The 278,932-nt window shown below is 42.5% G+C and overlaps 1 protein-coding gene and 3 long non-coding RNA genes across 8 annotated transcripts; 2 read left to right on the top strand and 2 right to left on the bottom strand.

The window, feature by feature from the left end:
- The first annotated feature begins 86,980 nt into the window (after positions 1–86,980).
- LOC120407496 lies at positions 86,981–179,947 on the top strand. Of its 2 annotated transcripts, none has more exons than XR_005600060.1 (3): positions 86,981–87,114; positions 90,021–90,148; positions 179,881–179,947. It is a non-coding gene; the product is annotated as an uncharacterized LOC120407496 (long non-coding RNA). The 2 variants fall into 2 exon arrangements; XR_005600050.1 differs by lacking the exon at positions 179,881–179,947 and adding an exon at positions 91,210–91,369.
- On the bottom strand, positions 91,775–197,163 carry LOC120407503. The gene is made up of 3 exons (XR_005600070.1): positions 197,133–197,163; positions 190,274–190,356; positions 91,775–91,818 (listed from the first exon to the last, which is right to left on the bottom strand). It is a non-coding gene; the product is annotated as an uncharacterized LOC120407503 (long non-coding RNA).
- CXADR (CXADR Ig-like cell adhesion molecule) lies at positions 197,109–251,536 on the top strand. Of its 4 annotated transcripts, XR_005599991.1 has the most exons (9): positions 197,109–197,259; positions 225,193–225,362; positions 226,070–226,274; positions 227,007–227,162; positions 227,610–227,732; positions 228,118–228,256; positions 228,665–228,851; positions 249,474–249,607; positions 251,309–251,536. XR_005599991.1 is itself a non-coding variant. In XM_039543117.1 (8 exons), exons 1-8 carry the CDS (start codon positions 197,205–197,207, stop codon positions 249,513–249,515), a joined length of 1,077 nt encoding a protein of 358 aa, XP_039399051.1. In that variant the 5' UTR covers positions 197,109–197,204; the 3' UTR covers positions 249,516–250,080. The 4 variants fall into 4 exon arrangements, 3 of the variants coding, with proteins under 3 accessions (XP_039399051.1, XP_039399045.1, XP_039399055.1); XM_039543117.1 differs by lacking the exon at positions 251,309–251,536 and having other exon boundaries at positions 249,474–250,080; XM_039543121.1 differs by lacking the exons at positions 249,474–249,607; positions 251,309–251,536 and adding an exon at positions 215,489–215,590 and having other exon boundaries at positions 197,161–197,259; positions 228,665–231,257.
- LOC120407491 lies at positions 247,937–277,124 on the bottom strand. Its single transcript, XR_005600034.1, has 3 exons — positions 277,057–277,124; positions 270,093–270,252; positions 247,937–248,087 (listed from the first exon to the last, which is right to left on the bottom strand). It is a non-coding gene; the product is annotated as an uncharacterized LOC120407491 (long non-coding RNA).
- Between the last annotated feature and the right edge of the window lie 1,808 nt (positions 277,125–278,932).

Genomic DNA, 278,932 nt, shown 5'->3' with positions numbered 1-278,932 from the left:
TGGCTGGTTGATTCATTTAGATGATCAAATCCCAAAGATGTAGACTCCTGATCAGTATAATGAGAACTATGCTCAACAGGATGATCTTCCGTCATCAAGGCTTTTGTTATTTGTACCGTTGCTCTTAGGGTTCGACAGCAATTCAGCTGGGTTAAGAACCAACTAACCGTGCCACCTATTTCTTGTCCAATAACTATCTTGATCAATGTCAACCGTATAGGGTTTTAAGGTGCAGCTATGACCACTGATAATCATGATTGTCAAATATTTTTCTTCATCCTGTTTTATCAGTTCTGTGTGGCCTTGTTTAAGATTGGGTAAGCTTTGAGATGCATTCAAAAAGTTAGAGAGACCCTGGATCTCCTAGACTTAATATTGCTTAGTCTGACATCACTGAAGTAGAGCCACTTAAGACAAAATTATGCCTTTAAAGGTGGTACATTGCTCTATTCTGTCAACTGCAAGTAGCTGAGCTGGGCTTACTCTGGTGACCGACATGGGTGTAACCCTACAGTTCAGCAGAGCTAATGTCTGATGTTTTCCTTATAGATTTATTTTAGTAATCTGTATTGCTCTTTCCAGTTCATTCCCTTGTGGGAGGTATGGACTAGAGGTAACATGCCTGAAATCATCTTGTATCCAAGAAGTTTGGAAACCCTCAGTAGCAAACTGGTCTTTGGGGCAGTGACTTTTGTCTTTTGTTTGTACAGCACCTAGCACAATGGGGTTCATAATTGTAGTTTCTAGGGGCTATGATAGCATAAATAAATAAATAAATAACATGACCAATAATAACTGAATAATTCTTCTTCAGTACCATAAAACAAGAAAGTATCTTTTAATTTTTATGTTGATTTCTGGGTATAAAGAAATATCAACATTTCTACAAATAGAAAGAAAGAAAGAAAGAAAGATGTTACCAGATTGACATGTTACTTTTCTTTACATAGGTCTAGTGCTATGGTCTCCCAAGGCATAACAGATAATACTAGATAGAAAAGACTATATCTTACAGTAGAGATGGTTACATATGCTACCAGCCTCCGCTATCACCATTTAACTGGATTAATGTCCCACTGAGACTATAGCTGCTACTATTTACTGAAACAGCTGTCGATTTGGGAACAACTTAAGATGTAGTATGGGGGATGTGGTCAGTAGATTTTGTAGATCCTCAAAACTGATCTCCCATGCTTAATCCCAGACCCACAGAGTGCATTTCGAGCTGTGCATAAAGAGTTTGGCTTTTGGAAAACAGGTTATATAAGTATTTGCTCCATCATTTTTCTAATATTGAGTGCACTGGGCCTGTGTGCTGATTTAGAGTGCAAACCAGACCAGTAAGGGGTTGTTGCCACCTGCCCAGCAACTCTGGGTGACTTAATGCTATTCTGCTGTGGCTCATCGCCCTGACACCAACAGCCTGCAAGGGACTCTCCAGACAAAAGGTAAGAGGCAAACAGGAAGAGTAGAGAAACCTGGGGAGGGAGAAATTTAGGTTCAGGTAGTCAGAAGTTTGGTACAGAGCCTATGTAGACACAGAACTGAGGGTTAGTAACATGAGGTTTCTGGAAATACCTGTGGAAAGGTGGCATTAGCTAGAGAGCCTGGTGTAGCCAAGGCCTCAGGGATTAGCAAAGGGACTGTGGCAGAGGAGAAGAAGCAAGGTTGAGGGTTGGATTTGATGCAGCTTTATTGTCCAGGGCCCAAGGCAAAAACTCTTGGAATAGGGAGAGTGGGAGCTCCCCTTGGGCTCCAAGGGACAACTGGCAGCAATACTATTAGGCCCTGGAGGGGTGGCATTCATTGGTTTTGTTGTAGAGCTAAATCCACTCACCTGCACAGGAAACTGAAGCTACAGCTACATTACCACAATGGGAAGGTAAACCAAGGAAAAGCATCAGTTCAAATATATTTTTAAAAGTGGCATTTCAGCCATAGCTTCCTCTTTCTCATTCTTTCGTTGTCAGTTGCATACCCTAAGAATGGTAGATGTTTTTGGCATAATATATATTTTTCTCTATTTACTTAGCCTGATTTTAAAGGCACTTTAATATACCAATAATAAGGGATTAATATACTTTAAAATGGAATGGAAATATAAATAAGGATTCCAAGATAAAAATAACAGTGATAGCCACCATTATGTTTCAGGGCAAAAGTTGATAGCTCAGGTCAGAGGGAAGTTGTCTTCCATCTCAAAAATTTTGTGGGTGTGTTATTTGGATTTTATACCTTCTTCTAAGGCAACCTCTTTATACCATTGCCAGAGGATCCTGTGGTGGACTGATCACTGACTGTTCCAGATTGATAGTCCCTGTGTTCCTTTGCTAACTATTCTAAAATGTAAATCCTCTCTATATGCAGTTAACATGTGAAATAAGCAGCTGCTATAATTCTTCTACAAGATAGAAATCTGTGACTTTATTCAATCTTTGTTATTTATATTCCTTTGGGATTCCTGTGACCTCTTCCAGGACATCTTGGTCTTAAGCTCAGTGCTGCCTTCAGTGTTTGTTTCCTTTTTAAAATGGTCTTCCAATAAAATGTAATAATACTAAGGTATATTATGGGTATTTTTACATTGCAGAACTAAACAATGTAATTCAAGATAAATAAAGACAAGTGCAAAGTACTTCATGTAGAAAGGAAAAAATCAAATATACAAACACAAAATGGAGAATAACTGATTAGATGGCAATATTGCTGAAAGGGATCTGGGGGTTTTAGTGGATCACAAACTGAACATGTGTCATCAATGTGATGCAGCTGCAAAAAAGACTAATCTGATTCTGGGGTGTATTAACAGGAGTGTTGTATGTAAGAAACAGGAGGTAATTATCCTGCTGTATTTGTCACTAGTGAGACCCCAGCTGGAGCACTGTGTCCAATTCTGGGTACCATGATTTAAGAAAGATGTGGACAAATTGGAAAGAGTCCAGAGGAGAGCAACAAAAATGATAAAAGGTTTAGAAACCTGACCTATGAGGAAAGGGTAAAAAACTAGGCATGTTTAGTCTTGAGAAAAGAAGACTGAAGGAAGGACATGGTAACAGTCTTCCAGTATCTTAAGGGTTGTAATAACGACGATGGTGATCAATTGTTCTCCATATCCACTGAAGGTAGGACAAGAAGTAATGGCCTTAATCTGCAGCAAGGGAGCTTTAGGTTAGATATTAGGAAAAACTTTGTAACTATAATGGTAGTTAAGCTCTGGAAGGGAGGCCATGGAGTCCCCATCATTGGAAGCTTTTCAGAATAAGTTGGACAAACACCTGTCAGGGATGCTCTAGGTTTACTTGGTCCTGCCACAGCACAAGGGGCTGGACGTAGTGACTTCTTGGGGTCCTTTCAGCCCTACATTTCTATGATTATATGAAGATAATGATCTGCTTGTGGCTGTTTGGAAAACAAATAAGAAGTACCAATTCTGCCAGAAACAAGTTGTTTATCAGCATCACTGACATACTCTGATGCTTACTCAGTGAGTGAGACAAGAATAGAATACATTGCGTTATTACAGAAAAATCTGAAGAGCTCAGGGGATATGTGGAATATTATTCTGTTATTTAGGAATAATAAATGAAACAGCTTCTTGTTTTCTGTTGTTGGCTGCCTGTGCAGTTTGTACTTGTTTTGCCTTTAATTGCACAAGATGTGGTGCCGAATGATAACTTGTAGTTGCTGTTGAGGCTGGTAGTTGTTATACTTAAAGTAAAATTGTGACTGTCTTTCATTTTTTGGCAGCAAGTATGAAAATTAAATTTTTTAAACTATGTTTTTTATATATGTACCTGACATAGGGAAGAAAGCTGCTTTGCCCTACTGTTGGCTCTTAATCTGTTTTGAAAAGTGCACACTTCCTAGGTGGCCCCTACGTGTCATATTCTTATCTCCCAAAATGGGCATCTCTGCAGTTGGGGGCCAGAAGTCAGGAAGATGGGAAAAATAGTCTGCAATCATGTCATTAAAGATTGTCATCATGCATACGTACAAGGGAGCAGAATTAAGGTTGCACAGGCATTTCCTCTTGCCTGATACCTGCCGGAGTCTCTCTTGCTTCTCTCCTCCCCCCGGCTCCTCCTGCTACTTCTCTTTTTCCCCACCTGGCTCCTGTCCCCTATACTTCCCAACCCCTTATTCTAGCCCTCCCTGTCATTATCTTATAGAGGGAAGTGTCAGGCAACCTTAATGACAGGCATTGCTACACTTCACTGCCTATACTTCACACACAACGAATTAATAATAATAATAATAATTATTAATAATAATAATTAATATGATATAATTAATAAACGACTACGTGTCTAAATTTTGCAGCTTCCTGTGCAACATCTCCCAGATCCGACCATTTACTCTCTGTCCACACAGCTAAAACTCTTGTCCAAGCCCTTGTGTCTCAAACTCTTGTGTCTCAACTACTGCAACTTCTTCCTTTCTGGTCTTGACAAATCCCATCTTACCACATTTAAATATGTTCAAAACATGGCTGCAAAAATCATCTTCCTGGCTCATTGCTCTGACCATGTCACTTCCCTCTTTGCCTTCCTACATTGATTCCTCTTTTTCCACTATATTAAAAATAAACTGTCTTTATTTTTAAATATTTTCATAGTCTATCTGCACTCTGCCTATTATCTATAATACACTATGGAGGCATAGACTCCTGCCTCTTCTCTACCAGACATAAAAGGCCAGAGATCTTGCAAGCTGAGTAAAATGGGTCCCTCAACCAAGGAGGGAATTGAAACTGAATATAGGTGAGAAACTTGCTCAGGCAATGATCTGTATCCTAGAAAAACAAGGGAATCCAGCATCTTGTACTTCTGTGAAAGGTCCTGACTGAGAGAAAGTCAGTCGTGGCTGGGAAGAAGAATGACTGGTGTTGGAAACCATCTTGAACAAAGCCTGTGCTGGATTAAGTTTCAGAATTTTAAATGTATGTTTTCACTTTTATTTGTTTGTAACCCTTTCTAACTTTATTCGTTTTACTGGGCATTACTTACCCTATGTCTTGTTGTTAATAAGTTTGTTTTATTTTTACTATAAACCACCTCAGTACTACATTTGCAGGCACAGCTGCAACACACACACACGCACATACATATTACATTAATAAGCTGTAGTATGCTTTTGTCTCTTTCAAGGAACATATGAACCTTATTAGGTCTCTGTCCAGAAGAGGGCTGGACATTGCAGAGGACATGGTTCTGGGAAAATTTGGGAGTGGGAGTGTATTGCGGTCACCTTGCTGGCTAAGTTCCCTGTAAGCTATACGGCCATGTAGCATATTATCAAAGGCCACGAAGCACATGATAAAGGGCCGCACAGGGCCACGGTGGGGAGAGGCACCTCTCCCCCAGCCAGTGGCGTATTATCGCCTAGGCCAACAAGACCTAGTCCTAGGGCAGCAAATTTGCAGGGGCAGCAAATTTGCTCACGCCCCTTCCCCAACTCCGCCCCTTCCCCAAATCCCCGGCCTGCCTCGTCCCCCAGGCGCACCGTGCTTCCCTCCTTCCACCTTCCTCCCAGGCTTGCCACACAAAAGCGCTGGGAGGGAGGGAGAAGCAAGTAGCAGTGCACTCAGAGGAGGCAGAGCAAGGTGAGCTGGGACCCGCGGGCGCGGGGAGTAACCCGGAGGTGGGGTGGGAACTGCTCCCTGCCCCAGCTCACCTCCGCTCCACCGCTGCCATCCCCCGAGCGCCACAACTCCCCTTCTCCCCCATCCCTCCCAGGCTTGCCGCGCGAAATCGCTGGAAGGGAGGGAGGGAGGGAGAAGCGAGTAGCGGCGCGCTCAGGGGAGAGCGGAGGTGACCTGGGGTGGCGGGCACGGAGAGTAACTCTTTGGGGGCGGAGAGGCAGGGAACTGCTCCCTGCCTCAGCTCACCATCACTCCACCGTTGCCATCCCCTGAGCACGCTGCAATTCCCGTTCTCCCCCCTCCCTCCCAGGCTTGCTGCGGGGGAGCGGAGGTGAGTGGCGCGGGGTGGGGGGTGATTTTTTGAGGGCCTAGGGGTGGCACATTTGTTAATCTGCCACTGCCCCCAGCCCAGGGCTGCTATGGCAAGAGAGAGGAGCCTGCACCCCAAATTCCTCATCCCTGGCCCCACCCCAGAGCCTGTACCCCCAGCCAGAGCCCTCACTCTAACCCTCTGCCCTAGCCCTGAGCCCTCTCCCACACCCCAAATCCCTCATCTCCAGCCCCACCCCAGAACCCACACCCCCAGCCAGAGCCCTCATCCCCCCACACACAGACTCCAACCTTTTGCCCCAGCCCTGAGCCCCCTCCTACACCCCAAACCCCTCGGCTCCACCCCCACCACACATCACCTCCATATTGGTGCACATAACAAAATTCATTCTGCACATGGATGTAAAAAATTAGAGGGAACATTGTTTGCTGGTTTTAACCAAGGCTGGTGGAAGCTACAGTGGGTCTGTGGGGCTGTCGACAGGCAGCTGGAGTTGTTGCTCCATAGCACACCGACACTCAAGGTGTGAGCTGCATGCTTGTAGGCTGGCTGTAAGTGTTCCAAACTGGGAGCTACAGCAGCAAAGTGTTGTGAGGCATTCAGAGTTGCGGGGCAAGTGGTGACACATCCCCTTGCTAGTCTGATTTGCACTCCCAGAACATTAACATTGACCTGAAGAGGAGCTCTGTGTAGCTCAAAAGCTTGTCTCTTTCACCCACAGAAATTGGCCCAATAAAAGATATTACCTCACTCACCTTGTCTTTCTGCTCTGCTAGTAAAGCTCATATGTCTTTGATTATTCATATGTCTAATTTTTAGACAAGCAACATCATGCATTTTCCCATGCCACTCCTTATGCATGGAAGGAGCTCCTTGTAAAAAATCAACAAGGCCACTACATTATCATACATTAAATCTCTCCTTAAAACCTAACTATGTCATTTTGCCTATAATACATCTAACAGTCATTGGGCAGCTGGTATTCTGTGACTTCTGTCACTGCTATTTATTCCACTGTTCCTAAGTATCTCACTATTCCCCGGTGCTCTGTTTGCCATATCCACCTATCAATCATCTCCCGGCTTAAAGTTGATTGTTAACTCTTTTGGGTAGTCACCATCTTTTTGTTGTATGTACATACAGGACCTTGACCTCTAGGCACTGTGGCAATGCAAATAATAATTAAAATGTGTTTCAAGAGAATCCACTAAACACCCAAAATACAATATCATATTTTCTTTGCAGAAATTCGATTACTTTTTAAAAGCCCAAAAATTACACTATTAGGACATGAACAGTTAAGTGGATCCATTGTTCCTCAATGCCAGACCATCTTTCATCCAGTGCTGTAAACCCAGCTGCTCTACAGTGCCAACCCAAATCAGTCTAAGATTCAATTCTTACATATTTTCAGGGAGACGGGGGGTGGGAGGGAAACAGCAAATAGGTCCCCAAAAATTCCAAGATCCGGTAAATGTATGGGAGAATGAAAGAAATGAAACAATCCCATTGTTGTCTCCTTTATAGTTCTCAATCACTGCCAGAAACATTTAACATAATGGAGTCTTCTATTGATTTTTTTTATTTGAAAACAAGACTATTTAGTAAAACTGGTGCATTTTATTTTTATTTAAACATGTATCTGACGAATGATGGCCTTTTTATCAACATGAACATTTTCCTTTTGGTCAAAATTCTGTTTTTTTCCCTCCAAAACACCTAAACCTGAGCTTTTTGTTGAAATATTTTACTCAAAATAAACTGAGAAATTTTTACATTTTGGTTTCAGTTTTTCATTGAAAAACCAAAACAAATTATGGGGAATTTTGAAAAAGAAAATAAAAAAAACTCCCACAAAAATAATTGGAATTTTTCAACTAGCTGTCTGATTTCCTGTGTTTTATTTTACTTGTACCTCTACGCCCAGTTCCCTCAAAAGCCAATTATATTCCTGTAAATTGGATAACAGATTACTACTATATATAATAACCTAGTTACTGTTGAAGCTTAGTGATATTTCTATCTAAACACAAACACACACAATCACAATATTGCATTATTTATTTTCCCTGTATGAATTACTTTAAAAAAGCAGATGTGCTGCCCATCAGATTGCTTTAAGCTTGTAGCATTCTGTATTTTGGACCAGAACATGTGTTAGTTAACATTTATCATTTTTTAAAAAGTAACACATAATTTGTAACATAAAGCTGCAAATGTAAAGAATTTGGGTGCTTTTTAATTCTTCCTTTTCTCTCCTAAAAACAATCTATTTTTAACTAAAAATTAACCATCTTAGATACCGAGACATAGAACTTTAGATCCAAATTTAGTTTAACGTGTCTAGGTATTATGACGCGCTGGATTTATGCAAAAGAATGGACTTTTCTTAGACTCACCCAGACACACTGTAATTTCTATCATGGCAAGCGGGGGTCATTTACAAAATGGCACTCCATCAATATGATAAAAACGTATTTTGGACTTAAAACATAGTCTGGACCCAATTCTGTCTTAAACATGTTCCATCCTGAATCTTGCAACAGACTTCTGTTTTGCAGGACTTCAACATGAGTAAGGCCCAAGGTAAAAACACAGTTTGGTCCCATTTATATTGCAAGACTAAGATGTGTTTTAACAGTGTCAGTGTCAATTTTGAAAATGTGAATAAAGTTGTATCCAAACATAATATAAGTGTGCAATTGTAATTTATCATCTATTTTTCAGTATTTTAATTCTACTTTTATTTCTGGAGGAATCTGCAATATAGGTACTTTAAGACAACTATTTAGGAACATAAATAGACTTTTAAAAATGAGTGACTTATGCGGACCTTATGTGTTCCATTATTTTGAACACAAAATCAGGAGGAAAAAGAGGATGGAGAAGTATAACTAACAAAAGCTGATAGTTGTTCTAATATTTTGTCTCTCCATGTTCTTTCCATTGTGTGTTGGCTTCTCTCTGCACTGTGGTGTATGGAGACACACTAGGCCAGTAGCGAAACTTTGATCCCTGAGCTCACATTCCAAACACAAATCCCTGCCAGAGTAGGCAGTGAACCAGTGACATCTGCCAGTTCAATGCAGTTTCTCTCTCTTTTTTTAATTGCTCTGACATGTTCAAAATCACTGTGTGCCAAAGCATGTATTGTATAAAGAAATGTTTCCCAGTTCCATATGCCTTGGCATGTCTCCATCAAGAAATGAACACCTCTTGCACTACAGCTGGATAGTCCAAATGGACAGGTTTGAACTGAATTTGAAATTGGAACCATTCATGGAAAGTTCAGTGCTTCCAGTCCAGGCAGAAAGCACTTTCTCCCTTTCTCTTATGATCTGAATAGCAGCCGTTTGTTTTACTTTGCAGCATTTTGCCTTACAGAATTAAGGGCGCAAATTCACCTCCAAACTCTTCTTGACTTCACATCAAATGGCTTCTTCTCAATAGTGTATGTCACTTTTACCGTAATAGGCCTTCTTTATTCCAAATTTCTTAAGCAATAATAATAAATAATAATAATAATATAAATTAAAAAAATAGATAATTAGATTTTTGGATGAGTACACAGAACCATATTTAAAAATATGTGAGTTCCCTTCTGATGCGGGGAGAGAGAAAGCTATAATAAGCCTTACTTGCTTGCAATGTAGCAAACTCTACATCAATTTTTCTCTTGTCACAGTCGCACGCTGAGTTTGCAATGAATATTCACATTTGATTGTGAATATGCAGGTTTGTGCACAAATACCTGTATTTCCACAAATAATAACTCTTTCCCAAAGGCTAGCGTAAGCAAACAAAACCAAACAAAAGCCAAAACCAACCGAACAAAAGGAGACTTGCACATTTACCGATGAGTGAGCCAAAGACAACAGGAACCTGTCGGATGGAATAGTGAGTATGATATAGACGTAAATAAATGTGTCCCTGCTGTTTGCCTAGCTATCATGCCCTCTCTGTGTTCATTGTCTGTGAATAGTCTAGCAAAGGAGTTTACTGGCAGGAATGTTTGCAGAGAGTAAATTTCAGTTTTGTAATTTTGACCACTCATAAGCAAAACCTGGATTCGAAAAGTTACTTTCCTCCAACCAGGGAATAGAAACAATATGATGGGCTGGATACAGGCCCCTACTTTGTGGCTGTTTTGCATTGCTCTGATGGTGCAAAGGTTTGGGATAACTGGTAGATCTGGTGACCAGAGGTTTCACTTCTTGTAGGAAAATCCTTGGGTGACATAGGAACTTCAGTGGCATCTATATCACTCCCCTCCTTCTCCATTCTGTGGCCTAGTGAATGTGATCAAGGTTTTCCTATGCCCCAGAAATCCCTGGGTGCCAGAAAAGCCCCTTCTTTAGGTAGCTCAGAGAAAATTAGAGCAGCCCTTAGGTTGCTCTAACACACTCTGGGAACTAGCTCAGTCCCCATCCAGCCCCAGGATGTGGCTGGAAGGAGGAAACAAGAGAGATACTTAGAGGCAATTTAGCTCTCCCTCTCCCCTCAGTCTTGTGTCAAGAAAAACGCATCTGTACAGTAGGGTCTAGCTCTGGCTCCAGCTATGCAATCAGAAGTAGCACACTTCAGAAGTTTGAATTTGTGAGCTATCTGCAGCCCAGGAATTATTTGCAGAAATGATTCAGCAAAGAGTCTCAAAGAACAAACTAAAGGAAACAGTGAACCAATTGTGGATTATTCAAACAGATGAAGAGTCAAAACATGTCAAATTATTCACTACCAATTATTCACTCTGTTCTTTAAACCAGTTTAACTGTATCATCCTAAAACTACAATATTAAAGAATTTTTTTTTCAAAAAGCAGCTTCTTGCCTGTGACCTTATAAATCATGTTCCAGCTAGGAGTAACTTTCAACAGCTGAGTTATAAATCCCTGTAAATAGGGGATTTAAAAAGGCAATGCTGACAGACCCTTATCTATATGCGGCATGAGCAGTTTCCATGGTAAGATAATGTTTCCTTTTTTTACTCCTTTCCTGCAGTTATCCTTAATTTTAATCCATTCTCTATTACTTTTATTAACTCTTTCCATTTTTCTCAGTTCAGGGCTTAGCATTTTTCATGGCAATGAGTCTTTAAGAGACACATGGCCACCTAAGATTCACAGCTGCAGGAGATACCGTGTGCAGAAGAACACTTAAAAAGTCACGCAACTCCTCCCTCTTCCTGACAATAGTCACTCAAGTGTCCTCTTTCCCAGCTTTTGGGAACAATTAGGTTGTTTTGTGTTTGTTTGTTTGTTTTAGGTTCAAAAACCCAGTTGCTTTTTTCTTTCACCTTACTGGAGCTATAAAGGGATTTTTGCAGCCTGAAGACCCCAGTATGGGAGGAGAGAGAGGGTCAACATATATATAAGGCTAGCTGGGATGGAACAGCTAATTTACATACATTTCCTACCTTTGAGCAGCTCTGCATATGCCAGGCACAGGATGGTTGCTGCTCTTTCCCTGCCTAATCCCTTTTATGCACTGACACAATCTTCCCTAGAACCAGGCAGCCAGATTATTTGGCTCTCTGGTTACATGCCTCATTCAACCATGTAAATTGAGGTCAAGACTAAGCCCATTCTTTGTATGTCTGATTAGAGCAGTAGGAACCAAAAAGCCCCATAAAATATACTGAACAAAGGTACAGCTATAAAAATCACATAAATAAAATCTCAGCGCTTTGAACAAAATACTCCAATATGATTAGCACAGGTAATTTTTTTTTAATCCTGTAGTTAGCAGACTACATTACTAGAGGTGTCTCCAGTAGAGATGGGATGAGGACACCTGGGTTTCTTTTCGTAGAACCACGTTAGCTTGGATTTTCGCTTTGCAAACCCATGTCAGGGTAGTCTGAATCCAGGGTTTCTTTTAACTGAACTGTCAAAGGCTGAGAAGTAAGTATTAGGATCCAACTTTGACCCGTGTTTTGCCCAGCTTTATTTATTTATTTATTTATTTTTGTTTGTTTGTTTTGTTTATTTTGTAAGGAGCTGTCTTCAAACCTGCAAGCAGCATGATAACTTTTCTGGGTTGATAGAATCAGAGTACATTTATTATCAGTCTCAGTTATCAGTTCACAGCAGGAACATCTCAGTGGATCTGTCTGAAACATATGCCATGTGAGAGTTTTACTTTTTTTCTTCCTCTCTAGCTCAAAGCAAATCAAGCTGTAACTCCTCTTTAGGTTACTTGCAGATTTTACAGCATTTCTGTCCCCCAACAGTTACAAAAGAAGTTGAAGGTGGCATCTCTCACAGCAGATGTTAAACTAAGGTCCCCTGACCACTTGTGATCATTCAAGAGCCTGTGTCATTTTTTGCAAGGATAGGGGTAACTAGCATCTGTTCTGGTTAAATTCTAATTTGGGTACTTGAGCCTACATAAATCCCTCCCAGACTCCTTGGGTTTGGACTTCTCTTTACTTCCTGTCCCAAACTATTATGTGTTTTTGCTGTCTGTTGCTAAACAGCTAATATGTTTTGTCCCTGTGATGGGTAAAATGTTTTCTTCATAAATTGTAGTTTGTAAAAAAATTTGGAATCTTTTAGGATGAAAGGGAATGTAACAGTGTTAAACATTGTATTATAATCATTATTTTGTGCAATCTTTCTAAACCCAGTCGTACAAAGTGCTTTGTGCCCTCAAGTCTCATTGCTTGAAAATTGAGGGCACTCAGGAGCTTGTAGGATCAGGCCCTTTGTAGTTACTGGGTGCTCTGTAGTAGTATATTTCTTAGATGTAAATGCAGAATTCTCAGATCCCAGTTCAGCAATGCACACAAGCATATGTGTAGTCACATTGAATTCAGTGGGACAATGCACATGCTCAAAAACTTTGCTGAATTGGGGCCATAGACAATAAAGGTAAATTCTATTCTCAGTGAGACTTGTGTTTAGGTACTACAATCATCAAATCACCAAAGCAGGGCTGCACAACATCTAATGCATTTTCCTTGACATATACACTCATTTCCATTTCCTATCAGTGCTGTCAGAGATTTCTGGATACACACTTCAAATAGTATTAACCAATAGCTAGTCTAGTGTGATCACCTAAGCAGGTTTTATTCATTCAAGGTGCTGATTTCTGGTTGTCAAACACAGAAAACGCCTCTTTAATCATTTCATTTCCTGAAATTAGAATGGTCAAATAATCTGAAAGATTATTTTACCATCCTGAGTGTTTCCAAAAATGGCAGATATGAATTATTGTCATTTGCATGTCTAAGAAACTGTAGTATCTAGAGTACATTTAATAAATGTTTAAAGTTTTGATCCTTTTGGTCCTTTTGAGGCATTACCCTCTCTTCTCCCTCATATTCTCAAGTCCCTTATTTATGAATCGGTGGATGTAGTTGGTTTGTTCCAAGAGTGTATAGCTGCAGCCACATTGCAAATCAATTCTTAGAGAAATGCCTGTTGAAAGAGATGAATCTTGCAAGAAGATTGCAAGACCTAGGCATAACCTAATAGCAGGTGGTAACAAATCCCATAGCTAAAGTCATTCTCTAGAGGACACCTTAGTGCTGGCCAAGTAAGTTGAACCTGGCTGTATTGAGCTTAGTATTCCTTTGAAAAACATTTACTAGTAAAGGACAGAGAGGAAAGTAATTTATGAGAGAACTTAATTGTAGCTTATTTAGGGATTTGAAAAGAAGGATCAGGATTTTGGGAACTATACCTTGGATTGAATTGGCAGCCACTACAGATCACTGGGCTATTACCATTCTGTGCTATTGCCAGTTCACTCTGTTTAGCAGACATGGCTGCTGTGTGTGGATCTCTCTAGTCTGTGAGAGGCCTACTGAGTCAGGCCAAAATATAGCATGTTACAGTAATCCAGCCTCAGGGTGACACATACATGGATCATTGTAATTAGATCCACATCCAAGAGGCGGAGGTGCAGTTTCTTGGCCAACCTAAGACAAAAGGCCTTTGACCATTGTTGGTGTTTGAAAGAGTAATGAGTCTATGGATATGTCTACACTGCAGCAGGGAGCATGCTCCCCTCCCCCAACCTGGAAGACAGATATGTGCTAGCTGTCCTCGAGCTAACACTCTAAAAATAGCAGTGTGGATGTTGGGGCATGGGCGACCACACAAGCTAGTCACCTGAGGACAGACCCAGACAGATGCCCCAAATAGAGGAAGAGAGAACACTTCCTGCTAGGAATCATTAAATGATTAATTATATTAATCCAAATGTAATTATTGTCTTCAAAAGTTTAGAAAGAAAACAGTAAGGACTGCAGCATTTTGTGGCAAGCATTTTACAGAAGAAAAAGCATTTCAGATGTCTGCTTTTTTGGCTGAGGTTTGCCACCTAGTTCTGCCATGTGACCCAATTGAAAAGAAGCTAGTTGACATACTTTTCACTTCAATTGTATGCATGCCACATGCCATAATATGTTGTAACCCCCTTTGAGACAATGTTCTGAATAAGCACTTACTATTTGTTCTGTACTGTCACAGATGGTTTTTATGATGTGCATGAAAAGAACCTTTCCCCTTTTAGTCCATCCCCAATGACTGTCTGTTTCCAAGTAGAGGTCTAATTATTGTTCTGATAGGAGTCAGATGTCATTTATGTTGCGAGTTGCTTATTGTATTCTGGGATCTCTGCGACCATTGGTCTGAAGTATATGGGCACATTTTCCCTTTTAGAATGACACACATATAGGAGATAGAATATACATAGTGCAAGCTTGAGAAATTCCTCTTTTGATGGAACGTAATTCATTGAGTGATTGTCCAAGAACTACATGAATGTGTCAGTTGCAGGTCTTTAGACTGAGACATTTAAATTTGATGATATGCCTAGGAAAACATCTAGCCAGCCTACTCCTATAAGAAAAGGATGTGGGGAGTGAGTTATTTCCTCCAAGGAGCAGAATACAGTGTTTTTCTAAAATGGACTTCTGCTGAACCTGTACAAATTGCAATTGTGCTTCTCCGTGCTAGACGCCCATAGTTGTGGCCAAATCATGCCTTCTACTGGAGCTCTGCCCTCAGGACCACAGGTAACATATGGCTGTGGAGTTAAGCATATTGGGCAGAATGCCACAGGGCATTATTGAGCATTTCATCCCACAAAAAACCTCATATCAGTCACTTTTTTTAGATAGGTATGTTTAGATCTAACAGTTGTGCATTTCTGAGCAATGATTACGTGGCTAGATGTAGTGGAGTTGAGTGCTTATCATCTTGAGGCCATAATGTTACTATGAAGTCCTTTCTCTCTATGAAAATAGATGGGTGATTCAGAGGACCAGTACTAGAAAAAGAAACAAAGCTATTAAATACTGAAAGTTGAAAACACAGCACACTTACGAAGCAGCCTCTTACAAGTTTGGAAGTGATTGCTTCTCTCAGCAATCTGACCATGATAAAAAGTGCCCTGAAAAACTCTGGCCCTTTATTGGGTGGTATTTCCCCCCACACAAAAATCCTTTTCGCATAATTTTATGTCAACATTTTAAAACATGGATGCCCAGTATTAGAAACCTAAATAAACATAGTCTGATTTTTAAAGGTGCTGAGAACCTGTAGTTCCCACTAACTTCAATGAAAAGTTCTCAAAATTTCTGAACCAACTTAAGCATTGTTTAGGATCCTCAGTACTGATTTAGATGTCATGTGGGGTTGAAAATTTTGGCCTCAGCACTTGATTCCAATTGCATAGCTTTCTACCTAAGAGGACATTTCCCAGGATCCCCTTTGATTAAGTGTTACCTAGTCAGATGCAAACTGACTCCTTCAAGTGAATTGCTCTAAGGAGATGCTTGCCTTAACATGGAAGAAAGCTATAACTGAAGGAACTTTCATAACTAGACAAATCTTTCTAACAGGTGAGGATGCTCAGATTTGAAAATAGGGAAGAGTGTTTGATTACATGGCCCCTTTCCTGCCCAAGCTGTTTTTAGCAGAGGACCTTTCATATTCATATAATGAAGACATATAATCTCCTTTATGAATGTGCAGAGTGATTTTTAAAGGGAGGGGAGCAGATTAATCCCCTTGCTTAGCACAAGATGGTGGCTGTAAAGGAATTGTGACTCAGTGAGTATCTCTGAAGCAGAATGCATCCCAGAGATATTCCTCAGTATAATAACCTGCAGAACTTGGAGTAAAGAGCACAGGTTGAAGGAAAGAAGAGTTTGGAGGAAATTCCAGGATGTCAGTCTGTGTGCCCATGGCTAGAATGCTAGCTGCAGTTGCAGCATCTTTGTAAATCGTTCTCTCAATAAAGAGTCCATTTCGTTTTACAAACATGAAGCCCTTTCATGTTATTACGCAGCACATGGTACATGTCACTCCTGGGGTGATGCAGTTTATGCACCACCCCTCACTCACTATTGAGATTGAAGGCACAATCTAGCCAAAGTGAAGCACCCAAAATCAACATCTGCTTTTGAGAATTCTGGCCTAACTGTTTGGCAATTCTGTTTATGGAGCCAAATTAAAAATAACTGGTGCAGGGAAGTAAGAATTATGTCTGCCCTCTCTTGGGGTTTCCACTAGTGGGGCAGCTTTAACTTCTGACACCAGTAGGCACTGGATCAATACACTCCTAACAGTCTTAGACATCTTTCTGACCAACACTGCCTGTTTTGTCTGTCAGACCTTTTATGGCTTCCTCTGCATAAAGGAGGCTGAAACTGCTTTTTTCTTCCACAACTGCATCTCTGGTGTAAATTAGTGAATCAGAGCCCCTAAAGTCCTGATGTTACAGTGACCTCTTTTACTACAGTTCCTTTGCTTCTTTGTAATAGACTTTTATATGAGTTATGTAGCAAAGCATCTGATTTTTATTATGCATGGATGGTTGGGCAAGTGGTCAGCAATAGTCAAAGACATTAAATGAATCAAGCTTAATAAGCGTAACTTGGCTGATATCAATTACTTGGTTCAACAGGTCAGGACCGCCTGGTGTGCAGAGAGATAGTCCTATCCATAAACTAACACATTGGCACATGTTAGGTAGGAGCAGGATCCTATAAAGCATGGGAACATTTGCTGGCATGGTGCATATCTGCATTATCCAAACTGACTGAGTACTACCACTTGGAAAGACACTAGGCACTGTACAAAAGCACATAGGAAGATTCAATTTCTTTAACATTTAAATTAGAAATCAGGTGCAAATTTTTAACAGCGAGCGTGATTAACTCTTGGAACAAAAATCTTAAGGAGACTGGTGGATTCTTCATCTCATCTTCAGAGCAGGACTGGAGACCTTTCTGGAAGATATTCTTGAGTCAAACACAGATTATTGGACTCAATTCGGGAGTAACTGGGTGAAATTCCATGCCCTTTGGTATAAACGAGGTCAGAATAGATGCTCTAATGGTCCCTGGTGACCTCAAATGCTATGAATTTATGAATAAAGCCTACTGAAGTCAATGGAAAGACTCTCTTTGACTTCAGTGGACTTTGAAGCAAACCCCAAATGAGTGTAACAAACAATAGGGGGGTGAGTGAACATAACAGCAATAAAGTCTCATGGTTACATAGGCACAAATTCTGCACCATTTAATGTTTTTAAATATTTTTTTTAATTCTCCAGTCAAGCTTCCTGTGTTCCCTTAATACTTGCCATTTCCCACCCCCTCTCTCCTGAGGAAAAAAGTGACCCTGGGCTTGCAGCCTACTGGTTTTATATTCTTCCATTTTTAGTTTGTTTTTCCTTTTATAAGAGCCTAGTCCCAAGATTCTCTCTATCCAGTACTAGTAGGTTTGTTTTGTTTTGCTTTTTAAAATTTAAACTATCAGCACAACTTCCTCAGATGATGAGGACCCCACCTTCTATGTGCTCTCCCCGCGTGGTTCCTGTCCCATGTCATCCTGAGACGTCACTAATGGCTTCTTTGTTCTCTCCTCTAATACCTTTTTAGTAAGGCTGGACAGGAAATGACTTTTCCATCCTGTGGGAATTGTTATGTTGAAATTTTCCCATTTCAATTCAGGATGAAAAGTTGGAATCTCAAAAATTTTCATGAACTGACAAACCAAAGAAAATTGTGGTTCACATCAGTCAACCCACTTTATATATTTGAAACATTGTAATTTCTATTGTATTTAGTATAAATTAAGTTATTTCAAAATGATTAAATGAAACTTTTTATTTTGAAAGTGGGAATTCTTGACAGCTTCAAAACTTTTTTTCAATTTCTTTTGAGTTAGGAAATTCATCAAAATAGACCCTTTCTAGCAAACAATTTCTGTTTTGATGAATTGGCATTTTTTAGCAAAAAATATTTTGGCCAAAAAAATTCCCAACCAGCTCTACCCTGCAGGTGTCAGATGCAAGAGGGAAGAAGGTCCATTGACAACTTATGGAGTGCACACTCTGGTGTCCGTGTGCTCTCAAGATGTAAAGGTGCTGCCAGCACTGCTCATTACCAAACCCACTACTTAGTTATGCTACTTCTCCAACATTTCTTTTCTCCTATCTCCTCTACCCAATAGTGACACTTCCAACCCCATAACCCAGCTCACAGATTCTGGAAATGCTGACTTCACTGGAACTCCTAAGTCTGTAAAGGTGCTACCCCTTTTATCTGCAGGGGCCAAGTGTCCCCCAAGTCCTTGCTCGGTTGGAGGTGAGAGTCAGATAGTTCCCCTGTTGCTGTTGAAGCTGCATGCCCCTGAACTTTGGCTCAATAGGCACTAAGAGGACTCAACCTCCACCTTGTTTCCTGGTGCTGTTAGCAGTGACTGCTGTTCCTTCCTGGCAGTTGCTGGGGCTCTCTCAAAAGGTATTTCCATGAAAGGCTCCATCCTACAAGATGCTGGAGCGAGATGGGGAGGGCTGGAGCCATATACCACCTAAAGACCTCATTCTGACATAGAGGGCAGGTAAGAGGTGGAGGGTTTCAGCTAGCTCCCTGTTGCTTTGGTATTGGTTGATGCTACCAAATCTCTTTACAGAGGATGCTGGGCTTTCTTCACAGCATTTTTATCAAATTCAGAAATGAGAGATTGTCCTAGCATGGTCATGTTGCCAGTGATAGGCAAGTGATAATGCTGGCAACAGTGATGATAAAGCAGCAGAGCAGCCAAGCCAGATCCAGAAATATAACATGCCTTCCTGCACCCTGGTTGTACAGGAATGAAAAATGAGGGAATGAGCATGCTATATAGATGTGCATTGTTAATTTCTGCACCATGCCATGCTGTCTGTATTCAAATGGAACAAAGACTGTGCACTCTAAGTTTGTTTTGATTGCCACTGTAATATATTTGAAAGTCTCTCCTTCTTGTAGATAAACAAATGAAAATAATAGAACATTGGCAAATTCAATCCAATTGACACTGCCTTCATTATAATACTGGGAGTTCTCCATTGTAACTACCAAATAATGTAGAAATCCTGGAAAACTGAGAGATGAATGGCATCCCTTCCTTTTTTTTTCTGTTCTGATATTTTCCTGTTACTGCTCTTTTCCCGCTGATGTTTGTATATTTAATTTCGTTTATAGTTTAAAAGCTGCTTTTGTAAATATTTGCTTCCTTTGATGTTGTACACTTGAGAGTTTAATAACCTCAAATTGTTTAACGGGCTCCTATCTTTTTTAAACATCTCACCAGTTGTAATTGAATCTATTAGATAAATTATAGTCTTGAGACTTTGTAAGGGCATGTAATACAGAGGAATTGGTTTGCATTAATTGCCTTCAAGGTTAGGCACCAGTGAGTTGAACTGATTTTTTTTCCACCCAGAGAGCTGAATTGTTGATGAATGCCAGAGGAATACAGTGAGAGACAGAACTGTCCCATTTCACAATGGCGCCTTTACTGGGCATAATGGGCCAGATTCTCATTTGCAATCCATATCTTTTGTGCTGGTCAGGCAACACAATGGGATTAGATTTTTCAATATAACTGGCCTATTGAGAATTCCCCGAGTAGAGGAAAACTCTCAGCTTCATTATGCCAGTCCTCCACTCGATCTATATACCAGTGGTGTAAGATAGAGCAGCCCCATAGTCCCTCTAGCTCACATGGGGTCAGAACAAACAGGCCCTTGGAATCAGGTAGCTGCTTGTTGTCACAGAAAAGAAGCTGGCCTTGGTATTTTAATATAGGTGTATAATGTAAAGCCTTAAGGCTAAATCCTGAGATTCTTTATTCAGGGCTAAATTGTGCCATTGAGGCACAGTCCATAGTAAATGGTAGCTCAGAGGCAAACTGGCCCAGGGCAAGCACCAAACATTCTGCTTTGAACAGACTTGGTGACTCCTGGAGATCGGGTGTGCAGAGGTTGCATGCTATTGCAAGAAGCCTTTGTGAAATTTATCTCCACCCTACAAAGTTCTGTTGACTGATATGTAGGTGGAATAGAGACCTGATCTCCTACTTGCCCCTCCATGCCCCCTTTGGAGCACTCTGCTCCCCACTGGAAGAGAGGTGGAATGTCTCTTACACTTCCTAGACAGCAGGGTCTGCACTTCTGCCTGGCCCACATGTGAGCTGCACAAGGGGAAGGTAAAATTTCTTAGGTGTAAAAGGGCCAGGCAGAAACAGGCTCTCACATTTAACTCAGGCAAATTCCTCTTCTACCATGTGGGAAGGAGGCAATCCATGCAGAGTGTCCCTCTGCCCATGGATCCCAGAGGCATGACTGGTGTCAAAGGGAGCAAAGATTCTAAATAAAACATTTGAGTTATATTTCTTAGCACCAGAAAATATGGAGAATGTCCATATAGATAAACACATTTTCTGACATCTATTTGTGCTCTATTTTTACTTCAGATGGATCTAGAGCCAAATATTTCTAAAGTTTGTAGGGGTTGGATATCTCTAGTCCATCTCTCTCTTGCTCGCTCGCTCGCTCTCTGATTCACACACAAGGTGGTCTTATTTTTCAGACAGTTTGTAGGCAGTGGAAAGAATAAATTAGGTCTATCTGGTGTGATGGGGTAAGGCCAGATGGCTACAGTAAAGTAGTGAGGAACAGGTATGTTAGCCCCAGGCTAAACAAATCCCTGGTACCATGGTAACCAAATGGCAGTTGCTCCAGGTTAATCAAGACACCTGGGGCCAATTAAGATCTTTCTAGAAGGCAGTGGAGATAGCTACATTGATTGGGACACCTGAAGCCAATCAAGGGCTGGCTGGAACTAGTTAAAAGCCTCCCAGTTAGTCAGTGAGGTGTGTGTGGAGGAGCTGGGAGCAAGAGGTGCAAGGAAGGCTGAGGCTGCTGGAGTACAAAGGAGTACAAGCGTTATCAGACACCAGGAGGAAGGTCCTGTGTTGAGGATAAAGAAGATGTTTGGAGGAGGCCATGGGGAAGTAGCCCAGGGAGTTGTAGCTGTCATGCAGCTGTTACAGGAGGCACTATACACAGCTGCAAACCACAGGGCCCTGGGCTGGAACCCGGAGTAGAGGGCAGGCCTGGGTTCCCCCCAAAACCTCCCAATTCCTGATCAGACACAGGAGGAGTTGACCCAGACTGTGGTTTCCACCAGAGGGGAAGATCACTGAGGTGAGCAAATCCGCCAATAAGCGCAGGACCCACCAAGGTAGAGGAGGAATTTTGTCACACTGGATATGTCAATTCTAAGAAAGTCTAACTCACTTTTAAAACTTGTTTAACTCTTAGGCAAAAGCTTAATCAATATTTTGTTGTATTTACTCACATTAGGTAAAATCCTTCTCTTATACTGATATGAAGGTAATACCACTGCATACATTGCAGATTTACACTAGTATAACTGAGTGTAGGATTTGGCTCAACATATGAAGTCAAGGATTGAGATCTTTTACACTTTCCATTTTGATACATTACAAAGCTTATTTGAAACCAAAATCCCTAATTTCTCTCCCTCCTCCATGCCTTGCATACTATAAACAGTGATCTAAAAATCAAAATTTGAATAGGTTTTATAATAATATACATTACAGAATATGACGGATTGCTCCTCATTCTGTGAATTCCTGTATATTCCTATCTGACTGGCACATCCAGTGCAAATAAGCTAGTCACGTGATAATAGTTTTCAGCATTGTGCCAGAACTGAAAGAGCTAGAGCTGGGATCACCATATTTCTCACCATTTAATAAGGTTTCTAAGCCTGCTAAACATCCATCACAGTCCAGTTTAATTTAACACTGAATACCCCTGTACTGATAGGCTCAGAGACTAGGTATTTAAAAAGATATATGTTGATTAACTTTGCTGCATATTGGATGGTATAATAAAGCTTTAAAAAGGGAAATCTTTACAGCTGGGGGTTTGGGGACAGATGTTCCTTTATGCCAAAGTGTCTTCTAGATGTTTTCTACTTGAGTACAGTTTGAGGGAGAGATTAGGACAATATTTAGATGTAGAAAATATTAACTGATTATATTGCAGTTTCACTTCTTAGCCTATAGGTAGATGCCTTATAATTTGCACTGTACGGTCTTGATTCAGGAAAGTGCATAAATATGCTTAACTCCTTTGAAGTCAATGGGACTTAAGCACCCTGCTTAAAGTAAAGCATGTGTGTAAGTGCTTTTCTCAATTGCTGCCTGACTACTGAACTTCTGAATTCTGTAATTTAAAATGTATCAAAAAAATAAGAATTACTATGGAAATAAAGAATCTTTTCATGTACTAAATATTTCTGATGTGAATCTGAAGCCAAGAAAACATTCTTCTTATTGGATGCCTGATTCAGACAACAGCTTCTAAAATACCGCCATTATAGATGTCACTCCCCAAAAATTTGACCACAAATTTTAAAAACTTTTGTGCCTAAACTTCGGTGCCTAATGCCATATTTGAGCACTTACATAAAAGTGGCCCTGATTTTCAGAGCACTTTGAATATGCGGCTCTCATGAACTTCAGCGTGATGTCTGGTTTTTCAGCTTTTCTGAGAGTCAGGTCATTTATATTTGTGTGTCTGTGTATAGATTTAGATGCATAGTGTTAGGCACCTATATTTGAAAACAGTTGCTTGTATTACTGTTTGGGTTCATCATACAATCAAAACAAACTCAAGGATTTCTCTTTGTGCAGACTGACTTTTATGAACAGTACTAGTTAAAAACCTGCTAGACTTCCAGCAAAACTGTAAAGAAGTTTGGTAAACATCATTTAAAATATTCCCTCAAAACAAAAAATACTATCAAAAAATTGCAGTTGGAAAATACATCATTAAATCTACCTCTGCCAGTGTCGTATAGTTCCGTACAACAAGCAGGAAGGGTGACCTTATTTCTGAAACTTAGAACTTGGCGTCAGGAGAGCTACATTCCATTCTTGGTTCTCCCATTAATCTCTTGTGTCACCGTGGGCAAGTTGTATAGTAATCGATATGCTTCCATTTCCCTTTTGTGAAACAGAGATGATAATGCTTTCTTACATTTGGAGAGCTGCTGTTCTATATTGCAAGAATTTCTAACGTACTACGTGTAGCATGCTGCTGGGTTTTTGGATGCACTAAATAATATTTCACACTTCAGTATATGCTACCAGTGCATCATCACTACACTTTAATTAAAACAGAGAATGACTTTCAGCCCAGTCTCCTGCTACTCAGGCTGTTGAGAGCTGGAAATATTGCAGGCAGAACACTCAGCCCTTGCACAGAGAGAGAGGGCACAGCTCAACAATGTTCTTTCTACCTGTTTGGGAAACAGTAGTGATAAGATCCTTCGAAGGTCTGTTCTCATGGTACTCAGGATTTTGAGGAAGCAGCAAGGAAATACAAATGCAGGGTCTGTGCTGGTAAAATGTGGGAAACTGGTGGCAACCGCGAGGGCCCCAACAGGGACAATGACTATTTTGCTCCTCAGTCAAATCATTATCATAAAATGTATTGGGTCAGAAGGTTAGCTGGTGTCAATTAGTGTAGCTCAGTTGATTTCAAAGGAGTCATGCTCATTTATACCAGCTAAAGATCTGGGCCCATGTGGTTAATTCATCCCTGCTGTAACTGCAGTGAGTTAGATACAGAGGGGTAAATTTGGCCTAATAAATTTGGCTTACAACTGATAGGCTTCTGATATACCCAACTGACAGTGTTTTCAGTGGCCTGGTTCATAATTACTATATGAATTAATAAACGTCTTCCCTTTTTCTAGACACTAAGGAAGTCCTTTATTCAGCATAGCCAAATTAAACATCTTTCTTCCCTTGGATTCCATTAATACCAAAAATCTTCAGTCCCTTTTGGTAAACAGATTTATTTATTTAAGAAAGTGATCCGTTTCTCAGTAGTGCCAGCTGTAAGTTTAACATATGATGCAGGGATCTCTACTGCTATTCTGTTTCCTTTTTTATTAAATAGCACAATAAATAGCAATATACATCCCAAGTGATGTGACCAGCATGGAAGCTAGATCTGCACCTCAGGCAGGCTGAACTTAAAATTGTTTAAAATGAAGATAATTTTTAACCAAAGAAACCAAAGCAGCACCACAATCTCTTAAAATATATGGGGGTTTCACAATTACAAACGGTATTATCTGTACATCTTAATTCTTTATTAATATGTCCTTACTTTTGTTTTCAGCCTGCATATAAATTGCCATATCAAAGCTGCTCACTTCATAGCTGTGTAACCAAATTTCCTGCAGCTGAGGCCTAGCTTTTCAATCGCATTTAAAACCAGCTTCTCATATTTTATAAATACCCTTCTTATTGTACTGTACCTTAATAAAAGACCATAGTTAGCTTTTTATATAATATATATTTGAGAGTATAGTATTCATTTAATACAATAAAGAGTCTTTCACACATCTTTGTAAATTATAACTGATATATGATAAACTATGCACTTGTCTTAGAGACACTTTGTATACAAAAGTTTTTTTGTCTTTGTCAATCACAATACACACAACTTAGGTGCATGGAGTTACAAGAAGAGAAGAAGGAACGAGTGTGGTTGGTGGCAAATGTGTGAGAAGAGAATACTGTTAGGGTTTTAAGAATCTAAATAAAATTACATTCCAAAACAAAAGCCCAAGGTTAAAACAATGTTGTTTACGTTGTAAAAAGTCAAGCACTCAAAAGTTTGGAAATGTCAGAATTAAGGTTGCCTGTGCAACCTTAATTCTGCCCCTTTCTGCATATGCATTATCATACAGTCTTTAATTACATGATCACATATTAGTTTTTCCACAGGACCCGGGCCTCATTCAGTGCACCAGAGGAGGCGTGCTTAGGGAATTAGGCAGCTGTTCAAATTATCTTTCATCTTCATCATTCAATATGTAGCTGCTTTTACTTACACTTTCCAATCAGTTGCTTTCCCTACTGCATTTCCCTCCTGCTGGATTGGCTTATAAGTTACTTGTTTTACACACCTGCAGAATGCTATTATTCTACTGTGCCATGTACCTCTATTTTCTGATCAGTTTATACCCAACACATAGTACCATCATTTGTATCGGTGATTAATTGATCTTGGAGTCTTCAATGGGAGCTGCTCCTGTTTATTTCTGGGTGCATATGCCTAAATTTGGCCTATTACCCTAAAAATAGGGCCAGCAGCTGCCACTCCTAGTTTTCCATCCCTATTAAGAATGAGATTAAGCCTTTGTCTCTTGCCTTCTGGGAATTAGGTTGTTTTTACCATACAAAGTGAAAAAAGAATATAAATGGGCAATACAATTTGTACTTCCTTATTAATATTGTATCTATTATCGTTTGTCACTCCCTTTGTTGCTGTAAGTGCTGTGCAGTATCTCGTTAGTGGTCATGCTTTCTGATTTCTGTGCTGTGTTTTAAACCTGTTTCTTATTTCCTGGCGCCCAGTTTTTGCTTTAGGGTTATTTTAATGTATGGTATTGTCATTCTGACTCCTGTTTGTGGTGTGAGATGATGCTCTGAGTACATTTCCAAGAGTCCTTTTAGTTCTCCACATTCATGCAATTCTTTGAAGGACTCCCAAGTTCATATTACTTTGCATAATATCACTAATGTGGTTAAATCTTACTGTTTTTCTTAGACAGCTTTAGGCGTCATCAGTAAAGATAAATGTCATCTGATTTATGGATTTCTTTAGGGAGGTTGTGTGTTAAAGGTAATTTTAGACATTTTGGTTTTTTGCATGCATGAGTGATTAAACAGCTGTACAAACTTTGAGAATCTTTTCTGAGGACACCTGTAGCGAGGCGGTGGGATACCCCATAGCCCCGCTGAAAGACGAATCTCCGCTGACACCAATGTGGGCGGAGCCACTGGGTTCTGCGCCCGCCCCTCAGAGGTCACGGCGCAGACCCGGAAGTATAAAAGCTCACCTGCAGAGCTCAGTTGGGACCCAGCCACCACAGAGACCAGACGTCTGTGGCCGAGCTCCCTCGGGGGAGGCAGCAGAAGGCCGCGGCCGGCCTGAGGTCGCACCGGGCTGGCCGAGCCTACCCCTCGCTAGTTACCCAGAGGAGGACTGGCCGAGCCTACCCCGCTTGCCAGCTACCCCGAGGACTGGCCGAGCCGACCCTGCCTCTTGCCAGCTACCCCGAGGAGCAGCTGAGCCTACCATCCACTACTTACCCAGAGGAACCGAGGGTGTTTGAGACTGCCGGCAACGCTACGATGACTCAGGTACCCTACGAGGGGGAGTGCGGAAGTAGCCCGGGGGTAGCCAACCCTAGTCTGGCTGCAGCACGGCCAGAGCCTATGTCAGTGTGCTGCAGCCAGGATCCCCACTGACAGCAGCGAGTCTTTGCCGCTGCTAGGGCCCTGGGCTGGGACGCAGTGGAGTGGGAGGGCCTGCGTCCCCCCTGCCACCCACTCCTTGGGTGGCAGACTCCCGCTTTTCCCTGGCCTGGAGAGGCTAGGACCTTCTGTTATGTAACTGCTGACTCAGCCCCCGCTCGAGGGCCTGAGTCCCTGACTGTTTGCTTGCTGCCCCGCCCTGACCTAGGGCCTGGGCTGCTATGGGCACTATTGACTCAGCCCCCGCTCCAAGGGCCCCTAACTGGGTGTGCGTTTTTCCCCCCCCCCCCCCGACCGCAGAGCCGACAGACGGTGGACTAGAGTGAGGCGGTGGGATACCCCATAGCCCCGCTGAGAGACGAACCCCGTCAAAGCCGCACCACAACACCATAGTCTCTTCTACAGAAAAATATTACAGAGCAGAGGATCAGCACCAGTATGGCAGAGAAGCTGAAGACTGGAAGACCATTGATTTCAGTGAGTGCAGGATGGAGCTACAGGCTGGCAACACTGCACTGGGAAAAAAGAGAAGAAGTGGTGACATTACATAAAATTAATATTTCAAGACCTTAAACCAAAGTCATCTTTTTTCTAGCTTCTTTTTAACTTGAAATTATAATTTAGTACAAACCATGTTTAACTTGTATGACAGGAAAATCTATTTCAGAATTGCCAGGCCTCTGTGATGGTCTTCACTACGGGGGAGCATTGCCTAGTGGTCAGGGGCTTAGGCCCTTTGACCTGCAGAGGGGCTTTGGTAGAGAAGCCTGGCCCTCTCACTCCACTGGGCTCTAGCCCAGTGCCCTGTGGGGGTAACAAAAGGATCTGACACCCAGGATCACCTAAAGGCTGCCCTCCCTGGGCCACTTCCTACCACCGTGCCATTGTCCACAGTTCATAATCTATACAGAAAAGCATGAAGGGGGTCGGCTCACTGCTTGGCGCCTCTTCGTGGCAAGGTAACTCTCTCCCTCTTGGAATGGCGGCTGTCTCTTCTTGTGCCTTGGCCCTCCAGCCAGGTTAGTTTTGAGTCTCTCCTTTTCGGGGATAGTCCATAAATCAAACATGGAAGCAACACAAATAAACTGGGTTAGTAGATGAGAGGAGAAAATGCCTCCCTGTCAGGGTCTATCAGAAGCCAGTCCTTCAGGCAGTTGTTGAAGGAGAGATCCTGCCTTCCCTCAGCCCTTTCCTCAGAAGCTGCAAGGTAAAAGTCCTTTCTCTTCCCTGGCCTGACCACTAGTAAGCTGTTCTGCACCTTTTTAACTCCTCCTCCATCTCTTGCAGCTGTGGTGGGACAGGGCTGGCTGAGCCCAGCGCAGCTCCTTAACCTCTTGTTGCCTAGTGTGGGGTTTGTATACCCCATCACAGTCCTCCAAAGTCATGAGATTGTCTTGATGATCATAATATTTTTTTAAAATTATAAATGTTGAGCTCTTTATATTGACCTCCTTGTTTCTGAATCTTTAGGGTGCACATTTTCAAGCTTTTTTCTACAATTACAAGGGCTATGAAAAAAAATTTTAAACTGTTAATATCATGATTCTGAGAGCTGGAGCTTTAAAGAAAGCATCAAATATTGTGAGATTTGTGATAAAATGCTGGAGTTGGTAATGCTACAGTATTTTGGTTCTTCCTTGGCTTAATGGCTAAGTTATAGAAGGCTGCTTTATCTTGGTTTTATTCTGTTAGAGGGTGTAGAGTGTGCAGTTTTATGCACGTGCCAGAAAATGTTGTACTTAGTGCATATCAGTTGCCAGAGAACTCAGAGGATTCACATCCTAGATGTATCTTTGAAGAAGAGAAAATGTCACTTGGGCCATCCAGGTGGCTACTTCAATTGCAGTGAAAGTGAAATACCCAGTTTCTTTGATGCATGGGCTGAAGGGATAAGTATTTAGACCAATGTTTTTTAATTGGGTACCTAGAACTAGGCACCTGTATCAGTATTAAGGAACTTAAATAAAAGTGACCTTATGTTCGGAGGCATTGTGCACCCACAATTCCCAGTTGGAACTATCCCTGCTCCAAAGCATGAGGACTCCAGAGCTTCTCAAAGAAAATGTCTCAAGAATGTTTTTACATGAGCAAAACAATATTTTCCCCTAGCTATGTTCTGGGAAATGGCAAATGTTTTTTTCTGAAATTAAAAATAATCAACCTGAGGCAGACACCTGGCGCGGAAAATTTCAGCCCAACTGGTTACAGTTTGGCAAAGTTATTAACAACTGAAAACAGGGTCTTATGAGAAGTTTCGGGCAATCATAATAATAGGCACACTACCAGCTCTGCCTATAACTAATTGTCTGAGATTTTTCCCCCTCCACCTGATTCACAGAGTCCAAGCATAAAAGCAGGGCTGTCCTTAGAAGGGTGCGAGTCCCGGGGCGGAAGTGATGAATCTGTCACTTCTGGGACTGACTGTGCCAGCCAATCGCACCGTCCTATGGGGCCTCACAAACCGCGGGGCCTGGAACGGTCTCCCCAATTTGCAGTACCCTAGGCACAGCTCTAGCTAGAAGGGTCCTCTGTGATCATCTAGACTGACATCTATGACACAGGCCATAGCACTTCCCCCCCAAAAAAAATTCCTTAGAAAAACATCCAATCCTGATTTTAAAATTGTCAGTGATGGAGAATCAACCCTTGGCAAATTGTTTCAATAGTTAATTACCCTCACAGAGTATGTCTGAAAATCAGACTGAAAACTTACATCTCCCACTGACTTCAACTGGAGTCCTGGGTGCCCAGCACTACTAAAATCAGGGCCATGAGAGATCATAAAATGGTAAGATAGGGCCTGATCATACAAGAGATCCATATCTGATTCCTGCTGAAGTCCATGGGTCTCTGCATGGAAACATGTGTATCTTTTTGCAAGAAATGGGTTACTGATAGTAAGTCAGAAGACCAAATGTATACTCTAGAGTCCAAATTTACTTGTAATTATCAGTTGAGCACAATTTTGGCTACTGTAGACTGGAAAAAAAATTAATAAAATCAATTATTAAATTTGTCCATGGTTACTTTGAATCCATAATTTCTTTCTAATACATGAACATTTAAATAATCCATTTAGTCACCGTTGTTATATATTAATTCACTATTTTGTCAGACCTTAGGCAGCTACCACATATGGGTCGGTCTAAACACTGTTTTCATTAATTATTATTCTGTCTTGTCCTGCAGTGTATGTAAATGAAGGCTAGTATGAATTTGTCAGAATTATCTTAACTTTATTCCATTTGTCAGGCATAGCGGGTTCTTATCTGGCTCATTGTTTTGAGAAAGCCTTTCTACACTTGTCTCTTTAATTTCATTTTGCATGCAAGTCTAGTGGGTTCTGCACTAAGGCCCGTATTTCCTACCAGGGCTTTATTTGCTTTCAAAATGGTATTTGCTTATAAAACTGCATTTTAAGACTTGGGTGTGTGTCTCATTACGTTCCATTATGTCTGACCCACATCTGAGTCATATGCTATCGAGTCACTTTAAGTGGATAAAGCAATTTGTTGTGATGATTAAAAAAAAGTATACATGAACTGCTCAGCTTTATGGACAAATTTCCTTTCTTCCAGTATTGATAGTTTGTGCAAAAAGCAGAGTTAATATAAGGGTGAGCAGATCTGTGGGCTGCTTTACTCTGGCTTACATAGATAAAAGATAGAGAGAAATGTTACTTATGACAGAATTGGCTGATGCTCTCAGCTATATCAAAAATACTAGAAGCTGTTACACAACAAAACACAAGATCATGTTTTGATCATGGAAACAAATAGCTGAGTGACTTGATGAATTGAACATAGAAAGCATAGCATAGCGATACTCAGTCCATGGTTCTTGAGCTGCATGTGGTTCTTCAGTTCTGCTTTTTACTCTGTTCAGGGATTGGATTAAAGCAGTGGTTTTCAACCTTTTTTCATTTGTGGACCCCTAAAAAACTTCAAACGGAACTGCAGATCCCTTTGGAAATCTTAGACATGGTCTGCAGACCCCCAGGGTTGAAACCACAGTTCTATGGTAACAACAACCTTTTGTGGACCCCTTAGACACAGAGTGCGGAGCCCCAGGGGTCCATGAACCACAGGTCCAAAACAGATTGAAGTGTTGCATGGTGTCTCTTACGTTGAAGTTTCCTTCTGGGGAAAAATGGCAGTTTAATACAAAAGCAGGCAGATAATTGTGGGCGGTAATGGTGTTGATAGGTCAGGCTTATTGAAACTGGATGCCAGACTTCAAATACCAAATTTTTCTTTCATACTTTTCCACCTTTGCAATGCCATTAACTTAAATGAAGTTGCTCCTACTTTACACCAGTGTTAAGGGTACATCTGCACTGTAGCTGGAAGGTATCATTGCCAGTTCCTGTAGATGCACAAATATTAGCTTCAATGCAGCGAGTGCGCTAAAACTAGAAGTGTAGCCAAAGGGGCCTGAGCAAATACCTGAATCCCAAGTAGAATTGTACTCAGGGCAACTAGCTACTCCAGCAGCTTGTGCCGCCGCTACACTGCTGTTTTTAGTGCACTACCAGAACTGGCAATTAGAGCTCTCAGCTGCAGGGTAGATGTACAGTAAATGAGCAGAACTAAGCCCCTCACTATATTCTTCAATGGAAGTGAGACAGCAAAAAGGAGACTATAGAAAAACACAGATGAAACAACAGAGCTGGTAAAGAAAGGGGTGTGTTTGTGTATGTAACCTCCTGCACTGCATTCGGTTTTTGGCCTGTCTGATGAGGCTACCAGTCAAGGGGTTGATCTGTGATGGTAATCACTGGATGTCTAGAATGTTTTGGTCATCACCAACCTGGACAAGCTCCACTCAGTGAAGCAGTAATGAAAGAGTCTACATGTGATTAACATGAGCTATCCTGTCCCCATTGAAACTTTATCATCAAACTGCAGGTACATATCATGGCTGTTGTGCAGGATAATTTTAACAAAAGCTACTTTGTGACTCCACTTAGCTTGACATAACAAACCTATGAATTAATGAATTTACAGCTGTTAGTGGAATTAATAGACAAAAACCAGACTTTTCTTTATGATTTGTGTGTGTTGGGGTGGGGGGTGTCTTCAGACAACCAAAGCTTTGAGCTAACGCTAGTGGATTAAGTCAAAGAGAAGCTTTATGGATTGGGACAAAACCAAAGTGCCTCTAGTGTACTGTTCTGTTAAGTAACTATATTTTGCTACCTCTCCATATCATATATAAAGATAATTACTAGCAGAAAAGATGAAATTTTCTTTCTTCAATGTTACTCGCTTGCTGGCTAATCCCAAAATTGTATGGACTCCAAAGAAATGACTTCACTGTAGAGCAGCTACTTAAGGTGTTGAAGATAATGCTTCTGAATTTCAAAAATGAAGCTAAAAATACTTTTTTGATCTATCTGTAGTTGGAGGTTTGAAACTCTCTTTAGCAGTGCTAAAAACAGCCCACCAAACATAGCCCTCCCAGATATGCCTTAGTGACAATAGAGGTCTGTGCTAGGTGCTGTACAAACACAATAGGGTCTTGGTCCATTGCTTGGCTCCTAGGCACTATCGCAATACAAATAATAAATATAATACTGTTGTAACAGGGCGTCCCCTCTGTTACTGTCGTCTTCTGTGCACACTGTCCACTTGGAGACTGCTTGTAAACATCAAGTGTCATCTATTTACAGAATTCCTCATCACCTTTACAGCATTGTGCAGCACCTTAGCTACAATAACACATAATTCCACAGCCCCTTAGACCAACGATAGGAGAGGGAAGAGATCTCTCCTTCCAAGAGCTCTCTTGGCTTTGGCTCTGGCTCTCAAAGCCAGGCAGCCTTGCCTTGCCTTGTCTCTGCCCCTTTTCTACTTCATTCCTGTGTTGTCATCTTCTTTTCCCTGAGCTAATGGGCTAATTAGCACTTTAGCTCTCCCCAGGCCATTCTAATCTGTCAATTAGGCACAACTTTGCCTGTCAGATTCCAGGGCAATTTAATTGGTGATATGGTGATCAGAGTGCTGATATAGTTGCTATTGCCCAACACTCAGTCACAACTCTTAATAACAAATAACGCATTAAGCTTGATTATGATCTCACACCAGATCTACCCCAATTTATAACTCCAATGACTTTGAGATCAGAATCAGGCCTTGCAATTAAGCCCCAATTTACAATGGGCACATGGTTAGTTTTAAGTGTGGTTATGAGTAGTTCCAGGTTTTTTTGAAGGGGCAGAACCATATTTTTGTAAAGATATTGTCTTTTTTTTGTCAGAAGGGCTACTACATAATTTAGAGGAAAACAATTAAATTAACAGGAGACTTAAGGGGGAAAATAAGAGCAAAAAATTATTATTATTAGACATCAGTACCATCATGACTTGAAAAATGACTGTCTTTCTATTTTAGAACTTCAGTAAAATAAGATTTTTTTCCCTTCTAATGCCAATTCATCTATATCAGAATAATTATTAACATCTGGATTTTGTCTTTTTACAAGAGAATGCTTGTGCATCCAGACATCTCTGCATAATTATAATCAGAAAATAAACATGTATTGCTTTGATAATCCTCAGTTTGCTGAATATAAAATAGCCATCCGCTTTAATGTTGCAGAAGTTCAGATTTTGGTCTGGCAATCTTTTGGTGATGTGCCCAAGTTCATTTGGCTAAATTGTAAAGCAAATGTTTCCTCTTATTCTTAACAAGGATTGCTTGGGATTATCTGTAGTTAGCTGATCAAGCACAGAGCTTAAAAAACATGATTAAAGTAGGTATATTACTGCTTCCATCCTGACTAGGACATTTCAGCACTTTGTATGTGTTTTTCTTGATTAAGAACACTTACGGGAGGGTTATAAAAGCATGATTGGAAGGGAGGTATCTAAATTCCACTGAAACTTAATGGGGGTTGGACACATCCCTTTGATGATCCTCTTCCCTAAAGTTTCCTTCCTGACTTGGAGGCCAGAAGGTATTTTCTAGAATTCAAGGCATCATCAAGAATATAACAATGTAATAAACCTCCCCATCAAAATCGCCTCCAGTGTCCCCTTCTGACTGCACCTATTTCCTAGCTCCCTACTGTCCAGGGAGAAAAGACAGGCCTAGCAATAATGTGCTGAAGGTTAACAAATGCATGTTGTTGCCGATCAAGTGGGGAAGCAGATTTCAGAAGCACAGGCCCTAACAGAGGGCACTCTGGTAGCAGTCCCCTCTCTATTTTTTAAGAACAAACATTTTAGAGAAAGCTCTTCCCTCCAAATCTATAGGAGAAGAAGGTTTGTGGGAAAATGTTGCTTGTAGTAATGAGATCACATGGTAAATCAGTTCCAGCCTGTGCTCATCTTGAGGTTCTGATGCCTACATGTAACTTATGGTTGAAATAGATTTTAAAAGATATCTCACTTGTAGGCAATGTGGTAGCGTGAGGTTCAAGCAGGAATTCTTCAGAGCATGGACTCAAACATTTTAATAATGTGGACTACATATTTACAGAGAGACTGTCACATGGACACTTCACTTCCCATTCATGCAGGGAACTTCCCCTCCCATTTGCCACTGTGCCCAAACTCACTGCCCATCAGAGATCATGTGACATCCTTGCAGCAGCTACAGCAACTGTTCATTTGGGAAGATTGTATTAGGAATGTATATAATGTGTTTTTTGCTGTTATTTAATGCTAATTATCTGGAAATGAAGGGAACCAACATCATGTGCTCACCCAGCTCTTTGCAAAACACCATCAAGCGCCTCTGGGCAAACAGCAATCCATGAGTCACAGTTCAGAACCTCTGCCTGACTGTGTTGCAACTTCTCATGGGAAAGAACTATCTCTTACACGTATCCTAAACATCAGTTACATTTGGCTCTTTACATTAGTTCCAAGAGCTGAGTCAGGGATACGTCATTATTCATTTGCTCCTGTGCTCTAATGTATAGAACCTGTTTCAGCTTTTCTACTACTGACTGTGTGTCAGAACCAATTTTATTTTCCATTTCCTGAATAGATTTCACTATAGTTTTTTAGACAAGATACTTGGAACTTGATCTACTGAACCACTTCTTCACCCACTCACCCAATCAAATTATCTTCGATGGCTAATGTCACTTTTGTCATGGCTCTTAGGCGAGTCTTGGAGTCCTGAATTTTTATGTCTTTAATTTCATGTCTATAATTTCATATTTGGGAATTTGGGGGGGAAGTGAACATGATGGTAAAGAGACTGATCCTGCAGCAGGACTATCCTACACAAGCAAGTGCTGTCAGACTGGGCCCCAAAATGTTGATCAAGCTTCATGGAAAGCTGCAAAGTGAAGCCATGAGAGACACAGACAGCTAATGTGGACAGGGGCGGCTCTAGGAATTTGGCTGCCCCAAGCATGGCGGCACGCTGCAGGGGGCGCGCTGCCGGTCGCCGGTCCCGCGGCTCCGGGGGACCTCTTGCAGACATGCCTGCGGAGGGTCTGCTGGTCCCAGGGCTCCGGTGGACCTCCTGCAGGCATGACTACGGAAGGTCCGCCAGAGCCGCTTGCCGCCCTCCCGGCAAAATGCCGCCCCAAGCGCGCGCTTGGCGCGCTGGAGTCTGGAGCCGGCCCTGAATGTGGGGGCGGGGGAACGGAGTAGCTGACTCTCAGTGAGAACTTCAATTACCTGAAGAGTCATCAGGAAGCTTCCTCCTCCACTTTGTTTAAAAAAAAAAAGACAATTAAAATAATTGGAAAGCCAGGTTGAGTTTACAAAGGTCAGTTGTTGTACAGCAAACCCTGCTGTGTTCAGAACAGCACTGTTTTAATTCTCCATTTTCATTGCAGCTAGCAAGGTTAAAATTTTGGTTAAACAAAATTCTCATTGTGACTTTTAGGTTTTTCTGTATTTCCATGCCTCTCTTCCCTTTTCACTATGATTAAAAAAAGACTTTTCCTTAAAATTGCCAAGACAAATTTGCAGCCCTACTAATTGCAGAGAGCTGGGTGATTGACACTACTGGTTGCCTTTGTCATTTTTCTCTTTCTAGTGAACCCAATCCCCATGCTGGAAAAATTCTATAACACGTTTGGCAGAACACAGGTTTTGCTTATAATTTTTCTTGATAATTTTTTCCTTTCTCCTTTTCTGCTTTTCCTACTGGTATGATATTTTAAAACACCTCCAAAGAAAGAAACTTCCAAAAGTCAAGCAGGCTAGAAGTGCTGAATGCAAAGAATGGAAGCGGAGGGACTCTAAAAGTGACCTTTTTCCATGGCACTAAGACAAGAAGGGTTAGAAAGTGCAAGTGCATTTAAATTGGCTCCTATCTAAAGCCCCAATCCTGCTAACTCTTATGCCCATGCTTAACTTTACATAAAATATTGTAGTAGTAAGAAGAGGAATAGGAGAAATTAGCGGAATGAGACTACAGACATGAATAAAGTAAAGCATAAGTGTTTGTAGGATCAGGGCCTAAACTTCTCCTTTTGATTTCACATCAACCGTCAGAGTGCATCTGAGAGTGCATCTGTCCTCTGTCATCTTTGATTACATCCCAAAAGTGCATTCCTTCCACAAACTATTCAAATATTTTTCATTTCATTTTTAAAAGAGAGCTTGCGCAAGCAGCGCGTGCTATAGTTATGAATAAATTCCAGCTTCCATTCCAAGATACCATCTTCAGTTGCTCATAGTTTTCCCAAACCTACTTCCATAGGCTTAAACTTTCCATGCGAAGTTTTAGCCAAACTGAGCCAGCCATTTCTGACAGTATTTTCCCCATATATGTTATGACTAAAAATTTTGAACTCATATAATTTTGAAACAATGCTAGAGAGTTAAAACTTGGCTTGATTTGTACTTGAGTCTACAATCTAAGTTGTTTTAGTTATGAGGATTTAAAATGAACCAATTCCATGTATATTCACCATGGATTTTTTTGTTTTCTTTCTAGTTTTTTATGTGACAGGATGCATTTGCTGATTTTAAATGTTCAGAACTTAAAGATGTTGATTCGATTTTCTTCAAATATAATTCAGTTTTTTATCTCAATGCGAGATTTACTAACCAAGATATATTTTAAAACTGTTCAGAAATATACCTCTACCCCGATATAACATGACCTGATGTAACACAAATTTGGATATAACGCAGTAAAGCAGTGCTCCGGGTGGGGGGGAGGGGGGGTGAGCACCCCAGCGGATCAAAGCAAGTTCGCTATAACGCGGTTTCACCTATAACACGGTAAGATATTTTGGCTCCTGAGGACAGCGTTATATTGGGGTAGAGGTGCATATTGGGTTGTGTAGCTTACACATTTAGATGATGTCTACACTACAAATTACTTCAGTATCACTTACGTCTCTCAGGGGCATGAATTAGCCACACCCCTAAGCAACGTAAGTTAAACCTACTTAAGCACCAGTGTAGACAGTACTGTGTTGGGAGGCGAGCTTCTCCCACCAACATAGCTACCACCTCTCATGGAAGCAGGACTTACTAAGCCGATGGGGAGAGCTCTTTCCCACCAGCTTATAGAGTCTTCACCAGAAGCGCTACAGCAGCTCAGATCTATCGGTGCAGCTGCACCACTGTAAATGATGTAATGTAGACGTAACTTAGGTCAGGAAAAGAAGTGGTTAACTGCCTTCAAAGGAAGCCATGTACAAAAGGCCTAGCCTGTCCCAGAGAAATTTCTTAGCCTTCAGGCTGGAAGAAAGGATCCCCACTTGCACTTTTTAGGGCAGATATATAAACGTGAAGGGGCAATATTGTAGAGTTCTTTGAGCAGAGAAGGAAGGGCTTTTTTTCTCTCTTCGTATACAAGGGGAATAGAGCTAGGAGATTGTCAAGCCAAGTTCTGACTAGAAAGCACGGAGAACCTGCAAAACTGACTGCTTTATTGGCCTTGTCTTCATGACAAAAGGGGGGAAAAAAAGGTGTGTTCTTAACTCAAATATATAACTCAGGATGAAATGAGTTATCTGGTTAAGTTTAAAGACTGATCTCCCACATAACACTTCCTCAGCATTTAACAGTTTCCCGCACATTTTTTTTTAAAAAAGGGAAACCCCTTTCTATGTACACTCATTGGATCCTATGCTGCATTTATAATCTCTATAAAAATGAATTAGTCTTCTTTTCAGACAACAGATATTTGCAAATCAGCACTAACTTCACTGACATTTACCAAACGGTGGGTTTGTTTGCTGTTTAGTCAATGTTCTTTATATTCAGAATTTTCCACTCTCTTGCACTAGAAAGCAAGTCTGCATTTCTATCTTCTGTGCTCTAATGCTTCACCCAGTGATCATGTAGCTTTATCTGTCATGCAACATTTCTCTGAGACTTTCCTTTCTTACTGTTCATAATGTTTCTAGGTATCAAAGTTGCTGCACTTAGAGCAAACTGTTCATATTTTTGAGCTCACATTCTAACAGTGCATAGGCTGCATGGCCTTTTTATGTGGACAGATTTGGGGCTATTTAAATACATAAAAATAACCTATACTGGTTGAAAATGGGGAGTGAGGGGGCAATCTGCAAGTTTTATATAGGCACAAGTATGTTGTTGTAGTACAAGGATGAAAGAAGACTTTTATTAAGAACAGATTTTTATTGTCACACAATGTAAGGAGAGAAAGTTTTCAAGCAAATTGCTACCAGCTCAGTCCCTTCTGACCCATTAATTTTACTGTAGCAGTAGCTTAGGTAAGTTTTGCTTTTAACTACAGAGACGTTCAAGCTGAAAAAATTGGATCCAGAACGAGACTTGTAATAGGCTAAAGATCTAAGACATTCAGAGCTGGGATTTTGGTTTAGTCCGTTATAGAGGGAAGCCATTTGTAAAATTTGGATCCATTATTAATCCCCTCTTTCCTTTGCCTAAAATTCAGAGACAGTTTTCCTAGTGAGTTAAAAATCTACTGGAGGCCTTAGATCAGAGGTGAGCAACCTGCAGGCTGCACGCGGCCCCTCAGGGTAATCCGCTGTCGGGCTGCGAGACAGTTTGTTTACATTGACCGTCCGCAGGCGTGGTTTCCCGCAGCTCTCAGTGGCTGGGAACGACCACCACCATTGCCTTAGATTGTTTGTCTTATAGGTCTCAGACATTTTATAGGCTTCTAAGAAATATAATTAGTGTATAGTGGCTTATAAGCAAAACATTTAGAAGCATTATTAAAGGCATTTTGGTGTGGCTGACTTCTCCCTTCACCTACATAACACTCCTATGCACCATTGCAGGGCCGGCTCCAGACCCCAGCGCACCAAGCACGCGCTTGGGACAGCGTCCCGCGGGGAGGGCGGCAGATGGCGCCAGTGGACCTCCCGCAGACGTGCCTGCGGAGGGTCCGCTGAACTTTGCCTGGATCTAGCCAAGGATTCCCAGACGTTCATTCTGAAAACAGTCCCCACCCCACCCCCCCAGCCTTCCTACTTAGATGAAAGGAATCTGTGCCGTCTGAGATCTGAATATGTTTCTTTCTGCACATGCCCGTCACACCTCAAACCCTTCCCCTCCCCCACTCTGCCCCACAACCCAGGCATGTCCATGAGATACACTTGAGCAAGAGACTTGAGATCATTCTAGATCATGTTTCCCATTCTGTAGCGCACAATAGACTAGCTTCATCCCTGGTGTAACTCCATTGGAGTTATACCACCAGCTGCCAACTCTAATGGTATTTGATGTTTTACTTAAAGCTCCAGCTGCTGGAGACAAGTGATTACATGAAAATCTCAGTTTTTGTTTTTTTTTTAAAGTGTAAGTTTCTAGCCTTCGTGATTGCAGAGAAAAGCTTGAAGATGTGACCCAAGCGTACCCTGGAAGACCAAGAAATAAAAAGATCCCCAAATGTATTATATTTAAAATGTCATGGTTTTTAAGCCACCCTCTTGATATTTGGGGCCTGACTCATGATTTTTGAATGTTTGGGGTTGGCAAATAGTGCTCCAGGAATGAACTTGGTCACTGAGTTTACTGCATTTGGGGTGAAATGCGGCCTGGTGCGGAAGTCTGGTTCTAGACTCTTCACACCCCTTAAGCACTTGTGTTGGGTCTGGCAATAAGAGTTTGGGGGAAGACCTGCTGTGTGAGTGGGCTTTGTGTCTGCTCCACATAGGTGAGAACCCCAGGGAAAGGATTGAAGAGCTGTTTGGACGTAGCTTGGGGTAGGGAAGACTACAGGATCATTTACTTGAGTACAGTGAGTCCGAGGCCCGATTTCAGAAAGCCTGAAATAGCAGCTGCAGAGGTGTTCATTTTCTGCCTGCCCCCAGGGTGGAGGGAAGGTTGAATTCCTTCCCCTTGCCCCTTGTGGTGTTGCTTGCACAAAATCACATGAGTGTGGCTTTATATGAGTATACATCGGGAAGTGACTTTCACCCTTATTAATGAGGTTTTAGTTGGACTTTTAAAAACATGTATAGTTTGAACTCACTTCTCTACATTTGCTGTACTAGAAGAAAGATCAATCCAGTAGAGGCATTTAGATGAAATATCTGTTCTTTAAGGTTTATTCTGATGTTCACTTGTATATTTTATGGATGATTACAACAAAGATACTGTAAATTAAATGTAATAAAGTGTCGTGATCTCATTTAAGCTACATTATGTAGTAAAAGTACAAGTATGTGGCACAGTGTGACACATGGTTTTACAGCACTAAAAATAATCATATATATTGGTTTGGTTCATGACCCTGCCTCTTGCTGAGAAACCCTTTCCTCTTGTGGCTTGAACTTTCTCCACCTTTTCTTCATCAGCTACCCTACCTTATGCAGCTATTGAGTAAACCTGCTGTGCTGTTAGAATTTCCATTCCTGGCTGAATGTAATAAAATCTTTGTGTAAATAAATATATGATTAACCAATTTGCTTTTTAGAAGAGCATTACATTTGTTTTTATCTTATGGTCTGTTTTTCTAATTGCCTTCTTTATGGTGTTAAAGGATAAAGAATTTGCAAGAGATGGAGTAAGTTGTGGCATATTTTGATCCAAATTGGAATCTTTCTATTTGGTATGTTTTTAGGTTTTTTTTTACAAACATTGCTGCTTGATTTTTCAATGCCCTGTACTTGGGTCAGAAGGTCAAATTATTTGATAACTCAATTCCTATGCGTTCGTCCAAAGTGGGTTTTTTTTATCCTTCAGATGTAAAATATCCAGTACAGTTGCAATGATGAGAGGGCATCCAGACTCTTAGTAGGAATCTTTCTTTTAAAATACTATTCCTGAAGATGTGAATGAAATATACTTAAGCTGACTACTGCCGATTGACAACAATAGACATTGATGAGGTGGAACCATAAAATTGTTTCAAAACATTGCATACATGTGTAATTTTGCTTTTCCAGACATGTCCATTAACAGTATCTTCTCTATAATATCAGGTTCTTAATGAGTAAAATGGTAGCTCTGAAGGTGGATAAACATGACTAAGTACAGTACACACACCTTACCAGGAAATTTTGTTAGAGAATCCTTGTGCTAGAATTTGTTTTTCCATTTAGTGAACTTGAAACTATTGCCAAAAGATAAAAGTCATGGAGAAAAATATCTCCATTAGGGAAAAAAATGTCACTCGAGTTTGATGATAATTTTGAGGGGGAAAAACAAATCTGACTTCTGTGATATGAAGTTGGCATTAACCTTGTCGTGCTCTGAGTTATTTTTCCTCTCATCTTTTTTCTTGATTATGCTGCTAGATACCTTTTGGCATGAACCAAAGTTGGCTCTCTTGGGTTCTATGCTTTAATGTGGGTGCATCTTTCCCTGGCATCATTTGTGTTTGGACAAGAAGTCCCATATTTTCAGGCTATGTGGATAAGGAAAAGTGGTGGCATAGCTTTCCAGGTGAAGTACTAGGAATTCAGAACTGGAAGGGACAAATCTCTAGTCTCTGAAGACATTTTTTTTTCAAAGAGAAGTGTTTGGAGATCTTTGCAAACATTCCAAAGTGCTCTTTTTTTTTTAAGTGTATGTTTGAGGGTGAGGGGAGAGCAGGGCAATTCCGAACAGTCATCAGATGTGGAATTTTGAAAAAGCAAACATTTTAAACACTTACAGGAGGAAAATGAAGCAATGGTAGTCCATTTTGAAGTAGATATCAGCAATATCCAGTCCTTCAATTAATCAGTAGATGAAAATGCAGTGGATGTTCACATATATACTGTAATTCAATCAGCTCTGATGTCATTTCATTACAGCTTATTTTATCTAAAAATATTGGGCCACATCCTCAAAGGGTTTAAGTCAGCATAGCTCCATTGACTTCAAGAGAGCTGTGCTAATTTATGCTATCTGAGGATTTGGCATTACTTCTGCTGAGTATTTTCAAAATATGACAGGTTTTGAAGCAGTTGCCCAAAAACATATTTTAAAAATATCAAAATTGGGTTTTTAAAATGAAGGTTTCTGAATTTGCTAAATGAGCCTCAGTAGTGTAAGCACTAATATCCTTTGAGTTGCAGATCTCCATAGGCCTGTTGTGCTACACGTTGTTTGAAAAGATAACGCAGTCTTTAAAATGTGCTCAACTGGCCTCAATGCATTTTTATTTTGGAGGAGCTAATCAGGGGCAGCTCCAGGCCCCAGCAGGCCAAGCGCATGCTTGGGGCGGCAAGCCACTGGAGGCGCTCTGCCGGTCGCCGTGAGGGTGGCAGGCAGGCTGCCTTAGGTGGCTTGCCTGCGGACGGTCCGCTGGTCCCGCAGCTTCGGCGGACCCTCCGCAGGCACGCCGCCGAAGGCAGCCTGCCTGCCGCCCTCGCAGTGACCGGCAGAGCGCCCCCAGTGGCTTGCCGCCCCAAAGCTGAAGCTGCGGGACCAGCAGACCCTCCGCAGGCAAGCTGCCGAAGGCAGCCCGCCTGCTGTGCTTGGGGTGGCAAAATGCCTAGAGCCGCCCCTGGAGCTAATGTAGATAAAGAGAAGGGGGGAAGAGAGAGAGAACAGAGGGAATTTACTAGGTGCTTGAATTTCCCATGACTTTGGGAAACTTAGTGAAGCTAGTTATGAGTTTTAAGTGGTCGTTTCCTGTGGCTAATCACGATTTTCTAAAAAGGTCATGTCATAAACAGATAGTTAAGGGTTAATGCCTCTTTTACCTGTAAAGGGTTAAGAAGTTCACCTAGCCTAGCTGACACCTGACCAGTGGAACCAATGGGGGAACAAGATGTTTCAAAAGGAAGGAGGGAAGTTTTCCTTTGTTTAGAGTTTCAGTTTCAGCCGGAGTGAAAAAGATCAAGGAACCAGCCTCTTATCAGAGTAGTAAGTTTTAGAAAGGGATAAATAGGTTAATGTTTATTTTCTTTGTAACTTGTCTTGGTACCATTAAGGGAATTATCAAAATTGGGTATTTGGGTATTTTTTGTGTAACTAAATTTGTGCCCAGGGGAACATCCTCTGTGTTGTGAATCTGTTGTCTGTGAGAGTAGCTGGTATGCTAATCTCTCCCAGAAGATTTTCTTTTACCTTTCTTTTTTTTCATTAAAAGCCTTTTTCTTAATACCTGATTGATTTTTCCTTGTTTTTAGATCCAAGGGGGTTGGATCTGGATCCACCAGGAGTTGGTGGGAGAAAGGAGGGGGGATGGTTAATTTCTCCTTGTTTTAAGATCCAAGGGGTTTGGATCTGTGTTCACCAGGAAATTGGTGAAAAAGTCTCTCAAGGCTACCCAGGGAGGGGAAGGTTTTGGGAGGAAAGGGAGTGTTCCAGACGGAGGAATGTGGATGGTGGCAGCGATACCAGATCTAAGCTGGTAATTAAGCTTAGAAGTGTCCATGCAGGTCCCCACATATGTACCCTAAAGTTCAGAGTGGGGAAGGAACCTTGACAGGTCAAAACTTGACCACATTTGCAGGGGAGGGGGAACTTGCATGTTTATTTGTTTATTTTTATTGTTAGGTCTAGTCCAGCAGGCCCGCTCTACAACTTTGCACATTAAAAACCTGGCAAATATTTTAGTAATAAGTTCTTTTTCTGAGGGGAATAGCTGAAAAACACTGCTCAAGGGATGGAAAAGTTACTGAGATCAAGAGAAGGATTTGAGTCATGGAATTCAGGTGCAGATTCAAATATGAATCCAAACTGTGCAAAATTTTCAGGATGTTCTGGTTCAGCCAGTTATTAGGATCTAGCAAGGAATGGGGGAACGTGAAATGTGGGGGAGGTAGAGAGAAACCTGATTCAGTGTTCTGTTACAGCCTCCTCTCTACTGAGCTAATAACTTATTACTATAATACCAGAGCCAACAACCTTGGTCCTGATTTCTCATTCTAAGTAGCTTTTCTATCCTCTATCCAAACAGTAATATTTTGAACATCTGTTGCTTGAAGGACCAGGCAATATTTTTTTTACTATATTTTTCTAATTTTTTAAAACGATGTTAATGTTTCTTCTCTGTGTGTCATGCCAGCTGTCTCAGATACTGGAAGCATGACGTGTCTGGGTGCTTGCTAAGCACCTGTCCCCTCTATTTTAAACTATTGCTCCATCTAATTTTCCCCAGATACTAATATAAAGCTATTTTAGGTCACATGATGATGTTTCAATTGATCAATTTTTTACAAAAAATCCAAAAAGCTTGAAAATACATATACTAATTGGAGATTAAAACAATAATGAAAAAACAAGTACCTTTCTTAGACCTTCTCTACACTACAAGTGACACTGGTATGATTTATGTTGCTCAGAGATGTGAATAATCCACACCCCTGAGCGATGTAAATTATACCACCCTAAGCACTGGTGTAAACAGCGCTATGTTAGTGGGAGAGCTTCTCCCACTGATGTAGCTACCGCCTCACACAGAGGCAGGAGTTAAGCCAATGGGAGAGCTCTCTCCCATCAGCTTAGAGCCTCTCCACCACAAGTGCTACAGTGCAGCAGCACTACTGTAAGTGTGGTAGTGTAGATGTAGCCAAGTTACCGAGTGACAAATTGGGATATAAATCTAATGCATCTATGTTCAATTTATATTAACTTTCACTGAAGATACCTTTAAGGGGGTGTACTAGCTCTTACAGATTTTTGGAGGGAATCCTCCAGGTCTTGGATCAGAATTACTCCATCTCCAGGTTTGCCTTTTTGAAAACAACAGGGGGGAGGAAGTGGTCTCTGGAAGGCAGGCTGGGAGCTGTAATGTTAACCCTGTTCTAAAAGCCAAATACTGGAGCCTGACAAGCAAGGAGGTGATGAGGGACAAATCTAGTTCCAAGTAGTTCCTAGCTGGGCTATCCATGGGGCACAAGGGAACAGGGTCACTGGTAAATATAGTTTCCTCTGGAAACAATGTGGGAGTCCTGGGCTGGGACAAGGCAAGCTGGGAAATAAAGGCCTATTTAAACCCTACCTTTTTCCCAGCTGGAGAGAGACCAGGAAGGAGGCAGGCTTCGCAAAATCTCTCCTGAAAAGCTCTGAGCCAAGTGAACTCACCATTTCTTTTTAATATGGTTTTGAGGCAGAACCCTCTGAAGAGGATCTGAACCAATTTCTATGGAGATTGTGCATATCCTGGGACTGCCTTTTTAACAAGATGAACTAAAGCCCCTGGCAGAAAATGAGATTATAATCGATAGACTAAACTGATTGGATAAAGAAAAAACATCGTTAGCTGAATTATGCAAGGAGATAGTTCTGACAGGTTAATGAACAGCTGTTAATTTTGTTTCAAAAGCTAGAAATGGAAAAGATGTGTTAAATCATTTAGTCCAGTTGTCCACCCCTGCCAGTGAGAATTGTTCTCCAGTGTACATTCTCCACTGCTTTGTCCAGATGATATCGTACGTTACGCAAACAATGGAGTTTCCGCTGCTTTCCTTGGGAGATATTTCTACCACATCTTCTAGATCTCACTATTAGGAAATTTTGCTAAATATTCCTTCAGTTAGTTTAATCCCAGTGTGTCCTATTGGACCACTCTAAATGAATCCCCTCTTTTGTTGGTGCTTCCAGTTTCCAAATAGTTGTAGACAGTTACCATAGCACTCTCCCTCCTCACATAGTCATCATTTGGCCAAGTTATTGTTATAGTTTTATTTTTTCATTAGTCACTCTCTCCAATCATTTTTATTGCTCCTTTCTGAATTCCTGCCAATTTGTTGACATTTTTCTCTTGCTGGAGCCTTGTCAGATTGTAGCACACACTCTTCTATTCCTTTCTCTCCCACTTTGTCTGTTTGTGTCGTTTTGCCTCAAAGGAAATAGGATCAGACTTCAATGACAACAGCCACTCCAGACCATCTGCATTTAACTTGTTCTCTTTTTCTCTCAAAAGGACAGGTATGAACATATTGAATACCATTCTAAAAGACTGTGAAGCTGGGATTTCCCTTACAAAAGACTCTTTACAGCAGAAGAGAATAAGGGATAGTGTTGTAACAGCAAATAAGGCCCGAGACACCCCTTAATTGATACAACAGTGTCCAATTTCTCACTCATTTATAGTATACTTCCAAAGTCCCCATATGTGGATCCTCCCATGACTTCAGTCACCCTGAGGGAATAGGAGGAACCCTAATCACATACACTATTTTGGTTCTTCTCTTTTCTTGTAACATTCTCCAGTATAAATCCTCAAATAACTAATCCACGGAGGTTGCCCCTTGATGGGTTCTCCAGCCTGTATTGGACAACTGTCCTTTTTAAGAGAGGCTTAAACTGTCTTCCTTGGGCCTATCACAGGGTTGCCCAGAAAAGGCCAATGCTTTTCTCCCAGTTACCTCAGTGAATGTCAGTTTAGGCTGTCATCATTACTCATTATAGAGAGCCTAGAAGACTGAACCTCACAAAAAGGCTTCTCTTGGGTTACTCTTTAGTGGCATTTTAGATTATGCTCCCTTTAGAAACCAGATCTATGCAGAGTCTCTTCACGGTTCTCCTTCTCCTGTAGGCTCCCATACCCCTGTCCCACAGCAGACACTTGGTTTCTCTGCAGAGACCCTGTGAAAGCTGAATTAATCAGAGGATCCATTAAATTATGTTAATTAAAAACAAAAACAAATCTTGAGGTTTCATGGAAAAATCAACTAACATAATTCCTAAAATTGATGGGCATGATGCATAGTGAAGGGAGATCAACTCCTCTGTAGAATAATGTTTTCTTTCTTTAGCAAGTTCAAAATGTTTCTGTCCTTTCTAGAAAGGACAGTGTTTAATATTATGTTCTGCATTTCAAGTATTGTGACAGCAAATGTACCATGCAGGAACTAAGTGATGAGAAACTTCTAACAGCATACAAAGCTTGGCAGTGGAAGGGAGAAGGCTAGCTAATTTAACCTATCAGAAGGGAAGATGGCGTGTGTGTGCTAGTTTATTTATTGCTGTATTCTGACCAAGTCTCTCAATCATCTTTTCATGAGACAAATTTTGTGATGGACCAAAAATTGTTAATGTGTGTACCTTTTTTTTTCAAAACCACCTAAATGACTTAGAAATCTCAGGGTAATATTTTTCAGAAATACCTAAATGACTTAGGAGCCTATGGGTAAAAAAATTTTAAGTGCCTGCAGTGACTTAGGCAATGGGACTTAGAAGCCTAATGAGGAGACTTTCAAAGGCACAAATAGCAGTTAGGAGCCTAAGTCTCAATGAGAGTCAATGAGAATTAGACATACAACTGCTATTTGTGCCTTTGAAAGTCTTCCCCTAAATCACTCAGGGTATGTCCATGCTTGAGTTGGAAGTATAAATTCCACCTTGGGTAGACGTATGTGAGCCAGTTCTGATCGACGTAGTGCACTAAAAATAGAAATGTAGCTGCAGCAGAGTGAAGGATTAGAAAATGGTAGGCGCAAATCCTGTTATCCCAAATGGAGTTTCCCAAACACTTCAATCCATACACAGTGGTTTGGCTAAAACAATAAAACACGTTTATTAACTACAAAATGATAGACGTTAAGTGACTATAAGTAATGAGACATAAAAGTAATAAAATTGCTTAGAAGGAAAATAAAGTAAAATACAATTAATGCTTAACTTAAACTAGAGTGAATTCAAAGCAAGGTCTCTCTCACCACGTGTTCAATGCTGCTTCCTTTGTTCTTCAGGTGTCCTGGATGCTGTAGGCAGACAGAAAAGGAGGAATGATTTGGGGTGTCTACTCTCCATTATTATAGCTCTTTCTTTTCTTCAAAAAGCACCTCCAGCTGAGGTTCAGGAGACACAATATCTGTGTGGACGGGAACCCCAAGATGTTTCTTTTTAAGATGTAGATTTTTTGCCCATGTCCCTTTTCCTACCAATGAATAGCCACTTAACAATTGATATCCCATTTGGCCTGTTTACACCTGGCTGGGGCATTAGCTTGTCTCTTGACTCTGAGGAACTGATCTGACCACTCCCCAGGCTTTGAGTATGTCTTAGACCATGTCTACACATACTGCAGTGACACAGCTGTACTAATACAGCTGCACTACTGCAGCACGTGGTGTGAAGATGCTCTGTGCTGATGGGAGAGAGCTCTGCTGTTGGCATAAAAAAAACCTACCCTTGCAATCAGCATAAGCTATGTCAATGGGAGAAGCTCTCCTGCTAACATAGCACTGTACACACTAGCGCTTATGTCAGTGTAACTTATGTCATCCTGGGAGACATACATTTTGTCAACATAGGTGGTAGTGTAGACACCTATAGGTACTAGTAACACCACACAGTGGAATCTTACAGCTTTACATACAATGTTGCCACACGCATTTTATTAGGACAATATTGACCAGAGTTTTTTTCCAATGATACCTCACATGGCATATTTACAATAGTGTGCAAAGAGTGAATATGGGGTACAGACTGTCACAGTCATCTAGTTGTCAAACTGTGGACTATGGTCCACAGAGACCTGGTTGATCATGCAGTGCTGTCTCTTCTCCATGTTTTGGCTGCTAAATATCATTAAATGGCAGATAAAGGTGCATTACTTTTCTAATATAATTTTTCCATATAAGCAATTTGTGAGGTGACCTTATGGGTGTCCATGAAGCTATCCCTATCTGTCTGTTGAAATGTGAACCACACTATGAAAAGGTTTGATAACCCGTGGTCTGTGCTCTGCCAGTGAAGAGCTGTCATCTAAAATGTATTTTTGAGTACATAGTGTAGCCTTAAATATCTCAAGCAAGGGGAGTCCTAACAGTTCCCTTGAGAGAAACTTCTACAATTTATATATCTAGCTCTCAAGAAGTTGCCTCATCTTAAATTTTCTTATTTTTAATTTCATCCCATTACTTATATGCAAGCTGCCTTCATATCACTCTTAATATTACTACTCTCTCCTTTGTGTTTACATTATTTAAATATTAGTAGACTTTTATCATGTCTTTTCCTGCTTTTCATTTCCCAACGCTTGGTCATTGCTTTGTATAGCTATATAGAGTAGAACAAATTTAGCTCTTTTAGTCTTTCTTCATAAATCAATCCTTTTACCTGAGCTTGAGGTAAAATTGCACCTGCATACTCACAAGATGAATTTGTCTCTTCTGTGTCTGGTACTAGAATGAAAGATCCTTGGGAAGGGACTTTCTCCTTGTTTCTACAGTGTTTACTTTAATGTAGGTACTAAACCTGCAGTCAGACCTGCTCTACTGGACCCTTACATCCACAGAGAGCCGCTGTTGACTTCAAGGGTGCAGCCACATGGATCCAATTGCAGAATCAGGGCCCTAGATTGCAGATTTCTTAGGGCAGTGGCAAATTGTCTATAAAGTGTTATGCACACAGCACTGTATAAGCAATAATAAAGTCCTGCAAATCCTAGGTGAGTACTATTAATCACAGCACTTTCTTTATTCAAATGGAAATTCAGAGACACTTTCTGTACTGACCTACAGCCCACTAACTTCAATAGCACTGTGCGGTGTAGTATCTAGAGTAAAACAGTTTGGAATTTTGGCTCTGTGATTATTTTAGTCTAGAATAAATCAACTTTAGTTTTTAAGGTTATACAATAAAACAGTTGTTCATCTGAAGATTGGCAAACTCACTGAATATAATATGTTGTAAATATTACAAACTGAAAAGAAATACTAGTAACACATACATAGTTTTTCACAGCTGTCTGTTTCAAGAGCGATATCGCTGACAAAGTCACTAAAGATGTGTCAAGAGAAGAATAAGTGGAAAAAACAGCTTTTGTCTCATACTCTCTGACAAGGTACTTGGCTAAGCGGGCACAAAGGTGGAGGCAATATCAATTACTATATTGTTGCCATTTGTTGCAGTCACTCCTAAAGGCCCCAAAGCAGATCAAGGCCCCATTTTGTTAAGCACTGTGCAAACACATCAATATAGCTTCTACTCTCCAATTAGAGGCCAGACTCAATAAGTGAGTGAAATAAACAGGTGAAAGAACTAGAGGAACCGCAATACGATCATATGATTACATAGGTAAATCAGTGTGCACAACTTGATGATTAGGAATAATTTAAACTCTCAATATTTACCATTTTAAAAAAAAGATTCTCGAATATAACCCTCTGGACTTCCTTAGCTTTTGCCTCTATCCTAGGGTTTCTCAAACAGGAGTCGACACTTGTGTAGGGAAAGCCCCTGGCGGGCCGGGCTGGTGTTTACCTGCCCTGTCTGCAGGTCTGGCCGATTGCGGCTCCCACTGGCCGCGGATTGCTGCTCCAGGCCAATGGGAGCTGCTGGAAGCGGCAGCCAGAAAGTCCCTCGGCCCACGCCGCTTCCAGAAGCTCCCATTGGCCCAGAGCAGCGATCCACCGCTAGTGGGAGCTGCGATCAGCTGGACCTGCAGATGGGGCAGGTAAACACACCAGCCCAGCCTGCCAGGAGCTTTCCCTACACAAGCTGTGACCTCTGTTTGAGAAACCCTGGTCTATCCCTCCTTTCTCTACCCTTGGAAAAAGTGATGCTTGCCTTCCTACCTAATTGTTGTATGTATGTATACACAATAGCTCTGCTACAGCACCACAGCTATGGAGCTGTAGTTGTGCCACGGTAGGGCTGCAGCATAGATGCTGCCGATATCAACGGGAAGGATTTTTTTTATTGATGTAGGTGATCTAACTCTCCAAAAGACAGTAGCTAAATCGATGGAATATTCCTTCTGTAAACATAACCAACCTAACAACAGTGTTCACGGTACAAAATTTTTCACATCCCTGAGAGATATAGCTAGGTCATCCTAAGTTTTAGATGTAGACAAGGCCTCAGCATTTTTTCTTTCATCTTTGCCTTTTATGTGATCATGATAGATAAGCAACTGAAAGACTAGTCTTTATTCTCTGGCCCCAGTCAGCTGACTAAAAGCACCACCATCTACAGCTGGGATATGCATCCCCCAAAATGCTTTAATGTGTGTTTGGAATGTAATTGTGTTGGCTGGGGATAGTAATCTTTGGAGCTGAAACTTGGTGAACTTGCTAGCTTGCTGATCATTTACAAATGACAAAGAAAGGGTCCGTTTATTTTACAGTACTGTAGAAATAAACAAGGTTTTAACTTCAGACTCATTCTCTCTAGATCATAATGAAAAGAAAAATATCCTTACCTGATGTTTCAAGTTTTTTAAATTACTTTTCTCATCTGGTTGAGCTTCTTTTCTTTTAATTTCAGAATTAGACTCAGACTACAATTACTGGCACAGAATCAGTTCCTTATAACAAAGCTCAGCCTTCACATACACAGGCACAGCTCCCAATGAAGTCAATGGGAGTAACACTTGTATATCCAAGGGGAGATTTGGGCCCTTTGGTCTTAACACTAGCAAATATGCCATAAATTATGTTAAAACAATATTAACTAAGAAATTTCATTTCCCTAATGTAGGCCATTCTATTCGTTCTGTGTCAACCACTTATTTTTTCAATAAACATTTCTAAATGAAGCCACATCTGGTGGCTGATTAGTTGAATTATATGAAAGATGTGGAATTAGGTAGCATAGACTAAAATGCCTTTAGGAATTCAATCAAATTTATGCTTTCATATCTGGAGTGCAATTTAGTTTTAAATTTGTGGTACTTCTAATAAACGAACTTAAATTTTCAAAGACTTCTTTGTTTAGCAAGGGTTTTAAATGTGGGCTAATCTGCTTCTTTCCCATACTTCTAAAAAAATTATATCCTCTCTTGCTCATATTACCTGGACTCAGTGACCTTTGGATGAACCTTCCCAAACCTTCCCAAGCCACAAATGACCTGGTACTGTACAAAAATACCAGTTCAATGTGCGCACAGCTCAGCAGTCAGTTGCACAAGTGCCTGAATGAATCTTTTGTAGATGTAATTACAGATAATATTGCATTGAATTTGACTACAACCGATGTTATATAAGGCGTTGGTGAGACCTCATTTGGAGTGTTGTGTGCAGTTTTGGTCTCCCATGTTTAAGAAGGATGAATTCAAACTGGAACGGGTACAAAGAAGGGCCACTAGAATGATCCGAGGAATGGAAGGCCTGTCGTATGAAAGGAGACTTGAGGAGCTCAGTTTGTTTTCCTTAACCAAAAGAAGGATAAGAGGAGATATGATTGCACTCTTTAAATATATCAGAGGGATAAATACCAGGGAAGGAGAGGAATTATTTCAGCTCAGTGCTAATGTGGACACGAGGACAAACGGATATAAATTGTCAGTCAGGAAATTCAGGCTTGAAATTAGACGAAGGTTTCTAACCATCAGGGGAGTGCAATACTGGAACAGCCTACCGAGGGAAACAGTGGGGGTGAAGGACCTCCATGACTTTAAGATTAAGCTAGATAAGTTTATGGAGGAGATGGTATGATAGGATAACGGGCTTAGTCAATAGGTCAATTAAGGGCCACACTGAAGTAAATAGTACAATGGGTCAATGATATGATATAACATTTTTCAAGAGGGTATAGCTGGAGAGTCTTGCCCGCATGCTCGGGGTTCAGCTGACCGCCATATTTGGGGTCGGGAAGGAATTTTCCTCCAGGGAAGATTGGCAGTGGCCCTGGAGGTTTTTCGCCTTCCTCCGAAGCATGGGGCAGGGGTCGCTTGCTAAAGGAGTGGGTGGAGCGGCTTATGTGGCCTGCATCTTGCAGGAGGTCAGACTAGATGATCATAATGGTCCCTTCTGATCTTGACTTCTATGATTCTATGATGTTACCTAGGAAAACATGTTATTTTGATCATTGTAATAGAAATCTTTAATTTAATCATTCTCCCTTGGTAGCAGATTTAAAGTTATAAATGTTATCTTTTTTTTCTATATTTGGGGCTTGATTCTGATCCTACACCAGTGTAATTTCATTGCTGTCCAGGATTTACCGTGCTGTAATTGTGAGCAGAATTGGGCCCTATTTGCCTTTATTGGTTTTAAAACAATGATACCCAGCTATACACAAAGTATTTGCTTCTCCAAATATTTAAGGAGTTGAGGATATTATTTTTGTACATAACACTTTTCACCTCTCCCTTGTATACTAGCATCTTTATATCAATTAGATTCCTTCCATAGTGCATGAGATTCTTCATGTTTGCATCTCATTGAAATATTTTGTTCTGTGTCAATGCCCCATTTTTTAGAAAGGCTGGGACACTCATAACCACTTTCTCTCCAGAACCAAGGCAGTAGCAGTTCATTGTTTTAGAGACTCTGCAATCTCACATGAAGCAGATATGAAACAAACCACATTGTAGCTTCTTGTTGCTTTGTTGGTGACTTCTAGGAGGGGGAAATGTTTTCACTGGAATCTTAGAACTGATTGTATTTCTGAGGATCCATGCAAAGAAGTACAAGTGACTCCTAGTTTGCCAAAGTAGATATAACTTAGGCCTTGTAAATCTAGTTACTTTTGGAACATCAGTTACATTTGCCATATTTTCATGGTTTTCCCAGTGCAACCACTGTTTATGCTGGTGCCTTCTACCATCTAGAGTCCCATATAATTGAGCTTTTTTTCCCCTAAAATTGTGTTGATTTTTCTTCTGAATTTGTTCCCATTTTTCCTTTTTTATAGACAGTACAATGATTATGAAAGGTTCTGGACTGAAAACCCTGGAAACCAGAATTCTCTGGCCAAAGAAGCCGCAGAATGGGCAATAGCATGGGTAATGGCGGGATGAGCTTCCCTTGTCAATGTGCTTCAGCACCAACCTGAAAGGACCATCTTTACAGGTAAGAGGATTGTTCACATTCTTAGTTTGGCTAATTCTTGGCTTCACTGCTGTGGCTGTGTTGACAGGAGTACCAATTCGTGTGGATTTTTGGAATGGCTGTTTGATGTAGATTATAGATTATAACAGTGGTGCCCAACCTTATTACACAGGAGGACTACATAAACCTAAGCACAACCTTTTGTGGGCCAAACAGATTCTACATAGTTTAATAATATTTAAAGTCACCTGTATTGATTTATATTTTAAGTTCAGCTTGTTTCATATGTATGTAGGTTGTTTCTATGTATAGTAGTGTCTATTTACACACTTGTATAGACTGTGATACAGCATGGCCAGAGGGCAGCAGGAGAGTGTTAGCAGGGAGCCTTATTCCCTGCAAGGGGTGGAAGGTTTGCTATAGATTAACTAGAGCACCTGAAGCCAATTAGAGCACCTGAAGCCAATTAGAGTACCAGCAGTGAGTCACATGATATAAACCCCTGCTTCAGGTCAGACAGTGTGGGTTGTTGGAGCAGGAAGGTTTGGTTGGAGCAGAGAGCGGTTTGAAGGAGTTGAAGCAGAGAACAGTTTTGAAGAGAGACAAAAGGAAAGTTTGGAGAAATGCTGCGATGGGCTGAGAAGTCCAAAAACCCTAGGTAAGGGGCACCTGGCTTGTGTAGAAGGAAGGCAAGAAGCCCCTCCACAAGCTGAAGGGCAGGAGAGGGAAGTAACCCAGGGGAAGGAACCACCAGTACAAGTGGTTCACCACTAACCTCAGGGCCCCTGGGTTGGGACCTGGAGAAGAGGGCGGGCCCAGGTCCCTCCCTCTCCACTCCAAGCAACGGCGCCCTGAACCTTCCCCCAAAGAAGAGAAAGCGCGAGACCCAGCATAACAGTACCGGCAATTTGCCACAAGACTAAAACCTTGATGACAACACGATGACAAAATGCTAATGAATTGGCAGTTAGTGTGTTGTTTTGAAGCAGACTGCGGACCTTATAAAGTGTTCTAGTGGGCTGTGTATGGCCCATGGGCTGTAGATTGGGCACCTCTGGATTATAGAATTGGAAGGGACCAATGTGATCATCCAGCCAGACTTGTTGCATAATACAGGCCATCAGACTTCCTTGAATTAATTCCTGTTTGAACTAGAGCATATTTAGTAGGGGCTATATGGATGTTTTTCTATTTCACTTAGAACTGGACCACTACTGAATAGCTATCATGTTGTGATGTGTTTTGGTCAATACTGATCCTGGCCAATATGAACTGTAACATTAAGTTGAAAAGTTCTGAATTCATCTTACCAATCTTCTGAGCTGTCCAGTTGTTCTAAGGCTCTCTCCCCTTTTATTTTCTTGTCACTTTTCTACTACTTTACTTTAAATGAAATAAGTTGACTAAATAGGGACAAGTTAATTTTATGATGTTAACTCCATTTAGTGCAATGGAATTACATCAGGGAAGAATTTTTCCTATTCGTTTTACCCTTGGTTAGTTAGAGCAGGTTACTTAGGTGTCAGGACTCCTGATTTCTGTTTCTGGCTTTGCAACTGACATGTTGTGCATCTGACGAGAACAGTAGAGAACCACATAAAGAACTACTTTCTTCTAACACTGAAAAAGAAATAGGGAAGACAGTATTACTCCCAAACCTACTTGTGTGTGCATCTCTCTCTTCTGCTACTTCATTGTAGAGTTTCAGCCTTGAACCATCCTAGTCTCTCTCCCCGAGTCCCATCTGGCTTCCTGATACAGATTTAAAGAAACAGAACATATATCCTCACCCAATTGTGACCTTAGCCTGTCACTTACCCTGACTTAGTAACTTACCATTGAAATGGGTGTAATAATTCTCACCTACCTTATACGGATGGATTGTGGGGCTTAGCATTTAGACCATTTGAGATCTTTGGAGGAAAGACTCTTCCAAAGGTTCTCAGATCACTGGTGGTGTGTGGAGAGCTGGCTGATCATGTGATGCTGTCTCTCTTCACTTCCAACTGATAAAGCATGTTAAAAGACAACTAAAAATATCACTAAATACTTTCCTACTCTTACTCTCTCACATAAGCTATTGCAGTATTTATCTTGAGGTTGTAACGCAATCATATTTGGGAGATGATGTTATGAATCGGAGAGGAGCTGATCCATGAGGCAGTGTCTCCATTAAGATGTAATCTACTCTGTGGGAAAGGCTGACAAAATCTTCTAATATACAGTAAATGTAAAGTAGTATTCTATTGATTGTCTTCCATGCATGAATTCCATAGCAGTAGCACAACATTCAGACAACAAGATCATCTCCTGTAACCAGGAGCTCTGAGGTTGCTGATCATTCTTCATTTCAACATTAGAAACGATTTCTATTGATCTCTCTGCCTCAACATTGGGGACATGCATTAGCTATCTTTTCACTTTCTAATGTGCAAATTCAGAGAGTCTATCTCTCTCTCCCTTTCTATCTGACTTGCTTTCAGGCTAATCCAAGATAGCTGCCCAGTCTGGCAGTCATCTTTTATGATTGGGGGACTTGTAATGTTAAAAGATTATGCCTCTTTAATAAATCGGTGTAACTTTAAAATATGAACGGATTAAATATTTTATTTGCTTAAAATACCACCACTCTCTGGCTTTGCAGTAAAGGAGCACAGAAAGATGGTTGTAGAACAGCAACAGCAAGTGACTCTAGACAGAGTCCATCCTAGAAATGTGTATCCATGAATGTAACTATCTTGCCATTGGTGCTCTGTTAGTGATCAAACTACAAGGCCTGGAAGTGTTGGCAATAAAGCAAACACTTTGTTATTTAAATCTGAGGAAGATTGAAAGAGTGAGGGGAAATAGAGTGACTGGGAAGATCCAATCACAGGGAGAAGGGTTGGAAAAAACAGGCAGCATCCTCAGCCCTTCTCATACTTCCCCTAAAAATATGTGGAGATTTGCACTGCTTCTAGAGTATGGCCTAATGCTAAATAGTGTTGGAACAACTTTCAGCCCATTCAGTAAATTTGATCTGATTAAGAGCCTTTGATCAGATTCACTTTCCTCTCCTGCTTCTTTCTGCTAAAGAATTGTTGAGGATTATGGCTGTCCAAAGTTGGTACAACATGAGAACAAAAAGAACAGCCCTAAAGCCCTAACACAATAGAGAGTAATAAAGAACTGAGGGAGAGTAAAGTAATTAATGCAAACCAACATGGGTTTATGGAAAATAGATCCTGTCACACTAGATATTTTTATGAGATTACAAATTTAGTTGGTAAAGGGAATAGTGTTGCTGTAATACTTAGACTTCTGAAAGGCATTTGACTTGGTGCCATGTGATATTTTGATTAAAAAACAAAAGCAATATAAAATTAATATAGCACAAAGTAAATGAATTAAAAACTGGCTAACTGATCTGTATTTGGCACCACTGCTGGAACGTGGTATCCAGTTCTGATTCCAACCATTCAAGAAGGATGTTGGTAAACTGAAGAAGGTTCAGAGAAGTGCCACAAGAATGATTAAAGGATTAGAAAACATGTCTTATAGTGGTAGACTCAAAGAGCGCAGTCTTTTCAGTTTAACATAGAGAAAATTGAGGTGATTTGATTGTAGGCGACAGGTATCTAGGTGGGGAACAAATATTTAATAATGAGCTTTTCCATGTAACAGAGACACATATAACATAATAACACAAAGGTTTTACTGGAAGCTGAAACTAGATACATTCAGACTGGAAATAAGGTGTGATTTTTTTTTTTTAAACAGTGAGAGTAATTAGCCATTGGAACAATTTACCAAGGGCTGTGGTGGATTCTCCATCACTGACCATTTTTTAAATCAAGATTGGATGTTTTTCACAAAGCTATGCTCTAGGAATTATTTGGGGTAAGTTCTGTGGCCTGTGTTATACAGGAGGTCAGAGTAGATGATCATAATGGTCCCTTCTGGCCTTAGAATCTATGAGTCTATGTAACAGACATAGGCAAAAGGAGTAGAATATATGGAAAAGCCACAACAGAAATTAACTCAGAAAGAAAGCACCTATAGTTCTACATGCCCACACCATTTCAGAATGCTAACTAGAGTTCTCTCCATTACCTATGATTCTGTTACCTCTCATTAGGATTTGTGCTGCTCCTGGGATTGTGTGTACACTTCCTTTTTAAAAATGCCTGGATAAGAAATACAGAAAGCTTAAGGTCTTATTCAAGCTATCAGAAACAAGACAGACAGGAATTCTGCAGGTTTCTGTGACCTGAGGATTTTGCTGTAAGGTATTTGAAAAGGCTCAAGTCACTCAGTGAGTGACCCATTAAGTTTGGTCAATATTGAGTGCAATATAAAGCCTTATGCTCAGGCTAACAGTACATTGTTATTTAATATCAGTAGTTTTTATGATGCTGTATGTTTTCAAAGAGAAAACAAGCACTGTAGATTGAAACACATACTCTGAAGTCTTGTGTGGTAGACAATATAGCATTAAGAAGATGCAACTAAATCAGGCCTTGGACATTCCTTGCAAGTCCCAGTACATACTCAATTTTATTTTTACAAAGAGTGATTATAATCAAACTGAATAGAATAGTCAAACTGAATAGAATAGTCAATTTTGTGATGACTGTGCTTTTTGACAGGGTATACCCATAATTGTATTGCCCAAACTCATAAGACATAACATAGTAAGAGAGAGTGGGGTCTGGTTTGTGGATGTGATCTCTATGAATGTGAAGTTATGCTAAACTACTATAAGTACAGTACCTATTTTCTAAAGCCATGGTCAAATCAAATAACTCTCTGAAGATCCTGGTTAGGAAGCAGTTTTTTCCAGAATGTTCATTCTATTCTAGTTTTGTGTAAATTGTAAAATGCACATGGACAAGTAGTCAAATTATCGTTTGACTGAAGATGCAATCCAGTTTTTGCTTATGTGCCCCATGACTCTCAGACAATGACCTTCTAAGCACATGTTCCACCAGTGGATACTCTTGGCTAAGACTTCCAAACATGAGGGTTTTCCAAACGTGAGATTTTCAAAATTGCTCAGTGGTGGCCTGACTCTTGGTCCCATTGAGGTCAATTAAAATTATACCACTGACTTCAATGGGATCAGAGTTAGACCACTGAGCCACTTTAGGCACCCAAGGTGGGGTTTTTAAAAGTTAGGCTCCTAAAACCATGCTTAGACACCTAAAAGTGCTATGCAACAAGCAGCTCTCATACACTTCACTGAGCTTTGGATCAGGCCCAAATAGAGAACTCTGTGTTCTGAAATTGTCAATCAAGCAACTTTCCTGAGCACAAAAGAACCCCTATGTGATGGGAGTTAGTGATGGGCCATTACAAATACTGCATTCCAAACACCACACTCACTGTGGTTCTGCACAGCTTGATGGCTGTGCAGTTGGCTTGTCTATCACAGCAACTGTTGAAAAGCTGTAGATCCTTTGATCTTAAGCTGATGGAGCTACTTTGGCATTCATTGAAACACTGTGTCTGTTGGGAGGTGAAGCCTTGCAAGAAAAATGAACTAGTGGTTACAATAAGTAGATTATTACCAGAACCTCTATTGATGAAAGACTGTAATTGGGACACTGACTGCTTTCGGAAAGTGCCCTCCAGTTGTTGCTTTTAATACCATTGGCCTATGGAATGAGAATGTATGCTCTGCTGGATTATAATAACTCTTAGGAACATACTAGCCCACAAACTAAGCACATTGTAAAACCGTTGTTTTCACATTTTTCCAATAAAACTCCATGATACTGTAAATCTGTTTTTGTTCTACTTCTAATGACAGAAATGTGTTTTTCATAAAAACAACTCCTCTGTCAAAATACAGGATGTAGGATAGTGCTGTAATTCATCCATTTCGGTACCAGGGGTTGCATGACCCCTTGTCAGAACAATAAATTACAATCACTACTTAAAATATTTTTACTTATGAAATGCTTCATAAAATTCAAAGTGTGCTCAGTTCTGCACTGTTGCTGCAGTTCGTGCAAAGGTAATCAAAAACATATGGTCAGTTAAATGGCAAAAAGTCTGGTGATGCACAAGTACCTGAAGTATTTACATTTGATTGATTGGTTTTGACCTACTGCATTTCAACCTTGGTTATCAAAACTTCCTGAACAGTCACGTACCCTGATTAGATTAAAAATTGCCTCAATTTCCACACAGTGGTATGTAAGAAATCAGAATTGTACTAAATGTAGCTCGGGTTTTAAACTGACTACACTTTTAATTGCTCAAAGATAACAAAATATGTGATGCATATAACATTCAGTAATCAAGTATATCAATAAGGGAAGAGAGCTACAAAAACACAGTATGCAACAAAATAAAAAGTAGCATTATTTTATAAAATATCATAATGAGGCCTCTTTAGTGGACAGTTGAGCTTATTAGATATCATATACAGTACAATAGTCACCACTTAACAAGTCAGCATTTTCCCACACTTGCTTTACCACACAGTGGTGCCTGAGATACCAAAATATTTCCCTGTGGTTGGAATAATTGTGATATTATGTTAGATAATTATGGGTAAAAGCTGAATTATTAATGGTAACCGTAGTAACTGTAATGAAATATCTGTACTACATGTAGATTTTCATCTGTATCTCAAAATGTGATTTTATGTGCATAGCTTCGAAGATGGGAGAAGATTGTTTCAGACCTTTCATGTAGGGAAAGAGAGAGGAGGTCCTTTGGAACAGTCACCTACCAGCTGAAACTGACAGATTGTTAAGAGACAATGCCCCAGCAAGTAGCCTTAGTGACCCCAGCATGCTCTTGAGACGAGCACCCAAACCAATTTGAATTAGGATGGGTCTGACTGAGAGAAGCACATTGAAACTCTCACAGTCACATTCCTTTTGCCAGCTCAAATCCTCCTGTAAGTTAGTTCTGTTCTGCCCCCGTAACTGAAGAGAAAAGCCTATCTAGCTTAGCTTGTAATAAAGTGTAAGATTTACATGAGACTAAATTTGCTTCTCGGCTCTTTGCGATTTTAAAAGCCCTTTTTCTCTGGTGCTTTATTGCAACTGCTAAATACATACATTTGGTTTCAAGAAGGCTGTTGGTCAATATCACTGGGCAGATATGAAGAAATGCACATGCTTGAAACCCAGCCAGGGCAATAAGCAGTTGGTACCCGTGGGGTAGCATTCTTGGGTTCCGGTCTGAGAGTGGAAATATCATGAGATTCCACCCGAACATAGGGAAGGCAAAGAGAGGTCAAAACCAATCAATCAAATGTAAATAATTCAGGTACTTGTGCATCACCAGACTTTGCCATTTAACTACTCATGTTTTGGATGGGGAAAGATAGCACTCAGAGATCAGAAAGGGGCCAGATGCAGCAAACCTCAGAAACATGACAGCTACCCACTCTGGCATTGTCGTTTCACAAGCAGCTAGGTAACTATTAGAAAAGGCACCTCCTTCTTTCCCTAGATGAAAGGGCTGAAATTAAGTCAAGCACATAAATCACATTTGGGGATACAGATGATCACATTGTGTCACTGTAACTCAGGGCTGGCCTTACCATGAGACGAACTGGCCTCAGGTGCCAGACTGTGGGGGGCACCACTAGGACCCAGAGTGTAGAAAATTGTGTCCTGCTGGTGCATATGTATTCTCTCTGCTTTAGATGCAAAGAGATGGTGGAGGGCTGTGCTAGAGGAAGGCGGGCACAAGAGACATGGCAGGCAGGAGAAAAGGTGAGAGGGAATAACAGAAAGCAGCAGAAGCTGCAGGGAGAGAGAGGAGGATCCTCTAATGTACCTTTCTAGCACCCCCAGGAGCCTGGACTGATTAACACCAGTTTCTCAGGGAGCTTCCTGTTTCCTGCTGCTTCCCTGAACCTGCTGGAGGAGAAAGGCAGTTAACTGAAGTAGTAGGAGTCAATTAGGCCCTTAAGATACTGATATCTTCCCTCACTCAGCCTGCTTATTTGTCCCCTTCAACTGAGTGTTGAGAGCCACTATAGCTGGTACAGAACAGCAGTCATGAGTGAAAGAAGAAAACGCCCCTCTGGGGCAGCATTCAGAAAAAGAAAGAAAGCAAAGGAAGCTTTTATATCTAAGCAGGAAGGAACTCTCCTGAGATACATAGACACAAATATTCCAATTAGTCAGAGTGCAGGTGACCTGGCAGCTACTGAAGCATCCATATCTCCATCTCAAATGGATGTAACCATGCACATTCCTGAAAAAAAAGTGTAGAACAGAGAAGTGTGTGGTGGAGGTGCAGGAAACAGCTGCTGCTGAGTTTAGTTCCTTAAGTCTAGATGATCCAGGACTGTGGACCCACTTGAGCAGTAGCCTGAGGGACTTCCTTGTACTGCCTGGGCCACAGCAAGTGAAAAACTTCATGTTCCCCAAAGACAATGAAAATAGAAGTTTCCATCCAACACATTACTGGCGTGAAATCCCCAATGGTGACAATGTGGAGAGACCATGGCTTATGTACTCAAAAACCCAGAATGCTGCATACTGTTTTTGTTGCAAACTCTTCCAGTCTAATGTTCCAGGCACATTGGGCTCTACAGGAACAAAGGACTGGTAAAATCTGGCTAGAAATCTGGCATGCCATGAGAAGGCAGCAAATCACCAGAGAGCATTATTCCATAGGTGCAAAGAGCTTGAGATGACACTAAGGTTAACGGCCACTGTAGATGATCAGCATCAAGAGAAGATTGCATCAGAGTCTCTTTACTGGCAAAATGTTCTGAAAAGGCTCATTGCCGTTGTGAAAATGCTTACTACCCAAAACCTAGCACTGTGTGGCACTTCAGATCAGTTGTATGTGGCAAACAATGGAAACTTCCTTAAAACTGTGGAGCTGATGGCTGAGTTTGATGCTGTACTCCAGGAGCATCTAAGAAGAGTCACCACCCAAGATATGTACACACACCACTACCTTGGAAAAACAATTCAAAATGAGATCATACAGTTACTGGCAACAAAAGTCAAACAGAAGATTGTGGCAGATCTGAAGTCAGCCAGATATTACTCTGTTATTCTGGACTGCACACCTGACAGCCATACAGAACAAATGATTTTAATGGTATGTATTGTAACAACAACAGAACGTAGGGAAAAATATCCCTGCAATGGTGACTGTCAGAGCATTTTCTAGAATTTATTGACATTGATGATACTACAGGAGCTGGTATGACAAATGTGCTTCTTAAAAAGCTGGAAGATACAGGAATTTCGATAGCTGGCATGAGAGGTCAGGGCTATGATAATGGTGCCAACATGAGAGGAAAGAACAGAGGAGTGCAGACACAGATCCGAGAGTTAAACCCTCGAGCTTTTTTTGTCCCATGCAGTTCTCATTCATCGAACTTGGTGGTCAGTGATGCAGCATCTAGTGAGGCTGCTGAAATTTTTAAGGTAATTCAAAGCATCTATGTATTTTTCTCTGCATCAACTCATCGATGGCAAATTTTGAAGCAACATTTGGGAACATCCTCTCTGACACTGAAACCTGAGTGCTACACGATGGGAAAGTTGAGTGGAGGCGATAAAGCCTATCAAACACCAAATTGGGAAGATAGATGATGCCATAGTTGCCATTATGGAGGATAATGCTATGACAGGAACTGTTCATGGGAGAACAGTGGCAGAGGGAAATGGGATCACCAGAAACATACATAATTTCAAATTTCTGTGTGGCTTAGTGTTGTGGCATGACATACTGTTTGAAATAAATGCTGTAAGCAAGAGACTCCAAGGTGTTGACCTTGATATATCTGGAGCAATGGAACAACTGGACAAAGCGAAGTCATAGCTACAGTCTGACCGGTCAGATGAGGGATTTCAAAATGTTCTGAAGAGTGCACAGAAGTTGGCAGAGGAACGTCACACTGAAGCTATTTTCCCACCCATTCAAGAATACAGAAGTCACCGAAGAAGACGACATTTTGATTACAAGGCACTGGATAATCCCACAAGAGACCCCAAACAACAATTCAAAGTTAAATTCTTTAACCAGGTGCTAGATTGTGCAATACAGTCAGTTGAAGAACGTTTCATGCAGTTCAAGGAACACAGCAGTGTATTTGGGATGTTGTATGATAATCCAAAACTCCTCATTATACCTGAAGAAGACCTATACCAGTAATGCAGGGCACTAGAGACAGTGTTGACACATGATGACATGCGCAATATTGATGGAAGTGATTTAGGTGATGAACTGAAAGCCCTTTCAAGAGACATTTAATCAGGATCAATTCCAAAGGCTGTTCTGGAATATATGTGCACAATTAAGATGACCACCCTCTTTCCAAATGCTTTTGTTGTTCTGTGCGTACTTCTAACACTTCCTGTAACAGTTGCCAGTGGAGAATGCAGCTTCTCCAAGCTGAAGTTAAGAACACATCAACACTCCACAATGACACAGGAGAGGCTGGTCGGCCTTGCAACCTTGCCCAGACTGTGGACCTTCAGCAGGAAGTAGTTCAAGTCTTTGCAACCAAGAAGACACAGAAAGCACCACTTTGATTACTCAAACAGATAAAAATGCCAGTGTTTACTATGCAGACAAGAAAAGTTACATTTGCTGTTCGGGCATTTGAAAGTTAAGTGTTACTTAAAATTTTTGAACAAGGCATTTTAAGTTGTTAGTTCTCCAAAGCAGTACCATGAGAGGAGTAGAACAGGAAGAAGGCAGAACTGAGATCTTTCAAAGTTTTGGCCCAAGCGAGAGGGTATGGGGGCATCATTTGAGCTCCCCGCCTGAGGTGCCAAAATGTTGTGTGCCGGCCCTGCTGTAACTATATCTGAAATAATCTAAATTTCTCATTTGTGTGAAATTTACTGGACCAGGTCTTCAGCTGGTGTAAATCTGCATAGCCCCATTGACTTTAATGCAGCTATAACAATTTACACTAGTTGAGGATCTTGCCCATTGTGAATTTTTCTTCAGAACATTCCAATTAGGGATTTAATCTCTCTGGATGTGTGTTTTCTCACTTGCTTCCTATAGTGCAATGTGTGTGGTGGGGGAGGTTAGATATGCATAGGCAATTTAAATGGTGGTTATGCACTGATCAATACTGGAAAAAGAAAGTAATTTCCAGCCAGGCAAGGCCAATCATTTGGCAGTAGTGGCAACTTGATGAAATAACATCTGTTTCCAGGGAGTGAGGGTGGACAAAAAAGGTCGTTTCAACATCAATGACCTCTCGGAATCTCCAGTGAAACCAAAATGTTAATTCTAAGCATATTTTAGAATTGGGGCAATTGATCATTGGTCAGTTTTGAACTGGGTATCTAGTCAAACAGAAGTATCATAGAATAATAAAAAAGTAGACTTGAAAGTAACCTCAAGAGGTCAGCAAGTCCAAACCCCTGCACTGAGGCAGGACCAAATAAACTTAAATCATCCCTGACTGGTGTTCATCCAACCTGTTCTTAAATACTCCAATGTTGGGGGTTCCACAGCCTCCCTTGAAAGGCTATTCCAGAATTTAACTACTCATATAGTTAGAATGTGTTTCCAAATATCTAACCTAAATCTCCCTTCATGCAGAGCTCAGGAGTTCCTTTCTAGAGAAAATAGGAGCGTGTATTAAGTGTCTAGAAAGGCCTGAAAAATCTTTGGATAAAGTGAGAATCCTTTTGCTAATGTATCAGTTCAGAATTTGCCATGGAACTGATCACTAGCTGCAGAACTGAGGTCCAAAATCTAAGCTCTCATTTAGAAAAAAAAATGTTTCTAGCCCATGTGGTTGTGAAAATAACCTTAAAAATATTTTAAATGGGTAGGTAAGTCCATATTTTTGTACTTAAATAAATGGCCTGATTTTCAAAAGTGAGGAACACCCAGCATTACCCACTATAGTCAATTGGCGCCACTCATGCTTAGCAGTTTTGAAAATTAAGCCCGTGCTTGGTGCCAAAATATGTTGTTTGGGTGCCTAAACTTAAGCTTAAAAAAAATGTTGGACAAAAATATATATCTGTCATATACATACAGAACTTGAAAAATCCAGTAGCTAAATTACCTTCTCAGTTGAAGAATTTTACCAGCCTCTAACAGCTTTCCATGAAGCACTGTAACTGTGGGACTCCCATGTGGTGGCTCAACAAGAAGGGAGACCATGGTACATCATGGGAGTTGGAGTTCAATCAGGGAGCCAGGCCCATAAAGGAGAATGGAGGTATAAGGCCCCAGAACTAAAGCTTCCAGGAGGTACTGTGACTGCATTTCCAAGTCTGAATTTTTTGGTTTTCAAATTAAAATTTTCAGCTTTTGATTCTTTGCCAAAAAGTTGAAATTCTGTGGAAAATTTTGAAGAAATTTTCTTTTTAATTTCACTGAAATTTGCTGTGGGAAAAATAAATTACAACCAGCTGTAATTCGCAGTGAAACTAAAAAGAATTGGGTCAATTTCATGCTGTCACACCTTGGCAATGGTATGGTCAGTCTCAGGAGCAAGTGCTAGAAATGTCAATTCAGGAGAAGAGTCTGGGGTGGAAAGGAGGAAATAGGGCTGGTTAGTGGGAGGACTTCAGATCTGTCACTTGCTAGCTGGAGGTCCTGAGAAAGATGAAGATCTCCCTCATTGTTGAGAGACAGCACAACGATAGGAATCCAAGCATGGCAGAGAGTATAAGATTAAATACCTAGCTCTTATACATTGTCGACAGTGACAGAGAGAGAGGGAAGACTTAGTAGGGAAGACAAGTATTTCTGTCGTGGCCATCACTATAGCTAAAGAGAACCACAGATACAAATGCTCCTGAATTTTGTGTGTGTTCAGAATCCAGATCCAAATGCCACAGCTAACCTCTATTTCTCCACTTGGGTGGACCAAAAGCCTGGATCCAAACATATCCTTGAACTTTTGCAGGAGAATTGTACCAAACTTAGGTTTGGATTTTTGTGCCGTTGGCCCATCTCCCCTGTTTGCCCTTTATTTTAAAGCAGTCACCATTTTTATAAAGGAAATCATGGGGTTGTACCTTTTTTAAATTTTGCTTGCAGTCTCTTCAGTGCTATACTGGAACATGACTCATGTCATGTTTCAGCCAGTAGTTTTAACCAGATGGTCAAAAGGCTTTTTGAAAGCAAATGCTGTGTTCATGTTTTATCCTTTCCTTTCCTTTTTCTTTTTTTAAGTATTTTTCTACATAGTTTCAGTTTCATTTTGTGAAACATACCGTACCTAGTAATAAAACAAGGTACTGATATTGCAGACATCATGTAATAAAGTATTGTGTATGTTTATATGTGTGACCAACTTCTCTTCCACATGAACTGCTGGTGAAATACATGGTTTAAATATAAACAAACACACAACTGGAGAAATTAACTGATTCTTTTAGGGCCAATTCTGTAGCCTGCCTTCACACTGAATAGTATTTACTCACATGAGTAATCTCATTTACTTCAGCAGGACCACTTGCATGAATAAGTACCAGTCAGCTTGATAAAGGCTGCAGAATCTGGCCCTTATTGTAACTAACTTATTACTTCTCCCACATCTTCCCATGTACATGCACTTATTGTAAATATGTGGGGTTGCATTATTTTCGTATCCAACACAAAACTGGTAGTTTTTAAAATAAGTTTTGTTCTGGGGAACTTGTACTTTACTACATATCAGCAAGAGTTGGTCACATAATTCATAACCAATAATTTATTTGAAAAATGTTGCATTTTTTTCCTGTCTCTGAATTGTCACCATTTTCTTAAATGTTTTTATTGCTTGAAAGTTTTTGCCAGATAACTTCTGTGACTAATTCTTGACCTGCAGCTTGCTCATGAGTGGCTTACAGTACTTGAAGCTTAAGCTGCTTTGAGTGGACATGAGTCACAGGATATTGGATACATATAACTCATAAAATCAGGCTTTTGGTATGAATACTTACGATTTCAAATTAAACATTCACTTTCTGACCATTCTGCAGTATTTGCTTAAAACTAGGTGTTTTACAAACCTTCCTGCCAGTAAACTCTTGGCCATAATATTTGCAGAAAATGAACATAACAGGTACTAACGCAGTCGCATCAAATTAATTTAAACATTCCAACGGGTATTTGTGAAAATTATCTTGCTGTGCTTACCCAGCTCTAATTACAGCCTTACTCTTCTTGGACCAGTATATAAATACGGTCTCTTTTTTCTTTGCAACCATAGTTCAGGGGAATTAGAGAGTTCAGAAGAGAAAAATTATTTTTGCTTGAAAAGAATGATGAGAAAATGTGTCAAAATATGACAACTATAACTATTATTTACATCTGTCACTCGGGAAAGGTCATGCAGCTGACCATTTCAGGTCCATGCTCCATTTAACTATTTTCTGCTTGAGCCAGCCTTGAAAGTCAACACAAATGTGAAAATTCCTAAGAGGAGATGGTCATTCACTGAACTTGCTGTGCCTCCCCCATTTTGTTCATTCCCTCATGGCCCTTTGCCCTCTTTTTGATTCAGTGTCCCATAGCTTTCACTTTACATTTTGTGCCTTTTCGGGGGTTGGGGGGCACTATTTGAGTTACATGAGAAAATAGAATTAAGGAGGGTTATCCTTATGACAACTTGCTGTCTGCAAGATTTTCTGAATTTCATTTTTGTTCTGTTAGTTCTGGTGAAAGATGCTGATCGATTGACCGTGGCAATTGAATCTTTTAACCAAAAATGTCAGGGGATTGGCAGCACAAACTACACAACCAGTGTAGCTTATCCTTGACTTGAAGTGATCATTTGTAGAAGTGAAAATGTAGTTCAGTATTAGGCACATAGGACTAGAAGACACCTCATGGGTCATAGGTATGTCTATACTGCAGTTAGATACCTGTGGCTGACCTATGCCAGCTGACTTGTGCTCATGGGGCTTGAGCTAAAGAACTGTTTAATTGCAGTGTAGACATTTGGGCTTGAACTGCAGCCCGAGGTCTGGGACCCTGGCACCTTACCCGAACGTCTAGACTGCAAATAAACAGCCCCTTAGCCCGAACCCTGAGAGCCTGAGTCAGCTGGCATGGGCCAGTATTGGGTTTTTAATTACAGTGTAAACATACCCATAAAGTCCAGTGTCCTGCTATCACAGGCAACCCCATCATGCAATCCCATTCATGTTTATCAAGATCCATCTTAAAACTAATTACACCTCTACCCCGATATAACGCTGTCCTCGGGAGCCAAAAAATCTTACCGCGTTATAGGTGAAACCACGTTATATCAAACTTGCTTTGATCCACCAGAGTGCGCAGCCCCGCCCTCCCGGAGCTCTGCTTTACCGCGTTATATCCAAATTCATGTTATATCGGGTCGCCTTTTATCTGGGTAGAGGTGTATGTTGTTTGCCTCTCTGACTCCTATTGGGAAGCTGTTCCAGAACCTCACTCTGATTGTTGGAAACATTTTTCTAATTTCTAACCGAAATTTATTGCTTGGTTGAAAGATTAAAATCATTGGGGGGGGGATTTGAAGTTGTTTATATTTTGAAGGGTTCAAAACACACCTATATTGCTATTTAAAAGTCTTTTTTAATATTTGTTTTACATTTTATCTCGTATCAAAATGGTTATCAAAATTTTACAATCACAAAATAATTTTGATCATCACTTTGGTGATGTTTTTGACAAGTTTTTTGATAAACCTTTTTGAATTACAAAAATACAATTTGCTATGATTTTTTAACAATATAGACAATTTATGGAAAAAAGTTTTCAAAAAAGGTAAATTTTCAACAACAAAAATCTTCAAATGGCTCCATTCAGTACCTATTTTAGTGAAGTTTTTTAGGTCAGATTTAATTTGTATCCTATGCTAGCCCGACATGCAATGCATGAGTCCAGTTGATTACTATTATTTATTATTTATGATAGATAGTATTTGGTCCTGCCATGAGGGCAAGGGACTGGACTCGATGACCTCTCAAGGTCCCTTCCAGTCCTAGAATCTATGAATAGCATCTATAGGTCCTAACTGAGATCAGGACTCCAGTGTCGTAGGTGCTATATGTACACACAGCAGAAGAGAGTTCCTGCCCCACTTTCATAGAGAAGACAAAGGAAGTATTCTTCTTCCTATTTTATAAATGGGGAACTGAGGCACAATGAGATTAAATGACTTGCCCAAAATCACACAGGAAATCTATTGAATCCAAATCTCCTGAGCCCCAATCCAGTGCTTTAACCACAAGATCATCTTTCCTCTGTTATGAAACAATTGTAAATTTTCAAATTGTGTCAGGAAACTATTTGTATTTATTTATTTAGAAAGCTAAAAGGAGAATAGTCTTTGAGATTCACTACTTAGCACTCTACCGGCTCTACCATCTTGCATCTCAGAAGGAATTCATCACATCATTACTGGCAGGCTTTGAAAGCCTTTTTGTTTTTGTTCACTGATTAGTATAGCAATCTATTTTGAAAGGTATGTGGGCAGATATGGGATATCATGTATTTGTTTCAATACTAGCTTTTTTTGCAGTGAAATGTATGAAGCTTTTAAGTAGTCTGGTTTGAAGGCTCTGATGTCAAAGATAAACTATTAGGATTATAAATACAGTTTCTGTAAACTTTTGTAAGTACTGTAATCAGTAACAATGTCTCATCGTTTGCTTGTCTCCCTTGAAGTGCTGAAGCTTTTTCTCGTTAAAAACCACAGGCATTTATGTTAGCAGCAGACATTAACAGTTGAGTCAAACATGTAAAATGAGTTAATTGTACAATGTGACTTGCAGAAAACGAAATTTCCATTTAACTCCATGTTTTAATGTGGTCTGGGTTAAGCAAGTACACCACTTGGCCCTCTCTCTTTTTTTTTTTTTTCTGCAATTCAAATCAGTATTCTGGAAAATTGGCCTTTGTGCCAGTGATGAGCTGCTAAACTTAAGAGATCTCCAGAATATCCTACCAGATTTTATTCTTTTGTTGTAGAATTGTTTCCATCTGGTGCTTAGATATAAAGCTGGAAAATTTAAAGGTTCTCCCTTCTCACCCCACCTGACTTCCAAACATTGGTAAATAACCTTCCCTGTCAATGAACTATATGGATAAAAACATGGGACTAATTTATGTAGCTGTGGGAATTAAATATACATTACTGAAAGTTTAATTCTGTATCCAACATTTGGAGAAATAAATATGCACTTTAAACTCAAACTAAAATGCACATTGAGCATACAATTAGAATATTAGTGTCTAGAGCAGGGGTTGGCAACCTTTCAGAAGTGGTGTGCCGAGTATTCATTTATTCACTCTGATTTAAGGTTTTGCATGCCAGTCATACATGCTAACGTTTTTAAAAGGTCTCTTTCTATAAGTCTATAATATATAACTAAACTTTTGTTGTATGTAAAGTAAATAAGGTTTTAAAAATGTTTAAGAAGCTTCATTTAAAATTAAATTAAAATGCAGAGCCCTGTGGACCAGTGGCCAGGACCAGGAGCGGCGCCAGAGTTTCTGGCGCCCTAGGCAGAATTCAGGGGGCAGCATTTTGTGCGCTCCCACGGGGCGCGCAGGAACTTCCGGTTCCACTCCCATCGCGCTGCCGAAGAAGGACCCTCCTCCGAAATGCTGCAGGTGACAGCGGCAGTCATTGAGCTGCTCAATTGCCTGCCGCTGTTTTCCACGGCACGTCGGCAGAAGGTCCTTCTTCGGTGGCGCGACGGGAGCGGAACCGGAAGCTCCCGTGTGCTCTTGGGGAGCGCACAAAATGCCATCCCCCAAATCCTGGCACCCTAGGCGACAGCCTAGGGTCGCCTAATGGAAGCGCTGGCCCTGGCCAGGACCCAGGCAGTGTGAGTGCCACTGAAAATCAGCTCACGTGCCGCCTTCGGCACCCGTGCCATAGGTTGCCTACCCCTGGTCTAGAGATACATAATGCCACATTGGGACAGGTCTGCTGTGTTAAAAGCACACAGTTACGTATATATGCATGTGGTTAATTTAAGTGCAAAACCCCAATATGTATGTACAGAATAAATGTGTATGTGTGTACATGGCCCTTTACATGCTATAAGTTAGGTGCTCACAAATGTATGAAAATCTGGCCCATCATATCAAAAGCAGGCACTGTATAAAGTATCACCAATCAAAAAAATCTTTCAAATTTTCTCCACATTTGAAAAATTGTGGTTTTTAAACTGATCTCATGATATTGGGGGGGAGGGGGAGTAAGGGCAGACTCATGGTTTATGAATGCCGGGGTTGACAATACTATAGAGGAAAAATGGGGGGAGATGGGTCCATCAGTGAGTGCCTCCAAAATAACCAGAAGGGGAAGCAGACCTCATTGTCATTCCAGAGTGTGGTTCTTGATAATGGACCTGTTACCTGGCTTTCTGAAAACATTGAAAGAGAGTGGCTATCTGGTTGGTGGCAGAAGTGAGTGGGGGAGGGGAGAAGGATAATAGACCACTGCACTCCAACCTTCCTCAAGAACATCTGGGATTGTCAATACTTGATGTGGGAGGATGCTGGTGGCAGGAAGAGATGTTGTGGAAGGCTGGTGAGTGAGGGTCTTTGAAATACCTGGTTCTGACCAAAATATCGTATTTGAAGTCATTTTTGTATTATCCACCTGGTCAAAACTGGGAATCTTGTAGAAATGTCTGCATTGAGAATTTGAGTTGATTGATTTTTGCCTTATTTATATAGCAGCTTTCCACTATAGGAAAGAGAGGAGTGGGGTTTCTGTGAATAGCTTTTGCCTTGCTTTAATTACTTATGCAGCCTGAGAAGGGGCCCGGCAGTCTCAGGGCTGAAACAACTCTCAGAGAGGGAGAGAAGCTGTTTTGTTCCTTAGTAACAAAGGCTGTTTAAGGAGCGTCCTGGCACAGAAGGTGCCTCACCCTTCCGTCCTCTCCAGGTGCTTCAAAACAATTTGCATATATTATATACACTATGTGCAAATATGTTTACACTCTAGATTGAAATATGGTGTCCCATTCATGTATCATCTGGAGATAAAATGTGGCTCAGGTGAAGAAGAGGAGCAATGAAGAGCATCTGAAGCTGAGCAACAGGAAACTTAAAGGCCCTTGAAAGAGAGATTCATTTCTCATCATCATGCAGAATTGTTATGATGTGGTGGTATTTGTCAAGCAAAAGCAGCAGATGATGTTAAAAATAAGAGTAGGCTTTGGTTGCCTAAACAAAAGACTGACATAAATATCCCAGATAACACCAGATTTGGTTATACAGTCTCAGGATATGTTATACCCATGTCACTGACACTCACAAGTTGGGAGTTTACACCCTTTTTACTAGCAATAACTGGAGCTGCTGCGTTTTTGTCTTCCTAGTCACCACCATCACTTCCTAGTCACCACCTGGAAATACCTCTGGCCAGAAAGAAGAGAGATGCAGGTCTCCACCCAGAAAGGCAATGGCTGAGAGCAGGTGCCCTTGTTGGATCACTGAGGGGAAATACAGATATAGTTGCTCTGAACCATGATAGTAAATATTATAGCTCCTTTATATTTTAGCTCCTGGTATGCTCTTTCCTTTTTTGTGGTCACCCCCTTCCCCCAGAATAATAATAATAATAATAAATAATTCAGAATAGTCTAAATCTCAGAAATGAAACTGAGTAAAGCCCTCTTAAAGTGGCAGTCTGAAACCTCACAATGACAACACACAAGTTGATACATCATTAGGTGAAATGACTGAACATTATTTTAGTATGACTATTTTAGACTGCAAAGAATAGTTAAAGGTTTTACAGGGTCTTGGTAAATTGTAGCAGGGAACAAAGACTTTGGAGTGCTTGCAAATCCATGTTCAGTTTTTAGTGTCCCAAATTATTATTTTTTATAAATTGCCATGTAATCCTTATCTAACATTCTTCTAATTGGCTCAGAAAATGAATCATGCATTTGCCTGGCTCAGTTGAGGATATTATACTTTAGCCACTCCGATTTATTCATGGTTTGACAGGGAGTCTTCTCCATGGGACTATCAGAAAAACACTTTCAGCAGAAATCTCCCTTTGTGATGTTAGTCATGCTGCTCAATGACCAATCTTTCTGTAATGCTAGCCACTCAGCAGACCCTAATCCGTGGATCATTTTTGGTACCATTAGCCACAAACAAGATGATTGTTTTGTGGGAGCAGATGGTTGCTGGTGAGCAGTTGTTCTATCCAGACTAACATGGCTACCCCTCTGATACTATTCCAGGATGGTGATTCTATGGAAGACCAGCTATCTGACAAGTAACCACTTCACGTTTTCTCTTTTTAGTTACACCAGCCATTAAATATCTTTGGCAGTACAAGCCACTAAGGCATACCATGGAATACCTTCAATGCCAGTGGTCTACAATTGCAGCTGTAGTTGGATGGAATGTCTATCACATAAAGCCATTTTGCCCCCCTCACGCAGCACAAAGTGGCTGTATTGTTGCCGGAAGTGGCAAGTGGGGAATTCCTGTTGCATAGGGGACTCTTGCAGACATAAACCTGGTGAAGGCAGTGTAGCTGCTTCCTTTGCTAGCCTCCTCTGCCTCCTTCTAGTGTAAGCAGAGAGGGATGTAGCAGAGCTCCTCTATGCCTACCCACCACTGGTATAAAGGCCCTGATTGACCTTTTGCCAGTCAGATAAGTTAGAGCAGGTCCAGCCTGTCTGGTCTGAATGGAATTCAGCTGCAGGGGAAAATCTATTCTGTCACCTTTAACTAACCAGCCTCTAGCAGTGACTAGTCCAGCAGCGGCATCTAACAGGGGTTGCTATCTGCTTTTTTGGTGAAATTCTATCCCCACTAATTTCAACAGGGTCACAATTTCACCCTATAAATAATTCAGCAAGTCGTTGATAGTATGAGCCTCCTAATTAAGACTGCTCCACAGTCAGTATTTGACGCTGTCGGCCAATGGATAGGAGTGTGCGCCATAGATGCACTGAATCACCAATTAATGGTGAATGTCCATGGCACAGTCTTCTGTGTTACAAATAAGACTCTTTCCCCATTGGTGAAATTAGAAACTTAGGTTTTATTATACTAACAGAGGCAGCATTCTTGAAGAACTACAGTTACTAGAAAGTAACCTTTCTTTCTTTTGAACGTATTTCCTGTCATTTCCTGGAAATGTTGCAGTTGCTCCTACTTACTGATGTCTTTCTTCTGGGGAATATATTCTTTTTCTGGAAAGACACAGATTTTTAAATTTAAGAAAACTTTAACAATTTCGCTATATAAATTTATTAGCATGAAACTGTTGTAGGAGCAGCAATGATCTGTATGCTCTGTATAACCTATATGTTCAAAGGTCTGTTACACCTTCCCGCACCCCCTTGTCTCCTCTCACTCTTTGAATACTTGTGAAGTGGCTTTCCCCCTCCCCCTCCCACCTGAAATGCTTGTGGGATGAATGGGCTGCTTGAGCAGCTGGAAGATTAGGAGAGCTCCCAGGTAGGCAAGGTGTCTGGGACTCTGATTAGGCAGCAATCACATGCCCAATGCATGGACACTGCCCTAGGTGGAGCATGACCAACCAGATGCAGCCAAGTCATTTCTAGTCGCAGGCCATGAGATACTTAAAAGGGAAGGGGCCATGTGCTTGGCAGTGCACTCACAAGATTGTACCTCCCGTGAAGGCCCTTCACCTGGACCTCCTGGCCAGTGGTTCGCTGTGTTGCATTTTGTCATGCCTTGGGAAGACTTACCTTCATCACACTGTCCATTGCTGTGCTGTGGGACACTTACCTTAAAGGATCCTGACATCTCCAGTGCCATGCCTGTCCTGGGAGCGTGAGTATGCGAGTGTGAGTGTAACCTCCTTCCTCACCCCTTCTTTTGAGCTTAGCAATCAGTATAATAAATGTGGTGCTTTCTTCCAAACTCTGGTGGGTCATTAGTCCTCCCTAAGCTTACTAGCTGACCCAATTTTAGGTTACATAAACAACACTGTATACATTGTATTGTATTCTGTAGAAATTTGAGTGGATGCACAAATATCTAACCATCCAGCAACTTTAGCCTCCATATTTATTTTTTTATTCTTTTAAAACACTTGTCTTTACAGTCTCCAGGTGCATTTTCACTTTAAAAGCTCAAGCTAATAATATCTCCACATGGGCAATAATAGCCAACAATTTACAGGTCATTTTATAATAGCAGCACTGCTCATTCTTGTATACAATCTTAAACAAATATCTCCCCCAGCCCAACCTCTCCCCACACAGAACTCAATAAACAAATGGGCCTTATGCCATGCCCTGAATCAACATATTTAGGTTCTGTTGCAAAAGTAGAAAGAATGGGTTCCAGGTATTGTTGGCCAAATTGCCTCAGCTTATCTCAACCGCTGTGGTAGGGCAGAGAGTGAAGAGGTCTGTAAGGTAGCCAAAAAATATCTGCCACAACATTCTTCTTGAACTTATTTAGTTTAAAATAATGAGGTTTTACAAACATGTTATTTTAGGTACTTGGAATGTTCAAACTATACCGTTCCAATTTCACTTGTGATCTAACATATATGGAAGGCAGAACCCACATGCTAACCACCAGTCCTTTTATCTCCTTATGTTACATTTTTTAAAGTGGTACATAGGACTATAAAAGAAAATGACTATTATTTCATTATTATTTTCTGTGCTTCATGAAAAATATTTTCTTTAATGTATGTTTCATTAAGAAACTAAAGTGAGCAGAAATTATGCCTGGTCCAGAGACTCCTGTCCAAACTTGTATATTTTTTTCATTATCATTCCCAAGGAGCAAGGTTTTAACAATGCACATAATGCAGTAGTACTGAATAGAAGTATGAAAAAATGTAGTCGGCCAACATTTTCAAAAGCTCCTAAGTCCCATTTTCCAAAGTGATTTAGGCACTTGAATTCCTTTCAATGAGTCTTTGGCTCCTAAATTCCTAAGGCACTTTTGCAAATGAAAATGAGACTTCTAAATCACTCAAGAGCTTTTGAAAATTTTAACCAGTATTTTCAGGACAGGAGTGTGAGTAACCACTTATCCAGTTAAATTACTAGTCGCTCCAGTAAGTTTCCTGCATCAGAATCAGTTGGGTAAATGAGTCAACACATCAAAGTTTACTTGAACTTGTTATAGACCACAACACATTAAATCTGGGGAATCACTGACTTGTAGCAAAGCTATTTAGTTTGCTCCCAATGGAAATTACACAAGCTTGTTCCATGTAGAATGCAAATTGGGGCGTTTATTGAAGACATCTGGTCAAGTGGTTTGGGGGACACTTAATTGTTGATATTGTTTTAAAACTCGCCTTAAAAACATGGGAAATTGTAAATTGGGGTGGATGACTTGGTTAATGTAAGTCTGAACTGACCCAAACTTTTGTCTGTACCAGAACTGGAAATAAACCTTTTCTGAGATTTCAAAAAGTTTGTTTAGCATTTTGAATCATTATCTTTTTTTTCATGCAGTTCTTGGTTCTGGCTGGGAGCAGAAACAGAAGATCTGAAATACCACAAATCTCATGGTACTTCTGACCTGATCAGAAATTTGAAAGTAGTAGTAATCTTGCAAGACAGTGCATTCTCATGAATTTCAAACTCCAGTTTGCCAAATCAAATAGATAGATACAAACAGGCATTCCAAAATATAAATGATTACCTGAAACAAATCTCTCAATATTTTGAAGTTTATCCTCTCTGCTGCTCTCTTTAGCAGTAGCTACAAGAAAATTATACCCATCAACCCATTAAAATATATAAAAGGGAGAATTCAATGAATTTTTACTACGTCTCATTCTTTGCCAAAGGTTGGTCAGAGTGAGAAGAAATTACCATTAACTATGCTATGCAGTTACACTTTCTGCATAATTATTAAACTATCCTGACAATTATTTCAGGTGTCACAAGATCATTATTGTGTGTCATAATGTGATGTTGCATTGTAATGTCATTGTGTTACTGTTGCATCATAACAAAATGTGTCACTATATCATTGCCACATTATATCACAACAGTCTGACACAGTGGGCCAAATGGAGTTGCACTCATTAACACCAGATCTGAGTTTGGCTATTTTGAAGTTAAAAAGAGTTTTGCCATTGATTCAGAAGCAGTTACTAAGTTTGTCCTCCAGGACAAATTGTTAAAAGTGAATCATAGCCTCATCTCTATAAAAAATGTATGAAATACTCCCAGCGTAGCCCTTCAGAAGCAAGCAGATGCAGCTTTTAAGGTTCATGTCAGAGTAATAATGGGAATCTTAACAACAGTGAAAGAAACTCCTGAAGGTGTTAAACCTAATTAAACATATCAAGAGTGGCCATCTACTAAAAACAGTCTGATCTCTCTATGTTATATTGCACCTGTCAATATTTTAGTGCTAAATACTAAGACTAGACTGTTCTGGTTTAATTCAGACTTACAAATGTCTATGTGTATGGTTTTTATTTGTGAGAGATAACCCTTACAGATAAAATATTGTCAGTGTAGACATCCATAACACCCTTATATTGGACCTGATTATACTCAGAGTTTTGCCATTTTATTCCGTGGGAGCAGAATTAAGCCTCTGATCAAGAAAGCAAATGTATTTTTTATGAGTGAACACATATATTTAGAAAGGACAAGTAATCAGTTGTCAGTGTTAAAGACAATGACCCTACACTGAGTACAAGCTTGTTTTCACTAGGAAATCTTAAAGTGTTTAAATACAGTTCTACGGAGACAAGTTAGTAGATATAATGCTAACCATGACCGAATTGTCAGTATAGATGTGGGTGAGTCATGTTTGGTGTTGTGCCATCTAATTGTGGGTCAACCCTGGTTGTGTGTAAACATAGGGGACCAGATCCTCAGCTGATGTAAATTTGTCTTAGCATCACTGAAGTCAGTTTATACCACCTGAAGATCTGGTCCAAGATTTCCTAGTGAAGACAAGGCCTCTAAAAGAAATACTGAAAATGATAGATTTTTAAAATATAGAAGTAGTGGTTTATTTTGAGCAGCCTGAGGGTCCAGACCTTCAGAGATGAAACAAATCTGGACACAACCAAAATTTAATTTTCCTCTTGGAAGCTGTCAGGTGCATATTTAGTACTAAGTGTGAAACAAAAGTGATTGTTAAAAGTCCCCTCCTAAATCCAAACTAATCTAGAAGGATTCTCTAAGCATTTCATCCACTGAGACTGATTATCATCAGTAATTGATGATTCTCCAAGCTAGACTTTAACATAGTGAGCATTGAAGCTTACTGCACTGTATATTTAATATTTTGTAATAATATTTAATATTAATATTGTGTTGCTTTTGTTCATGTGTTAACCTTAGAATAAAATAGAACAACAAAGGCTGCAAACAGTTGCCTGTGTGGAAATCAGATTACAGTTTATGGCACAAAATGCTATAGATAGTGAAGTTCTGATTAAGATTTAAATACAAATTAGATATAGTGATTTAAAAACTGACCTTTGGTACAGAAATATACAAGGCTCTTTTCTCATTTCAGTGCACGTACAAAGACTATTAAATGCAATGAAAATCAGGCAAGAGAAATTTTCCTATTCCCAGAAGAAGTAGCAATTTACTTGAATCAAAAATTTATAATAATCTACAAAATTGTTTATTTTATAATTTAGGGCTCTATTCCTGGCAAAATGACTTAGGCAGTCAGATCAGGTTCTGCTTCTGTCGGCAGGGTTGCTGGATTTTCTGGAAGCAGAATCAACATGCAGTTCAAAAAGAAATATAACATCTTTTTATTTTGATTTAAGGTGATAGAATTCAAGTTCTGTTTGGGCAAGTGCACTTTGCAATTTCTCTTTCTCTCGCTCTCTCTCGCTCTCTCTGTACATGTATGTATGTATTTATGTTTTTAAATGTTCATTGTAACCATTACATTGGATGATAGGAGGCCTGAAAACTGACCAATTTCCAATTAAAATATTGATAGTAATGGGCCAAGTTGTGGCCCATGCTTAGTTTGATCAGGACATGCAAGAATAAAAGACAGACACAAATATGGTTTTGGGCAGCAGGCTGCCATTTTATTAACTTAGTTCCCTTCCCCATTGTTATCTTCCCAACCCCTCTCACATATCAGGCATTTAATTGGGTCCAGTGCAGGGTTAGAGGGCACCTATCATAAAACCAAAAAGAGTTGATCCTCTTAACCCTAACCCCTAGGACTCAACTCACTTCTGAATCCTCTTGCCATCCCCTACTCACCCCCATAAGGAGTGTAGAAGTTATCAAGGATACCTCCATCTGCAAAGACTTCAGATCTCCCCTGTCTCTTACAAGCAGAAAGTCAACAAGCAAAATCCAGGGTCTCATTTACCTCTGGGAGCTAGCCCTTTTAGCCTTTTTGCTTTATTTAGCACGGGACACAAGTTACAACAAACTAAACATGGGGTATGTCTACACTACAAGACTATTTCGAATCAACTTAAGTCGAATTTGTGGAATCGACCTTATGAAGTCGAATTTGTGTATCCACACTAAATACACTAACTCGACTGTGTGAGTCCACAGTAATGGGGCAAACGTCGACTTTGGAAGCGGTGCTCTGTGGGAAGCTATCCCACAGTTCCCGCACTCCCCGCTGCCCATTGGAATTCTGGGATTTCCCCCCAATGCATGCTGGGGGGGGAAACTGTGTTGAGGGTGGTCCTTGGTAACTGTCAGCATTCAACCGTCACTCCCGCCGGCGGGAAATCAGTTCGCGCACTTTTCCTGTTATAAGTGACAGCGCGAATGCCACAGCACTCCACTGCGATCATGGAGCCCGCTGCGATCATCGCTGCACTTATGGCCGTTGTCAACTCCTCGCACCTTATCGTACACCTCAACAGTCAGATGCTGAGAAATCGGGCGAGGAGGCTCCGGCAGCGCGGTGAGGACATGAAGTCTCAGACTGGCACAGACCTGTCAGAAAGCACGGGACGCCGCGCCGTGGAGATCATGGTGGCACTGGGTCATGTTCATGCTATGGGATGGCGATTCTGGGCCCGGGAAACAAGCACGGACTGGTGGGACCGCATAGCGCTGCAGGTCTGGGATGAATCACAGTGGCTGCGAAACTTCCGCATGCGTAAGGGCACTTTCCTTGAACTGTGTGACTTGCTGTCCCCTGCCCTGAAGCGCAAGGACACCCGGATGCAAGCAGCCCTGAGTGTGCAGAAGTGAGTGGCCATAGCCCTCTGGAAACTTGCCACGCCAGACAGCTACCGGTCAGTAGCGAACCACTTTGGCGTGGGCAAATCTACCGTGGGGGTTGCTGTGATGCAAGTAGCCAACGCAATCGTTGAACTCCTGCTCTCGAAGGTAGTGACCCTGGGAAACGTCCAGGTCATCATAGCTGGCTTCGCCGCGATGGGATTCCCAAACTGCGGTGGGATCCGCCACCAGGCCAGCCAGTACATTAACCGAAAGGGCTTCTTTTCAATGGTGCTGCAAGCACTGGTGGACCATAGGGGACGCTTTACCAACATCAATGTCGGGTGGCCAGGCAAGGTTCATGACGCGCGTGTGTTCAGGAACTCTGGTCTGTTTAAATGCCTCCAGGCAGGTAGTTTCTTCCCGGACCACAAAATAACTGTTGGGGATGTGCAGATGCCTACAGTGATCCTCGGGGACCCAGCCTACCCGCTAATGCCCTGGCTCATGAAGCCCTATACAGGCGCCTTGGACAGTGAGAAGGAACTCTTCAACTACCGGCTGAGCAAGTGCAGAATGGTGGTGGAGTGTGCTTTCGGAAGTCTCAAGGGGAGATGGCGGAGCTTACTGACTCGCTCGGATCTCAGCGAAAACAATATCCCCATTGTTATTGCAGCTTGCTGTGTGCTCCACAATCTCTGTGAGAGCAAGGGGGAGACCTTTATGGCGGGATGGGAGGTGGAGGCAAATCGCCTGGCTGCAGATTACGCTCAGCCAGACACCCGTGCCATTAGAAGATCCCAGCGGGAAGCGCTGTGCATCTGGGAGGCTTTGAAAGCTAGGTTCCTCAGAGAGCAGGGTAACCTATGACTGTCCAGTTGCTTTACAGAGAAGCTGAACCTGCCCCTGTTTCTTTACCCATTTACTGTTGACTCTCCTCTGCAGTCTCATACCCCGTTCACCCCGTTTGCCCCCTTCCAACACACGTGTAAAAATAAAGGTAATGGAGCATTGTTATTTAAAAACCTTTTCTTTAATAATGATTTCGCATCAAAGGGTTGAAACAGGGACGCGGACTGTGTTGGGTAGGGTGTGCAGTGACGTAGAGACCGCTTCTAGACTCTAGGAATGATAGCCTACTGCTCCTACAGCGGTCTCTGGGGGGAGGACGGTTACAGGTGGGTGTGCAGGAAGGGGTGAGGGGTGTAGGCTTTGGGACGGAGTTTGGGTGCAGCCTCAGGGCTGGGGGTGGGGGCGTAGGAAGGGGTGAGGGGTGTGTGGGAAGGGGGAGGAGGCATAGGGGGTTGTAGGCTGGGGCTGGGGCTGAGGGTTTGGGGCATTGTGGAGGCTCAGGGCAACGGTAGAAGGGCAGGGTGATGGCAACCTGCCTTGCCATTTGTGGATGGCAGGCGCTAGTACCCTGGGGCAGCAGACAGCATTTGTGCCGGTAGCCGCTCTACTGTCAGGTAGGGATGCAGCGCGGGGGGGGGGGCGAGGGACGTCCCGCCGGGGGCGGGGTGGCAGGGGGGTGCTGGGACCTGCTCCAGGCAGGGAATTGATGGGGCAGGGGGAGACCCGCGTGGGCCAGGGCCCGATCCAGGCTGGGCCAGGGGAGAGACCCACCTCCAAGTATACCTGGAGCAGGGCACCTGCCGCCTATGAACAGAACATTAAAAACACCTCACAGACTGACCAGGGTGCCTAGTGACTGCACTCAGTGAGTAACCTGCTGTTGATCCTGCCCCCATGTCTGTACCCTGTTCATGGTGACTGTCCTATGCAATTACCAAACACCTCTCCCCACTTCACAGAAAGTCTTCAGCAAACAAACATGACAGAAACAGTAATTAACAGCAAACTACTTTTAATACTCGACAACACAGTAAAGGTGAGAACTTTTCAAAATCTAGGGACTGAGAACTTTTGGGTAATTTAGCAGTCCGCTGTGGTGCAGTGACAGTTTTCACGGCCCTTGGTACCCCTCCTTCTTGTTATTCTGGGAGAGGTGGGTATTGGAGTGTGTGGCGGGGGAGGGCGGTTGCAGACACAGTGCAGGGGGGCTCTGTCCTCCTGCCTGCGGTCCTGCAGAACATCGACAAGGCACCTGAGCGTGATCCGTTTGCTCCCTCAGTAGTCCAGGCAGCGTTTGAGTCACCTGCTGGTCCTCCTGACGCCATCTGTCCTCCCGTTCGCTGTGTGAGCGCTGCTGCTGTGTGAGGTTCTCCCGCCACTGGCTCTGCTGGTCCGCTTCTGCTCTGGAGCAGCCCATAAGTTCTGCAAACATCTCGTCCCGGGTCCTTTTCTTACAACGCCTAATCTGCGCCAGCCTCTGTGAGCATGGTGGAGCAGGTCGGGATACTGTTGCAGCTGCGTGAGGGGGAAAAGGGAGTGAATTGCTTACAAAGATGCCTTTTCTTAAAAATGAAACATAGTCTACTCATTGCTTGTGAACCAGACCATGGACGGCACCTATCTCCTGAGCACTCACTCAGGGAAAGTTCGATTTATCTGCATTCGCTTTCATTGCCTGGGGTATTGCACTGCAGACCAGACAAGCGGGGCAGGAAAGCTGAATCCGTGGAGCAGCCAGGCATGGTAAGCCAAAGGCTTTTGGCTGCTTAAAAGTCAATGTCCAGCTCTGTCCTCTTGCTGCAGGCAATCCTGAAAGCATAAACTCTGCCCCTGTTCCACCCCCTCGCGGTTTTCCCTTGGAAAAGATCCCTGTATGCTGCCACTCTGTAGCCTCCAGCACGTGGCTCTAAAGTGATGCTTCTTGTTCTAAGGAACAGTGAAGCACTACCGATAGTAATAGTACACAAATCACTCTACTTCCATGCAGGAGTCTGTGCGCGAGATCACCCTGAGGAGGGTGTCACGGAGAGCGCATGCTGAATGAAAGCCAGCACAAGCAAGGGCCCTATGCTGCGATGCTCGTCAAGGCACTGGTCCCGGAGTACCAGCTGAGAGCGTGGCGCGGAAAAGTGTGCTACCTCGGAGCACCCAATAAGCCAGCTCTCCCCAGGAACCTCCTCCATAGGCTTTTCGACTACCTCCAGGAGAGCTTCGTGGAGATCTCCGCGGAAGATTCCTGTTCCATTCCCCTGCATGTAGACCTTCTGTTCACCTAGTCTATTTTCCTGTTCCATTAATAATAAAAGTTTACATGTTTAAAGCACTTACCGACTGATCCTTCTCCTGATTCAGGGTCCAGGGTAACGGCTGGGGAGGGTTGGTAGGGGATCTCAGTGAGGGTGATGAAGAGATCCTGGCTGTCGGGGAAATCAGCATTGTAAGCGCTGTCGACTGCCTCCCCCTCCTCATCTCCTTCCTCATCTTCCCCATCTGCGAACGTCGACGAGGAACTGGCCGTCGACACTATCCCTTCGTCAGAGTCCACGCACACTGGTGGGGCAGTGGTGGCAGACCCACCGAGAATGGCATGCAGTGCCTCGTAGAAGCGGCATGTCTGGGGCTGGGCTCCGGAGCGTCCGTTTACCGCTTTGATTTTATGGTAGCCTTGTCTCAGCTCCTTGACTTTCACGCGGCACTGCATTGCATCCCGGCTGTATCCTCTGTCTGTCATGGCTTTGGAGACCTTCTCGTAGGTCTTCGCATTCCGTTTGTTGGAGCGCAGCTCCGAAAGCACAGACTCATCACCCCACACACCGATCAGATCCAAGACTTCCCGGTCAGTCCATGCTGGGGACCTCTTTCTATTCTGGGATTGCCTGGACTCCTCTGCTGGAGAGCTCTGCATCGTTGCCGGTGCTGCTGAGCTCACCCCGATGTCCAACCAGGACATGAGATTCAAAGTGCCCAGACAGGAAAAGGAATTCAAATTTTCCCGGGTTATTTCCTGTGTGGCTGGTCAGAGCATCCAAGCTCAGACTGCTGTCCAGAGCGTCAACAGAGTGGTGCAGTGTGGGATAGCTCCCGGAGCTACTAAGTTCGATTTGCATCCACACCTAGCCTAATTCGACATGGCCATGTCGAATTTAGCGCTACTCCCCTCGTTGGGGAGGAGTACAGAATTCGAACTAAAGAGCCCTCTATGTCAAATTAAATGGCTTCCTGGTGTGGACGGGTGCGCGGTTAATTCGAATTAACGCTGCTAAATTCGAATTAGAGTCCTAGTGTAGACCAGGCCATGGATGTAGAAGTGCTTTACAGCAATATTCTACATGAGGATGGACTACAAGCTGTCAGGAACTGTATCCCTAATGAGGCCACAGCATGCCCTGTGGCTGAGCTTTGTGACTTTGTCCTCGCCCACAACCATTTAAGATTTGGGGACAACTTATACCTTCAAGTCAGTGGCACTGCTATGGGTACCCGCATGGCCCCACAGTATGCCAACATTTTTATGGCTGACTTAGAACAACACTTCCTCAGCTCTTGTCCCCTAGCGCCCCTCCTCTACTTGTGCTACATTGATGACATCTTCATCATATGGACCCATGGAAAGGAGGCCCTTGAAGAATTCCACCTGGATTTCAACAATTTCCACCTATCATCAACATTAGCCTGGACTAGTCCACACAAGAGATCCACTGCCTGGACACTACAGTGCAAATAAGTGAAGGTCACATAAACAGCACCCTATACCGGAAACCTACTGACCGCTGTACTTACCTACATGCCTCCAGCTTCCATCCAGGACACATCACACAATCCATTGTCTACAGCCAAGCCCTAAGATACAACCGAATTTGCTCCAATCCCTCAGACAGAGACAAACACCTACAAGATCTTTATCAAGCATTCTTAAAACTACAATACCCACCTGGGGAAGTGAGGAAACAGATTGACAGAGCGAGACGGGTACCCACTACAGGACAGGCCCAGCAAGGAAAATAACAGAACACCACTGGCCATCACATACAGCCCCCAGCTAAAACCTCTCCAGCACATTATCAACGATCTACAACCTATCCTGGAAAATGATCCCTCACTCTCACAGACCTTTGGGAGGCAGGCCAGTCCTCACTTACAGACAACACCCCAACCTGAAGCAAATACTCACCAGCAGCTACACACCACACCACAGAAACACCAACCCAGGAACCAATCCCTGTAGCAAACCTCATTGCCTACTCTGTCCCCATATCTACTCTAGCGACACCATTAGAGGACCCAACCACATCAGCCACACCATCAAGGGCTCATTCACCTGCATGTCTACTAATGTTATATATGCCATCATGTGCCAGCAATGCCCCTCTGCCATGTATATTGGCCAAACCGGACAGTCCCTATATAAAAGAATAAATGGACACAAATCGGACATCAGGAATGGTAACATACAAAAGCCAGTATGTGAACACTTCAATCTCCCTGGACAGTCTATAACAGATTTAAAAGTAACTATTCTTGAACAAAAAAACTTCAGAAATAGACTTCAAAGAGAAACAGCAGAACTAAAATTCATTTGCAAATTTAACACCATTAATCTGAGCTTGAATAGGGACTGGGAGTGGCTGGCTCATTACAAAAGCAGCTTTGCCTCTCCTGGAATTGACACCTCCTTATCTATTATTGGGAATGGACTACATCCACCCTGATTGAATTGGCCCTGACAACACTGGTTGTCCACTTGTGAGGTAACTCCCTTCTCTTCATGTGTCATTATATAATGCCTGCATCTGTAACTTTCACTCCATGCATCTGAAGAAGTGAGCTTTTTTACTCATGAAAGCTTATGCCCAAATAAATCTGTTAGTCTTTAAGGTGCCACCAGGCTCCTTGTTGTTTTTGTGGATACAGACTAACATGGCTACCCCCGATACTATTCTATACAGTAAATCAAGCATGTCATAAGGCATAGGATTTACCATAACGGATCAGATCACCACTCCCTTAAATCTAGCATCCTGTGTAGGAGAATGATGAATCCCAACACCTCAGTTAGTGCACATTGCCAGTTGTGTAGTTGTGTACCTGGTAGGGGATTTGTTCGTATCTGTTATTCCCTGAAGCATATGAAATATGATCTTAGCATGTATAACTGAACTTAGAATTGTCAAACATTTATTAAATTCCAGGTACAGTATTTAATTCTCTGACTTTCTGTAGCAGTGACCACCACAATCTGATGCAAAGATGTGGGCCTGTGTTGGAATTTGCCTGTCTGGGTTGTAAGAGCACTCTGGAAACTGGGGCTGGAGCCATCTGAGAGAGACTTTAAATCAAAACCCTTTTCCTCTTCTAAGCTCATTGGCAGGATTCAAGGAATCCTGGAAAGAATAAAGAATAAATGTTTGGGAAGTAAAGGTAGTTGAAGCTCCCGGTCACCAGACAACCAGGTTATTTTCTGCATCAGGCAGGAAGCGGAAACTGGAAAACAGAATGAGGACAAGGTGACCCTGATCAAATTATAAGGAGTCTATGCATCAGAAGCTTAAGTGAAAAGGTTGGTTCTTTATTTGTCACTGTGGTGTATGGAAAATGTGTGTTAAAATTACAAGCTATCACTTCTAGTATAATGAGTGTCCTAGTCCTGCTTTCAGGCAAAAGGGCTCTGTAGATGAGCATGAATCTGGGACTTCAGTAGTTAATTTGTGAAGAGCCAGCCTAGAGTCAGGTGGGTTGAATTGTACCTCTCTGCTTTAAGGAGCAACAATCTACTTCAGGAGTCGGCAACCTTTGGCACATGGCTCACCAGGTAAGCACCCTGGTGGACCGGGCCAGTTTGTTTACCTGCTGCATCCGCAGGTTCAGCTGATCACGGCTCCCACTGGCCGCGGTTCGCTGCTCCAGGCTAATGGGGATGGCGGGAAGCCACGGCCAGCACATCCCTCGGCCCACACTGCTTCCCATAGCCCCCCATTGGCCTGGAGCGGCGAACCATGGCCAGTGGGAGCCACAGTCAGCCAAACCTGCAGATGCGGCTGGTAAACAAACTGGCCTGGCCCACCATGGTGCTTACCCTGGCGAGCCGCGTGCCAGAGGTTGCTGACCCCCGGGCCTACTTGGTCTCTCTCTAGTTTTGGTTCCTGTGTGTTAGAGTTGTGGATTTTAAGAAATAAAGTAATGTTTTGTTGAAACCTTCCAGCAGGAGTATTTTATGGTTTTTATCTAACTTCTCTGTTTGTATGCCATAGAACATAAGCTACCTGATAAAGGAAACACTTTCGTTCAGACCAAGTTTGTTCCTGAGAGAAGAATCTGGGAAGCCAGCATGTGGGCCTAGAAAAGTCATCCTGTGATATGTGGTAGTAGACTTGGGATCTAGAATTCCCTCCTTGTAAAGAGGGACCATGGAGGAGGTTCTGCACCTGATGACACAACAGCAAGCTCTTGCTCAGGAGCAACATAAGCAATGGCAGGTCATATTGATCCAGCAACTCATGTAGCAACAGCAACAACATGAGGCCTAAATGGCAGCAAATACATCAGCAGCAGCAGCCACTTCAGGACCCACTGACAGCATGCCCATCTCCACTCAAATGTAGGAGGTGGAGGGTAGTCTAGCATTGAAGTTTACAAGTTGTGTCTTGGCTATGACCTTTAAAGCATATCATTGTTGTTGGGGAATAGCAATGGCAGCTACCTGGAAAAGAATATCCAAAACCATTCACGTAAATCCTTTTCTCATTGAGGAAGGTCAGGGTGCATGTTAGACCCTTGGCAAGAATTAAGAAAGGAACAGAATTTCTGTTAAATACGCCATGTTAGACTGACAGAGGTAACAAAGGAGGCCAGTTTCTCTCTTTGTCCCTCTGCTGTTTCCCAATGTGATCTGTTATATGATCTTGACACTCAAGGCCAGGATGTTGGATGAAACAATGGAGTATGTGATATTTGACCTGTCCTTCATTCTTCCAAGAGAAGAGTGTGAGAATAGGGGGCGGGCACAGAAGAAGACCAATTCTGCTCTCGTTGAAATCTCTGTCAAAACAACCAATTGACTTCTATGAAAGCAGGATGTTGCACAGTGGGTAAGAGTATAGATAGTACCATACTGGAAAATATGCTTTCTGCTATCACAGTATCACTGGTCTTATTGTCCCCCTATCTCCAAGTGCTCCAGCCCCTCCATGTAAGCTATTGGGTAGGGGCAGTATTTGTAGTCAGTACTCAAGACTACACTGCCAGCTGCTCGATCAGGCATGTTGGATGCTGACAAGAATCCCATTGGGGGGGACACAGGAATTGTTGGCTCCATTGGTAATGTCATTTTTATAATTTAGTTTTCTGGTGTGAGAGTAATGTCACCTCCCCTTACGTACCACACAGAATTAGGAGAGGGGGTTTCCCCACCCTACCTAAGCAAAATAGATTTGGGATGTCTTCTCATGATGGGTAAGACAGTTAGTGAGACAGTGGGATGATGCAGATATAAGATGTGGGATGACACTTCCACTTAGCAAGAGAGAATCACTGAGCCTTTGAAGCTGGGGGGTGTTCCAGGATGGATATGATAGTAACAGCAGCACTGCTGCTCTTGGCACAGTGTGTATGCATGTGGTACTGTCGTGGCAGAGCTGAGACGGTGGTGCTGGATGTGGATAGTTTTTACTTTGATTTGTTCTAAAGTATTTACTATTCATTTCAAGAGAAACCCCTTGTTCTCAAATGACAACAGCTTCTTCTTGATTCTGTGAGGGGAGAAGACTGAAGGATTATTGTGAGAATGAAATGTAGTAATGGACTTGCATAAAGAAGCTTGCATTTCCTATCTGACTATATTACATTTTCCTTTAGCATGTGTTAGGAAGCCACACTCTGGCTATGATGAGCCCAGACATATATGAAACTTTACTTTTATTTATGATTAATATTTTAACCAAGCTTCTAGCTGTTATTAATTTGATTACATTTGATTTATTCAATGTCTATAATGGGTTGGAAAGCTGAGAAGTGCTATATTGTAGTCAAACAGTAGTTCGCACTATTGTGGTGTCCTTATTCCCATTAACTTTAACAGAAGTTATGCCTGACTAAGGATGTCAGGAATTGGCCCATTACTATTATGATTTACTAAAAGGAGAAGTGGTATTGTGATGTCTCATTTGATACTATTGCATTGCACTATATGCTTATCAACCACAATGTATAACAAACCATGGTCTGATATAATGATGGAGTAGAACAGTGAGTCAAAGAAATTGGATGTCATTCCTTGCACAGAAATGTAAGGGGCAGTGTAACAGAGTGTATCAACCCCACACTGGCCAACTGTTTTTTGGGCCCAGGAGGCCATGGCCCCTCACCCTTGCTGGGCATGTCCCCAGGGAGGGAGCATATAAAAGGAAGCAGCTCAGCTCAGTCTGGGCTTGCTGAGGAGGAGAGTGAACGTGTGCTATGGTCTCTTAGTGAGAAGCCGATGGGACTCCAGATCACCAAGGCTGAACACGCTGTGCAATGGGATCCCAATCAGCTGCGGTACTGAATGGGACCTTAAGCCACTACCGACAGAGGAAACACCCAAGACAGAACTAAAGGTAGGAAGCAACCCAGGGAATGCTTTCAGGGACACAGAAACCTGAACACTGCAACTGGATAATTGGTTTCAGGGGGCCCTGGGTCAGAACCTGGTGGAATAGGGTGGGCCTGGGTTCCCCTACCCTCCCGGTACGTATCCTTAGGCACTACTGCCACTAGGGAAGATAGCCCCATAAACTCTTGCCATCAGGCAACACTGCTGCCGAGAGACCCCATAGACTCTTGTTATTGGGCACACTGCCACCGGAGAAAGGTCGGCTCCTTTGAACTTGTGTATCTAGGCACTGCTGCCACTGGAGAACAGGCAGCTCCTTAAACTCGTGCCACTAGACACCATGGCCACTGAAGTAAGCAGCTCCTCACTGAACACTTATTACTAGGCATTACCGCTGCCAGCGAGAGAGAGAGAGGGGTGTGTTGGACTCTTACCATTAGGCGCTACTGCCACCAGAGAGGGGGCGGCTCCTCAGACCCCGCTGACCCCCTGACAGAGAGAGAGAAGGATGTGAGAAAGAGGATTCTGCCTGTTCTCATCCTATACTTAGATTGCTCTTTGGGGCAGGGATCATCTTTTTGTTGTGTATATATCATGCTTAGCACAGTGGGGCCCTGGTCCCTGATTCGGACATCTAAGCACTAGAACCATGCAAGTAAACAAACCAATTAATAATAATAAACAGGGCAAATGCAGCAATGAGAATGAAATGTAGCTGACAGCAGGTACATTGTTGGGATATACAGCTTCCTCCTCTTATCCCCTCCTGCTCTCCTTTCCACATACCCCAAAAGAAAAAAATGTCATTGGTACCCAACTACCTGGTCATTTTTTGATCTCCATAAATAACTTGGCTGAATCCACCAAATCTTCTGATGAGAGCAAATGGTTGCCGTAGGCTAATGGAAACTATCAAGAGCACTTAGTGATTTTCTCCCTCCGACCCAGCTGTAATATATACAAACATACTTTTTTTCAATATTGATAATTTTTGGCATTGTTTAGTTTGTCATCAAAGAGACTCTAGTGATGGTTTTTAATTGGGTATTTATGTTTCTGTCACAGATACACCAGCCAGGTCCTCAGCAGGTATAAATCAGCATAGCTCCACTGATTTAATGGGCTGCATCAGTTTACAGAAGCAGAGGATCAGGCCCAATGTACCCAAGTGAGAAACTGGAAGGAGTAAATCACACACCAGGGTATAAAACACCTATTGATGGTCAGAACATCTGTTTATTACATGTGTATCATTAAGGTCTTGATCCAGAGTCTCTGAGCTCCTACAACTCTAATTGACTTCCCTGGGAATTGCAGGTGCAAAACACAGCTCAGGATCTGTCCCTAAGTGCACTGAAATGATAGCAGCATTTTCCTCCTGTCTTATCTTCCCTTTGTGTTAGTAAAATTACCTTTGATTACTGAATGTTTTGTGTCAAATCTAATGCAAGATAAACAATAACAAATGTTTTCAGAAGCCTAAGAAATAATCCTTTAATAATACGTGCATAGATACATTTAGGAAATATTATACTGGAACCCCCAACCCCCCCTTTTTTCATTCTAGTCTGTAAGCTTAACACTGTGGTATTGTTCTTCAGTATTTGGTTTCCAGTCCAAATGAATGGGCCCAATTTACTGTGGACATTTCTATGAAGATAATTGTGTGGCTATCTGTAAACAAAGAAAGAGGCATCAGGAGATATTTCTTGGTTTCACAATGGCTCAAAATGAGTTGCGGTTTTATTATATCTTGCCTGATATTTTTAAAGGTGGAAGGCATTGTAATTCCCTGTCAATGGAGAACAGCCTTTTACTTCTGTAATTAACCATAGCACAGTGGCAGTATTTGACAAAGAGTACTTTGTCCCCCGAAAGCAGCTGCATTAAAATAGTCTCTGAGACCTGAAGGGCCTCGTCCTGCCTCCACTGAAATCAATGGCTAAATTCTTTTTAACTTTAATGGGAGCAGGGTAGGTCTCAATCTGTATAAAATACAATGATATGAATGTAGATGACTGAGGGCTAGATCTTCCCCCAGTCTGAGGCCATTTTGCAGTGCTCTGCCAGCCAAACCTGCCTTAAGCCGGTGTGGAATTCCCACTCCACAAATTAGTAACAGGGCTACAAAAAATGTCCCTTCCCCCAGAATCAGCTACGGGGTGGACAGAGAGAATAAGATGGCCTCTCCACTGCTTCAGAGCCCTGGTTAGCTAGAGAGCTGGCAGGAGATCCCACCCTTACTTCCAGCCACCAGCTCTATGATGGAAGGATGGGGTTGCCATTGGAGGAGAGACTGTGCAGGGCCCTGGAGTGGCCCACATGCTGCTGCTGAGAGTGGGACACAGCAGGTTGAGATTCTGAATTTTGTAGAGGAAAGCCAGTCTGTGTGACCGCTATGCACCTGCACTGCACATGGGAATCTGTGGAACCCCAAAGGGAAACAGGCCCCTGAATGATGACTGAGGGGCCGATGCTGGAGGGGCACTTGGGGCTGTTTGTTTGCTGATAAATATGAATTTCTGCCTCCCCAAAGGCGAAGGGTTCTCCACCTCAAGGCGAGGGGTGGGAATTTGGGCTACCAGACTTGGGCTATGTCTACGGTACACAGCTTTTAGCGACAGGATCGGCTCTAGGCACCAGCAAACCAAGCACATGGTGGGGCGGCACAATTCCAGGGGCGGCTGTGTAGCTGCTGTTTATCGGCTCTCCTGCTGACAAAAAACTTTTACCCCCGATGAGTGGTGTTTGCATTGTCGGCAGGAGAGCGCTGCTGCCGACAATGCGCTGTTCACACTGGCACTTGTCTTGGGGGGGGTGGTGGTATTAACACCTCTGAAAGACAAAAGTTTTGTCATTCAATTTCCAGTGTAGACTTAGCCTTAGGCAAACTTTGTGGAGGGGATTCTTGGCTGTCTTAAAGCTTCTGCAATAGTTCCTACACCACTCCACCTCCCTGTGACTGACACAGAGTATGTGACTGGGCATGGTCAGGATATCCATGCACCCCAGAAATCCCTAGCTCTCTTAATAGCCTCTTAAAGCCATAAAGTGTCTGCATAAATTCTCATCTTTGCCAAGGAATAGACATTCACCTCTCCTGTGCTGTTGGCTAGAGCTCAGGTATGAAGTCTGTGCCTTTAAAGGGAATGGTCTGAACTGTGCATGGAGACATAAAAAGAGATGAGGATAGGCCTTCAGGTGTGCAATGAAATACAGAACTTACAAAAGAAGATTTCTTACAATGTGTATTGCAATAGTGCCTAGAGCCCCCAAATAGATTGAGGCCCCATTGTGCTGTATGCTGAACATACATGTAGTAAGATACAGTTGCTGCCTCAAGGAGCTTAGAATCTAAATAGACAAGACAGACAAAGGACATATTTTTTTTTTTTTTTTTTTTTTTTTTTTTGGCACGGTGTATTTATTATAGAATTATTATGACACCTCTGAGATCCATCTATGGCAAATAAACGTCGCTCTTACGGCATCATCTGCTGGTTACATCTTTTGTCCACTCTGCAGAAGAGTGAAATGTAAATATGAAAACCTCCCTCAGATTCGGGAACAGACTACAACTAGGACTGAGTAAAGAGGAATTTCCTCTCCACTGCCAACTGAGTCATAGAGACTTTGTATTGCACTACCTCTCTTGTTTTCTAGCTCCTGCTATGCTCTGAAAAGCAGCTATTCTAGTTGATTTTTCCATCTTAATATTTTATCCCCATTTTACAGATGAGGATTTGAGGCACAGAGAGATTGTTACTTGACCAAGATCACACAGAAAGTCTTTAGCAGAGATAGGAATTGAACTTAACCTAGTTCTCCTGAGTCCTTCCTAAGCCTTAACCATAAGACGATCCTTCTTTTTCTCTCCCCTCTGAGATTTTATTGATATTGGCTTATTAGAAAAGGAGACATTATTTCAGTTTCATTGGCAGCATTTCCAGAATTACAACCAAGAATGTTTCCTTAATGCAATGTTGTCAACTTTTGCAAATTTACCAGGACTTTGGCCCCTGCCACAGGCAGTTTTGTGATGATGCAGAAATCTACAGCCTTCACGTGATTGTTTTGGAAGAGGGAGAAGGGCCAAAATCATCCTACTCATTATAACTTTGTGAGAGTTGGTAACACTGTAATTGTCACACACACCTTGAAAGAGGGGAGCATTAAAATTAGAAAAGCAACCAGAAAAGACATTTTTTTTTAAAATGTCATAGTTTGAGGGGCCAATTTCATTGTTGGGGATGGGAGGCTGACATAATTTTTGAACATTTGGAGTTGGGACTACTTGAACACACACAAAGATAATTCTTCCCTTCATTCCCATTAACATTTAAATGCAGAATTGGGCAAACTATGTAGAATATGTATTCAATATGGTATTTCAAATTCTCTTTATTACTGAACTCCTTATACTTCAGATCTTATCCGTACAGAACTGAAATATCCATTTTCTTATTTTTAGGTATTCCCAAAATTTTAATGCAGGATTAACTACTAAAGGTCTTTTTTTGCCTTACATTGTAGGGCATGGCCAGCAAGTGGTCTCTGTGAGCTGAACACAATACTTTTTTTTTTTACTCTTTCCACTACCATTTTGCCTTATAGAATTGAATTAATACAATGGCACCACGTTTCAGGAAAGATGTGGACAAATTGGAGAAAGTCTAGAGAAGGACATCAGTAAAGGTCTAGAAAACATGACCTATGAGGGAGTATTGAAAATATTGGGTTTGTTTAGTCTGGAGAAGAGAAGACTGAGAGGGGACATGATAACTGTTTTCAAGTACATAAAATATTGTTACAAGGAGGCGGGAAAACAATTGTTCTTCTTTACCTCTGAGGACAGAACGAGAAGCAACGGTCTTAAATTTCAGCAAGGGACATTTAAGTTGGACATTATGAAAAACTTCATAACTGTCAGGGTGGTTAAGCACTGGAATAAATTGCCTAGGGAGGTTGTGGAGACTTTGTCATTGGAGGTTTTTAAGAGCAGGTCAGACAAACACCTGTCAGGGATGGTCTAGATAATAGTCCTGCCATGAATGCAGGGGGCTGGACTAGATGACCTCTCGAGGTCCCTTCCAGTCCTATGAATCTATGATTTGCTCATTCTATGATTAAATAAGTGTTTGTTGACACACTGTGGAAACTAGTTCAATTCCATGAGAATTGCAGAAAACAAATTTTTCACAGCTTCTGCAAACTTTGTGCATGTCTCCATGCATGAACTGGACATACCATTTTTACTGCAATGGCTCCTACAGCATATTTACTACAACTACACTTATATACACACATACTATAAGTGAGCCCAAAAGGAATGTGTGTGTGTATATATATGTATATTGTGTGTAATCTGATGGAACACCTACTGCATGAAATGTATGTCAAAGGAGTTGCCAAAAAAATCCAGACGATCACTTCTTAAAATATTTTCAACTATATATAGGTCTTTCGGGAACCTATAAAGAACATTTGTGTTTCAGAAAATACACCAGTGTAATCTGAAAAATACAGTAGTGTTTCTGATCACTTATTGCACCAACTAATCAGACAAAATATTTTGCTGTTTCTTGCATCTAGGTAAATCAGACAAAGAAATTTATTTTTTCTCATGTCCCAAACTTGCAATGTTGTAGTCAAACATATCAAAATCAGGATTTTGCATTGGAAGGTGAGCTAACTTCCCAACACACTGGGCACTGATTCAATATAATTACAAACTGTTTTGCAGCCTTCTTTGAAGTTGAAATACAGTGTTGCAGTTTCTAAGCCTCTTGACCCCCCTTAGTCTCATACAGGTGAACAAGTCAAACATCTACATTTCTCTAATGAAAGCAGAACCTATTACGAGTCAATTGTGTTTATTTCAGACAGAACATGTGCACGCCAAAACAGTAAATTACAAGCTGTGTACATTGGTCTCCAATACCTTTGAACTGATTATGAAAATAATTAGGAAGGCCCTTGTGATCCAAAGAGCCCCTCAATACCCACTGACAAAAGACCCAGTTCACTGTAACTCATATCAGGCACTACACACTCACTACCCCCTACACACTGCTGTCATAATATGTGTCCAAAAGGTATCTTATAAATTATCATCTGTAAACTGGTATGGAATGCTGGTCAGGAATATCATTGTGTCATGTATGGATGGATTGTACATAAAGAATTGTGTGTGCTGGAAATATGTTCTTAAAATGTGTTTTGGTGGCAGGGCATAAATCTGCCATAGGCAAAGGAGTATAGATTTACCTGTTTGACCTGCTTGTTTGCAGGCAGAGGACAATGAAAGAATATTTAAATACAAAGCAGTGCTGTTATATTGAATTAAGAGTGAGATTGTGGTTAAACCAACTGACTGTGTACACTGTCTACTTGGAGCCAGCAAACATAAGTTCTGTGAGTATCATGGCAAGAGAGACTGGACCCTACAAAGAGATGTCTCTGAGAAACTTGGGAAGTGGGGTTCACTGTTTGTAACTTGCAAGGCAAGATAAAGACTGGTAGAGCCTCCAGGAGTTTGCTGGTGAAGTGGACAGACTGGTGTGGCAGGGAGCTGGCACACAGTGTGGTCTCCAGCAAAGCTTACTCTTGCTGAGGTAGAGGGTTAATACGGTGGCTTATGGTTCTGGATTCCTTAAGGAGAGTGTCACAGCCCTATTTTTCCTTGGCTTCAACAGGTACAGGTGAACACTGTGCATTTCTGAGGCATTCTAAAAGGTGAGTTACAGCTGTCTTAGTGTCCAAGATTAAATTAAAAGAAGTGCTCAGAACTGCAAATCTGGTAAACAGCTTTCTTTTCCATCACATGCAATAAAAAGTATATACATTGGTAGAGATGGATGGTCAAACAGCAGCACACATAAACATCATCAAAGTACTTCATTGGCCACTTGCCATTTCTCAATTGAATACCACGATAATGAATGACTTCACTGCAGTTTACTGTCCCTTACAGACTTCCTACTTACACTGCCATAAAGTATTAAATTTCTACTTCTGAATATCTCTGTCACTCTCAATAATAAGTTGATGTTTAACTAAAAGTGACTCTGACTGTTCAATACCATTATTGTGTCACTGTAGCAGGGTTAAGCCAATGTATCATCTCATGTTGTGTCCCAGAAAAGTTAGACAGGGAATTGCAGTCATGTTACCAAATTCCAAATTGACTGCACCAAAAGACTTCAGGTTGTGAGTTCAAATCTTCTGCAATTTACATCCGGTTTATGCATATCTCATTCCCTGTTCATGGAGTCATGATTGGTTTAGGAGCAAAAGCTTAGATTGAGCACAAGATACATTCTAGTGTTAAACTTTTGGAGGTTTCAGTCGTCTCTCCAATTTTAATTAAGATATGTGAATACTTTGAAATTGTCAACAGCTACGACATTCGACAGTGCCATATGTGTAAGATCATTTACAGGTTATTTTCACTTTACAGATGGGAAAACTGAGGCATTGAGAAATTAAGTGATTTGTCGAAGGTCACATAAGAAGTCCCTAATCCCCCTTAAAGTGTCTTGTCCACAAGACTGTCATTTGTCTCCCTTGTTCTTGAAGATATCTGTTCATTTAATAGGTATTTTTTTAATCCATTTATATTTTGTGAAACATATTTTGATTTGGGCCAAAGAAAACCTAATGCTTTTCTTCTCAGAGCAAATGTCTGTTTATTCTTTTGTGTTTGAAGTTCTTTCTTTAACAAGTTTATTGCTTTGTTAGGTCTTCATTTTCAAAGGCATCAGAACATTCCTTTCTATTTTGGTTTGGTCTGTGAAAAGTATTCTTGGCTTCATCCAAGGAAGAAGCACTTATGTCATCCTTCGGAGGTATGATATATATCCCATACTTACGTATTTTTAGTGGGTGGAGGAATGCATCTTATAGAAACATTACCTGTTCAACAAGCATCCTTTACTATGCTTCTGGATAACATGGTAATAATACTTAGTTCTTACATAGCACAGCTCACTTGTAGATTTCAAAGTGCTTTACAAAGGAGAGATCAGCATGATTATTCCCATTTTACAGATAAGGAAACTGAGGCACAAAGAAAGGAAGTGACTTGCCCAGAATCATTCAGCAGGACAGTGAAGATCTGGGAATAGAACACCAGTCTTCTGAGTCCCACTACAGTGCTCTGTGCACTACATCACAGTGAAATCTACAAATGTGTGGAGAGCCGCCCTAGACTTATGCATCGCTGCTAACGTTCTGCAAAGATGTGAATAACTCCCATCAGCAAGTACTGGGTCAAGCTCTGACCTCAGATTAAATCTTGGTCCCAATACTTTTACCATTTACAGTACTTTAGTGGGATTGGGATTTGGCTCTGTTACATTGTTTAAAATCCAAACTAATGCCATTGAAGTCAATGGAGTTACTGTGCAGAATTTGGCTAGTTTACCTTTAATATTCTTTTGTTTTCATGATCAGAGCCCCAGCCCACTAGATGATGATGGTCATGAAGGGTTTAAGGTGGTAATTCTGATCCATATAACAAAAAAACAGTTGCAAATTGAGAAAGCAAAGGGCGTGAGAAGTATTGTACCCTTTCACCCTAAATACATAATATATTTCTCTTTACTTACATAATCGGAAATCTGTCTCTTTTCACCAAGATAAGCAGACTACATAAAAATACAATTGCAGGAATATAGCCCCTTTTCATGTGGAAGGTATACTCTGTAATTACTGTGGCAGAAGAAAATTATCCAGTTATAAAGAGCTATATAATCACATTTAAGAAAGTCAGGTTTTGATTAATCAGAGCATTTATAATATGCGGCAATCACAGAAGGGAAAAAAATCTATTGGTAACTTATTAACATTTACATGGTGAAGGTGCAGATTGGACAGTCTCCATATAGACACTTATTTTTTTGTGATCCACCAAATATATTAACTCTGCCAATAATGAAACATCCATCCTTCTCTCATTAAGAGGAGAGTCGACAGAAAGGGGGAAAGTGTTTTCTACCTCTAAAAGGCAGAAATATTTTTAAATAAAGGGAGAGGGCATCCATTGTTGTTCTTGTATTGCCAATTAAACTTGTGTTGTTTCAATTGTCATAGAATGTCATATTAGTTGGATTTCTGACTGCTCTCATACAGATATGACAGAATAGGGGAAGGAACCTACTATTTTTATGAAGTTTATGAAGAGTTTATGAAGAGACTGCAATAATTGTGTCCTATTGCTTCTGTAGGAATATATATATTCCAAGTTTGGAAACAAATACACAAGTTTTAAGGGGTAAAGAAAGACCCAAAGTTAATGGAGTGTATCAGTTGTCTTCTGTCCCACCGTTTTGTCAGTATTCCAAAAGAGAGCAGCAAAATGGCATCTGCTTGTATTCTCTGAATATTGCTTGATTCACATCAGTGCCAGATTTTAATTGAGTGTGCAAGTCTTTGCATGGACACAAAGGAGTATATCACAAAGCTTCCTTTGGATTTTTCTGCATGAATTCACACACGGTACTTGCCCCCATCCCTGTTACCCCCTCCAAAAATCTATTGTATGCCAGTCTTGCCTTTGTGCAGTGAGTACGGTAAGATGTCTTTCTGTGGAAGACACACACACAGGATCAAATCTCACACAGAATCTGCGGTGCAGTTCACAAAACTGAAAATCATGGAGAGCTCAACCCCACATATGACAATTTTCACATGGTCCTTAAATATTTTCAGGTCTGATAGCAAACCTTGAGGGCATAAACCTTAAAGAAACCCAAAAGTTTCAGTTCTCATTTCATAGTGAATTAAACATAGATGCAAGGAATCATGTCTGTATAGTAAGGTTTTAAAAGCACCAAGGATTTACTAAAAGAAAGGAGGTAGATGAGGAAGAGAAAATTTGCCAGTGGGGGAGATAATGTCAAATGCAAATAGAATTTAAAGAATGTACGAGACTATTATATTTAATCTTACCTTATGTGTCATTTCAAGTCTGTCAGCAAATAAGTTGGTCGAGGGAAATACATTGTTATATGTATTATGTATACCACATGGGTTACATAGCATAACAGTTTGCTCAAGTTAGGAACATGCCTACTGAGGACTTCCAAGATGAAAACTGGATATTTTAATATATTTCATCTTAGAACATCATGCTAATATTAATCTCTATCAATGAATAACTGAGGATGGTAAATTGTACAAATAAAAAGGAATAATTACACTACCATAAAAGGAAATGTAGATCTAACCTTACTTTAAATTAGAGGAACACAGTGTAGTCATGTTCGAGACTGATTAGAAGGGAAGCCAACTTTGAAATGTTGCCAGATATTTTGTAGCATGAATGACCCTTTCTCTTTCTCTCTCACATGCATGACACACTGAGAAGCTTTGCTGCCTACTGCAACAATCTCTTGTTTCAGTATGAAGAAACTGTCAGAGATAAGGCAAGCAGATATGTAATATTATAACCATTATTTATTCTGGATTAATGAAAGGAAAAAATAGCCCTTTTAGTTGCAACTCGCATGCAGAGAAAACATTCATCTTACAGGGCCCAGAGTGTCTATTGTATTCACAATATATTTGTAGTTAGCCGGTCTATCAGCTGAGATGAATTATTACATTGGCATCCAGTGATATCAGTTTTAATGATAAGGCAGTCATCCAAGTCCTTTCCCATTCTGCTTCCACATTTTTATTATTTATTTTCCTTTTTCTTATAATCCTCTCATCAGGCATTTGGGATATACAGGTACTTCAAATGTTGTATGTTTTGATTGTTTAAAAGAGCTAGAGGGAAAAACAAGTAATTAAATCAATGGGATGTCCAGTAATCTGTTAATATTGCAGCTTCTTTTGCTGCCATTCAAGAAATCGGGGTCCAGTTTCCAGATGAAACTTCTCTCTCCTTAGACTGGGAGGACCTTGAAGTTCTTGGTAGGCAGCTCTAGAAGAAAGGAGTGTGATTTTTACCTATATGTCACTTAGCAGTTGAACCCACTGGCCACTGGGAGTCCCATCCAGTCGTCCTCAACCACACGTGGGTTGCTTCAGTACTGGTTTTTGGGCAAAGGAGTCTAAAGATGGGGGCAGAATTGGTGAACACCCTGAAGATTTGGTATTAAAGGGCCTGCTGGGAGAAAAAAATAAAATGAAAGAGGAGTTGTGGCAAGTACTATTTTCTCCACATTTGCTCTCCTTTTCTTTCTAGATGGAAATCACTGTGGCTCATTTAAAGATGTATTTAGACTGAGTGCTTTCTGGAGCAGGGGAAGTGCCTTATCTGTGTTTGGAGACCACACCATGGGCACTCCTATCTAACTAATGATGTTAATGATTGCCAGCAGACAGTTGACACCAACAGGCTATAGTCTGACTCCTCAGACAATAGGACTGGCAGCTTTGATATTTCCCGTGGGCCTGGCATACAGTTAGGCTGCTTGGTAGGCTTTCTGGATGCCAATTTTTTAATTTATTCCCTAAGCATTCTGAATATTTCAAAATCTGTACTTATTTATTAAAGAAAGTGCCGGCAGAATAGAGCACAGAATATTAAAACACAGCATCCCAGGGTGAGATATAGGATTTCCCAAACCATAAGCAGCAATCATAATAAAATGCAGATGCAATGATGTTCAGGGAGCATTGTGGTCATAAAGAGTGAGGGAAGGAACAAGTGCATAAAAGGGGGAGCAATTGGAAGAATGCCTTTGAATTATGGCAGAGACATTATGTGAGGTGTGTTGCAATTACACAGGTTTGTTTTCAACATGTAAAGTCAATGGGCCACTTTCATGCCTGGTGCAACTCCATTGAAACTAATGGAAATACGCCATGCCTGAATTGGTCCCATCTAAGCATAGTAAAGTCTATAAATATCAATAAAGCAGGAGGAATGATGTACCAAAAAAAAATAAAAAAATGAACATTTCTTAGAGTAAAATCCTTGAATTAATTTTTAAATTCATGATCCTTTTTATTCCTTTTATGTGAAATTCACAATTATTATATTTTGGTCATGGAAAACAATAGTCTCAAAAAGGCTCATTCTAATGTATCTGTACCAGAAGTATTTGTGTAGCCTTCTTGAAATTTACTTTATTTTTCTCCTGTTTATAGAAATTTGTCATCCTATCGGGAAGTAGAAACAATATCATATGACTTAGGACACCAGTTGCCACCCATTAGCCACCTGTTCTGTGTTTGTAGGGCACCTATCACAAAGGGGCCTTGGTCTACAGCAGTGGCTCCTAGATGCTGATGCTACCACAATACAAATACTAATAAATCTTGAAGTGTGCAAAACCTAGTCAAAGTATGTAATTTGTGAATAACTGAAATATGTTTTCATAAGGTTTCACTAAACAAATATGAATAATGAGTAAACTTGTGAAAATCAGGCTCTGTGCAATTAACTGGGAACAGGAAAAAAAGGCAAAATTTGCCATATTATTACTTACAATTATTTTGCCCAGTTATAGCAGGACAAAAATGCACCAGTACCAAGAAAGTAGGAATATAGGCAGGCTCTCTGAATTGGCGTGAATTTCACTCTTATTCTTCCTTTATTGTAGCATTGATGCATTTTTGCTTTTTTATTACTGAAAGAAAAGAAGAGTGAGAGGAGTGGGTTTAGAAAACAAAAACATGCTGGCATTCGTTTAACCTCAAAATTAATTGAATTGTTGTTTTTTTTAATTCCAGCTCTAAAGTATTAAGAAAAACATCTACAATTAGCAAAGAGAGTTGCTCTATCATGCAATATATGTATTGCATATTACGGGCCCAGATTCTGTGCTGCATCCAACTTTTGGTGGGCTCAGCAGACAGAAGGCCTGTCAAGGAGCTGACTTCTGATCCCTGATTCTGTCTTGGTCCCAGCTATGGACACAGCTCAGAACAGCAACTCCACCAGAGAGGTCCTTTGGGGCCATCTGCCTGTCCCAAGTCAGGGTAAAGGAGGAGGGTTGGGCGTGGGGCTAGCAACTCCACCCTAAAAAAATCAAGAAAGAAACAACAACAATAGAATAGACAGAAGAGACTTTAGCCTGGAAAAGAAAAGGTCAAGAAGAGAAGATGACGCTGGTGGTGGAAAGCAAAGTAAGCCACTTCCACCGAGCGATCACCCTTACCAGGACCAGAGAGGATTACCAGATGGAATGGATGATGTACGTGCAGAGAAAAAAGACGGCGAGGGGCGCAGAGAGGAAGAGAGGCAAAGGAGGAATGCTGTAAATTTCACCTGTTGGGTATAGCCTCATAGGTGTGATCCAGCCTCTCCCCTTGCCTGATTGTCCTCATTCCCAAGATTCAATTAGAGACCCTTGTCCTCAGTAGTGAGTGTTTTGGCTAACCTTTGCCCAAGTTGTTAGAAATCTGAGGATACTCTAGGATCCTAGATAGTTTCCAGTGGCAACTAGGGTTCCAGGAGCAAAATGCACTTTTTCTACCACCATCTCACTAGGCATTTGTGACCTGTTCTTTCTGGCCTTTTCCTCACTACAGTAATCCAATTTGTCATGTCTACATTTTACTACTGCAGCGTATTCTACTTGAAGTCACATTTGAAGACCACTAGACATCTGAATCACTGTTCGTAGAGTGGTGTTAGCTAATGGAAATATATTGCACCAGTTCTACGTGAGCTTCATTGGCTTCTTGTGTGCTTCTGAGTGCAATTGAAGCAGTTGTCTTTGGTCTATACATCCCTATTAGCTTGGCCTGTGGCAATCAAAAGAGATTAATCTCTCCTTTTGATCGGCCATGGCAGTTGAAGGTTTTTTGGGGTGTTTGAGTTTACAATTTCCAGAATCCAGATTAAGCATGATATGCATGCTCTTGGGGGGGCATTCTTTGCTCTAGAATTTACTTTCCCAGATGACCTGACAAAATCAGAAGCCCTTCTCTTTTTTGGAAGTTTGTTTTGAGCAACATTGAGGGAATGGATGAGTGGAGTGCAAGAGAAGGAAGGAGATTGACTGACTGTTCACGGGGATTAACCTTTTGTCTACTATACCTTGGGAAAAAAGGCAGATTTATTGTTTTTGTTCCTCTGTGTACTGTACATGTGGTCTAAATTATGTAGAAGAGCATGCTTTTGTCAATCTATATATAACAATTAAATGGAAGGTGTTTTAATTGTCTGTCAGTGGTACAGATACAGTTAAATTAACCCAGTGTATGGCAATTGTATTATTATTATATGTTGCCAGTCACTTACAAAAAGACAATTTAAAAAAAAAAAAGCCAAAGTCAAACACTGACATTCCGATCATGCATTGACCCAAACCAAAATCCTCAATCTGCACACTCTAGACCTTTGGGAAACCTGAGATCCAAACCTAAACGTTGTGGTTTCCTGGTGTTGCTGCAAGAGGGCTGAGCCACAGCCTTGGCTCCAAGCACCTTCAAACATTTTAAAAAAAGGCTTTTCAGCTTCCCTCTCAAAATCAAGAAACAAAATTTTAAAATCTCAAACATCTTTAAAATTGTAATTTTTTTTTACACTTTTAATGGTTTCCACAAGGATGCAGATGAATTTATAAAGGGCCTGTTCTGCATGGCCAGACATGGTTTTTCATGGGCAGTGTTGACAGCTCTGAGAAAGAGGAATTTTTAAAGTAGTGCTAGGTCATCCAAGGATGCCCAAAAAACAGGTCAAATGTTTGGCTGTTTATGGTGTCTGTGTGGTCAGACTTCAGCTGGATGGCCAGACAGGCGATTTTCAAAACCTCATGGTTATAAGAGCGCATATCATAATGTCAAAGCTCTTCCCCTGTTTCAAAATGTGTCTGACTGGCCATCTCTCAGATCCATTTCTGGGAGTCCTTTCTTGGTGTGCTGTCTGTTTTAAGGGTACAGATTGGACAACAGCCACTGAGGAGCTTTTACTTTAGCATCTTAATCAGTGACTCCCATCATGCTTCTGACACTACCAATTGTGGATCACTTGGAACAGCCTTGGAACATGTGGTCAAAAAACCTTTGACCACATGTTTCCCAGCCCACTCCCTTGACACATGCTCTTAGTGTTCCAGCCCTTAGGTAGTTGTACAGCTTGTGGGCCGCTAAACACCAGGTTTGAAAATCCGGTGGGTGCCTGTCTCCAGGTGGAGGCCCTAGATGGATGACCAAATGGTGATTATTTGTACCCGTAGGTCCACATCCTAAGTAGTAGCTGGTTAGCACTCAGCTCAGGAGGGGAATGGGGCACAAAGGTGCCTGTTAGTTCTCCCCACCCAAGCTCTACTGTTTGTGGCTTCCTTGTCTTTGAGACACCAGGCCTCACCTGATCCTGAGGAGCACCTTAGAGTAGACTTGGGATGCAGCAGCCCACAACGGGCAGTTCCACAAAGCTGATGAATTTCTGAATAAAAGGATAGTCTGACCACACCCCTTTCTCCCCCATAAGCACACCTCTTACCCTGAGATATGGGACATGGAGGCAGTAGCACAGAGCCAGTGATGCCATCCCTTCACTTCTCAGGAATTCTTCTGGACAATTAAACCAGCCTTTTAAATTTACTCTGTGCTGCCAGAATGACGCAGAGTATCTTAAATTATGGCAAGGATATGGCCCGTGGTCCTTTTGTACCTTGTTTCCCTGAGTTTCAGGGAAATGCATATATTCTGTCTGTAAATGGTATGGGAGACAATTACCCCCCAACCCCCGCCAAGAAAAGGATATAAAGATATTTATATTTATACTATTAAATGAACCCTTCGTAGCTTCCAGCCAAGTTGCTAAAAACCTTTTTATCTGCTTATTGGATGTGAAAATTCTGTTTTTTACAGGCACACTAGTCTTTTTTGCAACACTGGTTGAAATTGGTTAGGCACTGAGGTAAACTCCCTATGTTAACACTAGAGGACCACAAGCTTTATGATGGAAGAGTGTGTGCTCTCACCTGATATCAATTTAAAGAGATAACCTGTTGGCTGGAAATTATTGCGTCATTATTCCCTTCAAATAGAATGAACTCTTCTTAAAATCAAAGGTAATATGTTTTCAGGATTTGCAAGGGGGGCAGAAGAAAGATAAATCTTCTCAACCTCACCTGTCCCCAGACCTCTTTGTTAACCCTTTGACCTGCGTAGCCAGCCCCACTGTGTTCTCTATTTTTCAGATAGCAATAGGTGTGCTTGGGCAACCTTTTGGTTTATATATCTCTGAATAATGGTGGAATGATCCTGATGTAAAAGCAAAAGGTGCTTACATTTGTGATGGCAGCAATAGAGATGGTACAACATCACACAATGGATCCTGGAAGCAGATGAGTGTCAAAACAGCATGAAAAGCCCCTCTCACACTGTTAAGGCTTTCCAGATTCTCCCAGAATAACATACACAATCATTTCTGTGAAATCAAAGTTAATATCCGTGTCACCCCTTCACAAAGGACAGTAGATTCAGACAGGAACTAATCACCCTGTCCAGTTAAAATAGAGAAATCATCATTTTGTTTTAGCAGATTTCCTCTACAATATGTTGTTGTTCTTGCGTGAAAACATGCTGTGTATAAAATGGTTGCATTAAAGGGTTAGCAGTCTGAGACACAATGGTGGACATTGTTGAGGTTATAACAAACAGTACATTTAGTAATGGAAGAGTAGGGTGTGGGTGATGATATTTGGAGATCTAGCACACCTTAGTGGAAACAGCTAGTAATACAACGAACATCAGGATTTTTTGTTTTGTTTTTTAATTTAAGACTGTGGCTAGGCAATGGTGGAGACAACTGCATTTAGTCTGATCTAGTTTTTAATAATTTTATTGTGATTTATTTATTTTAAGAATGTGTGGTTTCCGTACATCTTTATTTGCATGGCAAGAGAGGTTTGATTATAGTTTGTTTGTTTGTTTGTTTTAATGACATCAGAACATTCCCTTTTTTTTAGGGCCATATCATGGAGAATAGCTCTAGTCTTTATACACACTTTATGCAGTATTCTGACAGAAGGAGATCACTACCACCAGAATGGATAGTGGTTGAGGATTTTATTTTCCAGAGCTACTGAGCACCTAAAACTCCAGTTGAAGCCAAAGGGATTTGTGGATGCTCAGCACTTCAACGAATGAAGTCCTGAATTTATGGGAAATTGAACTGTGTCCTAAGAGTCACTCATGCTGATGCTACTCATAATCTCCACTCATGCTGATTTTTATGATCTGGGTGGTCAGGGGGGGTAAGGGCCCAGGCCAAATATCCACAGGGTATGCAGAGGGGAACTCCATCTCACTCCTGATTATAAAAAAATTGAACCACTGTTAGAAAAATATACTGCTTACAGTATTATCTGGTCTATGACACGGGACTCCAGAAAAAAAAAGACATGAGTAAGATAATGTACTATGTCACTATGCAAAGTTACTATAAAAGAAAAATGAGGAACTCCACTACAAATAGAAAATTATCTCTTCCTTGTAATTGTCACAATAAACCAGGCAAAGAAACAAAAGATAGAAAGAGGAAATATGCTTTTTCCACAGACGCTCATCCTCACAGGAACTAGCTGGCTCAGGAATTTGGTAATTGGTATGAAGTTTTTCATCTCTATATCTCATTCTGTTCAGGTTCTTATCCCATGTCCATTAGTGGGGTATCTGAATGCTTGGTTTCCAGTCCAGACTGATTAGTGACCAAGATATTGCCATTTTATGGCTGTTCTATGACCTGTGTGAAATGAACAATTAATTTTAGCTTGTTTCCTAATGGAGAAGTATCTATATCACAGAAAGAACCATCCTAATTAGCACTAACTGGCACCCCTGTTGGCAGTCTTTCTATAGAAACAAAATATGTAATGGTCATGGCAGTTGAGACAGTAGTCCCAGCCCTAGAGAGTCAACTCACCAACTTGTTTTAAGAGATTTGCAGAGCCATTTTGAGGAAACTTGCATTGACAACACTGTATCTGTTTAGTGGAGAAAGAGAAGATTTTGATATGGGATTTTCAAAATCACCTAAGTGACTAAGCACTAGTTTCCCTGACTTTGAAAGGTCTAGTCTTCCTAAATCACGTAGGTACTTTTTGAAAATCTCACCCTTGATTTCCAGAGCTGTCAAACTGACACTTTCCAGAAGGACTTAATTCACATATTTTTAAAAAGTTAGTTAATATGAAAATCTCTATCTCTCCCCTCAACACTGCAAGAGTAGTGAGATTTCTGGCAACACTGTACAATGTACATCACAGGTCACATGTAGTTGGCTGATTTCACTGACAAAGACAGATTTCTCACTTTTTCTAATGCATTATAAACACTTAGGAAAAATAGCTGAACAGGGCCATTTCCCCACCATTTCCTACTTTATTGATCCAAGTTTTTTTTCCCCCTATCCTTGGTAAGTGGCCTGAGAGAGAGTGCCACATTTGGAAACACTGAAACACTGGAGTTAAACTGGGGCATAAAAATGAGCACAATAGAGCTAGATAGGTTCTGGTCTTCATTTTGGTTGTACTGATGAGCTCAAGACTCAATATTCAGGTCTTTGGATCTGATGGAGATCAGATTCATACAGGCTTATCTGTTCTTTCTTGGTTTTGTATCCTGTGCATGTGCCTATTTAAAGTGAATATGAAAGTGTAGGTTTACTAAATATGCTATGTAAAATACATTTAGTTTGCATTACTCATTGCTGAAGCTTAAAATAAAATGTGGCTAATTTCTGCCTGCAACCCAATTGATCTCCTTGGTACAATGACTAGTTGACTGTTTCATGTAGTAATAATTATTGACAAGGGACAAAGCGTAGAGCAATCAGAATTTGCCCCACTGTTAGTTCCCATCATTTGGAGCTGCACCGTCTTTGAAATAGTAAAAGATATCCATAATAGATGTGATTTCTAAGATCTTCTGTAGGAGTTCTTTTCAAAAGCTTTATTGTTTCCATGGATGCCGCCATATAATCTAATTATTCCTGATGGGTTGCCTATTGTAACATAGGATTCTTCAAAGGAAAGGAAAACAGCAAGGTAGACCATTTGAGCAAAATTCTTTTATTTGTTTAGGACAATGTTTCACAAAAGCTCTAGCTGAGAGGGGAAAGAAATCTCTTCTGAGCCGCCTTTCTTTCAGAATTCAAGTTGCTATAATCACGTAAAGCAGCTCTGTGTACTTCAGGTTTTCTTGTTTCCTTTCATTGGATGATAGAAGACATTTCAGCCCCATGTCCTCTTTTTCCAGTGGAAAAATTAAATCATTTATATTTAAGATCTACTGTAGACAGACAAGGGTAAGGCAACCCCAAGCAGTCAGAGAATACAGCTTGTGCCCAACACCTGCAGCTTGTCAAAGGGATAATTCCATTCAACCCAGCAGGAATTTTTTCTTGATAAGATCCACAGTGGTTGCAAGGGAGTTGATATTTACATCCACCTCATTAAAGTTAATCAGTTTCCTATTATAACTAGAGTCTCAAAGCCTTAGTCTGGATGATGAATATCACTTGGCTTGTGTAACTGCACTATTTTTGACCTTGGCCATTGTCCTAGCCAGGTGTAGGCTCTGATACCATGTGCTGTTTCACAAGACACCCCCTTGCACCTGCATATCTAGGCTTCTGCCACTGTTTATCAAGGAGGCTTCTGACATGCGGCAACATATGATGGCAAGTAATCACACCACATCCTGTGCATGTGCGTGCTCTCCTATTGCTTTGATCACATGGAATTGCTGAACTTTCTTTCACACACCTACCATTCCAACCCATCATAGTGTGTGTGTGCATGTGTGTGTGGGGGTGGGGGTGTGAAGGAGATGATGCAGAATCCCCTCATCACATGGAGTGGGAGGAAGAAGGAAGCCCCCCTACTCTATCTATCCGCATCTTAGCAGTCATTATAGTGCAAGTGATTTTTTGCACAATTATGCTGCAAGTTTTGCCATTTTTCCAGCCTGTTATATGCATGTGAAAAGATTTTTTACCAGTATTTAAGTGGTATGCTTCTTACTATATAGTCCATAAATGGGGATCACATTTGTATAAAGTTTTCATCCTATTTTTATGGGCATTAATGTCTATTTACAAATAATGCCCTAAAGTATACCTGATTCAACCAATTTTTTCCCATGTGCAACTTTTTCATCAACAGCTAGTCATATATTTTATTGATACAGGCTTTATAACATGAAAGCCACAATTTAAAAAAATATATATTCACAGCTGTGTTCTGTTCCCTGATTCCATATTATTATCAGGTCCAACTCAGAGTCCCAGTCTTAATTTTAAAGGTCTTCATGGGTCAGGACCAGGAAAGCTTGGAAATTGCCTCACTATCTGTGACCTTGCCTAAGCCATTAGGAGTAGTAGAACTAGAACCAGCCAGAGACTATTGGGACACTGAGGGTGGCATTTTAGTGCTGGAGCCTAAGCTATGGTAGACCCTGTCACAAGTAACCAGAATGTGTTGTAGCCTAACTGCCTGCAGAGCACTGGGCAAATCCCGCCTTTTTGTAAAAGCCAACCCACAACAGAATGTAAGCCTAATAAAACCCTCAAAAATCCCACCTAAAATACAAGTATTATCAGCAAACCCTAAAGGGAGATGAGGAGTAGAATCACTTTTATTGGACTATTCTGACTCTTTTATTTTTAAGTGTACTTTAGTGAATAGATGCATGGTGATGGCACTCTATCTATACTATATTAGGTATTTAGCTAGATTCTCATACCTCTCTAGGGTGACCAGACAGCATGTGTGAAAAATTGGGATGGGGTGGGGGGCAATAGGAGTGTATATAAGAAAAAGACCCAAAAATCAGGACTGTCTCTATAAAATCAGGACATCTGGTCACCCTATATACCTCTCCACCACTGTGGAACCTGAGGGGCTTGAATGTTTCTGAAAATCCAGTCTGTTTCTCCTAAGTAGAGGTAAATTGCATGTTTTGATTATAGGTCATGAGGGGTGGTAATTATGGGGTTAGAAACGTATTGAGGGAGTGTGAAATCAAAGAAATTAGCTTTACATTTAGTTCTGAAAGTGGCGAGGTCCTGGGGGGGAGGAGGGGAGTGAGTTCCAGAGTCTCAGTCCAGCTTCTGAGAAAGTTCTGTCTCATGTGCTCATGAACCTCTCCTGTTAGCTACATTCCAGAGGAATGAAATTGTTTACTATCATGGGAGGTCATGGTCAGGGAGAGAGAGGCATTCCCTCTGGTTACTAGGGCTATTCCCATAGAGGGCTCTGATTAGCAAGACAAAAGCTCTCAGGTTGACTTTGTAGTCAGTAAGAAGCCAGAGCACTGGAATGATGTGTCCATGGTAACCTGTATTTCTAAGCAAATAGGCTGTTACATTTGGTACCCACTCAAGCTGCTTCCAGGTCTGTGTGGCTTCAGCCCTAGGTGTGAGCTGACATAACCAAGTCTAGAGGCGGCAAATGTGTGGCTCAACACGGCATGGATCCGAGTCCAATAGAATGGGGTATTTCTGGACAACTACAGGTGGGAGTGCGGGCTTTTAGCAGTTGTGGTTCTTTGGATTGGCATAAGGAGCACTGGAGAGTCCAAAATGACCTTGAGGCTTTACAGCAATGAAACAAGCTGAAGACAAATGTCCATGACAGAATCCGCCCTAGAAAAATGTTGAAATATGAAGTGGAGTTTTCTGAATTCTAAATGGTTTTAGAACACTTCAAAACAAAAGGCAAAATGATGAGTGAAAAGGACAGCACTGCTGGGACTGAGGAACCACATATCCTCAAGCATCCAAGAGGAATTATAGTGGCATTATTTCCATGCCTGCCTAGCTGGGTTGGGCTGGAGGGGAGAAGGTTGTTCTCAGAGCAGTGCTGTGGGGCAAGAGATGAGGTTGCTTAGATTACCTTAATGGTTCATATGTGAGTTTGGCATGTTTCTGGATTCTCAGCTTTCCAATGGGACGGAGAGTTTGTTCTAGCCAGGCCAAACATTGCTTGTGAAGGTTTAAAAAAATATTAATTATTTTTTGTCCTCAAGCCCAGTATAGCTGAGCTCATGCCACTGTGCTGAGGGAGCACAGTATTACAGGTATAAGGATTAAAAAAAAGTCTGAATAAATGTTTTAAAGACTCAGATTGGTTTTATGATAAAATATGTATCATGCCACCGATATGTTGGCATAGTGTGGTATAACACTTTTATAATCAGGGTGGATGTGGAAAATCCTGCAGAAATTGCCTGTGACCTTGCCAACTGTGAGTAATATGACATTCCAAATTGATGCAGTATTGCCAGCTCTTGTGGCTTGATTGTGCGTCTAAAGATTCTGAGGAGGGGTTTTTTGGTTTTGTTTTCCTGTCTCCTGAAAATGCAATGAAAGGCTATGAACTTACAAATTTTCTCATTCAAAATGGCCACTATCTCCCATGACTGTCGATGGGGCTGAAGCCAGCAAAGATGGTCACCAGTGCTCTACTCATCTATGTGCATGAGGAAGTGAGGCTGCTCCTAATGAAAATGGCTACCTCCTCCCACTGTTTTCAGTAAGACTGAAGTCATGCCCACAGGCAAAACAGCTGGCATTGTATGGTTCAAAGGGCTAGACAGGACATTATTAGGATACAATGACTGACGAGAGAAGTAAAGAAACTATGAAAGGTGCATAGGGAGTTTGGGGGTAGGGAGCAGGAAGCAGATTTAGGGGGAGCAGGGGAATAGAGGGAGGCCCTGAGGAAGTGCAGGGAGAGGGGGAGGGCAGAAGTAGACTAAGGGGAATGGTGTAATGGGAGGAGCAGGAAGGAGGCTGAGGGAGGTGCAAAGAATAGCGATGGGGTGGGAGAGGGACAGAATGGTTGAAGTCACTGACAAAACTCCCACTGACCACAGTGGTGCAGGACCAGGACTCGTATATCAGGGTGTATTTATTCTCTGTAGGGAATGCCGCCAGTAGTGCTCGCATTGTGTATCATTGGCAGGGCCAGATTAAGACATAGACAATTTAGGCATGTGCCTAGAGCCCAAATTGTATGGGTTGGGCCTAACCTGAGCTCTGGCTGGTCTTGGTCAGATACTGGTCACTCCACTGCTCACTCAGATTTGGCCCTGTAGCCCCTCCATTACCACTGACTCAATTGTGGGTCCAACCAAGTGAATTGTTCAAGGTAACACAACAAGTTTGTGGTAGAGCAGGGACTTGAACCCAAATCCTAGATTAGTGCCCAAACAACAGATCATCGTTCCACACAACACTGTGAGTCTCCATTTCCTTTTCCTAGTTGTACACCAGCTAACTCCAATGACTTTACTTGGTTTCTCCTGATTTATACTAAAATGAGAGAAGAGTCAGGCCCATCATTTCTACAGCTTCTATCTTGCAATCTCTCTCATGCTCTCATTTAATCTCACATAGTTCTTGTGGCAAAATTATGTAATTTAATGCTGAAGAACACTGAAGTAGAGTCACAAAGATCACTTAACTTTTCCATTTGTATATCCCAATCAGTTGCCCCACAATCTGACGTTGTATTAAAAGTACATCATTCCTTTACCTTGTTAGAGGCAAAGTCCTTCTTATGTCTTTGAGGGGAGGGGAAAGAAAACTGTCCTCAAGATTTGCCATCAGGACTTGATTACAGATCCAAGTCAACTTATTCTTAGCTCTCTTTGCTGCTTCTGTTCCCTGCATATATTGTGCAGTGGAATATACTCTATCATTAGGTAAATGCTTGAAAAAAAACTATGTGCTATTTCTTCCAGAGCAAAACTGACTCACCTCAGAAAAGACACCCTGCTCGGTTTCTCTTTGTATGAATGCTCTGTAGTAACTACTTGGAACAATTCAGTAATTGTATAACTATATTGCTCCATTTAACTTTTTCCTTTTATTAACAATGACTCTTCTAATGTGGAAAAAATGTTGATCCCTGTGTTTTATGGGGTATACAAACCCCACACTGGACAATAAGAGGTTGTTTCTAAAACAGCTCCCCCCTCCACACCTGCAAGGCATGCACAGGCTGGAGAAGGAGCTTAAAAGGGGAGTAGAACAGTTCTCTTGTTGGCTGACCAGAGAACAGAACAGACCTTCAACCCTCAGCTCCTGAGCAAACTCTGACTGAAGGCAGGAGCTTCCCAGGCAACCACTGCCTGAAGGCCAGGGCCGTCCTTAGGATTTCTGGTGCCCTAGGCGAGATTATTAAACTGGTGCCCCTGTGCCTGATCTGCTCTTAGCAACACAAATATAAGCATACAGTATTGGAAAACTTGCCACATTCACGTTATTAAAACCAGTTTAACTTAATTAAGCACACTGTAATGCTGATGCACTAGCACTAAAGAAGTAGCACTATAGAAAAAATTCTGATTTGACAGAATGATGCAAATAATATAATTTTTTTAATTTGTCAACATTTTATTGGAAATTTATATTAAGAGGTATTGAAACAAAGATTTGTTTTTAATTAAAAGCAATCTTTCTGGCTTTTTTGGCTGCAAAATCAGTTTAATAAGCTGGGTTTCCAAACAGTGGGAAAATATAACCCTAGTTTTACTGCTAGGTAAAGCACAAAGTGACCAAAATGAAGTCAGCACAGAATCATCTCATCTAGATTAAGGTAGCACAGAAATGTTACAGAAGTCCTATTGTACCTTATTTTTGTCTGGAAAGACATTAGCAATAGCAGCACATTCACATGATAAAATACATGATAAATCACTGCCTCTAAAGTTCCATCAAAAACTGACATTTTCACAGCTCTAGCATGATCTGCTGTACAGATTCTTCACAAGGAAGTGTCCCTGGCCTTTTTAACTCATATTAACTATGTATTTACTTTATGAAAGTTGAAGAAAACATTGTGAAAACGTAAAACATTGGCTGCCCAACTTCTGGGCTGGCAAAAGCTATACTGACTCACAGGGAAAAAAAAGCAGGAGAATCTTAGTACAACATATGGTCAGTCTATACCAGGGGTCGGCAACCTTTCAGAAGTGGTGTGCCAAGTTCACTGTAATTTAAGGTTTCTCATGCCAGTAATACATTTTAATGTTTGTAGAAGGTCTCTATGTCTATATTATATAAATAAACTATTGTTATTATCTGAGGTCCTGGCCACTGGTCCTGCTCAGGCCACTGCCAGCTGAGTAAATGAAACCCCAGACCGGCAGCGGGCTGAGCGGGGCTGGTGGCTGGAACCCTAGACAAGGATCCCAGGCCCTGCTCAGCCCGCTGCTGGTCTGGGGTTCTGACCACCAACTCCTGCCAGCCAGGATCCCGGCTGCCAACCCCCCTCAGCCTGCTACCAGCGTGGGATTCTGCTCACCCAGGCTGGCAGGAGGCAGAGTGGGGCCGGCAGCTGGGCTTCTGACTGGCAAGGGGCTGGCAGCCGGAACCCCGGAGTAGCAGTAGGCTGAGTGCTGCCGGCACCCCAGACTGGCAGCAGACTGAGCCACTCAACCCTCCACCGGCCCTGCTCAGCCCGCCACCAGCCCACTCAGCCCGCTGCCGGCTGAGTGAATGGAACCCCAGGCTGACAGCAGGTTGAGTGGTTCAGCCAGCCTGCTCAGCCCGCTGCCAGCCTGGGGTTCCTTGGGGGTCCCCAGGCCAGCAGCAGGTGCTGAGTGGGGCCGACGGCCGGTATCCCAGCTGGCAATAGGGCAGCAGCCGGAACCCCAGAGCAGTGATGGGCTGAGCCGCTCAGCCTGCCGCTCACCTGCCACCTTTGGCGCATGTGCCATAGGTTGCCGACCCCTGCTTTATACACTAGTAAGGAGATGAGCATATTACAGTTGTTGGAGGGCTCTTATCAGGAGAAACAGGCTATAGGAATGTCAGTCAACATTTTTTGTTTCTCTGATGAAAACTGGCCCACTCCCTGCCTCAAACCAAACCTGTCACTAATAATTGTCAACAACTTAATTTTCTGTTTTTGGCTAAGATATTGATTTTAAAAAAAATATTGAAATTGGATTCAGGATTGTTAGCAAGAATTTTTGGCAAACAAAGTTGTTAAATGACAATCTAAATGGCACCACAGCACTGCTTTCATGCTTGGCTCACCCCCCAGCCTGCTGGTCCAACAGCTGCAGTAGACCCCAAAATCCACCTCTTGGGGTGCAGAGTGGCAACAGCAGCAGCAAACCCTCAGGTCCAATCACACGCCAATGGGCACCACCACCAGCCTTACGGACCATGGTGAAGTTAGCACAGCATCTGATCTCAGGGACAGGTCACCCATGGAGCCACAGCAGCTCATCCTGCCTGTGTAGCTCCCCCTGGATGTGGTGGATCGCTGGCAGCTGCCAGCCCCGGGGGAGAGGCGCTCCCCAGATAGGGTGCCCAGATCCAGATGTCCTGATTTTATAGGGCCAGTCCCGATATTTGGGGCTTTGTCTTATATAGGCACCAATTACCCCCACCTAGAGTGACCAGACAGCAAGTGTGAAAAATCAGGACGGGGGGGGGGGTGTAAAAGGAGCCTATATAAGAAAAAGACCCCAAAATTGGGACTGGCCCTATAAAATAGGGACATCTGGTCACCCTACCCCAACCCCCTGTCCTGATTTCTTACACATCTGGCTAACCCCAGCCCAGCCCTGTGTGACATTCCAATCCTGGCCGAGGAAGTGAGTTACTTTCACTTTCATTCCTCAGCAGGCAGCCAGCCTCTCCTCCCCCCACCTACCCCCCAGCACCTCACCCAACCCAGCCCTGACAGAGGGGAGGGAGGAGAGAGAGAGGGATGCTCCTGGGGAGGAGAGAGAAAGGGCGGGTGCTCCATGGGGCAGGGGGGGAGAAGAATGGATGTTATGGGGGACAACAAAGGATACTGGTTCCAGAGCCTCTGAGCCTGCCTCACCTCACCTCAGCCGGGGGGGGGGGGGGGGAAGAGTCTCACACACAGGTGAGCTCCTTCCCCAACCCCTACCCCCTCCCCTTCCCAGAGACCCCAGCAACCAATCCCCTCCCTCAGACTGTGCTGCATTCGGCTCTCTCTAGGACCCAGCAGCCTGCTCTTACGTGCTCCACTGCTTCCCATCTGTCTGGGCTCCCAGCAGAGTGGTGCCCCCAGACCTTGTGGTGCCCTAGGCGGCTGCCTATTCTGCCTATGCCTAAGGACGGTCCTGCTGAAGGCCCCTCTCTGTGGGAAGGAACAGCCAGATCCTGTTACACCCTCAGAGGGAGTAATTCCCCTCCATCTCTTAGCATAAATATATTGAGTTAGTAATTCCCCTTGTGTTTTGTTCATAGGCTACGTTGGAATGGGAAATACTTCGAAGTGACCTGGTTGGAGGTCCAAGTCACAGCAAGAGGAAGGCCACCACAGAGGCAGATCAGCTACCAGCAGGAGACCCCAATGGAGAGAGAGCCACCACACCATGCCCAGCCACAAGGAGGTGGCAGCAGTGAGTTGACCCCTTCAACCATATAAAAAAATGGGTACAGTTTTAAAGAATAAACATTCCGTTTTTTGTGGTCTCCCTATCTTTTCTTCTGCTACTGCCTTGCCCCACTGATACACCATTCAAGCATTGGGCCTAGTCAGTTTCATGTTGGGATCATCAAACAAAGTTGTGCATGCTAGACACCATTTTGGAGGATAAATGAAAGATCCAGATGCATAGAGATGGACAGAAATACAGAACTTGTATAGTCTATGACTGTAACAAAATGACCAAAATATTGACTAACCAATTCTGAGTAATCAGTGTCTTAACCTGAAGAGCAAAGAAAACTGAGGAAACCACTGAAAAAGGAAATAGTATTACTTCTTGTGTAACTATTTGATCAGCAGATTAATATGGCCATTGTTAAAATAATCACTGTAGCTTTCTCTGTAGAACAGTTTCTGTATGTTGGACACCTTCCAAACCAATACCAACATTGATGTATTTGGTAACTCTTGCTAATGCCCTAGTTACCTTGAGAGTGTGCATCAAAATATTACATAATACTTTAGGATAAACCAACTATAAAAAATCATTAACAAATAATAAGTTGTTCTGTGGCAAGCCACTGCTCACATATTTGGAGTTGCTTATTCTATTTTCCTTGATCATTCTTGTTCTTCTTTTAACAGTGCCAGTATTTGAAACAGACTTCCTTTGTGCTGGAGGCTTTGATAAAGAACACACATTAGCCAATGTACAGTATGTAGTCAGTTGGGTGCACAAATATGTACATTCTTTCTTCCCACTATTTTTTCTCTGGGCTACATTGTGTTCTGAGGGGGGAAAGGGGGTGGTTGTTTGGTTTTGGTTTCGTTTTGTTAATAGTGTGATGTATAATATGGTCATCAGAACAGTGAGCCAAAGACAGATCTAGATCTAGGTAATATAATATTACTTTGGATTATTACCAGTTCCAGCAATTATTTAGTATCTGGACCAAAAGAATTTATAAACATAATAATATATCAAACTTTTCAGACTCTTCTTTGTATCACATCACATTGATCTATGTGGTGTCATGCAATGACAATCAAAGTCTACATCCTAACATAACCTGAGTGATATAACAAATTACCGTATTTTCTGGCATATAAGACGACTTTTTATACTAAAAAACAACCCCCAAAAATCGGGGGTCATCTTATACGCCGGGTATAAACATACTGTAGCTTCGGCTACATACAGAACGTCCCTGTGCTGATTTAAAAGGCTCTGGGCTCCCCGCCGCAGCGGGCAGCCCAGAGCCCTCTGATTCCCGGCCGCGGCTGGGATTTAAAAGGCTCTGGGCTCCCCGCCGCAGCGGGCAGCCCAGAGCCCTCTGACTCCCCGCCGCGGCTGGGATTTAAAAGGCTCTGGGCTCCCCGCCGCAGCGGGCAGCCCAGAGCCCTCTGATTCCCGGCCGCGGCTGGGATTTAAAAGGCTCTGTGCTCCCCGCCGCAGCAGGCAGCCCAGAGCCCTCTGACTCCCCGCCGCGGCTGGGATTTAAAAGGCTCTGGGCTCCCCGCCGCAGCGGGCAGCCCAGAGCCCTCTGATTCCCGGCCGCGGCTGGGATTTAAAAGGCTCTGGGCTCCCCCCCGCAGCGGGCAGCCCAGAGCCCTCTGACTCCCCGCCGCGGCTGGGATTTAAAAGGCTCTGGGCTCCCCGCCACAGCGGGCAGCCCAGAGCCCTCTGACTCCCTGTAAGTACCGGTAAGTCAAAACCATTTTAATTAAAATTATTTAAATCAAATCTGATGTTATTAAATGGTGTTGCCTCGGAAGGGGGGGTAGTCTTATACGGCGAGTATAGGCCAAAACCTATGTTTTAACTGGAAAATTAGGGGGTCGTCTTATACACCCAGTCGCCTTATACGCCAGAAAATACGGTATATAAGAGATTTGCTAGCAATTCCTTACACTGTTTATTCTTTTTAGCAATGATTTCACGGTCTAGGGGGAGAAGTGTTGTGAGTAGGTAAGAGAACAAGACTGGGAGCTAGGACTTTTGTGTTCTATAAACTGTTGTTGTGTGGCTTTGGGTAGGTGACTAACATCTCTTTGAGTCATTACTATTGATGTGTGCCTATTTTACAGAGGGAAAAAATATGAAGGAATAATGGGCATGGTCACCTTTCTTTAGATGAAAGATGTGCCTAGCTGTAAATGACCCTATATGGCCTGCCTTTTCTCTTCCTGATGCTTAGGGTCTGTGCCTGCCTTCCAATAGACACTACAAACTTAAGTTGACCTATGTTAGGTCAAATTACAGACACCACAGTAATTACTGCAGTTTTCCATGTCTACACTACACTACCCTCCTTCTGTCGGTGGTGCGTGTCCTCACCAGAAGCACTTCCACCAACTTAAGAAGATCAGCATGGAAGGCCAAAGCCAGGGCTCTCAGCTCCGCATGAAGCTCCCTGCTGGGAGTCCAGCTACTGTCAGGGCTCTCAGCTTTGCTCTTTGCTGGGAGACTGGAATCTCAGCCTCATGCCCCTAACCTATACCCTCCTTCCTCCAGGCAGCCCCTGACATGCCCCTGCTCTGGCAACAATAAGCCCAGTGCTGATGCCTTTTGAGTAAGTGGCATATGGCTGACAGAGCTGGTTCTGTGTTTGGTAAGTAGGAAGCCTGTGATGGTGTTGATCAGGGATACTTTATTTCTGCCTCACTGCCAATCAGAGTGAGAACATTTTATAATGGTGTAAATTACAAGATGTTGAGCAATGGTGAACCAGGCCCTGCATCCGGACAACCCTCTGGCCCCTTGATGCCTTTGCTCTAGCGCAGGGTTGGGCAGTGTGGGGAAACCTGCACTGTCACTGCCAGTTTTGTACCCATACTTGGGAACCAAGAGGATTTCCATGTCCAGTACTGTTGGTCTTGCGTGTCACAAGTAGGGCTGGGTGAAAATCATCCATCAAAACTGTTGATGGAAAATTGAGTTTTTGGCTAAACAAAATTATTTTCAAAAAGTGCCTGCTTTCCATGGGAAATTTTCTTTTTTTTTAAAAAAAAATTATATATAGGCTGAAAACTGCTATATTTTGATTTGGGAATCATGGACTCTTAGGACTGGAAGGGACCTCAAGAGGTCATCTAGTCCAGTGCCCTGCACTCAAGGCAGGACTAAGTATTATCTAGACCATCCCTGACAGGTGTTTGTCTAACCTGCTCTTAAAAATCCCCAATGATGGAGATTCCACTACCTCCCTAGGCAGTTTATTCCAGTGCTTAGCCACCCTGACAGGTAGGAAGTTTTTCCTAATGTCCAACCTAAATCTCCCTTGCTGCAATTTAAGCCTATTGCTTCTTCTGCTACCCTCAGAGGTTAAGAACAACAATTTTTCTCCCTCCTCCTTGTAACAACCTTTTATGTAGTTGAAAACTATCATGTCCCCTCTCAGTCTTCTGATTAAACAAACCCAGTTTTTTCCACAATACTCTTTTCTAGGTGGTCATTTCCCATTTTGTATGTGTGAATACTGCTGAGGTGCCTTATGGGATCTGTAGTTTGGTTGCCTCATGTCCCCATTCTCTTCTGTGGACTGGGCGCCCCAACCAGACTACATCTCCCATGATGCATTATATACAGGGACTCTTGCAGTGCACCACCTCCCATCTCCAGCAGGGGAGACTGTGGTACATCATGAAGATATACTGATCTGGGAATCTGGTTTAAATGAGGCACATGAATTACAACTTCCATGAAGCACCGCAATAGCATTTCCGAATCAAAATATTTGTTTTCAGCTGAATTTTTTTTAGCTAAAAATGTTTAAATTTTCCATAAAGAGAACTATTATTTTATTAGCTCTAGTCACAAGCACTACCTTCTCTTTTTAAAATATAATTTTAAAATGCTTGCATTTGTGTGAAACTAGTCATATTTTAATGTCCACTGACATTTGTATACAGCCATGTCTCTTTCCAAATTGATTACCGTTTCTTCATACATTGAATTCAGAAGACCAAAAATTGATAAATGTCAAAGAGTAACCCAGTTAAAGTTCTTCACTGAGCACTGTGCTGAACAAATCTTTTTGACTGGGGGAGGGGAGGAAGGAGGGATTGTTTGGCGTTTTTTTAGAACAGGACAAAGGGGATGCATTTTTAAAAGCAATATTTGGACTCTAATTGTGACCACATTTCCTTCTGTAGAGCATAGAAGATCAACCCTGATTTAGATCAGAATTTTCTTTCCTGCAATTAAATGGCAGACTGTTTTAGAACTTTTCTGTGTTTTATTTGCCTGGTATGGTGGTGACAATATTTTGGAAAGGAGAGGAGGAAGCTCTTTTCCCATCCTTTTGTCTTTCATCTCAGATTTTCCAGAAGTAACTTGTTGATGAAAACTTATTACTGAGGAAGCTTTTTACCCTGATCTGTGACAATCGTAGAAATAAAACTAGATCAGGTATGATAATCAATCAGTGAAGCAGAAAAAATATATATTTTCAAATGTTATTTTCAAAAGTTATGGATAAAATCTTATTGATTTTAGCTGGAAAATATTAATATTCCATGAGGTTCTAGTTTAAAGAGATTACCTAATTGTAGAATTTAACTCAAGATACTACAGCAATGTTACATTATATCAATTTGTTACATGCAATTTTGATGCAAAATGAAAGCCTATATTTTCAAAAGCCATGAGGGATTCTGGGCATCTCCATTTTGGGTTACCCCATTTTAGATACAACAAAGTGATCTGATTTTTTTTCAGAGGGCAGATGCTCAGCAGCACTCTTTTAGGTCATCTCAAGTTGGCCACCCAAAATTGAGGCATTCAAAATCACTGGTCACTTTTGAAAATTTAGGCTGGTGGTAACTCATAAAAGTAACCTGACGAAGCAGGAGGAAGGTGGTAATCCCAAGCCCTTTGTGTCTGATCTTAATGCTAAACTCTCCTTGTTGTACAAACAAAAAACACTGCAAACAGCAGATTTCTTTTGAGATAAAACAGCTAACTGGGTTATAGCAGGTGGCACTTTGTTAGATACAGAAAGAGCAGGGCTGGCTCCAGCTTTTTTGCCACCCCAAGCCCCCCCTCCCAAAAAAAAAAAGATAAAGCCGTGATTGGCAGCACTTCGGCAGCAACTCTACCGCACCACTTCATTCTTCAGCGGCAATTCAGCGGCGGGTCCTTCCCTCCGAGAGGGAGTGAGGGACCTGCTGCTGAATTGCCGCCAAAGACCCGGATGTGCTGCCCCTTTCCATTGGCAGCCCCAAGCACCTGCTTCCTTTGCTGGTGTCTGGAACTGGCCCTGAGAAAGAGGCATTTAATTTACAAGAAGACTGGTGAGTGTTAGCACCATACAGCTCCAAAAACATAATTTGGTATCTCTTACTTATTTACATTTTTAGAAGAAATACTTTCATGTCAGAATGAGTGCCTTTAAAAACCAATTAATAAAACCTGATTGCAAATGTAAAAGGAGAGCTTTCAATCTTTCATTGTCCTGATCTTTAGATTTTTACCTTATTTTTGTGCTTAACAACTAAGAATGTTAACATAAAGGGGAAAAAATAACTGAAGTTTATCAGCATATAACTGGCTAATATTAGGATCTATTACTACATGTAAAGTCTCCAGATCATTTGTTCAGCCACAGTTCTAGCAGGTGAAAAACTGGTTGGGAACATTTTGGAGTTATCATTATTGGGAGTGAGGCGGGGGACTCTCAGGATACAGACTGATGGTAAAGGCACTGGCCTGGGATGTGGGAGACCAAAGTGCAAGTCCCTCCTTTGCCTGTATCAGAATGATGGGGCTAGAAGATCTCTCCTTTAAACCAGACCAAACAGGGAGTTGAATCTGGATCTTCTACCTCCTAAATCAATGTGGGTACATCTACACTACCCGCCGGATCAGTTGGAAGTGATCCATCTATCGGGAATCGATTTATCATGTCTAGTGTAGACGTGATAAAATCGATCCCCGATTGCTCTGCCGTCAACTCTGGAACGCTACCGCAGTGAGAGGCAGAAGCAGAGTCGACGAGCGAGTGGCAGACTCGCCGTCGTCCTCACGGCCAGGTAAATTGACCTAAGATACGCCTATTCACGTAGCTGAAGTTGCGTATCTTAGGTCGACCCCCCTGCCCCAGGGTAGACCTAGCCCTAATCCCCAGGCCACACCCCTTCTAGACACATGTAATCTCTCTTTCTCTCTGGCATTTTGACATCTCTTTCAAAATCACAACCCTGAGTTTTTAATTTGGAAAATGGACATTTTGACACAATTCCTGTGATGTTTTCCAGAATCTGTCTATATATGCAGGGGGTCCCCGGTATACATCAGAGTTGCGTTCTTGAAAAGGGCAATGGATACTGAAACGATGGATACTGGGGAATATTGGGCAGGAGAGATGGGAATGCTTTTGTTTCTGTTAAGTGCAGAATCAGCCAAGATAAAAGGAAGCAATTAGATTTGGAGCAGAGGGAAGGAGTGAGACACACACACACACACACACACCATGATTCTGAAGAGGAGCCATAAACAAGAGGGGGAACTCAGACTTCTCAGAGGACTCTGCCCTAAGAACAAAGAACTCACCAGAGGAATTTGAGGTAAGGAAATGCATATAGGAGTCTCTATTATTTTGTCTACAACTGTGTATGTCTTGTGCTAAATAAAGAGTAATGGTATTTAAAATCTTATGCAGTGTGTGTCTGTTTGCTTCACCTAATATGTACCTCTGAAGAGTTATACTGCAAACCTAGAGCATCCATATGGTTGCAGTTCTGGGACAGGGTGTGGTGAAGTTTCTGAGGAATCACCACTGGTCCTGGAGGCCCAGGTAGCAGGGCCTTGTGGTCCCATTTCTGTGAAGAAGTAAGAGCCCAGTGCAAAAGAGGCCAAGGAAATAGATCATGTTGTAGCCTACTCAGATCAAGGGAAGCTTAAGGCAGCTGGGTCCCAGTGAATGGCAATCCAACACAGAAGTCTGATGGATGCCCAGCCATGGGGAGCACTACCAGGGCTGTGTGGGTGACAATTCTGTCTTCACAAAAACCTTCAAAAGATTTTGGCTTTATTCCGAATCAGAACAAAAACTAATTTTGAAAGTTTCTGCTAAATGGAATTGTTCTCCAGTCAGCTCTTGATATTTAGAATTGACTACACTATAGATGAATCCATGTTCTTTATTATCTCTATTTGTGACTGTTCACTCACTCTCCTGAGTTTGAACTAACTATTTTTATGGGGTTTTTAAAATACTGATTCTTCTAGAATTCCACTATTTTGCCCAAGCCAAATATTGTTCAAGTGGTATAAGAAAAAAAGACTGTCCCCAAATGACGATCACATAAGCAAATAAGACCATTCGCAGGGAGGATGTTGAATCTTCTCTGATATAAATCAGTTATTAAAACTTTCTCAGAAAGAAAAGTAACAATATTTAACACTATTTCCTTCTTGAATTGTGGACACCAGAATTGGACATAGTATTAAATGCATATTGTTTGCTTGCATCCAGCTTACCAAGAGATCCAGATCATTCTGTATTAGGCCTGGTCTACGCTACAGGGTTAGATCTACATAAGCTGCCTTGCATCAATCTAGCTGTGGAAGTATCTTCACTTAAATTTGGCTCCAGCCAATGTTAGTGCCGCTCTACACCGATTTAGTAACACCACCTCCCTGCACAGCAAAGAGTCACATTCGATGTAATTAGGTTGATGCAGTGTCAGTGTGGACACTGCGTTGCTTACGTCAACTGTTACTGGCTTTCACGAGCAGGGGCAGCTCTAGGAATCCCGCCGCCCCAAGGGCAGCGCGGCCGCGCGCGCGCGCGCTGGCGCGGCCCGGTCCGCGGTTCGGGACCCTCCCTCCCGGAGCGCCTGCGGAGGGTCCCACCTGGTCCTGCGGAGGGGGTGGAGCATCGCTTGCGACGGTCGGGGGTCAGCGCCGAGCGCCGGGGCCAGCGAACCCTCCGCCCTCATGCCTGGCCGCTGTGCCGTCCGCCAGCGGCTCGCGGGACTCCCGGCCGCGCATGCGCCTGCGGAAGGGCGGCCGGCTGCCCCCCGCACGCTGGGGTCTGGAGCCGGCCCTGTTCACGAGCCGTCCTACAATGCCCCACACTGATAACACAGTCAATACAAGTGCTCCTGGTGAGGATGTGCACTGCCAGCACAAGGTGCCAAGTGTGTGCACACACAAGTAATTTAATAACTGTGGTGGCTGCATGCCAACATAAATTAGGTCAACATAATTCTGTCACCTAGATATGGCCTCAGTGATCTTCCTCTTTTTTATCTACCTCTCCCCATGGAAAGTATGAGCTGTAAAGGAAGGATTCCAGTACTTTGGGTTCTTGTAGCTCCCATTCCATCTGTACTGCATATTCCAGAAAGAGGAGTCATGTCTCCAAATCCTCTCTCCTTTAGGCTTTCCAGATAAGCTAGTTGCTCCAGAACCATTGATTCTGTTTCTGGAAAGTCAGCTGCTTATGTTTATTTGTTTGGGTTTGGGGGTTTTTCCCAGAAAAAACTGTAACACGAGTGTCTGCAACAGACTAATGAGAGACCAGTTTTCCCCTTGAAGCACAAGATCTCCTTGGTTTGTTACTGGGTTCCATGACAGTACAGTCATTGCAATACCAGTAGTGCAGGAGGAAGCAAGTTGACAGCAATTCTGGTTAGTAGGTAAAACTGACTTACAATGATCTTTTTTGTATTTTGGTACGAATGTAGTTGTGTTCTTCAAAGTGCCTTATAAACAATTGGCAGATTTTTCTCTAATAGTCAAATAACTGAGTATTGTGTATTGGTAACTGGACATTCTAAGGGCCAAATTGCACACACAGTTTAATTAGACCCAGTTCCACCAACTTATGCAAGGGCTGGATTTGAGCCAAATTCAGGTAATTGGGTTTGTTCCTTTTTCTTTTCCTTTGGAATATGTCTTTATTAAACAGTAGGCAACTTTGCTATTTTGCACCATGTTGAGATGACTGTAAAGTTTTACAATTAAAAAGTTCTGCCAATTAAAACTTTATTTCTTTAATGTTTGTGTAATGTCATAATGTGTTCCCATATTTTGAGACCATACCTAAGACTACAGACATCTTAAATTCTGACTCCTTAGAGGAACACACAGAGCATCCCCACAAGTAGAACATAGACCTGGATCCTAAAACAGATGGGACAATAATGAAAGTCCATCCGGCTTGCAACACAACTGGTCAGTTTTAAAACTTATAAGTATTATTGAAAATTCTCCAGTACTGTTCAATTAGCAGCAGAGCCATGATGTGCAAAAATTATTCATCATACTTTTTGTTTTAATAATAAAAACTTAAATGTGTATTTTACCTGTTAATTAAAAATATACAGTATCTTGTATTGCCACTAGGTGGTGCTTTGTCCCTTCTTATTTCCAGAGAAGTAACCTTGCCGATCCATATTGTTTACTCTCCGAATGGAAACCACAGACCAATGTTGCTCATGGGAGTAAATGAACAAATATCTATGTAATTGTTCATTTCACTTCCCTGATCTGAGTGTTATTTAATGCTGCTAAGATTGTTTTTATAGTGCTACTGTGTCTTCTCTTGGAGAGAATATGTTCAACTAACATTAGGGGGGAAAGAAAATGTATTACTCATGTGAAGGAAGGGAAGTTTAAACCTCCTTGAAATAAATTAGCTGTTGGAACTCTTTTTTTTGCCACTTACTTTCATGTGAAACGACACGTCAGAGCCTTCTGAATCAAAATCCACTGACTACAACAATGCACCCTCACTCAACCCAGCAAATAAGGCAGTCAGTAGATTAAAAGAATCTGACTTCAACAAATGTCCTCTGGCTAGCTTTTCCTGAAACATTAGTTTCATTAGCAACTAGAAGATGTAAAAGATGTAGAGAGCTCTTGAAAAGAAAGTGCTCTTCCTCTTTTTCCTTTTCCTGTTTCTTTTCCACTGTCCCAGCAGGTAAGAGGAAGAAGATATAGAGGAGAGGGGTAGGGAATTGCAACTATATTGTCTGTAGAGCTGATTGCTCTGTCCTTAGAACATTCTCTCAGGCCTCGTGTCTACATGAGAAAAGTGTATCAGTATAAGTGTAACTTAAATGGGTTTTTAACTGATTTAGTTAAACTGGCACAAACCTATGTGTTTCAGAGTAGCAGCCGTGTTAGTCTGTATCTGCAGAAAGAACAGGAGTACTTGTAGCACCTTAGAGACTAACAAATTTATTTCAGCATAAGCTTTCATGGGCTACAGCTCACTGTGTCACTTGTACTCTGGTTTAAGAATGGTTTGTTTCGGCTTGGGGTTTGCAGTGATATAACTTAATTGGTGAGTCAAACAAGTGCAACTTTCTCATATAGACAAGGCCTCTCACACACTTGCCTGAATGAGGTTTCCCTTGGCAATCACAACCAAACCCTTTGGAATAGGTAACTGAGATAAGCCTTCGCCTATACTAGCCCCACTGTTTTTTGTTATCTTTTTAAATTTGTGTCTTCAAGCTCTTTGTGGCAGGGTCTGTTTTTCTGTAAGGTGTTTGTATAGCACCTAGCACAATGGGGTCCTGGTCTATGGTGGGGGCTCTTAGGCACTATGATAATACAAATAATTAATCCTAATAATAGGCTAACAAAGGAGCAGAATCAGAGCAATCTTGGTAGGAGAGAGAGGGCTGACTCTCTCCTCTATCATCCAACGTGGGGACCTAGCTGGGAATATATAAGCCCAGATCCATAGTCTAAACTAAGCAAGGCAGGAGATAGCAGGTGAAAGGTGAGCACCGGAATACAGTGGAGAGAAAATGTTTAAGTCTTGCCCATTGGCAGAGAGTACAATGCTAGAGGAGTGAGAGTTGGTTTGGAAAAGTGATGCAGCCAGTGATTATAGTTGGACAGCCAGGCAGTCAGATGGAAAGGAAGCCCAATGAGTGAGAGGTAGACAGTGACCATGCTTGGAGCTGGTTAGAAGATGTTCAGTGAAAAATATTTGCAACAACAACAGAATTTTTTAACCCAGAAGTTGGCATTTCTTGATTCACTAACCATGCTGCTGTGTCTGTTTGGGAAGGTGATGGAGTAGCACACAGAAGACCCAGTAATGCTGGGTTAGGATGCCTGGCTTTCAGAGAGACCACTGGTAACATTTTCCAAAGTGCCTAATTGACTTGGGAAAGTCTAATTTTCAAAGTGACTTTAGGCTTTCAGTGCCTAGACTGAGTAAAAGCCAATGATGTTCATGCTCCTCAGTGCCTAAGGCACTTTTTCAAATGGCCTGAAGGCTCCTAAGTCACTTGGTTTTTTTTGAAAATTTTACTCCAGATCAGGTCCATCCTCTTGCTGGTCAAACCAAAATCTGGATTATTCTCAGTACAAGACATAGACAGTCACTGTTGGATATTAGAATCTATAGAAGTGTCAAGTGTCAGTGATCATGGACTATTCCTGGGAATGGTTAGGATTAAGTTAAGATCCAAAAACAAGGTGAGTGCAACTGGAGACAAATTTGATCTTGATAAATGAAAGGATAGCTCAGTGAGGGAGGCATACAAGGTGACACTTGGAGGGTGTTTCAAGCCATTAATTTAATAGGGCTTAGATGTCTCATGGGAACCTGCTCTAAATTATAACTGAGCCCTGTGGACTCTGGTGGCTTAGCTTAGCTGTGTCATTGCTGCTTGCTGTGGCAATATGGGTACTACTTTTTTTTCTAGGGTAGCCACACCATAAGAGAAGATCGGTAGCAGAGAACTTGTAAAGATTATGAAACAGAGTAATCAGGGTCCAAAGAACAGTCTTACGCCTCTCGTAAAGGAAATTGGTTACATATTATAAACATAGCTGAGATAGATCACGTTCAACCCCAGGAGAGTGTCCTGGGCTGCATGCATCCAAAAAACAGTCAGATACTGGGGTATTATAGGTTTTGTTCCAAATGCTTTCCTTTCCTTCTCATGTTCTGTTCACTAAATAAAACTGTCTGCTCTAACATGACTGTCATTGCAGTGTCCGAGTGGCTGTAAGGCAGGAATTAGTGTTCTGCACATAATGGAGATGAGACTCCAGACAGAACTGTGCCTTACAGAGACTTTCTAATAGTGACCTTTTTCTGACCTCCACCTCGTCAGTTTAGTTTTCCGTCAGTCTGGTGGTTGTATGTGTAGGCTGTGAAAGACAGTCAGAGGGAGCTGGCTTGAAACCAGGCTTCAGAAATTAGAAGCTAGAAGAAATTCTGGAATGCTGCAGGGGTATATCAGGCCAGCTGAGTCCGTGATCTCGGCCTTCGTAAATGAAAAGGGATTACGGGGCAGGGTGTCTAGGAATGCGGTTTTATGGGTTTGTCTCTTCCCTTCAAGGGAGCTATGGCTATTTATACCAGCTGAGTATCTAGCCCCTAGAACCAGTTATACATCCTATTCATTGGCTGATAAACTATCTAATACCAGAGAACTCTACTGGGTTCCAGTAAGAGCTTTACAGTTTTAACTTTGCATATTAAATATTATTGCAGAATTCACATTATTCCCTAGTATAGAGGATGCTGCAAAACCTGGGTAACATAATTTGCAAACACATTTAATAGTGAGCATTGATATGCCACATGTGGGAGGCTTCCAGGAGATGGAACAATGGCTTATGTAAAGATTACATTTAAGGAAGGACTCTCACAGGAAAAGAAAAGGGAGTGAAATCAGTGTGAACTATAATTTGTCTGTGTAACTCCTCATCTGCTATTAGTAAAGCTTGTTTAGCCTGCTATATGTAGACAACTCAGATATTCCAGCTGTTGCCTTATTCCCATTTTGGATACTAAAGGCAGGGTTCAGCGCTGTGCTTGTGCTCTGACAAACCCTGGTACCATGCAACTACAGGGCAAATTCTGAGAGATACCGACCAACTGTGCCTCCCATTGGCTCTCTTTCAGTATAGCCTAGGGGCTAGGGGCACTAGATTGGAACTCAAGACTTGATTTAATTCTGGGCTCTGCCACTGGTCTGCTGCATAACACTGGGCAAATTGCTTCCTTCCCCATGACTTAATTTCCCAGTCTGTAAAATGGAAATAAGGACACTGAACACCTTTGTAAAGTGCTTTGAGATCTATAGATGAAAAGTGCAATATTAAAGCTAGATATTATTATTTATTATTTGAAACTAATAGCGTTTGCAGGTGCTCTCAGGAACTGGCAAGGCCTTGGAAATGACTTCTCATTACATTCACTCCCAGACATTCCATGTATATGAAAAGAAAAGATGGACCATGAAGTATGCTGGCAAGAGGGAGTTGCAACTGACAACACTATCTCGACCATTTATCAATCTAACTCCCTCAGGCCCATCTTAACCCCCTGCGCATCATTTGATGAGAGTTCAGGCAGTGTGAAACAGATTGTTCTGCTGAGAATGTGCTATTAGGTAACACTTACTGCCTCATCAACCACTTATGAGCTGAGACAGCCTGCACTACATGTTAGCCTACTAAACCACTTGGCATTTGAGGGTTTTCTATTGTGCATCAGTGCTCCAATCAGTGTGGAGGGCATTGATGATTATATCTGGCCATCACTTCACTGCTGCTGTTTAGAAGGTGAAAAAAAGATGAAAGAATGTCACTTTTTTTCTTCTTTGAATGCTGTTGCTGATAATGAGTCATACATAAGAAAGGCCTAGGAGGAAAAGGATTTTGTTCACATGCCTTGCTTTTCACATTGCTTAAATTTAATCATCTGGGAATCAATGTTTGAAAGTGCTTTGAGATGCTGTGATGCAAAGCATTAGACTAGCCTTACAAAATTCTACTTAACTACATGCTCCAGGGGCAATTGGTCTAGGGTTGTTTGATGGGTGAGAAAGATGGTGGAAGGTTTTTTGTTACCTGTATCATAGTAAAAAGTGAACAAGGTCATTTTATGCCTGGGTAGTAAATTTTCATAACAGTTTTGCTAAGCTGCTTTTTTAATGTAAGATATCAGTACTGTGACGAATCTATGATCTAAGAAAGTCGTTGCTACACACCATGGCCATTTGAAAGTTCAAGGCAATGTCAGAGAGAGAACTTGGATTCCCCTGTCCTAGAAAAGCAAGTCCTACACCTTGAGCTAAAAGGGAACACTGGTAGCTCTCCCAATATCGAGGACTGTGAAATATAGCTAAGCAGCTGAGTCCATCCAATAGAGGTCATTGGTACACAGTTGCACGCATGTATATCAATCAAGACATTGCAGTATTATTTTATTTATTTCAGTAATCGTTTACTTATCTTGATAAGAATATACTTATCAAGGATCTTACGTACAATGCTAACTGGATATTTCCTCCTCAGTTAATTGGATGCCCAAATAACTATGGCAACAAATCCTGCGCCCACTTCCATCTGCAGTTGCCCAATGGGTCAACTCAATGAAGTCAATGGATCTGCATCATTTACAATCTGGCCTAACATAGCAACTAGATTTATGGATTTACTTATCGGTACTCAATGCTATGCTTCCCAAATATTTCAAAATGGGATTAACAATTTCTCTCTCACTTTCTTCTTTCCTAACTTTTAGAGCAAATATCCTGATTCATTGATAGGGATGGGGGGGGGGGGATTGTCCATTGTTGTTTTCAATTAGCGTGTAGCTGTGTTGGTCCCAGGATATTTGAGAGGCAAGGTGGGTGAGGTAATATCTTTTCTTGGACCAACTTCTGTTGGTGAAAGAGACAAGTTTATGAGCCACACAGTGCTCTTCAAGTCTGGGAAGGGTACTCGGGACACATCTACACGTACAGTGCTGCAGCGGAGCAACTGTACTGATACAGCTGCACCGCTCCAGTGCATGTAATGAAGATTCTGTATGCCATCAGGAGCTCTCCCATCAGCATAAAAAAAACATCTCTGCAAGTGGCATAAACTAGGTTGGCCACAGACGCTCCCACTGACATAGCACTGGCCACACCGTCACTTATGTCGGTGTAACTTACATCGCTCTGGGAGTGGAATATTCACTCGCCTGAGAGACATAAATTATACCAACATAAATGGTAGTGGAGACATAGCCTAAGGGCTTGCCTACATTGGCACTTTACAGCACTGCAACTTTCTCACACCCAGAAAGAGAAGATCCTTTCCTAGCAGCCATTCACATGTGAATGAAAAAACACACCCCTGAGTACAGCAAGTTTCAGCACTGTAATGTGCCAGTGTAGACAGTGCACCAGTGCTGGGAGCCACAGTCTGAGCGCTGGGAGTTACTCTCCTCGGGGGAGTGGCTCTCTCCCAGCGCTCGGCCGCCATGGCAGTGCTTTAAGGTTGCCAGTGTAGACTAGCCCTTAGAGTGTCACAGTGCAAGACAAGGTGGAATAGATTGTTTAGTGTAAAATAGTTAACACCTATTGTAAGAGACCACTCAAGGTGTAGTGGCCAGTTAACTGTTAGACATTATCTCACCACTCTTGTTTATGTGCAAGTTAGAAACAGAGAGAGTTGTGTCTGTGTGAAGATTTTATTGTCTAAAAGCCAGTTTTCATTTCATTCTGATTGTGGTCAGGTCTGTGGTCATTCTTTTGACTTCTGGGAGAGAGTTCCATAGTCTAAGACCACATCTACATTACAGACCTTACAGTGGCACAGCTGGGCTGCTACAGCTGGGCCACTGTAAGGTCTTCCGTGCAGCCGCTCTTTGCCGGCAGGAGAGAGCTCTCCTGCTAGCATTATTAAACCACCCCCAATGAGTCTGCAGTCCTCAAAGCCTCTCCTGATGACATAGCACTGTCCACACCAGCACTTTTGTTGGTGAAACTTAAGTCGGTCAGAGGGGTGTTTTTTTCACACCCAGATGAACAAAAGTTTTACCGACAAAAATGCTCGTGTAGACAAAGCCTAGCTCTATCTCCTGTGAAACATGTCTCTCTTGCACTTACAAAACTCCCTAGTGGTCAGCAGTTTCAAAGTGGAAGCTGGTGGAGCTATGCCAATTTATACCAGCAGAAAATTCTACCCTGAGACTAGTACAGTAAGCCAGACAGACCAGTTTCTGAAATCATATAAACAAGGTAGGCCTACAGTATTCTGGAACTTAAAAGATAAGACTCACGTCCTTGGGAAAGAGAGAAGATCCTTTCCTAGCAGCCATTCACATGCATTTAAAACTTCACTTATTTTATGTTTTCTCTCTCTTCTGCTAATTGCCTATAAATGCTTATTTTGTTTCATCTGAACTGATAGACTCTTATATATGAGAAATGCCACATGATGGTGCTCTCAGGGGAAATGGAGCTCAGTGCTCCAGTGAAACAGAGAAAGTGTCGCAGGACACGTACCCAGTCTTCTTTCATAAGGCCTGTAGAAGCCCAGCCCATAGAGGGGGAAAAAAGCAGGATAAATGTTGTTCAGCCAAATCCACCCTGGGCAGCTGGAGAAAGAGGATGCCTGGGAAATTGCCCTGTGCACCCACAGACACCCCTGCCCAAAGAATCAGCATGGATTTGGCAGTTTGGGCTTGGCTAGTAATTGTTCAGCCATCAAGAGGCATTGATAGCTGAGAGGAGGACCTGGCCAGAGGCCCTGAATACCCACTAGTATCTGGCAGAAGCATTTCATTCACCTTTCGTTAGCAGGTATTATGAGTGCAAACGCGTGCAATGACTTTGGTCTTTGCTTGGTATTGAACCCAGGACCTCCAGAGTTAAAACATGAGCTGCTATAGCCAGACATAACAGGCTGAAGCCCAGAGCCACAAACATTACAATACTGAGCATTGTGGTGCCTAACTTTTAGGCACCTAGAAAGTCACAGGACTAACACTGCATGCTTTAGATTTTGATAATGATGCAACTTGTATAAATCTTTGCCTCAGTTAAAACTATTGTATCATGCACGTTGTAGGCATTTGATGGCAAATTCATGTTTCTTAAGTAAAAGCTCTGGCTACGGAACTGCTGATGGGTAGCCCATTCATGTTTAGTCTCGAGCGGCAGATTGTCTTGAGCCGTCTCTGCTGAAAACCCTAGCTATCCCCTCAAAGAAGTGTGAACAAAACAGACATCTGAAAGTCTTTTGTAGAAAAACAAAAACCATGATGTTTATAAGGTGCTTGCTAAACTCCATTGCAAAACAAATTTACTTTTTGTTGCAACCCATCTGTCTGTAAATTGCCAATTATGTTGTACTCGCTCAGAGGTAGGGACCTGTCTCTGAAGCACCTGCCACACAATAACAATACTCTTCTGCTTATACACCCAACCTACAAAATAAAAGATAATAGAGTAGGAGAGGATATCAGAAACCTACATCCATTCCCTTCTCTCTGGGGGAAAAAACATGCCTCCTACTGCAACCTAATATTCTTTATTTGTCGACCAGGTAATGCTCTATTGGACTGGCCATAGATATCATGGAACACTGAACTGGCATACAGAGCTGAAATGACATACAGTGTAGCTGCAGCATATGGGAGGTCGGTAGGGCTTCTGTTGCTCATTTTCTGATTACTTTTCTTGATGTAATCTGGACTAGGGCTGGCTAGGGTTGGATTAGCAGGATAATCCATGTGAGCAATATGCTTTAAAATCTTGTCTGCTGCAGACAACACATCCCTGCAGTGTCAGGGTAAAAAGGCAAAATCTTTCCACTCTCCCTCTCTATTGTTGCATTAGGTAATGGAGTAGGAATAAGGCATCGTGTCAAACAAGACTGGCATGTCCCAGCTGGGCAGGAACAAATACTTGATTTTTTATGTTTTTATTCTTATTTTATATGTTCTTTATCCAGCAAAATACAGATACAACTCTGCCTCTCTCCACTTGTTTGCTTTTCTCTTACTATGTTGCCCCTCACCCCACAGCCTCCCCAGCTCTATTGTTAATGCCAGTCTTACCTGCTCATTTGTCAATTTCTTATTCTAACATCTCTAGGCTTCGTTCCTACTTTCCTTTAGGGTATGTCTTCACTGCAGAGCTACCCAGATATAGGCCTGGGTTATTGCCCCTAACCTCCTTTCCATCCACACACAAACTCTCTCAGTTGAGTATGGTGCTGCTTCCAACCTGGGCTAGCTGGCCCATCTTGAAGTAAAGGCTAAAATGTGAGTGAGGTGGGCAGGTAACACCACACAGTTTGCTGTGTATACACAGGCTAAGCCACTCAAGCGCTGATAAGCCTCCAGTGCCTTCCCACAATTCACCCTTTGTTCCCAGAAGGACAGGTAAGTGCTCCCACAATTCACTGGGAAAGAATCATAGAGTGACTCAGATTATTGCAAAAGAAAGAACCATGGAATATGCACCCAGAATTCCTCACAATATACATGGGGAGTGAAGCCCCAGTGAGGACTCAGCAGCTATCCAGTGTGGCTGCTTACACACAGGCTAAGCAAAGCCAGGTGCTCAGACCCAAGTTCCAATCACCTGAACTTACTCTGTAGTGAAGACCTAGACTTACACATGAAACTCCCTCCCTGAAATGATTTGTAAGGTCATGACTCTCTTTTTCAAATCCCTCCTTAAGACCCACCTTTGCCATGATACCTATATGAAACAAGAAAATTAATGATAGTTAGTTTGAGGGGCAGACAGGGGTTAGGTGGTTGTTTTCTTTTTATGTGACATCTCCATTATTGAAGGTTTGCAACCATGGTATCCTGATTCTGAATGATCTCTAATCTCTTGTGGATGAAGAGTCTTTCTGATCCACCCAGCATATCACATTGTCTGTCCAAGGTCTTCTTTTTGTGCCTTGTGTTCTTCTGCCATCAACTTTCCCTTTCCCTTCCAGTGCCCATAACCGTGCATCTCCCACTGAAACGCTTAAAATGTGCCCTGCTAATTAGTTTTCTCTTTTCATAAGACTTCTAACTAGTGTTTATTGAGTTCCAGTCATCTGCAATACTTTTTCATTGGTTACATGGTCAAACCATGGTATTTTCAGAATTCTTCTATAACACCATAAATTGAAGGATTGTAGTGTTTTTTTATTATCTATTATTTGAATGTCCTTGTTTCACATCTGTCATTTAACACAAACCAAATATAAATTTTTAAGAGTCAGAATAAAGTCTTCAGATTTCTGTTACTCTTCTCTATTTAGAATAACTTTTAAAATGCAAATGTGTTTATGATAGAGTAACCTGCTAGTGACACCTATGTTTAGGTTGCTTAACATTTTCCATTATAAAGATTATTGTGAAGTTCTAATACCTCCATTGTTAACAACATAACTTTGAAATTGAATAGGGAAAAAGTCTTCAGGCTAGAGAAGTGCCTTTTCTGAGTCCTATGAAATTCCATCCCATTTGCTGCAATATAAATTGTTGAAAATCAATGTTTCTCTTCTGCTACTTGTGTTCCTCAAGAAAGTGTTGGCAATCTATCAAAATAACTGAATATGAATATTCCAAGAGCAGGTTCATGCCATCACCAAGGCAGGAGTAGCAAAATCTGGAGTGGGAATGTCTGGGAGCTGCTGGCATAGCTTTAACTGGAGGAGGAGAAGGAGGCCAGTCTAGGTATCCTCAAATCAAACCCACATGTGCCCATAGCCCAGCAGCCCAGTCCACTGCACCTCTGGGATTACAGCCTTCTGCTGCCAACTAATATAGCTATTCCTGTAGTTCAAGTGGTATAAGTCCATGCTGCAGTGCTGAAAGTACAGGTTGCACAAAATAGAATTTGTTGTTTTCCTTTTAACTTAAAAATACACACACGCATGCACACACACACACCCCTAGCGCATTACATAGAAAAAACCTACATTAATTGTTATTTCGGTTTCAAAAATCAAGCACTCAAAAGATAGGAAATGCCAGAATGAAGGTTGCTTGTACAATCTGCATTCGGCTCCCTTGTGCGTATGCCTTATGGATGGAGTCCTAATTACATGATCATCTGCTACTTTTTCCACAGGATCCCTGCTTTATTCAGTGCACAGGATGGAGGCACAAGGAGGCAGAATTAAGGTTGCGTGGAAACAACCATAAGGGGTGAGAGACACGCTTCACCAATGGGTTTCAGAGCTATTTGCTGACACCAGAGGAACAATGAGCTCTAGTGGTCACAAACCCTTCTGTCCCTGCTCTCCCAAGTCTCACCCCTTTTGATCCTGTCCTTTCTTGCCTGTTGCTGTCCTAGTCCTATTTCCCCTGTCCCACTGGTTCCTGGTCCTTGTTTCAGTCCCAGTCTCCTTGCCAAGACACACTCAACCCCCAGGCTCCTTATCTCAGTCCCAGTCTACCACTTTGGACTCCCCATCTGAGTCCCTCCTCAATCCTCTCCCCAATCCTCGCTCTCCATGCAAACTTTATCCCAGTTCTCCCCTGCCTCCTTGTCCAGCCAGTCCCACTCTCTGCTTCCCCAGGCTCCTCATCTGAGTCTTCCACCCCATTCTGCCCCTCGGTTCCTTGTCCCAGGCTCCCCCCCACATCCAGTTCTTCATCCAATCTCAGTCTTCTCCCCTGCTCCCAGTCTCCCCACATACCTCCTTTACCTAGTCACCTTGCCCAGCCATTCCTGGACATTTCATCCAATATGTCTTCAGCCTGAATGGTTAAAATTTGGCAAAGTTATAATGAAGTAAAAACAGGGTCTTATAGTGGGAAATGTCAGACAACCTTTATGTAGAGGCATCACTACCAGTTGTATCCACCTATAAAAATCCCTCTCCCCTACTCTTTGTAAGGCCTGCTCTACACTTGAAGTTTGTAGTGGTATAACCATTTCAGTTATTTTTTTACCTAAACAGTGATATCAGTAATATAACCCCTAGTGTGAGTGCAGCTATACCGATACAAAAGTGGCTTATACCGGTACAGCTTATTCCTCTTCCTGTATGGGAATAGCTATACCAGTATAAGGAACTTAATACTAATGGCATGGCTACACTTGCAGATGTAGAGTGCTGTGAGTTAAACCAGCCCTGGGAGAGTGCAGTAGAGAAAGCACTGCAGTGTGTTCACACTCTTAGCTGCAAGCGCACTGGTGTGGCCACATTGGGAGTGGTGCATTATGGGCAGCTATCCCACAGAGCACCTCTTCCCATTCTGACTCTGTGGCTTGTGGGAAGGGGCTGAGAGGTGCGGGGCATTCTGGGTCCTGTCCTGACACCACGTGATGCATCCCTTTGCATCCCAGCAATCCCTGTGCTTCCAGCCACATTTGGAGCCATCTTTCAATGTTTTTTGTATTGCACCCTCTGTTTTCCCTTTCGGTCTTCGGAAATGGAGACTGAAGTGTTGAGGAGTATGCTGATGGGTCTCACCAGCACGTCACATTTGGCAGTCGAGTTACTCCTTAAGCTACAAAGTGACAGGAGGACTCTGACAATGATGTTGACTTGCGTAACGCATATGACATGATATTGCTTGTGGCATTCACGGACATGCTCACCACCGGGGAATGGTGCTTTTGGGCTCGGAAAACAAGCACTGAGTGGTGGGATCACATCATCATGTAAGTCTTGGATGACGAGCAGTGGCTGCAGAACTTTCGGATGAGAAAAGCCACTTTCATGGGATTGTGTAATAAGCTCGCCCCAGCCCTGCAGCGCAAGGACATGAGATTGTGAGCTGCCTTGCTGGTGGAGAAGCGGGTGGCTATTGCATTCTGGAACCTGGCAACTCCAGACAGCTATCGATTGGTCGCTAACCAGTTTGAAGTGGGAAAGTCGACTATTGGAATCGTGTTGATGCAAGTTTGTAGGGCCATTAATCGTATCCTGCTCAGGAGAACCGTAACTCTGGGTAATGTGCATGACATTGTAGCTGGTTTTGCACAAATGGGTATCCCTAACTGCAGAGGAGCGATAGATGAGACGCATATTCCAATTCTGGCACCAGCTCACTTAGCCTCTGATTATGTTAATTGGAAGGGGTATTTCTCTATGGTTCTCCAGGCGCTTGTGGATCTCCGTGGGTGTTTCATTGACATTAACACAGGCTGGCCTGGAAAGGTGCATGAAGCACGCATCTTTCAGAACACTGGCCTGTTCAGGAAGCTGCAAGCCGGGACTTTCTTCCCAGACCAGAAGATCACCGCAGAGGAAGTTGAAATGCCCATTGTGATCCTTGGAGACCCCGCTTACCCTTTAATGCTGTGGCTCATGAAACCATACACAGGGAGCCTTGACAACAACAAGGAGTGGTTCAACAACAGGCTGAGTTAGTGCAGAATGGCTATAGAGTGTGCTTTTGGACATTTAAAAGGCTGCTGGCACCATCTGTATGGGAAGCTGGACCTGGCACATGACAACATCCCCACGGTTGTATCCGCGTGCTAAACCCTCCATAACATTTGTGAAGGGAAGAGTGAAAGATTCACTCAGGCATGGAACTCGAAGGTTCAACACCTGGAGGTTAAATCTGAACAGTGACTGTTACCTTAGCTCAGGAAAGCATCTTTTACTTAATGCAATAATAAAGAATGTTTTCAAAGCCAAAAAATTCATTTATTGAAAAGAAACACAACTGCCTGGGAAACATAAAGGGCAAGGGGCTGGGGTGGAGTGGGGAACGGTTCAATCACAGATTTGCGTATGTCCTGTTACCATAATCAGCCTTCCTGTCTGCAGTGCTGTGCAATCAGTGCTGCACTTCAGGCTGATAAAATGCATTGTGATGAGGTTGAGTGCAGTGGGTAAGGGTTGTAGTTTACAGGGCTGGGTGGTGAAGCTACAGGTGTTGGAGGCAGCTGGTGGCAATAAGAACCCAAATGTTGGGGGGAAGTGGGTTGGGGGTGACATGGGGGCACAAGGGAAAGAGTTTGGGGACAAGGGCTGCCGGGGGAGGAGGTGGTCATGGTAGTGCTCTGCCTGCATTGCTATGAGCACCTGTATCGAGTCCACTTGGTGCTCCATAATGCTTAGCAGCCACTCCATGCTTTGGTGCCGGTGATCCACATTCTGCTGGCGGACCCTCTTTTCACTCTCCTGCCACTCTTGTGCTTTTTGATTTTCATTAAGGAACTGCTGCATTACTTCATCCAGCATGTCCTCTTTGCTTCTAAGTGACCTCTTCCTAGTTCTTTGGAGTCTTTCAGTCGGTGATAACAAGGACGGCTGAGATCTCAAGGTTGCATCTGTAAAGGCAAAATGCAACACCTAACAGAGGCAGCATTGTTCACACCAGACAGAGCAATGATTCCCCCATACTTAAAGAAAAGCACAGTCTACACAATAGCAGAATTTGCCTGTCCCAAAGCGAGCAGACATAACCCACAGGAGCCGCAAAATGGTGAATAGGCACAGGGGCAAGGGGGACTGATTGTTTCACGGCCGTACTGTCCTCTGGGTTTCTGTGCCTTGGGGAGAGCTAACAGCTGCAGGGGGCCCCTATACTGAACACTGTCCCCACATTTTCCACAAGAGTTCATCCTGGAAGATATCTCGCTGCTGAGGGTGACCTGGGAAGCAAGGAAGGGTCTTCTACTACAATGCAGCTTCCGCCCTGGCCCACATGCAGCTTGTCTGTGTGCAGCAATAGTCCCCCCGCCCCTCACGGCACAGTGGCGTGGACAAGTTAGCCTGACTGGGACAAGGAGAACAGTAGCTCTCCCAAGGAACTTGCGCAAGTGCATTGCCCAGCTTCTGCATGAGACCTTTGAAGAGATCACTGAGGCTGATTACTGTGATGTGAGAGAGCACATCAATGCCCTATTCCGCATCTAGGCATGCATGCAGCCCTAACCCTCCTCGCCCCTAGAGCCCACACTAAATAACTTCCTTCCCAAAATAAAAGCTGCTTACTGGGCACCTCCTCTGGTGTTTGTCCTTCCACAAGCACTGGCTGCTGCGACTGGCTACCTTCCTCCTAGCTTGAGAGCAGCTCCTGGCTGCATGCATCTAGGGATGCCAGGGTGTCTCCCTCCTCCTCAGCACCCTCACTCCCGCTTTGCTCCTCCTCCGTCTTTTGCCTTGTTGAACTGGGCTCTGAAGAGTCCATGGTGGTACTCGGAGTGGAGGTGAGGTAGCCCCCAAGTATCACATCCTGCTCTTTGTAGAAATGGCAGGTCGCGGGGGCAGCGCTGGAACGGCTGTTTGCCTCGCGGGCTTTGCGGTAGGCATTCCTCAGCTCCTTCACTTTAATCCTGAACTGCAGTGCATCCAGGTCATGGCCTCTTTCCATCATGTCCCTTGATATCTGCCCAAAGGTATCGTAATTCCTATGGCTGGAGCGCAGCTGGGACTGGACAGCTTCCTCCCCACAAACACTGATGAGGTCCAGCACCTCACCATTGTTCCATACTGGGGATTGCCTGGTGCGTGGAAGCATGGTCACCTGGAAAGATTCACTGAGAGCACTCCACGCCTGGCTGAGCAACAGGAAGGGGATTTTCAAAATTCCCAGAGAATTTAAAGGACAGGTCTGACAGTTGGTCACCTGAGGGCAGGGCAGTAGAGTTCAAAGTGATGACCAGAGTGGCTAACACAGGCATTGTGGGACACTTCTGGAGGCTGATCAGAGCACATTAACAGACCAGGGTGTCCACACTGGCACCACTGCGCTCCAACTGGGGCGCAGCAAACGTTATTCCACTCACCGAGGTGGAGTACCAGGAGCACTCTAGCCACGGAGTCCAGGCGCTCTACGTGCCTTGCCAGTGTGGACGCATCAGGAGTTAGGGTGCTTGGGGCTGCTTTAATGTGCTCTAACTCGCAAGTGTAGCCATGCCCTAATATAACTGCACTCACAGTGTGGGGTGGGGGTTGTACTGCTTTGATTATATCAGAATAGTTAAAGTGGTACAACTTACTAGTGTAGACAAGGCTTCATTTGGCTTTCATCTTAAATTGTAAAACATTTCAGGGCAGGGAGGGACTCTGAGTGTTTACACGACACCTAACAAAATGGCACCCCAGTCATGACTGGGGCCCTACTGCCGCATAAATATTAAATAAAAGTCAAAGATATTCACGTGAGACGCTATTGTTTAAAAGGGATCGACACTAGTTCAAGAGATGCATAATCATAGAATAGGTCATCTGTTATGTCAGTAATGTAGAGATCTTTAGAAGAACCATGATGCAGAGGGATGTCATCCCCCATTTCTGCACTGTAAAAAAACTTGAATCATTTCCTTTGAGGAAAGCATCTATATTCAGAAGAGCACTTAAGCATATGGTTAAGTCACATTGAAGGTAATGGGACTTAAGCACAAGCAAGTTGAGCATGTGCTTAAATGCTTTCCTGAACTGGGAGATTGGGTTAGGGGCTGAAAACATGTCTAATTACTTTTTTTTATAAAGTACCTAGATGTTTTGAGGAGGATGAGAAAACTGTCAGATACCTAAGCCTGTGAGAGCATTTGGACCAATACCTTTCTAGACAGAGCAGTACTCAGAGTTGAAAGAGATCTACTCGTTGACAAAGTTAATGGCATGTAATATATTTAACACAAGGTAGTTGATTAGCTGTGAGGGGGGTTCTCCAACTTGGTTAATTGTAAAGGTGGTTAACTGTGTTCTAAATAAGGCTGTGAGCCATGGCTTTTCCTCTCAGAATAAATGTAGTGATAAATTGGTTAAATCTGGATTGGGGAGGCTGGAGGAAGTGGCATTCTGCCAGTGCTTTAAGAAGCTTTCTTTTCTTATTGATCCTAATATGTAAACTATCCTAATGACTTTGGATTGTGTAGGTGAATAACATGGGAAATGCAGCATCAGCTACAGGAGATTACTTTGTCTCTTTAATAAAGATGCAGATACAAGTATGTGTTCAACTGCAGGTTGAAAAACAAATTAAAACTATAATCAATTACATTGAATGTAGAAGATTATGGATGCAAGAGAGTGGGATAATTGCACTGTCAGATGGCATGGAGGGTTTACCACCTGTCATTTGTTTTTAACAATGGGACCCAATAATTCTCAGCATGGACAACAAAAAAGATGCTCAGAGCACATGGCCTTTGGTTCAGAGCTGAGAAATGAAGCTTGTTCATGACCATTCAAATTACAATTGCATCATTTACTAGATAAGCAGAATGCGCTTCTAACCTATTGCAGCTAAAAGCAGTTGCATTGTTAAGGATCCTACTAATTATATTTAACTATCTTCTGTAAGAAATCTGTGCAGAATGTACCAAAAGGTGTTTGGCGCAGGCTGTAAGGGCTATAGGCTGCAGACAGTGCCATGTGTCAGAAAGTACAGTTGTGGGAAAGAGCTAATTTTCACTTTTCAAGTATTCACTGAGATTTTTATAGTGAAAAATTTGATCCAGGCTCAAATGTTAGCCTCTTCCACTACTGATGATAGCTTTACAGGGCAAAACTGCATGCTGTTGCCCATTTTTATAAAATGGGCAATGGGTGGGGGGGCATATTTTACTTTTTTGTGATTTTTTTTAACAGCCTTTTATGACTTCTTTAATCTTTTAGTGAAATTTGATTCTTTAGTTTCTTTGGCTTCTGAAATCTCCGAAGCTTTCATCTCTGCCCTCCAAAAGTTACCTGAAGATATCTGTATTGCAGTCTGCAGAATTTAGTTTTACTTGCCGACTCCAGCCATTTGTGAAGAGTTCTATGAAGCTTTTTGTGAATGATGCTGTCACAGAATAAATAAGGGCCAGGACCTGCAAAAACTTGCTATGAGGCACAGTGCTTGGTCCTGGGCCTGCTCACTGTAGTGAGCAATGTACCTGGTAGCAGGTGTTTGCCATGGCATTGCATTGTATTCTATTGTATTACAATGACACCTGAAATTAGGATAGCTAAAGTAAAATACTTTGTGCTTTTCAGGGAAGGTGAGTTATTCCTTTCTCTTGGAACCAAGAAGAGGTGAGAAGAGATCATATGAAACATACCTTTACCAAATGTTCTGTTGAAGTCTTTTTCATTACCTAGTAACATCACCCATCAATATGGTGGACAAACTACTGCTCTGATCTATACAGCCACCAGACAAATGGAGATCCTAGTGTCTTAGACAGCCCAGATTCAACAGAGGAGGATGACTTTCCAATACTACATGAAGAAGTGGAGATAGCTGTGAAATCACTCAAGAATGGAAAAACTACAGGTATTGACAACATCCCAGCCGAATTGATGACGTCATCACTCTGCCAAAGAAAGGCAACCTGCAATTGTGTCAATTGTGTCAAAATTAAAAAGCTTAATTAGCCATCCCAGCAAAGTGATGTTGAAAGTCATATTGAACGGAGAAGCCGCAAGCGGAAAATATCATCGCTGAAGAACAGGCTGGCTTTCGTGCTGGAAGAAGTACCACAGAACAGATTTCCAACCTTCATGTTCTATGTGAGAAGTACTTATAACACCAGCAGGACATCTACCACGTCTTTGTTGACTTCAAGAAGGCAGTTGACAGAGTATGGCACAAAGCTCTCTGGGCAACCATGAAGAAGTAAAATATTGGTCATAAGCTTATTCTTACCATTAAACAACTGTATGCCAAGGCCAGCAGTGTAGTTCTCGTCAACGGCACAATAGAGAGTGGTTTCACACCACTGCTGGAGTCCGGCAAGGCTGCCTTCTTTCGCCCAGACTGTTCAACATCTACTTGGAGCACATAATCATGACCCTCTGTGTAGACAGTGCTATGTCAGAGCTTCTCTCGCCAACATAGCTCCCACCTCTTGTGAAGGTGGAGTTTTTAAGCTGATGGGAGAGCTCTCTCTCATCAGCTTAGATCAGAGGTGGGCAAACTACTGCCCACAAGACCGTCCTGCCCAGCCCCTGAGCTCCTGGCCTGGGAGGCTGGCCCCCAGCCCCTCCCATGCTGTCCCCCCCTCTCCTGCAGCCTCAGCTCGCCCCACCGCTGGCATAATGCTCTGGGCGGCAGGGTTGTGAGTTCGTGGGGCAGCACAGCAGCAGAGCCAGACCTGACCCAGTGCTCTGAGGTGCATGGTGGTGGCAGTGGCGGCATGGCTGGCTCCAGCTGGGTGGTGTGGCTGTAGTGCTGCCAGCCACCGGTGCTCCAGGTGGCACGGTAAGGGGGCAGGGAGCGGGGGGGTTGGATAGAGGGCAGGGGAGTTCGGAGTGGTGGTCAGGGGGAGGGGGTGGGGTGGATGGGGTCCGGGGGAGAACAGGGGGGGTGAATGGGGCAGGGGTCTCGGGGGGGGCAGTCAGGAAGGAGTTGGATGGGACACCAGGGGGCAGTCAGGGGTGGGAGTCGGGCGATCAGGGGACAGAGAGAAGGGGTGGTTGGATGGGGCAAAGGTCCTGGGGGGACCATCAGGAATGAGAGGAGGGGTTGGATGGGGTGCATGGGGCAGTAAGGGGCAGGGGTCTGGGGAGGTCAAGGGACAGGGAGTGGGGGTATGTGGATAGAGCAGGGGTCCTGGAGGGGACAGTCAGGGAGAACGGATGGTTGGATGGGGCAGGAGCCCTGGGGGGGCATCAAGAATGAGAGGAGGAGTTGGATGGGGCAGCGGGGGGCAGTCAGGAGCAGAGGTCTGGGGGCAGTCAGGGGACAGGGAGCAGGGTGGGGTTGGATGGGGCAGGAGTCCTGGGGTGGGGGAAGATAGGAGGTGGGGGCTGGGCCACAACCCCCTCCCCTAACCGGACCGCCATACAATTTCCGAAACCCGATGTGGCCCTCAGGCCAAAAAGTTTGCTCGCCTCTGGCTTACAGCATCTTCACCAGAAGTGTTACAGTGCAGCTGTGCCAATGCAAGTTTCTGGTGTAGACCTGCCCTAAGTCTCACCTGTTCTCTCCCTGTGGCACATAGTTTAGTCTCTTGAGGACTGAAATGCTTTTGTGTAAAGCTATTGTGTTTAATATAGGGCTATCCGGGTGAAAATTAATGGCTTCTGATATATAGGAGGTCAGAAATGATCTAATGGTCCCTTCTAGCCTTATATTCTATGAAACTATGAAAAGCATTTCTTCCTTTTTCTGCATGGCCTGAAATCACTCTTCCTGTTAGGCAGGTTTAAGTGGTGAGTGTCATCTTGAGTTATCTTTTAATCTTTCATCAGTGACTGAAATGCTGCAGGATGATGACCAAAACACATTCAAGAGTTCAAAACTGTATGGAGTGATGTGTAGTGGTTATAACAGGAGGCCAGAAATTAGGACAACTGGATTCTATTCTTGGTTTTGCCATTTACTCATTGAGCTTCATTGGGTAAATCATTTCATCTATCTATTCCTCAGTTTGCCCATCTTAATACTGTGTGTAATCATATTTACTTCCCTGAGAGGGGTGTTTTGAAAAACCAAGTAATAGTTGGTAAAATGCTTTATTATCTTAATATAAAAATGCTAAATAAATGCAAGGGTATGTCTACACAGCAAAAGTTGTGCAGTGGCTAGCCTGCCTGAGCTCCTTTGAATCCAGGTAGCATAGGTAGCAATAACAGTGAAGTCAATGCAGGGTGGGCTTTGGAGCAGACTAGTGAGCCATGTAAATACCCAGGATCAGTGTCAGACTTGTACTATCCATTTCTGAAACCCACACTGTGATATCTTAATTGCTACTCTTACCTGAGCTAGCTGGACTCAAGCCAGCTCTGATAAGCTAGGCCTGTGCACAGCTTTTGCTGTGTAGACATAAATCTAAAGTCTGAAACAGTACTACATTACAGCATGCTAGGGAACTGTTAGTGTGCACCTCTTAAGGTCCACACAGGCCAGTCAGTGCTCTTTAGAATTCACACCCCTGTAGTGTACATTGCCACACCATGGAGGCAAGTCCTAACACATACCAATTTCCCAAAGACGTGCCCTCAGTAAGGAGGTCTAGTGGCTGATGACTAACAAACAGCATTAAACAATGTATTTCCCTGCCTGCCTTCATGTTTCGTGGTTAGAGCCAGAATTCTTGGGTTATGTTTCCACCTCTGCCATCTAGCTGCTGTGTGAAAAGGGCCTTAACTTCTCTCAGCTTTGCTTCAGACACATGTAAAATGAGTATAATAATACTCATAGTGTGTTGTCATGAAGTTTAAAGCCAGAAGGGGCCAACAGATCATCTAATCTGACCTCCTTTATAGTGTAGGCCACCAACACCACCCAGCACCCACACACTACACCAAAGTATTACAAGCCACAGGAGACTAGACTATTATGTGCCACGGGCAGAGAATAGGAGGGACCAAGATGCACCAATATCCAAGGCCCCTGCAATGGCAGGGAAGTGATTAAGAGAGAGATACCCAAATAACCCTGGCATTTGGCCTGCAACCACATGCTGCAGAAGAAAGCAAAACAAAAACCCATGGTCACTGCCAATCTGGCCTGCGGGAAAATTCCTTCCTAACCTCATGTATGGCAATCAGCTAGACCCTGAGCAATCTGAGTAAGAACCAGTTAGCTAAGCCTTTGAGAGAGAGAATAGCTGGTGCCAACTCAGAGCACTGTCTATCCCAGTCCAATGTCCCATCTCCAGCACAGCTATCGCTGATGTGTGTGTGTCAGGGCGGGTGGGGGGCGGGGAGAGATCCCTTCCTGATTCCTGCAGGTGACTGGTTGAAACGCTGAAGCATGAGTGTTTATGAACCTAAGACATAAGCCAAAAGTGAGCGCCAGGGCTCCTGAGCCCTCCCCCTACCATCACCAGCAATCCCATCATACAATTGCACCTGTACATTTGTCCAGCTATTAAAACTAATTAAGTTGCTTTCCCCCATAGCTCCTAATGGTAGGTTGTTCCAGGACCTCACCCATGTGATGGTTAGAAACCTTCTAATTTCCAGCCTGAATTTGTTCACAACCAGTTTCATTCTTGTGCTAGCATTATCCTTTGGCTTAAATAGCTCTTCACCCTCCCTGGTATTTACACCACACACACATACCCCATGTATTTATAGAGAATAATCATATGCCCGCTCATCCTTCTTTTTGGTAAGCTAAACAAGCCAACCTCTTCCAGTCTCCTCTCATAAGATAGGTCCTCCATTCCACTGATCATTCTAATAGGTCATCTCTGCACATGTTCCAGTTTAAATTAATCTTTCTTCAATGTGAGAGACCAGAATTGTACACAGTATTCCAGCTGAGGTCTTACCAATGACTTGTACAATGGCATTAATACGTCTCTATTTCTGCTGCATATGCCTTGCCTCACACATCCTACAATTGCATTTGCCTTTTTCACAGCTGCATCAGATTGGTGGCTCATAGTCATCCTGTGATCAACCTACTCACCCAGGTTTCTCTCCTCCTCTGTCGCTTCCAACTGATGATCCCCCAGCTTGTAGCAGAAATTCGTATAATTAGACCAGGGGTGGGCAAACTACGGCCCGCGGGCCACATCCGGCCCGCGGGACTGTCCTGCCCGGCCCCCGAGCTCCTGACCCAGAAGGCTCACCCTTGGCCCCTCCCTTGCTATCCCCCATCCCCCGCAGCCTCAGCTCGCTCGCTCCGCCGCTGGCGCAATGCTCTGGGCGGCGGGGCTGCGAGCTCCTGGGGCAGTGAGCTGCGGAGCCCGGCCTGACCCAGTCTCTGTGCTGCACGGTGGCGGTGGCTGCGTGGCTGTAGCGCCGCCAGCCAGCGGTGCTCCAGGCAGTGTGGTAAGGGGGCAGGGGACAGGGGGGGTTGGATAGAGGGCAGAGGAGTTCGGGGTGGTGGTCAGAGGGCGGGGGTGTGGATAGGGCAGAGGTGGGCAAATTACGGACTGCGAGCCACATCTGGCCTGCAGGGCCATCCTGCCCAGCCCCTGAGCTCCCAGCTGGCCCCGGCCCCTCCCCGGCTGTCCTTTCTCCCCCGCAGCCTCAGCTTGCTGTGCTGGCAGCGCGGCATCCTGGCTGGCTACGGGGCTGGGCGGCGTGGTGCAGGGGCAGATTTACAAGTGAACGCAGGGTGCCCTGGCAAAGGCCCCCCAACAACAGGGGGACCCAGGGCCAGGCACTCGGGCAACTCAACACTGGCTGCACTGAAATCATATGCAGGCGGGCGGTGCAGATGGCGGGAGCGCAGGGAACGCAGGCGGAGGACTCAGGGGGAGCACTGGGAGGCCATGCAGCCGGCCAGAGAGAAGCGGCCCTTTGTAGGGGAAACCGCCGCTTCTCTCTGGCTGTGCGGCTGCCCCTGCTCCTGTTGAGTCCTCCGCCCATGTTTGCGGGGCCACATTCCGAAAGGGGCGGGGGAAGATGGATAAGGGTAGGGTCCTGGAAGGGGGCGGTCAGGGGCAGGGGGTCCTGGAAGGGGGTGGTCAGGGGTGGATGGAGGTTGGGGACAAGGAGCAGAGGGGTTGGATGGGTTTGGAGGTTCTTAGGGGGGCAGTCAGGGGGCAGGAAGTGGGAGGGGGTGGATAAGGGGTGGGGGGCAGGCTGTTTGGGAGGGGCACAGTCTTCCCTACCTGGTCCTCCATACTGTTTTGCAACCCCAATGTGGCCCTTGGGCCAAAAAGTTTGCCCACCCCTGAATTAGACCCTAAGTGCATGACCTTGTACTTTGCACTATTGAATTTCATTCCATTTTTGTCACTCCAGTCTTCAAGGGCATCCAGATCTCCCTGTGTGTAATATTCCATCCTCTTCTGGATTGACAATGCCTCTGTGCCTCAGTCTGGGCCTGTATTTCTCTGTCTCTTAACTCCAAGTCCCTTTTGTGGGCAGCTTCCTCCCTGGCTGCCTCTGCTTCTTTGAGTTTCAATTGAAACTCACAGTCCTTTTCTTTCTCTTCTGCTTCCAGTCTGGCCAGCTTTAGTTTAGTAACTGCCTCACTGATAGTCATTTTCCTGCTCTCTTGTGCTGGGCCACACCCCGCTGCTGTTCACTGAAACTGGAGTGCACTCAGCTCAGGGGCTTCTTAGTTAACAGAGACTTTCCCAGCACCCAGTGTTTAGCCTTTCTGGGCAATTTGCAACCTGTACAACTCTAGCTTCTTCTGATGGTCACTCTTACTTATTTTGCTTATCTTTCTCTCCCTACTTCCCTTACCTGAAAAAAGCAAACAGAAAATAACAAACCAGTAACCACTTTGTCTGTTCTCCAGCCACCACACCCAAAACTCACTTTAAATCACTATCAGTATCTCAAAGCAATCAGCTGTGCACAGATCCTGCCGACTATGCCATTGTGATGGGTTGGATCACAGAAACCCCCTTGGGACTGGCAACTGATGTGCTGAGACTACCGTATTTTCCAGCATATAAGGCGACTGGGCGTATAAGACGACCCCCTAATTTTCCAGTTAAAACATAGGTTTTGGCCTATACTTGCCGTATAAGACTACCCCCTCCTTCCGAGGCAACACCATTTAATAACATCAGATTTGATTTAAATAATTTTAATTAAAATGGTTTTGACTTACCGGTACTTACAGGGAGTCAGAGGGCTCTGGGCCGCCCGCTGCGGCGGGGAGCCCAGAGCCTTTTAAATCAGCACAGGGACGTTCTGTATGTAGTTGAAGCTACAATATGTTTATACCCGGCGTATAAGACGACCCCCGATTTTTGGGGGTTGTTTTTTAGTATAAAAAGTCGTCTTATACGCTGGAAAATATGGTAGCTCTAGGCCCGTTTTCCCTGGCGGCTTGGGACTTCAGTGCTCTGCCTGGTTTGAGCCAGACATGCTGGCCTACTACAAACTCAGACCCAGGTCTGAACAATGTCACCCAAAAGCTGCAGGTTTAACTGAAAACAGCATAAGAAGTGTTTCTGTTTCCAACACTCAGATGCCCAGCTCCCAATGGGGTCCAAACCCCAAATAAATCAGTTTTACCCCATATAAAGCTTATGCAGGATAAACTCATAAATTGTTCCCCCTCTATAACACTGATAGATATGTACAGCTGTTTGCATCCCCCCCCATACTTGGGGTTAATTAATAAGTAAAAACTGATTTTATTTTAAAAAGTAGGATTTAAGTGGTTCCAAGTAATAACAGACAGAACAAAATGAATTACCAAGCAAAATAAAATGTGGCCCACAGGACAATTCCCTCTTGTCCCAAGGAGGATGCTATTTTGTAGAAGAACATGGAGTCTTCTGTACAGCGTGACCTCCTATGTGCAATGTCATGCATGGAGGACATCATTTTGGACTACCTAAGCATAGGCACCAACTTCCTCTCTACCCAGGAGGGGGTGCTCGAACCCCTCCCTACGCCCCAGGCTTTGCCCCCACTCCACCCCTTCCCCCAAGACACCAACCCTCCTCTTGCCGCCCTCACTCCACCCCTTCCTCCAAGGCTTCACCTCTACCCCACCTCTTCCCTGCCTTTTTCTGCCCCCTCCCCTGAGCACACCCCATCCCCTCTCCTCCTGCTCCCTCCCTGCGCTTCCTGCATGGCGCAAAACAGCTAATCCATGGTGTGTGGGAGGTGCTGGGAGGGAGGGGGAGAAGTTGATCAAGGGGACTGTCAGCAGGGAGAGAAGGGCTAGGGGAGGAAGAGAGCTGGCTGCCGGTGGGTGCTAAGCACCTGCTAACTTTTTTAGCACTCACGGAGTTAGTGCCTGTGTACCTAAGGCATGCTGGTGTTTCACAGCACATCAGAATTTAAATCTGTCACTCTGTCTAGCAATGCTTATTTTTTTTTAGTTCAGTACAGAAAATGCCAAGTTCTGGACTTCACACAACTTCCTGTCCCTGAAAGAACTCACTTTCCTAAATTACTAAATCACTTTTGTCTAATAATAGTTTTTATTTTGCCCAATCACACTTAAGTTAATTATCACAGGTAACTATTAAGGTTAATCAATGAGGAGAGATATGATATCCTTCTTGTAGGAATACAGGCTCACATGTGAACTGTGATTTTAAACTGAGTTTGGATTTTAGCACAAGTGATAGGCCCAAAACATGTGACCAAAAAGAATGAATTCATGAGAAAGAAAAGAAAAGTTTGTTTGTGTTAAATTTCCAGTGACCTGGAAACACCAGTGTTATCTTATTTAAGGTTTGCACAAAGCAATAGAAATAAAGAAAACATGGTTACTTGGGCATCTGGTCAGTAAATAATTGCTTAAAAATACTTAGACCAGTAATTGGGGTGGGGAGAAGAGAAATATGACAAAGTGAGAAGGGGCATAACCTTGAAAAGAGTAGAGTGCAGCCCTAAGCTGCATCAGCTAAGTTCAGATAACCAGCAGTGGCATCATTTGTTTGTTATAATGTAGAGATTCTTCATCAGAGCTTTTCCTTACCCTTCTGGAGTCACACCATGTTAGGAAGGTAACTCCCAAGCCTGTGCCAGTTGTGACTATTTTGGCCAATGTTTAAAGCAGCATTGTTGTTCGGGTATAGAATATAAGGGTGCATATGCTTATATTGATATTTTGGATGTAACCAACAGCAAGTGGTCTTTGGACTAATAAATACATGCTTTTGTGGAAATTGAGTCATGGTGAACCTTAAACTCATTGGGAAAATTATTTTCAACACTTCTGCTTTACCAAAGTAATATGGCAAAGAAGCTAAATCAAAACTTATAATTAGAGCCCTGCAAATCTGAGGATATCCACTTTATATCCACGGACCATGTTTGCGGATCAGATGTGGATACAAAAGGCTTTACTTATAACAGCTTAAAATTATACACCATAAAATCCCCTTCACCCATGGGAATTTCTATGACACATTACTCCTGGATGACAAATGTTGTAAATATTAAGTGACACTGGACACTTCTTAAGGTCATATAGGAAGTTCAGATATTCTCACCACAGGAACTGACATCACATTTGCATCCCTCTGTCGACTGGTAGCAGACTTCCAAGGTCTTGCATCAGAGGAGCAATCAATGTCATAGAATGTGATTGTATATTGTACAACTTTTTATTTACACACACATGCCTATCTTGGAACAGAAGTGGTCATTAACAATATGCAGGCAACCCACTCTTTTAGAAATCTCCAAACCACAAACCACTACCCAGTTCCTCAGGAGCAGTTGCTTTAAAAACTGATGCTAATAAAAGAGATTAAGAGACAGAGCAACCTCCCTTACTATTCACCACAGCTCCCCCAAATAAATAGCGTTAGAAAACAAACACAGAATTTTCTTCCAAGACAAATCCCATGCTAAGAAGAAAAAACTTATAAGACTATTAGAGAGACAAAATGGGTGAGGTAATTGTGACACTGCATCCCATATTCTTCATAGAGATATGATATGATTATGGCATAATTCTGATGTATTTTATGCAAGATAGGTCATGTGAGATATCATTGGAAAGGTTATCATTTACTGAATATGACAATCATACTTGTATGCATGTATCATTTTTGTATCTGAAGTTAGGAATATGACTATGTATTTGTGTTACAAATGTGTTTACACATGGGGAATGCCCACTAGGCAAAAGGCTCTCAGTCTAGATGGCTGGCTGGGACGGGCCCATTCAGGTTAATGAGCTATTAGGAGAAAACAATAGGCCCCAGAAGAAGCTTATCTCCCACCAGGGAGCTTTCCTGAGGATGCTACAGACAGCCTCCAAGTCATGGCTGCTGTGACACTACAGGGACATGTGATCTGGTCAGGGGCAGCTCCAGGCCCCAGCACGGGGCGGCAAGCCGCGGCAGGCAGGCTGCCTTCGGTGGCTTGCCTGCAGAGGGTCCACTGGTCCCGCAGCTTCAGAGGACCTCCCGCAGGCAAGCCGCTGAAGGCAGCATGCCTGCCATGCTTGGGGCGGCAAAATGCCTAGAGCTGCCCCTGGATCTGGTAACCTGGTGCTAGACTCCATCTTGGAATATCAGTATTTTTCCAATGGCTGGTGTGGGAACCAAGCTTTGAAACAAAGGGTTCCCACACTATGCAAAAGCCATTTAAGGCAGGGGAGTGACATCATCAACGTTCTTCACTGACTCCCCACCCAAAGGGGATCCTGGTAACACCTGAAGAACAAAGACAGAACAGGGGGAAAGTGCTGGACCCAGGCTAAAGGGATTTTTAGCCTGTGAACGGAACACCTGGGGTTTCTAAACTGTAAGCCAGTGCAACTTGCCCCTTAAGAATCTGCAGCCTGCTTGAATCATCACGTAGGGTGAAGATCTGCTATTCATATCCAATCTCTTTAATATATTACGGTTAGATTGTGTTTTTGTTTATTTGCTAGTAAATCTGCTTTGATCCGTTTGCTATCGAGTATAATTATTTAAAATCTATCTTTTGTAGTTAATAAATTTGGTTTTGCTTTATCTAAAACCAGTGTGTATGGGAGTCGTAACTTGAGGCAGAAAGTTGTTGTATATTCTTCTCCACATTGAGGGAGGGGGCAAATTTCATGAGCTTACGCCGTACAGTTCCCTGTGCAGCGCAAGATGGTATAATTTTGGGTTTACATTCCAGAGGGGGGTGCGTGCCTGAGTAGCTGGGAAGTTCCTTAGCTGGAGCCTTCCCATGCAGAGCTGATCACAGTGTCTGCATGTAACTGCAGTGGGGTGTGTCCCTACCTGTACGTGTGCTGGAGAGGGCTTGAGAGCTTGTCACGGGAGTACAATGTAAAGGGAACCCAAGCTGGTGGGTCAGGCAGGCTCAGTGGTACCCCAGTTCCAGGTGGCACCCCGGAGGGAACCCGTTACAGTAAAGTATTGTAAATTGGTGTTCTATTATTGTTTACCAGTGTGATTAAAACTGCAATTAATTTTTTTAATTTGTTTTGAGTTAATCACTTGAGTTAACTGCAATTAATTGACAGCCCTCATAGTTTATTGGACCATCTTCTGCTGGTGAAAGAGAGACACTTTTGAGCTACACAGAGCTCTTCTTCAGGTCTGGGAAAGATACTCAGAGTGTCACAACTAAATACGAGATTGAACAGATACTTTAACAGAGGTAGTTAGCACATATTCTAAGGGACCATTCAAGGTGATGTGGCCCATCAACACCTCTGCAGTCTTAGGACAGATTGTAGTAATAAGAAGACTATGGCCTGGTCTACACTAGGAAATTGTCATTATAACGCTGTCACTCAGGGGACACAGTTAAACCGAGCTAATCCCCACTGTAGGCAGCACTAGTCGATAAGACAATTCTCCCATTGACCTAGCTACTGTGTCTCGGGGTGGTGGAGTACCTCCGCCAATGGGAGACATAGGAAATGTCGTCACTGAAGTGCTACAGCAGCACTGCTGGAATGGTGCAGCTGTGCTGCTGCAGCATTTTAAGTGTAGACAAGCCCTCAGCCATCCTGTGACTTCTACCTTAATATGGGCATTTAACTCTTTTTCAATGTACTGCATCTCTTTAGACCATAAGCCTTTCAGGAAAGCATCTTTCTGTGTTAAATTACACACACAGAGAGAGAATGCAGAATCATCATGTGCCAAGTTTCTAAACTAAGCAAATTTCAGACTGTTGGAATTTCCAGCCCAGCCTGGAATTGGTTAACTACTATACCTTTTGCTAAACATTTAATGGAAAATCATTGTTATGCATGCTCAGATGTGCTGTGAAGGGAGGGAACAGAGAGTACGACAATATAATTAACTACAATGTGACTCTCTGCACTCCCTGAATGCTGGGAGTGGGGTGAGAGTAGGTGGGCAGTAATACATCATAGCCAAAAAGGGAATGTGTCCGGGAGGCCTGTGGATCTGATCAGTGCCTTATCCCCATGTGCAGCAACTAGCACCAGGAAGGCAGCATAGGGGATGAGCACCCACTGCACCTTTTTTGGATTTGTTGAGAATGTCCCTGCTGAGTATGCTCTCCTTAGGGGTCCTTGAGATGTTACGTCTGAACCAGACATTACATTTGCCTCCCACCAGTGCTTGAGCACAGCTATTTGTTTTCTCCCCTAAGCTATAATTTAGCCCTTAATGACTACACAATAGAAATCATAGAATCTTTCCTTACTTAAGGACGTGTACTCCCCCTTGTTATGAATAATACCTTACAAAAGGGTTATATAGTCCTTGATTAACAGAATAAGTTCAACCATGTTTATTATACTTTCTCCTTAAATAGTGAAACCTGATGTTGATAGGAGATTTTTGGGATAATCTTACACATCTGCTAACTTCTTCTTGATCAGCTATTTTTTTTTTTGTTTCATGATTATTATTTTGGAATGTTAGTCCTTGCAAGAATGATTTGGGAGCATTCTACCTGATTGTTTCTTATCCCGTATTCATAACATCAGAGTGGTTCTATCAGAGAGTTTGTAAACACTAGAAATCACCAGCAAATATAAGTTATGAATTTCACAAACAAAGGAAGTTCCTGTTGCATTAAGAATAATAATATAGAGTCCAGAGATATAGTTAGGAAGACAAGTAGTGAGTAAGGGCTTGGCTACACTTACAATTTGCAGCGCTGGGAGTTACAGCGCTGGTCATGCAGCTGTGTAGGGCCAGCGCTGGAGTGTGGCCACACTGACAGCTACCAGCGCTGCAGTGTGGCCACACTTGCAGCACTTTCCAGCGCTGTATTGAGAGATGCATTGTGGGCAGCTATCCCACAGAGCACCTCGTCCAATTTTGGCGCTGAGTATTGTGGGAAGGGGAAGGAAGTGTGCGGGTCATTCCGCTTCCTGTGCCAATGGCCCGTGGTACATCGCTTCACATCCCAGCATTCAGTCTTTCCAGCAGCGTTTGGCGCCATTGTGAGTGTCTTTCTGTTTTACTCTCTGTGTGAATCGCGATTTCTGTGGCAAATGGAGCCCGAGCTGCTGAGGACTGTGCTGATGAGTGTCGCCAGCACAACACGTTTGGCAGTCGAGCTATTCCTTCAGCTCCAAAGTGACAGTGAGGAGTCTGACGATGATATCGATATCGATTCTCCTGCCGCGTGTGACACCAAAGTGCTTGTGGCATTCACGGAAATGCTCAGCACCGTTGAACGCCGCTTTTGGGCTCGGGAAACAAGCACTGAGTGGTGGGATCACATCGTCATGGAAGTCTGGGATGACGAGCAGTGGCTGCAGAACTTTCGTATGAGAAAAGCCACTTTCATGGGACTGTGTGCTGAGCTCGCCCCCACTCTGCGGCGCAAGGACACAAGATTGAGAGCTGCCCTGACGGTGGAAAAGCGGGTGGCTATTGCAATCTGGAAGCTGGCAACTCCAGACAGCTACCGGTCGGTCGGGAACCAGTTTGGTGTGGGAAAGTCGACCGTGGGAATCGTTTTGATGCAAGTTTGCAAGGCAATTAATCGCATCCTGCTAAGAAAGACCGTGACTCTGGGGAGCGTGCAGGACATTGTGGATGGCTTTGCACAAATGGGTTTCTAACTGTGGAGGGGCGATAGATGGGATGCATATTCCTATTCTGCCCCACCTGGCATCAGAGTACGTTAATCGTAAGGGGTATTTCTCTATGGTTCTCCAGGCGCTTGTGGATCACCGCGGGCGTTTCATTGACATTTACACAGGCTGGCCTGGAAAGGTGCATGATGCACGCATCTTTCGGAACAGTGGCCTGTTCAGGAAGATGCAGGCAGGGACTTTTTTCCCAGACAGGAAGATCACAGTAGGGGATGTCGAAATGCCCACTGTGATCCTTGGAGACCCCGTGTACCCGTTACTGCCTTGGCTCATGAAACCCTATACAGGGAAGCTTGACAGGAGCAAGGACCGGTTCAACTACAGGCTGAGCCGGTGCAGAATGACTGTGGAGTGTGCTTTTGGGCGTTTAAAAGCCCGCTGGAGATGTCTGTATGGGAAGCTAGACTTGGGGGAAAGCAGCATCCCCGCAGTTATATGCGCTTGCTGTACCCTACATAATATTTGTGAAGGGAAGGGTGAAACATTCAGTGAGGCATGGACCACCGAGGTTCAAGTCCTGGAAGCTGAATATGCACAGCCAGAGAGCAGGGCTAATAGAGAGGCCCAGCACAGGGCTACAAGGATTAGGGATGCCTTGAGGGAAGAATTTGAGGCTGAAAGCCAACAGTAATGTTTGCTGCCTTGCATGGGAGTGAATTGCACTGCTTACACTGTTATTCTATTATCCATAATAATAATATGATTTGCAGTGCCTCTTTCTTTACTGGGCTAAGGTATCTTTCACTATCTGCTATAATAAAGACTGTTTTCAAAGCCAAGAATTGTTTTATTGAAAAGAAAAAAACTTCCTTGACAGACAGACAGACACACAACATTTCATGAACACAAGAGGGCAGGGGTGTGGGTTGGTGAACTGTACAGTCACAAGTTTGCATATGTCCTGTCTGGATTGCTGTTTAATGAATCCTGCACTTCAGGGTGCATATACTGCATGGTGATGGGGGTTGAATGCAGAGGGTAAGGGTGGTGGTAGGTATCAGGGCTGGTTGGGGAATGTACAGGTGTTGGAGGCAGCTGGTGGTGGTAAGAACCTGGATGCTGGGGAAAGGTGGTTTGAGCTGACATTGGGGCACAAGGCAAAAAGGACGGGGCGGGTGGGGGAGTAGCACGGTAGTGCTCTGCTTGCATGGCAACGAGTGACTCTATAGAGTCCGCTTGGCGCGACAGGATGCTTAGCAGCCGCTCCGTGCTTTTCCTCTTGGCCACTGCATTTCTCTGCCGGTTCCTGCTTTCCCTCTGGCGGAACTTGCTTTCTTTCTCTCTCGAAGCAGCAAAGAATCCTGTGGCACCTTATAGACTAACAGAAGTTTTGCAGCATGAGCGTTCGTGGGTGAATACCCACTTCTTCGGATGCAAGCAGTGGAAATTTCCAGGGACAGGTGTGTCTTTACTCTCTCGAGCAGAGTGATGAAGAACAGTTTTCAGCATGTCCTCTTTGCTCTTTCGGGGATTTTTTCTCAAATTTTGAAGCCTCTGTGATGTTGAATATCTGGGCAGTCCAGTAGTCAAGGTCACTGTAGAAACACAGAAATGACAACATTTAACACGGGCAGCATTGTATCCACTATCTCCAGACATGAATTGTTACACTGAGGGAGTTCTCACTTTAGCATTCTTTTCCCCACACGCATAACACAACAGAAGCCACGAAATGGTGAGTGAGGGGTGCTTACTTATATAGGGAGAAGTGGGGCTTGAGTGATAGAGGGGAGCTGGTTGCTTTGGGTAATCTGGAGTGCTAGAGGGGTTGAGTGAAGATGCAGATGCAGGGGTGATCTTATCTCCCTATCTCTTCACTAAAGAGTCTCCCAACATTTTTCACAGGACTTAATCCTGGAAGATGTTTCCCTACTGCGAGTCACTAGGGAACAGCGGGAGGCTCTTTTAGAGCAATGTGGATTCCGCCCGGGACCCTATGCGGCGTGCCTGTGTTCAGAAATGGTCCCCCCACCACTGGCAGCAGAGTGGCGTGGACGCGTCACCGTCACTGGGACAAGGGACACAGTGGCTCTGCCTATAAACCTGCGCAGGCATATTGCCCACGCTCTGGATGAAGCTTTTGCTGAGATAACTGAAGCAGATTACCGCGACGTGATAGACCACATCAACGGGCTATTCCACATCTAGAGGCTGGCATGCATGCAGCCATAACCCCCCTTCCTCTCCAGAAACATTTCCACCCAGAAAATAAAAGCCGCTTACCGGTAACCCGCTCCTCTGCTTGTCCTTCTGCAACTGCTGGCTGCTGCGATTGGGTACTTTCCTCCTGGCTTGAGAAGAGCTCCTGGCTGCATGCCTCCAGGGAATCTGCGGTGTCTTCCCCCATCCCAGGAGCTTCACTTGAGGTTTCCTCTCCCCCCACCGCCGCCTCCTCCTCCTGTCCCCCAGCCTGCTCAGAAGTGTCCATCGTTATCCTGGGATTGGCAGTGGGGTCACCCCCAAGTATCTCATCCATCTCCCTGTAAAAACGGCAGGTCGTGGGGGCAGCTCCGGATCGGCGATTGCCCTCGCGGGCTTTGTAATAGGCACTCCGCAGCTCTTTAACTTTCACCCTGCATTGTAGTGCGTCCTGATCATGGCCCCTATCCAGCATGGCCCTTGATATCTGCTCAAAGATATCGTAATTCCTACGGCCAGAGCGCAGCTGTGCCTGAACTGATTCCTCACCCCAAACACTGATGAGGTCCTGCAATTCACCAGTGCTCCATGCTGGGGCTCGTTTGCCGCGTGGAGGCATGGTCACCTGTAACTGATTAACTGATTGCACTCCACACCTGGCTGCAGCAAACAGGAAGGAGATTTTTAAATTTCCCGGGGCATTTAAAGGGCGGGTCACCTGAGGCAAGAGCAGTAGAGTGCAAACTGATGTGCAGAGTGGCTGAACAGGAATTCTGGGATAACTCCTTATTCCCTGGAGGACAATTAAAGCGCTGGTGAGTGTCCACACCTGCTGAGCAGCGCTGGATCACCAGCGCTGCACTCCTTATACCCCTGCCGGGATGGGTTTTCAGCCAGCGCTGCAACCAGGGAGTTGCAGCGCTGGTTGTGCCCTGCAAGTGTGGACGGGGTGTTGTTGCAGCGCTGGAAAGCCTCCACCAGCGCTGCAACTTGTAAATGTAGCCAAGCCCTAAGAGATTAATTCAAATTGCACAGGCAACACTGCAGGAAACTTTATTAAGCAGAATAACCGGTTTTCATAAAACTCCACCCTTACAACCCTCTGCAGAGACAGTAAATAAGCAGTAATATACAATAGAATATGTAGTCAGTCAATATGCACATCTTGGGTGTGACTTAACATACCCAAGAGGTGTATCATTAACTTATGCACACCCAACCTTGCATTTGTTACTGCACTTGTAAGATGGTATCTTGACAAAAACAATATCAAGAGATGTACTTACATTTCTATGAAGTACAAATCCACCAAACAAAACAGTGGTAGTCTGGTGCTTGTATTTGCTACAACTACAGACTTGTTTTAGCTTCAGATCTCCTAATGCAACAGATGACAAAACAGTGGAGGACAAAGGTGTCTGTAGCATCCCGTATTTTAAAGCTATAGATGAATGAATGAGCAGGAGTAGGCAACCTATGGCACATGTGCCGAAGGCAGCACACAAGCTGATTTTCAATGGCACTCACGCTGCCCGGGTTCTGGCCACTGGTCTGGGTGGGCTCTGCATTTTAATTTAATTTTAAATTAAGCTTCTTAAATGTTTTAAAAACCTTATTTACTTTGCATACAACAATAGTTTAGTTATATATTGTAGACTTATAGAAAGAGACCTTCTAAAAACATTAAAATGTATGACTGGCACACAGAACCTTAAATTAGAGTGAATAAATGAAGACTCGGCACACCACTTCTGAAAGGTTGCTGATTTCTGCTATATACTGTGTAGTTGTATCAGATAAAACTACTACAACATCTATGAGATGTGACTTTTTAATTCCCTAAAATACTTCCTCCCTCTCTATATCCTTCCCCTCCTTCCATGCTCCTTTTTGCATCTTCCCTAGGCTACCATTACTCTCTTTTCTTCTCCTGGTTTTGATAGCAATAGGGATTTAAAAGAGAAACTCTTGACCCCAGCCTCACTTCTGCTGTGTGGTGCTGGTGGAGATATGAAAAGGGAGTGCCTCTGGCTCCAGCTATGGCAAACAGCTGTGTTATTGGTAAACAGCTGAGTGGAATAAGCTGATAGTAGTAGCTTCTCTTTTGATGCTCCACTACTGCTGATTAGCTAAAAAAAAGGGCAATGCCAGTGCTTCATTTGTAATTAGGGTGACCAGATAGCAAATGTGAAAAATAGGGACAGAGGGTGGGTGGTAATAGGAGCCTATATAAGAAAAAGACTCCAAAATTGGGACTGTCCCTATAAAATTGGGACATCTGGTCACCCTATTTGTAATGAAAGAGGTGTGAGGGCTCAAGCAATTTTTTTACATTTGTAACTAATGCAGCAAGCCTGGAGGTGCCAGGGCTATGAACTACCAAGCCAAGAGGTACCTGGGCTCAGCCCTGGCACAAATGAAGCACTGAAAAAGGGGGTTACACCATTGCTAACACCAGTATAGGTATTGTTAATAACAGGTTGAAAATTTGCTAGATAGACACACCGTTAGTAATGGGTACTAAATATGGCTAGCAGGGTTAATGCACATTTAGTAATGCATAGCAGCTAGCCATGTGCTGCCCTTGACAGCAGACAGAGGCTGTGTTTGTTAAACATCAAGACAGGCTGAAAAGCTTGGATATCTGAGGCAGTGAAAGACAGAGCACAGAGTAATCAGATGTTGGGGTTACTGCTGAGGTTATTGTGGGTCAGCACTATTGTGGCTTTGTATGGGCAGTTCTGTATGCCTTTGTGATGTATGTGTTTTTCATTTTAGTAATTGTACCTTTTTAATTGCTATGAAAGCACTTACAGCCAAGGGTAAGCATCTGAACCTCAATGAAAATACACAGATAAATACATAATTTTGATGGTCTATGTGTGTGTGTGTGTGTGCGCGTGCGTGCATGCCATTGTTTCATCCAAAGGGGGAAAAAATCCCCAGAAAGCTGGTCCTAAAAAGTAGGGCATTTCATCCTGCTATCAACTACAAAAGAAAACAGCATTGTTATTACATGAGTTGCACCTTTTCAATGACTGTATTACAAGCCTGAGGCTGTCTCTCGGTGTGGCAACAGGGGGGAGGGGATGTCAGACTGTCGTTCTCTAGTTTCAGGCTGTCAGTTGTTTAGGGTGACCAGATGTCCTGATTTTATAGGGATAGTCCCGATTTTTGGAGCTTTTTCTTACATAGGCTCCTATTACCCCCCACCCCCTGACCTGATTTTTCACACTTGCTGTCTGGTCACCCTACAGTTGTTTTACCAGATGATAGTGCTTCGGCAGGCTGTTGTGAGTTTTGTCCAGTCAGTTTTATCTCACCTTACTATATAGAGAGCAACCCGCTGCTTGCCTGTGGGGGAATCCTTCTGATACTGGGCATAAAGGCTGCAAACAGCCTGAGCAATTATTGAAGAATAACACACGATCTCTTGAATATTTTTTTTTCTCTTTAGCTCTTCTTCCCCGTGTTCTGCACTGGTCACTAGTTTTTTTTGTTTGTTTGTTTTCCCCTTCTCAGTCCCTGTGATCTATCATCTGAATAGCGTGTGATGAGATGTATCTCAAAGTTCATTTTGCTAAGCATTCAGCCTTTGACCAACGATACACGTTCCAGGGAGGGGCAAATAGCCTGGCAGTGTCAGTTTTCACTACCAAATTGCTACATTCCTGACTGGATTGTATTTTTCCTTGTGTTTGATTTTGCCAGGTGAAATAAATGGGTTGTTTAGAAAGGCTGACCTGACTCAGAGAATAACAAAGGGAAAAAATACATAATTCAGCAGTTTTTTCTCTACTGAATTTTTTTCTGTTTACTTTCATTTTCAATCCTTGTTGATCCCTTCTTTTCACTTACCTTTAATAAATTAAATGTTGATTCTACTTTTTCTCTTCTGCCTTTGGCAGCTGGGAACAGGGCTGGCTCCAGGCACCAACTCAGCAAGCAGGTGCTTGTGGTGGCCAAGGGGAAGGGGTGGCCCGTCGGGCTCTTCGGTGGCAATTTGGCAGCAGGTCCCTCGGTCCCTCTTGGAGGGAAGGACCTGCCGCCGAAGAAGAAAGCGGTGTGGTGGAGCTGCCACTGATCATGATGGTGCCGTCCCCCCTCCCCTCCCCCGCTGCTTGGGGCGGCAAAAACCCTGGAGCTGGCCCTGGCTGGGAAAACCCTCTGAACCAGCTCCCAGAGTTTTTTTTTTTCATTTTTTTTAATTAAACATAAAAGTTAGTCCAAAAGACATCTTTTAACCTTCCCCTTTCCCTTATTCATATCAGCAAATGCTAGTATATACTTATAGCTTTGGGTACAGTAACTTCAGAGTCTTAAGAGCAAACTGCAAAGGTGTCTGTGAGGTTTTTTTAAGGGGGGAGGGAGCTTGTACTCTTGTTGTTTTTTTGTTTTTGTTTTGTATTTTTGCTCCTTTGTGATGTATAAAGAAAGTCTGAATATCTTTATGGTTTCCTTCTGCTCATTTTCTACCTTAAACCTGATCTATCACTGGGAAGGTGTACCAGTATAACGACATTCAGTAGGGGTATGAGGATTTTTTGTTTGTTTTGTTTTTTTACCACGGTAGTTATGGCAGTAGAAGTCATGGTGTGGATGCAGTTATAACAGTATGAAGCAGCATGGTTAAAGCAATATAACTTTCTAGTGTAGATAAGGCCTTAGCAATATCAGGAATGTCAAAATTGGTCTTCCCTAGTCCTATTTGGAAGACTACTAGGGGTAAAAGGGATGTTTACTGTGAACTTACACCACCTTAACTGAAGGGTTGAGGACACTGTATCTTTAACAAAGGGGCTTCATTTATTCAAAATATCCATCTATCATTGAAATTAAATAGCTGTTAAGGCTACCTGGGGCCTGATCTTTAGGTAGTGTAAATCATCATAGGTTCATTTAAATCAACAGGACTGTGCTAATTTAAACCAGCTACGGGTCAGACCCAATATGTCTGACTAAAAATCCCTTTCCCTACTAATAGACTATCTTTCACTCCCCTGGCTCATAGAACATTTGTTATATTAGAAATGCAAGTTCTGTCTAGGTCGGAAGACTCTCTAAGGATTGGCGAACCAGTAAAATATTGACAATCAGATTTAAAAAAATAGTTCCAGGCCACTTTAATCATAAAAGAAGCAATGAAAGCACAAGAATGTTGTCTTTGCTTTGCAAGTCACTTTTAAAACCATTATAGTCAAACTTGGGGCCTAACATTTCAAATTTCAAAGAATTGTGGTGTCGTGGTTTGCAGGAAGAAGATGGGCAGGAGGGATAATTTGGCAGTTTTTTTCTTCCCCAACTTTCAAAGGCTGGCGTGGCATCACCTAAATTTTTTTTTCCTGTGTCTTACCTACTTACTTACATTACAGCAGTGGTTCTCAAACTTTTGTTGTGGTGACCCCTTTCACACAGCAAGCCTCTTGGTGCGACCCCCTCTTATAAACTAAAAACACTTTTTTTATATTTAACTCTATTATAAATGCTGGAGGCAAAGCTGGGTTTGGGGTGGAGGCTGACCGCTCACGACCAGGGCCGGTGCAACCTTTTAGGCGACCTAGGCAGTCGCCTAGGGCGCTGGGATTTGGGGGGGCGCCATTTTCTTTGGCAGCGACCATGGCGGCCAGATCTTCAGCTGCCCCAGTCGCCTCTGGCATTTAGGCGGAGGGAGCTGGGGCAGGGGAGCGCTGGGAGGGCCGCCTATAGCAAGTACGGGGGTGGGGGTGGCACGCAGGGGAACTCCCCGCCTCAGATCACCCCTGCCCCACCTCCTCCCCGAGCACGCCATGGCTGCTTCACTTCTCCCGCCTCCCAGGCTTGCGGCGCCAATCAGCTTAGGCGCCGCAAGCCTGGGAGGTGGGAGAAGTGAAGCAGTCACGGGGTGCTCGGAGCAGGGGTGAGCTGGGGGGGTGGGTGCCTCAGGAGCTGCCGCAAGGGGGGCACCTCAGGGAGGGGGCGCTGGGGGCTCAAGGTGGAAATTTCGCCCAGGGCGTGAAACATCCTTGCACTGGCCCTGCTCATGACCTCCCAGGTAATAACATCACGATCCCCTGAGGAGTCATGACCCCCAGTTTGAGAACCCATGCATTACAGTGAGGAAGTTGCAGGTCTTAAGGGAAAGGGATTCCTTAAATGAACTAATCTGATATCTTTAAAAAGAGATTTTGGTTTCTCAGTATCCCTCCTGGTCGTTAAAGACTGGAGCTGGCATCTGTGCTAGCTTGAATTTAAATAGTCCCTGCAGGCTCTTTGAGTTAGAGTTGTTTATTTTATTCATTTGGTTGCTTCCTAGTTATTTCCGTAGGGGTAACTCCAAACTGAGCTCTTATGTTTGTTTACTTGCCTCACAGACTATTATTTCTTTCTCAGTGCTTGTGTATTAGTTAGTGAAAAGGTTGAACTCCATCCACTTTGCTTTTATTGCAGTCTTTTACCTGGAGTTTTTTCCTGCTGTGGTCTCTTTACCTATTATTAACAAACTGTCTGAATATAAAAATGTTCCTCATTAGCTCAGAATAGGATAAAGTTCAGAGTCAAACATGCTCTTGTTTTATTCAATACTGTTACAGTGTTGCCAACCATCATGATTTTATCATGAGTTTCATGATGATTGTTTTCCTTAAAGCCCCAGCTCCTGGAGTCAAGTGGATATGTGATGATTTCAGCCTTCATTCTAAAGAAAAAGTAAGTTTCTAGCCATTGTGGCTGTAGAGGAAGTTTCAAAATGTGACCCCAGCACACCGTAAAGGCTCAACAAGCAGAAGGCAAATAAAAAGACCAAATCTGTTACTTTTATATAAATCTCCTCATTTTAAAGCCAATCTCATGATGTTTGGTGAGCCTGACTCATGATGTCTTTGAACATTTGGGGTTGGCAGTACTACTAATATACCATACACCTTTATTGTTTCTAACAAACATTTACAAACTTGAGGGGCTAAAAGCAAGCACTCAATTCCGTAGTTAGGCCCCTTAAAAAAGGTGACCTGCTTTTTAGAAGGGCTGAGCATCTGCAATTTACTTCCTCTCTTATGCCTCTCTCTTCCATTAGGAATGTAGGGCCTTCACCACTGCCTTCCGAGAGAGCAGTAGAATAGGTTTCCATAAGCACCCTTTTTCCCCACAGGACCAGGTCATTAGCCCACACCCAGCCCCATGCCAGTGGGCTGCCTTTAGCCTGGCTTGTACCCTTCAACTTGTCTGGCATGGGTGACCCTACCAGGAGTTATGATCCCTCCAGCATAGCTCTCAGGGTCATAGGGGTGCAAGCAGGCCTTCCCATCACATAAAGATGCGCTCCCCAGGAAAGGATTTTACAATTTACTTCACTGGTGCCAAAATATGGGTGCAGGCTAACTCTACACACTCAGGTTTGAAAATGTTGGTCATGAACAACAGCACAATGCATCTCATTCCCACCTAAACTTATCTTTTAACTATGCTGTGTGGGGTGGCAACTGGGATTTAGTCATCAGATCACTCATATATTCTCACAAGGCTCCCTTCTTAGCCCCTTCACTTGTCTCTCTCTTCCTACTGGGGCATGTCATCATTTCTGAGTTTATACTCCAGTTCCAGTTCTGTGTCTCTCACACCCTTCTTGTACTGCACTCTCTCAATCTTATTCTCAAGCACAGCTCCATTTTTACTTTTTTTCATTGAAACATCACTAAGGTGTAGCTCTGCCTACTTGGCAAGCAGCCTGCAATGCCCCACCACACACCTCATCCACTTCCATTCAAACGTCACAGACCTTCTCTTTAAAATCTTTCATTGCCATTTAGTTCTATAAGTCTCCTCTCATTCCTATGCTCTGCCTAGTTTTTCCTCTGCTTAGATCCTACATACTCTCCTTCTCTGTCAGGAGTCAGTCCTTTGCATCTGCAGCTGCTGACTAGCCACCTGGGAGAATATCTCAACCAGCATATTGTACTGAGTCCCTCAAAATTCAACTCTTCCATACTGTCTTTAAATAATAAGAGCCAATCTATATTACAAATTGTGGTGATTTGGCAATTTGTGTTTCCATGATCGTGTCTATCTTATGTGAACATGACCAAATTATGTTATAACCACTTGCTTCCACCCAAAGTTCCTTATTATGTCTATAATATGGTTTTATTTTAATCTAATTAGATTCTTGTACCATATCCTCACTATGGAATCTCAGTACTTTCCAAAGATGATAACACAGTGAATAAACAGAGTGAACATAGTGACAAGCATCTGTTGCATGTATTTTCCTTTCTGCTGCTGTTCTTATTCATTATCCATATTATCATACTACCTAGGAGTCCCAGTCATGGACCAGGGCCCCATTGTGCTAGGCACTGTACAAACACAGAATGAAAAGACTCCCAGGGAGCTTACAATCTAGGTATAAGACAAGAGACAACAAATGAATACAGATAGATGGGGCAGCATAAGGAAATAGTGAGACAAAATTTTGCCAGCATGATAAGCAGTGGGCTCAGGACACCAGAAGCCTAACCGTTGTCAAGTTTTTTGTAGGCATCATGGCAAAGGAGAATTTTGAAGAGAGATTTGAAGGTGGACAATGAAGTAGGAGAAATTGTATATGGGAATTAAACTTTTTTAAAATTTTGTTTCTTTTTAGTGAAATGTGTATCTGAGTTGTTGTGTTCTATATGTTTGGGAAGGCAGAGTTGAAGAAATTTGCTTTGCATTTGGATCATAAGGAGGTGGGGTTTGAAGGAGTTCTTGAAAGAATGAGTTCCACAGTGTTGGATTAGCTCCTGGGAAAGCTCTCTTCTGCACGAATGAGCTCCACCCCGACAATCAACAATTCCAACTGGGCCAGAGAAGAAGAGTTGTCAAGGACAGTGGAGGGCCTAACACAGGGGAGGGCAAATTATGGCCCTCAGGCCAGATCTGGCCCATCAGGGCTTTCAATCTATCCCGTGGGATTGCCAGCCCCGTGGCACCGTGGGGCTAAGGCAGGCTGCCTGCCTGCCTGCCCTGGCCCTGGGCCACTTCCAGAAACGGCCGGCACCACATCCCTGCGGCCCCTGGAGGAGGGGAGGCCAAAGGGCTCCATGTACTGCCCTCGCTGCAGGCACCGCCCCCCCCACCCGTTCCAATTGGCAGGAAATGGGGAACCGCGGCCAGTGGGCGCTTCAGGGGTGATACCCACGGGTGAGGGCGAGGGCAGCCACTGCCCAGTTTCAGATGCAGTTTCAGTTTCGGAGTTGGGTCAGGCCTTAAGTACAGAAGCAGCCCAAGGATCGGGGGATGAGAAACAAACAGTTCCTTTGCCCTTCCCCTCTCACTTTCATTCAGCTCCATAAAAGAGGTTCTGGTCTTTATTCCAAGTCATTTTCAGATGCATTTTTAAAACTGCTACTTATGCTGGATAAAACTTGACAACATCACAGCATAGTAAAACCTTTAAAATCCAGATTCAATAAGGTGTTTGTTAAAGGTAGTTAGAATTGTGTAATCTGTTTGCGAAACCATGAACAGGTTGGACAAGTTTCAATATCTTCTTGACATTTATGCTAACTCTGGCAAATCTGCTGACAGTGTAAACTATACCTTATTCTCACAGATAAGAACTTTAAAAAAAAATGGCTTGTGTAATCATTTACAGAGAAACCTGTTTTAAATGGTCACTGAAACAATGAGCCTTTAACTAACTAAAAATATAACAATATTGTACTGGAAAGTTTTACAATACTTTAATGTGGGTATTTATTGGAGGTTGCTACTATTTCAGATTTCATTGTATTTAGGGATATTCTGGTGTTATGTATAGTGCTACTTTTGCAAGCAGTCATTAATAAGGAAACCACTTTTGAAAGCCAAATTTTACATATTTAGAATCTCATTATGGAACACTGGAAAGAATTCTCCCCCAGGCCAGATTAGCAAGGATTTAGGGTTTTTTCCACTTTCCTCTGCAGCATCGGAAATGGTTCACCTGCTGGGATCACCTAGTTATCTCTCACCTAACCAATACCCTGCCATTACAGGTGCCTCAGGCATTGGTGATATCTTGGGCCAGGTGTACACTACACACTTACTTCGGCATAACTATGCCATTCAGGGGTGTGGACCATAATCCTCTTGTAGACAGTGCCATGTCAGAGCTTCTCCAGCCAACATAGCTACCACCTCCTGTGAAGGTGGAGTTTTTAAACTGATGGGAGAGCTCTCTCATCAGCTTAGAGTGTCTTCACCAGAAGTGCTACAGTGGCGCAGCAAGTTTCTAGTGTAGACCTGCCCTTAGGGCTTGGCTACACTTGTGAGTTACTGCACAATAAAGGAGCCCCGTGCACACTAGCTCACTCCCTGTCCACACTGGCAAGGCACGTAGAACGCTCTGACTCCACAGCTAGAGCTCTCCTGGTACTCCACCTTGGCGAGTGGAATAACGTTTGCTACACCCCCGCTGGAGCGCCGTGGTGCCAGTGTGGGCGACCTGTCCTGTTAATGCGCTCTGATCGGCCTCTAGAAGTGTCCTAGAATGCCTGTTCTAGTCACTCTGGTCATCACTTTGAACTCTACTGCCCTGCCCTCAGGTGACCAACCGTCAGACCTGCCATTTAAATTCTCTGGGAATTTTGAAAATCCCCTTCCTGTTGCTCAGCCAGGCGTGGAGTGCTCTCAGCGAATCTTTCCAGGTGACCATGCCTCGACGCGCCAGGCAATCCCCAGTATGGAACAATGGTGAGGTGCAGCCAGTCCCAGCTGCGCTCCAGGCAGATATCAAGGGACTTGATGGAAAGGGGCCATGACCAGGATGCACTGCAGTTCAGGATTAAAGTGAAGGAGCTGCGGAATGCCTATCGCAAAGCCCGCGAGGCAAACAACCACTCTGGTGCTGCCCCCGCAACGTGCTGTTTCTACAAAGAGCAGGATGTGATACTTGGGGGCGACCTCACCTCCACTCCGAGTACCACAATGGACACTTCAGAGCCCAGTTCAACAAGGCAAAAGGAGGAGGAGGAGCAAAGCGGGATCGAGTGTGCTGAGGTGGAGGAAGGCACCCCAGAATCCCTAGATGCATGCAGCCAGGAGCTGTTCTCAAGCCAGAAGGGAGGTAGCTAGTCGCAGTGGCTGGTGCTTGGGGAAGGACAAACACCACAGGAGGTACCCGATAAGTGGCTTTTATTTTGGGAAGGAGGTTATTCAGTGTGGGTCAGGGCCGCCCAGAGGATTCTGGGGGCCCAGGGTCTTCGGCGGCGGGGGGCCCCCGCTTCGGTGGTAAGTCGGCGGCGGGGGGGTCCTTCCGTTCCGGGACCCGCCGCCAAAGTGCCCCAAAGTCCCACAGCGGGGACCCCCTGCCACCAAATTACCGCCAAAGCGGGACCTGCCGCCGAAGTGCAGCCCCCACCGCGGGTCTTCAGGGCACTACGGCGGCGGGTCCCAGAACAGAAGGACACCCCCGCCGCCGCCGAATTACCGCCGAAGACCCGGCTGCACGCTGGCGGCGGGTCCCGCTTCGGCAGTAATTCGGCAGCGGGGGGTCCTTCTGCCCCGGAGTGGAAGGACCCCCGGCCAGCGAAGACCGAGATCAGATGAAGCTCCAGGGGCCGGGGCCCCGTGAGAGTTTTCCGGGGCCCCCGGAGCAAGTGAAGGACCCTGCTCCAGGGGCCCCGAAAAACTCTCGTGGGGGCCCCTACTGGGCCTGGGGCAAATTGCCCCACTTGCCCCCCCCCCGGGCGGCCCTGGTGTGGGTTCTCGGGGCGAGGAGGATTAGGGCTGCATGCATGCCTAGATAGGGCATTGATGTGCTCTCTCACATCACAGTAATCAGCCTCAGTGATCTCTTCAAAGGTATCATCCAGAACAAGGGCAATGCACTTGCACAGGTTTCTCGGGAGAGCCACTGTGGTTCTTGTCCCAGTAAGGCTAACTTGTCTGTGCCACTGTGCCATGAAGGGTGGGGGGACCATTGCTGCACACAGGCAAGCTGCATGTGGGCCAGGGCAGAAGTCGCATTGTAATAGAAGACCCTCCCTTGCTTCCCAGGTCACCCTCAGCAGCGAGATATCTTCCAGGACGAACTCTTGTGGAAAATGTGGGGACAGTGTTCAGTACAGGGGCTCCCTGCAGCTGTTAGCTCTCTCCATGGCATAGAAACCCAGAGGACAGTACAGCCATGAAACAATCAGTCACGCTTGACCCTGTGCTTACACACCATTTTGGGGCTCTGTGGGTTTATGTATGCTCGCTTTGGGACAGGCAAATTATGCTATTGTGTAGACTGTGCGGGGGAATCATTGCTCTGTCTGGTGTGAACAATGCTGTCTCTGTTAAATGTTGCATTTTGCCATTACAGATGCAACCTTGAGATCTCAGCCGTCCATGTTATCACCAGCCGAAAGACTCCAAAGAATCAGAAAGAGGCCACGTAGAAGCAAGGAAGACATGTTGCATGAAGTAATGCAGCATTAATGAAAATCAAAAAGTTCAGGAGTGGCGGGAGAGTGAAAGGAGGATCCACCAGCAGAATGAGGAGCACCAGCACAAAAGCTCGGTGCTCCTGCAGCAAAGCATGGATCAGCTGATAAGCATAATGGAGTGCCAAGCAGACTCTATCCAGGTGCTCATAGCCATGCAGGTGGAGCACTACTGCGCCCACTCCCCCCTGTAGCCCTTGTCCCAAAAGTATTTCCTTTGTGCCCCCATTTCACCTCCAACCCACTTTCCCCAACATCCGGGTTCTTACCACCACCAGCTGCCTCCAACACTGGTAGCTTCACCACCCAGCCCTGAAAACTACGACTCTTACCCACTGCATTTAACCCCCATCACCACGTAGTATAGCCATCCTGAAGTGCAGCACTCATTGCACACCACTCCAGACAGGATATATGCAAATCTGTGATTGTACCATTCCCCACCCAACCCCCTTGCCCTTTCTGTTTCCCAGGCAGTTGTGTTTCTTTTCAATAAATGAATTTTTTGGCTTTGAAAACATTCTTTATTATTGCATAAAGTAAAAGATACCTTAGCCCAGGAAAGAAACAGGCACTGCAAATCGGCGTAGCAAACACAGATTCCTACTAATATTGGAACCACTGCACTTCACTCCCATGCAGGGCACCAGACATTACTGGTGGCTTTCAGCCTCAAATTGCTCCCTCAAGGCATCCCTAATCCTTGCAGTCCTGTGCTGGGCCCCTTTAATAGCCCTGCTCTCTGGCTGTTCAAATTCAGCCTCCAGGTGTTGAACCTTCGAGTTCCATGCCTGAGTGAATCGTTCACCCTTCCCTTCACAAATGTTATGGAGGGTACAGCACGCAGATATAACCACGGGGATGCTGTTATCGGCCAGGTCCAGCTTCCCATACAGACAGCGCCAGCGGCCCTTTAAATGGCCAAAAGCACACTCCACAGTCATTCTGCACCCACTCAGCATGTTGTTGAACTGCTCCTTGCTGCTGTCAAGGCTCCCTGTGTAGGATTTCATGAGCCACGGCATTAACGGGTAAATGAGGTCTCCAAGGATCACAATGGGCATTTCGACTTCCCCTACGGTGATCTTCTGGTCTGGGAAAAAATTCCCAGCTTGCAGCTTCCTGAACAGGCCAGTGTTCTGAAAGATGCGTGCTTCATGCACCTTTCTGGGCCAGCCTGTGTTAATGTCAATGAAATGCCCCTGGTGATCCACAAGCGCTTGGCGAACCATAGAGAAATACTCCTTCCAATTAATGTACTTGGAGGCTAGGTGAGCTGGTGCCAGAATTGTAATATGTGTCCTATCGCCCCACCGTAGTTAGGGAAACTCATTTGTGCAAAGCCATCCACAATGTCCTGCACGTTACCCAGAGTCACGGTTCTTCTGAGCAGGATGCGATTAATGGCCCTGCAAACTTGCATCAACACGATTCCAACAGTTGACTTTCCCACTCCAAACTGGTTAGCGACCTATCAGTAGCTGTCTGGAGTTGCCAGGTTCCAGATTGCAATAGCCACGCACTTTTCCATCATCAGGGCAGGTCTCAATATCGTGTCCTTGCGCCAGCGGGTGGGGCGAGCTCCTCTCACACAGTCCCATGAAAGTGGCTTTTCTCATCCAAAAGTTCTACAGCCACTGCTCGTCATCCCAGACTTGCATGACGATGTGATCCCACCACTCAGTGCTTGTTTCTCGAGCCCAAAAGCGGTATTCCACGGTGGTGAGCATGTCCATGAATGCCACAAGCAAATTTGTGTCGTATGCGTTACTCGAGTCAATATCCTCATTGGAGCCCTCCCTGTCACTTTGGATCCTAAGGAATAACTCGACTGCCAGAGGTGATGTGCTGGCGAGACTCATCAGCATACTCCTCAGCAGTTCGTGCTCCATTCCCACAGACCAAAAGGGTAGACAGAGCACGCAGTACAAAACATTTTGAAAGATGGCGCCAAATGTGGATGGAAGCACAGGGATTGCTGGGATGCAAATTGATGCATCACGAGACATTAGGACAGGACCTAGAATGCCCTGCACCTCCCGCCCACTTCCTACAAGATACAGCACCAGAATGGGAAGAGGTGCTCTGTGGGATAGCTGCCCGTAATGCACTGCTCCCAATGCCGCTGCAAGTGCTGCAAATGTGGCCACACCAGCGAGCAAGCAGCTGTCAGTGTGAACAGACTGCAGCACTTTCCATACTGCACTCTCCGAAGGCAGGTTTAACTCACTGCCATGCCCTAAGTCTCTCCTGTTCTCTCCCTGTGGCACAAAGTTTAGTTTCTTGAGGACTGGAATGCTTTTGTGTAAAGCTATTGTGTTTAATATAGGGCTATCTGGGTGAAAATTAATGGCTTCTGATATATAGGAGTGTAGGAGCACGATTATATAATTGTACTATGAGAATTAATGTATAATTTGATTTCATCCTGCCAGCCACCCTTTTTGAATAGCAGAAAGGAATGACTCTTTGGGACATTGGTAGAAATGCATCTGACAGACTGTCAGTGTCTGTACTGACCCTGGTCAGGGAAGACCAGAACAATCCTTATGATGGATTATGGTCACCCTTTTGTGTTAGGATAAGTTATAATGTCTACTATGGTTTCCTATATGTATTACAAATTAGGTACTCTAGTTAAATATGCATTTCTTTGTTTTAAGGCTTAGTAAGTAAGAGACAGGATCTTGTATTGTGTCTACGTTAAGGAGATTAGAGGAATGTTGAAGGCCTGGGCCTCAATGTGAATTGTGTTGGTTATGAAACTTAGCAAGGTTTAATTTACAATGTCTTTTCTTGCTCAACATAAAAACTGCTGTATACCTTTGAAGGTCTCTGTAAAAGACTGTTTGTGTGAATGAGGGATGCATGCATTAGGAAAAGATAAGGTGTGAAGGCCATTGTTATAGCCAGATGGTCAAGGAAGACGGAGTGAAGAGACTTAACGACACCAGAGAACCATCAATGCACATCCATAATTAAGGAAGGGCAGATTGATGACCCTGAGGTAAGGCTGGCACCCCTAAAGACAGGACAATTGATTAAATCATAACCAGGACAGGATGACCCTCTGGAGGCGTATTGGAATGTTTACATCAAAAGATAGCACCAATTAAGAAGTAACTGTTCAGAAACTGACACAGCAAAATCCATAGACTTCAACAGAGTAAAAAGACTATAAGAACAGGGTGTTTGCCATGGGACTTTGAGTTTGTCTTGCCCACACTCCAGGAGCATCGTATTGCGACTGATAGAGCCTGGCTCCCCTCTTTGACCAATCTGGCTGGCCACTAGATTGAGCCAGACTCCGACTGGTAACTATAAACATCAGCTGGCAGGACTGGGTGCATGGTATGTATGTGTGTGTGTAATTGCAAAGGATATGCTAACTGCTGTATTCTCAATAAATGTGGTGTTTTTGTCTTCTCCCCTACAAAGATCCCATGTGCTTCTATAAGCATAACAGGAGGTCAGAGATGATCTAATGGTCCCTTCTGGCCTTATACGCTATGAAACTATGAAAAGCATTTCTTCCTTTTTCTGCATGGCCTGAATTCACTCTTCCTGCTAGGCAGGTTTAAGTGGTGAGTGTCATCTTGAGTTATCTTTTAATCTTTCATCAGTGACTGAAATGCTGCAGGATGATGACCAAAACACATTCAAGAGTTCAGAACTGTATGGAGTGAAGAATAGTGGTTATAACAGGAGGCCAGAAATTAGGACAACTGGATTCTATTCTTGGTTTTGCCATTTACTCATTGAGCTTCATTGGGTAAATCATTTCATTTATCTATTCCTCAGTTGGCCCCTCTTAATACTGTGTGTAATCATATTTACTTACCTGAGAGGGGTGTTTTGAAAAACCAAGTAATAGTTGGTAAAATGCTTTAATCTCCTCATATAAAGATGCTAAATAAATGCAAGGTGTTTTTATAGGTACTATATTGAATTCCCCCCCACCCCAACCTTGCTTTACATTGCAACATACTGAAAGTTCAGAAATCTGGCTGTCTTACAGAATAGCAGAGTCTGAATACTAATTCCACCTAGCTCTTATATAGCGCTTTTCATCAGTAGATGGGAAAGTGCTTTACAAAGGAGGTCAGTATTATTTATCCTCATTTTACAGATCAGGAAATGGAGGCACAGAGAGGTGTAGGACTTGCCTAAAGCCACCCAACAGGCCAGTGGCAGAGGTGGGAATAGAACCCAAGTCCCATGAGTCCCAGTTGCTGCAAGTTGGTTGAAGCAGAAAGAATGCTGGACTGTCAATAAGACAAAAAATCAGTTATTATTATAGAAAAATATTCTTTTAGGGCAAATCCAGGTCATATTGATATCAATGACAAAACTCCACTGAATTCAATTGGGACAAGGAAGAAGAGAAAAATGAGACATCTTGACAGTGCTAAAGTTCACAATGTTCACACCATTACACCTTCCTGAAGGTGGTGAAAGAGAAGGCAAAGGAGAAGGCAAGCACCCCCAAGCACATTGGAAAGTCGGCGCTTGTGGCTACAATGGTAGGGCTTCAGTGTAGATGCTACCTACACAAATGGGAAGGCTTCTCCCATCGGCTCCTCAAGAGGTGGTAGCTAGGTCGACTTAGCACTGTTAACACTGAGGGTTAGTGTCTGATCTACACTAGAAAATTAAGTCAGTTTAGCTACATTGCTCTCAGGTATGAAAATTCCACACTCCTGAGTGGCGTAGTTAAGCCAGTAGACAGTGCCAAGTTAACAGAAGAATTCTTCCATTGACTTAGCTACCCTCTTTTGGAGAGGTGGATTAACTACACCGATATGAGAATCCTTTCCATCAGCGTATGTAGTGTCTACACTGAAGTGCTACTCTGGCGCAGCTGTGCTGATGTAGCATTTTAAGTGTTGACATACCCTAAATTGGGAATATCTGTGTCACTCAGGAACATGTATTTTTCACACTCCTGATGGACATAGCTATATGGATGTAAATTCCTAGAGTACACCAGGTCTTGGACTCTGACTCCAAGTAGCTTTCCTGAGTCATACACAAAATAAATCATAGGAGACTTTGCTTTTAAAGGCAATATCCAGGTTAGTGATTGATCAATCAAGAATGTTTAATGAATAACTGAGTGAAATAGTTTCCTAATTGCCTAAGATAGCACAGAATTGATTCTGCATGTTTTATCATTAGCAGGAAAAGGAAAGATTATTTCTATAATAAAGAGAAAGTGAGTATGCTGGGTCCAAATTTATGGAAATCTTAAATGTGTTAGACCAAAGAGTTGAATGTTGAGCCTGAATAAAGACTGCAGGTGAAAGCCTGGCCCCAATGAAGTTACTGGCAAAGATCCCACTGAATTCACTGGGGTCAATATTTCACACTGCAAGTGTTACCTCCATAAGAGTCATGTATATTATAAGGGAGACAAGCTTTCAAGCCACACAGAGTTCTTCTTTGAGGTATTTTCCCAGATCTTAAGAAAAGCTCTGTATAGCTCGAAAGCTTGTACCTTCCACCAACAGAAGTTGGTCCAGTAAAAGTTTTAACCTCACCTACTTTGTCTCTCTCCTGCAGGGCCGCTGAGAGCGGGTTTGGGCCCCGGTGAAAAAAATTTTCGGGCCCCCTAGTAAGGGTGGACTGGCTAAACAGGGCCAACGAAGCCAGGGAAGCCGGGCTCCGGGCCCCCTTCCCGACCGCCTGGCCCCAGTAATTTGTACTGGCTTCCGCCCGCTCCATCGGCCCTGCTCTCCTGTCCTGGGACTGACAGGGCAACAACACTGCGCAATATTTATTATTCATTATTTGTGCTACAGTAGATTGTAAAGGACCCAGTCAGGGATCAGGGCACTACCGGTATTATGCTAAGCACTGTACATATGCATAACTAACTGTCTCGTCCCCAAAGGTTATGTCTACACTTTCCATACTGTATTGCTTAGACTCAGAGTTAGAATGCCATTACCTTGAGGTACTTACCACATTTTAAAGGCTTGTGTGGATGCTTCCCACACATTTGTACCAGGCTGTAAATATTTGTTCTCTCAACTAGAATGATTCCTACAGTATTTTAAGAACAACTGTCTGTGCCTACAATGCACAGTTAACTTGGGAGATTGGCACCCAGGTCTGAGCACCAGGGTTAGCCTACCCTGGGTCTGAGCATCCCAGCTGCAAAGCTTAACCACATTACTGCATCCCTTACTGTTTTTGCACTTGCTATATGTGTTTGGGAGCGTGTCCCATGGTTCTTTATGCTCAGGTGCTTTCGTATTTTTTCCCAGTCAACTGTGTCAATTGGAGAAGAACATGTCTGTCCTGTGGAAGGAAGTGGGGGAAACAACAATGTAGGACTATCAGCATTCAAGTGATTGAGAGTATGTCTACACTTACAATGCTACTGCATTGCAGCTGCATTGCTACAGTGGCAACCATATCACTTCAGCTGTACCACTATAATCCATGTCCCTAAGAGACAGTAGCTAAGTCAACAGAAGAATTCTGTCAACCTAACGTTGTCTACACCAGGGATTAGTTGGGTATAGATATGTGTCTTGTGGGGTGGGGATTTTTCACACCCCAAAGAGACACAGCTATACCAATGTAAAATCCTAGTATAAATCAGGCCTTAGTCTGTGTCCTCACTGCAAAGTGGATGGGTACCAGCTAGGGTGCCCAGATAGCAACTATGAAAAATAGAGACAGAGTGTGGGGTGTAATAGGCACCTATATAAGAAAAAAGCCCCAAATATCAGGGCTATCCCTATAAAATTGGGACATCTGGTCACCCTAGTTCCAGTGGTGAGCTGGAGCCGGTTCGCACTGGTTCGCAGGAACCAGTTGTTAAATTTAGAAACCCTTTTAGAACTGGTTGTTCTAGGACAACCGGTTCTAAAAAAGCTTTTAAATTTAACAAAAGCTCGGGCAGCTGTCCACCCAGCCCCTGGCTTCAGCTCACATCCCCCTCCTCCCCTGAATGCTCTGCCCTCCTTCTCCTCCCCCTCCCCTGATTCCCACGAATCAGATGTTCATGGGAAGCCTGAAACAGGCAGCAGGCAGGTAAGCTGGGGCTGGGAGGCATGAGGAGGGCTCCAGGGAGGCACGGCGCAGCCCTGTCCGGCTCCGGCTGAGTGGCTCCACCTGGCCCTGGCCTGGCCCCAGCCGAGTGCCCCAGCCCAGTCTGAGCCAAGCACCCCCGGCTCTGGCCCCAGTGGCTCTGGCCCGGCTCGGGCCTCGCAGCACCGGTCCCGGCCGAGTGGCTCCAGCCCAGCACCGGTCCCAGGCCTGGCCGAGCGGCTCCGGCCCGGCCCGGGGAGTCGGGCCCCGCGGCGCCGGTCTTGGTCCCAGCCGAGCGGACCCGGACCCGGACCCGGCCCCAGGCAGTGTGGTAAGGGAGCAGGCAGCAGGGAGGGGGTGTTGGAAGAGGGCAGGGCAGTTCGGTGGGTTGTGGGGGGGTGGATAGGGGTTGGGGCAGTCAGAGGGCAGGGAACAGGGGGATTGAATTGGGGCAAGGGTCCCGGGAGGGCAGTCAGGAAGGAGCAGGGGTTGGATGAGGTGGGGGGGCAGTCAAGGACAGAGAGAAGGGGTGGTTGGATGGGGCAGGGGTCCTGGGGGCATCAGGAATGAGAGGAGGGGTTGGGTGGGGCGGCAGGGGGCAGTCAGGGGACAGGGGTGGAGGGTGGATGGGTCAGGGGTCCCGGGGGGGGGGGTCAAGGAGCATGGGGGTTGGATGGGGCACGACCCCCGGGGGGGCACGACCCCCTCATGGGGTGAGGAGGAGGGAACCTGTTGTTAATGTTTTGGCAGCTCATCACTGCCTAGTTCCAGCCCAAGTGAAAGTGGAACCTAGGTACTAACCCACTACCTCAGCCAGGTAAGCTAGCCTGAGTTTAACACCACTCTAAACCCTAGGTCAGAGGTTTTCCTTTGTGGATGACGGGCGGAAGGGTTAAGGCTAAAACCTGGGTAAGAGCTTGGGATAACTGTGCAGTGTACACATACCTGTAGCCCTGATCAAGCATATGGGGAGTGACCACACCAGCCTCCACAGATGTTTTAAGTATGAGTTAATTGGTAATGGAGATAAACAAAATCTAGTGTAGATCTATAGTCTAATAAGTCTACTGAAGAAAAGCCCAAACAGTTTAAAGTCTCAGTATAAAATGGATAACAAGTGGATACAACAACAGATGGGGGACCATACAAGGTAACAGTGAGATTATTCTAGTAAGTGTAATAAGCAGTAGTAACAGCACACTGATTGCCTTGCCATTGTTGAGTTTTTTGAATCATAGAATCATAGAATTCAAGATCAGAAGGGACCATTATGATCATCTAGTCTGACCTCCTGCTAGATGCAGGCCACATAAGCCGATCCACCCACTCCTTTAGCAAGCGACCCCTGCCCCATGCTTCGGAGGAAGGCGAAAAACCTCCAGGGCCACTGCCAATCTTCCCTGGAGGAAAATTCCTTCCCGACCCCAAATATGGCGGTCAGCTGAACCCCGAGCATGCGGGCAAGACTCTCCAGCCATACCCTCTGGAAAAAGGTTATATCATATCATTGACCCATTGTACTATTTACCAGTGTGGCACTTAATTGATCTATTGACTTAGCCCGTTATCCTATCATACCATCTCCTCCATAAACTTATCTAGCTTAATCTTAAAGTCGTGGAGGTCCTTCGCCCCCACTGTTTCCCTCGGTAGGCTGTTCCAGTATTGCACTCCCCTGATGGTTAGAAACCTTCGTCTAATTTCAAGCCTGAATTTCCTGACTGACAATTTATATCCGTTTGTCCTCGTGTCCACATTAGCACTGAGCTGAAATAATTCCTCTCCTTCCCTGGTATTTATCCCTCTGATATATTTAAAGAGTGCAATCATATCTCCTCTTATCCTTCTTTTGGTTAAGGAAAACAAACCGAGCTCCTCAAGTCTCCTTTCATACGACAGGCCTTCCATTCCTCGGATCATTCTAGTGGCCCTTCTTTGTACCCGTTCCAGTTTGAATTCATCCTTCTTAAACATGGGAGACCAAAACTGCACACAATACTCCAAATGAGGTCTCACCAACGCCTTATATAACGGGACTAGCACCTCCTTATCCCGCATTGAAGGCATCAGAGATGAGTTTTAAGGGTAGATTTGGAGGAGGATAATGTAGTGGCATTGCAGATTTGTATGGGGAGCTCCTCTCATGCATAAGGTGTGGCAAAGGATAAAGCACAGAGATGCTTCTGGGAAAATGTGACTAATGGGCAATAAAGGGTGGCATTGTTGGCAAAGTCAGGAATAATGCATGGACAGCAGGACAAGAGATGATATCTAGGGTGGGGCTAGATCATGAAGGGTCTTAGAAGTGAAGATAAGTATTTTCTGTGTCATGTAGTGGAAAGGAGGAGCTAATGGAGCTAAGATGGTCAAAGCAACAAGCTAGGAAGATGACCTTTGCAGCAGCATTTATAATGGATTTTAGGGAGCATGACTGCATTTGTCAAGGCCATAAAGGAGGTCACTGCAGTTGCTTATCTAGATTACTCCTGGATAATACAAGAAAGAAAAATTCTCTAAATTGATAACAGCTTTCTGTGAAATTGCCCTAATATTAACTTTTTACCCAGCTACATTTTGCTACTAATTCTAAGCTGAGACTGATCTGACCTTGGCAGAACTCAGAAGAAAGGTGGCAGTAGAAATCTTGTGTTCTTCTGGATTTTGGAGGTGGCCAATGATCTATCTGATCAGTACCATGAGTTACAGCAGCCTTGGGGTTCTGATGGTTTTGCTGTCCCTCTATGCCAGTGTAAAATGCAAGCAATGCGCCTAAAATCAAGCTCAAGCAATTCAATCTGCCTGTCACATACTAATGATAAGGTAGCCTTTGCAATTTTCAAATACTGTATTTCCTTTTTCACCACACCTGTATTTGCTGTAACAAGCTCAGGTATGAACTGGAGATGGGCTATTATGAATACAATACAATTTAAATATTACAATGCATAGTTTGTACAGCTATCTCACAGTGCTCAGCTGTTACAGCAAAGAAAGTGTTATAATAAGCTGCAGTTGAGAGCATGAGGTAGACCAGGCATTGAGTTGGAAGTAGCAAGCACCTGTGTTTAAAATTGGTTGATACCAGAAGGCCTGACTATACTCATTCCCTGTTTGGGGACAATATGTTATGTCATGGTACATGTATTGTCTTGCCAGTGCAGATATGCTTACTTGTTAGGCAAGCGGTGGGCAAACTTTTTGGACTGAGGGCCACACCTGGGTGGGGAAATTGTATGCAGGGCCATGAATGTAGGGCTGGGGCAAGGGGTTGGGGTGCAGGAGGGGGCTAAGGGCAGGAGGTTGGGGTGCAGGAGGGGTGCAGGGTGCAGCAGGGGGCTCAAGGCAGGGGATTGGAGTGCAGGGTGCAGGAGGGGTTCAGGGTGTGGGCTGCAGCCTGGTGCTGCTTACCTCAAGCGACTCCGGGCTGGCAGTGGCACACAGCATGTCCGGCAGTGGCTCCTGGGGGTGGGGAAACTGAATCTGAAACTGACTTGGAATAAAGACCAGAACCTCTTCTATGCAGCTGACTGAAAGTGAGAGGGGAAGGGCAAAGGAACTGTTTGTTTCCCATCCCCTGATCCTTGGGCTGCTTCTGTATTTAAGGCCTGACCCAACTGTCATTAAAATCTTCCACTGATTTGAATGGGAATTGGATTAGACCCCTACCTGATCTCCAGGATAGTTTAGAGCAGAGTATATAAATGATGTTATCTGCCAATTACTTCTCTCTGGATCGTTTTAGCCACAAGGGATTGCTGTAGCACACAAATGGTCTGGCCATGCAGTCTTTTCTTCCAGAACATCTCCTCTACCCAGTGTCCAGTAGTTTAGAGACAACTACAAAAGGTGTCTTAACAATTAACAAGGTGATAAAAATGCAGAAAGCCACAAAACCTTATCTACCTGTTTTTTTGGCAGGGTACTGTGATATATCTCAACTTTAGTAAGGCTTCTTATACTGTGTCACATGACCTTCTCATAAGCAAACTTGGGAAATATAGCCTAGACAAATCTACTATAAGGTGGGTGCACAACTGGTTGGAAAACCATACTCAGAGACTAGTTTTCAGTGGTTCACAGTTAAGCTGGAAGGGCATATTGAGTGGGGTCCCACAGGGATTTGTCCTGGGTCCAGTTCTGTTCAATACCTTCATAAATAATTTGGATAATGGCATAGATAGTACAGTTATAAAATCTGTGGCCAATACCAAGCTGGGAGGGGTTGTAAGTGCTTTGGAGGATGTGATATAATTCAAAATGATCTTGACAAACTGGAGAAATGGTATGAAATAAATAGGATGAAATTCAGTGAGGACAAATGCAAAGTACTACACAGAGAAAGGAATAATCAATTGCACAGATACAAGATGAGAAATGACTGCCTAAGAAAGAGTACTTCTGAAAAGGATCTGGGAATTATAGTGGATCACAAACTAAATTAGAGAGACAAGGTGGGTGAGGTAATATCTTTTATTGGACCAACTTTTGTTGGTGAAAAACAAACTTTCAAGCTTCCACAGAGCTCTTCAGCAAGACATGACATGTAATACTTCCACTTCTAGTCAGTGCTGATAAGGCCTCAACTGGAATACTGTGTCCAGTTCTAGGCACCACACTTTGGGAAAGATGTAGACAAATTGGAGAAAGTCCAGAGAAGACAAACCAAAATGTTTTAAGGTACAAAAAACATGATTTAAGAGGAAAGATTGAAAAAATTGGGTTTGTTTAATCTGGAGAAGAGAAGCCTGAGCAGTGACATTTTAACAGTCTTCAAGTATATAAATGTATGTTTATAAAGAGGAGGGTGATAAATTGTTTTCCTTATCCACTGAGGACAGGACAAGAAGCAATGGGCTTAAATTGGAGTAAGGAAAATTTAGGTTAGACGAGGGGTCGGCAACCTCTGGCACGCGGCTCGCCAGGGTAAGCACCCTGACGGGCAGGGCCACTTTGTTTACCTGTCACATCGGCAGGTTCGGCGGACCACAGCTCCCACTGGCTGCAGTTCGCCGTCCCAGGCCAATGGGGACGGCGGGAAGCGCCGCGAGCCGAGAGATGTGCTGGCTGTGGCTTCCCACCGCCCCCATTGGCCTGGGACAGCAAACCGTGGCCAGTGGGAGCCGCAATCAGCCGAACCTGCTGACGCGGCAGATAAACAAACTGGCCTGGCCCGCCAGGGTGCTTACCCTGGTGAGCTGTGTGCCAGAGGTTGCCGACCCCTGGGTTAGATATTAGGAAAAACTCCCTAACTGTAAGGGTAGTTAAGCACTGGAACAAATTACCTAGGGAGATGTGGAATCTCCCTCATTAGAGGTTTTTAAGAACAAGTCAGGCTAACACCTGTCAGGAGTGGTCTCTAGACAATAGTTAGTCCTGCCTCAGTGCAGGGAACTGGACTAGATGACTTATCAAGGTCCCTTCCAGTCCTACATTTGTATGATTCTATGATTCAACATTAGCGAGCCCATCAGTGCAAGCCAGCTGTGGTTAGGTTTGTTTGTTTTTTGTAAAGGCTAATATATTAATGAGGCACCAATCCATTTTCAGTGCACCTAACATCTTGCAGGACCATGCAGGATAGTATTAACATGAAAAGATCAGCCTGATGTTACTCTAGCAGAGAAACCACCATTTAGTATTGCCAACCCAAAGTGTTATAAAAACGTGAGTCAGGTCCCTGTAAATCATGAGATTTTAAAAAAATAATAAATCTGGGGTTCTTTTTATTAGCCTTCTACTTTTTGAGACTTTTTCAGGTTTTTTCCCCCAGACATGAGGACTAGAATTTTTTTTTTAAGGAACGCTGAGATTGTGTGTGACTCCAGGAGCTAGGTGTTTAAGAAAAACATCAAATATCCCATGACTCGAGATAACATTGCAAGAGTTGGTATTATATGATTATACTGAGTATATGAATTTTTTAGTATTTTATAGTTTGATCCTGGAAAGACTTATTGCCAGACATAGGACCCGAGACTGTAACTGAATTCATTCATATGCAAGGATCAATTTCTTATTATTGGGCATTGACATATTTGCTTCAGTGGGATTACATACAATTGTAAGTGTTTGCTGGATCAGATTCTTAGGACTAACCTACATTACCACCACCACCAGTAAATTGTCACTGGTAGAAGCATATTGGCGGTAAAAATGCCTAATTGTTGGCTGCAGTACAACAGTCACGGTTGCTACCACTGGTGATTTCACCTGTACTGTCGGTTAGTGAAGATACATAAAAGTACTTAACATGAATAAGGATGCTTTCCCACATCAGCGCCTTAATGAGATGAAAATTCTTAGAGTTTGTTAAAATGCAATACTATTATTAATTTTATTCATTTTATAAATGTTATTAATGCGTATTGCATGTTAATGAACCCAGTCATCGTTTACCCTGCAAATATGCAAAGGAATGTCTAACATGAATTACATTTGAAAAATACAAACCAATAAACAAAGTGAAAAATATAGTGCTAATATTTTTAAAAGGAAGAACTACATTTTTTTTTCTTTTTCTAGACAAGCTTTCCAGTATTTTTTATAAAACTTTTTCTGTTCCTCTTTAGGGAATATGGTGTGATACAATTTTCTTAATTTTGGGTCACACTTTAATAAACACCAGCAGAGAGTATGGGCCTTGATGTTACTTGCTTTTACCAGTTTCCGTGGTTTTAATGTTCTGTTTTATGTGAGCCACTGATTTTAAATAAACATTACATACAAAATTATTTTAAGCAAATTGTTTCCATATTTTACTATTGCAAAAGCATCAGAGGGTAAAATGTTATCCTGTTAAAGCATTTTGCTGTAAGCTGTCTCCAGACAACGAACAGTAGTAGCAAAGTATGACCTATGACTCCCTAACAATTATCACCAGAGTGAGCTGTTAATTTTGAAAGCTGTTCATATTATTTATATACTAACTTCAATCAATGGCAATATAAGAAAAACACTCTGCTGGAATTACTACACTTTAAAAAAAAACAGTTGATTTTGGCCAATTTATCCTTTAAATTATTCCTTTTAAACTTCCATTCCCCTCAATGAGGCATTGATTTAAATAGAACAATGTAAATGATGATATTATAGAAGAATGGCCATCTAACAAAACACTGTTTTAAAAAAGAAGTTAGGACCTATGCATTTTTGGGGTGTGGGTAGGGGGGTCGGTAAGAGGATATGGGAGACAACAGACCCTTTAGCCTTGTCTATTCTGTTCTATTCTACACATGTTCTTGTACTACCCTCAGTGCATAAAACTACTTGTCTAACATTGTCACATATAGTTAGTTTTTAATCTCATTCTCTCCCTAGGGGAAGAATTGTGAATGCAATGTAGACTTTTGTTTTTGAGGATTTTTTCTTTTCTTTTCCTTTTTTACTAGTAAATATTTACCAAAGAATCCCACTGTTGCTAACACTGATTCAACCAAATGGGTGGTAGCAAAGTTGGGAAGCTCAGGCCCAGTCTACACTAAAAAGTTAGGTCAACCCAGCTACATTGTTCAGGGGTGTGAAAAATCCAATCCCTGAGTGATGTAGTTAAGTGACCTAACCCGCTGTGTAGACAGCGCTAAATCAATGGAAGAATTCATCTGTTGATATGACTATCACCTTTCAGGAAGTTGGATTACCTCAGGAGAATCCCTCCCATCAGCATGGTAATGTTTATGCTGATGTGCTACATCGGTGCTACTGTAGTGTTTCATGGGTGGTAGGCAAGCTCTTGATGGAGACAGTCCTCTGGTTCCAGCAGCCATTTTCAACAATGTGCCGGCTGGATTTGCTCTTTGTAGGTTTAATTGACATAATGCTAGAAATGGCTGCCAAAGCCAGAGAGCCATTTACACTAGAGCTCCCAGTTGCTAACACTAGTACAGTTGAATCACAATTAGTAACAGTGAGAATATTTGGAAGAATTCTGTAGTGTAGCACAATGCCTCTCAACCTTTCCAGACTACTGAATTCCTTTCAGGAGTCTGATTTGTCTTGCGTACCCCCAAGTTTCACTTCACTTAAAAACTACTTGCTTACAAAATCAGACATAAAAATACAAAACTGTCACAGCACAGTGTTAATGAAAAATTGCTTACTTTCTCATTTATACCATATAATTATAAAATAAATCAATTGGAATATAAATATTCTACTTTCATTTCAGTGTATAGTATATAGAGCAGTATAAACAAGTCGTACGAAATTTTAGTTTGTACTGACGTCAGTGGTGCTTTTTATGTAGCCTATTATAAAACTAGGCAAATATCTAGATGAACTGATGTACCCTATGGAAGACGTCTGCATACCCCCAGGGGTACAGGGTTGAGAGCTACTGGTGTAGACAAGTTTTTTGCCCAATGTTCTTCTGAGCAGAGCTTTCCTATCATGCTACTACTATGGAATGAGATGGGAGTTTTCTTTATCCTATCATTATTTGTATCACTTATCTATCAAATACTGACAATGTGCTTAATAAATAAAGTAAAATTCCATATTATAGAATATAAAGAAGGATGGTTCTGTAGGAAAGCATAGGACTAGGAGTCAGAGCTGGATTCTATTCCAGGCTCTGCCGCAGCCTTTCCTGTGTGATCTAGGGAAAGTCGCTTTGGTCTGAATTCACAAAAGGACTTAGACATTGCAATGCCTTTGAGCACACCTATCAGATCAGGCCCCATTTGAGCTCCTTCACATCATTGTGTCTCTCCCTGTGTGGTGTGGGGGCAGGGTGAGAACAGCTTGAGGGTTGGGTTAGAAGCTGGTGTGGAGGTGCTGCAGTTAGAACTACACAAATCCTCAAAGGTGATGCTTTCCTGTTCCTCTGCACAAACCATTTGAACTATGCCTTTCTTCCTATCCCACTTCTTCCTCAAGTACTGCAGATTATTCAACAGGACAGAGCACAAGTCAATCTCAAAGTGTGCAAATGGCCCAGGAAGTTCCTGTTCCCAGGTCTCCTGCATATGTCAGCCTGGGGACTCTTTAGCACTCATTCCTTTCCAGACTTATTGACTCAAGAGAATGGCAAGGTCTGTGTGACACTGCACACCATATTCTTCATAGAGATATTATTGATATGATTATGGCATAATTCTGACGTATTTTGTGCAAGATAGGTCATGTCAGATATCACTGAAAAGGTTATGATTTACTGAATATGATTATCCTAGTTGTATGCATGTATCATTTTTGTATCTGAAGTTAGGAAGATGACTATGTATCTGTGTTACGAATGTGTTTAAACCTGGGGAATGCCCACTAGACAAAAGACTCAGTCTAGATGGCTGGCTGGGAAGGGCCATTCAAGTTAATGAACCATTAGGAGAAAACAAAAGGCCTTGGAAGAAGCTTATCTCCCACCAGGGAACCTTCCTGAGTACATTAGACAGCCTCCGAGTTATGTCCGCCGTGACGCAACAGGGACATGTGACCTGGTCACCTGGTGCTGAACTCCATTTTGGGATACCAGTGTTTTTCCATTGACTGGCATGGAAACAAAGCTTTGAAACAAAGGGTTCCTGCCATATGCAAAAGCTACATAAGGCAGCGGAGTGACATCATTGTGGTTCTTTACTGGCTCCCTTCCCAAGAAGACTGCTGGAAACACCTGAGGAACAAAGACAGAACTGGGGGGAAGTGCTGGACCCAGGCTAAAAGGGATTTTTAGCCTGGGAATGAAACACCTGGGGATTCCAAGCTGTAAGTTAGTGCAGCTTGCCCCTTAAGAATCTGCAGCCTGCTTGGATCATCACTTAGGGTGAGGATCTGCTATTCATATCCAATCTCTTTAGTATATTAAGCTTAGTTTATGTGTTTTGTTTATTTGGTAGGTAATCTGCTTTAATCTGTTTGCTATCCCTTATAATCACTTAAAGTCTATCTTTTGTAGTTAATAAATTTGTTTTTGCTTTGTCTAAAAGCAGTGTGGGTGGGAGTCATAACTCAGGGCAAAAAGCTGTTGTATATTTCCACTCCACACTGAGTAAGGGGGTAAATTTCTCTGTACAGTTCTCTGTGCAGCTTATGCTGTACAGTTCTCTGTGCAGCGCAGGATGGTATAATTTTGGGTTTAAACCCCAGGGGGTTGGGGTGGTACCTGAATAGCTGGGAAGTTCCTTAGCTGAAGCATCCCCATGCAGAGCTGATCACACATCTGTATGTAACTGCAGCTGGGTGTGTCCCTACCTGTATGTGTGATGGTAAAAGTGTAGGCTGGAGCCTGGGAGAGGGCTTGTCAGGCTGGTCACAGCAGTATTGTCTACAGGGAGCCCAAGCTGATGGGTCAGGGGGCTCAGTGATACCCCAGTTCCGAGTGGCACCCCAGTGGGATCCCGTCACAGTCTGACATCCCAGTCCCAAAGGTCTTCACTTTACAGCTGGGTATTTGGATGGGTGTTGGACCTAGAACACTCCTGTTCCAAAACTGTACAAGCTGTTCTTACTAATAGCAGGAAGGACTCCAGCAGTCCTATGTGGAAGCATTTCTCTACCTGGGCCCAGCAGCACCATATGTCTCCTGAGACAATAGATATTCCAGCTACTTTGGATTACCTTCCCCTCAAAGTAATGGATCTTTCCCTTAGTTTGATACAGGTTCACCTGGAGGCAATCAGCCCTCCAATGGAGGGTCTTTACTCACTCAATCACCTCCAGAATTCTTAAAAGTCTTAATTAGAACTTTTCCACCAGTTAGAAGACCAGCCTCTTAATGGGACTTTAATTTTGTACTTTCAACACTTACCAAGCCTCCTTTTTAATACCTGGCCACTTGATGTCTTACCTGTCTATGATGGTTGTCTTTCTTCTTGCCATCATACGTTGGCCAGACACGTAGGTGAAGTGGGAGCCCCAATGGCAGACAAACATTACACAATATTTCATAAAGATAAGGTCTCACTAATTAACCCCTAGTTTCAGAATTCCCAGGGCCTCCCAGAGTGCGGGGGGGGGGCAAGTGGGGGCAGGGAGTCCTTCCGCTCTGGGACCTGCTGCCAAAGTGCCCCAAAGACCCGTGGCGGGGGGTCCTTCCTCCCCAGGACCTGCTGCTGAAGTGCCGGGTCTTTGGTGGCAATTCGGCGGTGGAGGTCCCCTGAATCCTCTGGGTGGCCCTGAGAATTCCATATAAACAAGATTATTCACTTACCTGTGTTCTTCCTGAAGCACCAATCCTCCAGCATAGAAAAGAGACTTCATTCCCTTGACATGAAATGAACTTTGCTATTTTACCTACAGAGAACAAAAGAGATCAGAAAGTTATGGATGCCACAGCAGAACAAGCCCTAGGTCAAGCTGTTTCCTCCGAAAGGACTTCCAAGTTTATCTCTGTCTGTATCCTACTTTGTTATCAGCTGGCACACCTTCCTCTCTCACATGGGATATGGGCTCATTCTATGAGAGCCAGGCAGCCTCAGTGGCATCACTTCAAGAAGTATCTTGATATTTTCAAGGCAGCAATATGGACTTCCATTCACACATTATGCCTTGGTCCAAGCCTCTAGCAATGCACCCTTTGGAAAAGTGGTTCTGTGAGCAGCAATATACCTACATAATATATGGAAATATACCTATCTCATAGAGCTGGAAGGGACCCTGAAAGGTCATTGAGTCCAGTCCCCTGTCTTCACTAGCAGGACCAAGTACTGATTTTGCCCCTGATTCCTAAGTGGCCTCCTCAAGGACTGAACTCACAATCTTGGGTTTAAGCAGGCAAATGCTCAAACCACTGAGCTATCCCTCCCCTCCATCCCTCTGAGTACTTGCTTGTTAAATCATCAGTCATTCACAGCTCACATCCATAGTGATCAGCACTCAAAGTAAAAAAGGAAGTTACTTACCTTTTGCAACTGGAGTTCTTTGAGATGTGTACTCTCTATCTGTATTCCACTACCCACCCTCTTTCCCCCTCTGCTTCAGATCCTCTCTGATTTGTGTTAGCAGGAAAAACTGGAGAGACATCAGCCTGTACCGCCCCTTAAACCTTCAGCACGGAGTATGAGGAGAGCAATGGTGCAGGCAGGCATGGACCAACAGACTAGAATTCTCTGGTCTCAGGCGCATGGAGCACATATGTACCTGTAGTTGAATATAGGTAGGGACCACACTTCTTGAACTCCAGTTATGAAGGGTAACTTCCCTTTCATACCTTACAGAGTTTTGTTTCAAGCTGTTTGCAAACTCAGGGTGACATTGCTGCACTGGTTCACATTTTAAAGATGATCTTTGTAATCATCTGGGCTAGACACTTAATTATTTTTTAATAGAAGTTTAGGTGCTGGAGTACAAGCTGGCAGCCACAACAAAAAATAAACAAACAAAAAACCTCATTTTGCTAAGCTACTCTGAGCTGGTGAAATGCAACTCCTAGATTACAGTTCCTTGCTCCAATGTCTCCCTCTTCCCAATAGTGACTTTTCTTCCCGTCCTGGATGCTCTCCTTTGATCCAAAGCTCAAAACATTGACTTCAGAAGGAGCGTTTCTGTTCACTTCAGAGGGCTCTGACTAAGAGCCTTTGTTCCTTCTTTGTCAGTAAAGTGCTTCTGGCCTCCTGTTTCACCAGATCTTATCTCACTTTCAGCAGTATAGTCACCTACACCTACTGCTTCCCCAGCTTCGTTAATCTCAGAATTTACAGGGTGTCGCACCTTGTGATAAATCTGGTAGATTTTTGTAATTAATCACAGTTATGAGCGATGACTTTTCAACACGGATTTTAGTGATTTATTGAGATCTATTTAATCAAGACTATTTCTTGAAAAAATGTAGATTTCTGACACATCATCTCTTACACTTAAAAACTTTCTGATTTAAGACCCAGTTTTTTAGCAGCGTTGATATAAACTTAAATGGGAGTAGGATTGGCCCTATGGAGACTAGACAGAGTGTGGACTTCAGGTTTCCTAAATGCTATACAGTATTTCACTTAATTACTAGCTAGTGTTTATTCCACATAAGGGTGAGGATCTCCAATCTACCAATGAATCATTTTCTCTTTCTGTAATACATATAATTACTTCATCATATTTTTCATGGTATATAATGTCTATGTTGACACAAGAGGTGATACAAGAAAGACTTCACTCACCCAGTCTATCATACTAAAGTCCAGTTAACCTTTAAAGTACTAGTCTGCAGTGCATACAAAACAGAACAACAAATCTGAGGGAAACAAAACAAATATATTTCAAGGCACTGTAAACATGCTTTATATGAAATCCACTGTATGCAAAGATTTTCAGTTTGTCCCTAGTGTTTTAGATTAGTAAAGATTTTATTGCAACTCTCTGAGAAACTACTTAACATATTCTTTTCCAATTTGCTTTGTCTTGGAGATCTCACTAAAGGTTTTATCTATACCAGTTTAAGTAAATTGATACAAAAATCAATTTAACCCTTACTGTACATACACTTAAACCACTTTAGCCATTGCTTACATTACAGATGCAAAATAAAGCAATTTAAGCAAGGGTTAAACTGGCTAAATATATCGACATTACATATTTATACTGATTTACCTTGACACATTTTAAATAATCTTGAATTCAACAGGTGCAACCTTTTTGTATAGACAATACCTAAGACTGAAAAATTAGACCAAGTTTGAAAACTGTTACATTTCTGAAAAATGATATTAGAAATTCTGATTTGTATTACATGATCTGTTTTATTGACAGATAATTTAGTATGTTACAAAGAGAAACCATATTTGTTTATACCTTAAACCATATTTAAGGTATAAACCAGGGATCGGCAACCTTCGGCATGCAGCCCCCATTGGTCTGGAACGGCAAACCGCAGCTAGTGGGAGTCGTGATCAGCCAAACCTGCAGACGCAGCAGATAAACAAACCATCCCATCAGGGGGCTTACCCTGGCGGGCTGCATGCCGAAGGTTGCCGATCCCTTGTATAAACAAAAGGAATAAAGCTTTCAACTTTAATTCTGAATTTTCTCGCTTTTAAGCTCTTAATTTCTTGATTTCTCTGCTTTAATATTGCATTAATGCTAGATGTTTTTCTTCATGGAATAGATAATAGTTTTGATCTGTATAATTAAATAAATTGCAGGAAAAAAATCCTGATTTAAAAGGCTATGCTAATTATGCAAGATCATCTTGAAGGGGAATCTAAACAAGTATTAGACAATGTGAATTGTCATGTATTTATAGTGTAAATGTTAACCGTACTCTTGTACTCTTAGAGAAAATGACTTGCATCCGCTTAACCCTCTCTAACCTTACAAAGAACACAGAGACTCACCCTCGGCAGGTCAAAGCTGTAGCTTTATTTACAGTAACTAACCATTTCAAAATATGCCTGTCATAAACAGATAGTTAAGGGTTAATGTCTCTTTTACCTGTAAAGGGTTAAGAAGCTCAGTAAACCTGGCTGACACCTGACCAGAGGACCAATAAGGGGACAAGATGCTTTCAAATCTTGGTGGAGGGAAGTCTTTTGTTTGTGCTCTTTGTTTGGGGGTTGTTCGCTCTTGGGACTAAGAGGGACCAGACCTCAATCCAGGCTCTCCAAATCTTTCTGAATCAGTCTCTCATGTTTCAAACTTGTAAGTAATAGCCAGGCAAGGTGTGTTAGTCTTATTTTTGTTTTCTCAACTTATAAATGTTCCTTTTTGCTGAGAGGATTTTACCTCTGTTTGCTGTAACTTTGAACCTAAGGCTAGAGGGGGTTCCTCTGGGTTATATAAATCTGATTACCCTGTAAAGTATTTTCCATCCTGATTTTACAGAGATAATTTTTACCTTTCTTTCTTTAGTTAAAAGCTTTCTTTTTAAGAACCTGATTGATTTTTTCCTTGTGTTAAGATCCAAGGGGATTGGATCTGGACTCACCAGGAATTGGTGGGGGAAGAGAAGGGGGGTGGTTAAATTCTCCTTGTGTTAAGATCCAAGAGGTTGGATCAGTGTTCACCAGGAACTTGGTGAAAAAGCCTCTCAAGGCTACCCAGGGATGGGAAGGTTTTGGGGGGACAGAAAGTGATCCAGACACTGAAATTTCTGGATGGTGGCAGTGTTACCAGATCTAAGCTAGTAATTAAGCTTTAGGGTACAGATGAAGTGTCCATGCAGGTCCCCACATCTGTACCCTAAAGTTCAGGGGGAGGAACCTTGACAATGCCAGTGCATATTCATACAGTCATTATCCCAGCAGAAATGGAGACTTCATGGATCACATCAGTGATCAAAGCTGTGGTATACGCTACAAATTTATGATGGCATAACTACATTGCTCAGGATTTTCCACACTCCTGAGGAACATAGTTATATACCAACCTAGCCCTCAGTATAGACAGTGCTATGTGGATGGGAGTGTGATTGCTTCTCGCGTAGGTGGAGTAACTATGCCAATGGGTCAAATAAAAGATATTACCTCTCCTGTCTTCAGTAGAACTACAGTGGCACAACTGCACCGGTGGCTGAATAACATGCCCCATTAGCTAACAGGTAAGAGAAAACCCTTTTGAATAGTGGCCCATTAGATCTAGTAATATATATCCAGGGCAGAAATGACCTTGGTTTTTAAGGTCTTATCTGAAAGATTCACACACAACAAATTGTATAATAATATGTTGAAATATTTTATGAAGGTGAATAAATATCTTTAGCTGAACTCCTGCCAAAATTCAAACCTGTGGTTCCTGGATTTGTAAGGCCTAGTTTACATACAGTTTTATGCTAGCATAACTATTTCATTTAGGGGTGTGGATTTTTTTTCTCTCAGAAATAGTTATACTGCTACAGCCCCTAGTGTGGATGCAGTTATACCAGTATAAAGGTGCTTCTACTGGTATAGTTTATTCTCCTTCCTGTTGGCTGTATGTGAATAAAGTACACCAGTAGAAGCACCTTTATACCAGAATAACTGTGTCCACACTAGGTGTTTATGTTGCTTTAAGTAAACTGATATAGTTAAATCAACAATAAATATTAATATGTATTAAAGCACAGTTATATATTAGATACTTAGACCACTGGACTATGGGTGGGCCATACACTGCACCCCACTCTATCTTGTACTATATACAGCTATGTAACTGTGATGGTCTTGTTTTCTCTGGAGTACAAATCTTATTTTCTAGGAGTCACTGTCCACTGATTGCAGCTGCCACTTTGTGTTCAGCACAGATGAAGTGTATTACAGAAGAAACACACATTGTACTTTTTCACAGAAATTTTACTTTTGTTTGTTCTTATTTTCTAGTTTCCTTTAATCAAAAGTAAATCATTCAGAGTGAAAATATGAGGTTGTTCTATATATGGAAAATACATACACTATATATTTACGGGATTGGTGATGTCTGAAAATCAATGGGGAAATGCTGACTGTAAAGGTATGTTTGTTGTTCAGTATCATTTCACAGTACTGGGTAATGATTGTCCTATATGGCATCATCTATACTGGCAAAAATGGGACTAACCATTCATTACCAGTGGTAAAAAAAGTTATATGACATGGATAAGTTTACCTGTGACTGGTCTACATTACACTACACTACAGCTTCCCCAGTTGCCACCAGAGGTGTTGGTTATGGCTTCTGTTTTTACCCATGTAGACACAGTCTATCAGATCTCCCCTCAGCCAAGGCATTTTGGCAAAAATCGCTTATCACTGCTGCTTCAGTGACGGTAACAATGATAACTACTGTATATAGGGCTCCATGTTTTAACCAGTGACCCTGTCACCTAATCCTGCTCAAAGGACTTTTTAGATGCCACAGGGGGACCACAGCACTACACTAGTGCTCCCACCATGGATCTGAACTGATGCTGCAAAATAATGGTGGGAATTTTTAACGGGGGGCGGAGAGGGTGGGGGAACGCTGATGTTAACACAACCCAAGAGTAATTTCAGTTGGAGTCACCCTTGTGCTGCAGCCAGGGCCAGAGGGGTGAGTGGGTAGGTGACTCTGAAGGGGCTAGGTGAGTAATTTAGCTTGACCGAGTTGTAGGCGGTAAACTAGAGCAGTACTGGGCGGATTAGCTGTAGTTGCCAGGCTGCACTGGAGGGGAAGCATTTGTGTGTGGCTGTAGCTGTGCTGGGAGGAGGTGGGTGCCCCTGTCGGGGAGGGGGGCAGTAGAAGGTGTAGTTATCGGGGCTGTAGCTGGGTGTCTCTGGGAGCATGTCTAGGCTGTAGGGGCCCGTAGCTGTGTGCAGAGGGAGGGATGGGTGGTGTATCGCTCACTCTGGGGCTGTCCTGTAGCTGTGAGTAATTGGTGGATCTGCGCCAGCAACTCTTTGTCTCTAGTTTCAGAGTGGTAGCTGTGTTAGTCTCTAAGGTGCCACAAGGATTCCCTGTTTTTGCTGATACAGACTAACACATTTATTTGGACATAAGCGTTCGTGGCCATCTGATGAAGTGGGTTTTAACCCACGATGGTTTATGACCATGAGTCTCTAAGGTGCCACAAGGACTCCTCCTTGTCTTTGTCTCTAGTCTCTGCTCAGGGGGTGGGGAGTGCCCGGGAGGCGGTAGCCGCCCGTGTATCACGGGGGAAGGGGGGCAGTGCCTGTGGTGTGTGTGTCCTCGGAGGGGGAGGGAAGAGGTGTGCGTTGCCTGGGGGTGGGCAGTGCCTGTACTCTGTGTGTCGGGAGCAAGTGTGCTGTGTGTGTGTCCCGGGGGAGGGGGCAGTGCCTGTAGTGTGCGGTGTGTGTGTCCCAGGACAGCGCCTGTACTGTGCGGTGTGTGTGTGTGTGTCCCAGGGGAGCGGCTGTACGGGGTGTGTGTGTGTCAGGGCAGCGGCTGTACTGTGCGGTGTGTGTGTGTCCCGCGTGAGGGGGCAGTGCCTGTGCGGTGTGTGTGTCCTCGGAGGGGGAGGGAAGAGGTGTGCGTTGCCTGGGGGTGGGCAGTGCCTGTACTCTGTGTGTCGGGAGCAAGTGCGGGGTGTGTGTGTCCCGCGGGAGGGGGCAGCGCCTGGGCGCTGTGTGCGCGCGGGGGCGGGGGGTGCCGGTGGGGCTGTGGCCGGCCGGAAGTGACGGGCCGTTGTTCACCTGCTGGGAGCGTCCGTTGGGAGCCGCCGTGTTGTGAGGAGGACGCCGAGGCGCTACCGCCGCTGCCCCGCCATGGAGCTGCCGCCGCTGGCCGCGCTGCTGGGGAGCCTCCTGCTGTGCTGCGCAGGTGAGAGCCGGGCCGGGGCTGCTGTGGGGGTGTCCCCCCCCCCCGCCCATCGTGTGCCCGGGCGGGCAGAGCGCGCCCCTCGCCCCCCCCCCCTGCCCCGCCGCGCGGGGCCAGGCTGCGGGGCGGGCTCGGCGGGTGCTGTCCCCGGCACCTCCCGGGTGTCGTTTGTAGCACGATGCTGCCCCCGCCCGGTGCCCCCCGAGGCGGGCTCGCCGGGTCCGGTGTGTGCTGCGGGCGCGGGGCTCTTGCGCTCGCCCCCTGGGTGTGCGGCGCCCGGGGACCGGAGGGGCCGGATTCTCGCCCGCCGGCTCGGTCCCCTCCGTGCGCCGCGTCCCCAGCCGGTGAAAGAGCCTCGGGATCCTTCAGCCGGTGAAAGTGGCTTTGTCAGCGGGGCAGGGTGCGCTCGGCGCTAATCCAGCCTGTTCCTCCTTAAAAAGCCTTCGCCTGGCGCCTTCCAGCGCGTGTCGGTGCTTTGGTCTGTCTGTGCCTTTCAGCTGGGTCCGCGTAACAATGTGGCTCCGTAACCTGCAATGTAGGAAATGTGGATTAGATGGGAAGCTCAGGGCAGAGCCAACTTTCTCAACGAGTAACTTTTACAACGTTATGAATAAATTCCTGGGGTGGAAGTCAAAGCAAAGAGTATAAATTAGGTGGAAATACTTTGATCTGTCCGCAGCGTGTGGAGCAAAAGCAAGATTTAATTAAGCAAAAGGAGCAGGCATGTTGCACTATGCGTTTCTAAAACAGCTCCTTTAGCTCCTTTTGGCTGCTAAAAGGTGGATAAGCATAGTTTAATTCTTTCAATGTATTTGCAGTTATTTTACAAATTATAGAAATTTTAGGTAATGGCATTAAAATGTGCTCACTATAGTTTGCCTAAAACACTTATTTTCGATCCTGTGATAAAGTTTATCAAAGTGATGTGTTAATTCCACCTAATTTTAGGAAACTGCTACAGTTATCTGTTGAAACACTTCCTGTTTTCAAAGCTTTCCGATATTTTGTACAATTTTGCATCAATTTCGATGTAATACAAAATAACTATGAAACACCTGGGGAGGTTAAAAGTTAGAAAAAATGCTTTTCAGGGGCGTTAGGATGACTCTCTCTGTTTCCTGTTGAAATGTTAATGCCATTGTTGATGTCACAGCTGTGTTGGGGAATTACTCATGGGATCAACATTTGTTATAATAGAATCTCCAAATCTAACCTCTTGTGTGACAATGCATGAGTAGTTGGAAACATTCTTGTCAACTTCAAGTAAAAATACATGGCTGGTTTGCTTTTTGCTGTCTGTTTTACTGAATATATTACATTTGTTAATTAAGATTCATTTAAAAATATTTTCCATGTACTTAGAATAGGCACTGTATATAATCTGGATTGGTTGATGTTAATTTTGTGCATTTAGAAACTTTTGTTTTCGTTGAGTCTCTTGGACAGTTCTGTCCAGAGTGAAGTTTGAGCACAAATTTTATATATAAACACAAAACACTTGATTCAGGTGAAAACTCTGTACATAGGAAAAAATACTTAAAACATTACTTTCTCTTTGCAAAACATTAAACTGTGCCAGTGTATATAATCACTATAATTTGACAATTGTTAGCACATCATGTTGATATTTTATCATAAAATGGAAGTAAACGACACAATGTGCTAGTGTTAATTTGAAACTGAGTAGCAGGAAATACAATTTATAGTTCAGATCCATCTTTATTTAAAGGTGATTTGAAGAACAGTTGCTTTCAAAATGAATTTGGAAAGGGTAGTAATCAATGTTCAGTACACCGTCTATATTTAGATTTAATAAAGAAGGTAAATTTTAGCTTTTTGTTTTGTATTTGCCTTCTTCCAATTAAGAATATTGTTTTATGCAAAATATTTTATGTTCCTTTAAAGGAAAGGAATATTTAATTATTTTCAGTATTTTGATAGGTTTTTTTTCAGATAATCTTTTTCCACTTATGACAATGATTTAGTCTTCAAGTATTCCGTTATCAAGTTGAGGAGAGGCTGTAGTTATGGGTACAGTATAGTTTTCAAATTCCGATCATCTTTAAGTGGACTTGCAAATATGTCTATTACCTCCACCTCAAATTAAAATATAAGTATTACATTAAAATATTAAAAAATGTTAAGGTTGCAAAGTCAACCACTCAAAAAGTTAGAAGATGACAGAATTAATGCTGCATATTCCAACTTTAATTCAGCCCAGTTGTTGTACGTGTTAGGATATCATGTGGTCATGTAATTAAAGACTATCTTTTCAAAGGTCCCCTGCCTCATCTTGTGCTCGTAATGGGTTCTATTAACTCCATGAGTAGCAGCTATTCAATGTTTGGTTTTATCTTCACCATTTGATTTGTCTTCCCATGTCTAACTTATTGTACACCCTTGCTCTGCTTTGAATACAGAATTAATTTCCTCATTGATATTACAATGATGAGCTCTGTAAGAAAAGCCAATCAGCTTCATAAACATTAATTTATTTTCATAACACTTGAGTGAGGTAATGTGGTATTCTGTTGTCACTTTACAGATGAGGAACTGGTACACAAAGAGATTAAGGTAGAGAGAGCCTGCTAATTTTGGGATCCCAGTTTGAAGCACCAGGGGACTGATTTTTATCAGAGAATTTGACATGTTACATGTCCAGAACAGAGCTGTATTGACTTCCATTGTAGTTGTGAATGGTCATCTCTTCTGCAAATCAGGCCCCCAAATGTGTCAGATTGAACAATTAGGATTTGGAACAAACAATTAGTGGCTACCTGTGAATAAATTGATTTAAGTCGGGGTAGTCAATTATTTTTTGTCAAGGCATAGTCAAGGTCCAGACTCTAGAGAAACATTTTTAACACAGCAATAACAGTAATGATGAAATGTATGTAAAAAGATTTCATGGTCCAGTCAAAAGTATCTGGCAGTCTGCGTTTGGCCCTCAGTCCGCCTACTGTCTACCCGGGGCTTAAGTGATTTGTCCAGCATCATACAGAAACCCCGTGGGAGGATAGAAGTCAGTTCTCCAGGGTGGCATTTAACTGATTTTTTTCATGAGACTATCTTGTCTTTCTGTAGTCCTCTGCTTTATTCACTCGTTCCAGCTTCTCTGAAACAAATGATGCAGAAGTCCTACAGACAATAGCCTCATTTTTTATGCAACCCTGGTTCATTTCTAGGACACTGCCTATCCGGTGCACTGAATTAAGCAGAGGTCATGTGGAGAAAAAAGTGTGTGATCATGTAATTAAAGGCTATATATCATAAGGCATACCAACAAGGGGACTGAATTAAGGCTGCATGGGCAACCTTAATTCTGGCATTTCCTAACTTTTGAATACTTGACTTTGGAACCTTAAATTGTCATAAAGTAGCTTTTTTTGGAGGGGGGGATGGAAATTTCCTAATTTTTTTTAAAGCAAACGGGGGGAAAATATCACAGAAAAGTAGGGCTGGAAAGGATCTTGAGAAGTCTAACCTTTTCTCCTCTTCCCCCCTACCCCCACAATTTACTGGGGAAAATCCCATAGGTTCCCTGATGGTGGTACCATTTCCTAGTCCTTTCCATAAAATGGAGCCAACGGTGAAGACTTGGTTCTCCTTGTTTAACAAGAAGTTGTTTCTGCTAGAATGTCTGTGAAACTGTTGAGGCTTTTATGAGGTGGTGAACGGGGAGGATGTTTTGGTCCTGCCTCAGGCCACAGGCAGTGCTAAGTCAACCTCCAGCGATGGGGATTCCACAACCTCTCCTAGAATCCTATTCCAGAGCTTGACTACCTTTTAAAGTTTTTCTTTCATCTGACCTAAATCCCACTTGTTGCAGATTAAGCCTTTTACTTCTTGTCATAACTTCAGTGGACATGGAGAACAATTGATTGCAGTTCCCTTAATAACAGCCCTTAATATATTTATTAATTTGACATCTTTTCTCAAGACTAAACATGCTCATTTTTTAACCTTTCCTCATAGATCAGGTTTTCTAAACCTCTTATCATTTTTGTTGCTCTCCTGTGGACTCTCTCCGGTTTGTCCACATCTTTCCTGTGTTTAGGCATGGCTGGATTTGGTTTAAATCAACAAATGTTGGTGAACAGTTTTAGCTGACGCATTGAAATAAAAGAGAAAACAGTCTGTAACAGTCAGCACAAATGCAGCTGTTTTCCCCCCTCACCCTCCGGCACCTTTTGCCTGCAGGGATTGGATGATGACACCAAAATTGGTCATTATTAGGGGGTTGGAATCTTTGGAGTCTGGCTCTAAAGCACAGACCTCTGCCACTTAAGCTAAGGGACTAAAGGTTGTAATCTTTTATGTGGACCAGACTGGAAGGAGGTGACCCACACACTTTGCCATGTATTTGCTGATTGGCAGAGGACTGTTGAGACAGTATAATCCTGGGTTCAGTTCTGGATTGTGCTTTAATAGTCACAGACCCTTACATCCTGACCCCTTAATCATTTTCTTCTTTCACAGCTCCTATCTCAGTCTCACTTCACTTTCCCTCCATCTCATCATCCTTTTGCATTCCAGTCAAGTTAGTTCCTTCTCCATGCTGCCTGAGCACCAGCAGCGGAGGATTCAGAGCTCCCTGTTCATAGTTCTGGTGCCTGGCACAGCAGACTCCCAGCCACCAAGAGGAACAATTTCAGGGAGAGTTCTGCTTACTCTTGCAGCCTTGGAATAGATCATGGTTATTTATTCTGTGGGGATGGTACATGTGCAGTCTGGTAGGAACTGTATGAAGATGGATGGTGAACATATGATAATTACAGATAGTCTTTTGAAAATTTAACTGCTAAAGTACTAACCTTTTATTGAGTTTGTGTAAGCCTGGGGTCCCCAAATAGTGCCCGCGGGTGCCATGGTGCCCGCCAGGACATCCATGTGCGCCCGCCTACTGTCCGCCGGACAAGCAACCACCGAAATGCTGCCGAAAAGTGGCAATGTCGAGAATCGCTACTGCTGAAATCCCGCCGAATTTCAGCGGCGACTCCTCTTGATGACGCTCCTTTACGGTGGCATTTCAGTGGCCAATTCACGGCTGCTTGTCCGGTGGCCACAGTCCTCGGCAGCTAGTCATCTGGCACCCGCCCCATGGAAAAGGTTTGGGACCACTAGTGTAAGCTATGGATCGCCCCGTATTTCCATGAGAGTTTCATAGAGATCTCTGAGGCAGATTCCTGTGAAGTGAGGGAGTCAATCAACACCCTGTTCTGCCTCTCAGGGCTTGGCTACACTTGAAAGTTGCAGCGCTGGTGGAGGCTTTCCAGTGCTGCAATTAGTAACTGTCCACACCTGCAAGGCACATCCAGCGCTGCAACTCACTGGCTGCAGCGCTGGCTGTATACCTGGTCTGCTTGGGGTATAACGAGTGCAGCGCTGGTGATCCAGCGCTGCTCGTCAAGTGTGGCCACACACCAGCGCTGTTATTGGCCTCCAGGGTATTAGGGGATATCCCAGAATGCTTTTAACTAGATTACTCTCTTTGTTTTGTTATGCAGCCTCTCTTTGTTTTGTTGTAAACTCGGAGCTCCGTGGCGCTCCAGAGCACAGAGAGCTGCTTATCTAAAAAACAAACACAGCTCCTGTTTGCTGTGATCAATCTGTACCTGACTGTGAACAATCAAATGAGAAAACCCCCTGCCTGTCTCATTCACAGGGGTTGAGTGTTTGCTTGACGAGGAACAGCGGGGGCAGAGGGGAGAATGGGAGTCTGTTGGATGCAGGCTGTTTGCAGTTAAGATTTAAGATTAAGGGGTCGGGAACATTTTCTGATTTTGCAAGTCAGGAAGCTAACATACAGTGTTGGCTCCAAAAATCCACACTCTCTCTCTCTCCCCCGCTCCCTGTCACACTACACCCTACCCCACCCCCCTCTTTTGAAAAGCACGTTGCTGCCATTTGAATGCTGGGATAGCTGCCCATAATGCACTGCTCCCAACAGCGCTGCAAATGTGGCCACACTGCAGTGCTGGTAGCTGTGAGTGTGGCCACACACGAGCGCTGTTCCTACACAGCTGCACGACCAGCGCTGTAACTCCCAGCGCTGTAACTTTCAAGTGTAGCCAAGCCCTCAGACTAGGCATGTGGTGGTATGCGCATCATACAGAGACAGAAGCCTGCTTTCTGCAACCCTCCTGCCCCCAACAACTCGCTTCAGCGATTCCCGAAATCAAAGCTGATTACCAGGGGCCTCCTCTCCTGTTTGCACTTTGCCAAGCTCTGATAGCTGTGACTGTCTAGCCTCCTCCGGGGTAGAGAAGAGCTCCTGGCTACATGCATCTCTGACCTCCGAGTGCTCTGCCTCTGGGTCCCCCACATCCTTTTCCAAGTTTTCCTTCTTGTGGCTCGGTCCAGTCTCGACTGGCATGCAAGCCAACAAAGTATCCATAGTGGCCTTCTCAGTGGTGGTTGGCTTGCCACTGAGTATCGTGTCTAGCTGTATGTAGAATCGGCAGCTTGTGGGCGCAGCACCGGAGTGGCGGTTTGCCACCCGTAACTTGTGGTAGGCGTTCTGCAGCTCCTTCACTTTGACCCTGCACTGCAGTGTGGCCTGGTCATGGCCTCTTTCTGTCATGCATTGTGAAATCTGTCCATAGGTATCATAATTCCTACAGCTGGAGTGCAGCTGGGACTGGACAGCCTCTCCCCAAATGCTGATGAGGTCCAGCAGCTCAGCATAGCTCCAAAGCGGGGATCGCCTGGTGCATGGAGCAGGCCTGGCCACCTGGAAAGATGCGCTGAGACCACTCCATGTGTCACTGAGGAAACAGGAAGGGGACTTTCAAAATTCCCAAGCAATTTAAGGGGTGGGGCTCACTTTTGGTCACCTGAGGGCAGGGCACTAAAGTTCAAACTGATGACCAGAGAGGTGAGAACAGGCATTGTGGGACACCCCCCGGAGACCAATCACAGTGCTGTAATTGACCATGGTGTCTACTCTGGCATCAAGGCGCTGTACCCCTGGTGCAGAAAGCTGTATGCCTCTCGTCGAGGTGGTTTTTTTATAGCGCTGCAACTGTACAGTTTCTGTGCACTGCGTAGCTTGGCAGGTACACACCTCGGGAGTTACACCGCAGAAAGCTGCTTTACTGCACGGAAACTTGCCAGTGTAGACAAGGCCTTAGTGACTACTTCTGTTTCTTCACTTTCCCAAGCAGCTGGTAGGTGGTTCATATCAGATTTGGGTTACTTTCAGGTTTCTGTAAAGCAGCAGTGAAATTGACCAAGCTACTAAATTTCACTTGCTGCTGTTTTCTGGATTCAAAGACAAGTGTTGCATTGGTTCACATATGGAAGCATATCTTTGCAATCGTAAGAGCTAGAAATGTTAAAATGAAAGCCTACATTCTTCAGAAATTGGTGGTTAGCTCCTTCTCCATGCAACATACCTGGGAAAGCTTCCTACCTGCTATTGGTGAATGGGCGAATACTTTTTCAGTCACTGTATTATCTCTGGTTTATTCACTAGTAAAAGGTTTTGTCTTTTCCAACCCTTGCTTTTAGCTGTTTTTCAGGATTGTTTGCTGAGGGTATGTCTACACTATGAAATTAGGTTGAATTTATAGAAGTTGATTTTTACTAAACGATTTTATACAGTCGGATGACTGTGATTGTGTGAGTCCTCACTAAGCGCATTAAGTTGGTGGAGTGCATCCGCAGCACCGTCACTAGCGTCGACTTTCAGAGCGTTGCACTGTGGGTAGCTATCCTACAGTTCCCGCAGTCTCTGCTGCCCATTGGAATTCTGAGTTGAGCTCTCAATGCCTGATGGGTGGTTTTGGGTACATGTCGTCAGTCACCCCTTCCTCTATGAAAGCAAAGGCAGACAATCGTTTCGCACCTTTTTTCTGTGCAGACGCCATACTGCTTTCAGCAGACGGTGCAGTAGGACTGCTTACTGTCGTCATCCAACCACTGCTTCCGCTGCAACTCTGCTCTCCTTGTGCCATGGATCAACCTTGCAGGTCCTCTCGTCATTCGGTATAAAAATCTATTCTCATGGCATCCTGTCGTCACCCACCACTTTTGCTGCAACTCTGCTCTCCTGCTCGTGTCTCGATACCTAATTTCTCCGTGTTGTCATCATGGGCTCCCGGGAACATGTGTTCTTTGGGAAATGTGCACAGTGCTAACTGTTGTCATCCACCGCTTCCGCTGCAACTCTGCTCTCCTGGTGCCATGAATCCACCTCGCAGGTCCTCTCATCATTCAGTATAAAACTCTGCTCTCCTGCAGACACAATACCACGGCAAGAATGGAGCCTGTCAGATCACTGCTGCTGTTGTGAGCATTGTAAACACCTCATGCATTATCCTGCAGTATGTGCAGAACCAGAACCTGCAAAAGCAGGCGGGGAGGCAAAGACAGCACGATCATGATAGTGATGAGGACATGGACACAGATTTCTCTCAAAGCACAGGCCCTGGCAATTTGGACATCATGGTGGTAATGGGGCAGGTTCATGCTGTGGAACGCCGATTCTGGGCCCAGGAAACAAGCACAGACTGGTGGGGCCACATAGTGTTGCAGGTCTGGGATAATTCCCAGGGGCTGGGAAACTTTCGCATGTGTAAGGGCACTTTCATGGAACTTTGTGACTTGCTTTCCCCTGCCCTGAAGCACAAGAATACCAAGATGAGAGCAGCCCTCACAGTTGAGAAGTGAGTGGTGATAGCCCTCTGGAAGCTTGCAGCACCAGACAGCTACTGGTCAGTTGGGAATCAACTGAGGTAAATCTACTGTAGAGGCTGCTGTGATCCAAGTAGCCAACGCCATCACTGAGCTGCTGCTATGAAGGGTAGTGACTCTGGGAAATGTGCAGGTCATAGTGGATGGCTTTGCTGCAATGGGATTCCATAACTGTGGTGGGGCGATAGATGGAACGCATATCCCTAGCTTGGGAACGGACCACCTGGCACCCAGTACATTAACCGCAAGGGGTACTTTTCAATGGTGCTGCAAGCACTGGTGGATCACAAGGGACGTTTCACTGACATCAATGTCGGATGTCCAGGAAAGGTACATTACGCTCACATCTTTAGGAACTCTGGTCTGTTTGAACAGCTGCAGGAAGGGACTTCCTTCCCAGACCAGAAAATAACTGTTGGGGATGCTGACATGCCTATAGTTATTCTTGGGGACCCAGCCTACTCCTTAATGCCCTAGCTCATGAAGCCATACACAGCCACTCTGGACAGTAGTCGAGCTGTTCAACTATAGGCTGAGCAAGTGCAGAATGGTGGTAGAATGTGTATTTGGACGTTTAAAAGCTCGCTGGCGAAGTTTACTGACTTGGTTAGACCTCAGCGAAACCAATATTCCCATTGTTATTGCTGCTTGCTGTGTGCTCCCCAATCACAATGTGAGAGTAAGGGGGAGACGTTTATGGCAGGGTGGGCGGGGACTCCCTTAGAATTGCATGCAGCTCATCGTAGAAGTGGCATGTCTGGGTCTCTCACCCAGAGCGGCCATTTGCCTCTTTGGTTTTTTGGTAGGCTTGCCTGAGCTCCTTAATTTTCACACGGCACTGCTGCAGGTCCCTGTTATAGCCTCGGTCCATCATGCCCTTGGAGATTTTTTCAAATATTTTGGTATTTCGTCTTTTGGAACGGAATTCTGATAGCACGGATTCATCTACCCAAACAGCGATCAGATCCAGTACCTCCTGTTCGGTCCATGCTGGAGCTCTTTTGTGATTCTGGGACTGCATGGTCACCTGTGCTGATGAGCTTGCCATGCTAGCCAAATAGGAAATGAAATTCAAAAGTTCCCGGGGCTTTTACTGTGTACCTGGCTAGTGCATCTGAGTTGAAAGCGCTGTCCAGAGCGGTCACAATGGAGCACTCTGGGATAGCTCCCGGAGGCCAATACTGTCAAATTGCGTCCAAACTACCCCAAATTTGACCCGGCATGTCGATTTCAGCGCTAATTCTCTCGTTGGGGAGGAGTACAAAAATCAATTTTAAAAGCCCTTTAAGTCGTGAAAAATGGCTTTGTCGTGTGGACGGGTGCAGGGTTAAATCAATCTAACGCTGCTAAATTTGACCTAAACTTGTAGTGTAGACCAGGGCTAGAGTTGGCTCTTCTCTCAATTGGGTGATTTTTTTCCCCCTTAAAAACAAGCTTCACTGGCATGCCAATAATCTGCTTAAATAACTTAACAGGTTGAATTCTTGTTTTTGAGGTAGATAAGAAATAATCTTTATTATAAGTAGCTATTTGGAACAAATCCATCAGATTAACTTTTCTTGTTTATGAAGGAAAAATATATCCCAGTTCCGCAAAAATTTGGAGTTCTTGCTTCAAATCTTCAGTTATGATATATACACTAATACAGTGTTTCCCAAACTTGGGATGCCGCTTGTTTAGGGAAAGCCCCTGGTGGGCCGGGCCGGTTTGTTTACGTGCCCCATCCGCAGGTCCGGCCGATAGTAACTCCCACTGGCTGCGGTTCGCTGGCCGAGGGACGAACTGGCCGCCGCTTCCAGCAGCCCCCATTGGTCAGGAGCAGCGAACTGCGGCCAGCAGGAGCCGCTATCGGCCGGATCTGCGGACGGGGCAGATAAACAAACCAACCCGGCCCACCAGGGGCTTTCCCTACACAAGTGGCATCCCAAGTTTGAGAAACACTGCACTAATATCTTGGCTTAGTATTTACAGATAAATCTTCCCTTGACTTAGGGGAAATATTTAGTTGCAAATAGTAAGCTTAAAACTGTTTAGTTTGTGATCTATACTGACCTTTCTCTGACTACTTTTCTGTTTTTTGTTTTTGTTTTTTCATCCCCTTCCCCATCTACCATCACCACAGGCAGTACCCTTGGACTCACTTTATCTCTTAGCAGTTCTGGAATAACGAAACATTTTAACACCTCTATGCTGTCATTCCTTCTAACCAGGTCTGCTTGAGGTCAGAATACCACATTTTACAGAGTCTATACTTGATTATTTTTGTACACCAGCACATTTTAAGGTTAAAACGATCAAAAGTAGGTTTTTAAAAACATTTCAGTAGGTTCACTTTTGCTAAATAAAATCATTTCGTAAAGTAGAGAGGGTAGTTGCTTCTGAAATTGTGAATGTTAAAGGCAATTTAGTCTGATTTGCTTTTGTTTGTTTGCCTGTTGCTTTTTCTTCCTCTGCCCTAGAGAGCAGTAGGCACCCATGTCAAAACCCTTAGTGTACCTGCAGTTATATTGGCAAAACTGCACTTTGCTGGTATAGTTTTATTTTGCTTGGAGTTGAGGGCTGAGAGAGTGTAGTTGGAATAAGCTATACTGGCAAAAACATGCTTTTGACAATACAAACTGTGTCCATGCTAGGAGTGTAGTGTCGGTATAGTATACAGATATAGCTATAGTGGCAAGCTGCTCCTAATATAGACCTGACCCTAAATCTATTTTGAGAAGATGATACAGGCACAAGATGGTAAAGTGTGATGATAAACCACATGTACTACTAGCTAATGGCTGACCCACAGAATCTATTATGTCCATGAACACTCATTTGAAATGCTATTAATTCTAAAAAATTCACTGTATTCATTAGTTAGACATTCTGTAATATAAATAAGTAGAAAAACTAGCAACATTTACACTGTAAAAAGGAGACTAAAGTGGCTTTGCTCCTTGCTCTTGAAGATTAAGTTTAAGATTCAATGTAACTGAGTTGAAAATTGTGTTGGTTTGCAGATTTCCAGGTGACTGGGATACATGGGAGTAAATCAGAAGTGCTGTTGTATCACTACAATGAGATACATTTCTAGATAAAGAACAGTGGTTTGAGGATTCTCTGTGTGGTGATCCTCTTGACTATTATTGTAGTCTTGTAAAATCCCACTTGAGCGGCACTAGTAATCTAAGTGTTTTTATATATTCAGCAAGGTAAAGGTGGGTGAATGGATTGTGGGCTGGCAGAGTTGACTGTCTTGTACAGCTGAATTATTGGGTTATCTGAGAGATTTTGTCCTGATTTTTTTTTTTTTGAGAGGGAATTGTGTGGGATAATATATGACAAATGCAACATGTCAGGTATAACAGAATTTAGATATGTCTATGTGACATACAAATCAACCCAGGAATACATGTTTCTAGTATCTCTTGACTATGTGATTTGAAATTACACTGGTAGTATGTGTAGTTAAATTAAATTAAATGCCCTTGTCTACAATAGACCATGTAACCCTTTGTAATTGAACTGGTGGGATAGCATCAGTGTAAATATTAGCAGTACAGTGTCCACGCTAGTTACGGTTTTTCAGGTGCAGGTCAGCTGCAGTTCTGCCCTAAACTCTCACTAGTGCTGTACCATCTGATGACAATTTATCTGCCCTTGGAGTACCTATCCTACAGATCCTGGCACAACTGTCTGAGGCTGTGGGTTTCTGAGAGTTTCCAAAAGGCCATCTTGGAGCCAAGGGGAATGTTGAAGTCTGACCTCTTCTCCCCCTCCCCCACAATTTACTGGGGAAAATCCCATAGGTTCCCTACTTCTGGTACCATTTCCTAGTCCTTTCTATAAAATGGAGTCAAAGGTGAAGACTTGGTTCTCCTTGCTTAACAAGAAGAGTTTTTTCTGCTGGAACTTCTGTGAAACTATTGAGGCCTCTATGAGGTGGTGGATGGAGGATGTTTTAGCACTGTCTGTAGACAGCTTGAGAAGGAAGATTAATTCTTGGAACTTGTAATTCACCAGTCATGCATTCATCATGCTTGGAGTAGACAACATTGCACTGTACTTGCAGATGGTGGTGTCAGTAGGTAGAGCATCACTTTTGCGTTTGGATCATAACTACAGACTGAGTCCTTGAAGCCTGTGATGAGCAGCAGTGTCTGCATAACTTGAGAATGAAATGGGTTTTACAGTATCTTCCTTTGTGGAATTCCAGACCTTATGGATAAGAGCTCCCCTTTGTGTGGAAAAGAGGGGCAGTTGCCCTGTGGAAGCTGGCTACCGTGGACAGTTGCTGCTTATATGGCACCATTTTGACAGTAGGAAGCCTATGATGAGTGAAGTTTGATCATTTGTAGGGCATATAATGTGTTGAAGAGGTGCATGGTTAAGGATTTAAATAGCTGGGACTCCCAAACTGCATGAGCTATTGAATTTATGTGCACATTTTATGGCAGCCTCAAATAAATCTAAATGCATAATATTGGAAAGAGGTTCAAACTATTCAGCGGTTTGCAAGCCTTAATGGCTCACTATGGCAGGTTCATGGATGTGTACATTGGGTGACCAGGCAGTGTACGTAATGCTAGAATTTTCAAAATGTGTTGATCTCTCAGGGGCTAGTATAGGGGAATGCTGCGCTTCCTGAACAAGTGGCATAATGGTTTTTGTGTCCCCACTGATTCCAGGTGACCAGGTATATGCATTTTTGCACTGGCTTGTAACCTTTCCCTGACTACACAAACCTGAAGAAATGCAGCTTCACTGGTATACTGAGTAGGTTAAGGATGGCAGTGGAAGAGTGTGCTGTCAGGAGACTGAAAGCAAGTGGTGGATGCCCAACGTGCAATGGCTTGTTTATTGGCTAATATAGCAATTGTCATAAGTCTGCTGCATTTTGCATAACATGTAAAAGCTGAGAGGAGGTTTTCACTGAGTATTGAGTCTATGCACAGCTGGAGAGACAAGCAGTTGCACCTGAGACTGTTAGTGCAGACTGCAATTGACACACTGCACAAATTAGAAATGCTCCATGTACACATTTTCAAAGTGAAAGTGTGAATTTGATTGTGGAGTCATGAAGTGAATCTGACTAGTAGCTGACAGAAGTCTCTTTATGCTGCGGTACAGCTGTTTCTGTACAAAAATATCTTTATCATTCTTTTTGTGTGTAGTTTAATGTATAATGCCTAGATAACTTTACAATTGATTTATATTCTGTAAGCGAGGGAGTTGGTTTTAAATGTTCATGTCTGCAAAACTAAAAACTCAATTCTAAACAAAGCCATGACAGTTTGCCTTCCTCGAAGCAAGCCTTTTCCAAATGGTGGTTGTAAAGCTTATACACTCAAGGAGTGTCTTTGTGTGTGGAAGCCAGTGGGGAAGGGGAGGGGGCTAAATGGGAACTGGCCTTTATAGAACTCTGAAATGAATAGATAGATTTTGCCCCAATTTTCTCAGTTTTTAATATTTTGAGAAGCATGAAAAATTTCAACACGAGGTGACTAAAGAAGTTTACTATGTAAACCATTTTGTTACTTAACTGTGTAGCAGGCTCTAACAGGCATCCTTTATAATAAAATGTTAGACCTAAGACTGAACGTCAGTCATTTGACTCCCGTGCTAATCTCTCATTTATGTATCTGAGAAACAATAATTAAATTGTGAGTGCTGCTGCAAAGATCATTCTCTCAGCCTGTTGATTTTGATCCCTTGTCAAAGATCAAGTCAAGTGCTTGCTCTTTGCCACTCATTGGACTGCGGTGAGGGAATCCTGCTGCTGAATCCCAGGGAGTTTGAATGTGAATAATTGAGGCACTGCTGTTTCCAGGGACACTCTTGAGGTGCAGGTTTTCTATCTGCCAGACTCCATTGCTCACTTCTTAAATTTTCAAATGAGCTCGTTTGTTTTCTCCTAGGCCTTCCCCTCATGCTTGGGAGGAGTTCCTCACAAACATACGAAAAACTGCCTCATTCTCCTCTTTCCAATCTCTCCTGTGGTGCTTACAAAAATTGACAATTGTTATGCTGCTTGTGTGCTGATACACTGTCTCTCATACTGACCAATATTGTCTCATCGTTTCCTTTTACTCCCCGAACTGTCTGTACAGGTCTGTCTCATCTTACGCACATTTAACATGCACGATTTCAGCTTTACGCGGTTGGCAAAAACAAAAAAAAGAGAAAAACAACAATTTTAATACTGTACCTGTAGTGCTGGCGATTCCGCCCGCCATTACACTCAATGTAATTTTGACTGTATGTGATTTTCGCTTTACGTGCTGACTGCGGAACATAACCCCAGCATAAGATGCAACAGACCTGTATTCATCTGTTGTCTCTTGTCTTGTATGTAAATTGTAAGCTCGTGGGGGGCGGGGAGGGGGTGCATGTTTTTGTTCTGTGTGTTCAACTCCTAGCACTCTCAAAACTCATAATTGTGACTTCAGAACTATATTTATACTGAAATGCCAGTATTTATTCTACCATTAGCTATCATCAGTGAAGCCCCATGGATGGTAACAATAGTGGAAATACTAGTATGGATTAGGACCGGTTTTAATCACTATCTCAGCTAAACAGTGATGGTAACTTTACCCTGTTTTTGGAAATTTTCCCCTTCTCTCTCTCTCTCTCTCTCTCTCTCCCTCAGGGAATATCCCTTCTCCTTTCCACTTGCTTGAGCATTTTCAGTGGGTGAGGTACAGGAGCCATTCTCTGTCTGGTGAAGTGGAGCTCAGTGGCAGAGTGAGAGCGGGGGGTTGCAGACTTTCCTTGTGGCGCTTTCCTTGGTGTAGCCACAGCTGAGCCCCTGCTACTATCTTGTGGCAGCAGTGGTGACTCCTGAAAGAGCTTCTGCATGGGATGGGGAGGGACTTGGGTGCCTGTGCCCAGTCAGCTGCATGAGCTCCCACTTCAGTTCCTCCTGCTCCTATTCATTTGAACTGTGTAGGGTGGGGGTGGGATGAGCTTGTGAGCTACAGAGAAGGATCCTGAGGACTGCTAGTTTGTCAGCCTCTTGTTGCAAGAGGACCTCTTCCCGTCTAAAGAGTCAGTCCTCTGTTAGGAGAATGTAGAGGATATTCTTGGTTCAAAACTCTAATTGTATGATTTCTGTAGAGTGAACCTATGTAGATAACTTAACTTCCTCTGACAGGCTACTGAAGAAATTTTATCACTTCCTCATATATTTTGTTATTTTAATTAAAAGGTGAGAGTGATCACCAGTCAAACTATTACTCTTGAACTTAATGAAATAAGTGAGGAAAACAGACCCTTTTAAAATACAGACATTTCTCTCTATGGCTGTTTATGCTGCTTAATCCTTCCTTCTTTCTGTTCACCTTGATACATCATAAAGAACCCCTTTTCATGTCACCTCTAAAAATAAGTTGTATTACTGAATAAGTTTGCTTACACTATTGACATAGAGCTCACCACATGCTAAGAAAAATTCTATTGTCCAGTAGCTCTGGACAGCCAAAAACCTACTGTCCTCTGGATAAACTGCTACCTTACATTTAAAATCTTAGATGCTTTGATTGACAGATTTCTGACATGCCCAAAATGAAAAGTGACTTGCTTACTTTCCTTGTAAATGTCAGCAGTGACTTGCAAAATCCCATATTTCTTTTTTAATGTGTCTCAATCTCCTTAGTGGCATGGGAAACATGGAGATGAGAGGAAAATCAGGATGCATCTGGTTGAATGAGAGCAAAAAGAAAAGCCCCTAAAGTGAACTAGAGGTAGAGACATTTGGGGGATGATGGGCATTATTTTGGTATAGTGTATAGCTGGTGCCACTATTCAGTTCTTTTTATTGACACTGACTTTCCTGCTAGGGGATAGGGAGGTAGTGCCCCTTCTGTTGCCAAGATCCCGGTTTTGTTACTCTGCTTTACACTGTCTGCCTCCATTAAATTTGTGTAGATTGCTCTACTGGAATTTCAGGAGGCTTTTACTTAATTGCAGACTGACCCACACCACGTTGGATCATTTAAATGTGTCCAAATCAAATCAAACTAAACTTATCCAACATGCATCTTGAGTAGTTCTCCAGAATCTGAAGATCCTGGATATTGGAATAGATAAAGCTCTATACTTTAACTTGTTTTGTTGATAAAGCTTTTTATAACTCTGTTGGATAGTGGTTGTACAAAAGGAATTGTAATCTTTGCTTTCCTACAGTAATGAAAAGAATACAAGTGTTCTGTGCTTCTGAACTTGATAACTATGTCCCTGTGGAGCAAGGTCATCAACTACTGATGTTGCTAGGAAACCAGCTCAGGAACAAGAGCTTCAAAAATGTTCAGAACAGTTTGTGAATACAGAGATAGATACAAAAAGAATGGACTATTGGGTAAAGATTAAAGTCCTTTATTGTCCTTTCACTTTCAATTTTATTTTAATGATAGTCAAGCAAAGTATTTAGAAAAGGCCCTTGTTCACTTTGGAGTTACTTCCTAAGGCCCAGATTCTGCAAACACCCATGTTAACTTTACTCACCTGAGCAGTGGAGACTACTAACATGAGTAAAGCTATCAGAGGGGTAGCTGTGTTAGTCTGGTTCTGTAGAAGCAGCAAAGAATCCTGTGGCACCTTATAGACTAACAGATGTTTTGTAGCATGAGCTTTCGTGGGTGAACACCCACTTCTTCGGATGCTATAAGCTAAGCACAAATTAGCTGTTTGCAGGTTTTGAGCCTAAATTATCTATAAATATTTTAAGTTATTAATCTTTAATCTGAGAAGCAATAACTTTTCTGACAATTGCTAAATGTAGACACAAAAATAGTACATGCTTAGCAAGTCTTTGCCACTGGAGTATGCAACTTTTTAAAGAGATTCCTGTCGGTAATCATGCTATTGACTGAAACTATTGCACCTTCTATTTATTACAGGTAGCACCCAAGATATAACAGATTAGAGGAGAACATATATTTTTTTTCAGTTTCTTTACTTTGTGCATAGACACATTTTGCCACTTTCATAGTTTCTTCTGTTTATGTTATCCTTTAATACAGCAACAAGGGAAAATATTTCTTTAAAATAGGAAAACATGATTACATTTACTTTGGATTTGTATACAAAAATAAAAAGAGAGCCCTAAGCACCCCTGTCATAAATTGCAAAAAGAAAAGTAAAACTAACAGCCAGCAGAACTCTCCATCCACACAGACTGAACTTCATGCTCTATGGCAGCCCTTGCAAATAGATTTACCTTCCAGTGTGTCCTCAAAGTCAATGGACCTGACCTATATTGGGGAGAGGGGAAGCTTGTTCCAGAATTGTAGTCCACTCACATAGAGGGAGCTAGAATGTTCTGTTAAATTCAGAGGAATCCAGCTTCAGCGTCTCCACTGTTCACAAGTGTGACAGTACAGTACAAGGAAAGAGGTAGTCTCTAAGGGCTGGCCTACACTACAGCTGTAATTTGACCTAAAAGTTATGCTATTTCAGATATGTAAGCTACATAACTGAAGTTGACGTAACTTAGGTCCCGCGCTGTGTTCATGGGAGACGTTGTACCACTGACTTACCTTATTCTTCTCAGGGAACTGGAGTACAGAAGTCGACAAGAGAGTGCTCTGCCATCGACTTAGCAGATCTGCTAAATTAACATTGCTGCATCGATTGCAGGAGTGCTGATCTAGTTGTAAGTATTGACATGGCCTAAGTAAGGTCACAAACTCTAGAGCTTCATAGGTCAAAACCACTTCAGTTCAGTCCAGAAAACCAATAGGCAGCCAATGTAGATCGCAGAAGAAAAGTGTCATGTGCTGCCATTGAGAATCACCACTTATTATAAACAGGCCATTCTATTCTGCACCAATTTAAAATTCCAGGTTGAGGATATTGCAATAATCCAATATGTAACAAAACCCACAAAAATTGACATAGGAACCTGGTGGCAAACGAAGTAAAAAACTTTTTACCTCAACTTTTTACAAAATAATGAGCTTGCAAATTGTGTGTATTGGAAAGCCTTGTTCATAGCTGAGTTTGTACAGCATTAGATGCATTTTAGAAATAATTTGTGCTAGTAATTTTATGATGATCTCTGCACAGTAATACTTTGCCATTTAGAGCTGCTACTTTTCTTTAGTTTGCAGGGTTGTTGTAGCAGTGTTGGATATTAGAGAGACAAGGAAGGTGGGTGAAGTAGTATTTGTTTTTTTATTGGGCCGACTTCTGTTCGTGAAAAAGACAAGCTTTTGAGTTTACATAGTGTTGTTTACACTTACCAGAATACTCAATTATTGGATTACTGCGCAGCCTCAAAATACTCTCACCAACATCATACAGCTCCTGTGCAGTAGTGCTTTTTACAAGTTGCCATAAGCCATATCTGATGTGTACTAGGCTCCTGGTGGATCTGTTTTGTTTCATGCTGAGCAGGAATTTAGGAATGCCACTGACTGGGAGAGGTTTTATAGTGTGATACTGGCATTGTAATCCCTCAGCAATCAGCAAAAAGAGTTTGTGGAAGTTAACTTGTAAATCTCAGTTTTTAGCATTCATGCTGACCTTTAAGACTTTCAAATAGATAGAGATAATCTTCTTTGGTAGCACAACTCGGTAAAACATGTATTGGAAAAACTCTTTTTGCCTACCAAGATTTAAATTAAGGGATTGGTTTATATCCTACACAATTCTTTAAAAAGTATATATTTTCTGCTACCGTAGTAGTCAGTTCAAAAAAATCTACCTTATTACCCACAATAGTTGCATACCCTGAAGTAAAAAGAACGAGGAGTACTTGTGGCACCTTAGAGACTAATTCATTTATTTGAGCATAAGCTTTTGTGGGCCGAAACCCACTTCATTGGATGTATGCAGTGGAAAATACAGTAGGAAGATCTCTCTCTCTCTCTCTCTCTCACACCCACCCACCCACCATGAAAAAAGCCCACCTTAACTGATTCCTCTCATTATAGTTAGTATGGCAACACCCATTTTTTCATGTCCTCTGCGTGTGTATATATATATATATATTCCCACTGTATTTTCCACTGCATGCATCCGATGAAGTGGGTTTTAGCCCACAAAAGCTTATGCTCAAATAAATTTGTTAGTCTCTAAGGGTACGTCCATACTACCCTCTCGGGTCAGCGGGTAGTGATCGACTTCTCGGAGTTTGATATATCGCGTCTCATCTAGACGCGTTATATTGAACTCCGAACGCGCTCCCGTTGACTCCAGAACTCCACCACCGCGAACGGCGGTGGCGGAGTCGACGGGGGAGCCGCGGACTTCGATCCCGCGCCGTGAGGACGGGTAAGTACTTCGAACTAAGGTACTTCGAGTTCAGCTACGCTATTCGCGTAGCTGAACTTGCGTACCTTAGTTCGAACCCCCCCGCTAGTGTAGACCAGGCCTAAGGTGCCACAAGTTCTCCTCGTTCTTTTTGCTGATACAGACAAACCAGCTACCACTCTGAAACCTGATACCCTGAAGTGTAAGCAGCAATATTATCTCATCTCTTCTTTTCTTGCCCAAGCACTCCAAACCTACCAAATGTAAGAATTCTTAGACGTTTTCCAGGGAAATTAAATTAAATATAGCTATGTAAATAGAATGCTTAAATGCAGCCATAGCTTTATTTCTTTTCCACTTGTTTTATTTTCACATTCTTTCCCTCAGTTTACCTTTCTCCTTTTTCTTTTTGTGGATTCATCTTCCTTGCCCTTTCATATTCTCACTAATATTAAGTTTGGATTTCTTTAGTACTAGCCAAAGCAGTCTTTTCCTATCTGTTTCTTCCCTACTGCATCTTTGCCAATTGTTTTCACTAATTCCCTAGTTGCTGCTTGTTTGTTACTACTGCTCCTTTCTCCCTTGTGTGTATTCTTTTTGCTTTCTCTGACCCTTCTAAATTAGGTTGTCTCACTGGTAAGGTAATTTTCAATAATAGATGTCCTAAAAATTTACTAGGCCTTATGCACCTAACTAATATACATTTCAAACCTTGTCCTTCAGCACCTGATATTTAGAGCCTCTAAAATAAAATGGAGATGATAGTGAATTGGTCCATTGGAATTGAGTTTCTCTTTTAAAAAGAAAACAAATAATTTGAATTAAAGGTTACCTACAGAAGGGGGAAAATAGCCTGTGTTCTTTATCCTGTTTCTTTAAAATGCATAAAGAGAGCTGGGACAGATTTCTTTGAATTTTTTTATTAAGAGTATCAGGTCCTAATTTCCCTGGTTTTGGTGGAAGACTATGCAAATAGTGGGATTACAGTGTCATAAGAGTAGCTGATTACCAGTGTAGGTGAGAGAAGGAACTTTTGTAATTGTTCTGCTTAAATTTATTATTATAATTAATGCAAAGTCCTGTCAAACTCTTGAGAGGGGAAAAGATTCAATATCCAATCAGCTATGTATGATGTGCTTGCTTGCAGAGTTGCACCAGTTTAATTTAGGTGTGAATTTAAATAGATTTTGTTAAGCATTTGGTGTAAAAAGCTGTGTGGATACTTATTTAGGTTTAAACTGCATTTATTTCTGTTGAGTTTAAATTGATTCAGAACAGGTTTAATCTAAACAGAAATAAGATCAGTTTAATTAAATTGGTACAAGTTTGTGCTTAGACAAGGCTTTAGTACAGGGATCGGCAACCTTTGGCACGCAGTCCACCAGGGTAAGCCCCTTGGCAGGCTGGGCCAGTTTGTTTACCTGCTGCGTCCGCAGGTTCGGCCGATCGCAACTCCCACCAGCTGCAGTTCTCTGCTCCAGGCCAATGGGGGCTGTGGGAAGTGGCGTGGGCTGAGGGATGTGCTGGCTGCCACTTTCCGCCACCCCAAGTGGCCTGGAGTAGCGAACCGCAGCCAGTGGGAGCCACTGTCGGATGAACCCGCGGACACGGCAGGTAAACAAACCGGCCCAGACTGACAGAGGCTTTCCCTGAACAAGTGGCAGCCTGACTTTGAGAAGCACTGCCCTATACTAGAGAGTTTACAGTGGCGCTGCACCGCAGTAAGCTCTCTAGTGTAGCCGCTTTAAGGCAATGGGCAGAGAACTCCTCTGTCATCTTAATTACCCCATAGCAACATAATTTAGGTCAACATAAGCTGTATTGTAGCCATAGCCTAAGGGCAGGTCTACACTATGGCAGGGATCGATGCTCTTAGATCAATCCACTGGTGGTCGATTTAGCGGGTCTAGTGAAGACCTGCCAAATTGACTGCAATCACTCTCCAGTCGACCCTTGTACTCTACCCTGACGAGAAGAGTAAGGTAAGTCAACGGGAGATTTTCTCCCGTCGACCCTCCTTGGTGTAGACCCCATGGTAACTTGACCTAGGTACATCGACTCCAGCTATGTTATTCACAAGTAGCCTAAGAAATGAACTTCTGAAAGGATGACCAGGAAATAGTAATTTACATTAGTAATGTGAACAGGACATGAATTTTAACGACGGTCCCTTTGAAGTAGCCTTGCCTCTTCCTGCCCTGCCTTCCCTTCCATCATCAGCCTGTAGTGTTTCTTGAAAAATTGTTTGGTGTTATATTATTGGTTATTTTTACTTTAAAATGAAAGCCAAAGACTCTAACTTCACTAACACTGTATTCACTAACTTAAAAACACAGTTTTAAAATCAAACACCAGTTTGGTCCTGCTTTGCGCAGGGGGTTGGACTAGATGACCTCCTGAGGTCCCTTCCAACCCTGAGATTCTATGAAAACTATTTTTGCTTTATTTACCTGTCAGCACAAGGTTCTGTTTCTCTGGTACAGTTGATGTCAACAGCCTAGGCAGTGCGAGAAATGTAGGTCTAGTACACTTGCTGAGAACATGACTGTATGGAAATCCCACTAGTGTTATGATTGCTTCAGCTGCACTGGTGGTAGCTTGGGTGGGACAAGTGTAGGGAAGAGTGTAGCAGATTCTAAAAATTTTACCACTGTCAACTAAATGTGCTTGGTGATCAAAAATGCTGGAAGTAGCAAGGGCCTTGCCTACTTTATAGCTCCTACTCAGGCTTTCACTGATCCAACTGAATCAATGGTTGCACTAATGGGAGATTTCTTAAAATTAGAGAGCTAATTGTATTAGAAGTGCTGAACCCTTAATTCTAGTCTTGGTGGTTTAAAAGCTTTTTGGTTTGTAAAAGAAAAATCTTCAGACATTTCAGTTAATTTTCTGCTTTCTCCCTTTACCTGTGTTGTCTTGCTAGTCATATTGCATCAGGAGAACATCTTCACTTTCAGTTACTAGGAAGTGGGCCATTAACTCACTATATCAGTTGAATTCACTTTAGCATGAAATCTGTATTAGAGCAATAACTCTGCTGTAGTTAAGGTTAAGAACATCTTTCTGTTTAGAACCCAATTCCTCTAAGTGCTCTAAAATCTACACCAATTACTTGGATTGCCTCATGGGAGTGTGAGGTTCAGTAAGGTGCTGTGCTCTTGTGACCCCTACATTACTGATCTCTAGATTCTCTTTGCCCCTCTTATATTATCCAAAGTTTATTGTCTGTTTCAAAAGCCAGGAACCTTCCTGGGGTTCAGACTCTGTCCCCTGGCAAGATTGTTTAACGGTCTTCTTCCCTGCTTGTCTAGTTTAATGGCTTTATTTACTTTATATGCAAATGTATTTCTGTTGTCCTCCGCCTGTAATCAGGTCAGAAGGTAAATACACATTCATTTGTCTCAGGCAGGCTGGGTTCTTGCTCTGCCTCCCAAACACATTTTAAGAACATATTTCAAGCACACATCTATAACTTTTTGTATACAGTCTGTACATACATAACACACTGATTTTCAGGACCAGCATATCAACAGTTTACATATGATACCTTACATGACACCATTATGATGTATGTTAGGGCACTGTGTGTGTCAGGCCTGATGGGATATGGGGGCCCTTTGCCAGCTGGCATTGAGGGACTCACAGACCCCCCCCTCCCCCCAGTAGTAATATCTAAAAAGTTAATCGTTGTGGAAGGATTCTTGTATGTTGAACAAAGTGCACAATGGCTTTTTTCTCAAGTGCTATTCAAGCTGTAATTGAAATAATTCTTAAAAGATCTTTTGAATCTTGTATTGCTATGTAGAATAATTGTAGTTTTAACAAGTTCTTTACTGCTATGTGATCTCTGATGGATGGGTTTGTGCTTATTTTCTCTTGGCTGTATTTATTGGCTGAGACTGGAGAAAATGTAGTAACAAGCAGCCAGAAACTGGATGGGGCTATAGAAATTCAGTCTGCATCTCTGTTATATAATAAACTCCGAGTAGTTTTAAAATGCACTTTAAAAAAATAGTATGGGAACTTTGATTCCTACATACCTCTTCTTCATGCTTCCCATGGATGGTAATTCTGGGCTCTGTTGGGTAGAGTTGGATTTAGCTGGAAGGCAGACCTGGGGATGTCTTATTATTCTCTCTCACTGAGGTGATGGTAGGAGAAAGGGGGAGGGGTCAAGGGAGAAGGATAGCTTTAGTAGACTGATACATAGGGTATGTCTACACTATGGGATTACTTCGATTTTACAGAAATCAGTTTTTGGAAACTAATTGTATAAAGTCGAGTACATGCGGCCACAGTAACCACATTAATTCGGTGGTGTGCATCCATAGTACCGAGGCTAGCGTCGACTTCCGGAGCGTTGCATTGTGGGTAGCTATCCCATAGTTCCAGCAGTCTCCCCCGCCTGTTGGAATTCTGGGTTGAGATCCCAATGCCTGATGGGGCAAAAAACATTGTCGCGGGTGGTTCTGGGTACATGTCGTCAGGCCCCCTTCCCCTCTCTCCCTCTCTCTGTGAAAGCAACGGCAGACAACTGTTTTGCATCTTTTTTCCTGGGTTACCTGTGCGGACACCATACCATGGCAAGCATGGAGCCTGATCAGCTCAACGCAGCAGCCATAAACATTGTAAACACCTTGCGCATTATCGTGCACTTTATGCTGAACCAGAACCTGCAAAACCAGGCGAGGAGGAGGCGGCAGCGCGGTGACGACAGTGATGAGGACATGGACACAGAAGTCTCTCAAACCACGGGCCCCGGCGCGTTGGAGATCATGCTGGTAATGGGGCAGGTTCTAGCCATTGAACGCCGATTTTTGGGCCCAGGAAACAAGCACAGACTGGTGGGACCGCATAGTGTTGCAGGTGTGGAGCGATTCTCAGTGGCTGCGAAACTTTCACATGCATAAGGGCACTTTCATGGAACTTTGTGACTTGCTTTCCACTGCCCTGAAACGCCAGAATACCACGATGAGAGCAGCCCTCACAATTGAGAAGCGAGTGGCGATAGCCCTGTGGAAGCTTGCAATGCCAGACAGCTACCGGTCAGTTGGGAATAAATTTGGAGTGGGCAAATCTACTGTGGGCGCTGCTGTGATGCAAATAGTCAAAGCAATCATTGAGCTGCTGCTACCAAAGGTTGTGACTCTGGGACATGTGCAGGCCATATCGGATGGCTTTGCTGCAATGGGATTCCCTAACTGTGGTGGGGCAATAGATAGAACCTATATCCGTATCTTGGCACCGGAGCACCAAGGCAGCCAGTACATAAACCTCAAGGGGTACTTTTCAATGCTGCTGCCAGCACTGGTGGATCACAAGGGACGTTTCACCAACATCAACATGGGATGTCAGGGAAAGGTTCATGACGCTCGCGTCTTCAGGAACACTAATCTGTTTAAACAGCTGCAGCAAGGCATTTACTTCCCGGACCAGAAAATAACCGTTGGGGATGTTGAAATGCCTATAGTTATCCTTGGGGACCCAGCCTACCCCTTAATGCCAGGGCTCATGAAGCCATACACAGGCAGCAGGGACAGTAGTCAGGAGCTGTTCAACTATAGGCTGAGCAAGTGCAGAATGGTGGTAGAATGTGCATTTGGATGTTTAAAAGCTCACTGGCACACTTTACTGACTTGCTCAGACCTCAGCCAAACCAATATTCCCATTGTTATTGCTGCTTGCTGTGTGCTCCACAATCTCCGTGAGAGTAAGGGGGAGATATTTATGACGCGGTGGGAGATTGAGGCAAATTGCCTGGCCACTGATTACGCACAGCCAGACACCAGGGCAGTTAGAAGAGCACACCAGGAAGTGTTGCTCATCAGAGAAGCTTTGAAAACCAGTTTCATGACTGACCAGGCTATGATGTGAGAGTTCTGTTTGTTTCTCCTTGATGAATACCTGCCCTCTTGATTGACTCATCCCTGTAAGCCGCCCACCCTCCCCCCTTTGATCACAGCTTGCTTTCAAAGGAAATAAAGTCACTATCGTTTAAAATCCATGTATTCTTTATTAATTGATTATAAAAATAGGGAGAGAACTGACAAGGTAGCCCAGGTGGGTGTGGGAAGAGGGAAGGAAGCAAAAGGTCACTTCAAAACTTGTTGCATGACAGCCTTCTGCTTGGGCTGTCCACTGGAGTAGAGTGGCAGGGTGCACAGAGCCCTTTTCCCCCACCCCGTTCTTGGGCATCTGGGTGAGGAGGCTATGGACCATGGGGAAGGCGGTTATACAGGGGCTGCAGCGGCACTCTGTGATCCTACTTCCGTTCCTGAAGCTCCACCAGATGCCAAGGCATGTCTGTTTGATCCCACAGTAGCTGCAGTGTTGCATCCTGCCTCCTTTGATCTTCTTGCCGCCACCTCTCATCTCGAGCGTCCCTCCTGGCCTCGCATTCATCCCTCCTGGCCTCACGTTTGTTGGACACTTTCCTGTACTGTGATACTGTGTCCTTCCACTCAATCAAATAAGCTCTTTCACTGCGGGTCGATTGCATGATTTCAGAGAAAATTTCATCTTGCGTGCGTTTTTTTCCGCCACCTTATCTGAGATAGCCTTCGGAATGGAGGAGGGAGGCTTGAAAAACTTGCAGCTGCGGGAGGGGAAAAAAGGGGGAGAAGTATTTAAAAAGATACGTTTTACAGAACAATGTGTGTACTCTTTCACGGTGAACAACACTATTCATATTACATAGCACGTGATTTCAGTACAAGGTCGCATTTTGCTTCTTAATATTGTACAGTATTTAGTTTTACTACTTCAGATAAGAAATTACCATTTTAAAGCACTTAACCTACTAGTCTATCACAAATGTTGACTTTCAGCAAGATGTTCACACCCAACAATAGATTCAAAACATCAAATACCTTTCTAGTTCATCTCACAGTTTACACAGTGAAATGTTCCTTTTGGAACATTTCCTGATTGCTAAACAAATACTGTGTGATTCTGCTATAAAAAACATGACAGATGAACACATGTTGTAGATTTAAGATTGTAATATATTATGGAAAGATAGCTTCCGGTCGCTTATGTAAATCTTCTTTGATGACAATCCTGTTTGGTCATTGTATAGTTTCTTTCTTCTTTTGAAGCATTGGATTGAGCAGAATCTGTCGCTTGGAAACATATATTCTTCTTTGAGCATACCATGCAAATTAGGATTATGCTGATTTGTCCAGGAGGAGATCAGGCAGAAAAGGCTGACACAAAAATTAAATCTGAAAACTCAGTAGGATTTTTGGAAAAGATTAACCCACCCATTCTTTAAAGCAAAATGATCCTTATGTTTCAAGAACAAGTAATTTAACGTCAAGATTTCACAACTGTCCTGTCAGACTTAACTGACCTTAGCAGTATGCTATATGTCCTTATCTATACCAGAGAGGTAGCATTAGGATTGTGGTATGCATTTACTGTTGTGAAAAGTCACTGTTAACTAAAACCCTTTATGATATGTATGCTTTTTATAGGACTTACGTTGCATAAAACTAGGGTGTGTTTGTGTAGGAGATGGAAAATGAGGAAGGGTGTAGCTTTTCCTGATTCAAGTGACTATTTATAGGACTCCCAGGTTGAACTGATTAACATTATATCCAGTTTACTTCATTGTTCAATAACAGAGTATGGTACAGGATTTGTTGGGTAAGCGCTGCTAAAAATGTCCGACTAGACAATTTCAGTTCTGTACACTTAACCACGTATTATGGCCAAGATTTTCCAAAGTGAGTGCCTGACGTTAGGCATCTGTATAAGCAGGCTGACTTTCAAAGATGCTGAGCTCCAAGCAGTTCCTGTTTCAGTGAAGGGAGCTATTGGGTGCTCAGCACTTTGGATAATTGGGCAACTTATTTGGTATCCACTTTTGAAAATCTTGGCCTATGTCTAATGGAAAGTTTATCATAAAAGTTGAATGTTTATCCATAGATTTGAATTATTGTTTGTTGAATTAGTAGAAGTTTAACATTTGTTATACCACCACTTTTTTTTTTCCCCTAGGTCTAACAAAAGGCCTAAAGATAACTTCAACTAACCAGCCTATGGTTGAAAAAGCGCAAGGAGAGAAAGTTACATTGCCATGTACATTCACTGTCGCACAAGAAGATCAAGGCCCACTAGATGTTGAATGGGTCTTAATACCAACAGATAATCAAAAGAAGGAACAAACAGTGAGTAGAGACAGCTTTTTAGAGACCTTTTAATTCCTAGCTGTTGTAAGAGCTCTGAATGTTGAAGCTTTCTGCCCATAAAGAACCTCTTGCTCTCTGAATTTTGTCTCTTTCAAGTCAGGGAACTTGTGGTCTTGCATGTCTGTGAAGCACCATGCACAGGAATAGTAAACAATGAATGCCAGTTATATAAACATCATTAAGATCTAGAAGGACAAGTGATTGCTCACTATAAGTTAGTGAGTGGTAAAGAGGAGAAAACTCCAGGATAATTTTATTTTAATTTTTTTTTTCAGTTCATAGAATCATAGATTATTGTTACTGATAAAGACAATGCTGTGTTGAACCAAACAAGTCTGCTTTTACTAAGAAAATATTTTAAAAAAATTCTTAGATCTTAAAATATTAGTCCCTTTCCCATTCCATTCTTTAGAAGCAATACCAGTACATTTAGATGAACCCCTTCATGCAGAGGTTTCCAGTATAAGTATTAGCACACAGCAATTTTAAATAGCTGTTAATAGAGTTTATTCATTTTCCATCAGATAAATTGTGTTGGATGGGTTTTTTTTAATTGTTCTGGTTAGAATTATTTTTACACATGAAAAAATATCTTCCAAAGAAATAGAATGGTGGTTCATTTGAAATATTCAAATTGCTATGCAGATTTGTTTGAAGAAAATACTTGTTTTTTCTTTTCCTTTTAGATTATTATGTACTCTGTAGACAGGATTTATAATAATTACTATGAAGCTATGAATGGACGGGTACAGTTCACTAATCCTGATCCCAGATCTGGTGATGGCTCCATAGATATCCTGAATCTAAAGTCAGCAGACACAGGCACATACCAGTGCAGAGTGAAGAAAGCTCCGGGAGTTGAAAGCCAAAAAATACAGTTGACTGTACTTGGTAAGATAATTTGTACAGATGCTATACGCTGTATATGTTTTTGAGGGCAAATTGTTACATGCCATATTACATTTGACACTTAAAATAAAAGCGATGCTTGTGTAAAATAAATTCATAATCTAATACTAAATTGTAAGTGGATAAATTGGGCTGTCAAGTGATTTAAAAACAATCGCGAGATTAAAAAAAATAACCGCAGTTTTAATCGCACTGTTAAACAATACTAGAATACCATTTATTTACATTTTTGTGGGTTTTCTATATTTTCAAATAGAGGGTCGGGGTGGGGGCTCTGGGCTTCAGCCTTGCTCGGGGCTCCATCCTCTCTTGGTGCGTGGGGCTCCAGCCCTCACCTGCTGCTGGTGCCTTCCACCCTCACACATGTATATGATTAATGTGTTTAAAAAAATTAACACCGTTAAGTTTTGATTTCAGTTAATAGCAGGTGTTAACTGTGATTAATTGACAGCCCTATTATTTAGTGTTCAAAAATTAGAGGATTGATACCCCTCTTCCTGCAGTGGAATGGAGGAGGAGGAGGACAAAAATGTAGAAATAATTAACATTTCTTGAAAATGGCTCAAAAATTGGTTTGCCCTTTGTATGAAACATAAGAGTTAAAAAATATAGGCTGATTTCAAGTTTTGTACAGTGAAAAATGATTTGCTAAAGCTTAATTAATGGACACCATAACTGACTTTTAATTAATTTAAATAATACTTTATTTATTAGTAAAGCCAGCAATGACTAAATGCTACATTGAAGGATCACAGGAAACTGGAAGAGACCTTACCCTGAAATGTGTATCACAGGAAGGTTCCCCACTCTTGTCCTACAACTGGAGGAAAATAACTGGCACAGAGGAACTTCCGGCGACATCGTTATTAAGTAATGTTTATTCTTTGCTATTGTAATATATTTAAGATGATAATAGGCTTTGTCTTCATGTTTTTATTTTACCTTGAAATGCTAAGGTTTTTTTATGCCTAGGCTTACTGTCTTAAGATCTGGTACCTCACAGATTACCTGTGTTAGACACATCCCTTACACTCTTGGCAAGGAAGTGTTCTCAGCAGACTAGTGGTATGGAGTACCAAGACTGAATACTGAAATTAAATGCTATGGAATAAGCTTCCAGTTATTCATAAAAGAATTATAGTATTATATATGACAGCTCTTTGCAGCTTGACAAATGGCTAATTTTTTTCAAACTGATGTCAAAATAACTAAGACACTGACATTTTAAAATAAAATTTGTTGTAATGGATTAACACCTTTTGAAATATTGAATAATCATTAATGGAAAATTTTAACTAGTTTCTTCAATATTTTTAGATAAAGATACAGGTGAACTGTCTCTGAAAAATGTCTCTGAGGAGTACTCTGGTACATACAGTTGTGTGGCTGCAAACAGAATTGGCACTGATGACTGTTTCGTTGTGCTAAATGTCACTCCCCGTAAGTACTTGCTATATAATAATTTCTGCAAAATAAGAAATGTTGATGAATGAGTTAAAAAAAATAAACTCATTTGATCCTTTTGTAATCTATAAAAGAAATATGCTGTAGAACAGGTAGCTGACACCATTTTTAATTTTGTCATATTTTTTAGTATTGAGCGTTCTTTCAGCTCCAATAAACAAGTCAGCCTTTTGACCTTTCTTCCCATGTGTTTGTGGTTTTTTTTTATTTAAACGTGTATAAGTATGCATGTATCAGTTCAGTAATATTTCTCAGTATAGAGAACATTTGTTTTTATTTTAAGGTGTAAATGGAGAATTCTCTAGTTATGCAAATTCAGTTAAATGTCAGTATTGTAGTAATTTGTGTTAATCTATTCTAGCTATAAATACAGCTGGCACAATTGCTGGAGCAGTTATTGGAACTCTTCTGGGTCTCTCTTTATTGGCCTTTCTTGTCTTCTGTTGCTGTAAGAAACGTAAAGAAAAAAAATATGAAAAAGAAGTGCCTCATGATATTAGGTAATGGCCCATTTTCTTTACCCTTTGAACTGTAATATCTGAAACTAGAAAATAACTTCCTCTTAATGTTTTCTTGTGGGTAATATATTCATTATGGCTGATTAGAATTCTGCATTGACCTAAGCCAGTACATTAAGCCAGTGTGACAGCTAAGCCTAAAACCTTATACTTTTAATGTAGTATACATTAATATGCCTGTATCCTATTTTCTGATGTTTCAATATTTTGTTCAGTTAAAAAGGATTCTGAAAGTGGTAAATATTTGAAACATTTTTTAAAGTAATAAACAGTATTACTGTTTTTTACACTTTTATTTTTGTAATAGAAAAAACAGTAGAAATTTTATAAATCTCTCAAAACACCAATACATTCTTGGTTTAAACCATTTTTATTTTTAACTATTTTCAGAGAGGATGTTCCTCCTCCAAAGAGTCGTACTTCAACAGCCCGCAGCTATATAGGCAGCAATCGTTCCTCTCTGGGTTCAATGTCTCCCTCCAATATGGAAGGATATGCCAAGACTCCATATAATAAAGTACCAAGTGAAGACTTTGAACGTTCTCCTGGTCAAAACCCAAACTTTCCACCATCAAAGGTAGCTGCACCTAATCTAAGTAGAATGGGAGCTGTCCCTGTGATGATTCCAGCACAAAGCAAGGATGGGTCCATAGTATAGAATGGTGTTAATTTATGCTTTTTTTTTATTCTATACAAATATTAAATAAAAAAAAAACTTGTTCCAACCTACATTTAAAAAGTGCACAAAATTGTCCTTGAAGAAAACGAACAGTTTGTTTGAACAGCCATCACTTCTGCTTATTAATTTTGAACTGTTATTAAAATATATTAATTAATTGCTTCAGCAAAAGCATTGAAGTTCTGAATGAGACATGAAACAATGGAGGTATTTGAATTTTAGATGAAAAAACACCATATCAGCTAGATGTGGAATTCTGAATATGAAACACAATGTTGTATATTTTTGACAGTGAAAAGACATTGCAACTGTACTCCATGAAATTAGATTTCCAGAGACTTCACCCTCAAAATTTTGAATGACTTAAATATTTTGACTCCTTTGGCCATTCTGTGATGATGGCCACAGTGGCTGAAGTACTTGAATGATCTAAATATTTTACTGAAAGTCTGTGGAAATCTTTAACTTTTGTAATGTGCTTTTGGAGCATCTTCTGAATTGCTGAGAACTTGAATATCGTGGGCTACCAGTTGCAGTTAATTGAACCCAGTCAACTAATAAACTTGATTTTGCGATTAAATGCAACAAGTCGAAATGCTACAGGAGACCATGCAAGCTTTATGAGACCCCAATTTTAAGAGAAGAGCATTTTATTATAGTCATGCCAAGCAACCCAAAACTGTTCACTGGCATTAAAGGGACATCATCAAGTTTATACCAACTTGTTTCTCATGGAACCTAGTCTTCCAAAACTTCAGATCAACTGTTTTCCCATGAAAAATGGATGTGTGTTTGTGGACAAATAGTTAAATTATGCGAGATAGATATTTATCTGTCTGTTAAGATTTTCAGAACCTTGCTTTAGTTTTCTAAATCTCACTGTAGGTTTCTAAATCCATATTTTGATTCCAAAGAAGTAAGCACGCAGAAGCTCCATCTGCATTTAATGGGAAATAAGTGCTTGTGAGTTGGTAAAATCTGCTCACTTATTTTGGAAACTTATTTTTGACCATAGTGTGTATATATACACAGTACAATATTAGTCTGCTATTTTAGGGCATTGTGTAAACAGTTTTTGTACAAAGAATTTGTAAAGGGGGTAAAATAACTTGGTCCTCGATGTCCCCATTAAAACCAAACTAACCTCTAAATATTGGTACCAAACACTTAATTCCATTTACTTTCTCATAATAAAAATAGAATTTCAGATAGTTTCTCTTCTTCATGCAGTGTGGTTATCCAAAATTGTAAATATAGAACTAAAATTTATTGTTGAATTTAAAAAAAAAAAACTTTCACAATTTACAAATTAAAAAAAAAAAAGCTTTCCAGTGTAGTTTCTGTACTAGTTTCAGACTTAAAGTACTGTTGATATCTTGTGATGATAGCTATTGCGTTGTTGTGGACAGTGTATTTGAATTTTGCATCAGTTCGAGTCTTTGTAAGTTTAAAATGTCAGTAGTGGATATTAAACTGCCAAATATTCTTCAAACTGAAAATGAAGATAGAGTACAACACTGATCTTATTTAAGCTAAATGTCTGAACTGCCTGTGTGAAAGATACTAGGTATATCTGTATTACAATGGTGTGAGACAAAAGGTTTTCTCAAGAGTTTAGGGAAGCTTTAGGCTGTAGTGTCTGTTTTTTCTATAGCTGACTAGGTCTGTGAAATTATTTAGGTTGCTCTTAGATGTTTGTCCTAGTTGTAGGTAGATACACAATTTTTGATCTGGATTATTATGTAGAGTATATAAACCCTTTTCATTCTGAATTTAGAGAATGAAGTAGATATTAAGTATTTTAGATATGTATAAAACTTTCCACATTTTGGGACATCTTTTTTTAGATTGTAATCAGATACTGTTAGAACTAAGATACTTTTATCTTTCATCTGTGCCTTTCCAATAAACTTTTATGCCTGATTGTAACTTAAGTTTTTTAAAGAAATTTCTGGTGCCTAAATTACTTTTTTTTTTTTTTGGAAAGGTGCTTCTTAAACATGAAGGTATAGACTTTACAACACTGTGACCTGATTTCGTCTTACATACTTTTTATATTTGTACCTCTTCCTGCCAATATTTTGGATGTGGCTTAAGTAACTCTGCATAATGTTCTGTATTTCAAAACACTTTGGTTTTGCTTGAACTTCTCTTTACAAACTAGTGAATGTTATGTTCCTGAAAACATTCACTTTCACTGTAGTACCAGATTAGATTATTAGAACCCTCACATGTTATACGTAATACTTTGTAGTTATTTTCCAGACACATGAATACAATATTCTTTAAAAAAAAAAAAAAAAATCTTAATTTTAAGGAATTTTTGAAAGTGTAGGGCAGAGGTTCTCAAACTGTGGGTGGGAACCTCAAAGTGGGTCGCAATCCCAGTGTGGTTCCCAGGGCTGTCTTAGACTTGCTGGGGGCCATGGCCGAAGCCTGTGCCCAACCACCCAGGCCAAAGTCGAAGCCAGAGGGCTTCAACCCTGGGCGGCGGGGCTAAGGTTACAGGCCCTCTGCCTGGGGCTGAAGCTTGCCCCCTCCCTCCCCTCCCTAGCCAGCGCAGTGGGGCTCCGGGGCTTGGGCAGAGCCGGGCTTTGGGTTCTTCCCCCTCCCCCCGCCCGGGGTTGTGTAGTCATTTTTGTTGTCAGAAGGGTGTCGAAGTGGAATGAAGTTTGAGAACCCCTGATGTAGGGAACGAAGACAGTCCCTTCCCATATCCAGTTATAAAACTGAAGAGAGACTGTCACAGTTGATTGATATATTGATACACCAAAATTTTGCCTACCCCTAAAGTAAGGTGTTTATTATTTTAAAAATGCTGTTATGTCAATCTTGAAAACTGATCTGCTGTGCAAAACAGGTAAAGCACAGATTAAAAACCAGCAGTAGGACTGGGCAACTAGCTAACAGTCTAAAGTGCTTGATTAATCCGTCTGTGGACATGTTTGTGAGATGGGCTCTCCTCGCGTTGTCCAATACTCCATACTCCTGTCAGGTAAACAGGCAAGATACTGAAGAACATAAATGTATTACATCAAAGCAGGTGTAGCTGCATTTGTGCCTATTTAATGCCCTGTCAGCTCACAAGAAAGGAATAAGTGATAGAGGGAAAGGACAGCATGATGTGGCCTCAAAACATAGCTTTTAGGCCTTGCAGCCTTGACAATGTCTCTTTATGAAATTGCATGGAAGATAAAGTAACAGGAACTGACAGTGTCCTCTGAAATACATAGGACTACCTACTTAGGATAGACTTTGTCTAAAGTACCTAACATCCAGGCCTATTGAATGGACAAAGTATTATTATGGAGGCCACCTTATTACTACTATAAATCTGATTAATATCACAAAATAAATGGTTTAGTAAATTATTGTTTTTTTCTTTAAATTCAGACTCTAATTTACTTAAAACAGATGCCAGATTAAAATGTATTGTCTATTTAGAAATGGAATGGATGGGACAAAATAGCTTGTCCCAGTACTTCCCCCGCCCCTCCAATTAGAGTGTTAATTGTTACAGATAAGACTTCTAAGGAAAACTCTTATAGGAAGCAAGCACAGCTAGTTCACCGATTAGAACACACCATCCTCAATGCCTCATTCACGCAGTCTTATAGTTGAAGATAAACTCTTTTTTGTAAATATCAAATCTAAATGAACTGAAGAAGTAATAAGTAGTTAATTGGATGACTGAAAATTTAGTTTTCCATTGTCAATGGGGCATACTCTGATTTTAGTTTGGGATGAATAAAGCGTGACAGCCTTATGTAATTTGAAAAAACACTACATTAGACCGGATATCATTAACTTCCTTTTAATAAACTTTCTGAAACAGATATTTAAAGGTGTTTTTGTGAGGCGTTATTTTACACTGAAATTTCATGAGTAAATTTTTTAAGCGTTTAGTGCATTAAAAATGCCTTGTTCCAGTTCAGCGAAATAAATATCCATCATATTTTTGTAAATGCCATTAACTGTGGTATTTTGCCTATTCAGAAACGTACAAAAGTACACATTTAATCTAATGTTGTGTAGTATATTGTTACATTCAGATTAAATGTCCTCATACCTCTTGTTTAGTAACAATACAGCTAAGTGTTAAAGAAGTTTTTAAAATATCTGTCTGTAAATCAGGGCTTTTCTGCAATAAAGGAAGCCAACAGTAATAGACAATAGTTTTCATGGCAGACTTTTGTTCTTTGTACTCTTGCCACGTAGGAGTAAAGTCCACATTAGGTTCATCGTATCACTTAAACCCTACTGAAACACTGCATTAAGTGTTTATAGGGCCTTTGGGCTTCTCAATGATGCGGCACATTTCAACTTAATTATACTAAAGCAATACTGCCTAACGGAGTAAAGGTCTGCAACTGGAAAAAGGTATACAATACTTCACGTGCACAAAGCATAGTATTTGATATTGGTATGAATTTCAGCATGAGGTTTTATATTTAATTTTTAAGAATTTAAAGTAGAAGCATTGAAATTTGTAGGAGTCCATTTGTTTAAAAAAAAATGCTGGAGTTTCATGATAGACTTGTGTACTTTTTGAAATAAATCTGTTAGAGAAAACAGTAGTCTGTCTTTATTCTAAAGCAAAGCTAGTTTGTCTTTTAGTTTTCTCTTCCTCTTGCACTCTCTTAAGTGTACTAATAAATGTGACTGTCCCTACCACACTGGTGCTCATCTTGTTCTTTCTTATTCCTCCTTTTGTTACCGCTTTCAAATAGCAGTTTAAACTGGATATTTTAAACTTTTCTGTGGATATAGGCATGCACCTTCAGATTCTGTATCTTGATTACTCATTACAATATAGATCATAGCTTAGATTGATTGTTAAGTTGGGTTGATTATCCACTTTCCATTGCAGGAATAAAATATTTGAATATAAAGTTGTTCCCCCAGGAACTTAACCATTATTACTGTAGATGTCCAAGTGAGTGCTATTCCCTGTCATTTTCCCTTTGTTAACCAGTCAAACACATTCTGTTACAATAAGATTTCCTACAGGTCGAAGTAACCCCCTCAAGTTGCTTATTTTAAGTGTTGTTTAAAGTATGTTATTCATATATTTATATGATAAACTCGGTCTGAAGCCTGTAAACATGGCAAATTCTTAGTGCATGTGTACAGCATTTCTAGTGGTATTCAGTTCCTCAAATTTTGAATTTAAAATTTCATTGATTTCTATACATTTAGCTAAGTTAAATTTGTGTAATTAAAAATTGTTCTATGCATATGAGCACTGGATATGTATTTATAATAGGCATGAATACCACTAAGGGCTTAAGGAAGTAACATACATACATAAATAACTGATATTTTTACAATCTGAAAATACTCTGAAAAAGATACATGCATACATATGTTAATGCATGTTTAATTAAATCTGTACAGTGCCAAGCACATTTTGAACTTTGCTTCAATATATATAATTAATGGTTGATCAATGGAGCTTAAGAAGTGAGCACACTAATGAAAAACCCGTAATGACAATAACTGTTTTTCCCCTATATAGCTGTCCTTTGCTGTTCTTTCAGTACAGAGGAGTTTTGTTTTAATATAGCCTGGAAATTAAAATAAGCAGTAAACTTAAGGCAGAATGCAAGGAAACAAAGAGATCAGCGTTTAAATCTAACAAGTTTCAGTTGAAGAAAAACTGATCTGATTTTAAAATGTTCATAAACAGGCTAGACATATATCCCTTACCAAGTGTCATGAGCCATCTCCAAAGTGACTCGGTTTCTTCAGTTGGGGATGAGGAATATCTCTGGAAAAAGTAATGCCTGAAAGGAGGAGCAATCAGAAAAAAGGTCCAGTGAGATTAACAATTCTAGAATACATATCCTGCAATAGAAATGAAAGATTGCTGACACTCATTTAACAATCTGGATCAAATGGTTTCCCTCAATGGCTGAACCTGGAAGGAAGAGGGGAGCAGTCATCACTTATGACATTTTTTTTCCTGACCAGCTGCATTTCCTTCACTCTGGATGCTGTGTTTTCATCAGTTAATCTCCTGCCTGAACTCCAGGCAAACACCTTCTAGCAAGCAACGAGATGGACAGGCAGAAGATGCACAGGTACGGCAGTGCCCAAATGTCTTCAGTGGCAATTGTGACATCCATTTTTGCTCTTCCTTGAGACAGAGTACAGCAGGCCCAAACTTAGTCTGCCTCCTCTCTGAAAGGCCTCTTCCATGGCAGTGGAAGCAGCCTTGAAATTTCTGGGTACCCGTTTCTGGGTACCCGTGTCTGAGTACCCTGGCTTCTCAGTTTTGGTGACTAATACATCCCCCTCCGACTGAGTCCTCACTGGGCAGCCAATGTTAGAAGCTGAAACTCACATTCCTCTTCCTCTTTCAGGACAGGCAGTCTTGAGCTATGCTATGTTTTACTTTCCCATGCTCCCACTGGTCCAGTTTTCATCACTCTTGTCCCCACTTCAGGACTTCAAGGGGAGGGGGTGAAGTCCAGATCCACTACAGCTAGGTGGCTAAAAGTCTTGTGCTTCCACATAACGCTGCATAGTCTTCTTCCCCTGAGCCATTTATAGCCCACTGTACTAGAGCCATGACTTATCCCATGGGCTGAAAGGAAAAGGACTTCGGCAAGGGACTTGTGTAAAGCTGCCAAAAGATGATCTTTACGTACCTATATGCTACTACAAATTTGTTGTCAGCTTTGGCAGATACTATCCTTAGAAGGAGCATCTTGACCACCAGAACTAGGGAGTCACTATGCACTCTCTATATCTGATTGATCCAGATTGTCAAATGAGTAGGAACAGAAAGAGATTTTGTACTGGTAAATTGGATTTTTATGAAGAAGCATTTGACTATTTGGGATTATTCCAGACCTTAATTACATTAGTGCTGATAGTTCATTCGTTATTAGTCTTGCTATTTTAGAAAACATTTTAGTCACTTAAGGTTTGCCCTTCACTAATTTTTTCCATAAGCATCTTTAAAGGCTAGGGAATAATCCACCTAAAGAAAGTGTGCAAAAGCAGCCTGTAGATAGTGTTGCTGAGTAAGGAGGATAAGCTGTTATAAGTTGATTGGTCACTAGCAAACTCAAAGAGAGGAAAGTCCAATGGTCTAGCCCAGGGGTCAGTAACCTTTCAGAAGTGGTGTGCCGAATCTTCATTTATTCACTCTAATTTAAGGTTTCACGTGCCAGTAATTCATTTTAACGTTTTTAAAAGGACTCTTTCTATAAGTCTCTAATGTATAACTAAACGATTGTTCTATGTAAAGTAACCAAGGGTTTTAAAATGTTTAAGAAGCTTAATTTAAAATTAAAATGCAGAGCCCCCCGGACTGGTGGCCAGGACCCGGGCAGTGTGAGTGCCACTGAAAATCAGCTTGTGTGCCGCCTTCGGCACCCGTGCCATAGGTTGCCTACCCCTGGTCTAGAGACTGCCAACTACCTTATGGCAGAAACTTAAATTACATGAAGGGAAAATGTCGCTTTCAAGGAAAAGCAGGAGTTCAATAAAGGAAAAAATAGAAATGTCTACGTGCCAGAATCTCTGATTTTTCCAAAATTTTATTTATTTTTTATTTATATAACATACTTAAGAACCATAAGTTAAATCAAAATTGACACAGACTCTGTTAAAACAAACTGCAAACTCCCTAGCAAAGAATACCACCACCAAACTCTCATTCCCATAAACTAATTCTTTGTGCAAAAGCCTGTCTAAATAGACAAGGATTTCTGGACACCTCCATTAGGATCCATGAATCAGTGAGTGAAATAAGTTCAGTGACAAAATCCCGGCTTCCAACCTTGTATGGACAAATCTAGTGAGTGCCATCTCTACTTATCAGTTATGTTGGGATGGAAGACTAGGAGAAAGGTAATCAGGGCTAAAATGTATAATATTTTTTGAATCTCCAGCCAACAATATTAAAGCACATAATTACTGGAGTTCAGTGACAGCAACCACTAGCTGGGCCTGAGTGTTCTGTGGAACAGATAAATAAACTAAATCTCAAAGTTGTATACATTTGAACAAAGTAAGAACCTTTTTTGCAAATTGTCTTAAGAAATTGGTAGAACAGTTTCAGAACATTAGTGTATCTACTAAATTTGCATGATGTCAAGACCACTAAGATGGGGACTTTGTTTAAACTGCATAGTGTATTAGTTGCGTTACATATGTTTTGTTTCTATCAGCATAGTAACATCACCTTCTCGAATGACATTGTCTATGGCAACAGAAGCACTGTTCTTTGAGCATAACTATGTCTACAGTGAGGATTTTTCTGGAATAGGTTTGTCAGCCAGAAGTGCGTGTGTGGTTTTTTTTTTTTCACACCCAGGACCAACATAGCTATGCTGACAAATCATTGTAGAGTAGAATTGGCCTGACGCTTATCCCAGATCTTCATCTCCACTATACAAACTGTTAGTGCCTGAGAAAATGGAACTGGGCCAGTGTCACTAATTTCATTAAAATATACTTGTTAGTCAACCCTGATGGCAGATAAATACCAGGCCCCATTTCAAAGCGTGCACTTGTCAAGATAGAATTTTATTTTTTAATCTGCTTTCTCATTACTATGATTTCAATTTACCACCAGTCTAGCTCAGCTGGGAATTGAGCGACTTAACCCAGAAATTGTATGAGATGAGGCTAGTAACTAAGCTGAATTTTGACTTAAACAAGATGACATCTTTGGGACACAGCTGGTGGTTTGCGGAGTGCTGTCAAAAGCTTATGTTGTGGCTGCCAGTACTGTACATTTTATGTGAGTAAATAGGATGCCTTTTCCCATCACTTGTAAGCCCATAACTGCTGAAAGCAAAAATATTTCTTCCGGAATATAAAATAACTTAGTAAGATGATGTCAAAAGCTTGGTTTTAAAATATATTAATGTTTATGCCCTTTATCCATCCAAAAATGAAAGGCGGCACTCTCAGATGAACCACCATGAATATAAAACAGCAAGGATGAAATCACCCATTTCAATTTTTTTTTTTTTAAAAAGGGTGGGTACTAATGAGCCCAAGCTTCTCTTTGATTCTTTTCTTTGACCTAATTACACTTCTCCCCATGTTATGCATTGTAGAAGTATAATTTAAACACACAAGGATATGGCCACTTCTGAGCTGATGCCCCTGTTGATCTAGTGACTATCACAAATGTTGCTTTGTCCATCCTTAGTTTAAGGTTGCGAGGGTGGCAACAGTATGTATTAATACACCAGGATGTCTCAAAGCTAGGACACTGTTAAAGACAACAAGAATGTGATCTTTAAGGTATGTGAATAATGTTTAAAGGTAACCTACAAAGAGGTGGGGTCATGGAAATTGGACTTGTTTGAGAAGATGGGTAATATAGAAGGCTATTGGATGGTCAGGCTACAGGAGAAAGATACTGAACAGATATCCCCTGGTGATAAGCATTCCCAATCCAGCACTCCTGACTGCCCCATTATGAGTGGTCAGCACCCCATTTCCCTTCATATACAGCCACAAGAAACTCTCCTAAAGCAACCTTTTCCCAAACAATTTTGCATCTCCCACCATCACCAATGAAGGGATGTTATTTCACCACTTTACTTGTGGCTCTCAAATATTATTTATACAGTACCAGGGAGGGTCATGGTGCTTTACAAATAATATGGAAGGGCTCTGTCTTTAGTATGATCTCAAAATATTAACCAGTCATTTGACCTCTGTGCTTGTCAGTGCAGTATTAGTCATTCATGTTCTAGAGTAACTGTTTCCCCAATAATTATCTCTTCTCCCCCCACCCCCTGTTAAAGGACACTGGCTAAATAATTAAACATTTCCATCTGTAACAAATAGACCACTTCAGGTTATTAAACTGAATTTTAAAAACCTGATCTAGTTTTCTCTATTTATGCTTTGTTTACTAGTTGCCTTTCTTAGCTTTAGTCAGTGAAAATAATTTAGACTAGATAATTTAAATTTTTAAGCGAGTTTACTTTCTGGTTTGCATACACTAACACAATGGTGCGATATCTGGGTTCCAAACATTGCATTTGTGAGAAGTTCTAGATTGCATTACTTTTATTTTAAAGTCATTATATTAACTTGTGTATATGTTTTTTGTAATTGTGGGTGCATTTTATAAAATCAAAATCTAAATGTTCAGACAAATTGTACTTGAGTGTCTTTTAAAGGGACACTGTCAGGTTTGTTTTTGTTTTTTCTTAAAGAATGAGACTTTAAAAAATTCTAGTTTTCTAGCAGAGACTGTTTTAAATAACGTTTTGATTTTAGGGAATAAATAAAGTTGTTTTGCTAGTCTTATCAATTGTTTTTAAAAAGGTTAATAAATAATTAGAAGGTTTTTTTTTAAATGGTCATTCAGTTGTTAGCATCCAACTGGGTTAACAGATTACTTATAACCATTTATAACATCTTCTGCTGATGTACCTATAATCTGTAACACATACTGCTCATGTCTCTAAAAGCTTTATAACTTCTATTAATCATTTACACACAGAACCTTAATATAAAGTATGGCCAATTTTTTTATAATTTGCGTTGGTTTTGGTTTTGTTTATCTTTTGTTCCTCTGATATTTTAAAAAGCTCTTTTCAGGGAAGGAATTAACTAGTGCTGAACTTCATGCTCATGGTCTCCTGCATCTATTCAGAGTACCACTGACTTCCCTGGGACTCCGCTCAGGCACTAGTATCTGCCTGCAAAACAAGTTGTAGGATTGGAGCCTTGCTGACTGGCTATACGTGGAGTGCTGTGAGACCCATTTAGCAAATTGAATAAATAGATTTTTCCCTCCACGGACTTATTTCAGCTATGCCAGTTGTGTTACCTTGACTATAGTATGTATGCAGTGTAGTCGTAGCTGTGTCGGTCCCTGGAAATTAGAGAGACCAGTTGGGTTTGGTAGTATCTTTTATTGGACCAACTTCTGTTGGTGAGAGAGAGAGACACTTTCCAGCCACACACAGCTGCCCTTTGGGTCTGGTGTAATGTGTTTGTCAGGCCAAAGATGAGAGTTGTTGACAAGGGGGTCTCTGTATCACAGTCTGACCCCTACAGAACAGGGGGGAAGACAACACTGCCCAGACCTGAAGAAGAGCTGTGTGTGGCTCAAAAGCTTGTATCTCAGCAACAGAAGTTGGTCCAATAATACATATTCCCTCACCTATAGTATATGACATTTTCAGCGAAAACCATGTGGTTTTTTTTCAAGTCCGGTGTCCCTTTGAATGAAGTATAAATAATATAAATTAGAATGGTCATTAAGTATGAAATGAGTATTTTATAGTATCGGAACATTTTAAATAGGTTGTAACAGATGTATTCACAGGCAGGTGGTAGAAGGAAGTGTTCTAGAGATCATAAATTAGTCTTCTTTATTCTACTGGCATTGGATCATAATACTCTGTTGGCTAGACTGATTTAGCATGATATAACAAATTTCATGCTTTTTAAATAATTGTATTTAGCTGGACATTGTTTGACAATAACAATTTATTTCTGTGTAGTCATTCATAGCATAGTATAACATATTAAAAACCCTCTTAAAATGACTATACTGATTATTTTTAAAATGAATGAATTGTTATAATGTGAATGTCTAAATATTCATTATTTCTGCACATTCACCAAAACGTGTGTGTGTGTGTGTAAAAACAATAAGATAAAAATGATTGATTAAGCAGAACTTTCAGGACCTGATCTGAAGTCTATGGAAAGAGACCGTTCTGCCTTGAGTGGACTTTGGATCAGGCCCCTTACTTGGTACCTTAATAACCTTTATAATTCACAATTCCCTAGATACAAGTAAAAAAATAAAATAAAATGAGACCATTAGTCAAAACCATGTAAAAAGAAGAGACATTCTGAAAAATACTACAATCCCAAATAATCCCTCCCGTCTCCCACCCTCCAACCCCCCTTCTTCCCCGAATATGTTAAAACATCACAGTGCTTGAAATTGAAACATGCTAATAAGAAATATGGTTTGGTAAGAGAATATTGGATGCCCTCTTGTGGCCAACGATTTCTGATTGTCTTAATGTTTTGTTTTTTTTTTAACAGTGCTTCACCCATACCCCAGTGACTGAAACATACCACACATTTGCTTGTAACTTGCTATGATTTTTTAATTCATAGTAAATCATTTTAAATATTGTTATATGCAGTATGGTAAAGCAAAAAGAATTTAACCTAACTTCTTGGATTCCAGAAAATTATATATGCTATTGCAAATTATAATCCTGAAAAACAAAAATGAAAAATTAGAGTAAAAATTCTATTGTAATTCATATCAATTGCAAAAGCAATAAGTTGACCTTTCTGTGCGAACTTTGGAAGGAAAGCTGAATTATATGAAGATAATTTAAAAGAAATGTACAGCTTGGTATATAAACTTTCTCTTTTCATCCGGTTTAACTATTATAAGAACGTTTTGCAGGCTTTTTAAACTTAGGAAGCCTTTAGGCAGGTGTGCACCATACCATTACATAAAATATTTGGAAGTATAAATTAAGGAGTTGCGATGGAAAAAATAGTTCTGAAAAGCACATAGAAGTTGACTGTGTGGATGTAAATATAATAAGGATCTTATTAAAGTTAAACCTGAATTTAACTGAAAACTGATTAACTCCAAGAGAGCGGCTCTACACTTTTATATTGAAGAAATGTATTTCACTAAGACATTGAAATATCAGCTGTCCTCAATGCAGCTGAAGCCATCTGAGGTCTCTAGAAATAACGTTTCCTGGTTCATTGCTCTTCCAGGGGAGATGTAAATTCCTAAGACAGGTCTTAATGTATCTGATGAGATGGGTGTACTTAGGAAAATGAAAGTACATTTTCCTTGTATTGGGACGGTAGAGTCTGATCGTGCCAGATCTCTCTCTCTTTACAGAGACATCAAGGCTGCACATTTTCAACAACAACATTTTTAAAGATGAGAGGGTGAAGCTGTCTAGTTAGCTGAGAAACTGACAATAGATTCCACTTAGTTAATTTGTAAATCTTAAAGTTGGCTATCAGTTGGAGTAAATTCTTTTCCTTGTGTTTCTTGCTCAGCCCTTGTGTTGATCAGAACTGAATACATATGTAATATCATACGTCAAAGGATTTTTTTTAGCACATTTAAGCTTTGTTTTTTATGAAATATATATATATACATCAGTAAAAGGCATGGAAATACTCTTTTTTTAGCTGGCATTTTTCATAAAGTCCACTACAATGTTTTGCTACTAAGATCAAGAATTGGGGGAAAAAACTCATGCCTTTCCCCACTTAGTGGCTGGCTGAATTTCCATTATTCCCCTGTGTCTTGTTATATCTGGTTAGCGTAGGAATTTAGTCAGCGCTTGGAACAGGCATAGGGGGTAACTTACTGACAATGAAAATGGGGTCATTTCAGTGTGCACATGAATTTTTGTTCAGACAGCATCCTATATCTTTGTTAAGCCACTTTAATACCTACCTTGCATTCCAGTCTTGCAATTTGGAAGGCAAATGGGAGACTGATGTAACTGTATGGAGCCCCACTGAAATCAATGAAGCTCTGCATAAGCACAGCAGAGTGCTTGTGAGCAATGGATTCCATGTTCTGAAATCCCACCTCATATTCAATGTCTGATCAATATGCTCTTGAGAGACATAACAATGCCACATAAGGTCTGGGTTTTTTCAATTTTGTAGTCCCACAAAGCTTCCAAAATGCTTTGGTTTAAGCTAGCTGTAAATTTGTTGTTACAAAGAACTAGATAAATATTCATCAGTATGAATGCTGGTTCAGATTTGTAGAGTTAAGGTCAGAAGGGACTATTTAGTCTGACCTGTATGTCACAGGGCATTAAATTTTACACAGTTACCTCCGTTTTGAGCCCAATAACTTGTTTGACAAAAGCATAAATTGTGTTTGGCTGAACGTATCTTGCAGATACATTCCAGAACACTGATGAAAATGCTGAATAGTATCAGGCTCAGTGTCAAGTCCTGCAAAAACCCTATTAGAAACATCCCCACTTGATGAGGATTCTCCACTGATTACTACATTTTGAGCTGTCATTTTAGTCCATTTAACATGTGCATTATTGATATTGTATAGTGCCAATTTTTAAATCAATGTCATGCAGTATATTAAGTCAAAGTATTATATCCTACGCAGTTATCTTTGTCAACCAAACTGGTAATCTCACCAAAGAAGATGAAATCATGATCATTTGACTAACTCTTTTCACAAAACCATGTTGATTGGCATTAATTATACTCCTATTCTTTAGTTCTTTATCAATTGAACCCTGTATCAGCTGTTCCATTGTTTTGCCCAGGATTGACATCAGGCTAACTGGCCTATATATCAGTACAATATTAGCATGCTTCTAGTCTTCTGGAATTTTCCTAGTATTCCAAGATTTATTTAAAAATAACATCAGTGGACCAGAGATCTCCTCAGCCAACTCATTTAGGATTCTTTGTGCAAGTTATCCAGGTCTGTTTGTTCAAAAATGTTTATCCCTACTACACATTGTATAACATTGTTCCTAGTTACTAATGGACTGGAAAGTATTTCTTCATCCTATGCAATACCAGTACATCATCCTTCTTTCCAAATACAAAACTGAAATATTAATTGAACAGTCTTTTCTGCATCAGTATTTAACAGTTTTGCCATTCCATTTAGTAATGGGCCTATACCATAGCTGTGATTGTTTGTTTTGTTTTGTTTTTGTTCCTAATATACTGTACAAACTAACTCACTCCTTTGAGTGTTAGTCCCTATGTGTATTCCACGGAGGATACAAATGTGCCTGAGACCAGAAGATTCTTGCTGCTAGAGTCTATTGGTCCATACCTGCACTCTTTCTTGTGTTCTGATCCAAGAGTATGAGGGGCCATGCAGACTGACGATCTCTCCGGTTCCTTCTTACTGTCACATGGTCTGGGATGAAGCCCCCCCAGTGTTCACGACCAATCCTAGACTCTGTTTTTGTAAGTATTATATAACATTTATATAAAAATCTGTAAATATTGGAGAACTGTCTACAAAAGTTGATAAAACTTTCTTAGTAAATTAATGCCCCCCAACCCAGCCCCACACCCACCCCTCTGCTCCTTCCCCCCTTTCCCAGTCAGCAATGAGCACTAGAGGTCCCTGTACTACTTCGGAGAAGCTCATATCTCCATTCAGTGCAATATCAGCCACTCCTTTTTGTCACAAACCTCTCAAGTTGGGGAGTTCAGGCTTAGGAAACACTTCCTGGAGGAGGCCGAGTCCCCAGTCAGATCCAGGCTAGGCAGACTCTTGTACAATGGGCTGAGGAGTCAAGGAGCACGTCGGCCAGCACTGTTTCCCCAACGAAATAAAGTCCACTGTGGAAGATTTGCCCTTTCAGGGAAACAACTTATCAGTCTTTTGACTGAACAAGGCCTTGCACTTTTTAAAATACTAAAGGGCAACCCTCCGTTCCTTGGGGGTATACACCTCAGCTGCCAAAAGGAATTACACAAGGCAACCTTTCTTTCACCAGAAAGCTTATGAACTGCTGCAAAAGTGTCAGAGGATGCAATGAAATAAACATAATGCTCCTTCTGCCTCTTCTTTCCAGGAGCAACACCTGCCAAGAAGTGCTTTTGGTGGGATCTGTGAGAACCACTAACCTACCCAGGTGCCAGGTCCTCCCTCCTCCAAGATCTGATTTGGTGGCTGCCTAGCCCAGTTTTCCCATATATGGTGGATGATTACAAACAAACAGATTCCTGATACTATCCACTTTGGTTGTACCATAGAGTTCCCCTCTTCCCTTCCAAAACCCCCTTTCTCATTCCTTTCAGGGACTGCTCTCATACTCTTATAGGAGATTGACTCCCTACTTCTACCAAGACCCACAGAACCCATACCCTAATGCTGAGGTGGAAAGGGATTTTATTCCCAATATTTTTCAATTCCTAAGAAGAAAGGGGATGGAGATGACACTTCAATGTCTTTATCCTAAAATAAAGATTCAGGATGGTCACCCTGGTATTGATAATCTCATCCCTAAACAGATACAAATGATAAATGGATCTTGACCTGAAGGATGACTCCAGCTGTACCATCTACAAGCTTGGCTTTCATCAGTATATGTATCAGGCACAATATAGAAAAAATAGTTCTGTTCCCTCCTACTGTGTGAGACTCTCTAGCTTGGGCGGCAGGACAGGGAACGTGTGTGTGTAAGAGTCCCATTTGCTGCACCTCCTCAGAAGGTGTTAATTACGGATGTCTCCCTTGTAGGCTAGGGCATTCATCTGGCCAAACACAGCTCAGGGAACACGGATTCCTCAAGAGTCCAGGGTATAAGTGGATCTCCTGGAACTCAGAGCAGTCCAAGAAGCCAGCAAAAAATTCTTATTATTCGTTCACTTGCAACTTATTCAGCTCATGTCATACAATGTGAGAACTGTGTTCTACATCAACAAGCAGTGGGAGCAAGATCACCCTTTTGCATAGAGGCAGTCCACCTATGGAACTGGTATCTTTGTCATCACATTACCTGTCAGCTGTTCACCTGGGAATACAGAAAACAAAATTCTTTAGGAGATCACCTAGACTGTTTGTTTTGTAGCCCTTGTGGAACACATGAAAGGCCAAGCAATATCTTCACAAAGACTATCAAAGTGGATCTCTGGCTATATCTGCTCAGTTATCGGATGCGCCTCCACCTTACAGAGTGAAGACCCACTCCACCAAAGCAAAAGCTCTTTGAGTAGCTTCGCTTTGGGAAGTGCTACGCCTTGAAATGAATAAAGTAGTCATTTGGAGTTCTATTCATACCTTCACACAACACTCTGTCTCAGTGAAAGCCTTCTCAGCTGATGCATCCTTTGGGTCAGTCATCATCAATACCACAGAGATCTTCGCACCCTCCTCCATCCTGAGCAGTGCTTGTCAGTCACCCACAGTGGAATACACACAGAGACCAGCACTTGAAGATGAAAGAGAGGTTACCTACCTTCCATAACCACAGTTCTTTGTGATGTGTTTTCTCAGTCTGTACTTTACTACACACTCTCTTTCCCCTCTGCTTCACACCATCACTGTTTCGCGGCAACAGAAGCAACTGGAGAGGGAGTTGGTCCACACCACTCCATATACCCTTGGATCAGAGTACAAGAAGATAAAGAGCACAGGAGTGGACCAACAGATTCTACTCTTCCAGTTTCAAGCACATGAGGAGAGCATGCATACTCACAGTAGAATACAGATAAGGACCTCACACCTCAAAGAACTCTGGTTATGGAAGGTAAGTAAACTCTCTTTATTATCCTTGCCCTGACTGCCATGGATTTTTTCCCCTGATGTCTTTAGCTTCCCTTATCAATTTTCTACACTTCATAACTTCTAATTAATATGAATTTCTATTTTCCCTTTTGAATTCTAATTGCTGCTGTCTCTTCTGCCACTGAACCAGGATGGTCCCTTAGCCATAGTTGTTTTCTTTATTGATTGTGGCCATCTAATAAACTCTTCCTAAAAAATTCCCAGTTTTAATTTACTTTTCTGTTTTTTCCCCCCTAATCAATTTCATTCATAATTTTCCTCATATTCAGGAAATTAGCCCTTTTGAAGTACCGTGTGTGTGTGTGTGTGTGTGTGTGTATTACTGATTTGGGACTGTCCCTTGTTTGTCCATATTGAATGTAATCAGGTCGTCGTTGCTTGTCCTTAGGCAACGGGTAACTTAGAGGTCAGTGATTAATTCATCTTTATCATTATGAGGTCCAAAATAGCGTTACCTTCTGTTGGTTGCTGTACTGTTTGTGTTAGAAAATTATTTATAATTTTTAGAAACTCTGATTTACGATTGGCTGCATGAGACCACCTGCGTTTCCTGAATTGAAGTCCCATGTTGGTTGTTGATTTTGTTGCCTTGGGAATGAAGAGACATTTATTTTATTATACTTTGTTTGCTAAAGAGATTTACCTGCAGAGGAAAGTACAGGATTGACAGTACTTTGGACGGGTTAATATGAACTGGAAAAACTGGAGTGTACCAAATGAAAACCCAGATTTGAATAACAGATCATTGCTCCTCCAGATGTCTGAGAAGATGTGTGATTGTTTTGTTTTATTTTATTTTTTGCATGTCAGATAAATACATCTTCTGGTGAAAGCTGCCCTTTTGGGGCAAGTATCTGCATTGGAAGCCTGGGTTGGAACAAAGGGCCTAATTTAGACTGGTAAAAATAGGTGTCGTTCTTCTTCAGTCGATGGAGTTTGCACCCGTTGACATCAGAGCTGAATTTAGCTCAATACTTTTTCCAGCCCAGCCTTTTCATCATGAATATTCTGACAGTTACAGTGTGCAACATAACAGAGGTTTTCCAAAACTGGGGGAATATCTTGTTAACTTGTCCTAGATTTGCTCGTATAAGGAGTGGGGACAGAGCATTCCTGACACAGGCCCATAAATCTGGAATCTACATCCCTACCCTATTGTTTGACAGAAGCTGAGTTTGACCTTGAGGCAGTCGTCATCTTTGTGGCACAGGAGAAGGAAGATTATTTTTTTGTTGGGAAGTGTTCTAAATTAAAGTGATAAATAATAGAGACAAAAATCTAGATGCACAAGCATTAACCTGAAAGGGTTTATGAAGAACAAAGACAGATCAAGCTAGATTCATTTTGCAGCTAGATTTACAAAACTAGTAGGCAGATGGTCTAAAGCAGTGGTCTTCAACCTTTTCCGGGTGGCGGGCGCCGGACGACAAACCACTAAGGACCGTGGCCAGTGGACAAGCATCCGCCGAAATGCCGCCGAAGTAGCGTCATCAAGAGGCATCACCACCGAAAATCAGCGGCATTTCAGCAGTGGCACCTCTTGGTAACACCACTTTTCAGTGGCATTTCAGTGGATGCTTGTCCACCGGCCAGTACGCGGGCACACCTAGATGCCCCGGCGGGCGCCATTGCGCCCATGGGCACCGTGTTGGGGCCCACTGGTCTAAGGTAAATGCAGTTATCAATTATCACTTTCACATGGATTGAGTAGCTGGAGTATTTTACACAAAGATTAATGCTAATCAGCAGTGTGTCAAGTTATAAGAAAGTGTCTATAGGAAGTGACAGCATGCAGTGTTATAGAAGTTCCAGTCTGACTCAACATCTTCATTAATGATCTGAAAGAGGAAATAGTGTGCTAATTACATTCATAAATACTATGGAATTGAGGCATGTTATGAACAGTAGTGAAAATGAGAAATAATACAAAGGCACATAATTTTGGAAATAGGGTTAGACAATAACAAAATGAAATGCTTCCCGGACAGTTGCAGGCTTCCATGATATACTAAGAAAAGAGATTTTCTGTATATTACTGGAAATGAGTTATGCTGACATACAGCAAGGGGTGATAGTAGACAGCATATAAGATGTATATGATCTTTCAGCAAATTGTGGCAGCCAAAAAAAGCCAATGTTGTTTTGAGTTGTGTCCTTGAACAGCAATTTGGGGCATCGTGTCACAAAGAAGGGAGGTTATAGTTCCTCTTTATACATCGTTTGTGAGATGAGTACTGGAATATTCTATTTAGTTTTGGGTACCTCTATACCAGAAAGACATGGTACTCAGAAGGCGGGTGGGAGGGAAGGATCAAGGGACTGGAAGGGCTGATTTATAAAGAAACATTAAGAATGCAAAATAAATATGACTAAATAGCCAGTTGCAGTGGAAGGGACTTGATAACTAAGTACTTTAAGGTTGTAAACACAAAAGAGGAAAAATAACTGTAGGGTGAAACAATTGGTAACTAGGAGTGATGGAATGAAATTAAGGAAAGGATATGTTAAGCTGAATTTCACAAAAATATCTTCATAATAATGATGGTGGAAGACCCTCTGCTTGTGATTTTAAACTAGACCAGATAAATACTAGAAAATATACTGCGGATAACTTTACACTAGCTGATAGATGAACTAAGGAGTCTGATCCTATAGGCATAGGAAGCAATGGCAAAACTCTGACTTCAATGGGAGCAGGTTCTAGATCAGGGGTGGGCAAACTACGGCCTGTGGGCCGAATCCAGCCCACCAGCTGTTGTTATCCAGCCCTTGAGCTCCTGCTGGGGAGCGAGGTCTGGGGCTTGCTCCATTGTGGCATTCCAGCTGGGGAGCAGGGTCGGGGGCCTGCTCCTAGAAGCAGCGGCATGGCTCTCCTCCATCTCCTATGCATAGGGGCAGCCAGGGGCCTCTGTTTTGCACGCTGCCACCGCCCCAAACGCCACTCCTGCAGCTCCCATTGGCCAGGAACCCCAATCAATGGGAGCTGCAGGGGCAGTGCCTGCAACAGCTCATTTCTATTCTAACATATTAATATTGGGACTTACTCTCCACTACATTACACTGATTTAATGTAGGAGTAACTCCATTGATTTCAGTCCTAATAATCTGCATTTTAGTATAATTAGGATGAACCTAATGGTGTTTATCTTAATTACAAATTTACTTAAGTGATGATCAAATATCCTAGCACCTCATATAGATTAATGGTATTCTCTTTTTTATAGTATGACCTCGCATACAAGATTCATGATATCACAGTGGTATAAACATGAAGAAACAGGCTGCACTTGTCCCATGAATTTCAACTGTGGAGAAACTGAAGTATATTATGAAATGAAGTACTGTTTGTTTCGTCTATACCTATTTTCACTTTAGAGTCAAGATTATACTAGACTCTGCTCAGTTTTTCAGGTAGCATTTTCTTTTAATCTTACCTACCTATTGATGATGCAAAGTTTACAATGTGACAGTTAAAGGATTTTTCCTCCACTAGTTCTAGGTTTTAAAGAATTAAAAAATAAAACATAAACCCTTTTCATAGTATGAAGATAGCAATGCCTCTGGGTAGAAGTAAAAACTCAAGATGAAGTTGACAGAAATCAACTCAGGTGGCAAAAAAAATGTAGCTTGTTATGCAATTTGGTGCTGAAATTATTTCAGTCCAATCACACAGAAATTAATGTGATTTTGAGTTTTGATTTAGACTGAACTTTGTTTACAGCTAGTTAATTGCCTTATTTTTTTGATAGGAAGTGTGCCTTTCATACTGTATATTTAAATGCTGTGATGATGATGTCTTTTTAATACTGTTATAAAAATGATTTCTATAAACATTTATTTTAAAACACTTTGCTATATTGTATTCCAAGACTGTAAATCTTGTAACATACATTTAATAAAACATTACATTATAATGTGTATAGTAGAAGTACACTTATCAAAATCTGGTAAAATATATGCGGCAATAAGTGATGTCAGTTTATGACTCTACCTTTCATCATTTTATCATAGAAAAGAGGGGCAAAGAATATGCAAATAGTGACGGAATTGTTTAAACAAAGAAATTTACATACGTTAGCTTAGATTCTCCCTTCTGTTAAGATGGCTTTGTACAGTTCTGTGAGTGCAAAGTGGCCATAAATCTGATGGCAGATAGCAAATCCACACACTGTGTGGCTGGCATCAAGACTGTGGCCTGGAGAAAGAAGGCATGGTGGGATGGAGGGTTCCAGTGCGCAAGTAATCCCCAAACACTGGAGTGGCTCCTTGTTACCATACATAATCAACATAAATTAAAGCAGCCGGAAGGTCTAGGCTGACATGCAGTGGCCTACTGTTGAGGGAGCACAATTATCTTTAAACCATTTTGTGTGCACAGAGAGAGACTCCTGAGTACACTGTGTGCTCATCAGTGACTGCTGAAGATCTCATTTGATTGTTGGGTTAGTGAATCAGTGTGAGGTAATGTGTTTGTATTATTTAAGGCTTAATGCAGTGATTTCTACCATGCTCTCTCTCTCTGAAGGTACCCATGTAATCTGATGATACAGGCTGTTATTCCTTCCCTGATGGTGGTAACCAGAGAGTGCTAGTTGTTAGATTTGTACTATCCTGATTTTGTTTGTGCTAGGATTATATGTCAAAAAAGACCAAAACATAAAATCTGACACTTGAGAGAGTGAGAGAGATGCATATATTTGCTTTAGTCAATGCGTATGAAAAACTAAGCAATATTCCATAATCAGCTTTTTTAAGCACACTCTCTCTCTCCCTCCCTCCCTCCCTCCCTCCCTCCAGTGGTATAGCCCCTGTACTCACAGCAGATGGTAACTGGCTGCTCACAGAGAAAGGCAAGATTCTCTCTCTAACTGGGCACAGCACTGATAGTCTCCTGAACTGTCAATCCACTATGTTTGATGAAGCCATTGACTCACTCCTACTGTGTTCTGTCCTGGATGGAGCTGTCCTCATACCCTTCTTTAGGCGAGATTACTAAGGCCAGCAAGCAGCTGTACCGGGGCAAGCCTCCGGACACAAGAGCATTCAATATGAAGTGTACAAATGTGGAGGTGCACACCTGGCAGGAAACTCACCAGCCTTTTCAAGACTATATGGGAACAGGGTACCATGCCCCAGGAGTATAAGGATGCTTTCATAGTCCATCTGTACAAAAGGAAGAGAAGCATATCAAGCTGTGACAACCATTGTGGAATCTCACTGCTGTCTGTAACTGGGAAAATCCTTGCCTGGTTGTCCTCAACAGGCTCATCTCTCATTTAGTGGATCTGGTGTATCCAGAGTCACTGACAGGGGCGGCTCTAGGCACCAGCGGGCCAAGCGCCCGCTTGGGGCGGCATCCTGGGGAGGGCGTCATTTGGCTCCGGTGGAGCTCCCGCCGGCATGCCTGCGGCAGGTCCACCGGAGCCCGGGACGAGCGGACCTGCCGCAGTCATGCCTGCGGCGGGTCCCGTCTTCCCGCGGCTCCGGTTGAGCTCCCGCAGGCATGACTGCGGCAGGTCCGCTCGTCCGGGCTCCGGTGGACCTGCCGCAGGCATGCCGGCGGAGCTCCACGAGCAAATGCCGCCCTCCCCAGGAACCCGGAGCCGCGGGAAGAGGGGACCCGCCGCGGGACTGGGGAAGGGCGGCGCAGCGCTCCGCGCTGCTTGGGGCAGCCTACTTTGTAGAGCCGCCCCTGGTCACTGAGTGGCTTTTGTGCTGGTTGTGGCACCATGGACATGATTTTTGCAGCCTAACAAATACAAGAGATGGCTTGTGAACAGAATAAGGACCTATATGTGGTATTTGTTGCTCTGACCAAGGCTTTTGACACAGTGAATTGCGAGTGCCTGTCAAAACTCCTCTGGGAACACAAATTTATGAAGAAGAGGATTGTTGTCATCTGCTCACTTCACAATGGCATGATGGCCAGGGTGATGGAGTGTGGTGACTCATCAGAAACCTTCCCTATCACCAGCAGCTCCAAACAAGCATGTTGTAGTGGCTCCAGCCCTCTTTGCCACCGTTTTTTTCCAGCCATGCTCTTGTTCACATTCCAGGACTTTGGCAAAGGGGTACACATCCAGTTTAGATTGGATGGTGGTCTATTATCTACAGTGACTCAGGGCCTGCTCCAAGGTAATCAAATAGCTTTTTAAGAGAGCTCCTGTTTGTTGATGACTGCTGTCATTATACACATACTTGTCATGTATCACTTTGCCTAGGACTCAAAATGCTTTGGTTCACAGTCAGCCTGAACAAGACAGAAGTCATGTACCAGCCAGGACCAGACCATGAGCATCACAAGCACCATGATCCATTGTCACAACTGACAACTCACCCCTCAAGTCAATCAGGAATTCTGCTATCCGGATTGCACACTTTCCAATAACACCATGTTGGAAGATGAGATTATTCAGCATCTCACAAAGGCCAGCATGACATTTGGCAGGCTCACCTTCAGGCTCTGGAGGGAGCATGGAATTTTGTCTCAAAACCAAGATAAAAATCTACCATGCTGTTTTTCTCACCTCACTCCTCTACGGCTACGAGATATGGATTCTATACTGACAGCACTTCAAACAGTTGGAGAGCTTCCACTTTCACTGCCCAAGATCCATCTGCAACATCAAGTAGTAGGACAGGATGCCCAACACTGAAGTCCATGAAAGGTGCCAAATCCATGGAATCGAGAGCATACTCAGGGCTCAGTTTTGCTGGGTCCAACGCATGGTCCCTACTGCAGTTTTCTATATACTGAAATCGATACTCTACAGTCAACTGTGCACAGGAACCCACTGTAAGGGTCAACCCAGCCTCAGATATAAAGACATTTTGAAGGCTAACATCAAATAATTCAAGATAGACATTAAAATCTGAGAACTCATTGCTCTGGACCAGTGGTGGGCAACCTGTGGCCCACGGGCTGCATGCGGCCTGTCAGGGTAAGCTGCTGGCAAGCAGTCAGTTTGTTTACATTTGTACGGCTGCCTGTAGCTTCCAGTGGCTGCAGTTCGCTGTTTCCAGCCAGTAGGTGCTGCAGGAAGCAGCGTGGGCTGCAGGGATGTGCTGGCCACCACTGCTCTGGACAGCCTCAGATAGAGAGGTCTATGCCATAAGTCCATGTCTACTTTTGAGGCATGGTGTGTGAGATCGCAGCAGGGGAAGATATCATGTCGTAAGGCCAAGACCTCAAACCTTCCCCCCAACAATGACTATGCTTGCTAGAAATGCATTTGCATTTACAAATCCACAACAGGACTTGCTTCCCACGTGAGAAGCCATAAAAGCAAGTATACTGAGACCTCAAATCAACACCAGCTGAACACTCATCTGCAGAGAGAGAGAGAGTGTGTGTGTGTGTGTAAGAGAGTAATGAAGACTTATCTAAAGTAAGGTTAGGAATTTGGTAGGGTCCTAAGAGTCTTTGAGATGGGACTGTGGTGATGCTTACAATGGAAAGAGTTCTTATTTCTAGTTGGAAGAGGAAATGGTCTGACCAAAACAGATGATTTAGGTGTTTCTTATATTGATATCCTTCCTGAAGATTTAGGCAGCTCTGTGTTGATCCAGAGAGTATGAGATCCCTAAACTTTCTTCTCATGTCAGAAGCACCATCTGTGTAGATGTTGAAGTCTCCCAAGATGATGAGGTTTGCAAATTTAAGAAGGATTTGTTGAGCAGAAACTTAGATTAGCAAAATGCCCAGGAAAAATGTACTGATGAGTGACACCAGGAGATGAGTGCTAAATAAAGACACTCAAATCATGTGTGGCCTGACTGATTGCTTTTATACTAGTGCAAATCAGGCATAATTCTATTTAAGGTATTTATATGGCTCCTATTACTATAGTATCTGAGCACCTCGCAATCCTTAACATGTTCATCCTCATAACACCCTTGTGTGGTATAGAAGTTGTCATTATTCCATTGTACAGCTGAGGAGCTGAGACTGAGGGTATGGCTACGCTTACAAATCTGCAGCGCTGGTAGTTGCAGTGCTGGTCGTCCAGCTGTGCAGGGAAAGCGCTGGTGTGTGGCCACACTCACAGCTACCAGCGCTGGTGTGTGGCAACATTTGCAGCATTTGCAGCGCTGTTGGGAGTGATGCATTATGGGCATCTATCCCAGCATTCAAGTGGCAGCAACGTGCTTTTCAAAAGAGGGGGGTGGGGTGTAGTGTGACAGGGAGCAGGCGAGAGAGAGAGAGGGAGGGGATTTTTGGAGCCAACACTGTGTGTTTAGCTTCCTGCCTTGAAAAATCAGAACATGTTCCCGATCCCCTACCCTTAACTCTTAACTGCAAACAGCCTGCAGCCAACGGACTCCCTCTCTCCCCTCTGCCCCGTTTCTGTCAAGCAAACACTCACTCCCTGCCTGCCTCATTATCTCATTTGATTGTTCACAGATTGATCACAGCAAACAGGAGCTGTGTTTGTAGATAAGCAGCTCCGGGATCAACGGAGCTACGGGAGCTCGAGTTCACAACAAAACAAAGAGAGGCTGCATAACAAAACAGAGAGTAATTTATAAAAGCATTCTGGGATATCTGCTAATACCCTGGAAGCCAATAACAGCGCTGGTGTGTGGCCACACTTGATGACCAGCGCTGCAATCTTTAATCCCCATGCTGAGCCAAGTGTACGGCCAGCGCTGCAGCCAGGGAGTTGCAGCGCTGGATGTGCCCTGCAGGTGTGGACACTTACTAATTGCAGCGCTGGAAAGCCTCCACCAGCGCTGCAACTCGCAAGCGTAGCCATACCCTCAGGCTAGGTCTACAGTGGGGGGGGAGGTCGACCTAAGATACGCAACTTCAGCTACGCGAATAGCGTAGCTGAAGTCAGCGTGTCTTAGGTCAATTTACCTGGCTGTGAGGATGGCAGCGAATTGACTGCTGCCGCTCCCCCGTTGACTCCGCTTCCGCTTTTCACCGTGCTGGAGTTCCAGAGTCGACGGCAGAGCCATTGGGGATTGATCGATCACTACCCGTCGATCCGGCAGGTAGTGTAGACGTACCCACAGACTAAGTAATTTCTGGTCCTGTTTTTCAGCACCATTGTGATCCATCAAAGCCCTGCTTGGCCGACACCTAACCCTGTGGGCACCTAAAGTCACTCTGCTCCTAAGTTTTCCAGTTTTCCTAAACCTCGTCTTAGGTGCCTATATTTCTACCACTGGGCATGTGCACTGCTGCCTCACTTTAGGCACCCGGGTGCCCATCTCCTGCCTAAACCCTAGTCCTATTCATGAAGCAGGGGAAATGTAGGTGTTCAGCTTCCTAAGTTGCATGCAGGGTCTGATCTGGCTGGCATGCTCAGAGGCCACCTAATCACAAAACATGGGGGTGGGGAGTGGGTGGAAAGGAGGAGGACTTCTCTTACACCCTTTAGCCTGGTGATTAGGATACTCATCCAGGATGTAGGAAACCCCTCATTCAAGTCCCTTCTCCTCATCAGGCTGGGGGGGTGGGGGGGCGTGCGGATTTGAACAGGGATGTGCCACCACTTGGGTGAGTGCCCTAACGAGTAGGCCTTGGGATATTTCAATGTCATTCCCCCTCAATCTCTCTTATTGAGGATGTTCCAATTTAATTAAATATTGGGCCACAAAGTATTAGAATGACTCTCTAGCCAAGGGATTAGGGCACTGACCTGAGGCGCAAATCCCTGTTCAAATCCCTTCTTGTCAGGCAGAGGGGAGATTTGAGCCAGAGGTCTCTCCTATGCTAGGTGAGTACCCTAGCCAGTAAGCTAAAGGGATAGCCTCCACTGCCCCTCCCCCCCCAATGTTTTGTGGAGTTAGGCAGACCTCTGAGCATGCTTACTGGATTGGGCCCCACACACAATTTAGGCAGCCAAACTCCTATCTTCCCACCTAAGCCCAAAGCACACTCTACTGAGGTGAGGAAACTGAGGCAGGTAATGGTGTGTGGGTGTGTTTTTTGCTTTCCCTGGATCTGTATATTTCTGTACTGCCTACTGTAAAAAATAATTGTTTTAGAATCCCTTTTGCAAAGTCTCTGTGTTATGTGCTTTAATGATCACGTGTCCCTGGAGAGGTAAACTGTAAAACAGTGCCAACAAGTGTTGAAGCTCTGAGAAAGCGTATACTTTAAGCAACTGGGTGTCCTGGGGGCCTTGGTCAGCCGCACTATGAGGTCCCATCTCTGTGACAAGGTATGAGACAGAGAGTCTGTGCCCATCTAGTGTGCCAGAGAGGCCAAAGAAAGAGACAATGCTGCAGCCTACCAATACCAAGAAGAGCTTAGGAGCAGGCGGGTCCAGTGCGGTGGGATCCAAACCCAGTAGCTTGGTGAGTGTCCAGCAAGGGGATCTCAACCAGGGCTGTGGCAAGCAGTTAGTGCAATAATTTCCCTGGGAAGCTCTGGAAGACTTCTTGTACTTTAGTCTCCTCACCTCCCAGCAAACTGCAGCCAAGCACACTCTTATCGCTATAACATTTATCTACACCTATTAATACATGAAGGCTTTAAAGAGCTGTTTCCACTGTCTTGTCTCCTTATCTCCTGGGTATCCAAGCCATTCCAGGGGGCTGCAAGAAGGTTTTGTGTTACTCCTTTAATGAAATTCAGTCCACCTTTTACTGGTTTGGTTCTGGTTTCTATTTATATCTACTGATCACCTTCCCATCTCCTGCCCTGCACTGGTCTTTCCATCCCTTGCATTGTAGAATAACTTCTGTTGGCCCTCCGATGTTATATTATCATGGCTCTGCACAGCTGAATTGGGGTTGCTTGCTCCAACATTTTTTTTGTCTACCTACAAAGTCTCTAGTGTTGGCCCTCACATAGGTCCCAAACCTGCAAACACATGTGTGTCTAGCTTTATGCATGTGAGAAGCCCATTGAACTCAGTGATACTCCTCTTCTGCATAAATTCAAGCGTAAGTGTTCGCATGATCAGGGCCATAGTTTCAATGAGAGCCTTTTCTGAAGAAACACTGTTGGAATGGGCTGTTTCCTAACAGGCAAAGAGCTCCCCGTTACTGTCTCCAGTAAGACAGGAGCTGCAACTTTTACTTAGGGACCTAAGGAAGGGAATAAGAAGAACTGAATTTGGTATTTTAAAACAGTTAACAGATGTTCAATACCTATACAAAAAGGTAAAATGCTTTTAATTAGCACTGTGCTCTAAAGGGACTTTTTCAGAAGGAGATATTATATGATGTAGTGCAGTGATCTTGTTAGCAAAAGGTTTCAGAGACGTTTGTTCAAAGAAGTTACATGAGTCCAGAATTCTCTTCCTCCAATAACCGGGCATGCTGGGAAAGGATTTTGTAAGATTAGTGAATATTGTGTGACCACTCAGTTGGATGTGATCAGTAAAGCTATGTGTATCTCTATCAAATCTTAGTACTTTGATTTTTAAAGAGCTCCTCCTGATAACCAGGGGGCGCTGTTCAAATTGTGACAATTCACATGTTGTTTTGACATTTAATCAAGAGATTTAATTTTATTCATTGCCTCAGAAGTTTGACATGGACATTTTATAAGTCTAAAGAACTAAATGAAATGCAGAATCAGATCCGTTACTTTTTAAAAAAACCATATCAAATCCCCCAATCTCATTTCCATCTCCACAGGGCTGAGCTGCACATCAGTTACACACATTTTTTAACATTTTAAAGATGAAAGTATTTTTACAAGGTGTATTTTGGTTGAAATCCCAAACCTGCTGAAATCAATGGGAGTTTTGCCATTGACTTAAATAGGGTCAATATCACCTGCTATTTTTAAAGCATTCTGCTCCCTACTGAGGGAAGTGGGACACTGTATAAAATCATAAAAACAATGTAACTCACAGTAAACATTTTAATAAAATCAATCCTCTTAAGTTCACATAAATTAGTAAAAAAGGGGGGGGATATAGAGAAGAAATGACTATTGGGTCAACAATTATCAGGCTATAAAATCTTTGGAAGAGAGAGAGGCAGAGGTTTTGAGCACTGGCCTGCTAAATCCAGGGTTGTGAGTTCAGTCCTTGAGGGGGGCCACTTAGGGATTTGGGGCAAAAATCTGTCTGGGGATTTGTCCTGCTTTGAGCAGGGGGTTGGACTAGATGATCCCATGAGGTCCCTTCCAACCCTGATATTCTATGATTCTAGAGTATTTAGGTTTCAATCCTGCAAAGACGTATGCACTTGTCTGACTATGCTCCAGGAATGGTCTTACTGGCTTCAAAGGGAATTGTCCCAATGCATAAAGTTAAGCCCATGTGTAATTCTTTGCAGATTTGGTGCCTTTGTGCCTGCTCCCACTCCCATTAAAGTTATAGGATATTTGTCCAGTGAATTCAGTGGGACATGATTGGGATTTGTAGGTTTTTCTTGAATTAAATTTTCTCAGTGTAGGACTCATCATAGCAAAGACGCCATCACCTGCAGCCTAAGGTTCTGGTCCTGCCCATCTCTTCTGCACGGAGCATGATTTGACCTCACTCTGGGACTCAGCGTGCAGTTAATGGTGGCTTGCTGTGTAGATCAAGTGGAGGATCAGGGCCAAGGATACTGTGGAGGAATCCCTAAGTAGCCTGTCATGGTGCCTGAGGGTGTGGCTACATTTAGTCAGAAGTGTGACTGCAGCATACCCAAGCTAGCTTTGATCTAGCTAGCTCGAATAACAATAGCAATGAAACTGGCTGCAGCATGGGCTAGTTGCTCCAGTAGGTACCCAGAGTCTTGCTGCAGCTTCACTGCTATTATTATGGAGCTAGCTAGATGAAAGCTAGTTCGGGTATGTCTATACATGCTGCAGTCACACCTCTGACTGCTGTGTAGCAGTATCATGAGTGCAGATATCAGGAGGAGGCACAAGAACTTGAAAATGTTTTCGAATAGCCATCTGTTTCCCCCCACTTCCTTAGGGCTTTGATCATGGGAAAAAAAACGGGGTGGGTAGATCCCCATTGACTGCAGTGAGGCTCCATGTGGGACCTGCCTTTGCAGTTCTCTTTTCAGGAACAGGGCCTGAATTATTAATAGTTACAAAATGTGCATGAATGAAATAAAAATGATTCATTAAAAAGGAAAGCAAGGGAGCGCTGAAGAATTAATTTGAAACTGGATCTCTAGCAGCCCCTGAAAAGCAAAAAGTGAAATCAGAGCCTTTCAATACACAGGGGCAGAAGTGCCTGTTTAATGTGATTCAAAGAAGCCAAACTGCATTGGCAGCAGGAATTTAACTCGCCTGACTTTTAATATAAATATCTGAGATTTTGATGTGTGCTTCACACAGGTGGTCTGCACTGCTCCATGTGACAGCTGTTAAGTAGAGAAATCGAACATGTTAAGAACATTGTCAATTGGTCTGGATTGGTTGCTTATATCTTATAATGCCGTATTTCTCAAACTGGGGTCGCCGCTTGTGAAGGGAAAGCACCTGGCGGGCCGGGCCAGTTTGTTTATCTGCCCTGTCTGCAGGTCCAGCTGATCGTGGCTCCCAGTGTCCGCGGTTCACTGCTCCAGGCCAATGGGAGCTGCTGGAAGTAGCATGGGCCGAGGGACTTACTGGCTGCTGCTTCCAGCAGCCCTCATTGGCCTTCAGCGGCGATCCGCGGCCAGTGGGAGCCGTGATTGGCCGGACCTGCGGACAGGGCAGGTAAACGAACCAGTCAGGCCCGCCAGGGGCTTTCCCTACTCAAGCAGCAGCCCCAGTTTGAGAAACACTGTTACAGTGCCAATGTGCTAATGTTCAGTAACCTGACAGAATGGTGCAAAGCCTCAGTTACTTAGCACCGAAGACATAAAGTGCTTACAGGACATAGTGTATGCACAGTCTACATTATAATTCACTCTACAGGCACTCAAAGTATGCTGCATGTGTTAAAATAATTTCAGTGCTAAATGCCGAAAGCATTTCTAGGCAAAGGAAGGGAATGGAATAGTTCTGCTTCCTGTAGCAACATGATATTCTCCTGTCACCACTTTTGAGATTGCTGCTTGCCAATGTTATTTCCCCTTGTCCCTGTTTCGTTTGCCAACCATAAAGGCACTTGATCTCCATGCAGAAATATCACCATATCCTCACTGTTCCCTTCACATCCTTCTAACGCTTTCCTCTCTGTGCTGCCTTCTGTGCAGCCCTCAACATTTGGAATCCGCTCCCTAATATTTAAAACACAACTTTCCAAAAGCCATATTAATGTGCCTCTTAAGGGTAACAAAGCAGTAGTAAATCTGATAAAACCTCAAACCAAAATCATGAAACTAGCAATTCACTCCCCCAACACTTGGTTAACAAAGAGTTAAGGTTGTCTGGCAGTGCCTTTTATCCTTCCATAATGGCAAATCCTTCTGTGTAAACCTCTGAAAACCAGAAAATGGTGAGTTAAGGTATGCCCCACCCTCTCCCACAACTTGTGGTACTCTGTTCCCCTCTGGTGATGGCTTGGCCACATATGAAGGTTATGACTTGCTACAGCCTCGGCTAACAGATGTGGAGCTTTCTGCTCAGGTAGTAGAGGCTTAGGCTTTCAGATCCACACTTTGGTTCCCAGTGCTGATGACCCACCCAGGGGCATGGTGTTACAAGTAGTGGATACACTGGACCACCTAATTGCTTGACGACTTCTTGTGTCTCAAGTTGCTCTCTGCAGGTGGACTCCTGTGCCTATATGTAGCTCCATTGACTTACATGGGACTGACTCCATGGTGGTCCGGGCATCTGCTTTTTCTAAAGTATTTGCAGGACCAGGGCCTTCCAATGTAAACTTTCTGGTGCAAGGACCTTTTCTTTTTTAACAAAACACTTGTGTGGAAGATCTGCTATTGTTAAGTAACGGTGTGGCAGGTGGCTGGAAATTTCAAATGGATGCCCTTCACCTAGTTGCAGGGCTCAGTGACTGCTGAGCAAAATGGAGAGCTTCAGACTAGTTCTGCATTGGTATAGGGATGCAATGGTAAAATAAAACAACATATTTGCTGAACGCAATCTCTCCTTGCATTTGTGTGAAGAGCAATGCAACACATAACATGCAATTGGCACAATATAAAGCAGTAAATGATAATTATTCACTCTTGCATTTCAGAACTCTTAGCATGTGGAAAAAGAGAGACTCCTCAATTATTGCAGAAAGGATTTTATCACCAGTTTGGGGGAACTATTCATTCACTAGGCCCAGATCCTGAAAGGTATTTGGGCATCTGGGAGTTGGGCACCCAAATACTTTTGAGACTTTGAGTCATAGGCACTTCTGAAAATTATATCTGATATTTATTTACATGTTTGAAGCAGTTATTTTTATATTGTTTCTATGTCACAAAGTGAAGGCCATGCCAAATAATAAGAATGACGTCTTGTTTCAGTTCACTCAAGCTTCTATTTTTTTCCTTTAATTCAGTTATTTATTCAGTCTTGCAAACAGTAGCAGCATATACTACTTTATATTGGTCAGTATAGAGTTTCACTTCATTACTGTGATGAACTCTGTTAGACTGGGATCGTTAGTTGTAAGTTGTACGTAATTTGTTTTAGTAAAAGATGCGACGATGCATGCACCAGTTCCGTATTTCATCTTATGAGACAATAAATGTTCACTTAATCAAATCACTATTAAACCCAACCATTTACCAATAAACCAAAAGATACACAGACTTCATGAAGCCTAGGCTAAACAATGATGCCAAGGGAGGTAGTGGAAGGGTAGCCAACCTGTCCAAATAAAGCTGTGTGACAGAATGGGCTACGTCTGTGTCAAATTCCAGATTTCCACACCCCACAAGTACACTTGGAAATGTAGGCACAGTAATACAATATTTTGCAACAAGATTGTGCAGATTGACAATGGTTGCTCATCTTCTGTGTGTTCCAGATGTATTTGTTTGGCATTGCTCTTTCATGCAGAAGAGGGTCATTTATGAATGAGTTAGGCTTTTCCCTGTGTGAGATGATTCATGTACAGAAAATGTGCATTTTCAGGAAGATTTACATTTAAAGAATAAATCACTGAAGAAAGGCCTGCAGTAAAAAGGCTATAATGCACAGAAATCTGAAGCACCAAAGAAATGTGATTAATTAAAGCCAGTTAAGATAGGGCCCACTCACTGGGTTGAATACTGCAGCAATTGTGATGGATCATCTGATCATTTGTGTTAAAATTACTCCTCCTAATATCCTTAAATATAAAAATAAAACTCTTATAAAGGCATATAGCATACAGAACATATTAAAATGCAGACACATTTTATATTTGGTTTCTTTATGTATAATATTCAAATATCTACTCCCTGAAGCATTGTACAATGTAAAAGCCTGTAATGATTGTATATTAGTAGTGACAGATTGGAGAGTCATGACTATATTGGTGTCAAACCATTACATCTTAAACTGGAAGTATCTAATGGAATGTCTAATGCTTAACAAAACTGAAGTCTTTTCCCATTTTGATTATTAATATTTTTCCAAGGATGCTGATGTAACTTGATAATTAGTACAAATTCAGTCAAACAATGGCATTTGCAACTGTTGTATCTTATTTGGGTCCAGTGAAGATTTATAATATGGAACAAGATTTGCATTTGTTTCCATGTGATTTTTCTATTGCATCTATTTACTGTGAAGGGAAGAGAGGAAATCATGATAAATATGGTTTTAAATATTTCTCTTTTATGAATCAGAAGTAATATATTCCATATTTTAACAAACTCTTCTAGAGTATCAGACACTCAGAAAAGAACTTCTCACAAAGTACTTGAGACTAATCTGAAAGATTATTCAATTGGTTGAGCATCACTGTTTTTGCAAACAGGATGCCCTGTATGTAAATAGTAAATGGAAATGTTCAGCGAATTTAGCTCCATCATATAGGTTTAATTTTTTCTCAAAACTACTTATCAGCATAAATATATTCATAGGAATCTTTATTCTATGGAAACAGTTATTCCTCTGGGATTTCAGCTTTCACCTGCATTGTTTGCAAGCTACACATTTGCAGTGTTCTAGTGCATGAGTCCCTAAAAATAAAATTTACAAGGAATGCCTGTAAGCAAGTAAAAAACTGGGGACTAGGCAGCTCAGAGGATTGGTAATTTACCAGTCTTTAGTCCATCGATTGTCAGTTTGAATTCAGCCCAAATTAATGATGACCATACGTTATTACTGACAGACAGCTGCTTTGGGGCTTATGTGAAACGAGTTGAGCATTCTCGTTTCATTTCCTAGTGACCAAGTGTCTTCATCACAAGGATACCACAGTCTCCTAGCACAGCAGATCTTTCAATTTTGTCCTCACTTTGTAATTATATCTCAGTGAGAGTCCCAAGCATGCAGAGTGCTGCAGAGTGGGAGGCTGTACAACTTTTGGTCATGGAATATCAAGAGTCAGGGACTGATGGAAGGGGGGTGGGGGAAGGCTTCTAGAGCAGGTCCTTTTATGTGCTGGATAGACCTATGTGCTTGCTGGGATTTTCATAGCTCTTCAAGTTGTGGAGATGTGGTAGTGGAATGCCTTACATTCTTGTGTAATTAATCTAGCCAAAACAAAAGCTCTAATTTCAGGAGCAAGAGTCAGATCCAGCTGAAGTGGAACAGGAATGTGGTGTTCAATAAGCATGTAGCTAGGACACCCGCCTATCTCAAAGGATGCCGACCAAGGAATGTGGCTATGCTCTTGAATAGCTTCACTTTTGAAATGTTGTTGTTTCTGTGAAATGAGTCATATGGCTAATGATTCAGGACTTGTGCAGGGATTACCTGATGTTTGCCTGATTAGGAGTGCTCCTTAGCCAATTACATGATGGAATAATACTACTACTAGGAACAGCCAGAAGCCAGTCAAAAAGGAGAATTGGCTGATGCCAATTTGTTGTTTTCCCCATTTATTTCCTCGCTATCATAATAAGTATTTGAAACAGAAACCCTTCCTAAAGCAGGACAAATACTACTGCAATAGGAAATCTCATTTAGAATCACAGTTAATTTGTTTTTAATGTCTGCACAGATACAGGTCTTAAGCAAAAATAGATTCTGAATCAAAGGTAGCAAAGACATGCTGCTGTACTCAATGGAGTATTGATTTTGTGGAGGGTCTCATTTGATCAAGTAGAACTGAACAACAAAGCAATCCAAATCCAAAGGATTCATCTGCTCAGGCATCATCAGGATGTAGTTGAGAATGAAAACTGTGGCTTCATTATGAATGTGGTGAGTGACGAATGCTGGCCCTTTATGGGATCAATGTTTTTTCTGATTCTGAAGCTGCCTCGGGAGCGCTATGAAAAACACCCACTTCTGCAGACTGGGAAATCCATCACGCTCCAGGAGGGTCTCTAGGAGGCTGTTTATGAAAGTCAGAGATTTATAGATGGGGGTGGGGGGAAAGAAAATGTTAATGGACTTCTTAAAAATGCCTATTATTGTTATTTATTATGGCATCACCTAGGCATCCCAGTCATGGATCATCTACCCACTGTGCAAAAGTGCTGTACACCCACCTACGCACCCATACATATTTACCTATCCATGACTTAAAGCTTCCTCTGAAACCTGAAAATATTTCTCCTCTCACCAGTCTTGTCTTCAATTTGTAATTATGACTCGTATCATTTCTTTAAATGTAAGTGGTATTGTCTTGGTTCTTTTCTATCTTCACTTATATGAAGCCAAATCATGCCATAAAGTCTGCCTATTTAATTATTTTTCAATTTAAAAAGTATCTGTTGATTCTAAAACCAAATATACAGAGACATTTACATAGGGTTGCCAGATCTCGCAATTGTATCATGAGTCTTGCCATATTTGATTGTTTTTCTTAAGGCCCTCGGTGCTGGAATTGAGAGTGTATGAAAAAAGGCAACTTTCATTTATTAAAAACAAACAAAAAGTCAACTTTTAGCCTTCATGTGGTAAGGCAAAGAAAAATTCCAAAAGTATTATTAAAAGTATTGGGGGGCCTGACTCATGATTTTTTAGTACTTGACGTTTGCAATACTGTTTACGTATATATGTTATATGAGGAGAGGAAGTATTGTCTAATCCATTGCAGGGAAATAGGAGCCAGGAATCCTGAGTTCTGTTCCTGGATGCACTACTGACTGATTCACCACATAATCTTGCTCTAGTCACTGAGATTGGACTGAAGTCAATGGGCTGTGAGTCAGGGCGTTAGCTGTGCAAAGCAAGCACAACTCCATGTTAAACTTCCTTTTTTTTTTGTTTTTTTTTTGGTTCTCTCTGTTTTGGAAGATTATGAAGAGACTCTCAATCTCAAGGAGAGAAGATGAGTTATTCCTATCTCTTTTTGATGATGGGCACCGAGTAAAAAGTTAGTGGAATAGAACCATATAATTTTCCTCTTTGAGGACCCAGTCCAGCTAAGCACTTAAACCCGTGATTAACCTTAACATTTACTAATTAACATTGCAATTACCATTATTTATATTGTGGTAGTGCCTCTAGAGCACCAGCTGAGACCTGGGTCCTCTTTTTCTTATTCTGTAAGTACAGAATGTAGCACAAGTCCCTGCTCTATAGAATGTATTGTCTAAATAGACAAGACAGACAAATGGTCAGAGAAAGGGCACACCTACTATTATCCCCATTTTACGGATGGGGAACAGAGGTACAGACAGATGAAGTGATTTGCCCAAGGTTCCACAGAAGAGACTGTGGCAGAGCCAGGAGCTGAACCCAGATTGCCCAAATCTCAGTCCAGTGCACAAGGGCATCCTTCCTTCCTGATGTGGTATGCACTGTATACAGACAAAGAAGAGAAAAGGTATACTAATAGATGGAGGCATCAGTTGTGCCAGTGAACTGAATTATTTAACTGAGTTGGGAGAGGAAGGAAATTGAAGCCCCGGGAAGCGGAGGGTAGGATTATGGAACTGTAGCAACATTTTCAACCTATGAACTTTTCTTTCATACATTGGGTGCATGACTGCCAGAACTCTGCACTGAGAGGTGTTTATAAAATTCTATGATTTAGTTCCATGGAGAGAGTCTATAAAAATGTGTGAATCTCTTTGTTTGATTTAATCTGGGTTGTTGGAAAAACAGTTGTATCCGTTCATTTCTGGAGATAAAAGTGTATATAGTGGAAAATAATGTACTGTGCCACTTGAAAACAATACACAGCAGCAGATATTTCCAGTGCAGATCAGATGGTGAATTTCTGATCTGAAATTTGGATTAGAAGCAGATACTTTATATAATATAGCAGATAGCTCAAACTGAAGCTAATTCGCTATTTGAATATTTGTATTTAGAATCTTGTGTTCCTTCAAGAATTGCCACTTGACGGTTACTTCACGCATTAATTGAGATTAATTGGGACAGTATTTGTGGCTAGGCAACAGATTGTATGTTTTATAACTAAGCAACTGAAAATCAATAGCTAGCTTTTCAGAGGAGTTAGGATTTGAAGTGGGAAGTAGTCCAATTTGTGGTTTGGATTTATGGTAGTTTTGTATGCTTTTAAACACTTCTGCAATTTGGAAGTTACTGCATTGAATGTCCATTGCAGTTTACATTGTCTTGTATCAGATGGTGTAAAGAAAATCAGAGTTACTAGTATGTCTCTGGCCATTGTACAGTTACATTGACGCTCTCACTGTGAGTTATCTGTGTTTTACCTGTATTGGAAGAGGAATTTTGTTACCGTAATACTGGCAGTGCAGATTGCTAAATAAATCTGTTTCTACTTGGAAAGCATATAGTTAGTGTGGCTGGGGTTTAGAAACACTATATATCCATATATGAATGGTATATTAGTTTTACCTAACACATTTTAGAACATGCCTAGGGCCCTACCAAATTCACGGTCCATTTTGATCAATTTCACAGCCAGAGAGTTTTTAAATTGGTCAGTTTCACATTTTCAGATGTTTACACCTGAAATTTCAGTGTTGTATGTGGGGTCCCAAACCAAAAGATACCTAGAGGTGAGTCTGATTCCCCGGAGCAGCTGTGCAGGGGAAGGATCAGTCCTTCCCTCTCTAGCCTGGCCAGAACTTGCAGCTAGGAGCCCCTGGCTGGGGCGCACAAAGCAGCCCTGGGGGCGCTCAGATCTCACAGGGAAGGGCTTATTTCACGGTCCATGATATGTTTTTCATTGCCGTGAAATTGATAGGGCCCTAATTATACTTATTGCGGTGGCACTAGCGGTCATTATGCTACATATAAAAACCAGTATCAGTTAGGGCTAGTCCTGTCTCATGAATAGCTCAGTAGGCACTGTGACCCTCCGAGCCATAATTCCTTCCCTACTTCCTCCTTGTTCCCTGGCGGTAGTCATCTACTGCTAGCATGAAACTACTCCTCCACCACATGCTGGCTCAGATACATTGAATAGTGGAGATGAAGCCAAAACTCCATACATTCTCTGCCTCCTTAGGGGGTGTGCAGATGAGTATTAGTGCCACTTAGTGCTAAGCACCCAGAGCTAAGGTCCAGGTGGCTTGTGTAACAAGGAATTAAAGATCCCACTTTCACACTCTATTTTCAAAGTGTGATGATTTGTGGTCATTGTCGGTATAGGAATCAATTAAAGCTTTGGGGTGGAAGGAAGGCAGGCTTCAGTGGGAGTCTTAAATTTTTCAGCCAGTGGGTTGGGAGCTGAATTTGGGCAGGAATGATGAAACTTGGAGACAGACAAGAATTAAACCCCTGGAACCAAACAGCCTTAAATGTAGTGAAGTCCAGATCTGAACTTCACTGCTGGCCTCCCTCTAGAATAGGCTGATTCAAAATGTTGGGTACAGACATCCCCACATTGTGGACAAGCTTGAATGCAGATAAAAACTTTGGGCCCAGACCTGTTCCCTTTAAAATCAATGATACTTGCCGCTGAGTGCAACTGGAACAAGAATGAACTTGTTTGAAGCTTAGTCCCAAGTTCAGTTAAAATGCAGTTGATTGTAGATAAAAATAATTAGCCTTTGATTCAGTCATACAAAAATTCTATGTCCCACCCCAGTCTCTCTTTCTGAATCCCCAGCTAGGACCTATTATTTGGGCTCTGCGGGAGGTTAATATTATATAAGAGGAAGAAAAGTACATAGTCAAGTTTAAGGCTATTATTGAAATAGGCAAAAAAAATGTTTCTGCGTGTGTGCTGTCCTAGGTCAGACACCCTTTTCAGCAATGAATACAGTAATATGAAAAGTGACAGGGAGACTTAGACCTCCAAATTGCTTAGATGGAATGAGGTCAAGTTTGGCAAAATGCATTAAAATCAGCTGGAGAGGTCATTTAAAAAATAATTGATTATAACTTGCCACATGGTAGGTATTACATCACTCCTTTTTTGCAACCTTTACCAGTGCCCTAACAATAATTTGTATCTCTGATGCAATGACAGCTGTTGAGATGTGTTTTCACTGCAGATAATATAAATATCTATTTTCACTCTCTATATATAATCTAATCACTGTGTGTTGTTGATGTCTGCCAATTTGTTTCTGTGGGATGGGTAGGGGGGAATCAGTAATATTTTTGTCAGGAATGTAAAACAAAACATAGCATGAACACCAGACTTTGTATCTTTTGAACACAGAAGGAGCTGTATACATAGCATGTCTCCTTATAGGGGTCAGATGTAATTGTATAGTAGCCAACAAAAATGCGTTTACATACACGTGAGGGGACAGTATTGACGTTCCATGGCTTGGGTTGTGGCTTAGGGAAAAGGAGCTGATCCACAAAGGGACTTAGGCCGAGTGTTGCAATGCCTAACGACAACATTTAGGCACCATGCTGCTTAGTGGAATTCACAGCCATGAGCTAAGTGCCCAGGCTCCCTATACAATATATGGGGAAAGATAAGTGCCTAAGAAAAGGATCACAGAAGCCTGCATGCTGAGCAGGGAGCTGCCTAAGCTAGCCAACAGGAAATGCTTAGGAGAGAAGTGTGGCTTGGGCCCTGCTCATCTCAGAGAATTAGGTGCATATCTCTGCTTAGGATTCACAGCCAGGAACCCTCTCCTGGAGTTAGGTGTCTAAGCCAGGTCAGCCCTTTCTCATGGAAAAACTGAGGAAGAAGCGGTGATGATAGTGTGCCCCCTCCCCAATCCCCAAGTGGTTAGACCGATAACCTGGAGTGTGGGAGACCAAGTAAGGTTCAAATCCCCACTCTGCCTGATTTGGAGCAGGGACTGGAACCTGGGTCTCCCAGACGAGTGTGCTAACCACTCGGCCATTGTCATTTTCTTTTTGGACCAATGAGTATTTTATACACAACATGATTCAACAGGAGAGACCCACCCCAGAATACCCCATCACCTAGGATGCTCACTTGGGAGATGGGAGCCCTGGGTTCAAAATCCTTGGGCAGAATGGGGGTTTGAGCCTGGGTCTCCCACATCCTGGGTGAGTAGTCTAACACTGGATTACTGGGGATAAGGTCACTGCCACCTGCAAGCTAGGCTTGGGAACACCTAGTTTGAAAATCCCACTGAGGCTTAGGCATGAGCTAGGCACCAAGATGCTTTGTGACACCAGGACTTAGGTCTCTTTGCTCATAGCCACTGGCAGAAACTTAGCTGCTTATGGGGTTAGGCAGCAGCTGAGTAGAAGTTTTGAGGGTCTAAATTTTGGATTTAAGTACCTAAACTAGCAGGTAGGCACCTAAATCCCTTTGTGGATCTAACCCAAGGGTGTTTTTGTAGCATTATGTGTTTGTGACCTTCCCAAACCTGTTCAGGTAGGTAAAGCAGATGGTAAGAGAATATATATTTATAAAACACGGAATGAAGGGAAGATCTATTTTCTTGCACATGATTACTAACTTCCATGTTACTATTATACACTACCAGGGTAAATTGCCATGGCTCCATTGAAATCAATGGAATGATGACAATTTACTCCAGCTGAGAATCAGCCTCCAGATCTTTACCTGTATTAGCTAGTTATGTGGCTATGGCAGCCAGGTCTATGGATGGATCAGCAAACTCGGTTGGAAGGGCCTAATTTGGTAGCTGCTCCGAACTCTCTATTTTGTGAAGGAAATCCAAGTACTCTTTGGTCTTTAGCACTTTTTTGCTCCAAGCATGATCCTATAGAAGAAAAGATGGAAGAATGATATATTATTGTATTAAAGAACAGTGCATTTGGCATTACTGTGGAAATCCTATTTCTTTAAAGATGTGAGAGTTTCTGAAAGCCATGCTCTGACATATCTTAGTGCTTAATATCTGCTATGAACCAGTCAATAGTGATAATCTATGGTGATCTTTTATAAAATATTTTAGTTGGTTACATTATGAATTTGCAACTCTGTACTGCTTAAACACAAAAACCTAGTAAAATAAAATAAAACTGTAGTTACTGAAGTCTACCACCAGAGAGGGCTTGTGCTCTATTAAATATTAATGGCTAAATGGCAAATATATCAAAGGGAAATGTACAAAGAGCAGTGCTTACCTTCTTCTGCTGGCGTAAATGTCAAATGGGCAGTTTGTGCAGTAGTTATAATTGGATTTAGTCTTTATTATATTTATTCTACTTGTGAGCATTGAGTTGTCCTTCAGATACCAAGAGGAAAATAATGCATTGAAACGTCAATCGTTCAGAAAAAGTGGAAAAAATATAAAATTTAATCAAATCCTTTTAATTGCACATAGTGTTGGTTCAAGGATAATTGTCAAGATAGTTTAGAAAATGAGCACAATTGAGATAAATTGGGGATAAACTATTCTACTGGATAAATGACAGGAAGCTAATAAGGGCCAGATTCTGATACCTTTTCACTGAACAGCACCTGACTTCACAGGTGGTCTCATGGGAGTCAATAGCTGTACCCTTCGTTTAAGGTGCTACTCAGCATTGGCAGGGCTGTCGGAATGTGGCGCTATGGAACACTGCACTTCTCATTGATTTTGAGGCTGTATAAAGATCAGGAGTTCTATGGGGATTACTGGGTCCCATTGATATTTCTTCTACTCTCCACCAAATGGCATGTGGCACACTAACCAAATATTGCTTAAATGCACAGAAGTGGCCATCCTTTTTAGACTTCAGATCATGCTCTATTTAAGCACCCAGGTTTCTGAAGGGTTGCTTAAACATGAAGAACTCCTGTCCATACCTTAAGGTTTATTTTTAAATTGACATCATATTTATATTTTCTGAACACAGAAGTGCGTGGACTTCTTGTTTTGTTTTTCTTTGCCTAAAAAGAGCTTGGGCAGAGTCTGTGAATGTGATATTTTTATATCTGATGGCTTATGTCCTTTAAGACACGTATCTGCTCTGCAGGTTTCCAGTAGATGAGGAGGTCTGGTACAGCACATGCACAGGAGTGTAACTTCATTCATTTCTGCAGTTCCTTTGACTTCTGCGAAGAATTCTCAGCGCAGGCCCTCCCCCAAACCCAATCTTTCTTAGAGGAGTGTTTGGAAATGTGGAGTCAAATCATATGCTAGATCTCTGCTAATAAAAATATAGGGATGAGTAGATGACGCGAGCCTGGGCAGTTATTATTTTAACCTATTTATTATGGAAAAAATACATTATGTTGTACAAACTGCAAGGTTTCCAGTCCTCTAGAGCCATTGGGCCTCATCCTGCATTCCTTGCAGAGTCAAAACTTCTGTGACTTCAGCAGAGTTTTGAACATACAAGAAATATAGATTCAGATCTGTAATGAAATCCTGCTCTAAATGTGGAGGTGCACTAGTTAAACCCACTTTCCTAAATCATCTGTCCTCTCGTCTAGATTTCCCAGTGTGTCCCATCCTGTTTGTCTGTCCTTTAGATAGTTCCCAGGGCACAGACTGTCTTTAATATTGTGTGTTGCACACTCCACAGCACATTGTTGGCACTAAACAAATCATTAACAGAAGAACCACCCAGAGGGTAATGTTTGTTCCTGAAAATTAAGGCTTTGATCTTGCCTTGGGAGCTACAAAAATCAGACTTGTGCCTTCAGCAGGATTCTGCATGAGTGCTGGTATCTGTGCTAGAGGCTCCCGAGGCATGATCAGGCCATAAATTGGTTCAGTTACTGAAAACCTCAATCTTGGAAACATATCCCTTCAAATGTGTTTAAACAAAACCTAAATTTGGGACCTAAGTTGACTTGAGTGTGATTCCTTCCTCTGTTGGCATTCAGGAGCATTACATTCGACATTGGGAGAGCGATTCTCGGGTCCTGTTATGACAGAAAATAGGGACCGACTTATTCACAATTATGTGTGATCAGATATGTATTTGGTGCTGAGCACCCACAACTCCTGTTTACTTCAATGGAGGGTGGAGACGTGTTGTGTTGTGTCTCTCAAGATTGTGCCACTAGAGAGGTCCCAGAGAGGAGTCAAATTGCTGTGTGAAATAAAACTAGGCCCAACTCTGTGAGAAGCTAAACACCTCTGGCAAGGGGCTGAGGGTTCCTGTCTCCCATTCACTTCACACAGGATCAAGTGCTTTATTTTTACAGAACATTAAATAAGTCTTCCCCTGCTCTACGATATTTGCAGCCAGCGCTTTATACTTTTCCATGGTCTTCCCTCACCATTCTGATAATTGCAGGAATGTGTCGGACGGATGGTGCAGAAGGCTTTCTTTGCTTCTGTCATGCACTGCTCAGGAGTCATTAAGGCCCCAGTTCAGGAAAGCACATAAACATGTGCATCAGTTCATCCTTAATCAGGAAAGCATGCCAGGATGTACTTATAACTTTAAGCATACGCTTAAGCTCTACCAGCTTCAATGGGACTTGAGTACTCGCTTAAAACTACACATGTGCTTCTGTGCCTGAGGGCTGAGTCACTGCAGGTTCTGTTTATAGGATAAGTCAGTGCAGCTGAGTGAGCAGCCCTGGTCTGGCTGCAGGTTTGCTCACACTGGGCATGTTTTCCTAAGGCCTAAATGAACAAAGTAACACATTTAAAAGGTTCAGAAGCCTAATTATCCACCTGCTTATACTGTGAATACCAGGAGCTGCTTCTCTTTTGTAAAACTCAGGTAAATCAGAGGAGGATCAGGTCCCAAATGCACATGAAGGCTCCAAATCTAAGGATGTCTTTTCAACTACGCTTTCATTTCCTGACGCTTCGATCTGCCTTCATCTGTTTTGACTCTCCCTGGCACAGCACTAAGCCATTGTTTCACTATAATGTCAGCAAGGGACGGGGAAGAAAATGATGCAATAGAGCTGCTATGCTGCCCTCCTCCAGCACACCCCAATGACAGCTTTGGGGGATTAAACCTGCAATTTCCAGTTTAAAGTAATTGCCTTGAAAATGTTGGTTTTATTTCTCTTTTACTAACATTTTAAGACAGGGCTTCCCATTTCAGTGGTGTTAGGGCTTGTCTACACTGTATCCATACTAAATAACTACCGGCTGAGCAAGTGCAAAGGCCTTAGTCCACAGTCTCCCATAGGATAAAAAGGGAGTTTGGATTCGAAGAAAGGCAGCTCAGGATAGGAGTGGTGTAAAGTTTGTTGTTTGCAAAATGTTTAGTTGGAATCTAATTCTGGGGTAAAGATGTGTCTGAGTTAAGTCTTTACAGTGTCTGGAGCTTGAGGAAAGGGAAAAGAGACTTCAAACCACAGATCAGCAGAAGTGGACCCATGTCTTTTCTTAATGCTGTGAACATTCATCCTGCTATGTGTGACCAGGCACAGAGCTTGCTCTCCATTGTTGACTAAAGAGATTGTTTTGAACTGTGGACATCGGACAATATTGCCATTAGATCCCAGCTATTTCAGAATGTATGGAGGTAAACTGCAGGGAGCTTCTTTTGTTCAAGTACCTAGCATTGTACTCCAACTTCATAATCAGGAAATGAGAAATTTCACCCTGCAGGCCTTTTCAGTGACCACATTTTTGGGTTAATCCTCTTTAGGAATAAAAGGTGATGATACTATTTTATACTTCCATAGCACCCACCCTCGGAGAATCTCAAAGCACTTCAAAACCGTTGATGGATTAAGCCTGACAATAAAACTGCTTATTATTTCCAATTTTCAGATGAGGAAACAAGCACAGAGAGAGCATTGGGAAGTGGCTTGCATCAGGTCATGCTGGAAGTCAGTAACAGATCTGGGAGAAGAACCCAAACATCAGGTCAGGGTCTTAGCCCTGCTCTGACCGCTTCGTATTGCTCCAGTGGTGCAGAGGGGTACTGGCTAAAGCCCGTGAAACTAGTCAGCTGTGGACTCCCTGGATATGGTACAAAAGGAGCAGGAATCTCCCACATGATCCTATCTGTGTCTTCCCATAGTGGGAGGGTGTCCCAAGGAATGTATAGTCACTGCCACTGCCACCCCTGCTGCCTTCTGCTTAGAGGGCATTGTTGGATAGGGAGAAGTGCTTTGGGGTTAAAGCCTGAGCTCAGTGCATTCCAGAAATGACCAAGCTGTTGTGTGGTCCCATGGTCTAGGTAAGAGTGGCCCCTAGGCTGTTCCAGGTTGGCCCTGAGAATCAGGGAGCCATGACAACTCCACGATGCCCCCCACCATTGTACCCACTGCTTAGGTAGAGGTACCAGAATGGGAGCATCAGATAATCGAAGCAGATGATTATTCTGGCCAGTTCTATCAGCATTCTCTTAGCAGAGATAAGAGTGGGATGAGTTAGGGGAGATGCGTTCTTTTTTCTGTTTAAGTGCAAAATATTAAAGATGCCCTATCTATGAGACATAATAACGTACTACACACAAAAAAGCTACATTAAGGTTGTAAAGTCAAGTCCTCAAAAGTTAGGAAATGCCCAAATTAAGGTTGCCTTCACCATAATTCAGCTCCCTTGTGCATATGCCTTAAGACATGGTCTGTAATTACATGATCACCTGTTATTTTTCCATAGGATTCCTGCTTCATGAAGAGCACAAGAATGAAGGGTGCTCACATAATGAGTAGCTATTCAATATTTTTCTCCTCTTTGTTCAATGTGGATCCCTAGAATTAATTTACTGCACTCTATTCAAACCCTGCCTGACGACAGAATTATTAATTTCTTCATGGGCTCCTCTAGGGTGCTCTCCACTTTAGTATCTGAGTGCTACACAAATATTAATGAATTTATTTTCATAACACCCCTGTGAGATGAGGTGTTATCTCCATTTTATACCTGGGGACCCGAGGCAGAGAGTTTAAGGTCTAAGGTATCCACTAATTTGAGATTTCTTTGACCTGTTTTTTCAGAGAACCTAGCATTATATACTACTTTTAAACAGTCAAAGCACAGTTTTTGATGCTTAGGCCTTATTTACTGCATGCTAGTAAAATCCTTCTCTGAAGACATACATATTAATCTCCTCACTATATACCACTTGAAATGCTCAAAGCACAGTTCCCACTGACTCTAGTTGCAGCTGTGAGTGCTCAGCACTTCTGCAAATCGGACCCTGGGTCTCAAGTTAGACACCCAGAAACTGAGGAACACAAAATTAGTGATCAACTGTGGGAAAAATCTGGTTTAAATGACTTGCCCAGCATCAGATAGCATGCCTCTGCCACAGACAAGAGCTCTGTGGCAGAGGCATGGATAGAATCCAGCTCTCCAGGGTAGCCTTCAACTGCCTTAACCAGGAGGCTGTCCTTTCTCTTCCCTCAATTCCCTACCTCATTCACTGTAGGCCTTCCAACTCTTTCAGCAAATGAGGCCGGAGTCCTACAAACAGCCTCCTTCACTATTCAGCCCTGATGCATCTCCAGAACAGGACCATCCTGTACTTTGAATACTGCAGGTAGTTCAGTGGAAGAAAAAACAGTATGTGATCATATAATTAAAGATTGTATTGCATATGCACAAGGGGGCTGGATAAAGGTTGCATAGGTTACCTTAATTCTGGCATTTCCTATCTTTTGAGTGCTTGACTTTGCAACCTTAATAATGGTGTGTGTGTGTAATTTACTAAGTTTAAAAAAAAGCCTAGGAATTCCATAATGTGGCATCATATTTGTTATGTTCACAACAGACATAAAAAGAAGTTAGATTAAAAACGCAAGTATTCTTGCTGGAAGGTTGCAGCATAATTCTACTTTATTTTTTGGAATTCAGATCAATAATACTCAAGGACTCAAAAACAGAGAGAGACAAAGCAGGCTGCTACCTAAAACAGTGGCACAACTCACCCCACCTGATTGTTAATCTCAGATGCTTCACTACAGAGCCACCTACCTTGTAAGCAGGACTAGGAACAACACCTGATCCCACCCCCCGCCGCCTTCGCCCTTAAAGTGATAGCTTGCAATTCCAACACACTCCTCAATACACCAAAATACTGATACCCACATGGGTCAGCAGCAGGGCTGGAACCTTAAGCATGTAGATCTCTGCCACTTGAGCTAACAGAGTAACTGATAGCAGTAGTAGGTTGTCATTCTCTATGTGAACCAACACTAGAAGGGGATTGGACACTGGCCAGAGGAATGGTGAGACTCTGGTTCCATTCTGGAGGGGAGTATGCTCCAGTTGGCACAGAATTTTTTTATTCCCCTTAAGCTCGATGCCTTTATTCCCATCCCCTCAAACCTGTCTTTGTCCCAGTCATGTCTCTTCTCCACTCCACTTCCTCATACCAGCCCCATTTTCCTCACCCAGCCAGTCTAGTCTGCAGTCTGCAGGCTTCTCATTCCAGTCCCAGTCTCTTTGTCTAGCCATTCTCAGTTTCCCCTTCTGGCTTCTCTTCTGATTTGTCTCTTTCTATCCCACCCTGGCCTCCACTCCCATTTTCCATGCACATTAGCTCCTAGCCTCCGAAGCCCTCCCTGAACTTCTTGTCCAATCTGTGCCCCCTCCCTTCATGGCTTCTTGTTCCAGTCTCTTTGCCCAGCCATTCCTAGTTGTTCCACTTGCACACCCCACACCTCTTTCTCCCACCCTGCTGGTTCTTAGTCCCAGTCTCCTTACCCAGCCAGTCCAAATCTCTACCTCTGGCTCCTTATCCAGTCTCAGTTCCTGCTGTTTCCCTTCCCAGCTCCTGGTCACTTTGCCCAGCCAGTCCCAGTTTTCCTCTCCCATCCCCCCCACCCTCAGGATCCAGTCCCAGTTTTCTCTCCACTTGGCTTCTCTGGGCTAGATCCACAAATGGAAGCTATCTCCTCTGTTTTCGAATCAGACAAGAGCTGGATTTGCACATAAAACAGAACTACAATCGCTGTTTTACAATTTAACTCTAAAGTCAATAGGATTTGCCGCCTCAATAACAATTTAAAGAATACTAAATTTGAGCAGATAAAAACAAGAACTGACCTTCAGTATTAAGGCACAATGAAACACTCCCACAAATATTCCTTAACAGGGCCTGATAAGGTCTTGTTAAAGATGAGTATGAACTGTGAATTCCTTGTTGTTACCAGCCCGTGCCACTACTGAAACATTTTCGAAAAGCAGCTTTGGCTGGTGAATGCAATTAATGTATGGTTGATGTCCGTACACAGAAAACTTTATTCTATTTGCATCCAAATGTTAACTATTAGTGAGTTTAAAATACTTTTTTTCTTAATGAGATAAGCAGAAGTTTTGTATCTCCTGCGCCTTATGGCAGCAAGAGAAAAATCATATAATACAAAGCATGAAGAGTTGTGAGTTCTGTTTTGAAGAAAATTACTGAATAGATTATAAGAACAAAGGAAACAAAAAGAAATTAGGTTAGAACATGATGTACCAGTAGGCATGCATTGTTTATACCAAGAAGCACAAATTGTAGCTAACATTTTGAAACCTGAGTAACTAAAGTTAGGCAGCTAAATATGATATATGTACTATACAAAGGCACAACTGATTTCAGGGCAGAAGCAGAACCCAAGATTTCTGGCTACCACTCTTATGGTGCAACTGTTAAAAGACATACCATCACAGTACTGGTATTGATGATGGATGGGATTTTCACAAACATCTAAGTAACTAACATGTATGTGACTTTCAATGGGAGCTGGGCTCCTAAGTTACTTTGGCACTTTTGAAAAATCCCACACACTGTTCTGATCTAACACAATTCCAGTTACCTACATGGATGTAGCTGAATGTCCTTCTGTTCAACAAGAAAGTAGAAATTCTGCTACAAGATTCTTTTATTGATGGTGATTTACCAGTGATCTGAATTTGATATTCTTTTCCTTTGGAGTGAGTGCCTTTGCATAAACCATAGTCCAAAACGCAACATCTTTTTAACTTTGATTTGTTCATTATTTTAAGAAGTACAAATATATATTCCCAGGTCTCACACAAAACCCAAATTGCTTTGAGTATTTGTCATAATGAAGGCAAAAAGAATTGGCCATGAACAACAGGGACAATAGTACGGATTTGTGCAGAGTCTCCATGGAAAATCTTAAGTGATTCAGCTGTTTCTTTTGACGTGCTCAATTGTTGCATATTGGAGATCTCAAATTCTGAGAGTTATTGTGTGGCTCTCATTTCACAGAAAAACACATCCTTATACATTGTGATTCATGTCTCCAGCCTTTCCCATGAGTAAATCCTTCAAAATGCAGCTAACGTTATTAGAGACAACACTTAAAGGCAATGAAATTCTCTGTGTATATGGCTGTCACCTTGAAGGAAATGTATGTCTTTGTGTTTAATTTTGAAACAATTGTCTGGTATTGTGCAAGTTCTCTTTCTGGGCTGAGTTATTTCAATTTAAGGCTATGTCTTCACTGCACAGCTATAGCAATGTAAAAACACACCTTGTTATCTCCATTTAAAATCCTAGTGGAGACAAGGGACACTAATTCTTTCCTCAATGTGTAGCTAGGAGAGGACAACGCTAATCCCCCCACTT

This window comes from Mauremys reevesii, linkage group 1, assembly GCF_016161935.1.
Source record: "Mauremys reevesii isolate NIE-2019 linkage group 1, ASM1616193v1, whole genome shotgun sequence".
In the NCBI taxonomy this organism is placed as follows: Eukaryota; Metazoa; Chordata; order Testudines; family Geoemydidae; genus Mauremys; species Mauremys reevesii.
Note: the sequence above shows the minus strand (reverse complement) of the source record. Positions and strands in the feature narration are given on the sequence as shown.

Coding starts and splice junctions, on each gene's coding strand:
- CXADR (XM_039543111.1), top strand. CDS start 197,205: ATGGAGCTGCCGCCGCTGGCCGCGCTGCTGGGGAGCCTCCTGCTGTGC. Junction 227,163..227,609: donor TCCGGCGACATCGTTATTAA/GTAATGTTTATT, acceptor CAATATTTTTAG/ATAAAGATACAGGTGAACTG. Junction 228,257..228,664: donor GAAGTGCCTCATGATATTAG/GTAATGGCCCAT, acceptor AACTATTTTCAG/AGAGGATGTTCCTCCTCCAA.